The sequence below is a fragment of the Heterodontus francisci genome, chromosome 29 (genome assembly GCF_036365525.1).
Source record: "Heterodontus francisci isolate sHetFra1 chromosome 29, sHetFra1.hap1, whole genome shotgun sequence".
Taxonomy (NCBI): domain Eukaryota; kingdom Metazoa; phylum Chordata; class Chondrichthyes; order Heterodontiformes; family Heterodontidae; genus Heterodontus; species Heterodontus francisci.
This window is the reverse complement of record NC_090399.1, coordinates 4,358,155-4,646,512: the sequence shown is the minus strand read 5'-3', so window position 1 is coordinate 4,646,512 and position 288,358 is coordinate 4,358,155. Positions and strand designations below refer to the sequence as shown.

Below are 288,358 nucleotides of genomic sequence, written 5' to 3'. Positions count from 1 at the left end.
TAAAAACTTGGTCAGAGGTTATTTTTAAGAGTGGCTTAAAGGAGGAAAGAGAGGTAGAGCGATAGAGACTGGAGAGGATTAAGGAGGGAATTCCAGAGCTCAGGACCCAGACAGTTGAACGCATGACCACCGATGGTGGAGTGATTAAAATCAGGGATGCTCAAGAGGCTAGAATTAAAGGAACACAGATTCTCAGACAGTTGTGGGGCTAGAGGAGATTACAGAGACAGGGTGGGGAGAGGCAATGGATGAATTTGAAAACATGGATGGGAATTTTAAAAACAACAAAATCATACAGCAGGATGAGAGATTTAAAAACAGAATCAGAGCAAGAAACTAAATCAAATAAAAGCAAAATACTGCAGATACTGGAAATCTGAAATAAAAACAAGAAATGCTGGAAATCTCAGCAGGTCTGGCAGCATCTGTGGAGAGAGAAGCACAGTTAACGTTTCAGGTCAGTGACCCTTCATCAGAACTGGCAAAGGTTAGAAATGTAATAGGTTTTAAGCAAATAAAGTGGGGGCAGGGCAAGAGATAACAAAAGGCAAGGTGTTGACAGGACTAGGTCACACAGAATAACTGACCACAAGGTCATGGAGCAAAGGCAAACAGTATGTTAATGGTGTGTTGAAAGACAAAGCGTTAGTGTGGAGAGGGTGTTAATGAACAGAAAAATAAACAGCCCTGGCCCAGAGCACAAACATGAAAAAAACAGTGGGCAGGCACATGGTGAGAAAAATGAATAATGAAACAAACTAAAATAAAATAAAAAGGAAAAAAGAAAAAATAACTGAAAATAAAATATCATATCATGCTCTGAAACTATATCACTGTCTGTTATTTTCACTTTCCCCCAGCTCCAGCCTCGCTGACTCTGAATCCAGAAACAGCAAATCCCCAACTCATCCTGTCTGAGGACTGGACCAGTGTGAGACTCGCAGACAAACGGCAGCCGCTCCCTGACACCCCAGATAGGTTTGATGCTTGGGCCTTTGTTCTGGGATCACAGGGATTCACATCAGGGAGACATTACTGGGAGGTGGAGGTGGGGAACAAGACTGAGTGGGGTGTTGGAGTGGCCCGAGAGTCTGCACAGAGGAAAGGGGAAATTGATCCAAACCCTGAGACCGGATACTGGACTGTGGGGCTGGGAAATGGAAGTGACTATTTTGCCAGTACCTCCCCCTCATGGACCCCCTTCACCCCGAGTGTGAAACCGCAGAAGATCGGAGTTTACCTGGACTATGAGGGCGGACAGGTGTCATTTTACAATGCGGACAACATGTCCCATCTCCACACTTTCACCCACACTTTCACTGAGAGAATCTTCCCCATTTTCGATCCGGGATGGAATTTTGACAAGAAAAACCCAGGAGCTTTGAAAATTCTCCGAGTTAAAGCTCACTAACAGTAAAGGGTCTGTTTTCATTATTTTACCTCTGGTGGCGGGTATAAGCAACATTCCCAGTTATTGATTCTCTTTACTGCCTGGTGTCTGCTAAGGAATATTTGCAGTTTTCAATTCTCCTTTATTCACTGCTACCTCTATGAGCAGCAATCCATAAGAACATAAAAAATAGGAACTAGAATGGGCCATTTGGCCCTTCAAGTCATCTCCGCCATTCAACAAGATCACGGCTGAACTTCTACCTCAATTCCACCTTCCCACACTATCCCTTAGTACCCAAAAAATCTATCAACCTCTGTCTTGAATATACACAATGACTGAGCATCCTCAATTCCCTGGGTAGAGAATTCCAAATATTCACAACCCTTTGAGTGAAGAAATTTCTCTTCATCTCAGTCCTAAATGGCCGATCCTTTTTATTCTGAGACTGTGACCCCGTGCTCTAGATTCCCCAGCCAGGGGAATCATTTTCTAAGCATCTACCCTGGCAAGCCACTTCAGAATCTTTTTATCTTTCAACTAGATCATCTGTCATTCTTCCAGGGAATATAGGCCTGGTATACTCAATCCCTCTTCATTGGACAATCCCCACATGCAGGATCCAGTCTATTGAATCTTCACTGCCCTTTCTCTGGAGCAAGTACGTCCTTCTTTAGGTGAGGAGACCAAAATTGCACATTGTACTCCAGGTATGGCCTCACCAATGTCCTGTATAATTATAGTAAGACCTCTTATATACTTCAATCCCTTTATAACAAAAGCTAACATACCATTTATCTTCCTAATTGCCTGCTGTACCTGCATGTTAACTTTCTGTGATTCATGTCCAAGGACACCTTGGTCACTCTGAATGCAAACATCTCATCATTCAAAAACAATTCTGTTTTTATTTTTCCTAGCAAAGTGGATGAGGAATGTTTTTAGTTTACAGCTCATTCACCCACTTGTGTCTGTATGAGAGACATTCACAATTTCTGATTCTGTTCACTCCCATGTATTTCTGTGTAACAAACATTTCTATATGTACCTCATTTTCTCAGCAGTGTCTAATTGTAACTCTAACTCCCACAGAACAACAGGGCCCATTCACCACATTAACCAGTAACAGATCATTCCAAATTAAACTGCTCTGGAATAAACCTCTCTCCTTCAGGGACCATAGCCTAGGAATTCCTAGGATACTACTGGACCTGCCTTTAAATCATATCTATGACGTTCCTTTAGCTACTATTTTTGGGAGCCATTAACTGATTTAAAACAGATGAATTAGTGCCTTTGTTACATAGCAAATGGAGAATGTTACACCAAGGAGCCAATCATTCATCTGCTAATATCAACAACATTGATATCAATGTCTATATTTCACTGTGGGAGGAGGTTACTTGGAAGAGCTTTTGTGACAAAATAGATACAGTAGCAGAAAAATCTGTTAGTTTGGTACCAGGCATTTATTTTCTGACCGTGCTTTTATTATGAGATGGCCCCTAGTGATTTCTGATTTGACCAGTAAAAGGAACCTAATATGACTCTATCCAGTGTGTGTGATCCTTGTCAGTGAATCCCTTTGCCAAAATGGGAACCGTGGTTGTTCAACTGGGTGAGAAATAAGGTTTTACATTATGAAATTAAATGTACAAAAGATTAGGATTTCCAAACCCAAATGGGAAGTTGCAGCTGGGCATGAAATAGGGGAAAGATTTTGGATAAGAATCGCCAATTGGAAATGATCAGAAAGTGAATATTTTCAACTGGAGTGGAAGAGTCAGTTACTAGGAGACATAGGTTTAAGGTGCGAGGGGCAAAGTTTAGATGGGATGTGTGAGGCAAGTTCTTTACACAGAGGGTGGTGAGTGCCTGGAACATGCTGCCGGGGGAGGTGGTGGAAGCAGATACGATAGCGACGTTTAAGAGGAAGTGCAGAAGGTTTTAGTTTAGACAGACATCAAGATCGGTGCAGGCATGGAGGGCCGAATGGCATGTTCCTGTGCTGTACTGTTCTTTGTTCTTTGGACAGGGACACATAGGAACAGGAGGCTCCAGCCTGTCCAGCTATTCAATGAGATCATGGCTGATCTGTGGCCTAATTTCATATACCTGACTTTGCCCCATATCCCTTAATACCTTTGGATAACAGAAATCAAGAATTTGATATTTAAAAGTATCAATTGCCAGTTGTGGAAGAAAGTTCCAAACTTCTACCAGCCTTTGTGTGTAGAAATGTTTGCTAATTTCACTCCTGAAAGGTCTGGCTCTAATATTTATACAATGCCCCCCAAGTCTTAGACTCCGCAATCAGCAGAAATGGTTCTTCTTCATCTACCTTACTCATTCCCCTTAATATCTTGAAAACTTTGAACAAATCATCCATTAACCTTCTAAATTCCAGGGAATACAGCCTTAGTTCATGTAATCTCTCCTCATAATTTAACCCTTGGAGTTTAGGTATCATTCCTGTAAACGTCCGCTGCACTGCTTCCAAGATTAATACATCTTTCCTAAGGTGTGGTGCCCAGAACTGCTCACAGTACACCAGGGCTTTGTATAGCTGAAGCGTGACTTCTACCCTCTTGTATTCTAGTCTTCTAGAAATAAAAGCCAGGAATCCATTAGCTTTTTGACTACTTTCTGTACCTGTTCATGACATTTTAATGATCTATGTATCTGGGCCCCCAAATCTTTTTGGACCGCCACTGTTTCTAGCTTTTCACCATTTAGAAAGTGGATGACCTCACATTTGCTTGCATTGAAATCCATTTGCCACAGTTTTGCCATTCACTTAACATGTCAATATTGCTTCGTAATTTTATGCTTCCATCTACAATGCCACCTTTCTTTGTGCCACTAGCAAATTTGGATATGTGCCTTTCTATCCCACCATTTAAGTCATTAATAAATTGAATCAATAGTTGAGGCCTCAACTGAGAACTTTGCGGGACATTACTAGTCACATCCTGCCAATTAGAGGAACTGCTGATTATCCTTGCTCCCGTAGGTTAGTCACTCAGCCACTTTCCTAACCAGGTCAATAATCTGCCTTCAATTCCATGGGCTTTAACTTGAACTAACAATCTCTTATGAAAGACTTTATCAAATGCCTTCTGGAAGTTCATGTAAAAAAAACCTTCCAGAGACATTTCTCTCTCCAGCAGTTTAATACATCTTAAAATAAAAATGCCATCGGGTTCACCAGACATGACCTAACTTTTACAAATCCATGCTGGTTCTCTCTGATCAGAAAATTTTCAAGGTGTTGTCACCCTATCCTTAACTATAGACTCGAGCAGATACTTCTAGCAACCAGTCTGATGAAAGGGACTGTATATTGAGGGGTTGAAAATAAAAGTGTCAACCTGGTTATTCCTTGATGTCAATGCAAATAATGAGTTGAATTTACGTGGTAAATCCAACACTGATCTTGGACACAAGCTGAAGTTTAGATTTCAGAGTAAAATCTGGTTGCAGTTCAGGGATTGTGCTGTATGGGGGTTTCTATGCTGTTGGTAAGTGCTGGTTTACATCTACTGCACTAATTAATCTTTCTTATGATGGCATTAGACAGGGTATCATTGACATATGAATAAAGTAATTATTCCAGATTTCTGTGGCTGACTGCATATTTGTCAAAGAGTCAAGGAACTTAAAACAATCACTATCACTACAGAAAAAGTACTAGGAAAACTAATGGGACTAAAGGCTGACAAGTCTCCTGGACCTGATGGTCTGCATCCAAGGGTCTTTAAAAGAAGTGGTTGCAGAGATAGTTGATGCAGTGGTTGTGATCTTCCAAAATTCCCTACATTCTAGAAAGGTCCCAGCGGTTTGTAAAACCACAAATGTAACACCTCTGTTCAAGAAAAGAGGGAGACAGAAAGCAGGAAACTAAAGCCCAGCTAGCCTAACATCTGTCATTGAGAAAATGCTAGAATCCATTTTTTAAAAAGTAGTAGCAGGACATTTAGAAAATCATAATACAATCAGGCAGAGTAACATGGTTTTATGAAATGGAAATAGTGTTTGACAAATTTATTCGAGATCTTTGAGGATGTAATGAGCAGGGTGGATAAAGGGGAACCAGTAGATGTAGTATATTTGGATTTCTAAAAGGCATTCAAAAAGGTGCCACATAAAAGGTGGAGGTGGGATGGTGGTGGGAACCTCCACCTGATTTTATGCTCTCCTCGCCTCATGGTTTTGAGGGTAATTTATCAGCCTGGATACAAGATTGGCTAACAGGAAACAGAGAGTCGGGATAAATGGACAAACTGTAACTAGTGGAGTGCCACAGGGATCAGTGCTGGGACCTCAACTATTTACAATCTATATGAATGACTTGGATGTAGGGTATGAGTGTATTGCAGCCAAATTTGCAGACTATAAAAACGATAGGTAGGAAAGCAAGTTGTGAGGAGAACGCAAAGGCTGGGATTTTATGCTTGCGACAGGGGTCTCGACGTCGGAAAAAGCAACACCGAGAATGCCGCATCACCTTTTCTCAGGATGGCCCGCTGAATCTAGTGCGAATCAGGCACTTAAGTGGACAGCAGCGGACCATCCACAGGATCAAGGACCCCGTCACTGGAAGTCCCACCTTTGGAGAGCTGCCAGCCAATCAGAGGCCGGCAGCTCTTCTGTTGAGCGGTGCTGCTGCGGAGGCAGTGGCTGTTGCCAGAGGAACAGCTACCAGAAGCCCAGGAACAGCACTGGACCCAGGCCACAGGTAGGCCAGGGTGGGAGATGTCTTGCACGGTGGGAATAGCGGGGGAGGGGCGTGTAGGGGGCTCAATATCAGCAGACTACACCCTTCCCAATGCTGGGTCTCTCGTTCAGGCACTAAGTGCATTTTAACAAGGGACCACCCCCCCCCCCCCCACACAACCCACCCCCCCCCCCCCCCCCCCACACAACCCACACCCCAGAGCTGGGAAGCAACCTGCATGGTTTTTCATACCTTGCTTCCCCTGCAGCGACAGGGCCACCCACTGCACAGTTAATTGCAGCAGCGTCGGGATAAAGCCCTTAATTGGTGTTTAATTGCCCAGTTAAGGGCCTCAATTGGCGGCGGGACGGGAAGGCCGTTCACAGGCGTTCCCGCCCTGGACTAAGTTTTGGAAGAGGCGGGATGGTGGTGGGAACCTCCCCCGGCCACCATCCCACCCGATTTTATGCTTTCTCCACCTCCAAACCTGCTGTGGGGGAGAGCATAAAATTCCCTCCAAAGTGTCTGCAAAGAGATATAGATAAAGTGAGTGGGAAAAAAATTGGCAAATGGAATATAATTTGGGAAAATGTGAGGTTGTCCACTTTGGCAGGAAGAATAGAAATGAAGCAAATTATTTACATGGAAAGAAACTGCAGAATACAGAAGGATCTGGGTGTCCTTGTACATGAATAACAAAAAGTTAGCATGCAGGTACTACAACTAATTAGGAAAGCAAATGGAATGTTGGCCTCTATTACAAGGGGGATGAAGTTGTAAAAGTGGGATAGTTGTAAAACCCATCTGGATCACTAATGTCCTTTAGGGAAGGAAATCTGCTGTCCTTACCTGGTCTGGGCTACATGTGAACCAGGCCCACAGCAATGTGGTTGTCTCTTACATGCCCTCTGAAATGGCCCAGCAAGTCACTCAGTTATCAAGGACAATTAGGGATGGGCAACAAATGCTGGCTTTGCCAGCGATGCCCATATTCCATGAAAGAATTTTTAAAAATTAGGAATGTCTTGCTTGAATTGTACAGGACATTGGTGAGGCCGCACCAAGAGTACTGTGTACAGTTTTGGTCTCCTTACTTAAGGATGGATATACTTGCATTGGAAGCAGTTCAGAGAAATTTCCGTCGACTGATTCCTGGGTTGAAGGGGTTGTCTAATGAGGACAGGTTGAGCAGGTTGGTTTTATACTCATTGGGGTTTAGAAGAATGAGAGGTGATCTTATTGAAAGATATAAGATTCTGAGGAGGTTTGACAGGGTAGATGCTGAGAGGAAGTTTCCCCTTATGTAGGGGAATCTAGAACGAGCAGTCAGTTTCAAAACAAGGGGTCTCCTTTTTAAGACGGAGATGAGGAGTTATTTCTTCTCTCAGAGGGTTGTTAATCTTTGGAATTCTCTTCCCCAGACAGCAGTAGAGGCTGGGTCATTGCATATATTCAAGACTGAGTTGGACAGATTTTTGATCTACATGGGTTTTGGAAAGCAGGCAGGAAAGTGGAGTTAAGGCCACAATCAGATTATCCATGATCTTATTGAATGGCGCAGCAGGTTCGAGGGGCTGAATGGCCTACACCTGATCCTATTTCTTACGTTCATATGGTTAACTAGTTAATTCAAATCATGGATCGATGCCTCAAAGCAGTTAATTTTGGTTATGTAACTACCATACGCAATGATTGGTTCATGGGAGACGCGCCACGATTCCAAGCCTGTATTAACCTTTTCATATGGACGCTAAACTGACAACCTTTACTCTTTGGTCTGGGATGGAAAAAAGGCCAAGTATTAGACTGCACCTCTAACCTGGATCAGTCCCCAATAAGCTTGGCTTTTTGCGGATTTGTGGAGCACTCCTGGTTTTAACCATATCTGGGCCTATTCCTTAGATCCTGTAGGGTTGTGGGTTGTGTCAGTGCCATGTTAAGCTTAGTCTAATACAGAGATGTTCTTTGATATGTGTAGCACCTTTACCATTCTCTCACCCTTACATAGCTCATTTCAAACTCATCCATGCAATTCTGGCACTCATCTCCATATGTGCAATGGGCATTCCTTCGATATCGATTTTTAAAAAGTTCTCTCTCACCGATATGGGCTTATCTAGCAAGGCCAGCTTTTATCGCCCCTCCCTCGTTGGCCTTGAGAAGGTGGTGGCAGCCGCCTTCTTGAACCACTGCTGTGTGGTGGAGCTGCTCCTACAGTGCTGTTAAGAACGGAGTCCCAAGATTTTTGAGCTTAAAGGCTGCACAAATACTTTGCATTGTGAATCTTCCCATTCTGCTTCCAGCAAAGGCATGATCCATTTGTTACTCCATTGCATCCATTCATTCCTGCTTTGCTGACTATACTTGGTACACCAGGCCTTACATTTTCCACATAGCAACTGTACAGGTTAAATGTGGGCAGTGGGATTTTCACCTAACCCACATGGTTGCCACTGACCACAATCTCTGCTGATGGGCAGATACCAGCCAGCCAAATATCTGCAATTGGCCTAGTGCAGGCTAGGTGAAGGGACCAGAGAAACTCTCATGCAACTACAGGATTTAGGCTGGCCTTCTCTAATAGTGATGTATTATTGCCATCTGAGATGCCCCTCCTCCATCCCCATCTGTTTTGCCAGTTTTGTACTTATTTGACATGGGAGGCACACTCCCAGACTTCAATCTGTAAGTAGCACCCGACTAGTGCTGGGTGCTGGCTATGGAATGGAAGACTATGTTTAAAATTCCTGCGGATACTGACGGACATTTTACAATTACACAGGCCTATCACCATTGACCTCGGAAATCACCAGTCTTGGGCATAACCCTGGCTGAACTATTCTCTGGCAGGTCCAACCAATGGAGTGGATGCAACAGCATGTTTCCACCCACACTCTCTCCAGACCCATTGAAAAAAAAGTGTGAGAGGAATATCCAAGCCTGAAGGTTCGATGGCAGCAGAATTTTGATTCAACCATCTCTTGAAACTTGGGAAGGTAAAGCAAAGCACTCCAACAGCTTCCTGGATGATTCCTTGCACTCTCTCACTGCATGCGTCATATCTTCAATATCTCTCTTTTTTCCAAAACAGGTGCCATCTATGAAGGAAATTGAAGATGCCCAAACCCGGCCACATACCCCTACACCACCACCCCTCCCCCACCCCAGGGAGACTTCCCTGGCGGTCAGTGACCACCTATCATTCCCCAGGACTGTGGGTAAAGCTTCAGCTTCATCCTCCTCCCCATAACCTGCATATGCAGCAGTCCTCACAACCTTACTTTCATGTTGATCCCTTCAATGGCACCTGTGACATGACTTGATTATTGTTCTGCTCAGGTCCTGGCCCATTGATAATGAGGAGGCAGAAGGCATGGCTGAGGTACTAAATGAGTACTTTGCATCCGTCTTCACTAAAGAGGATGCTGCCAATATCACAAAAAAGGAGGTGGGAGTAAAGAACATAAGAAATAGGAGCATGAGTAGGCCATTCAGCCCCTCAAGCCTGCCCCGCCATTCAATAGGATCATGGCTGATCTGTCCCAGTCCTCAACTTCTCTTTCGGGCCTGCTCTACCTGACCCTCGACTTCCCGAGATTTCAAAAATCTATCTACCTCCTCTTTAAATACATTTAATGACCAAGCCTCCACAACTCTGAGGCAGAGAATTCCAGAGATTCACCACCCTCAGAGAAGAAATTCCTTCGCATCTCAGTTTTAAATGTGTGCCCCCTTATTCTGTAATTACGTCCCCTAGTTCGAGATTCCCCCACTAGTGGAAACATTTTCTCAACATCTACTCTGTCAAGCCCTCTTAAAATCTTATATGTTTCTATAAGATCACCTCCCAATCTTCTAAACTCCTATGAATAAAGGCCTAACCTGTTTAGCCGCTCTTGATAAGACAGCCCCTTCATCCCAGGAATCAGCCTAGTGAACCTTTTCTGAACTGCCTCCAATGCTAGTATATCCTTCTTTAAATTCGGGGACCAAAACTGTACGCAGTACTCCAGGTGTGGCCTCACCAACATCCTGTACAGTTGTAACAAGACTTCCCTATTTTTAAACTCTAACCCCCGAGCAATAAAGGCCAAAATTCCATTTGCCTTCCAAATTACTTGCTGCACCTGCAAACAACAAAGAACAGTAGAGCACAGGAACAGGCCATTCGGCCCTCCAAGCCTGCGCCGATCTTGATGCCTGCCTAAACTAAAACCTTCTGCACATCCGGGGACCGTATCCCTCTATTCCCATCCTATTCATGTATTTGTCAAGATGCCTCTTAAACGTCACTATCTTACCTGCCTCCACCACCTCCCCCGGCAGCAAGTTCCAGGCACTCACCACCCTCTGTGTAAAGAACTTGCCTCGCACATCCCCTCTAAACTTTGCCCCTCTCACCTTAAACCTATGTCACCTAGGAATTGACTCTTCCACCCTGGGAAAAAGCTCCCGACTATCCACTCTGTCCACGCCGCTCATAACTTTGTAAACCTCTATCATGTCGCCCCTCCACCTCCGTCATTCCAGTGAAAACAATCCGAGTTTATCCAACCTCTCCTCATAGCTAATGCCCTCCAGACCAGGCAACATCCTGGTAAACCTCTTCTGTACCCTCTCCAAAGCCTCCACGTCCTTCTGGTAGTGTGGCGACCAGAATTGCACGCAATATTCTAAATGTGGCCTAACTAAGGTTCTGTACAGCTGCAACATGACTTGCCAATTTTTATACTCGATGCCTCGACCGATGAAGGCAAGCATGCCGTATGCCTTCTTGACGACCTTATCCACCTGCATTGCCACTTTCAGTGGCCTGTGGACCTGTACGCCCAGATCTCTCTGCCTGTCAATACTCCTAAGGGTTCTGCCATTTACTGTATGCTTCCCTCCTGCATTAGACCTTCCAAAATGCATTACCTCACATTTGTCCGGATTAAACTCCATCTGCCATTTCTCCGCCCAAGTCTCCAACCGATCTATATCCTGCTGTATCCTCTGACAATCCTCATCACTATCCGCAACTCCACCAACCTTTGTGTCGTCCGCAAACTTACTAATCAGACCAGCTACATTTTCCTCCAAATCATTTATATATACTACAAATAGCAAAGGTCCCAGCACTGATCCCTGCGGAACACCACTAGTCACAGCCCTCCATTCAGAAAAGCACCCTTACATTGCTACCCTCTGTCTTCTCTGACAGAATCAGTTCTGTATCCATCTTGCCAGCTCACCTCTGATCCCATGTGACTTCACCTTTTGTACCAGTCTGCCATGACGGATCTTGTCAAAGGCTTTACTGAAGTCCATATAGATAACATCCACTGCCCTTCCTTCATCAATCATCTTTGTCACTTCCTCAAAAAACTCAATCAAATTAGTGAGACACGAATTCACAAAACCATGCTGCCTCTCGCTAATAAGTTTGTTTGTTTCCAAATGGGAGTAAATCCTGTCCCGAAGAATCCTCTCTAATAATTTCCCTACCACTGACGTAAGGCTCACCAGCCTATAATTTCCTGGATTATCCTTGCTACCCTTCCTAAACAAAGGAACAACATTGGCTATTCTCCAGTCCTCTGGGACCTCACCTGTAGCCAATGAGAATGCAAAGATTTCTGTCAAAGCCCCAGCAATTTCTTCCCTTGCCTCCCTCAGTATTCTGGGGTAGATCCCATCAGGCCCTGGGGACTTATCTACCTTAATGCTTTGCAAGACACCCAACACCTCCTCCTTTTTGATAATAAGATGACCGAGACTATCTACATTCCCTTCCCTAGGCTCATCATCCACCAAGTCCTTCTCTTTGGTGAATACTGATGCAAAGTACTCATTTAGTACCTCACCCATTTCCTCTGGCTCCATACATAGATTCCCTTCTCTGTCCTCGAGTGGGCCAACCCTTTCCCTAGTTACCCTCTTGCTCTTTATATACGTATAAAAAGCCTTGGGATTTTCCTGCATTCTGACCTTTTGTGTTTTATGCACAAGAACACCCAGATCCCTCTGTACTGCAGTATTTTGTAATCTTTCTCCATTTAAATAATAATCTGCCTTTTTATTCTTCCTACCAAAGTGGATGACCTCACACTTTCCCACACTGAACACCTTCTGTCCCGTTTTTGCCCACTCACTTAACCTATCTATATCCCTTTGCAGATTCTTTGTGTCCTCATCGCAACAGGCCTGCCCACCTATTTTTATATTGTCAGCAAATTTGGATACACTACACTGTGTCCCTTCCTCTAAGTCATTAATGTTAGAGGAAGTCCTCTAAGTCATTAATGTAGATAGTAAATAGCTGAGGCCCTAGGACCGATCCCTGTGGCACCCCCTAGTTACGGATTTCCAACCTGAAAAAGACCCATTGATCCCGACTCTCTGCCTTCTGTGTGTTAGCCAATCCTTAATCCATGCCAGCACATTACCCCCAATACCCTGACCTCCTATTTTGTGCAATAAAGAAATTGAATAGGAGGAAAATAGATAAAGAGATACTTGGATGGGATGCACCTGAGGTTCTTGAGGAAAACACGGGTGAAAATTGCAGAGGCTCTGGCCACAATCTTCCAACCTGCATTAGGGGAGTGATGCTGGAGGATTGCAAATGTTAACATCACTTTTACAAAAGAAGGGGAAAGAGAACACAGTAACTACAGGCGATTCAGTCCAACGTCGATGGTGGGGAAACTTTCAGAGACAATAATCAAGGAAAAAGAAATTGGAATTTGGAAAAATATGGGCTAATAAATGAAAGCCAGCAGAAATTGAGAAGGACAAAATCATGTTAAGCAACATAGTCATCGAACCATTATGGCAGAGAAGGAGGCTGTTCAGCCCATCGAGTTCATGCCAGCTCTCTATAGAGCTATCTACTCATTTCCATTTCCCGGTTCTTTCCCTGCAGCCCTGCAAGTTTATTTCCCTCAAGTGCCCATCCAATTTCCGTTGGGAATCATCAATCATCTCCGCTTCCACCACCCTCATAAGCAGCAAGTTCTAATTTAATTTGCGTAAAAAAGATCTTCCTCACATCTACCTCGCATCTCTTGCCCAAAAACCTTAAACCTGTTTCCTAGTCCTCGTGCCATCAGCTAATGGGAACAGCTTCTCTTTGTCCACCTTACCTAAACCTGTTATAATCTTGTCCACTGCTATTAAATCTTCCCTCAATCTCCTTTTGCTCCAACGTAACCTTGTAGCTAAAACCCCTCATCCCTGGAGCCATTCTAGTAAATCTGCACTGCAAGCCCTCAAAGACCCTTACATCCTTCCTAAAATGTGATGACCATAACTGGACACAATACTCTAATTGTGGCCTAACCAGAGGTTCAGCATAACCTCCCTGCTTTTGTACTCAATATCTCTATTTATGAAGCCCCAAGATCCCATAGCAGGCTAAAGAGGCCAAATAGCCTACTCCTGTTCCTACTTCTTATGTTCCTACATCTTTGTAGGAGTGTAAAATATTAGATATGATAAGCAAAATGAGAGGGGAAGTACTAGAGGGTCTGACATCCTTGAAAGTGGATAAATCACCAGGGCAGGATGGATTGTATCCCAGGTTGTTCAAAGAAGCCAGGGAGGAAATAGCAGATGCTCTGAGGATCTTCAAATCCTCACTGGATACCGGCAAGGTACCAGAGGATTGGAGGTCTGCGAACATTGCACCAGTGTTTAAAAAGGGTGCGAGGGATAGGCCAGTCAGTCTGACCTCAGTGGTGCGTAAATTATTAGAATCAATTCTGAGACACAGGATAAACTGCCACTTAGAAAGGCATGGATTAATCAGAGATAGTCAGCATGGATTTGTTAAGGGAAGCTCATGTCTTACTAACTTGATTGAATTTTTTGAGGAAGTAACAAGGAGGATTGATGAGGGTAGTGCAGTTGATGTGGTCTACATGGATTTTAGTAAGGCAATTGACATGGTCCCACATGGCAGACTGGTCAGCAAAAATGAAAGCCCATGGGATACAAGGGAATGTGGCAAGTTGGATCCAAAATTGGCTTAGTGACAGGAAACAAAGGGTAGCGATCGACGGATGTTTTTGTGATTTGAAAGCGGTGTCCAGTGGCATTCCACAGGGATCAGTATTGGGTCCCTTGCTGTTTGTGATATATATTAATAAGCTGGACTTAACTGTGGGAGGCACGATTGGGAAATTTGCAGATGACACAAAAATAGGCCATGTAGTTGATAGTGAAGAGGATAGATTGATAGAAGGTTTAGAGGGGGCATGAGTAAAAACCATTTCACCCAGAGGGTGGTGGGTGTCTGGAATTCACTGCCCGGATCAGTGGTGGATGCAGAAACCCTCAACTCTTTTAAAAGGTACCCAGACATGCACCTGAAGTGCTGTAAGCTGCAAGGCTACAGACCAGATGCTGGAAGGTGGGATTAGATTGGGCAGTGCAGACATGATAGGCTTAATGGCCTCCTTCTGTGCTGTAACTTTTCTATGGTAGCCATTCTCAATATGTTGTGCCACCTTCAAAGATCTATGCACATGAATCCCAAGGTACCTCTGTTCCTGAACGCTCTTCAGAACTGCGCCATTCCTTATATATTGCCTCTCCCTATCCCTTCTCTCAAAATGCATCACCTCACACCTCTGTATTAAATTCCATTTCCCACATATCTGCCCATTTGGCTAGCCTACCTATGTCCTGTTGCAGTTGATTGGGTCATCCTCACTGTTTGCCATACTTCCAAGTTTGGTTTCATTGGCAAATTTTAAAATTTCACTCTGTATTCCACTATCCAAGTCATATATGGTCCTAGCATTGAACCCTTGGGGAACACCACATGGATTAACATTCATCTTAATGTTACACGAGTGCTTCCATTTTTTTGATAAATTTTGAGGACTTGTGTTTTAAAACTGAAAAGGAGCACATGGATTTTTTTTTTTAAAGGGTTACTGATAGGTTGTTTGCAAACAACATTTACTGCAAACAACATTTGTGCTGTGAGCAGTAAACAACCCTTACTGGAAGTCACCTGGCTTCAGATAAGTACCTAGCAGAGGCTTTTTAACCAGGGAAAGATGTTTACAGAGCAGTGACAGGTCAAGATTTATAGGGGTCAGGAGACTTGACTCTTGAGATATTGTTTTGGTTTCACTTTGGACAGGCAGTTAGGGTATGGACAATGTTTGGGAGAGTTAAAAAAAAACCTGCCGAGGACAAAACCCAACTCAGCCTTTCCCATCTGTTTGAAAAGCCTGCCAGTTATTCCTTCTGAGAGGCTCTTAGAAGCGAGTGTAAGATATAAAGAAATTGATGCTGCATTCCTCCTGAAAGGCCGGCTTGAAACCTCCATGCCGCATTTCTCCTGAGACGCTGGAAAAACCCGCCAAATAAATCCTTAACACCGCCTGAACGAACTGCTTCAGAAAAGGATCCCTGTGACCTGTCACCATATACCTGGACGCCAGACAAAAAAAAGACATCTGACATCTTTCCACATCTCTTTTCTTCAGGAATTAGCAAATATTTGGCCAAAGTATTCTTTTTGTGTTTTTTTTTGGTAACAGAGCTCGAAAGAGAAAATCTGTATTTTTCGGTTAACCAGGCTGTGGGCATGTGTGTGTGTGTGTGTGCGCGCGCGTGCGTGAGGGGCTAAGGTGAAAAGGGAACTTTCATATTTCAATCTGTGTTAATGCTTTGCTTTGTTACTGGTTAAGTTTTGTTTTATAATAAAACTGATAACTCTGTTGTTTATTAAAGAAACCCGATTGGTGTATTTTATTCTGGGATAGAGCAGAGTATATGATTGACCGCATCAGTATCTGGGTAAACATTTAAATATATGTCGTGAGCTGTGGAGAAATGGAACTAGAAACAACACTGCACTCCTCCTGTCTCAGTCATAACATTCCACAAAAAGTGCTGGAAATACTCAGCAGGTCTGGCAGCATATGTGGAGAGAGAAGCAAAGTTAACATTTCAGGTCTGTAACCTTTCATCGATGAAAGGCAGTTCCAGTCAGCAGCTAAACCTCACTACTCCAGTCTGAAGAACTATTTACATGACTTGCTTCTATTCCCACAGATACTGCCAGACCTGCTGAGTATTTCCAGCACTTTTTGTTTTTGTTTCAGATTTCCACCAACTTGGTGGGAGTACTTCTGCAGGAAATCTGGCTGCTTATTCAAAAATTTACACGCTACATATCAGGAGTCATAGTCTGAAGTGTTAAAATATGTGTTTTTGTATAATCAGGAGCCAGAAATTTACAAGCACTCAGCAATATGCAGATTTCCCTCAAACAGCAATAACACTCTGGCTAGCCTCGGTGGCAACTGTACAGTACAGGAAGTACTTGCACGATGAATGGCAGTTCCACTTAGCAGCTAAACCTCACTACAGTGCTTCAGGCCTCCAGACTACACACTGTCGATCATACTCCAGTCTGAAGAACTATCTACCATGACTTGCTGTTTTCTGTCATGAAATCAATTTTGTATCTAATTGGACACTGACACTCCTATTCAACTTTATTAAGAACATAAGAACTAGGAGCAGGAAAAGGCAATTCAGCCCCGCAAGCCTGCTCCACCATTCAATACGATCATGGCTAATCTCATCTCGGCCTCAACTCCACTTTCCTGCCCGTTCTCCATAACCCTTCAACCCATTACTAATTAAAAATCTATCTATCTCCTCCTTAAATTTACTCAATGTCCCGGCATCCACGGCACTCTGGGGTAGTGGATTCCACAGATTCACGACCCTTTGAGAGAAGTAATTTCTCCTCATCTCTGTTTTAAATCTGCTACCCCTTATCTTAAAACTATGACCTCTCGTTCTAGATTGCCCCACAAGAGGAAATATCCTCTCTATGTCTACTCTGTCAATCCCCTTAATCATCTTATATACCTCAATTAGATCTCATCTCATGCTTCTAAACTCTGGAGAGTAAAGGCCTAAACTGCTCAATCTCTCTTCATAAGACAAACCCCTCATCTCTGGAATCAATCTAGTGAACCTCCTCTGAACTGCCTCTAATGCAACTACATCCCTCCTCAAGTGAGGTGACCAAAACTGTACTCAATACTCCAGGTGCGGTCTCACTAATGCCTTGTACAGTTGCAACACTTTCCTACTTATATACTCTATTCCTTTAGCAATAAATGCCAAAATTCCATTTGCCTTCCTTATTACCTGCTGTATCTGCATACCAGTTTTCTGTGATTCATCATCCATTAACTATCCATTTATAGGGTACTTTGTTAAACACTGTTAAAATCCATATAGGCAACATCCACCGCATTCCCTTCATGAACCTTCTCCCTTACTTCATCAAAACATTTAGTCAAGTATGATCTACCTTATACAAATCAATGCCAGCTCTCTTCAATTAACTCAAACCTCACCAAGTGCCTGTTAATTTTTTCAGATTATTGTTTCTAAAACCTTACCCGCTACTAATGGTAAACCTGCAGTTGCTAGGAATGTCCTTAAACCCTTGGAGCAAGGGTGTCACATTTGCCACACTCAAACTCTCTGGCACCTTGTCCATATTTATCGGGAAGATTGGAAGAGATTATGGCAAGCCTTTCCGCTATCTTCATCCCTATTTCCCTTAGCAACCTGGGATGACTTGAGTTCTTTGATGACATAGCATAAATGACATAGATTGATGAGGAGATAAAGCAATTGATATGTATATGGGCTTTCAACCATCATTTGATAAAGTACTTGCCAGAAAAATTGAAGGCCATGGCATTAAAGAGTCATTGGCTACATGGAGAGGTAACTGGTTAAGGGACAGAAAGCAGTGATGAGCAGTTGTTTTTCAAACTGGAAGAAAATGTACAGTGGTTTTTCCTTCGGACGGTATTGTGACTACTGCTCTTTTTGATATATATTAATGATCTGGACTTGGGTGCATCAGGCATAATTTCAAATTTTGCAGCTGACAAAACTTGGAAATGTAGTAAACAGCGAGGATGAAAGTAACAGACGCCAGGAAGATATAAACAGGCTAGCAAAATGGGCAGGCAGAGATGATGAAATTTAACACAAACAAGAGTGAAGTGAATTCTTTTGGTGGGATGAAGGAGGACAGGCATTATAAGGCAAATAGAAAGGCGAAATATTGTGATGCTGAAAATCTGAAATAAATACAGAAAATGATGGAAATACTGAGGTCAGACAGCATCTGTGCAGAGAGAAACAGAGTTACTGTTTTACGTCTGTGACCTTTCATCCGAACTGGATAGTAGAAATGGTACAATTTTAAAGTGGATGCAGAAACAAAGAGTCCTACGGGGTGCAGGTACACAAGTCTTTGAAGGTGGCAGGACAAGTTACAAAAGGTGTATGGGATCCTAAATTTTATAAATAGAAGCAAAATACACAAATACCAGGAAGTTATGCTAAACCTTTATAAAACACTGGTTAGACCTCAAGTGGAGCATTAGCTTAACTCGACCAGCCATATAAATACTATGGCTACAAGAGCAAGTCAGAGGCTGGGAATTGTGACACGAATAACTCATCGCCTGACTCCCCAGAGACTGTCCATCATCTACAATGCACAAGTCAGGCTTGTGATGGAATACTCTCCACTTGCCTGGATAGGTGCAGCTCCAAGAACACTCAAGAAGCTCGACACTATCCATGTCAAAGTGACCTGCTTGATCGACATCCCACCCACCACCTTAAACATTCACTTCCTCCACCATTGCAAAGTGGCAGCAGTGTTTACCATCTATAAGATGCACTGCAGCCACTCGCCAAGCCTCCACCGATAGCAGCTTCCAAACCCGCGACCTCTATCACCTAGAAGTACACAGCATCAGAAGCATGGGAAAACTACCAACTGCAAGTTCCCCTCCAAGTCCTGACTTGGAGCCACATCGATGTTCCTTCACTGGGTGAAAACCTGGAACAGCACTGTGGGTGTACCTACACCATATGGAATGCAGCGGTTCAAGGCGGTGGCTCACCGCCACATTTTCAAGGGTAATTAGGGATGGGCAACAAATGCTGGCCTTGCCAGCGATGCTCTCATCCCAGGAATGAATGAAAAAAATTGCGGCCAATTCTGGCCACTATACTCTAGGAAGGCTGTCAAGGCTTGAGAGATTTATTAAAATGGTACCTGATTAAAGGCTTGTTATACGGAGAAACTGGGATTGTTTCTCATCAAAATCAGGAAACTTCTTCCAGTGGCAGAAGGTCAATAACCAGAGGGCACAGATTTAAGGTAGTTGGTTAAAAAAAAACAGATGCGACATGAGAAAAAAATTATGCAGAGAGTTATGATGATTTGGACTGCACGACCTGGAATGGTGGTGTAAGCAGATTCCATAATAACATTTTAAAAAGAGAGTTAAATAAATACTTGAAGAAAATAACAAAGGACTGGGACAAAGAGCTGACAGAGGCATGATAGGCTGAATGGCCTCCTTCTGCGCTGCATCAATCCATGATCTTTTGGCTCCAAGAGTATATCAAGGTGTGAGAACTCTGGTCAGTCTCCTGGCATGTGCAGGAGAAATCCATCCCCAGCCGATGTGGCACCAAGGATAGCTTGTCCACGTTGCAGGTTAGTGTGAAACTCTGACCAACCCTGTAATAGATCCGAGTACACTGGCCACCGCAACCGCAGCAGGAACAGCTTCCACAACTGCTGCCACAAATGCTGCAACAGAAATCTTGACCACATTGTGTAGTTGTTTCGAGCAATTTGGTGACAAAACAGAAATGGCTACCACAGAAGACATCTGCGATCAGTGAAGTTCCAGTCACTCGGCATTCACAAACAGCAGTGGATTGAAGAGCCAATTCATACTGCTAAGTGGAGTGGCAGGAACAGCCTTAATGATCCTGCTCTCCAACAGGATAGTCGGCCAGGTGAACTTGTCACGATGAGTGCTTTCCAAGAAGCTTCATATTAAATGTGGGTCCAAGACACATTCCCACTATCAAACTTCTGATCTCCAACCTAAGTAGCGACTTGCCTTAAAACAAACAACCACTATTGAGTTAAAATTAACAGGCTGCAACCGTACAAATTTGACACCTATATTTAAGCAGCAAAATAGATTCTGGTCTACATGGATTGACATTCATCTTAAAAACATCCAACTTAGCGGGAGTAGTTCTGCAGGAAATCTGGCAGCTTATTCAAAAGTTTACAAACGACATATCAGGTGTCGCAGTTTGATTTGTCAAAATGTGTTTTTATATATTCAAGAGCCAAAAATTCACAAGCACTTGGCAATATGCAGATTTCGCTTAAACAGCAATTAAACTCTGGCTAACCTCAATGACTACCGTACAGTACAGGAAGTATTTGCATGATGAATGACATTTCCGGTTAGCAGCTAAACCTCATTACAGTGTTTCAGGCCTCCAGACTACCCACAATCAAAGTCACAGGAGATCACCCGCTTTTCATTATATTCAGCACCATCTAACAATGAATTTGACATTATAATCACGAGCAAAGCTAGGGAGTGAGCTGTACGGACATCTTGCAATACAATTTCCCAATGGTTATAACCCCAACATATAATACAATAATATTGAAGCATCTTTTAACACATACATCTTATTCATCCAAAACATGGCATTTTCTGTTTCATAAATAAAAGAGAATGTTATTGAAATTTGATTCCTTATCCAAATCACGCACACCCTCAGCTGAACAGCTTACTCATTGCTTTGCCCATTTTATCATTTTGTGTTTTGACCTGTTCATTAAGAATCCTCAGTTGCTGCACAGCAGCTGTGTTTCCCGGCTCCAATTCCAACACTCTCTTCAAATCGCCTTTGGCTTTGTCAAACTCATTGATGGAGGCATAGGCCTGACCCCTCCGGTACAGGCACTTCACGGAATCAGGGTCGATCTCCAATGCCTTTGAGCAGTTCTGGACAACACTTCCGTACTGGTTTTGCTTTATCTGGCAGGCAGCCAGGTTAGAGTATAATGCCCTTCTAGCTTTGTTGTACTCCTCTCCTTTCTCAAGAGGGACATCATATTTCACCGTCACCAGCAGCTTCAGTGATTTTGAGTAACGCCGTGCAGCTCCAAAGAGATTCCCACTTTTAAAATGCTCAGTGCCCTTGGCTTTGTGGTGCATGGCCGCCTGCCACTTTTCCTCAAATGGCATTTCCCAGGAATCCCTGTGGAGGATGAACTCCTCCAGTTTCACAGTAAATCTCAGTCTTTCCCCACAGTCTATGAAAGTTTCCATTAACTGTGGAGCCAGGAGTACCTCACATTGCTCTCCCAGCAACATTGTTTCAACACATTTCTCAATTATGTCTGCAAACCGTGTATCACTTTCCCCAAGAATAATCTCGACCGACTGATTGATCCCATTTTGGAAATGTGTCCCCGCGTCAAATTTGCTGGTGGATTCCATTTCCACACATACTCGACACTTCGATCCTTCTTTGGGCTTGTCTAGGCCACTACCCCTCTGTAAAATTTTCTTCACAAAGGAACCATCTGGGCATGCCCAAGTGAAAGGTTTAGGATTAGTCCATTCTCTAGCAAGAGCATTTGGTTTTCTAACCTCTTCTGGCCCATCACTGTGATCGGTGACCTCCAAGGTCTCATTCAATCGACTTGATGCCATTATCCTTCACTTTGAATAATCATTCCCATCACACTGTGGCATAATCGGTGCATGTGAATCTGAAGGTGTTGATGGCTCCCAAGTAACAATACAAAAATTGACTCATTCAGCATCTGCAAATTTATTTTTTGAAATAAAATATCAAAAGATTATAATGTGAGCATTCAAAAGAAAAATATACAACTTTTCTTGACGGTGCTGACTCTTGGTGATGTCTGCTTTTAAAAAAAAGTGCCAGAAGCCCTGTGGTACCACTCCCAAGTAGCAGACTCTTCATGCTAGTCCAAGCACTGCAGTTAACTGTGTACTTTTGCCACAGACATCACAACCTGATGTGTAAATGTTTGTCACATACACTTTTCAACAAGGTCTCTAGCTAGCAATCAAGAGAAGGAAACCTGGCAAGACCAATAGCCACTGCTGCAACAGCAAACATCTGAAGAATTGAAATCTGGAATGCCTCATTCTGCACAACTTAATACCTCACCATTTTAGCACAATCCCAATCTTTGTGAAATAGAATCTCAAATTCTCAGACTTTGGAACTTCAGATGGAATTTCCCATGCCTATTATTTTACAAAACAACACAGGTTTTCTTCCATTGAAATAAATAAATATGAAATAAAAAACTTTGCCTGAAACTCCTGTAATTTGCTTCACGATCCGTCCAGTAGTAATTTTGCTTCATTCTGTATTATGTTCTTGTAAGTAAAGTATAATGAGTATAAATCAGTCAATTAAAACCTGTACCATTCTTTTCATCTGAACTCAAGTTTTGTCGATCATACTGTGCAACTCAAATTCTTCCCAACTATGGACAAGATTTGCAAAAGCTGAAAATAGAACCAAAAAGGAGAAAGGAACATTCTTCCCACTCTTAAGTGAAATGTGTGTAGGTCTCAAACCACTTCTTTTGTCAGCAACATGACTGCTTCAAACTGCCCATAATTTCGTAGTTTCACTCAAGGCTACCCAGGATGAGTAAGAACAGCAAATAATAGTGCCATCCTCATGCTTTAGGGGATGTTCTGCTTGGGGTCCGCTCACAGCAGTGTTTAAGGTGGACTTCAAGACTCGAAAATCTAATTCTGCCTCTTATCTCATCATATAGCTTATTTTTCTTACCTCAAAATGCGCGCCTGGTCTGAGTTCCAAATGTCATGTGAAGCCCATCCTTCCTCGCCAGTGCTTCTCCCACCCCTGTCATGTGCCTACAGTCTGAAAACTCCTCAATTGTTTACATGCAAAGTCCCACTCTTCAGAAATTCCATAGGGGCCAATATTTTAACATGTCAGTAAAGTAAATCCAGTTTTGAGGTTATTTAAATATCAGTGAGCGATTCTGAGGCTGGAGCTGCTTTCATGGCAGAAAGCCCACTGTAGAGAACTGCATTCAACACACAATACTGGAGCTCACTTCAACAGACAGCCTCAACATTTAGGTGCAACCCTATCAAACAGCACCTCAGCTATGGCAGAGCAATTTTGTAATTGGCAGGGAGACGGCAGTAACACCTGTGGAGGGATCTGGGGCAGTACACTTGTACAGGTAAAACTGAGACCCCCTTTGCATATGCTGCTCCAAACATGAGTTCCAGTGAAGACAAATTGATTCAGAGTGGAAATATAGAAAATTTATGGCGCAGGAGGCGGCCATTTGGCCCGTCATGTTTGAAAAAGAGCTATCCAGCCTAATTCCACTTTCCAGCTCTTGGTCCAAGTGTAGATTCAAGTACTCATATTTTGTACAGTTCCAGCATAACCTCTCTGCTCATCTATTCTATACCTTGGCCAATAAAGTATCCCATATGCCTTCTTAATCACCTATCTACCTGTCCTACTACCTACAGGGATTTGTGGGCATGCACTCCAAAGTCCCTTCGTTCCTCTACGCATCTTGCTATCCTACCATTTATAGTACATTCCCCTATCCTGTTTGCCCTCCCCAAATGCATTACCTCACATTTCTAAAGCAAGGCGTTTCAACCCATGCTTCCCTGGCCTAAGCAGCACTCAATGTCCCACTAGGTGTCAAAACTTTCTACTGCATATTAGAGACATATTTCTACTGGACAATACAAATTTATTTGTTGAATCTGAAACAGAATTGAAATACTGAAAACAAACTAGTTCTACTTCAGAAGCCTGAGTTATCACACGCAGTACAGCTTAATATATTTCACATACGATTGCAGTACAAGCAGCATAAAATGATCAACACTTAAACAAGCAGCAATGAGGGGTTCTCACTCACTTGCTCTACAAATCCATAGCCAGGGCCATATATCCATCAGGAGCAAGCATACACCTGCCATTATAGCCAGCACTGTCCCAGATCAGCAGAATGCAGAGGCCAGCAAGACTGCCTGGGATAAGGGTGTGCTGCATTCATGTAAAAAAATAAATTGCATTAAGAGTGAAGCAATGCAGTCAGAAAGTTAAGCACAATGGTGTGAAAATGTCTTGCTTTTAAATCTAAAAAAATCTGCTTTAAAAGAATTGTAGCTTACAACATTGATCCAAAAAATTTAAAACAAAAAAATTCTGTTTTTCATGTTGGCCAATTCAACATGTTGAAAGGTATTTCTAAAACTGATATGTCAGCCATCCATAACATATCTGGGGCCCTGCCTCCCGACATTATGTGACCACCCCATCAATAATCGTCACTCGCCAATCAACACCACTCTCGGCCTTGCCAATCCTCCAGTCTCCCCCTTCAGTAATAATTCCCCTCATCCCTCAGTAATAAATCTACACTCTTCCCACCTCCTTCAGTAATAATTCTCCTCTCCTTCAGTACTAATCCCGCTCACACACACCCCCCAGGTAATAATCCTCCCTCTCCCGCTCAGTAATAATTTTACCTCAATCCCACCCTCAGTCATAAACTTTCTCCCTCTCTCTCCCCTCAGTAATAACACCCTCCTTCTCTTCAGCAACAAACCCCCCGCCCCTCGGCAACAAAACCCCCGTTCTCTCCCAATCCTCAGCATCAAAAACCCCACTCTCTCCCGCCCCACAGCAACAAACCCCCTCTGTCTCCCAGCAACAAAAACCCCTAGGCATCAAGCCCCCACTCAGCAAACCCCCCCCTCTCTTCCGCCCCTCAGCACCGAAACCCCCTCTCTCCCACACCCCTCTGCAACAAGACCCTCGCACGCGCCCCTCAGCAAAGCAAACCCCCCCTCTCCCCTCCATAAGCCCCACCGCTCTCGCCCCTCCGCAACAAGTCCCACCCGCTCTCGCCCCTCCGCAACAAGCCCCGCCCGCTCTTGCTCCTCGGTAATCAGCCCCACTCTCGCTTCTCTGTAATAAACCCCCCCCTTTCCTCAGTAATAAAACCACCCCTCTCTCTCCCCTCAGTTATAAAACCCCCAGCGATAAATCCCCAAACTCTCACTCCCCTCAGTAAAACAACCTGCTCTCTCTCTGTCCTCAGCAATAAACACACTCTCTATCTGTCCTGTGATAAACCGCCCTCAGCGATTAACTCCGCTCTCTTTGTCCTCAGCTATAAACCATTCTCATCTCTCTTCTCAGTAATAAACCCTCATTAATAAATGCCCACTCTTGCTCACCCCAGCAATAAACGCCCACTCTCGCTCTCCCCAGTGATAAACGCCCACTCTCGCTCTCTCCTCAGTTATAAAACCCCCAGTAATAAATCCCCAATCTCTCACTCCCCTCAGTAAAATAACCTGCTCTCTCTCTGTTCTCAGCAATAAACTCTCTATCTATCTCTCCTGTGATAAACTGCCCTCAGCGATAAACTCCCTTCTCTCTCCCCTCAGCTATAAACCATCCTCATCTCTCTTCTCAGTAATAAACCCTCATTAATAAATGCCCACTCTCGCTCTCCCCAGCGATAAACGCCCACTCTCGCTCTCTCCTCAGTTATAAAACCCCCAGTGATAAATCCCCAATCTCTCACTCCCCTCAGTAAAACAACCTGCTCTCTCTCTGTTCTCAGCAATAAACTCTCTATCTATCTCTCCTGTGATAAACTGCCCTCAGCGATAAACTCCCTTCTCTCTCCCATCAGCGATAAACCCTCCTCATCCCTCTCTCTCAGCGATAAACCCTCATCTCTCTCTCAGCGATAAGCCCTCCTCATCCCTCTCTCAGCGATAAGCCCTCCTCATCCCTCTCGCAGTAATAAACCCTCCTCATCTCTCTCTCAGTAATAAACCCTCCTCATCTCTCTCTCAGTAATAAACCCTCCTCATCTCTCTCTCAGTAATAAACCCTCCTCATCTCACTCTCAGTAATAAACCCTCATCTCTCTCAGTAATAAACCCTCATCTCTCAGTAATAAACCCTCCTCATCTCTCTCACAGTAATAAACCCTCCTCATCTCTCTCACAGTAATAAAACCTCCTCATCTCTCTCACAGTAATAAACCCTCCTCATCTCTCTCTCAGTAATAAACCCTCCTCATCTCTCTCTCAGTAATAAACCCTCCTCATCTCTCTCTCAGTAATAAACCCTCCTCATCTCTCTCTCAGTAATAAACCCTCCTCATCTCTCTCTCAGTAATAAACCCTCATCTCTCTCTAATAAACCCTCCTCATCTCTCTCTCAGTAATAAACCCTCCTCATCTCTCTCTCAGTAATAAACCCTCCTCATCTCTCTCTCAGTAATAAACCCTCATCTCTCTCTCTGTAATAAACCCTCCTCATCTCTCAGTAATAAACCCTCCTCATCTCTCAGTAATAAACCCTCCTCATCTCTCTCTCAGTAATAAACACCCCCTCTCTCTCCTCAGTAATAAACCCCCCCTCTCTCTCTCCCTCCTCAGTTATAAACCCCCCCCTCTCTCTCCCCCCTCAGTCATAAACCCCCCCTCTCTCTCCCTCCTCAGTCATAAACCCCCCTCTCTCTCCCTCCTCAGTCATAAACCCCCCCTCTCTCTCCCCCCTCAGTCATGAACCCCCCCCCCCTCCCCTCAGTCATAAAACCCCTCTCTCTCTTTCTCTCAGTAATAAACCTCCTCTCAGTAATAAACCCCTCTCTCTCCTCCCTCAGTAATAAAGCCCCCCCTCTCTCCTCAGTAATAAAACCCCTCTCTCTCTTTCCTCACTAATAAAGCCCCTCTCTCTCTCCTCAGTAATAACGCCCCTCTCTCTCTGTAATAAACCCCCACACCCCCTCTCTCTCTCCTCCCTCAGTAATAATTCCCCCCTCTCTCTCCCCCCTCAGTAATAAACCCTCTCTCTCTTCTCGGTAATAAATCCCCTCCTTCTCCCCCCTCAGTAATAAACCGCCCGCTCTCTCTCTCCCCCCTCAGTAATAAATCCCCTCTCTCTCAGTAATAAACCTCTCTCTCTCTCCTCAGTAATAAAGCCCGTCTCTCTCTCCTCAGTAATAAAGCCCCTCTCTCTCCCCTCAGTAATAAAGCCCCTCTCTCTCCCCTCAGTAATAAAGCCCCTCTCTCTCCCCTCAGTAATAAAGCCCCTCTCTCTCTCTCTCCTCAGTAATCAAGCCCCTCTCTCTCTCTCCTCAGTAATAACGCCCCTCTCTCTCTCTTCAGTAATAAAGCCCGTCTCTCTCCTCAGTAATAAAGCCCCTCTCTCTCGCTCCTCAGTAATCAAGCCCCTCTCTCTCTCTCCTCAGTAATAAAGCCCCACTCTCTCCTCAGTAATAAAGCCCTCTCTCTCCTCAGTAATAAAGCCCTCTCTCTCCTCAGTAATAAAGCCCTCTCTCTCCTCAGTAATAAAGCCCTCTCTCTCCTCAGTAATAAAGCCCTCTCTCTCTCTCTCCTCAGTAATAAAGCCCCTCTCTCTCCTCAGTAATAAAGCCCCCCTCTCTCGCTCCTCAGTAATCAAGCCCCTCTCTCTCTCTCTCCTCAGTAATCAAGCCCCTCTCTCTCTCTCTCCTCAGTAATAAAGCCCCTCTCTCTCTCTTCAGTAATAAAGCCCGTCTCTCTCCTCAGTAATAAAGCCCCTCTCTCTCGCTCCTCAGTAATCAAGCCCCTCTCTCTCGCTCCTCAGTAATCAAGCCCCTCTCTCTCTCTCCTCAGTAATAAAGCCCCTCTCTCTCCTCAGTAATAAAGCCCTCTCTCTCCTCAGTAATAAAGCCCTCTCTCTCCTCAGTAATAAAGCCCTCTCTCTCTCTCTCCTCAGTAATAAAGCCCCCCTCTCTCGCTCCTCAGTAATCAAGCCCCTCTCTCTCTCTCCTCAGTAATAAAGCCCCTCTCTCTCTCTCCTCAGTAATAAAGCCCCTCTCTCTCTCCTCAGTAATCAAGCCCCTCTCTCTCCTCAGTAATCAAGCCCCTCTCTCTCTCCTCAGTAATCAAGCCCCTCTCTCTCTCTCCTCAGTAATCAAGCCCCTCTCTCTCTCTCCTCAGTAATCAAGCCCCTCTCTCTCTCCTCAGTAATCAAGCCCCTCTCTCTCTCTCCTCAGTAATCAAGCCCCTCTCTCTCTCTCTCTCTGTAATCAAGCCCCTCTCTCTCTCTCAGTAATCAAGCCCCTCTCTCTCTCTCTCAGTAATCAAGCCCCTCTCTCTCCTCAGTATTAAAGCCCCTCTCTCTCTCTTCAGTAATAAAGCCCGTCTCTCTCCTCAGTAATAACGCCCCTCTCTCTCGCTCCTCAGTAATCAAGCCCCTCTCTCTCGCTCCTCAGTAATAAAGCCCCTCTCTCTCCTCAGTAATAAAGCCCCCCTCTCTCTCTCCTCAGTAATAAAGCCCCTCTCTCTCTCTCCTCAGTAATCAAGCCCCTCTCTCTCTCTCCTCAGTAATCAAGCCCCTCTCTCTCTCTCCTCAGTAATCAAGCCCCTCTCTCTCTCTCCTCAGTAATCAAGCCCCTCTCTCTCTCTCCTCAGTAATAAAGCCCCTCTCTCTCTCTCTCCTCAGTAATCAAGCCCCTCTCTCTCTCCTCAGTAATAAAGCCCCCCTCTCTCTCTCTCCTCAGTAATAAAGCCCCTCTCTCTCGCTCCTCAGTAATCAAGCCCCTCTCTCTCTCTCTCCTCAGTAATCAAGCCCCTCTCTCTCTCTCTCCTCAGTAATAAAGCCCCTCTCTCTCTTCAGTAATAAAGCCCGTCTCTGTCGCTCCTCAGTAATCAAGCCCCTCTCTCTCGCTCCTCAGTAATAAAGCCCCTCTCTCTCTCTCTCTCCCTCTCCACAGTAATAAAGCCCCTCTCTCTCCTCAGTAATAAAGCCCCTCTCTCTCTCTCCTCAGTAATCAAGCCCCTCTCTCGCTCCTCAGTAATCAAGCCCCTCTCTCTCTCCTCAGTAATCAAGCCCCTCTCTCTCTCTCTTCAGTAATAAAGCCCCTCTCTCTCTCTTGAGTAATAAATCCCCTGTCTCTCTCCTCAGTAATAAAGCCCCTCTCTCTCTCTCTCTCCTCAGTAATAAAGCCCCTCTCTCTCTCTCCAGTAATAAAGCGCCTCTCTCTCCTCAGTAATAAACCCCCTCTCTCTCTCCTCAGTAATAAACCCCCTCTCTCTCCCCTCAGTAATAAACCCCCTCTCTCTCTCCCCTCAGTAATAAACCCCCTCTCTCTCTCCTCTCAGTAATAAACTCCTCCTCCTCCCCCAGAGTTTGCCCTCCTCCCCCCATCCCCAGGGTTTGCCTTCCGCCTCCCCCTGGGTTTGCCCTTTTCCTCTCCCGGGGTTTGCCCTCCTCCGCCCTCCCCTGGCGTTTGCCATCCTCTGCCCTCCACCTCTCCTGGGGTTTGCCCCCCTCCTCCTCTCCCATGGGGTGTGCCCTCCTCCCCCGGGGTGTGCCCTCCCCCCTCATCCCCCGGGATCTGCCCTCCTCTCCACTCCCCCGGGGTCTTCCCCTCCTCTCCACTACCCCGGGGTCTTCCCCTCCTCTCCCCTGGGGGTCTGCCCCGCCTCCGGGGGTCTGCGCCCTCCTCCTCCCATGGGAGTCTGCCCCTCCTCCTCCTCATCCCCCGAGGGTCTTCCCCTCCTCCTCCTCCCCCCCTGGGGGTCTTCCCCTCGTTTCCCCTCCCCCAGGGTCCTCCCCGCCTCCTCTCCCCTCCCCCGGGGTCAGCCCTTCTCCCCCGGGGTCCGCCCTCCTCCCCGGGGTCTGCCCTCCCCTCCCCCGGGGATCCTCCCCTCCCCCGGGGGTCTTCCCCTCCTCCTCCTCCCCCAGGGGCCTGCCCTCCTCTCCCCCTCCCCTGGGGGTCTGCCCTCCTCTCCCCCGGGATCTTGCCCTACTCTCCCCTCCCCCGGGGGTCTTGCCCTCCTCTCCCCCTCCCCCGGGGGTCTTGCCCTCCTCTCCCCCTCCCCGGGGTCTGCCCTCCTCTCTCCCTCCCCGGGGTCTGCCCTCCTCTCTTCCTCCCTGGGGTCTGCCTTTCTCCCCGGGATGTGCCCTCCCTTCCTCCTCCTCCCAGGGGTCTTCCCCTCCTCCTCCCCCCGGGGGTCTTCCCCTCCTCCTCCTTCCCCGGGGATCTCCTCCTCCTCCTCCCCCCGGGGGTCTTCTCCTCCTCTCCCCCCCCGGGGGTCTGCCCTCCTCGCCCCTCCCCCGGGGTCTGCCCTCCTCGCCCCTCCCCCGGGGGTCTGACCCTCCTCCTCCCCCTCCCCCCGGGGGTCTGCCCCTCCTCCTCCTCCCCCCCCCGGGGGTCTGCCCTCCTCTCCCCTCCCCCGGGGTCTGCCCTCCTCGCCCCTCCCCCGGGGATCTTCTCCTCCTCCCCCCCCGGGGGTCTTCACCTCCTCCACCCGGGGGTCTTCCCCTCCTCCTCCTCCTCCTCCTCCCACCGAGGATCTTCTCCTCCTCCTCCCCCCCCGGGGTCTTCCCCTCCTCGCCCCTCCCCCGGGGATCTTCTCCTCCTCCCCCCCCGGGGGTCTTCACCTCCTCCACCCGGGGGTCTTCCCCTCCTCCTCCTCCTCCCACCGGGGATCTTCCCCTCCTCCTCCCGGGGGTCTTCTCCTCCTCCTCCCCCCCCGGGGTCTTCCCCTCCTCCTCCCACCGGGGATCTTCCCCTCCTCCTCCCGGGGGTCTTCTCCTCCTCCTCCTCCCGGGGGTCTTCTCCTCCTCCTCCCCCCCCGGGGTCTTCCCCTCCTCCTCCCCCCCCGGGGATCTTCCCCCCCTCCTCCTCCTCCACCCGGGGGTCTTCCCCTCCTCCTCCTCCTCCCACCGGGGATCTTCCCCTCCTCCTCCCGGGGGTCTTCTCCTCCTCCTCCCCCCCCGGGGTCTTCCCCTCCTCCTCCCACCGGGGATCTTCCCCTCCTCCTCCCGGGGGTCTTCTCCTCCTCCTCCTCCCGGGGGTCTTCTCCTCCTCCTCCCCCCCCGGGGTCTTCCCCTCCTCCTCCCCCCCCGGGGATCTTCCCCCCCTCCTCCTCCTCCTCCTCCCCCCCGGGGTCTTCCCCTCCTCCTCCTCCTCCTCCCCCGGGGTCTGCCCTCGGCCCGGCCTCAAGCAGACGACGGTTGAAGATTCAAAAACAGTAAAACCCACCGCGCGCTTCACCAACCGTCACCGGAGAACCCGCTCCGAAAACATCCGGGCGCACCCCGACGTCACTTCCTTAGCAACGGGCCTTCTGTCGTCTCGGCGATAGCGACCTGCTTTTCCAGTCAGCCCCACTTAGCAGGCCTGAGTCCCCAGTCAGGACTGCAACTCAGCAACAAAATGAACCCCAACCCCGCATTAAAGCGAAAGGAAGCCCAACAAATCAAATCTTCACACCCTGCCTCCTGTAAGGACTCCATTCCATTCTCCCAGTTTCTCCATCTCTGACACAACTGGCTGATGATGTCACCTTCCATGACAGTGCTTCTGATATGTCTTCCTTTTCCCTCAATCGAGGATTGCCCCCCCCGCCCTCCACCCACTGTGGTTGACAGGGCCCTCAACGTGTCCAGCCCATTTCCCGCACCTCTACCCTCACCCCTTGCCCTCCCTCCCAGAACCGCGACAGGGTTCCCCTTGTCCTCACTTTCCACCCCATCAGCCTCCATATCCAAAGGATCATCCTCTGCCATTTCTGCCACCTCCAGCGTGATACCACTTTCAAAGGCATCTTCCCCTCCTTTCCCCGTCAGCATTCTGAAGGGATCATTCCCTCCGTGACACCCTGCTCCACTCCCCCATTACCCCCACCACCTCGCCCCCTTCCCACGGCACCTTCCCCTGCAATTGCAGGAGGTGTAATACCTGCCCATTTACCTCCTCTCTCCTCATTATCCCAGGCCCCAAATACTCCTTTCAGGTGAAGCAGCAATTTACTTGTACTTCTTTCAATGTAGTATACTGTATTCGCTGCTCACAGTGTGGTCTCCTCTACATTGGGGAGACCAAACGCAGACTGGGTGACCGCTTTGCGGAACACCTCTGCTCAGTCCTAAAGCATGACCCTGAGCTTGCTGTTGCTTGCCATTTCAACACTACCTCACACCACCCTCCACCCCACTCTCATGCTCACATCTCTGTCCTGGGATTGTTGCAGTGTTCCAGTGAACATCAACGCAAGCCTGAAGAGCGGCACCACATTTACTGATTAGGCATGCTACAGCCTGCCAGACTGAACATTGAATTCAATAATTTCAGAGCATGACGGGCCCCCCATTTTTATGTTTAGTTATTTTTTATTTTTGTTTATTATATTTTAGTTTGTTTAGTTTGTTTCTACTGTGCCTACCCACTGTTCCTGGTTTTCAAAAAAAAATGTCATGCTTGTGCTTGGAGTGCTTTGTGCTTCACAGTCTATTCACATCCTCTCTGTACTAACGTTTTGTCTTTCAGCACACCATTGTCATACTTTTGCCTTTGCTCCATGATCTTCTGGTCAGTTATTCTCTGTGACCTTGTCCTATCAACACCTCTTTTGTTATCTCTTGCCCCACCCCCACTTTACTTGCTTAAAAATCTTTTACATTTCTAATATTTTTCAATTCTGATGAAGGGTCACTGACCTGAAACATTAACTGTGCTTCTCTCTCCACAGATGCTGCCAGACCTGCTGAGTGTTTCCAGTCTTTCTTGTTTTTAAATCAAATCAAAATGTTGCTCCTGGTGTCGACTGTGCCCACCTTGCGGATGGCCTCAGCTGGGCATCGCTTGTCCCCTCTCTCAGCAGACCCCAGGTCACGGGCATAGCCACAGGAAGCCATACCAAGCGACCCCCTCCACCGCGCCACGCCTGGACCTACTAATGGCCAGGCCCAGGAGCAGACCCACAAGGCGGTCCTACCAACTGCCCTGCTCCCTTCCTCTGCACCAAAGATCAAGAACGCGGGACTGAAGTGCCACCCCTTAAAATGCTGCACCACTGTAGTCTGAGGAAGCAACAATGAAGAGAAAGAGCAGAGAAAAGAACTCAAGATGTGATGAAGGCACAATGGCTCGACTTTCCTTCCAGTCAGCAGCCCCAGAAAATCTGAAGCCACCAGCCAAGTTGATAACAGTTCACTGACCTCAGTGTCAAATAGAGATGCTGTTGATGTCATTAAGGCACCCTGATAGTAAGACACCCTCTTACTTTCCTCCACTGGCACAGGGCAATATCACATTTCAAACTGTGGCTCAACTCTCTGTTCCTGCCTCTTGTCTGGCTTGCAAATGTGCTGATTCTTACAGAGAATAATGACGTGGCAGAGAACATTAAAAGCAAACAGAAAAGGAGAGCCCGAGGAAAAAAAAAACTGCTGTTATATTGCACCTTCAGGACAGGCTGCACAGCCAATCTGTTACAAAAGCAAATTAGTGCAGATGCTGGAATCTGAAATAAAAACAGAAAATGCTGGAGATACCCGGCAGCTGGGTCAGGCAGCTACTGTCGAGAGAGAAACAGAGTAAACATTTCAGGTTGATCACTTTTTAGGCCAGAAGATCCTTTCTGATCCTTCAGCTTGTCATTTGTACTTAGTCGCGTGAAACACGTCACAGGTCTCACGTCTGCTGGGGCAGTACATTCGTCAATTTCACAACCTCAGGACATCCCAAAGCACTTTGAATCCAATAAAGTTACTTTGAAGTGTAACCACTGCAGGGAAATGTGGCAACCTAGTCAGGTCCCACAAACAGAAATTAGATAATAACCAGAGAATCTGTTTTCTTGAACGATGTTGGTCAATACTAGCCAGGATGCCAGGGAAAACTCCCCTGCTCTTCTGAATAGTGCCGTGGGATCTTTTACGTCAGCCTGACAAGGCAGACGAGGCCTCAGTTTAACGTTTCATCCAAAGGACAACGGAGCCCTCCCTCAGCTGTAGAGGTGTCCCCTGTTTCGTGACACTTGTTATGCCAATGGACTTCAGTTTATCTGCAGCAACCCTGCTGCTGCCTTGTTTGACCCTTTCCATCCCAATCCATTTGCCCAAAGATTATTAGACAGCGATAAAAGAACTACTATTACTTCCATTCAAAGTGAGCAGGGCCATCACCATTTGATGCGAGCTTCAGCGTCAGTATGCAGATGCTGGAAGGCCACCAGGAATCTGGTGCTGCACCCAGGAAAAGGATACTTAGAGGGAGATAATGTGCAGGTAGTTAACTTTAGGTAAATTCCCTGATTGACAACTCGTTTCAGTGAGGGACAACTTTTGACACTGCTGTGGGTCAACGATGGAAGCACATACATTGCAGCCCCATCAAAATGACACACAAGGTCCAATCCCTCTAACTAATTTAGCTTGTTCCTATCCCATACTAACAGGGAAGACCTTTACAGTTTCTAAACCAAAAGCTTCTTCCCTGAACAGAGGCCCAACCAGTCCCCATCCACCACCACCCTCCTCCGCCTGGCTGAACTTGTTCTTACATTGAACAACTTCTCCTTCAACTCTACTCACTTCCTTCAAATAAAAGGTGTTGCTATGGGTACCCGCATGGGTCCTAGTTATGCCTGTCTTTTTGTGGGATATGCCAGACATTCCTTGTTCCAGTCCTACTCAGGCCCCCTCTCCCAACTCTTTTTCCGGTACATTGATGACTGTATCGGTGCCGTTTCCTGCTCCTGCCCAGAACTAGAAAACGTTATCAAATTTGCTTCTAATTTCCAGCCTTCTCTCACCTTTACATGGTCTATCTCTGACACTTCCCTTCCCTTACTCGACTTCTCTGTCTCCATCTCTGGAGATAGGCTGTCTACTAATATTCATTATAAGCCCACCGACTCCCACAGCTACCTCGACTACACTTCTTCACACCCTGCCTCCTGTAAGGACTCCATTCCATTCTCCCAGTTTCTCCGTCTCCGACGCATCTACTCTGATGATGCTACGTTTCACGACAGCACTTCTGATATGTCTTCCTTTTTCCTCAACCGAGGATTCCCCCCCACTGTGGTTGACAGGGCCCTCAACCGTGTCAGACCCATTTCCTGCACCTCTACCCTCACCCCTTCCCCTCCCTCCCAGACAGGGTTCCCCTTGTCCTCACTTTCCACCCCCCAGCCTCTACATCCAAAGGATCATCCTCCGCCATTTCTGCCACATCCAGCGTCATGCCACTACCAGACGCATCTTCCCCTCCCTTCCCCTTTCAGCATTCCAAAGGGATCGTTCCCTCCTTGACACCCTCGTCCACTCCTCCATTACCATCACCACCTTGTCCCCTTCCCACGGCACCTTCTCCTGCAATCACAGGAGGTATAATACCTACCCATCTACCTCCTCTCTTCTCACTATCCAAGGCCCCAAACACTCCTTTCAGGCGAAGCAGCCATTTACTTGTACTTCTTTCAATGTAGTATTCTGTAATCACTGCTCGCAATGTGGTCTCCTCTACATTGGGGAGACCTAACGCAGATTGGGTGACCGCTTTGCGGAACACCTCCGCTCAGTTCGAAAGCATGACCCCGAGCTTCCGGTTGCTTGCCATTTCAACACTCCACCTGCTCTCATGCTCACATCTCTGCCCTGGGATTGCTGCAGTATTCCAGCGAACATCAATGCAAGCTCAAGGAACAGCATCTCATTTACCGATTAGGCACACTACAGCCTGCCGGACTGAACATTGAGTTCAATAATTTCACAGCATGACGAGTCCCCCTTTTTAATTTATTTTTTTTTTTTGTTTATTTTATTTTAGTTTGTTCAGTTTGTTTCTACTGTACCTACCCACTTTTTTTTCATGTTTGTGCTTGGGGCCAGGGTTGTTGTCATGGTCCTGTAATTTTTTTTTCAGAAGACTTGCAAGGGATCAGTATTGCTTTAAGAGCCAGCAAGCCTTAGGAGTGATAGGAAGGTGCATTTTCGTTGCCGTAGAAAAAGCCATTTAGAGACTGCAATTCAAAGGGTGCATCCTCGATACCATAGATACAGCCACTGGGAGTGAGTATCAAGCGATACATTTGTTACAATTCAGTTTGAACTGGCAGTTGAAGACAGTTTGTCCTAACAGAACACACTGACAGAGACACAGAAGTCACAGCTGTGGTGTCAGCACTTGGAAAAAGAGCTCTCAACCATTTAAACTGAAGGAATAGGAATTTAGTCTGTTTAATTATTATCTCTCAAAATTCTTAAACATCAAGCCAAGACAGAGATCTTTGGTAATTTAAATTGAAGAAAGGGAAGTTAGACTGTGACCATCTTTTATCCCTTAAAAAATTCTAAAGTCAGCTTGATTCCATTGAAAGTGTTTGCAAGTCGTTAATTGTTGAAATTCGCTGGAGAAGGAAAGCATCACCTACTGAAGTTAGACTACGGACTGTTCTGCTGTGGAAGAACCTTTTTTTTCCCCATTGGACATCTGTGAGGACGTCAAGCAACATTAGACTGTAAAGTTGCAAGGACTCTCATTTTTTCGATTTTAAATGTTGTTTATATCTTCATAGTGTTTAAGAATTTAATTAAAGAGTTAATTTATTGATTTAAAGACACCTGGTTTGGTTAGTCTCATTCGGGGGTTAATAGATGGTACAATTTGGTTGGGTCTTTCTTTAATTTGGAAAGTTTTTTATGATATGTTAACCGATCTGTGGAACGACGGGGTTGAATTAACAGTGCGTTGGTCCCTCCACAATCAGAATCGTATATTTTGATTAGGGGGCTCTGACAGGAGCGGTCAGTCGTAACACTGTTCATTTTACTGTCAATTGACACCCTCTCTGTTCGAATGCTTTATCTTTCAACACACCATTAACGTACCGATTGCCTTTGTTCCATGACATTCAGTTATTCTCTGTGACCTTGTCCTATCAACACCTTTTTTGTTATCTCTTGCCTCACCCCCACTTTGCTTGTTTAAAACCTTTTACATTTCTAATATTTGTCAGTTCTGATGAAGGGTCACTGACCTGAAACGTAAACCCTGCTTCTCTCTCCTCAGATGCTCCCTGACCAGCTGAGTATTTCCAGCATTTCTTGTTTTTATGACAGATTTCCAGCATCTGTAGTATTTTGCTTTTATTATACTAATACCCCTGGTTTTATGGTAGGTTGTGGTTTTCCCACTATTTGACAGGTATGGCATGTCCTACAAAATTGTCCCACATCCTTTGTAAGAACCGGCCATTAATAAGGTTGGCTTATGTGTGATTGGTCTTCCGAATTCCCCTATGTCCTGCAAAAGGAATGTCGTGTGCTAACCTTAATAATCCTGGTCGATATTTAGGTGGTACCACTATCTGTTCAACAACTGTCCAGTCTTCGTTGGCAGGCCTATGAGGTGGGCTCCATTTCCTCCTCAAAACCCCATTTGCCATATAATAGCATTCCGGAACTCCTTTCACCTCAGCTTCTGACAGAGCCGTCTGTGCGATTTGGTATTTCTCTGGATCAGCTTGCTGTGCCAAAATGATAGATGCTCTGTTAAACAACAAATTTATTATCTTAATCCCCAAATAAGGTTTCAGATGCCTGGCTATCTATTTGTGGTGCTCCTTTTACCTCTGACAATGGATCCTGTTTAGCCATTACTTGTGTCACTACACGCGCAGAAAATATTCCCAGAACTTGTTCCTGTAATTGCTCTGTTTCGTTAATTTCACTTGGTTCCTCTGTAACTATAGGAGAAACTAATACTTTTGATCCTGCCAAATCATTTCCTAGGAGTAGATCAATTACCTTTAAACTGTGGACAACACCTACAGTTACTATCCCAGATATTAAGTCACTCTCTAGGCGTACTTTATACAAAGGTACGGGTATATTATCCCCACCAATTCCATTAACTAAAACTTTAGCGTTCAAGGCACTCTCTGGTGGGAACCTTATATCTTGCCCCAGCAAGAGTGTTTGGGTTGCTCCTGTGTCCTTAAGTATAATGATAAGTATAAAGTATAAAGCCTCACTTACAGGATACAGAGTTACTCTCCCCTTTGACAAAAACTCATTATAACTCTCAGGTATTTTATTCTTAACCTCTACCCTCCTTTTAGTTTTGGTATTTGGTTTCACATTCACAGCTGTTGTTAAAGCTATAGCCTGGTCTGCTATACTTTTAATCAGAGTCTTTTCCTCTGCACTAGCTTTGCATACCCCAACATGCCCTATGGGTTTACCTCACAATTTCCAGCACTCTGAACGACGATGACCCATTTTGTTGCAATGATAACACTTTGGCTTGCGAACCTCACTTCTACCCTCAGCACCTTCCTTTCTGACCTGAAGAGGTGATCCTGGGGCATTCCCAGCTGTTCCTTCTTGTGCCCGGCTACTTGCCTTCCTTTCACTCTCCCACTTTCTATCCTTCTCGGGTTTATGGGGGTGATGGACAAAATAGGTTGGCTTATTCACAAGCTCAAAATCATCAGCAATATCCGCTGCTTGCCTAGCTTTCAAAACTTTCAGGTTATCTATATGAGTTCTCACTACTGAAGGAATGGAGTTTTTAAACTCTTTAACAGAATCAATTCTCGAAGGTTCTCATATGTGATTTCTATCTTTAATCCCGTATCCAATGGTCAAAATTCATTTGCTTCACCGTCTCAAATTCTAAATACGTCTGCCCAGCCAATCTCCGTAAGTTCCTAAACTTCTGATGATAAGCTTCAGGGACTAACTCATTCACAGCGAGAGTAGCCTTTTTTGCCATCTCATAATCTGCAGAAGCCTCTTCAAAACGATTGCATAAACTTCATGAGCTCTGCCTACCAACCTCCCCTGAATAAGCAATGTCTAGCTTATTTCAGTCATTTCATCTGTTTGGCTATTTTTTTCAAAAGCTATGAAAAATGCCTCGAACTTAGGAAGAGCCTGTATAAATTTAAACAACTTCTCACTGGGTCCTGAGCTAAATTCAGATTCTTCCTGACCCGAATTTTCCCTGGATTTAAGACTACCCTTTTGTCTTAGTTCCATCTCTTTTACCTTAAATTCTCTTTCTTCTCTTTCACTTTCTCTTTGAAGTTCAAGTTCAAGTTTTCTTAATTCTATTGCTTTTTCTTCTTCCCTTTCCTCCAATTCAAGTTTTTTCATTTCTAACTGAATCCTAGCCAATGCCACTGCATCACTCTCGGACCGACAACCTTCTTGTCTCTCGTACTTCCTTTCTGGTTCCTCATATTGCCCTTCATCTGTATCATCATCATCATCTTCTTGTACTAATTCCAGATATTCGGCTATCATGCCAATCATCCCTGCTTTTTTGGCACCTGATTTCAATTCTAACCCCAATTTCGCTGCCAATTCTTTTAATTTGTTCTCAGTCCAAAGTTATCAAGTCACTTAGGGAAACATTCTGCTTTCCCAAAAACTCTGCTACAGCCACTAATGCCATTACAATAGTATCTTTCTTTCTTTGGCCTCCTTGTCTTGAGAGACAGTGGGTAATTGCCAGGAGGTGGTCAGTGGTTTGTGAAGCAGCACCTGGAGTGGCGAGAAAGGCCAATTCTCGAGTGACAGACTCTTCCACAGGCGCTGCAGATAAAATTGGTTGCCAGGCAGTTACACAGTTGGCTCTCGCCTTGTGCTTCTGTCTTTTTACCTGCCATCTGCTAGGTCTGTTCGACTCATCACACTTTAGCCCGCCTTTATAGCTGTCCACCAGCTCTGGCGATCACTGGCAACTGACTCCCACGACTTGTGATCAATGTCACAGGACGTCATGTCGCGTTTGCAGACGTCTTTAAAGCGGAGACATGGACGGCCGGTGGGTCTGATGCCAGTGGCGAGCTCGCTGTACAATGTATCCTTGGGGATCCTGCCATCTTCCATGCGGCCCACATGGCCAAGCCTTCTCAAGCGCCGCTGGCTCAGTAGGGTGTATATGATGCGAATGTTGGCCACCTCGTGGACTTCTGTGTTGGAGATACGGTCCTGCCACCTGATGCCAAGGATTCTCCGGAGGCAGCGTAAATAGATTGAGATGTCGCTCTTGGCTGACATACGTTGTCCAGGCCTCGCTGCCATAGAGCAAGGTACTGAGGACACAGGCTTGATACACTCGGACTTTTGTGTTCCATGTCAGTGTGCCATTTTCCCACACTCTCTTGGCCAGTCTGGACATAGCAGTGGAAGCCTTTCCCATGCGCTTGTTGATTTCTGCATCGAGAGACAGTTTACTGATGATAGTTGAGCCTAGGTAGGTGAACTCTTGAACCACTTCCAGAGCGTGGTCGCCGATATTGATGGATGGAGCATTTCTGACGTCCTGTCCAATGATGTTCGTTTTCTTGAGGCTGATGGTTAGGCCAAATTCGTTGCAGGCAGCTGCAATCCTGTTGATGAGTTTCTGCGGACACTCTTCAGTGTGAGATGTTAATGCAGCATCGTCAGCAAAGAGGAGTTCCCGTACTTTGGTCTTCGCTCTTAGACGGGCAAGGTTGAACAACCTGCCATCTGATCTTGTGTGGAGGAAAATTCCTTCTTCTGAAGTATTGAACGCATGTGAGAGCAACAGGGAGGAGAAGATCCCAAACAGTGTAGGTGCGAGAACACAGCCCTGTTTCACGCCACTCAGGATAGGAAAGGGGTCTGATGAGGCCCCGCTATGTTGAATTGCGCCTCTCATCTTGTCATGGAATGAAGTGATGATACTTAGTAGCTTTGGTGGACATCCGATCTTTTCCAGTAGTCTGAACAGACCACGTCTGCTGACGAGGTCAAAAGCTTTGGTGAGATCAATGAAAGCAACGTAGAGGGGCATCTGTTGTTCTCGGCATTTCTCCTGTAGCTGGTGAAGGGAGAACAGCATGTCAATGGTGGATCTCTCTGCTCAAAAGCCACAATGTGCCTCAGGGTAGACACACTTAGCCAGCTTCTGGAGCCTGTTTAAAGTGACTCGAGTGAAGACTTTCCCCACTATGCTGAGCAGGGAGCTTCCATGGTAGGTGTTGCAGTCACTGCGGTCACCCTTGTTCTTATAGAGGGTGATGATATTGGCATCGCGCATGTCCTGTGGTACTGCTCCCTCATCCCAGCACAGGCAAAGCAGTTCATGGAGTGCTGAGAGTATAGCAGGCTTAGCACTCTTGATTATTTCAGGGGTAATGCCGTCCTTCCCAGGGGCTTTTCCACTGGCTAGAGAATCAATGGCATCACTGAGTTCCGATTTTGTTGGCTGTTCGTCCAGCTCATCCATGACAGGCAGAGACTGGGCTGCATTGAGGGCGGTCTCAGTGACAACATTTTCCCTGGAGTACAGTTCTAGGTAGTGCTCCACCCAGCGGTCCATTTGCTTGTGTTGGTCAGTGATTGTGTCCCCTGATATAGACTTGAGGGGGGCGATCTTCCTGATGGTTGGCCTAAAAGCTCTCTTAATGCCATCATACATTACTCTGATGTTTCCGGTGTCGGAGGCCAGCTGAATACGACTGCACAGGTGTTGCCAGTAGTCATTTGCCCAGCGCCTGGCTGTTCTCTGTGCAGCGCTTCTGGCTGCTTTAAGTGCTACAGATGTTAACTCGCTGGGGGCTTTCTTGAAGTTCAGCAGTGCAATGCGCTTAGCGGCTATGATAGGTTCCAGCTCTTCAAAGTGAGATTGAAACCAGTCTGCATTCTGCTTCACACGTTTGCCATCGGTGGTCATTGCTGAGTCTTCGATGGCGTCTCTGATGTGGGCCCACTTGGTCTCTGCATCCCCTGTAGGAGTGTTTTGAAGGGCTTTTTCAAGTGAATTTAGAAACCTATGTAACAGCTGTGGATAAGAAATTCTGTTAGTGTTGATGCGCGGGCGGCCCTTCTGCTTGGAGTGATGCAGCTTCTTTAGTTTGAGTCTAACCTTGCTGCACACCGGGGAGAGGTCGGTGTTGCAGTCCGCGCTGTGGAAGCTGCGTGTGATTTGAACACTGTTTAAGGAGGCTTGCCTTGTGACAATGAGGTCCAGCTGGTGCCAATGACGTGATCTTGGGTGCCTCCATGAAACCTGGTGACAGGGTTTAGTATGAAAGAATGAGTTGGTGATGCAGAGGTTGTGATAGGTTCACAACTCAAGCAGTCTCTGTCCATTCTCATTCATCCTTCCAATGCCAAAGCGCCCAAGGCAGGAGGGCCATGAGTCATGGTCGGCCCCAACCCTGGTATTAAAGTCCCCCAGCAGGAACAGATGTTCGATATTAACAAAGAACAAAGAAAATTACAGCACAGGAACAGGCCCTTCGGCCCTCCAAGCCTACGCCGATCCAAATCCTCTATCTAAACCTGTCGCCTATTTTCTAATGGTCTGTATCTCTTTACTTCCTGCCCATTCGTGTATCTGTCTAGATACATCTTAAATGACGCTATCGTGCCCGCGTCTACCACCTCCACTGGCAATGCGTTCCAGGCACCCACCACCCTCTGCGTAAAGAACTTTCCACGCATATCCCCCCTAAACTTTTCCCCTTTCACTTTGAACTCGTGGCCCCTTGTAATTGAATCCCCCACTCTGGGAAAAAGCTTCTTGCTATCCACCCTGTCTATACCTCTCATGATTTTGTACACCTCAATCAGGTCCCCCCTCAACCTCCGTCTTTCTAATGAAAATAATCCTAATCTACTCAACCTCTCTTCATAGCTAGCGCCCTCCATACCAGGCAACATCCTGGTGAACCTCCTCTGCACCCTCTCCAAAGCATCCACATCCTTTTGGTAATGTGACGACCAGAACTGCACGCAGTATTCCAAATGTGGCCGAACCAAAGTCCTAGACAACTGTAACATGACCTGCCAACTCTTGTACTCAATACTCCGTCCGATGAAGGAAAGCATGCCGTAAGCCTTCTTGACCACTCTATTGACCTGCGTTGCCATCTTCAGGGAACAATGGACCTGAACACCCAAATCTCTCTGAACATCAATTTTCCCCAGGACTTTTCCATTTACTGTATAGTTCACTCTTGAATTGGATCTTCCAAAATGCATCACCTCGCATTTGCCCTGATTGAACTCCATCTGCCATTTCTCTGCCCAACTCTCCAGTCTATCTATATTCTGCTGCATTCTCTGACAGTCCCCTTCACTATCTGCTACTCCACCAATCTTAGTGTCATCTGCAAACTTGCTAATCAGCCCACCTATACTTTCCTCCAAATCATTTATGTATATCACAAACAACAGTGGTCCCAGCACGGATCCCTGTGGAACACCACTGGTCACACGTCTCCATTTTGAGAAACTCCCTTCCACTGCTACTCTCTGTCTCCTGTTGCCCAGCCAGTTCTTTATCCATCTAGCTAGTACACCTTGGACCCCATGCGCCTTCACTTTCTCCATCAGCCTACCATGGGGAACCTTATCAAACGCCTTACTGAAGTTCATGTATACGACATCTACAGCCCTTCCCTCATCAATCAACTTTGTCACTTCCTCAAAGAATTCTATTAAGTTGGTAAGACATGACCTTCTCTGCACAAAACCATGTTGCCTATCACTGATAAGCCCATTTTCTTCCAAATGGGAATAGATCCTATCCCTCAGTATCTTCTCCAGCAGCTTCCCTACCACTGACGTCAGGCTCACCGGTCTATAATTACCTGGATTATCCCTGCTACCCTTCTTAAACAAGGGGACAACATTAGCAATTCTCCAGTCCTCCGGGACCTCACCCATGTTTAAGGATGTTGCAAAGATATCTGTTAAGGCCCCAGCTATTTCCTCTCTCGCTTCCCTCAGTAACCTGGGATAGATCCCATCCGGACCTGGGGACTTGTCCACCTTAATGCCTTTTAGAATACCCAACACTTCCTCCCTCCTTATGCCGGCTTGACCTGGAGTAATCAAACATCTGTCCCTAACCTCAACATCCGTCATGTCCCTCTCCTCGGTGAATACCGATGCAAAGTACTCGTTTAGAATCTCACCCATTTTCTCTGACTCCACGCATAACTTTTCTCCTTTGTCCTTGAGTGGGCCAATCCTTTCTCTAGTTACCCTCTTGCTCTTTATATATGAATAAAAAGCTTTGGGATTTTCCTTAACCCTGTTTGCTAAAGATATTTCATGACCCCTTTTAGCCCTCTTAATTCCTCGTTTCAGATTGCGCCTACAATCCCGATATTCTTTCAAAGCTTCGTCTTTCTTCAGCCGCCTGGACCTTATGTATGCTTCCTTTTTCCTCTTAGCTAGTCTCACAAGTTCACCTGTCATCCATGGTTCCCTAATCTTGCCATTTCTACCCCTCATTTTCACAGGAACATGTCTGTCCTGCACTCTAATCAACCTCTCTTTAAAAGCCTCCCACATATCAAATGTGGATTTACCTTCAAACAGCTGCTCCCAATCTACATTCCCCAGCTCCTGCCGAATTTTGGTATAGTTGGCCTTCCCCCAATTTAGCACTCTTCCTTTAGGACCACTCTCGTCTTTGTCCATGAGTATTCTAAAACTTACGGAATTGTGATCACTATTCCCAAAGTAGTCCCCTACTGAAACGTCAACCACCTGGCCCGGCTCATTCCCCAACACCAGGTCCAGTATGGTCCCTTCCCGAGTTGGACTATTTACATACTGCTCTAGAAAACCCTCCTGGATGCTCCTTACAAATTCTGCTCCATCTATACCTCTAACACTAAGTGAATCTCAGTCAATGTAGGGAAAATTAAAATCTCCTATCACCACCACCCTGTTGGTCCTACATCTTTCCATAATCTGTTTACATATTTGTACCTCTATCTCACGCTCGCTGTTGGGAGGCCTGTAGTACAGCCCCAACATTGTTACCGCACCCTTCCTATTTCTGAGTTCTGCCCATATTGCCTCACAGCTCGAGTCCTCCATAGTGCCTTCCTTCAGCACAGCTGTGATATCCTCTTTGACCAGTAATGCAACTCCTCCACCCCTTTTACCTCCCTCTCTATCCCGCCTGAAGCATCGGTATCCTGGGATATTTAGTTGCCAATCATGCCCTTCCCTTAACCAAGCCTCAGTAATAGCAATAACATCATACTCCCAGGTACTAATCCAAGCCCTAAGTTCATCTGCCTTACCTACTACACTTCTTGCATTAAAACAAATACACCTCAGACCACCAGTCCCTTTGCTTTCATCATCTGCTCGGAGTGCTACTAATGATATTATGGAGTTCCTCATCGAACTGGTCTTTAACTTCAGGTGGGGAGCAGAGTGTTGGAGCATAGATGTAGGTGTACTGGACCAGAGGTGGTGAACAGTCGGATGGACAGTGTGCATTCCGAGACATTTGTAGGTGGCTCTATCATGCTGAGCAAGGAGTTTCTGATGGTGAAGCCCACTCCATGCTGTCTTGGTTCTTCAGGATCCCTACCCTGCCAGTAGAAGGTGTAGCCTTGCTCTCTTAGAGATCCGCTCACAGGGAGGCGTGTCTCCTGAAGTGCTGCAATGTCCACATTGAGTCTACTGAGCTCATTGTTAATGATGGCGGTCTTCCGAGAATCGTTGATTTGTGTAAGGTCTTCCCTCAGTCCAAGACACATAGTTCTGACCTTCCGGCTTGCAAAACAAAGGGCTGGTACCTTCTTTCCTTTTTTGTGTCGTGCTGTTTGGTGCGGTGTTACAGTTCACTTGTCGGGCAGTGACCCTGAGCTCCAAGCACCCATTGAAGCAGGTGGACTGTGGTGGGACAGAACCTTACTGACCGGGGGCTGCCCGGTTTGAGGCGGGCAGTAGCTGTCCAGTGAGATACGATGACCTCTCCCACCGACAAAGGCAACCTGTGGCGCCCAATCTCTGCGCCAATTGAGCTGGGCTTATAACCCGTAACTGTTACCTTCTGTGTTGTTTTGGTCGCTGTGAGGCGACTATGGAGTGACCATGCCTGGGCAGATGTATGGAGGTTGTGAGTTGCCCAAGCGTCAAAAGCCCCCTCTCAGCCTTCCTGGTGGGGTCCAAAGGAGTGCAGGGCTCGACGTTTGGCACCAGTGTGGCTGCAGGAACTGCCGGAAACATGCCAAAGGTGACACATGACCGCCTGCGGGGTTCCGCTCCGGATTTTCTGTTAGGGTTTACTCCCTTCGCCTTGGACTCTCCAGAGACACCCACAAGGCAGTGGGGTTGTTAGGGCCCCTGCTCAGGGATAGGTGGATGCCGGTGGGAGGAGATGGGGGGTGGAGGGAGTGCGAGGGGGGCTGCAGGGGGGTAGGGGAGGGGGTACAGGAGAAGGGGATGTGAGGGGGAAGGCGTGCAGGGGAGGGGGTGCAGGGGAGCAGGGAAGGGGTATCTAGGAGCTCGGGAGCTCCGATCTCGGTATGAGCGGCTGAGCCTCCACCCGATGGCTCAGGAGAAGATGGAGCTGGATCTTCCGGTGCCGTTGGCTCCAAGCGATGGCGGCGGTGGCCTGCGGAGATCTAGCAGCGCGCCCATGATCAACGGTTTGATACAATAGTATAGACTGTACCTTATTATACAAGAGACCTGGTTCTTTCGAATTCTTTGCACTTGGTGTCAGATTTAGATCCCAACAATCGAGTTTCCAATTGATATGATCCCAGACTCGAGGGTAATTAATATGATGCCAAACGCAGGAGCCCAATTTAAATATGTTATCTCAGAGACGAGTAATTACTATGATTCCAAATATGAGCCCTCCAAATTAGTCTGATTCTGATCCCAGACACGAGCCATCAAATTCAACTGCGAGCAAGCCTCCAATTCAGATACAATTCAAATCCAGAAACCCTATTAATATATGATTCAAATGTCGAGTGACTGGCTGCTCCAGTCAAAGCCCCCAATCAATATATACGATTCTGATAGTGGCGGGAGAAATGCACTGTTAATTCAATCCTGTTGCTCCACAGATCGGCTAACACATCATTTAAAACTTTCCAAATTGAAAAAAGACCCAGCCAAATTGTACCATTTATTAACTCCCGAATGAGGCTAACCAAACCAGGTGTCTTTAAATCAACAAATTAACTATTTAATTAGAAAAACTAAACACTCCTAAGATATAAACAACATTTAAAATGGAAAAATTAGAGTTCTTGCAAATTTACTGTCCAATGTTGCTTGAAGTCCTCATAGCCGTCCAATAGGGGGAAAAGGTTCATCAACAGTAGAACAGTCCATAGTCTAATTCCAGCAGTAAGTGATGCTTCCCTTCTCCAGCGATGACCACAGTAGATCAACAACTCACAACCACTTTCAATGGAATCAATCTGGTTTTAGAATTTTGAGGCTTAAAAATATAGTCACAGTTTAAATTCTTCCTTCAGTTTAAATGATCAGAGATCTCTCCTTTCAGGTGCTAACATGCAACTGTCTGTCTCTGTCTCTGTTAGAACAGGCTGTTTGCACTATAAGCCAGTTCAAAATTAAATTGTAACAAATGTATCTCTCAATACTCAGTCCAAGTGGCTGTATCCAAGGCAACGAGAATGCACCCTTTGAATCTCAGTCTCTGAATGGCTGTATCCAAGGCAATGAGAATGCACCTTCTCGGTAACTCCTGAGGCCTGTTTATTCTTAAAGCAATACTGATCCTTTGCTGTTTTAAAGACGCACCACATATTTCCCGGAGAGAAAACAAACAGGATCATGACACGAGCCACACACCATCCTGACTTGGAACTATATCACTGTTCCTTCACTGTCGTTGGGTCAAAATTCTGGAACTCCCTTCCTAAAAGCACTGTGGGTATACCTGCACCACATGGACTGCAGCGGTTCAAGAAGGCAGCTCACCACCACCTTTTCATGGGCAATTAGGGATGGGCAACAAATGCTGGCCCAGTCAACGATGCCCACATCCCATGAAGGAAATTAAAAACAAAAGAAAAGTCACTGGTCAAAACGCTGGCATTATGGTTCATCACTATAACAGGGACACATAGGGTTAAATAGTTTTTCGTTTTGCAAAACACTGCAACGTGAAGCAACCAAAAGCAGAAAACGAAACAGTACACATGACACAAAAGAGATATTTTTAATCTGTTACTACAATCCTGTTTTCTCAAAACAATTACAATCTGTAATATTTGCTTCCAATTTCTGTCCCATTCTAAATCTTTTCTGACTATCTGCATAACCTAACAAATGAATTTCTGTTTTAGAGCCTTTGCTTGCTACGAAACGGTGAATTCTCCCGTTTCACTCTCATTTTTGCGACAGTCCCTTTTTTTTTACAGAAATTTTAAATGCTTTTGAACAAGCCACTGTTGTTTGTTGGTCAATAATTTTACCTTTCAATTTCTGAATTTCTTTCTCCTGTGTTCCTGTTTCTAAATGTTCCTGCTTATCAATGCTCATCAGTAGTAGTTGCCCTTGTTCCAACCGGATCTTTACCCAGTTCCTGGCGATGTTATTTCCCATATTTGCCCATTCAGTGGCCACATCATTTGCAGTTCCCTCCACACAGAAATGAGCAGCATAGCATGGCAGCTTTCGCCCTTATTCTACAAAGAACTTTCTTTTTCTTCTCTACTGGATTGATATGGCTGCTCACTGTTCTAAACAGCTCTTCGCCCTCCATCAAAGGCATGAGCTCCTCAATTCCCTTAAACTAATTTTATTTTAAAAATTACATTGTGTGTGATTCATCAATCTCATTGGCTGGTCTCATAGCCTCACACATGGGTCCTCTAGCATTTTACAACTCCTATTCCTGTCAGCCAAATCTCTGCTGCCTGTGTCTTAACTCGAGCCAACACCAAGTGCCATTAACCCATCACCTCTGTGCTTGCTGACTTACGTTGGCTCCTGGTCAAGCAAACCCCGATTTAAAATTTTTAATCCTTGTTTGCAAACCCTCCATCGCTTCGCTCCTCTATCTCTGTAATCTCCTGCAGCTCCACAACTCTCTGAGATATCAATGCTCCTCCAATTCCAGCCTTTCGTGCATCCCCAATTTTAATCGCTCCACCATTATTGGCCATGTCTTCAGCTGCCTTGGCCCTAAGCTCTGGAATAACCTCCCTACACCTCTCCGCCTCATCTCCTTTAAGATGCTCCTTAAAACCTATCTCTTTGACCAAGCTTTTGGTCATCTGTCCTAACATCTCCTTATGTAGCTCGGTGTCAAATCCTGTTTGATAATGCTGCTGTGAAGCACCTTGGGACACTTTACAATGTTAAAGGTGCTGTATTGTTGTTACATGTCAACATAGGAACTAGGCATAGGCGAAGGAGTAGGCTATTCGGCCCCTCGAGCCTGCTCCGCCATTCTATAAGATATGGCTGATCTGTTTGTGGACTCAACTGCACTTCCCTGCCTACCCCCGATACCCTTTGACTCCCTTGTTTGTCAAGAATCTGTCTACCTCTGCCTGAAAAACATTCAATGACCCTGCCTCCACCACACCCCGGGAAGAGAGTTCCACAGACTCACGGCCCTCTGAGAGAAAACAATTTCTCCTCATCTCTGCCTTAAATGGGAGACCTCTTATTTTTAAACTGTGCCCCCTAGTTTTACTCTCTCCCACAAGGGGAAACATCCTTTCAACATCCACCCTGTCAAGTCCCTCAGGATCTTGTATGTTTCAATAAGATCACCTCTCATCCTTCTAAACTCCAATGAATACAGACCCAACCTGTCCAACCTTTCCTTCTTAAGTAAGGAGACAAAAACTGTATGCAATACTCTGGATGTCGTCTCACCAATGCCCTGTAGCAAAACATCTCTTCTTTTATATTCCTTTCCCCTTGCAATAAATGACAACACTGCATTTGCCTTCTTAATCACTTGCATACTTACTTTTTCTGTTTCTTGTACTGGGACACACAGATCCCTCTGCATCTCAGAGTTCTGCGATCTCTCTCCATTTAAATAATATGTTTGCTTTTCTAATTTTCCAGCTAAAGTGGACAAGTTCACACTTTCCCACATTATATCCCAATCTTTGCCCACTCACTTAACCTATCTATATCCCTTTGCAGACTCCTTATGTCCTCTTCACAACTTAGTCTCCTACCTATCTTTGTGTCATCAGCATATTTAGCAACCAGACATTCTGACCCTTCATACAGTCATTGACATAGATTGTAAATAGTCTTTGGACTAAAGATTAGTTTAAAGAAAACTGAAAGCTTGCATCAGTCTGCACCCCAAGAAGAATATAGACCACCGAGCTTTGTCACCAAGGGAACTGAGCTGAATGCCGTCAAGCAATTTACTTATTTGGGGAGCGTCATCTCGTTTGATGCCTCTATAGACAAGGAAGTGGACAATAGGCTCTCAAGAGCAAACAGTACATTCGGCAGACTCTACAAACGTGTGTGGAGCAACCACAGCCTCAGAGAACAGACCAAATTCAAAAGTGCACAAAGCCATAGTCCTCACCACCCTTCTGTATAGCGCCAAGTCGTGGGTCCTGTACCGCCGTCATGTACACCTTCTAGAGTGCTTCCATCAGCACTGCCCCTGCAGCATCCTCATGATCCACTGGCAGGACCTCATCTCAAACATTGAAGTCCTGGAAACAGCCAACATCACCAGTATCGAGGCCATCCTCCTGCAAAGCCAACTGCGATGGGTGGGTCATGTTACCCAGATGAACAACAGTCGCCTGCCCAAGATGGTGTTGTATGGAGAGCTGACCATGGGTAAAAGGAACAGAGGGGCCCCACACAAACGTTTCAAGGACTCCCTGAAGAAGTCCCTCTCTGTGTGCCACATTGACCATCACCAGTGGGAAGCGCAGGCCACAGATCGTGATGCCTGGAGATGCTACATCAGGAGGGCTACAGACACCTTTGAGACTGAGCGAAGAACCAGTATGAAAGAGAAAAGGAGAAGGATAGATCCAATTGCTCCAGCGGTGACTACACCTTCACTTGTACCTACTGTGGGAGAATCTGCCAGTCCACGGATAGGCTTGACTAGAACCAGCGGCCCTGCAACCGATGAATACAACCTTCCCAAAATCTTCATCCACGAAAAAATGCCAAGAGTTGAAGCCCCAGCACTGATCCCTGTGGCATTCCACTAGTTACAGCTTGCCAACCTGAAAATGGCCCATTTATGCTTACTCTATGTTTCCTGTTAACTAACTAATCCTCTATCCATGCTAATATGTTACCCCGTATACCATGGGTTCTTACTTTGCTTAGTAACCTTTGATGTGGCACCTTGTCAAATGCTTTCGGGAAATCCAAGCTCACCACATCCACAGGTTCCCCTTTATCCATGTTGCTTGTTACTTCCTCAGAGAACTCTAATAAATCAGTCAAGTACGATTTCCCTTTCACAAAACTATGTTGACTGGCTGATTGCATTGAGATTTTCCACATTGAGATTTTCTAAATGATCTGCTATAACCTCCTTAATAATAGATTCCAGCATTTTCCCGATGACAGATATTAAGCTAACTGGCCTGTAGTTTCCTGTTTTGGTCTTCCTCCTTTTTTGAATAGCAAAGTTACATTCGCAATTTGATGGGACCTTTCCAGAATCTAGGGAACTTCGGAAAATTAAAACCAATGCATCCACTATCTCAGCAGCCACTTCTTTTAAGACCCTAGGATGAAGTTCATCAGGACCTGGGGACTTGATAGCTTTTAGTTCTAAACATTTCCTCAGTACCCTTTCCTTGTTGATGGTAATTGCGTTAAGTTCCTCCCTTCCTTTCAACTTTTGATTCACAATTATTTCTGGGATGTTATTTGTATTCTCGACAGTGAAGACAGATGCAAAAAATCTGTTCATTTCCTCCCCCATTTCCTTATTTCCCATTAGTACCTCCCCAGACTCAATCTCTAAAGGACCAACACTCACTTTACTTACTCTTTTCCTTTTTAAATACCTATAGAAACTCTTACTATCCATTTTTATATTTCTAGCTAGCTTTCTCTTGTACTCTAAGTTCTCTCTCATCATTCTTTTAGTCATTCTTTGCTGTTTTTTATATTCTGTCCAATCTTCTGACCTGAATTCGCTGAATTGTATGCTTTTTCTTTCAATTTGATACTATCTTTAACTTCCTTAGTTAGCCACGGTTGGTGCATCTTTCCCGTAGAGTCTTTCTTTCTCACTGGAATGTATCTTTGCTGAGTGTTACGAAATATCTTCTTAAATGTCTGCCACTGCATCTCTACTGTCCTATCCCTTAACCTCATTTCCCAGTTTACTTTAGCCAGTTCTGTCTTCAAACCCTCATAATTACCCTTGTTTAAGTTTAAAACACGAGTCTTAGATCTACTCTTCTCACCCTCAAACTGAATGCAAAATGTAATCATGTTGTGATCACTGCTACCTAGGGGTGTCTTTGCTATGAGGTCATTAATTAATCCTGTCTCTTTACACATTATCAGATCCAGAGTTTACACATTACCAGATCCAGAGTTTCCTGCTCTCTGGTTGGATCTAGAATGTGCTGCTCTAAGAAACTTTCCCAAAAACACTCCCGGCACTCATCTTCCAGGCTACCTTTGCCAATCTGATTTGTCTAATCTATCTGTAGATTAAAATCACCCATGAGTATCGCCATACCTTTTCCACAAGCCCCCATTATTTCTTTCTGTATACCCCGTCCTGCAGTGTGGTTACTGTTAGGGGGCCTACTCCCACAAGTGACTTCCTACCTTTACTATTTATTATCACTACCCAAATTGATTCTACATTGTGATTTTTAGAACTAGCGTCACTCCTCACTATTTTACTAATGTCATCCTTAATTAACAGAGCTACCCCTCCACCTTTTCCTAGTTTCCTGTGCTTCCAAAATGTCATGTACCCTTGAATATTCAGGTCCCAGCCTCTGTCATCTTGCAGCCATGTCTCTGTAATGGCTATCAGATCATACATATTTATTTCTATTTGAGCTATCAATTCATTTATTTTGTTACGAATGCTATGCACATTCAAATACAGAGCCTTTAGTCTTTTTACTATTTATGCAACCTCTAGCTTTAGCTGCTTGCACACTCTTACTTTTGTACATTCTGTCCCTTCCTGTCATGCTCTGATTATTATTTCCCTTATTGCTACCTTGCTCTCTTGCCTTGTCCCTGCTCTTTAATTTATCATATCTTCTCTTGCTTGATCTCTCGCCCCCCACTATTTAGTTTAAAGCCCGATCGACTGGCTTAGTTATACGACTCGCCAGAACTTTGGTCCTAGCAGGGTTCTGGTGAAGACAGTCCCAACGGTGCAGCTCCCACTTTCCCCAGTACTGGTGCCAGTGCCCCATGAATCGAAACCCATTTCTCACACACCAATCTTTGAGCTAGGAATTTAACTCTCTAATCTTATTTACCCGACACCAACTTGCTCGTGGCTCAGCTAATAATGCAGAGATGATTACCTTTGTGGTTCTGCTTTTTAATTTAGCCTCTAGCTACTCATACTCCCAATGCAGAACCTCTTTCATAACCCTATCTATGTCGTTGGTACTTACGTGAACCATAACAACTGGATTCTCCCCTTCCCTCTGCAAGTTCTTCTCCAGCCCTGAATAGATGTCCCAAACCCTGGCACCGGGCAGGCAACACAGCCTTCAGGACACTTGCTTTTGGCTGCAGAGAACTGTGTCTATCCCCTGACTATACTGTCCCCTACTACCACTACATTTCTGTTTACTCCCCCTGCTTGAATGGCTTCCTCTACCATGGTATCATGGTCATTTTGCTAATCCACCCTGCAGCTCTTGCTCTGAAAGAATCTCCTGTCCTGTTTTTCTGAAATATTCAGTTCCTGTATTGTCTGCCAATAGTAGATACCAGTTCTGACTGAGCTTGCATGACGAATACATCATCCATTCATTATCAATGTGTTCCTTCACCCTGCTCTTTCTCTTTTTACACATCACTTTCTCAGTTTTCACTTAGCTGTGAACAAACATGAGCCACATATCCTAACAAATGCCTCTCTCTATTCAACATCATCTTTTTCTCATTCACAAATCCCTCTGTGTGTGTATTCACCATCTCAAATGGCTCGTCTGTTTTGGTCATTACAGGGACTAACACCTCAAAGCTACATCATAGGAACATGGCAAAAGGAGTAGACCATTTAACCCCTCGAGCCTGTTCTGCTATTCAACGAGATCATGGTTGACCTGCAGCCTAGCTCCATATACTAGGCCCACTGCTTTTTCTGCTATATATAAATGACTTGGATCTTGAAATACAGAGTAGAATTTCAAAATTTGCCAATGATACCAAACTTGGAGTAGTGGCAAACAGTGAGGATGATACGAACCACCTACAACAGGACATAGATAGGCCAGCAGACTGGGAAGACAAGTGGCAGATGGAATTTAATGCAGACAAGTGTGAGGTGATGCAGTTTGGTAAAGGGATAGGGTGAGGTAATATAGAGTTAAAGGGACAGTGTTACAATCATTTAGTTCATGGTTTATATTATTTGTTTTTAGAAGTCATTTTTAGTTTTGAGGAACCTAAATTATAAGGTAATTGAAATTCTGGAATTCAAATGGTTGCAGGCCCACCCAAGACATTTACACTTCAAAGGTCTTTCCATGTATACTTACAGACTTAGAGTTAGAGCGGTGAGAGCCATAAAACATCAGGTGGGCTAATTTAGTCTGAAGAGAATTGTCCTTTCTTTGTTAGCAATGTGAATTATTCAAAGGGGATGTTTTGGAGTTGGAGTTAATTATCTTAAATCTCTATCTGGGACATCCCACACATTCCACGTTTCTATAGAGTCAGATTATGCAGGGAGATAGAAACATAGAAAATAGGAGCAGGAGTAGGCCATTCGACCCTTCGAGCCTGCACCGCCATTCAATGCAATCATGGCTAATTGTCCAAACTCAGTACCTTGTTCCTGCTTTCTCCCCATATCCCTCGATTCCTTTAGCCCTAAGAACTACATATAGCTCTTTCTTGAATATATTTAATGATTTGGCTGCAACTGCTTTCTGCGGTGGAGACTTTCACGGGTTCACCACTCTCTGGCTGAAGAAATCCCTCCTCATCTCAGTCCTAAATGGCTTACCCCTTATCCTGAGACTGTGACCCCTGGTCCTGGGCTGCCCCGCCATCGGGAACATCCTTCCTGCATCTAGTCAGTCCAGTCCTGTTAGAATTTTGGAGGTTTCTATGAGATCCCCTCTCATTCTTCTAAACTCTAGTGAATACAAGCCTAATCGACCCAATCTCTCTTCATGCCTGTCCTTCAGCTTCATTTGTATTAATCCAGAAAGAGATAATACAATAGGGCACTTGAAGGAAATACACTTGCAGGGCTACAAGGATCAAACAGGGGCTTTGAAACTGACTGGATTGCTCTGCAGAGAGCTGGCATGGACTCAGTGGGCTGAATGGTCTTCTTCTATGTCATAAAGACTATGACTATATGACTCTATACCTGCCCCATATCCCTCAATACATTAGGCTAACAAAAACCTATCAATCTCAGTTTTGAAATTAACAATTGATCTAGCATGAATTGCCATTTGCAGAAGCGGTTTTCAAACTTCTAGCACCCTTTGTGTGTAGAAGTGTTTCCTAATTGCACTCCTGAAAGGTCTGATTCTAATTTTTAAACTGTCCCTAGTCTAGACTCCCCAACTAGTGGAACTAGTTTCTCCCAAATCTGTTTCCTTTAATGTCTTAGTAACTCTGATCAAATCACCCCTTAACCTAAATTCCAGGGAATACAACCTCAGTTTGTTTCATCTCTCCTGGTAGCTTAAAGCTTCAAGTCCAGGTATTATTCTAGTAAATCTACACTGCGCTACCTCCAAGGTTAATATATCCTTTCTAAGGTATGGTGTCCAGAACTGCTCATAGTACTCCGGGTGTGGTCTAATCACGGCTTTGTGTTGATGAAGCATGCCTCTACCCACTTGTAGTCTCGTCCTCCAGATATAAAGTTCGGCATTCCATTAGCCCTTTGATCATTTTCTATACTTGTTCATGACATTTTAATCATCTGTATACCTGGGCTCCCAATTTTCTTTGAATCTCCACTGTTTCTAGCTTTTTGCTATTAAGAAAGCACCGTGTTCCATCCTTTTTATGGATGAACTGTATGACCTCACATTTGCCTACATTGAAATCCATTTGCCACAGTTTTGTCTATTCACTTATTCTATCAATATCTCTTTGTAATTTTACACTTTTATCTATGCTGTTTAAAATGCCACCAACCTTTGTGTCATCGGCAAATTTGCACATGTGACTTTCTATTCCAGCATCTGAGTTGTTCATGAATACAGTGAATGGTTCAGGCCACAACACGCATTCTTGCAGGACACCACTAGTCACATAATGCCAATTAGAGAACCTGCCCATTATCCCTCTCTGTCTCCTTCCACTCAACCATCAATTACCTTCTTTTGAAGAGATTCCCTAACAGTTGCCATGGTTACTCAAACTACCGGTGGGGATAAACCCACATCAATCACTGAAATGTTTCCCTACCTAAATGAAATTCAGTTATGTACAAGTCCTAATCACCCAGGTAGGTGTCACACCAGCAGGAATATTGCTCGTCAGGTCCTGGATCATTCGTCAGTTGTAAGAGCATTGCAATCTGATACCAAATATGGTTTCAACATAACCCTTTCATTGTGTTGGAGCAAGTCATGCAATGTCTCTAAGCAGTAGACATACAGAGAAATAAGTGCAATTATCCACCCTTTTCTCACCTTTACATGGTCCATCTCTGAACTTCCCTTCCCTTCCTCGACTTCTCTGTCTCCATCTCTGGGGATAGGTTGTCTACTAATATCCATTATAAGCCCACCGACTCCCACAGCTACCTCGACTACACTTCTTCACACCCTACCTCCTGTAGGGACTCCATTCCATTCTCCCATTTTCTCTGACGTATCTGCTCTGATGATGCTACCTTCCATGACGATGCTTCTGATATGAGATCCTTTTTCCTCAACCGAGGATTCCCCCCCCCCCCACTGTTGTTGACAGGGCCCTCAACCGTGTCCGGCCCATTTCCCGCACCTCTACCCTCACCCCTTCCCCTCCCTCCCAGACCATGACAGGGTTCCCCTTGTCCTCACTTTCCACCCCATCAGCCTCCATATCCAAACGATCATCCTCCGCCATTTCCGCCACCACCAGCGTGATGCCAAAACCAGTCGCAACTTCCCCTCCCTTCCACTGTCAGCATTCCGAAGGGATCATTCCCTCCGCGTCACCCTGGTCTACTCCTCCATTACCCCCACCACCTCATCCCCATCCTATAGCACCTTCCCCTGCAATCGCAGGAGGTGTAATACCTGCCCATTTACCTCCTCTCTCCTCACTATCCCAGGCTCCAAACACTCCTTTCAGGTGAAGCAGCGATTTACTTGTACTTCTTTCAATGTAGTATACTGTATTCGCTGCTCACAGTGTGGTCTCCTCTACATTGGGGAGACCAAGCGCAGACTGGGTGACCGCTTTGCAGAACACCTCCGCTCAGTCCGCAAGCAGGACCCTGAGCTTCCGGTTGCTTGCCATTTCAACACTCCCCACTGCTCTCATGCTCACATCTCTGTCCTGGGATTGCTGCAGTGTTCCAGTGAACATCAACGCAAGCTCGAGGAACAGCATCTCATTTACCGATTAGGCACACTACAGCCTGCCGGACTGAACATTGAGTTCAATAATTTCAGAGCATGATGGGCCCCACATTTTACTTTCATTTTTAGTTATTTTTTCTTTTTTCTTTTTTACATTTTTTACAATATTTTTTTGCGTTTATTTCATTTCATCTTAGTTTGTTCAGTTTGCTTACCCACTGTTTTTTTCATGCTTGTATTTTCTGCTGTTCAATCTTCAGTCCGTTAACACCCTGTCTGTACTAATGCTTTGTCTTTCAACACACCATTAACACATTGTTTGCCTTTCTCCATGACCTTTTGGTCAGCTATGTGGCCTTGTCCAATCTACACCTTCTCCTTTGTTATCTCTTGCCCCACCCCCACCTCACTTGCTTATAACCTGTGACATTTCTAATATTTGTCAGTTCCGAAGAAGGGTCACTAACCCGAAACGTTAACTCTGCTTCTCTTTCCACAGATGCTGCCAGACCTGCTGAGTGGTTCCAGCATTTCTTGTTTTTATTGCAATTATCCTGTTTTTCGTTTGGGTAGAGATATAATCCTTTTGACCCTGACTCTACAAATTGTTAAGAAAAAGTCAAGATCTTTATAATTCCTGCAAAAAAAGGATGCCAACTTGTTTATCGTGTTGGCTTGTAAATTATCATCTTGGTCTTATTGTCCCACTTCCTATGACTATCTTAGGTTCATTGCATTGACCAAAAGAAGTTAATCAGCATGAATCACACATTCTACATTTTCAGCAGAAGCTAAACAGCTAAGCAGCAGGGGCTATGTGAGGGAGAACTTTTTTACACAGCGAATGATAATGACTTGGAACTCACTGCCTGCAAGTGTGGTGGAAGCAGAGTTGATCAGTGATTTCAAAAGGAAATTGGATGGGCACTTGAGGGAAATAAACTTGCCAGGCTAAGAGGATAAAGCGACGGAATGGGACTGATTGGACTGCTCTCCAGAAAGCTGGCATGGACTTGAGGAATGAATGGCTTGCTTCTGTGCTGAAATTACTCTATGACTCTAAATTGTACCCTGATGCCTTAAACCCTAAAGTACCTTGAGAATGAACAACTTTGGAGTCATAGAGTCATTTACAGCATGGAAGGAGGCCATTCAGCCCATTGAGTTCATGCCGGCTCTCCACGGAGCTATTCAGTCAGTCCCACTCCCCACTCGATCTCCGTAGATCTGCAAGCCTATTTCCTTCAAGTGGCTATCCAATTTCCTCTTGAAATCATCGATCACCTCCACTTCCACCACCCTTGTGGGCAGTGAGTTCCAGATCATTACCACCCGCTGTGTAAAAACGTTCTTCCTCATATTCCCCCTGCATCTCTTGCTCAAAGCCGTCAATCTGTGTCCCCTAGTCCTTGTACCATTAGTTAATGGGAACAGTTTTAACCAATTTTAAACCATTTTTAGCTACAGTACAAATCACCACTGAAAGTCAAAAATACCCTTAATTTTGTTCCAGGCAAGAATTAACCAATTAAGGCAACAGGATACATGATTAGTAAGTCCAGAAAGTTTACTGAAAGGAAAATTATACTTAACAAACTTCGGAAGAACTTTACAGTTCTCGTAGGTGTGCTTTCTGATCGAGTATTGGTCGCAGAACAATTCAAAGGTCCTCTCTCTCCCAGTCCTGATCCCTCGCCATGTGGAGAACGTCTGTTAGTCTGTGGTTTCACCTCTGAAGTCTTCTATTGTTTCTATGCACCAAACCCTTACAAGACTCCTGTTTATAACCCTGTTTGTCAACTGTCCCCACCTTCCCCCCACTCCCACCCCCACCCCGGCAGTCAGAAGTGAGTTGGCCTGATAGTTGGCTCTAGCTGTTACTAGCCTAATTATGTTGGCTTTTAGTTATGACTTCGAATTAAGATAAGATATGTGGGCAACATGGACAAAGTATTACTCATGCTGTTAAAAGTCGCAGACACTTTGACTGATATACTGTCTCTTCTGCACAGAACTTAATTCTTTCTCAAGAGATACCAACTGATTAATGTTGCCTGTAGAGGCTCCCCAGCCTTAAACGGACAGAGGGTTACTGGGAGTAAAGGCCGGCTCGGGTCTGCAAATGAAACCCAACCCAAGCCCGACAGAACCACATCCGACCCGAGCCCGACCTGGCCCGAGTCCTTTCACTTTTTCCCGCGCTCGACCCGACCTGACCCAGAATCACAGAATCACAGAATAATACAGTGCAGAAGAGGCCCTTCGGCCCGTCGGGTCTGCACCGATGCATTAAAGACACCTGACCTGTCTACCTAATCCCATTTGCCAGCACTTGGGTCCATAGCCTTGAATGTTATGACGTGCCAAGTGCTCATCCAGATACCTTAAACTTGTGACCCCTCGTAATTGACCCTTCAACTAAGGGGAACAGCTGCTCCCTATCCACCCTGTCCATACCCCTCATAATCTTGTAGACCTCGATCAGGTTACCCCTCAGTCTTCTCTGCTCCAGCGAAAACAACCCAAGCCTATCCAACCTCTCTTCATAGCTTAAATGTTCCATCCCAGGCAACATCCTGGGGAATCGCCTCTGCACCCCCTCCAATGCAATCACATCCTTCCTATAATGTGGTGACCAGAATTGCACACAGTACTCCAGCTGTGGCCTTACCAAAGTTCTATACAACTCCAACATGACCTCCCTGCTTTTGTAATCTATGCCTCGATCGAAAAAGGCAAGTGATCCATATGCCTTTTTCACCATTCCTATTAACCTGCCCTTCCACCTTCAGAGATCTATGGACAAACATGCCAAGGTCCCTTTGTTCTTCGACACTTCCCAGTGTCAGGCCATTCATTAAATACTTCCGTGTCACATTACTCCTTCCAAAGTGTATCACCTCACACTTTTCAGCGTTAAATTCCATCTGCCACTTTTCTGCCCATTTGACCATCCCGACTATATCTTCCTGTAACCTAAGACACTCCACCTCACTGTTAACCACTCGGCCAATCTTTGTGCCATCTGAGAACTTACTGATCCTACCCCCCACATAGTCATCTATGTTGTTTATATAAATGACAAACAATAGGGGGCCCAGCACAGATTCCTGTGGTACGCCACTGGACACTGGCTTCCAATCACTAAAACAGCCGTCTGTCATCACTCTCTGTCTCCCACAGCTAAGCCAATTTTGAATCCACCTTATCAAGTTACCTTGTATCCCACGTGCATTTGCTTTCTTGATAAGTCTCCCATGTGGGACATTGTCAAAGGCTTTTCTGAAATCCATGTAAACTACATCAACTGCACTACCCTCATCTACACACCTGGTCACATGCTCAAAAAATTCAATCAAATTTGTTAGGCATGACCTCCCTCTGACAAAGCCATGCTGACTATTCCTAATCAAATTTTGCCTCTCCAAGTGGAGATAGATTCTCTCCTTCAGAATTTTCTCCAATAGTTTCCCTACCACTGACGTGAGACTCTGGTCTGTAATTCCCTGGCTTACTCTACAACCTTTCTTAAATAGTGGGACCACATTAGCTGTTCTCCAGTCCTCTGGCACCTCCCCCGTGGCCAGAGAGGAATTAAAAATTAGGGTCAGAACCCCTGCAATTTCCACCCTCACGTCCCACAGCATCCTGGGACACAAATCGTCCGGACCGGAGATTTGTCCACTTTTAAGCCTTCCAAAACCTCCAATACCTTGTCACTCCCTATGACAATTTGCTCAAGAACCTCACAATCTCTCTCTCTAAGTTCCATATCTACATCCTCTTTCTCTTGGGTGAAGACAGATGTGAAGTATTCGTTCAACACCCTACCAATGTCCTCTGGCTCCACCCACAAATTTCCCCCTTGGTTCGTAATGGGTCCTACTCTTTCCCTGGTTATCCTCTTCCCATTGATATACTTATAGAATATCTTGGGATTATCCCTACTTTTACCAGCCAGAGCTTTCTCATATCCCCTCTTTGCTCTCCTAATTGTTTTCTTAAGCTCCATCCTACACTTTCTGTACTCCACTAATGCTCCATTGATTTGCTCTCCTTGTATTTGCTAAAAGCCTCTCTTTTCCTTCTCATCGTACCCTGAATGTTTCTGGTCATCCATGGTTCTCTGGGCTTGTTGCTCCTACCTATTATCCTAGAGGGAACATGTTGGGCCTGTACCCTTCCCATTTCCTTTTTGAATGCCCCCCACTGCTCTTCTGTAGATTTCCTGACAAGTAACTCTTTCCAGTCTACCTTGGCCAGATCCTGCCTTAATTTACTATAATTCGCTCTCCCCCAATCCAAAACCTTTTTTTGCAACTTGTCTATTTCTTTCTCCATAACAAGCTTAAATTGTACCATGTTGTGGTTGCTATCACCAAAATGCTCCCCCACCAACACATCAACCACCTGTCCGGCTTCATTCCCCAGAATTAGGTCCAGCACTGCACCTTCCCTTGTTGGATCCTCTACATATTGAGCTAAAAAGTTCTCCTGTATACATTTTAAGAACTCCACTCCATCTAAGCCCTTAACACGATGACTATCCCAATTAATGTTGGGAAAGTTGAAATCACCTAATATAATTACCCTATTATTTTTACACACCTCTGAAAATTGCGTACATATTTGCTCCTCAATTTCCTGCTGACCATCTGGGGGTCTATAATCACCTAGCAATGTGGCTGTCCCTTTTCTATTCCTAAACTCTATCCATAAAGCTTCATTTGATGTCCCCTCCAAAATATCATCTCTCTTTACTGCAGTAACTGACTGCTTAACTAATATTGCAATGCCCCCTCCTCTTTTACCCCCTCCTCTGTCTTGCCTGAAGATTCTATATCCCGGGTTATTGAGCTGCCAATCCTGCCCCTCCCTCAACCATGTCTCCGTGATGGCTACTATATCACAATTCCACATGTCAATCCTTGCCCTTAACTCATCTGTTTTACCTGCAATACTCCTGGCATTAAAGTAGAGGCCTTCCATCCTGGTCTTACTCCCTTGAAACTTACTTCCGCTGTATTCCCTCTGACTTGTTCGCTTTCCTGTGTTTAGCTGTGTCCCTATTCTGCTAGGAGTCTGCATCCCCTCCCCCTGCCAAATTAGTTTAAACTCTTCCCAACAGCACTAGCAAACCCACCAGCAAGGATGTTAGTCCCCCTCTGGTTCAGATGTAGACCGTCCCGTTTGTACAGGACCCACCTTCCCCAGAAATGGTCCCAGTGGTCCAGGAATCTAAAACCCTCCCTCCTGCACCAACTGTAAAGCCATGCTCAGCTGTGCTATTCTCCTATTTCTATACTCGCTGGCACGTGGCACTGGGAGTAATCCAAAGATTTACAACCCGAGAGGTCCTGCTTTTTAGTCTACTTGCCTACCTCCCTGAATTCTTGATGCAAGACCTCATCCCTCTTTCTACTTACGTCATTGGTACCAACATGTACCATGACCTCTGCCTCATCACCCTCCCCATTCTGGATGCCTTGCAGCTGTTCAGTGACATCCCGGACCCGACCCAACCCGACCATCAGTTAACCTAGCTTCTGTTTTTCACTTTGTTGCTGATCTGCACAAGCTCAAAATAATTGTAACAAAACCACCTTTCAAGTCCAAAAAGTACATTAACATTGGAGCCACTTATTGGAGGTGGTGATAGAGTGTGTCCGACCCGACCCGACCCGACCCGAGCCCGAATGCTGGACCCGGAAGAGCGACCCGAGCCCGACGATACGTGTAGCCATGCTCTAACTGAGAGCTTGTCATGCCTCATTTAACACAATAACAAGATAGTAAGGCTTTGTTGGCCACAAGGTTTTAGCATTAATTGTGACTGATTGACTGATGGAGAGGTGGTGGCACAGTGGTAATAGCTCTAAACTAGTAATCCAGAAGCCCAGGCTAATACAACGGGGACATGGGTTCGAATCCCACCATGGCAGATGGTGGAATTTAAATTCAATTAATAAATCTGGAATTAGTCTCAGTAATGCTGACCATGGAAACCATTGTCAATTGTCATAAAAAACCTATCTGGTTCACTAATGTCCTTTAGGGAAGGAAAACTCCAGACCACAGCAATGTGGTTGACTCTTAACTGCCCTCTTAAATGGCCTCTTGTCAAGGGCAGTTAGGGGTGGGCATCAAATGCTGGCTTTGTCAGCGACGCCTGTCTTCCATGAAAGAATAAATAAACAAAAAACTTCATGAAATACATTTGTATAAAATATGACAGACTCCTTTAACTAATGTGTTAGTATCACAGAATCACATAATCACAGAATTGTTAAAGCGCAGAATGAGGCCATTCGGCCCATCATGTCTACACTGGCTCTCCGAGTGAGCAATTCACTTCGCCTCATTCCCCCGCCTTCTCCCCATAACCCTGTATATCCTCCCTTTTCAGATAACTGTCTACTTCTCTTCTGAAAGCCTCGATAGAAGCTGCCTCCACCACACTCTCAGGCAGTGCATTCCAGATCTAGCCACTCGCCGCGTGAAAAAGGTTTTCCTCGTGTCGCCATTGCTTCTTCTGCGAATTACCTTTAACCTGTGCTCCCTTGTTCTCGACCCCTCCATGAGTGGGAACAGTTTCTCTCTCTCTACTCTCTACAAACCCCTCATGATTTTGAACACCTCTATCAAATCTCCTCTCAGCCTTCTCTTCAAGGAAAACAGTCCCAACCTCTCCAATCTATCTTCGTAAACGAAGTACCTCATCTCTGGAACAAGATCAAAGAATAAAGTAAATAATAAAGTAGGGTTAATTCTAACCACTCCAAAACAACCTACAAAATCCACAACCAAAAAAAACCCCAAAAACGATTAACACATGAGATTAAACCAAATCCTAATCCTATGTCTATAAGAATAGGATACTTTACAGTCTCCTCGAATAACTAAAGCTGTTAAACTATATTTGAACCCTAGAAGCAACGATGCATGATGTAAGCTAAAATCAGACACAGGGGAGTATTATTCTCTCCACAGTATTCTGAAAGTAAACAGTATTGGACTCAAGCCTTAATGCAGTTTGTAAATGCCTGGTACAATGGAAAGGCTAAGAGTCTTGCAAGGCAATTAACTATGTTGATGTGCATCAGAAAGTATTTGCATAGCATCAATTTCAATACATTGCTGATGAATCCAGCAGATTTAATTGTATTGCAAGACATTCCGATAAGTCATTTGTTAAATGCACTGCACACTATAGAATTAACATACAGAATTATATTTTTGTTTGTTCTTTTTAATTCTTTCATGGGATGCGGGCGTCGCTGGCAAGGTCAGCATTTGTTGCCGCAAACCCTAATTGGCCTTGACAGCGGAATGGCTTGTTCTGTCATTTCACAGGGCAGTTAAGAGTCAACCTCATTGCTGTGGGTCTGGAGTCACATGTAGGCCAGACAGGCAGATTTCCTCCCCATTAGTGAACTAGATGGGTTTTTTACGACAACCGATGATAGTTTCATGGCACCTTTACTGACACTAGCTTCCAATTCCATATTTTTATTAATTAATTGAATTTAAATTCCACCAGAAGCTGTGGTGGGATTTGAACCCATGTCCCCAGGGCATCAGCCTACGCCTCCGGATTACTAGCTCAGTGACATTGCCACCATCTCATTTATGCGATGTAGGCATCACTGGCAAAATCAGCATTTATTGCCCATCCCTAATTGCCCTTGAGAAGGTAGTAGTGAGCTGCCTTCTTGAACCACTGCTGTCCTTGGGGTGTAGGAACACCCACAGTAATGTTAGGGAAGCAGTTGCAGGATTTTGACCCAGTGACAGTGAAGGAACGGCGATATAATTCCAGATCAGGATAGCGTGTGATTAGGAGGGCAACATGTAGGTGATGGTGTTCCCATGTGCCTGTAGCTCTTGTCCAAATTGATAGAGATCGTGGGTTTGGAAGGTGCTGCCAAAGAAGCTTTAATGAGTTACCGCAGTGCATCTTGTAGATGGTACAGACTGCTGCCACTATGTAGCAGTGGCAGAGGGAATAAATGTGTAAGGTGCTGGATCGGGCGCCAATCAAGTGGGCTGCTTTGTCCTTGATGGTGTTGACCTTCTTGAGTGTTGCTGTAGCTGCACCCATCCAGGCAAGTGAACCATAGAACCACAGAAAAGCTACAGCACAGAAAGAGGCCATTCAGCCCATCGTGTCTGTGCCGGCTGAAAAAAACTAGCTGCCCGATCTAATGCCACCTTCCAGCACTTGGTCCGTAGCCTTGCAGGTTACAGCCCTTCAGGTGTAGGTCCAGATATCTTTTAAATGAGTTGAGGGTTTCTGCCTCCACCACTGATCCAGGAAGTGAGTTCCAGACACCCACCACCCTTCGGGTGAGAAGGTTTTTCCTCATGTCCCCTCTTATCCTTCTACCAATCACCCTAAATCTGTGGCTCCTGGTAATTGACCTCTCCGCTAAGGGAAACAGGTCTTTCCTGTCTACTCTATCTAGGCCCCTCATAATTTTGTACACCTCAATTAAGTCACACCTCAGCCTCCTCCGCTTTAAGGAAAACAACCCTAGTCTATCCAATCTTTCCTCATAGCTGCAATTTTCAAGCCCTGACAACATTCTTATAAAACTCCTCTGTACTCTCTCCAGAGCAACTATATCCTTCCAGTAATGTGGAGACCAGAACGTATGCAATACTCCAGCTGTGGCCTAACCAGCGTTTTATACAGTTCCAGCATTACATCCCTGCTTTTGTATTCTGTACCTCAGCCAATATAGGAAAGCAATCCACATGCCTTCTTCACCACTTTATCTACCTGCCCTACCACCTTCAGGGACCTGTGGACATGCACTCCAAGGTTTCTCACTTCCTCTGCCCCTTTCAATATCCTCCCGTTTATTGTGTATTCCCTCACTTTATTTGCCTCCCCAGATGCATTACCTCACACTTATCTGGATTGAATTCCATTTGCCACTTTTCCGCCCACTCAACCAAACCATTGACATTATTCTGGTGTCGACAGCTATCCTTTTCACTATCAACTACACAGCCAATTTTTGTTCATTTGCAAATTTCCCAAACATGCCTCTTACATTTAAATCCAAATCATTAATATATACCATAAACAGCAAGGAACCCAACACTGAGCCCTGTGGAATGCCACTGGAAACCGCTTTCCATTCACAAAAGCATCTGTCCACCATTACCCTTTGTTTCCTGGCCCTGAGCCAATTTTGGATCCAACTCGCCACATTCCCCTGTATCCCATGGGCTTTTACTTTTCTGACCAGTCTGCCATGTGGAATCTTGTCAAATGCCTTACTAAAATCCATGTACACAGCATCCACTACACTACCCTCATCAATCCTCCTTGTTACTTCCTCAGAAAATTCAATTAAGTTGGTAAGACACAATCTTCCCTTAACAAATCCATGCTGACTCTCCCTGATTAATCCATACCTTTCTAAGGGCGGCACAGTGGCACAGTGGTTAGCACCGCAGCCTCACAGCTCCAGGGACCCAGGTTCAATTCTGGGTACTGCCTGTGCGGAGTTTGCAAGTTCTCCCTGTGACCGCGTGGGTTTTCGCCGGGTGCTCCGGTTTCCTCCCACAGCCAAAGACTTGCAGGTGATAGGTAAATTGGCTGTTGTAAATTGCACCTGGTGTGGGTGGGTGGTAGGGAATATGGGATTACTGTAGGGTTAGTATAAATGGGTGGTTGTTGGTCAGCACAGACTTGGTGGGCCAAAGGGCCTGTTTCAGTGCTGTATCTCTAAATAAAAAAAATAAAATAAATAAGTGGCAGTTTATCCTGGCTCTCAAAATTGATTCTAATAATTTACCCACCACCAAGGTCAGACTGACTGGCCTATAATTACTTGGCCTATCCCTTGGACCCTTTTTAAACAATGGTATAATGTTCGCAGACTTCCAATCCTCTGGCACCTCACCTGTATCTAGTGAGCATTTGAAAATGATCCTCAGAGCATCTGCTATTTCCTCCCTGGCTTCCTTTAACAATCTGGGATACAATCCATCCAGCCATGGCGATTATCCACTTTCAAGGATGTCAGACACTCTAGTACTTCCTCTCTTATTATGCTTATTGTATCTAACATTTCACACTCCTCCTCTTTAACTACAAAGTCTGCATCATCCATCTCCTTTGTGAAGATAGGGATAAATCTCATTAAGAGCCCTGCCCACATCTTCTGCTACATGTGTGTTCCCTTGTACATCTCTGATAGGCCCTACTCTTTCCTTCGTTATCCTCTTGCTCTTAATGTACTGATGAAACATCTTTGGGTTTCCCTTGATTTTACCTGCCAATATTTTTTCATGTCCTCTCTTTGCTTTCCTAATTTCCGTTTTTATTCACCCTGAACTTTCTATACTGACTGCTCTAGGCTTTCTAAAGTATTAAGATTTTTGTGACTATCATAAGCTTTCTTTTTCTGCTTTATCTTACTCTGAATGCTTCTAGATAACCAAGGGCTCTAGATTTGCCAGTACCACCCTTTTTCTTTGTGGGGACATGTCTACACTATGCCCATAGAATCTCACTTTTGAATGCCTCCCACTGGTTTGCTACTGATTTGCCTTCAGTAGCTGTATCCAGCCCACTTTCGATAGATCATCTCTCAGGTTTGTAAAATTTGCCTTTCCCCAATTTAGAACTTTTACTCCTGTTTTATCCATAATAATGCTAAAACTAACTGTATTATGTTCACTAGTCACCCACCGCTACTTCCTTCACTAGCCCAGCTTCATTACCGAAGACTAAATCTAGAATTGCACCCCCTCTTGTTGGGCTTGCTATGTGCTGGCTAAAAATGTTCTTTTGAATGCAGTTGAAGAATTTTGTGCCCTCTGTGCCCTTCACACTGTTTGTATCCCAGTTGATAGTGGGATAGTTGAAATCCCCAATTATTATTGCCCTATTGTTTTTTCACTCAGAAATTTGCCTACATCTTTGTTCTCTCTGCCTCTGACTATTTGGTGTCTGTAGTACACTCCTAGTAGTGTGGCTGTCCCTTTTTTATTTCTGATCTCCACCCATATGTCCTCATTTGATGATTCATTTAGCATATCATCCCTCCTCACAGCTGTTATTGATTCTTTAACCAATAATGTTACACCTTCTCCTTTTTTATCCCCCTCTCTATCCCACCTGAAAACTCTATATTCTGAGATAAAAGTAAAATACTGCAGATGCTGGAAATCTGAAATAAAAACAAGAAATGCTGGAAATACTCAGCAGGTCTGGCAGCATCTGTGGAGAGAGAAGCAGAGTTAACATTTCAGGACAGTGACCCTTCTTCAGAACTGACAAATATTAGAAATGTAAAAGGTTTTAATCAAGTAAAGCAGGGTGGAGCAAGAGATAACAAAAGAGAAGGGGTTGCTAGGACAGGGTCACAGAGAATAACTGACCAGAAGGTCATGGAACAAAGGCAAATGATTTGTTAATGGTGTGCTATATCCAGGGATGTTGAGCTGCCATTTTTGCCCCTCTTTAAGCCAAGTTTCCATTATAGCAATGATATCATGTTGCCATGTGTCTATCTGTGCCCTCAGTTCATCGGCTTTATTTGCTATACTCCTTGCATTTAAATAAATACCTATTAACACTGCCAAGTTCCTGTGCTGTACACTTTTTAACCTTTGATTTTTTTTTATCTTTCAGGGTCACTTGCTTCCCGTTCCCTTACTTTTTGCTTCCCGTTCCCTGCTCTGAATTTGTCCTATCTGAAACTGCCCTCAGTGGCGAGCATTCCATTACACTCTTGACTTGAGACTTGTAAATTGTGGACAGGTTTTGTAGAGTCAGGAGGAGAGTTACTCACTGCAGTATTCCCAGCCTCTGACTTGCTCTTGTTGCCACAGTATTCATGTGGTTGCTCCAGTTAAGATCAATGGTAACCCCCAAGGATGTTGCTGGTGAGGGACTTAGTGATGGTAACGCTATTGAATGTCAAAGGGAGATGGTTGGATTCTCTCCTGTTGGAGATGGTCATTATCTGGCACTTGTGTGGTGTGAATGTTACTTGCCACTTACCAGTCTAAGCCTGAATATTGAGAGCATGGACAACTTCATTATTTGAGGAGGTGCAAGAATTACATTAAATGCACAGCACAAAGGAAGTTATTTTGGCACAACTAATTTGTGCTGATGTTTATGCTCCACATGAAACTCCTTCATCTCATGCTACCACTGTCCTTCTACCACATGCAGGTACAGCAAGCAATTACAAAGGTATGTTAGCCTTTATTGCAAGACAGTTGGAGTATAAAAGGAAGGAAGTCTTGCAATTATATAAGGCTTTCATGAAACCACATCCGGAGTACTGTGTACAGTTTTGGTCTCCTTAATAAGGAAGGATATAGCTACCATACAGGGAGTGCAATGAAGGTTCAGTAGATTGATTTCTGAAATGAGAAGGCAGTCCTCTGAGGACAAATCGAGTAGAATTGGCCTATGTTCTCTAGAGTTGAGAAGAATGAGAAGTGATCTCACTGAAATGTATAAAATTCTTAGAGGGCTTGACAGGGTGGATGCCGAGAGACTTTTTCCCTGGCTGGAGAGTCTAGAAATAGGAAATAGGGGTCACCATCTCAGAATACGAAGTTGGCCATTTAAGACTGAAATGAGGAGAAATTTCTTCACTCAGAGGGCTGTGAGTCTTTGGACTGAGCTGTGGATGCTCAATTCCCAATGGGAATTAAGGGATAGGGGGACAGTGTGGGGAGCTGGAGTAGAAGTGTAAGATCAATCATGAACGTATTGACTGGAGCAGGCTGAAAGGGACAGCTGTGTTACTCTTGTTCCTATTTATGATGTTTTTTTTATTTCTTTCTTATTTTATGCTCGACACCATCCAGAACAAAGCAGCCCGCTTGATTGGCACCCCATCCACAAACATTCACTCCCACCACCACCGACGCACAGTGGCAGCAGTGTGTACCATCTACAAGATGCACTGTAGCAACTCACCAAGCCTCCTTTGACAGAACCTTCCAAACCTCTACCACCTAGAAGGACAAGGGCAGCAAATGCATGGAAACAACACCACCTGCAAGTTCCCCTCCAAGTCACACACCATCCTGACTTGGAACTATATCGCCGTTCCTTCACTGTCGCTGGGTCAAAATCCTGGAACTCCCTTCCTCACAGCACTGTGGGTGTACCTACCCCACATGGACTGCAGCGGTTCAAGAAGGCAGCTCACCACCACCTTCTCAAGGGCAATTAGGGATGAGCAATAAATGCTGGCCTGGCCAGCGATGCCCACATCCCATGAATGAATTTTAAAAATGTGTTAATCTAGCTTCCCCTTAAATGCATCTATACTATTCACCTGAACTACTCCTTGTGGTTGCAAATTCCACACTCTAACCACATACAGATCTGTAAATCTGCAGAGCCAATCCCCGGTTCTACCATCATCAAACCCTTCTCAAAAGACCCTGATGGATGACCAATCAGACCTGCTGTATAATATGACTCAACATCGCTCCAAGTTAAAATTGCCCCCAATCAGTTTAGCCCCCTGAAACCTCGACTCCGTTTCTCTCTCCACAGCTGCTGCCTGACCTGTTGAGTATTTCCAGCATTTTCTGTTTTTTTAATCATTATCATTCAGATTTCCAGCATCCGCGGTATTTGCCTCTGTGATATGGTTCACCAAGTGTCCTCCAAAAAGAAGACATTGTTGATGAAAATATGAACATACATCTGCAAATGTGAATTCTCATTCACAGGGATTAGGCGTCAGCAATTAAAGCCTCACTCGGCATCTCCCCAGTGACTCATTAGTCACATTCACCACCTACTGTGCAGCTGAGGTTAACCAAGGCAAGACAGTCACAAGTTCCATCCCAGCCGGAGGGGAGGGGAGGGAGAGTGAGGGTTAACATTACCTTAGCTCTTCTGGCCTGACCATCCATTGATTAATTATGAAACAATAGAGATTGTCTCCGAACAACTGTAAAGTCAGGAAATGCAGGTACGTTCCCTCTGACGGTATGTCACCATGACCTTGCATTTGGGAGCTATCCAGACAAGCAATTGCTGTGGTCAAAGGCGCTTGAACTGGGGGGTGGGGTGGGGTGGGGGGGTTACCTTCAGCCACATTAAAACTGAGGAATTGCTTGGGCGATATTAGTGGAGGGGCAACATTCCGCCCTTTTACTTGATGCTGTGGGGAATTGCAGGGAAAGTGGTACCCAGTCTCAGCTGTCTGAAGGGAAATGAGAAGGCTTTTTCACCCTGCTCCTCTCCTCCGGGTCGCCGAAGTCCCGGAAAGACTTGTCAATTGATCGAGCAAAAGGAAGTGTTTGAAATTGGACTCTTAGTTTCCAGCGAGCCGAGGTTATATAAAGCCTCTGTGCGTTTAAGCGGTCCCCACCTGTTTACCTGTCATTCTGAGAGGAGGATTTTAACTCCAGAGAATAAACCGAGAGGTGGGCGGGGAGAGAGAAATAGAGACTGCAAACGTCTCGTATTTCACCCCTGTAAAGTAAGGGAGATCCAGAAATCGGAACTAAATGTGGAAACGAAAAACAGTTTGCCCTTTGAGACTTCTTCGCTGACCAGTGGATTGCAAGAAGATGCAGGTAAGTCGCTTGTTACAGGCTGGTGACTCCGAGATCCTGGTGCTGCAGAACCGGTAACGGTATCTTAATGTCAGCATTTATCTGTTGAAAGCTTTGGTCAGGAATAAATCTGTTGCACATTCAAATCGTGCGTCAGCAAGAGATCATTGCCCCCACCAAAAGCAATCATTTAAAGTTTAAAAAAAAAGTAGGTTGAAATCACAAACTTCACCAAATGGCAGGTTAAAAACCGCCCGTCTGCCAAACGTCAACCATGAGATCGGGGCCCAGCCTCTAAATTCACCCCGCAGGGATGCAAAAAGATTCCTAAATGGTGCTGCTGATTCCTGGTGAGATGCTACGGTAGATCCAGGGAGATAGCAGGGTGCTCCCGGGTTTCCTGGATCACTTTGAGGCTTTGTGGAGAATGACTATCGAGAAAAGACACTTTTCTGCAGAGTTATAGCCACAAAACTGCAATCAGAAGATTGTTCCTTCTTACAAAACATTGGTTCCTTCTAATAATTAGCAGTGAGTGCTGCCAAGCGACCTATCTGGTTTAAAACATTGCACAATGGCTCCCCAGGAAGTGAGGTATGGAAGATCTATTCATAGGGTTATGTGCAAAGTAACAGAAACCTGGGATTGAATTTCCAGTCACAATCTAATCAAGAGGATTAGACAATTGTACATGCAGAAAATGAATCAATTACATCATGGGGTCCAGTTGAAGTTTTTAATAGTTGAATGGATTTTGGGGAGTGAGTTACAGACTGGAATCTGAGAAATTCAGATTAGCATGTAGGTGTGTAGATTATTGAATCCTGGAAATAGGTTATATGATTCACAGAATCATTACAGTGCAGGTGGAAGGGATGGCAGTGGGAGAGCATTTTGATGGTAGAGATCATAATTCAGTCAGTTTTAACATAATTATGGAAAAGGACAGAGATAGAACAAGAGTTAGAGTTCTCAATTGGGGCAAGGCCAATTTTACTAAACTGAGGAGTGATTTAGTGAAAGTGGACTGGAAACAGCTACTTGAAGATAAAGCAGTGTCAGAGCAGTGGGAGGCATTCAAAGGGAGATTCAAGGGGTTCAGAGTAAATATGTTCCCACAAAGAAAAAGGATGAGGCGGCCAAATCTGGAGCCTCATGGATGTCAAGCAGCCTACAGGGTAAGATAAGGCAGAAAAGGAAAGCTTATGTCCGACACTGAGAACTCAATACTACAGAAAGCCAAGAGGAGTATAGAAAGTGGAAGGGTGAAATCAAAAAGGAAATTAGGAGAGCAAAGAGAGGGCATGAAAGAATATTGGCAAGCAAAATCAAGGTGAACACAAAAATGTTTTATCAATATATTAAGAGTAAGAGGATAACTAAGGAGAGAGTAGGGCCCATAAAAGACCAAAAAGGTAACCAATGTGTAGGAGAGGAAGATATTGGTATGGTTCTTCATGAATACTTTTTGTCTGTCTTCACAAAAGAGGGGGACGATGCAGATATTGTAGTTAAGGAGGAAGAATGTGAAGTATTGGATGTGATAAACATTGGGAGAGAGAAAGTATTAATGGGATTAGCATCCTTGAAAGTTGATAAATCACCAAGATCAGATGAAATGCACTCCAGGCTGTTAAAAGAAGCAAGAGAGGAAATAGTAGAAGGTCTAACCATCATTTTCCAGTCCTCACTGGATACAGATGTGGTGTCGGAGGATTGAGAACTGCTAACGTTGTACCTCTGTTTAAAAAGGGAGTGAAGGATAGACCGAATAATTACAGGCCAGTCAGTCTAACCTCAGTAGTGGGCAAATTATTGGAATCTATTCTGAGAGACAGGATGAACTGTCACTAAGAAAGGCACAGGTTAATCAAGGATAGTCAGCATGGATTTGTTAAGGGAAGATCTTGTTTGACCAACTTGATCGAATTTTTTGAAGTAACAAGGAAGATAGATGAGGGTAGTGCAGTTGATGTGGTCTACATGGATATTAGCAAGGTCCCATATGGCAGACTGGTTAAAAATTAAAATCCCATGGGATTCAGGGAAATGCAGAAAGGTGGATACAAAATTGGCTCAGTTGCAGGAAAAAAAGGGTGATTGTTGATGGCTGTTTAAATGACTGGAGGGCTGTTTCCAGTGGCATTCCGCAGGGCTCAGTACTGGGTCCCCTGCTTTTTGTGGTGTATATTAACGATTTGGGCGTAAATGTAGGGGGCATGATGAAGAAGTTTGCAGATGACACAGAGATTGACCGTGTGGTAGATAGTGAGGAGGATAGCTGTAGGCTGCAGGAAGATATTGATGGTCTGGTTAGATGGGCAGAAAAGTGGCAAATGGAATTCAACCCAGTAAAGTGTGATGTGATGCATTTGGGGAGGTCAAACAAGGCAAAGGAATACACCAGTAATGGGAAAATACGAGATGTAGAGGAATTAAGGGACCTTGGAGTGAAGATCCACAGGTGCCTGAAGGTAGCAGGACAGGTCGATAATGTGGTTCAGAAGGCATGTGGAATCCTTTCCTTTATCAGCTGAGGTATGTAATACAAGAGCAGGGAGGTTATGCTGGAACTGTATAAATCATTAGTTAGGCCACAACTTGAGTAGTGTGTGCAGTTCTGGTCACTTCATTACAGAAAGGATGGAATTGCACTAGAGAGGGTACAGAGGAGATTTACGAGGATGTTGCCAGGACTGGAAAAATGCTGCTATGAGGAAAGATTGGATCGGCTGAGGTTGTTCTCCTTGGAACAGAGAAGACTGAGGGGAGATCTGATTAAAATGTACAAACCTTTGAGGGGTCTGGATGGAGTGGAGGTGAAGGGTCTATTCACTTTAGCAGAGAGGTCAGTGACAATGGGGCATAGATTTAAAGTGATTGGTAGAAAAATTAGAGGGGAGATGAGGACATACTTTTTCACCCAGAGGGAGGCGGTGGTCTGGAACTCACTGCCTGAAAGGGTAGTTGAGGCAAAGACCTTCAACTCATTCAAAAGGAGTCTGGATATGCACCTCAAGTGCCGTAAGCTGTAGGGCTACGGACCAAATGATGGAAAGTGGGATTAGGATTGGTGCATCATTTTTTGACTGGCACAGACACGATGGGCCAAGTGGCCTCTTTCTGTGTCTTACAGGAGGCCATTCAGCCCATTGTGTCTGCACCAGCTCTTCGGAAGAGCAACTCCCTCAGTTCCATTCCCCTGCCTTCTCCCCATAACCCTGCACATTCTTCCTTTTCATACAACAGTCTAATTCCCTTTTCAATGCGTCAATTGAACCTGCCTCCACCACGTTCTCAGGCAAATCATTCCAGACCTTTACCACTCGCTGTGTGAAAATGTTTTTCCTCATGTCACTTTCACTTCTCTTACCAAATACTTTAAATCTGTGCCCTCTCATTCTTGATCCTTTCACGTGTGTGAACAGCTTCTCTCTATCTACTCTGTCCAGACCCCTCATGATTTTGAATACCTCTATGAAGCAAGTTTATGGCATTGGTTAGATGGTTTTGATAAACCAGTGAATCTATCATGACCTTGCAGATTATTATGGAAAGGTAAGCTGGAAAATGGTCTTTGTCATCTGAATCAGTCTTTGCGACATTATCTGACACATATCAGAGCCCAGTCAGTTCAAGTCTTTTGACTCCAGTCCCTAATCCAGGCTGACACTCACAGTGGAGTACTGAGGGAGTGCAGCACTGTCGAAGGTGCTGTCTTTTGGATGAGATATTAAACTGAGCACGTGTAAAAGATCCGGTCGCTAGTTTCTTGCAGAAGAGCAGAAACGATCTCCTCAGTATCTCAGCCAATATTTATCTCAGTCAATGTCACTAAGAAAACACAGATTATCCAGTCATTATCACATTGCTGTTTGTGGGAGCATTCTGTGTGCGAAAGGGACTGCTGTAGTTCCTACATCACACCAGTGATAACACTTCATAAGTATTTTGTTATCTGTAAAGTGCTTGGGACTGCTTCAGCTTGTGAAAGTCACTCCATATAAAAGCAAATCTTTATTGACACTACCTATTCCAAGTGCAAGAAAGAAAGACTTGCATTTCTATAGCGCCTTTCATGACTACCAGACATCTCCAGTCAATGAAGTACTTTTTGAAGTGTACTCACCGTTGTAATGCAAGAGACGCAGCAGCCAATTTGTGCACAGCATGATCCCACAAGCAGCAACGTGGTAACGATCACGTCATCTGTTTCTGTGATATTGAATGACGGATAATTATTGGCCAGGACACCAGGGAGAACTCCCCTGGTCTTCCTCAGAATGGTGACATGGAATCTTTTACATCCACCTGAGAGGGCAGATGGAAATGTCTCATCTGAAAGAGGGCATCTCCAACAGGGCAGCACTCCCTCAGTCCTGCGCTGAGGTGTCAGCCAGGATTTGTGTGCTTGGGCCCAAGACCTTGTGACTCAGAGAGAAGAGCATTACCCACTGAGCAACAGCTGACACAAACAGTAGCACCCATTCTCCACAGTGCAGATATTTCCAGGACGAGTGTGGCATCAGGTGTGATCACGTTTCTGCAATGGCTACCTTACATATTCATTTCAATTCAACTCATTCTCAGTCATAGAGTTACACAGCACAGAAACAGGCCCTTTGGCCCATCGTGTCTGTGCTGGCCATCAAACACCTATCTATTCTAATCCCATTTTCCAGTACTTGGCCCGTAGCCTTTATGCTCTGGCTTTTCAAGTGCTCATCTAAATACTTCTTAAATGTTGTGAGCCTTCCTGCCCCTACCACCCCTTCAGGTAGTGTGTTCCAGATTCCAACCACCGTCTGGGTCAAAAAACTTTGCCTCAAATCCCTTCGAAACCTCCTGCCCCTTACCTTAAATCTATGCCTCCTGTTTATTGACCCCTCTGCTAAGGAAAAATGTTTCTTCCCATCTACCATATCTATGCCCCTCATAATTTTGTATACCTCAATCAGGTCACCCCTCAGCCTTCTCTGCTCGAAGGAAAACAACCCGAGCCTATCCAGTCTCTACGTAGCTGAAATGCTCCAGGAAGGTGGAGCATCCACATCTCCAAACCAGCAGATTCTGGGTTCAAATCTCACTCGAGATACTTGAACCCATAATCCAGGCTGACACTGCCAGTGCAGTACTGAGAGAGTGCTCCACTGTCAGAGCTGAGATGTGACATTAAGCTGAGACCCTGGCATCTCAAACATTTGCACCCTGAATTTTATTGAGCCGTCTGATAAACAGACTATACGTCCCAGTTAAAGGCACAACAGTAAGGAACCTGAACTGCGTTGAATGTTGGTCAAACCACCTCAACTAAGAACTGAAGTTAAACTAAAAATATTCTTCCACAGGTCAGGTTGGATAGCCAGAAACAAGTGGTCTTTATGGTGTTGATGTGTGCAGCAGTGCTCTCTGTGGTGTACATCTCATATCATTCTCCCAGTCTCACGTAAGTGCCAGTTTAAACAGACTTTCTCTGCTTTTATTCATCGTTTTTATATACCTGACAGTGAAAGGTTCTCAGGGTCAGAACAACATGTGGACATTAACGGGACACCATTAAAACACGCTGAAAGCTCAGACGAGAAAGCCCCATTCCAGATTGTCCAAATAGAACTGAACCTTATAAAGTGAAATCCTGTACAGAGTAGGAAGATGAACCTGGAGAGCACTGTTACAGGACAGAGAGCAGAGAGCTTTCCGGGCGAACACTCACCTCAGTCCACAGTGAGACTGGGCGAGTTATTACTCACCTCTGTCCACAGTGAGACCAGGACAGGTAACACTCACCTCAGTCCACAATGAGACCGGGACAGGTAACACTCACCTCAGTCCACAGTGAGACCAGGACAGGTAACACTCACCTCAGTCCACAATGAGACAAGGACAGGTAACACTCACCTCAGTCCACAGTGAGACTGGGCGAGTTATTACTCACCTCAGTCCACAGTGAGACCAGGACAGGTAACACTCACCTCAGTCCACAATGAGACCGGGACAGGTAACACTCACCTCAGTCCACACTGAGACAAGGACAGGTAACACTCACCTCAGTCCACAATGAGACCGGGACAGGTAACACTCACCTCAGTCCACAGTGAGACGGGGACAGGTAACACTCACCTCAGTCCACAGTGAGACTGGGCGAGTTATTACTCACCTCAGTCCACAGTGAGACCAGGACAGGTAACACTCACCTCAGTCCACAATGAGACCGGGACAGGTAACACTCACCTCAGTCCACAGTGAGACGGGGACAGGTAACACTCACCTCAGTCCACAGTGAGACTGGGCGAGTTATTACTCACCTCAGTCCACAGTGAGACCAGGACAGGGAACACTCACCTCAGTCCACAATGAGACCGGTACAGGTAACACTCACCTCAGTCCACAGTGAGACTGGGCGAGTTATTACTCACCTCAGTCCACAGTGAGACGGGGACAGGTAACACTCACCTCAGTCCACAGTGAGACTGGGCGAGTTATTACTCACCTCAGTCCACAGTGAGACCAGGACAGGGAACACTCACCTCAGTCCACAATGAGACCGGGACAGGTAACACTCACCTCAGTCCACAGTGAGACCGGGACAGGTAACACTCACCTCAGTCCACAGTGAGACTGGGCGAGTTATTACTCACCTCAGTCCACAGTGAGACCAGGACAGGGAACACTCACCTCAGTCCACAATGAGACCGGAACAGGTAACACTCACCTCAGTCCACAGTGAGACCGGGACAGGTAACACTCACCTCAGTCCACAGTGAGACTGGGCGAGTTATTACTCACCTCAGTCCACAGTGAGACCAGGACAGGGAACACTCACCTCAGTCCACAATGAGACCGGTACAGGTAACACTCACCTCAGTCCACAGTGAGACCGGGACAGGTAACACTCACCTCAGTCCACAGTGAGACTGGGCGAGTTATTACTCACCTCAGTCCACAGTGAGACTGGGCGAGTTATTACTCACCTCAGTCCACAGTGAGACCAGGACAGGGAACACTCACCTCAGTCCACAATGAGACCGGTACAGGTAACACTCACCTCAGTCCACAGTGAGACCGGGACAGGTAACACTCACCTCAGTCCACAGTGAGACTGGGCGAGTTATTACTCACCTCAGTCCACAGTGAGACCGGGACAGGTAACACTCACCTCAGTCCACAGTGAGACTGGGCGAGTTATTACTCACCTCAGTCCACAGTGAGACCAGGACAGGTAACACTCACCTCAGTCCACAATGAGACCGGGACAGGTAACACTCACCTCAGTCCACAGTGAGACGGGGACAGGTAACACACACCTCAGTCCACAGTGAGACCAGGACAGGGAACACTCACCTCAGTCCACAGTGAGACAGGGACAGGGAACACTCACCTCAGTCCACAATGAGACTGGGCGAGTTATTACTCACCTCAGTCCACAGTGAGACCAGGACAGGGAACACTCACCTCAGTCCACAATGAGACCGGGACAGGTAACACTCACCTCAGTCCACAGTGAGACCGGTACAGGTAACACTCACCTCAGTCCACAGTGAGACCGGGACAGGTAACACTCACCTCAGTCCACAGTGAGACTGGGCGAGTTATTACTCACCTCAGTCCACAGTGAGACCGGGACAGGTAACACTCACCTCAGTCCACAGTGAGACTGGGCGAGTTATTACTCACCTCAGTCCACAGTGAGACCAGGACAGGTAACACTCACCTCAGTCCACAATGAGACCGGGACAGGTAACACTCACCTCAGTCCACAGTGAGACGGGGACAGGTAACACACACCTCAGTCCACAGTGAGACCAGGACAGGGAACACTCACCTCAGTCCACAGTGAGACAGGGACAGGGAACACTCACCTCAGTCCACAATGAGACCGGGACAGGTAACAATCACCTCAGTCCACAGTGAGACAAGGACAGGTAACACTCACCTCAGTCCACAGTGAGACAAGGACAGGTAACACTCACCTCAGTCCACAGTGAGACCGGGACAGGAAACACTCACCTCAGTCCACAGTGAGACTGGGACAGGTAACACTCACCTGAGTCCACAGTGAGACCAGGACAGGTAACACTTACCTCAGTCCACACTGAGACGGGGACAGGTAACATTCACCTCAGTCCACAGTGAGCCTGGGACAGGTATCATTCACCTCAGTCCACAGTGAGACTGGAACAGGTAACACTCACCTCAGTCCACAGTGAGCCCGGGACAGGTAACACTCACCTCAGTCCACACTGAGATGGGGACAGGTAACATTCACCTCAGTCCACAGTGAGCCCGGGACAGGTAACATTCACCTCAGTCCACAGTGAGCCCGGGACAGGTAACACTCACCTCAGTCCACACTGAGACGGGGACAGGTAACATTCACCTCAGTCCACAGTGAGACCGGGAGAGTTATTACTCACCTCAGTCAACAGTGAGACCGGGACAGGTAACACTCACCTCAGTCCACAGTGAGACCGGGACAGGTAACACTCACCTCAGTCCACACTGAGACCGGGACAGGTAACACTCACCTCAGTCCACAGTGAGACTGGAACAGGTAACATTCACCTCAGTCCACACTGAGACTGGGAGAGTTATTACTCACCTCAGTCCACAGTGAGACCGGGACAGGTAACATTCACCTCAGTCCACACTGAGACTGGGAGAGTTATTACTCACCTCAGTCCACAGTGAGACTGGGACAGGTAACACTGACTTCAGTCCACAGTGAGACTGGGACAGGAAACACTCACCTCAGTCCACAGTGAGACCGGGACAGGTAACATTCACCTCAGTCCACACTGAGACTGGGAGAGTTATTACTCACCTCAGTCCACAGTGAGACCGGGACAGGTAACACTCACCTCAGTCCACACTGAGACCAGGACAGGTAACACTCACCTCAGTCCACAGTGAGACCGGGACAGGTAACACTCACCTCAGTCCACACTGAGACCGGGACAGGTAACACTCACCTCAGTCCACACTGAGACCGGGACAGGTAACATTCACCTCAGTCCACACTGAGACTGGGAGAGTTATTACTCACCTCAGTCCACAGTGAGACCGGGACAGGTAACATTCACCTCAGTCCACACTGAGACTGGGAGAGTTATTACTCACCTCAGTCCACAGTGAGACTGGGACAGGTAACACTGACTTCAGTCCACAGTGAGACTGGGACAGGAAACACTCACCTCAGTCCACAGTGAGACCGGGACAGGTAACATTCACCTCAGTCCACACTGAGACTGGGAGAGTTATTACTCACCTCAGTCCACAGTGAGACCGGGACAGGTAACACTCACCTCAGTCCACACTGAGACTGGGAGAGTTATTACTCACCTCAGTCCACAGTGAGACCGGGACAGGTAACATTCACCTCAGTCCACACTGAGACTGGGAGAGTTATTACTCACCTCAGTCCACAGTGAGACTGGGACAGGTAACACTCACCTCAGTCCACAGTGAGACCAGGACAGGTAATAGTCAATTCGGTCCACAGTGAGATTGGAACAGGCAACACTTACCTCAGTCCACAGTGAGACTGGGACAGGTAACACTCACCTCAGTCCACATTGAGACTGGGACATTTAACACTCACCTCAGAACACAGTGAGACAGGGACAGGTAACACTCACCTCAGTCCACAGTGAGACCAGAACAGGTAACACTCATCTCAGTCCACAGTGAGACATGCACAGGTAACACTCACCTCAGTCCACAGTGAGACTGGGTCAGGTAACACTCACCTCAGTCCACAGTGAGACTGGGAAAGGTACCACTCACCTCAGTCCACAGTGAGACCGGGACAGGTAACACTCACCTCAGTCCACAGTGAGAAGGGGACAGGTAACACTCACCTCAGTCCGTGAGACTGGGACAGGTAACACTCACTTCAGTCCACAGTGAGACCGGGACAGGTAACACTCACCTCAGTCCACAGTGAGAAGGGGACAGGTAACACTCACATCAGTACACAGTGAGACCAGTACAGGTAACACTCACCTCAGTCCACAGTAAGACCAGAACAGGTAACACTCACCTCAGTCCACAGTGAGACCAGCAGAGTTAATACTCACCTCAGTCCACAGTGTGACAGGGACAGGGAACACTCACCTCAGTCCACAGTGAGAGCGGGACAGGTAACACTCACCTCAGTGCACAGTGAGACTGGGACAGGTAACACTCACCTCAGTCCACAGTGAGACGGGGACAGGTAACACTCACCTCAGTCCACAGTGAGACCGGGACAGGTAACACTCACCTCAGTCCACAGTGAGAAGGGGACAGGTAACACTCACCTCAGTCCACAGTGAGACTGGGACAAGTAACACTCAAATCAGTACACAGTGAGACCAGTACAGGTAACACTCACCTCAATCCACAGTGAGACCAGTACAGGTAACACTCACCTCAGTCCACAGTGAGACCAGTACAGTTAACACTCACCTAAGTCCACAGTGAGACCAGCAGAGTTAATACTCACCTCAGTCCACAGTGTGACAGGGACAGGGAACACTCACCTCAGTCCACAGTGAGACCAGGACAGGTAACACTCACCTCAGTCCACAGTGAGACCGGGACAGGTAACACTCACCTCAGTCCACAGTGAGACCGGGACAGGTAACTCTCACCTCAGTCCACAGTGAGACCGGGACAGGTAACACGCACCTCAGTCCATAGTGAGACTGGGACAGGTAACACTCACCTCAGTCCACAGTGAGACTGGGACAGGTAACACTCACCTCAGTCCACAGTGAGACTGGGACAGGTAACACTCACCTCAGTCCACAGTGAGACTGGGACAGGTAACACTCACTTCAGTCCACAGTGAGACCGGGACAGGTAACACTCACCTCAGTCCACAGTGAGAAGGGGACAGGTAACACTCACCTCAGTCCACAGTGAGACTGGGACAGGTAACACTCACCTCAGTCCACAGTGAGACTGGGACAGGTAACACTCACTTCAGTCCACAGTGAGACCGGGACAGGTAACACTCACCTCAGTCCACAGTGAGAAGGGGACAGGTAACACTCACCTCAGTCCACCGTGAGACTGGGACAGGTAACACTCACTTCAGTCCACAGTGAAACCGGGACAGGTAACACTCACCTCAGTCCACAGTGAGAAGGGGACAGGTAACACTCACCTCAGTCCACAGTGAGACTGGGACAAGTAACACTCACATCAGTACACAGTGAGACCAGTACAGGTAACACTCACCTCAGTCCACAGTGAGACCAGTACAGGTAACACTCACCTCAGTCCACAGTGAGACTGGGACAGGTAACACTCATTTCAGTGCACAGTGAGACCAGTACAGTTAACACTCACCTCAGTCCACAGTGAGATCAGCAGAGTTAATACTCACCTCAGTCCACAGTGAGACTGGGACAGGTAACACTCACCTCAGTCCACAGTGAGAGCGGGACAGGTAACACTCACCTCAGTCCACAGTGTGACAGGGACAGGGAACACTCACCTCAGTCCACAGTGAGAGCGGGACAGGTAACACTCACCTCAGTCCACAGTGAGACTGGGACAGGTAAGACTCACCTCAGTCCACAGTGAGACCAGGACAGGTAACACTCACCTCAGTCCACAGTGAGACTGGGACAGGTAACTCTCACCTCAGTCCACAGTGAGACTGGGACAGGTAACACTCACCTCAGTCCACAGTGAGACTGGGACAGGTAACACTCACCTCAGTCCACAGTGAGACCAGTACAGGTAACACTCACCTCAGTCGACAGTGAGACTGGGACAGGTAACACTCACCTCAGTCCACAGTGAGACTGGGAAAGGTACCACTCACCTCAGTCCACCGTGAGACTGGGACAGGTAACACTCACTTCATCCACAGTGAGACCGGGACAGGTAACACTCACCTCAGTCCACAGTGAGAAGGGGACAGGTAACACTCACCTCAGTCCACAGTGAGAAGGGGACAGGTAACACTCACCTCAGTCCACAGTGAGACTGGGACAAGTAACACTCACATCAGTACACAGTGAGACCAGTACAGGTAACACTCACCTCAGTCCACAGTGAGACCAGTACAGGTAACACTCACCTCAGTCCATAGTGAGACCAGTACAGGTAACACTCACCTCAGTCCACAGTGAGACCAGAACAGGTAACACTCATCTCAGTCCACAGTGAGACTGGGAAAGGTACCACTCACCTCAGTCCACAGTGAGACCAGGACAGGTAACACTCATCTCAGTCCACAGTGAGATTGGAACAGGCAACACTTACCTCAGTCCACAGTGAGACTGGGACAGGTAACACTCACCTCAGTCCACAGTGAGACTGGGACATTTAACACTCACCTCAGAACACAGTGAGACAGGGACAGGTAACACTCACCTCAGAACACAGTGAGACCAGGACAGGGAACACTCACCTCAGTCCACAGTGAGACCGGGACATTTAACACTCACCTCAGATAACAGTGAGACAGGGACAGGTAACACTCACCTCAGTCCACAGTGAGACCAGAACAGGTAACACTCATCTCAGTCCACAGTGAGACATGCACAGGTAACACTCACCTCAGTCCACAGTGAGACTGGGACAGGTAACACTCACCTCAGTCCACAGTGAGACTGGGAAAGGTACCACTCACCTCAGTCCACAGTGAGACCGGGACAGGTAACACTCACCTCAGTCCACAGTGAGAAGGGGACAGGTAACACTCACCTCAGTCCACCGTGAGACTGGGACAGGTAACACTCACTTCAGTCCACAGTGAGACCGGGACAGGTAACACTCACCTCAGTCCACAGTGAGAAGGGGACAGGTAACACTCACCTCAGTCCACAGTGAGACTGGGACAAGTAACACTCACATCAGTACACAGTGAGACCAGTACAGGTAACACTCACCTCAGTCCACAGTGAGACCAGAACAGGTAACACTCACCTCAGTCCACAGTGAGACCAGTACAGTTAACACTCACCTCAGTCCACAGTGAGACCAGCAGAGTTAATACTCACCTCAGTCCACAGTGTGACAGGGACAGGGAACACTCACCTCAGTCCACAGTGAGAGCGGGACAGGTAACACTCACCTCAGTCCACAGTGAGACTGGGACAGGTAACACTCACCTCAGTCCACAGTGAGACGGGGAAAGGTAACACTCACCTCAGTCCACAGTGAGAAGGGGACAGGTAACACTCACCTCAGTCCACCGTGAGACTGGGACAGGTAACACTCACTTCAGTCCACAGTGTGACCGGGACAGGTAACACTCACCTCAGTCCACAGTGAGACCAGCAGAGTTAATACTCACCTCAGTCCACAGTGTGACAGGGACAGGGAACACTCACCTCAGTCCACAGTGAGACCAGGACAGGTAACTCTCACCTCAGTCCACAGTGAGAAGGGGACAGGTAACTCTCACCTCAGTCCACAGTGAGAAGGGGACAGGTAACACTCACCTCAGTCCACAGTGAGACTGGGACAAGTAACACTCACATCAGTACACAGTGAGACCAGTACAGGTAACACTCACCTCAGTCCACAGTGAGACCAGTACAGGTAACACTCACCTCAGTCCACAGTGAAACCAGTACAGGTAACACTCACCTCAGTCCACAGTGAGACCAGTACAGGTAACACTCACCTCACTCCACAGTGAGACCAGAACAGGTAACACTCATCTCAGTCCACAGTGAGACTGGGAAAGGTACCACTCACCTCAGTCCACAGTGAGACTGGGAAAGGTAGCACTCACCTGAGTCCACAGTGAGACTGGGACAGGTAACACTCACCTGAGTCCACAGTGAGACTGGGACAGGTAACACTCACCTGAGTCCACAGTGAGACCAGTACAGTTAACACTCACCTCAGTCCACAGTGAGACCGGCAGAGTTAATACTCACCTCAGTCCACAGTGAGACTGGGACAGGTAACACTCACCTCAGTCCACAGTGAGAGCGGGACAGGTAACACTCACCTCAGTCCACAGTGAGACCAGCAGAGTTAATACTCATCTCAGTCCACAGTGAGACTGGGAAAGGTACCACTCACCTCAGTCCACAGTGAGACCAGAACAGGTAACACTCATCTCAGTCCACAGTGAGACTGGGAAAGGTACCACTCACCTCAGTCCACAGTGAGACCGGCAGAGTTAATACTCACCTCAGTCCACAGTGAGACTGGGACAGGTAACACTCACCTCAGTCCACAGTGAGACCGGGACAGGTAACACTCACCTCAGTCCACAGTGAGACTGGGACAGGTAACACTCACCTCAGTCCACAGTGAGACCAGAACAGGTAACACTCATCTCAGTCCACAGTGAGACCGGGACAGGTAACACTCACCTCAGTCCACAGTGAGACTGGGACAGGTAACACTCACCTCAGTCCACAGTGAGAGCGGGACAGGTAACACTCACCTCAGTCCACAGTGAGAGCGGGACAGGTAACACTCACCTCAGTCCACAGTGTGACAGGGACAGGGAACACTCACCTCAGTCCACAGTGAGACCGGGACAGGTAACACTCACCTCAGTCCACAGTGAGACTGGGACAGGTAACACTCACCTCAGTCCACAGGGAGTCCGGGACAGGTAACACTCACCTCAGTCCACAGTGAGACTGGGACAGGGAACACTCACCTCAGTCCACAGTGAGACCGGGACAGGTAACACTCACCTCAGTCCACAGGGAGTCCGGGACAGGTAACACCCACCTTAGTCCACAGTGAGAGCGGGACAGGTAACACTCACCTCAGTCCACAGTGAGACCGGGACAGGTAACACTCACCTCAGTCCACAGTGAGACTGGGACAGGTAACACTCACCTCAGTCCACAGGGAGTCCGGGACAGGTAACACCCACCTTAGTCCACAGTGAGAGCGGGACAGGTAACACTCACCTCAGTCCACAGTGAGACCGGGACAGGTAACACTCACCTCAGTCCACAGTGAGACCGGGACAGGTAACACTCACCTCAGTCCACAGTGAGACTGGGACAGGTAACACTCACCTCAGTCCACAGTGAGACCAGGACAGGTAACACTCACCTTAGTCCACAGTGCGACCGGGACAGGTAACACTCACCCCAGTCCACAGGGAGTCCGGGACAGGTAACACTCACCTCAGTCCACAGTGAGACTGGGACAGGTAACACCCACCTCAGTCCACAGGGAGTCCGGGACAGGTAACACTCACCTCAGTCCACAGTGAGACTGGGACAGGTAACACCCACCTTAGTCCACAGTAAGAGCGGGACAGGGAACACTCACCTCAGTCCACAGTGAGACCGGGACAGGTAACACTCACCTCAGTCCACAGTGAGACTGGGACAGGTAACACTCACCTCAGTCCACAGTGAGACCAGTACAGGTAACACTCACCTCAGTCCACAGTGAGACCAGTACAGGTAACACTCACCTCAGTCCACAGTGAGACCAGTACAGGTAACACTCACCTCAGTCCAAGGTGAGACCGGGACAGGTAACACTCACCTCAGTCCAAGGTGAGACCGGGACAGGTAACACTCACCGCAGTCTACAGTGAGACTGGAACAGGTAACACTCACTTCAGTCCACAGTGAGACGGGACATGTATCATTCACCTCAGTCCACCGTGAGACTGGGACAGATGAAACTCACCTCAGTCCAAAGTGAGACTGGGACAGGTACCACTCACCTCAGTCCACAGTGAGACAGGGACAGGTACCACTCACCTCAGTCCAAAGTGAGACTGGGACAGGTACCACTCACCTCAGTCCACAGTGAGTCCAGGACAGGTAACACTCACCTCAGTCCACAGTGAGACCGGGACAGGTAACATTCACCTCAGTCCACAGTGAGACAGGGACACGTAACATTCACCTCAGTCCACAGTGAGACAGGGACAGGAAACACTCACCTCAGTCCACAGTGAGACCGGGACAGGTAACACTCACCTCAGTCCACAGTGAGACAGGGACACGTAACATTCACCTCAGTCCACAGTGAGACAGGGACAGATGAAACTCACCTCAGTCCAAAGTGAGACTGGGACAGGTACCACTCACCTCAGTCCACAGTGAGTCCAGGACAGGTAACACTCACCTCAGTCCACAGTGAGACAGGGACACGTAACACTCACTTCAGTCCACAGTGAGACCAGGACAGGTAACACTCATCTCAGTCCACAGTGAGACAGGGACAGGAAACATTCACCTCAGTCCACAGTGAGACCAGGACAGGTAACACTCACCTCAGTCCACTGTGAGACAAGGACAGGTAACACTCGACTCTGTCCACAGTGAGACTGGGACAGGTAACACTCACCTCAGTCCACAGTGAGACCAGGACAGGTAACACTCACCTCAGTCCACTGTGAGACCGGGACAGTTAATATTCACCTCAGTCCACAGTGAGACCTGTACAGTTAACACTCACCTCAGTCCACAGTGAGACCAGTACAGGTAACACTCACCTCAGTCCAAGGTGAGACCGGGGCAGGTAACACTCACCGCAGTCCACAGTGAGAAGGGGACAGGTAACACTCACCTCAGTCCACCGTGAGACTGGGACAGGTAACACTCACTTCAGTCCACAGTGAGACCGGGACAGGTAACACTCACCTCAGTCCACAGTGAGAAGGGGACAGGTAACACTCACCTCAGTCCACAGTGAGACTGGGACAAGTAACACTCACATCAGTACACAGTGAGACCAGTACAGGTAACACTCACCTCAGTCCACAGTGAGACCAGTACAGGTAACACTCACCTCAGTCCACAGTGAGACTGGGACAGGTAACACTCATTTCAGTGCACAGTGAGACCAGTACAGTTAACACTCACCTCAGTCCACAGTGAGACCAGCAGAGTTAATACTCACCTCAGTCCACAGTGAGACTGGGACAGGTAACACTCACCTCAGTCCACAGTGAGAGCGGGACAGGTAACACTCACCTCAGTCCACAGTGTGACAGGGACAGGGAACACTCACCTCAGTCCACAGTGAGACTGGGACAGGTAACACTCATTTCAGTGCACAGTGAGACCAGTACAGTTAACACTCACCTCAGTCCACAGTGAGACCAGCAGAGTTAATACTCACCTCAGTCCACAGTGAGACTGGGACAGGTAACACTCACCTCAGTCCACAGTGAGACTGGGACAGGTAACACTCACCTCAGTCCACAGTGTGACTGGGACAGGTAACACTCACCTCAGTCCACAGTGAGACTGGGACAGGTAACACTCACCTCAGTCCACAGTGTGACAGGGACAGGGAACACTCACCTCAGTCCACAGTGAGACTGGGACAGGTAACACTCATTTCAGTGCACAGTGAGACCAGTACAGTTAACACTCACCTCAGTCCACAGTGAGACCAGCAGAGTTAATACTCACCTCAGTCCACAGTGAGACTGGGACAGGTAACACTCACCTCAGTCCACAGTGAGAGCGGGACAGGTAACACTCACCTCAGTCCACAGTGAGACTGGGACAGGTAACACTCATTTCAGTGCACAGTGAGACCAGTACAGTTAACACTCACCTCAGTCCACAGTGAGACCAGCAGAGTTAATACTCACCTCAGTCCACAGTGAGACTGGGACAGGTAACACTCACCTCAGTCCACAGTGAGAGCGGGACAGGTAACACTCACCTCAGTCCACAGTGAGACCCGGACAGGTAACACTCACCTCAGTCCACAGTGAGACAGGGACAGGTAACATTCACCTCAGTCCACAGTGAGACGGGGACAGGTAACACTCACCTCAGTCCACAGTGAGACCAGAACAGGTAACACTCATCTCAGTCCACAGTGAGACCCGGACAGGTAACACTCACCTCAGTCGACAGTGAGACTGGGACAGGTAACACTCACCTCAGTCCACAGTGAGACCCGGACAGGTAACACTCACCTCAGTCCACAGTGAGACTGGGAAAGGTACCACTCACCTCAGTCCACCGTGAGACTGGGACAGGTAACACTCACCTCAGTCCACAGTGAGACCCGGACAGGTAACACTCACCTCAGTCGACAGTGAGACTGGGACAGGTAACACTCACCTCAGTCCACAGTGAGACTGGGAAAGGTACCACTCACCTCAGTCCACCGTGAGACTGGGACAGGTAACACTCACTTCATCCACAGTGAGACCGGGACAGGTAACACTCACCTCAGTCCACAGTGAGAAGGGGACAGGTAACACTCACCTCAGTCCACAGTGAGAAGGGGACAGGTAACACTCACCTCAGTCCACAGTGAGACTGGGACAGGTAACACTCACCTCAGTCCACAGTGAGACCAGGACAGGTAACACTCACCTCAGTCCACTGTGAGACAGGGACAGGTAACATTCAACTCAGTCCACAGTGAGACCTGTACAGTTAACACTCACCTCAGTCCACAATGAGACTGGGACAGGTAACACTCACCTCAGTCCACAGTGAGACCGGGACAGGTAACACTCATCTCAGTCCACAGTGAGACCGGGACAGGTAACACTCATCTCAGTCCACAGTGAGACCGGGACAGGTAACACTCACCTCAGTCCACAGTGAGACCGGGACAGGTAACACTCACCTCAGTCCACAGTGAGACCGGGACAGGTAACACTCACCTCAGTCCACAATGAGACTGGGACAGGTAACACTCACCTCAGTCCACAGTGAAATCGGGAGAGGTGACACTCACCTCAGTCCACAGTGAGACAGGAAGAAGTAACACTCACCTCAGTCCACACTGAAATCGGGACAGGTAACACTCACCTCGGTCCACAGTGAGACCGGGACAGGTAACACTCACCTCGGTCCACAATGAGACTGGGACAGGTAACATTCAACTCAGTCCACAGTGAGACTGGGACAGGTAACACTCTCCTCAGTCCACAGTGAGACTGGAACAGGTAACACTCACCTCATTCCAGAGTGAGACAGGAGCAGGTAACACTCACCTCAGTCCCCAGTGAGACTGCGACAGGTAACACTCAGCACAGTTCTCAGTGAAATCGGGACAGGTAACACTCACCTCAGTGCACAGTGAGACTGGAACAGGTAACACTCACCTCATTCCAGAGTGAGACTGGAACAGCTAACACTGACCTCAGTCCACGGTGAGACAGGGACAGGGAACACTCACCTCAGTCCACAGTGAGACTGCGACAGGTAACAGTCACTTCAGTCCCCAGTGAGACAGGGACAGGTAACACTCACCTCAGTCCGTAGTGAAATCGGGACAGGTAACACTCACCTCATTCCAGAGTGAGACTGGAACAGGTAACACTGACCTCAGTCCACGGTGAGACAGGGACAGGTAACACTCACCTCAGTCCACAGTGAGACAGGAGCAGGTAACACTCACCTCAGTCCCCAGTGAGACTGCGACAGGTAACACTCAGCACAGTTCTCAGTGAAATCGGGACAGGTAACACTCACCTCAGTGCACAGTGAGACTGGAACAGGTAACACTCACCTCATTCCAGAGTGAGACTGGAACAGCTAACACTGACCTCAGTCCACGGTGAGACAGGGACAGGGAACACTCACCTCAGTCCACAGTGAGACAGGGACAGGTAACACTCACCTCAGTCCACAGTGAGACAGGGACAGGTAACACTCACCTCAGTCCACAGTGAGACTGCGACAGGTAACAGTCACTTCAGTCCCCAGTGAGACAGGGACAGGTAACACTCACCTCAGTCTGTAGTGAAATCGGGACAGGTAACACTCACCTCATTCCAGAGTGAGACTGGAACAGGTAACACTCACCTCAGTCCACAGTGAGACAGGGACAGGGAACACTCACCTCAGTCCACAGTGAGACTGCGACAGGTAACACTCAGCACAGTTCTCAGTGAAATCGGGACAGGTAACACTCACCTCAGTGCTCAGTGAGACTGGAACAGGTAACACTCACCTCATTCCAGAGTGAGACTGGAACTGGTAACACTCACCTCAGTCCACAGTGAAATCGGGACAGGTAACACTCACCTCAGTCCACAGTGAGCCCGGGACAGGTAACACTCACCTCAGTCCACAGTGAGCCCGGGACAGGTAACACTCACCTCAGTCCACAGTGCGAATGTGACATGTAACACTCACCTCAGTCCACAGTGAGACTGGGACAGGTAACACTCACCTCAGTCCAAAGTGAGACTGGGACAGGTAACACTCATTTCAGTCCACAGTGAGTCTGGGACAGTTAACACTCACCTCAGTCCACAGTGGTTTTGGGACAGGTAACACTCACCTTAGTCCACAGTGAGACAGGGACACGTAACACTCACCTTAGTCCACAGTGAGACAGGGACACGTAACACTCACCTTAGTCCACAGTGAGACAGGGACACGTAACACTCCCTTCAGTTCACAGTGAGACCAGTACAGTTAACACTCACCTCAGACCACAGTGAGACAGAGACAGGTAACACTCACCTCAGTCCACAGTGAGACCGGGACAGGTAACACTCACCTCAGTCCCCAGTGAGACAGAGACAGGTAACACTCACCTCAGTCCACAGTGAGACCGGGACAGCTAACACTCACCTTAGTCCACAGTGAGACGGGGACGGCTAATACTCACCTCAGTCCACGGTGAGACTGGAACAGGTAACACTCACATCAGTCCACACTGAGACTGGGAGAGTTATTACTCACCTCAGTCCACAGTGAGACCGGGACAGGTAACACTCACCTCAGTCCACAATGAGACCAGGACAGGTAACACTCACCTCAGTCCACAGTGAGACCGGGACAGGTAACATTCACCTCAGTCCACACTGAGACTGAGAGAGTTATTACTCACCTCAGTCCACAGTGAGACTGGGACAGGTAACACTGACTTCAGTCCACAGTGAGACCAGGACAGGTAACACTCACCTCAGTCCACAGTGAGACCGGGACAGGTAACATTCACCTCAGACCACAGTGAGACAGAGACAGGTAACACTCACCTCAGTCCACAGTGAGACCGGGACAGGTAACACTCACCTCAGTCCCCAGTGAGACAGAGACAGGTAACACTCACCTTAGTCCACAGTGAGACAGGGACACGTAACACTCACCTCAGACCACAGTGAGACAGAGACAGGTAACACTCACCTCAGTCCAGTGAGACCGGGACAGGTAACACTCACCTCAGTCCCCAGTGAGACAGAGACAGGTAACACTCACCTCAGTCCACAGTGAGACCGGGACAGCTAACACTCACCTTAGTCCACAGTGAGACGGGGACGGCTAATACTCACCTCAGTCCACGGTGAGACTGGAACAGGTAACACTCACATCAGTCCACACTGAGACTGGGAGAGTTATTACTCACCTCAGTCCACAGTGAGACCGGGACAGGTAACACTCACCTCAGTCCACAATGAGACCAGGACAGGTAACACTCACCTCAGTCCACAGTGAGACCGGGACAGGTAACATTCACCTCAGTCCACACTGAGACTGAGAGAGTTATTACTCACCTCAGTCCACAGTGAGACTGGGACAGGTAACACTGACTTCAGTCCACAGTGAGACCAGGACAGGTAACACTCACCTCAGTCCACAGTGAGACCGGGACAGGTAACATTCACCTCAGTCCACACTGAGACTGAGAGAGTTATTACTCACCTCAGTCCACAGTGAGACTGGGACAGGTAACACTCACCTCAGTCCACACTGAGACTGAGAGAGTTATTACTCACCTCAGTCCACAGTGAGACCGGGACAGGTAACACTCACCTCAGTCCACAATGAGACTGGGACAGGTAACACTCACCTCAGTCCACAGTGAGACCAGGACAGGTAACACTCACCTCAGTCCACAGTGAGACCAGGACAGGTAATAGTCAACTCGGTCCACAGTGAGATTGGAACAGGCAACACTTACCTCAGTCCACAGTGAGACTGGGACAGGTAACACTCACCTCAGTCCACATTGAGACTGGGACATTTAACACTCACCTCAGAACACAGTGAGACAGGGACAGGTAACACTCACCTCAGAACACAGTGAGACCAGGACAGGGAACACTCACCTCAGTCCACAGTGAGACCGGGACATTTAACACTCACCTCAGATAACAGTGAGACAGGGACAGGTAACACTCACCTCAGAACACAGTGAGACCAGGACAGGTAACACTCACCTCAGTCCACAGTGAGACCAGAACAGGTAACACTCATCTCAGTCCACAGTGAGACATGCACAGGTAACACTCACCTCAGTCCACAGTGAGACTGGGACAGGTAACACTCACCTCAGTCCACAGTGAGACTGGGAAAGGTACCACTCACCTCAGTCCACAGTGAGACCGGGACAGGTAACACTCACCTCAGTCCACAGTGAGACTGGGACAAGTAACACTCACATCAGTACACAGTGAGACCAGTACAGGTAACACTCACCTCAGTCCACAGTGAGACCAGAACAGGTAACACTCACCTCAGTCCACAGTGAGACCAGTACAGTTAACACTCACCTCAGTCCACAGTGAGACCAGCAGAGTTAATACTCACCTCAGTCCACAGTGTGACAGGGACAGGGAACACTCACCTCAGTCCACAGTGAGAGCGGGACAGGGAACACTCACCTCAGTCCACAGTGAGAGCGGGACAGGTAACACTCACCTCAGTCCACAGTGAGACTGGGACAGGTAACACTCACCTCAGTCCACAGTGAGACGGGGAAAGGTAACACTCACCTCAGTCCACAGTGAGACTGGGACAAGTAACACTCACCTCAGTCCACAGTGAGAAGGGGACAGGTAACACTCACCTCAGTCCACAGTGAGACTGGGACAGGTAACACTCACCTCAGTCCACAGTGAGACGGGGAAAGGTAACACTCACCTCAGTCCACAGTGAGACTGGGACAAGTAACACTCACCTCAGTCCACAGTGAGAAGGGGACAGGTAACACTCACCTCAGTCCACCGTGAGACTGGGACAAGTAACACTCACCTCAGTCCACAGTGAGAAGGGGACAGGTAACACTCACCTCAGTCCACAGTGAGACTGGGACAGGTAACACTCACCTCAGTCCACCGTGAGACTGGGACAGGTAACACTCACTTCAGTCCACAGTGTGACCGGGACAGGTAACACTCACCTCAGTCCACAGTGAGAAGGGGACAGGTGACACTCACCTCAGTCCACAGTGAGACCAGTACAGTTAACACTCACCTCAGTCCACAGTGAGACCAGCAGAGTTAATACTCACCTCAGTCCACAGTGAGACCAGGACAGGTAACACTCACCTCAGTCCACAGTGAGAGCGGGACAGGTAACTCTCACCTCAGTCCACAGTGAGAAGGGGACAGGTAACTCTCACCTCAGTCCACAGTGAGAAGGGGACAGGTAACACTCACCTCAGTCCACAGTGAGACTGGGACAAGTAACACTCACATCAGTACACAGTGAGACCAGTACAGGTAACACTCACCTCAGTCCACAGTGAAACCAGTACAGGTAACACTCACCTCAGTCCACAGTGAGACCAGTACAGGTAACACTCATCTCAGTCCACAGTGAGACTGGGAAAGGTACCACTCACCTCAGTCCACAGTGAGACTGGGACAGGTAACACTCACCTCAGTCCACAGTGAGACCAGTACAGTTAACACTCACCTCAGTCCACAGTGAGACTGTGACAGGTATCACTCACCTCAGTCCACAGTGAGAGCGGGACAGGTAACACTCACCTCAGTCCACAGTGAGACCAGCAGAGTTAATACTCATCTCAGTCCACAGTGAGACCAGGACAGGTAACACTCACCTCAGTCCACAGTGAGACCAGAACAGGTAACACTCATCTCAGTCCACAGTGAGACTGGGAAAGGTACCACTCACCTCAGTCCACAGTGAGACTGGGAAAGGTACCACTCACCTCAGTCCACAGTGAGACTGGGAAAGGTACCACTCACCTCAGTCCACAGTGAGACCAGTACAGTTAACACTCACCTCAGTCCACAGTGAGACTGGGACAGGTAACACCCACCTTAGTCCACAGTGAGAGCGGGACAGGTAACACCCACCTCAGTCCACAGTGTGACAGGGACAGGGAACACTCACCTCAGTCCACAGTGAGAGCGGGACAGGTAACACTCACCTCAGTCCACAGTGTGACAGGGACAGGGAACACTCACCTCAGTCCACAGTGAGACCGGGACAGGTAACACCCACCTTAGTCCACAGTGAGAGCGGGACAGGTAACACCCACCTCAGTCCACAGTGTGACAGGGACAGGGAACACTCACCTCAGTCCACAGTGAGACCGGGACAGGTAACACCCACCTTAGTCCACAGTGAGAGCGGGACAGGTAACACCCACCTCAGTCCACAGTGTGACAGGGACAGGGAACACTCACCTCAGTCCACAGTGAGACCGGGACAGGTAACACCCACCTTAGTCCACAGTGAGAGCGGGACAGGTAACACCCACCTCAGTCCACAGTGAGACCAGTACAGTTAACACTCACCTCAGTCCACAGTGAGACCAGGACAGGTAACACTCACCTCAGTCCACAGTGAGACTGGGACAGATAACACTCACCTCAGTCCACAGGGAGTCCGGGACAGCTAACACTCACCTCAGTCCACAGTGGGACTGGGACAGGTAACACCCACCTTAGTCCACAGTGAGAGCGGGACAGGGAACACTCACCCCAGTCCACAGGGAGTCCGGGACAGGTAACACTCACCTCAGACCACAGTGAGACTGGGACAGGTAACACCCACCTTAGTTCACAGTGCGACCGGGACAGGTAACACTCACCCCAGTCCACAGGGAGTCCGGGACAGGTACCACTCACCTCAGTCCACAGTGAGACTGGGACAGGTAACACCCACCTCAGTCCACAGGGAGTCCGGGACAGGTAACACTCACCTCAGTCCACAGTGAGACCAGGACAGGTAACACTCACCTCAGTCCACAGTGAGAGCGGGACAGGGAACACTCACCTCAGTCCACAGTGAGACCGGGACAGGTAACACTCACCTCAGTTCACAGTGAGACCAGGACAGGTAACACTCACCTCAGTCCACAGTGAGACTGGGACAGGTACCACTCACCTCAGTCCACAGTGAGTCCAGGACAGGTAACACTCACCTCAGTCCACAGTGAGACCGGGACAAGTAACACTCACCTCAGACCACAGTGAGACCAGTACAGGTAACACTCACCTCAGTCCACAGTGAGACCAGTACAGGTAACACTCACCTCAGTCCACAGTGAGATCAGTACAGGTAACACTCACCTCAGTCCAAGGTGAGACCGGGACAGGTAACACTCACCTCAGTCCAAGGTGAGACCGGGACAGGTAACACTCACCTCAGTCCACAGTGAGACCGGGACAGGTACCACTCACCTCAGTCCAAAGTGAGACTGGGACAGGTACCACTCACCTCAGTCCACAGTGAGTCCAGGACAGGTAACACTCACCTCAGTCCACAGTGAGACTGGGACAAGTAACACTCACCTCAGTCCACAGTGAGACCGGGACAGGTAACACTCACCTAAGTCCACAGTGAGACTGGGACAGGTAACACTCACCTCAGTCCACAGTGAGACAAGGACAGGTAACACTCGACTCTGTCCACAGTGAGACTGGGACAGGTAACACTCACCTCAGTCCACAGTGAGACCAGGACAGGTAACACTCACCTCAGTCCACAGTGAGACTGGGACAAGTAACACTCACCTCAGTCCACAGTGAGACCGGGACAGGTAACACTCACCTAAGTCCACAGTGAGACTGGGACAGGTAACACTCACCTCAGTCCACTGTGAGACAAGGACAGGTAACACTCGACTCTGTCCACAGTGAGACTGGGACAGGTAACACTCACCTCAGTCCACAGTGAGACCAGGACAGGTAACACTCACCTCAGTCCACAGTGAGAGCGGGACATGGAACACTCACCTCAGTCCACTGTGAGACCGGGACAGGTAATATTCACCTCAGTCCACAGTGAGACCTGTACAGTTAACACTCACCTCAGTCCACAGTGAGACCGGTACAGGTAACACTCACCTCAGTCCACAGTGAGACCAGTACAGGTAACACTCACCTCAGTCCAAGGTGAGACCGGGGCAGGTAACACTCACCGCAGTCCACAGTGAGAAGGGGACAGGTAACACTCACCTCAGTCCACCGTGAGACTGGGACAGGTAACACTCACTTCAGTCCACAGTGAGACTGGGACAGGTAACACTCACCTCAGTCCACAGTGAGACCGGGACAGGTAACACTCACCTCAGTCCACAGTGAGACTGGGACAAGTAACACTCACATCAGTACACAGTGAGACCAGTACAGGTAACACTCACCTCAGTCCACAGTGAGACCAGTACAGGTAACACTCACCTCAGTCCACAGTGAGACTGGGACAGGTAACACTCATTTCAGTGCACAGTGAGACCAGTACAGTTAACACTCACCTCAGTCCACAGTGAGACCAGCAGAGTTAATACTCACCTCAGTCCACAGTGAGACTGGGACAGGTAACACTCACCTCAGTCCACAGTGAGAGCGGGACAGGTAACACTCACCACAGTCCACAGTGTGACAGGGACAGGGAACACTCACCTCAGTCCACAGTGAGACCCGGACAAGTAACACTCACCTCAGTCCACAGTGAGACAGGGACAGGTAACATTCACCTCAGTCCACAGTGAGACGGGGACAGGTAACACTCACCTCAGTCCACAGTGAGACCAGAACAGGTAACACTCATCTCAGTCCACAGTGAGACATGCACAGGTAACACTCACCTCAGTCGACAGTGAGACTGGGACAGGTAACACTCACCTCAGTCCACAGTGAGACTGGGAAAGGTACCACTCACCTCAGTCGACCGTGAGACTGGGACAGGTAACACTCACTTCATCCACAGTGAGACCGGGACAGGTAACACTCACCTCAGTCCACAGTGAGAAGGGGACAGGTAACACTCACCTCAGTCCACAGTGAGAAGGGGACAGGTAACACTCACCTCAGTCCACAGTGAGACCAGGACAGGTAACACTCACCTCAGTCCACTGTGAGACCGGGACAGGTAACACTCACCTCAGTCCACAGTGAGACCGGTACAGGTAACACTCACCTCAGTCCACAGTGAGACCAGTACAGGTAACACTCACCTCAGTCCAAGGTGAGACCGGGGCAGGTAACACTCACCGCAGTCCACAGTGAGACTGGAACAGGTAACACTCACTTCAGTCCACAGTGAGACTGGAACAGGGAACACTCATTTAAGTGCACAGTGACACTGGGACAGGTAACACTCACCTCAGTCCACAGTGAGACCAGTACAGGTAACACTCACCTCAGTCCAAGGTGAGACCGGGGCAGGTAACACTCACCGCAGTCCACAGTGAGACCGGGGCAGGTAACACTCACCGCAGTCCACAGTGAGACCAGGACAGGTAACACTCACCTCAGTCCACAGTGAGACCAGGACAGGTAACACTCACCTCAGTCAAAAGTGAGACCGGTACAGGTAACACTCACCTCAGTCCACAGTGGGACCAGTACAGGTAACACTCACCTCAGTCCAAGGTGAGACCGGTACAGGTAACACTCACCTCAGTCCACAGTGGGACCAGTACAGGTAACACTCACCTCAGTCCACAGGGAGACCGGGACAGGTAACACTCACCTCAGTCCACAGTGAGAGCGGGACAGGTAACACTCAACTCAGTCGACAGTAGGACAGGGACAGGTAATACTCACCTCAGTCCACAGTGAGACAGGGACAGGTAACACTCACCTTATTCCACAGTGAGACTGGGATAGGTAACACTCGACTGTCCACAGTGAGACTGGGACAGGTAACTCTCACCTCAGTCCACAGTGAGACCAGGACAGGTAACACTCACCTCAGTCCACAGTGAGACAGGGACAGGTAACACTCACCTCAGTCCACAGTGAGACCGGGACAGGTAACACTCAGCTCAGTCCACAGTGAGACCGGGACAGGTAACACTCACCTCAGTCCACAGTGAGACCGGGACAGGTAACACTCAACTCGGTCCACTGTGAGACCCGGACAGGTAACACTCACCTCAGTCCACAGTGAGACCGGGACAGGTAACACTCACCTCAGTCCACAGTGACAAAAACAAGAAATGCTGGATTCACTCAGCAGGTCTGGCAGCATCTGTGGAAAGAGAAGCAGAGTTAACGTTTCGGGTCAGTGACCCGAAACGTTAACTCTGCTTCTCTTTCCACAGATGCTGCCAGACCTGCTGAGTGAATCCAGCATTTCTTGTTTTTGTTTCAGAATTCCAGCATCCGCAGTATTTTGCTTTTATTTCAGTCCACAGTGAGACTGGGACAGGTAACACTCACCTCAGTCCACAGTGAGACCAGGACAGGTAACACTCAACTCAGTCCACAGTGAGACCGGGACAGGTAACACTCACCTCAGTCCACATTGAGACTGGGACAGGTAACATTCACCTCAGTCCACAGTGACACTGGGACAGCTAACATTCACCGCAGTCCACAGTGAGACTGGGACAGGTAACACTCACTCAGTCCACAGTGAGACTGGGACAGGTAACACTCACCTCAGTCCACAGTTAGACTGGGACAGGTAACACTCACCTCAGTCCACAGTGACACTGGGACAGCTAACATTCACCGCAGTCCACAGTGACACTGGGACAGCTAACATTCACCTCAGTCCACAGTGAGACTGGGACAGGTAACACTCACTCAGTCCACAGTGAGACTGGGACAGGTAACATTCACCGCAGTCCACAGTTAGACTGGGACTGGTAGTATCTCAGATTATCCTATAATTTACACTAGTTTGGCCTATTCTGCCTGGTTTGCAGTGTCATTATCTGATTGTGGAAGCAAAAGCTCAACCTTTGCTTTTCTTGAGTATAGGAGACGTGCTTTTGGATCCTAATCTGCATCAGCGTTCCCAGCCCTTTCTCCCTCTTTTCCAACTTTACGTTCTGAACTTTACTGTGTTTATGTTAACCTCAACCCTGATCATACTAGCAAGAATTCACTGTGCTTATCGAATGCCATCCACCCTTGATCTCATCTGCTTTTGTCTCATCACAACCTTTTAGAACGCAGGTTGTCAAGAAGAAACCACGGTTTGAATGGAGGAAAAATGGTGTCCGCACTGAGTTTTCATCCTGGTTCAATTCCAGGTAGGTAATGGACTCTACTCACATTTAACCACCAGCTGTAGAACTTCATCGTACATAGCAAGTGTATATCGCAATCAGAAACTGTCTGACAGGTGCAATGTTCTGAAATATTGTGGAATGGAAGGCAAGTCATGTCAATGATTTGGGGAGGGGGGAGGGTCGGAGGGTGAAGGAGGTTAGAGGAGGAGGGGAGGGTCGGAGGGTCAAGGAGGTTAGAGGAGGAGGCGAGGGTCCGAGGGTGAAGCAGGTTAGAGGACCTATAGATTGCTGAAGAGTAAGGTGAAGGACATCATCCATCAGTCCCTTGGATGGCATGGTGTGGTAAGTTTAAAACTTGCTGTGCAGACATGAAACTCTCTTAGCCAATCAGCTGCTCATTATCGAGAGCACCCAATATCAATTTCATTTCTCACCTATATGTCAGAAGTTCATGGGTTTGAGCCCCACTCCAGAGCCTCAAGCACAGTAAACAATACATTCTCGAACCTTCCCAGGAACAGGCTATTTTAGACCTGGTAATGTAAGATGAGATAGGATTAATTAAAGACCTCACAGTGAAGGATCCTCTAGGCAAGAGTGATCATAACATGATCAAATTTCACATTCAGTTTGAGGGTGAGAAATGTGGGTCCATAACTAGTGTCCTAAAATAAAGGCAATTACAACAGTATGTAGACAGAGTTGGCTAAAGTGGACTGGGAAAATAGTTTAAAGGGTAACACAGCAGAGAAGCAATGGCAGGCATTTAAGGAGATATTTCATAACTCTCAACAAAGATATATTCCATTGAGGAAAAAAGACTCTCGCAGAAGGATGCACTATCTGTGGCTAACTAAGGAAATTGAAAGAAAATTGAAAGAAAAGATGTACGATGCTGCGAAGATTAGTGGTGGGTCAGAAAATTGGGAACATTTTAGAAATCAGAAAAGGAAGACTAAAAATGAGGGAGAAATTGGAGTATGAGAGAAAACGAGCAAGAAATATAAAAAACAGTTAAAGCTTCTACAAATATATAAAAAGGAAAGAAATAGCTAATGTCAGCATCAATCCCTTCGAGGGTTAGATTGGGAAATTAATAATGGGAAGCAAGGATGGCAGATACTTTGAACGAGTATTTTGTATCGGTCTTCACAGTAGAAGACACAAAATGCATACCAAGAATAGTAGAAAATCAGGAGGCAAAAGGTAGAGAGGAACTAAAACAATCACTATCACGAGAGAAAAATTAATGTGAATATTAATGGGACTAAAGGCTGATAAGTCCCCTAGACCTGATGACCTATATCCGAGGTTGTTAAAAGAAGTGGCTGCAGAGATAGTGGATGCATTTGTTGTAATCTTCCAAAATTCCCTAGATTCTGGAAAGGTCCCAGCATTTTGGAAAACTGCAAATGTAACCTCTCTATTCAAGAAAGGAGGGAGACGGAAAGCAGGAAAGTATAGGCCAGTTAGTCTAACATCTGTCATTGGGAAAATGCTGGAATCCATTATTAAAGAGGTAGTAACAGGACATTTAGAAAATCATCATACAATCAGGCAGGGAAATAGTGTTTGACAAATTTATTAGAGTTCTTTGAGGATGTAACGAGCAGGGTGGATAAAGGGGAACCAGTAGATGTAGTATATTTGGATTTCCAAAAGGCATTCAATAAGATGCCACATGCATTAGAGGCAGTTCAGAGACGGTTCACCAGGTTGACTCCTGGGATGAGTCTTATGAGGAAAAGTTGAGCAGGTTTCGCCTTTACTGATTGGAGTTTAGAACAATGAGGGGAGATCTTCTTGAAACATGTAAGATTCTGAGGGGGTTTGACAGGGTAGATGCTGAGAGGATTCCCTCATGGGGGAATCTAGAACTAGGGGCACAGTCTCAAAGTAAGAGGTCTACTATTTGAGCCAGAGATTAGGAGGAATTTTCTCCCTCAGAGGGTTGTTAATCTTTGGAATTCTCTTCCCCAGAGAGCAGTGGAGGCTGGGTCATTGAATATATTCAAGACTGAGTTAGACAGATTTTTGATCTACAAGGGAGTCAAGGGCAGGCAGGCAGAAAAGTGGAGGTAAGACCACAATCAGATCATCCATGATCTTATTGAATGGTGGAGTAGGCTAGAGGGGCCGAATGGCCTACTCCTGCTCATATTTCTTATGTTGTGATGTTCTTATCCAGTCTGACACTCCCAGGGCTAGTACTGAGGGAGTGCTGCACTGTCAGAGGAGCCGCCTTTAGGATAAGAGGTTAAACCAAGGGCCCACCTGCCCCCTCAGGTGGGTATAAAAGATCCTCCAGCACTTCTTAGAATGAGAGCAGGAGAGTTGCCCTCCGTATCCTGGCCAATATTTAACTGCTAACCAACATCACTAAAAACAGATTGTTTGGTGATTTATCAGCATGGCTGGGTATGGGATCTTGCTGTGCAAATATTGGCCACTTGGGCTGTCTGCATTATAACCATGATTATACTTTAAAAGTATTCCATTGGTTGTGAAATGTCTTGGGACGTCCTGAGGTTTTGAAAGGTGCTATACAAATACAAGTCTTTCTTTCCTTTTATTTGCATGCAAATTCCTTCTTAAATTCCATCACCGGCACTGAAGATTGCGCCTCTCCATAACTGGTCAGCAGTAACTGCTTTATACAAGGATGGCAAGTTGAAAATCCACTCCAAGTGGCCTGAGTGTGTTGCCTATTCATTAGAAAGATTATGTAAAATATAGGAAATCCATTAGCAATGAAATCCCTCTTTCCGTCTGGCTTTAATGAACCCCTAATAAAGTCTGATTGCCAGGAATCACACCTTTCTCAGTCATGTGTTTCCATGTCATGTGCAAAGGCTATGGGCCCTGACAATATTCTGGCAATAGTACTGAAGACCTGTGCTCCAGAACTTGCCGCGTCCCTAGCCAAGCTGTACCAGTACAGCTACAACACTGACATCTAACTGGCAATGTGGAAAATTGCCCAGGTATGTCCTGTACACAAAAAGCAGAACAAATCCAACCCGGCCAATTACCGCCCCATCAGTCTACTCCCAATCATCAGTAAAGTGATAGAAGGTGTCATCAACAGTGCTATCAAGCGGCACTTGCTCGGCAAAAACCTGCTCAGTGATGCTCAGTTTGGGTTCCGTCAGGGCCACTCAGCTCCTGACCTCATTCCAGCCTTGGTTCAAACATGGACAAAAGAGCTGAACTCTAGAGGTGAGGTGAGAGTGACTGTCCTTGACATCAAGGCAGCATTTGACCGAGTATGGCATCAAGGAGCCCGAGAAAAACTGGAGTTGGTGAGACGGCAGCTGGAATACTGTGTGCAGTTTTGGTCTCCACATTTAAGAAAGGATATACCTGCCTGGAGACGGTGCAGCGAAGATTTACTAAATTAGTCCCTGGGATGAGGGGGTTGTCCTATGACGAGAGGCTGAGTAAATTGGGCCTATATTCTCTGGAGTTTAGAAGAATGAGAGGCGATCTCATTGAGACATACACGATTCTGAAAGGGCTTGATCGGGTAGAAGCTGAGAGATTGTTCCCACTGGTCGGGGAATCTAAAACACAGGGACACAGTCTCAGGATAAGGGGACAATCATTCAGGACTGAGATGAGGAGAAATTACTTCACTCAAAGGGTTGTGAATCTTTGGAATTCTCTACCCCAGAGGGTTGTGGATGCTCCATCATTGAATATATTTAAGGCTGGGATAGATACATTTTTGGTCTCGCAGAGAATCAAGGGAGATGGGGAGCGGGCAGGAAAGTGGAATTGAAGCCCAAGATCAACCATGATCATATTGAATGGGGGAACAGGCTCAATGGGCCGAATAGTCTACTTCTGCTCCTATTTCTTGTGTTCTTGTGGAGTCAATGGGAATTGTGGGAAAATTCTCCACTGATGGAGTCATACCTAGTGCAAAGGAAGATGTTTGTGGTTGTAGGTCAATCATCTGAACTCCAGGACATCACTGCAGGAATAGTGTCCTAGGCCCAACCATTTTCAGCTGCTTCATCAATGACCTTCGCTCCATCATAAGGTCAGAAGTGGGGATGTTTGCTGATGATTGCACAATGTTCAGTACCATTCACAACTCCTCAGATACTGAAGCAGTCTGTAGAAATGCAGCAAGAAATGGACAATATCCAGGCTTGCGCTGATAAGTGGCAAGTAACATTCGCGCCATATAAGTGCCAGGCAATAACCATCTCAAACAAGTCAGAATCTAACCATGTCCCCTTAATATTCAATGGCATTATCATCACTGAATTCCCCCATTATCAACAGCCTGGGGGCTACCAATGACCAGAAACTGAACTAGACCAGCCACATTAATACTGTGGCTATAAGAACAGGTCAGAGGCTGGGAATCCTGTGTTGAGTAACTCACCTCCTGACTCCCCATAGCCTGTCCACCATCTACGTAGCACAGGTTAGGAGTGTAATGGAACACTCTCCACTTGCCTGGATGGGTGCAGCTCCAACAACACTCGAGAAGCTCGACACCATCCAGGACAAAGCAGCCCGCTTGATTAGCACCCCATCTACAAACATTCACTCTCTCCACCACTGATGCACAGTGGCAGCAGTGTGTACCATCTACAAGATGCACTGCAGCAACGCACCAAGGCTCCTTCGACAGCACCTTCCAAACCCGCGCCCTCTACCACCTAGAAGGACAAGGGCAGCAAATGCATGGGAACACCACCACCTGCAAGTTCCCCTCCAAGTCACACATCATCCTGACTTGGAATTATATCGCCGTTCCTTCACTGTCACTGGGTCAAAATCCTGGAACTCCCTTCCTAACAGTACTGTGGGTGTACCGACCCCACATGGACTGCAGCGGTTCAAGAAGGCAGCTCACCACCACCTTCTCAAGGGCAATTAGGGATGGGCAATAAATGCTGGCCTGGCCAGCGACGACCACATCCCATAAGCGAATAAAAAAATTTCCAGTACATAACCGCGAACATCAGCAAGTGCAATCTGGGCCATTGGTCAGAGCTCAGCATTAGGAACCCTGACTGATTTTATTTAAGCTTTACCCAGCCCGAGGGCCACTTCAAGGACAATTGCCCATTCACATTGCTGCACTCGGTAACTCCCAAGCTTGGTTCCACTGATACTCCTGTCTGAGCGAAGATTGCATACAACAACAGAGAACTGACAGCATAGGAACAGGCCATTCGGCCCATCTGGTGCGTGCCAGTGTTTAACCTCCACGCGAGCCTCCTTTCACTCTACGTCATCTAACCCTATCAGCACTTCCTTCTATCACTTTCTCCCTCATTTGTTTATTTGGCTTTCCCAGAAATGTATTCTGTTCACCTCAATTATTCCCTGTGGTATCAAGTTCCACATTCTAACCACTCTATAGCTAAATAAATTTCTCCTGAATTCCTTGTTGGATTTATTCATGACTATCTTATACTGATGACCCCAATTTATGGATTCCTGTGCAAGTGGAAACATTTTCTTCATGTCTACCCCTTTGAACCCCTTCACAATTTTAAAAACCTCTGTCAGATCACCTCTTAACCTCTTTTCTAGAGAAAAAAGCCCCAGCCTGTTCAATCTTCCCTGATAGGTGTAACCTCTCTAGTATCATCCATGAGAAGGTGGTGGTGAACTGTCTTCTTGAACCACTGCAGTCCATGTGGTGTAGGTACACCCACATTGCTATTTGGTAGCAGTTTGATACAATTGAGTGGCTTGCTAGGCCATTTCAGAGGGCAGTTCATTGCTGTGGGTCTGGAGTCATCTGTACACCAGACTGGATGAGGACAGCAGATTTCCTTCCCTAAAAATATGAGTGAATCAGATAGGTTTTTACACCAATCTGGTAGTTTCACAGTCACCATTAATGTGACTAGTTTTTAATTGCAGATTTATTAATTGAATTGAAGTTCGCACAGCTATCATGGTGCGATTTGAACTCACATCTCCGCAGCATTCATCCAAGCCCACAGAATGCTAGTCCAGTAACATTACCATGACATTACCATTCCCATGCTCACTTTGCCTTTACCGGTAGCCTTATTTTACTAGCTTTAGAGTAAAATGATAGAGTAGTTATAATGGGGGAATTTAATTGGGATAGTAGATAGCAGAGAACAACAACAGTTGCTGAAGTGTGATCAGGAGATTAGGAGAAGATATAGGGGTCAGTGGTCATTGTATCACAAGGCTTAGGTTGGCTATGGACAAGGAACAATCGAAAGTGAGAATAATTAACTGGAGGAAAGTCAGCTTCAATGGGGTAAGAATGGGTCTGGGCCAGAGAAATTGAAATGAAAGATTGGCAAGCAAAATGGTAACTGAACAAGGGGCTAACTTGAAAGAAGAGATAGCTCGGGTACGAGTCAAGCTATCTTCCCACAAAGGGGAAAGGTAGGGCAAACAAATCCAGCGCTCCCTGGATGATGGAAGAGATAGAGATTAAGATAAAGCAGAAAAAGTGTGTGGTTGACAGATGTCAGGTGGATAATACAACTGAATATAGAAGGTTCAGAGGGAAAATAACAAAGCAAATAAGAGAAGCAAAGAGAGAGGATGAGAAGAGACTGGCAACTAACATAAAAGGTAACCCAAAAGTCTTCCACAGGCACATATATAGTAAAAGGATGGTAAAAGGAGGAGTGGGGCTGATTAGAAACAAAAAAGGGTAATTCTGCACGGAGCCAGGGGCATGGCTGAGGTACTAAATGAATACTTTGCATTTGTCTTTAACTAAGAAGAAGATGGTGCAGATCATGGTGAAAGAGGAGGTAATTCAGTCACTTGAAGGGTTTAAAATTGATGAGGAGAAGATATTGGATAGGCTGCACCAGGACCAGATGAGATGCATCCAAGGATAATGAGGGAATTGAGTGTGGAAGTTCTGGAGGCACTGACCATAATTTTCCAATCTTCCTTTCCCTCGGGGTGGTGCCAGTATTGCAAATGTTACACCCCTGTTCAGAAGAATGGTGTAAAGATAAGCCCAGCAACGACAGGCAAGTCAGTTCAACCTTGATGGTGGGGAAGCTTCCAGAAGCGATAATTCTGGACAAAATTAATTGTCACTCGGGCAAATGCGAGTTAATTAAGGAAAGCCTGCATGGATTTGTTCAGGGTAAATCACGCTTAACTAACTTGATTTGAGTTTTTTGATGAGGTAACAGTGAGGGTTGATGATGGTAATGCAGATGATGTGGTGTATGTGGACTTCCAAAAGGCATTTAATAAAGAGCCACAAAGTTATAGATCATGGAATAAAAGGGACAGTAGCAACATGATTACAAAATTGGCTGAGGGACAGGAAACAGAGAGTAATGGCTAATGGATGTTTTTCAGACTGGAGGAAGTTTTGTGGTGCAGTTCCCCAAGGATTGGTGTTAGGATCCTTGTTTATTCGGTTCTCGACCTGGTTTTGTGCATCGAGATAGGATTAATTCACCTCATCGTGAGGTATCAGCGATCATAATATAATTTTACATTCAGCCTGAGGGAGAGAAGAATGGGTCCAAGACTAGTATTTTAGACTTAAATAAGTGTAATTATGAGGGCATGAAAGCAGCACCAGCTAAAGTGAACTGGCAAATTAGGTTAAGGGATAGGTCAGTTGAGATGCAGTGGCAGACATTTAAGGGGATATTTCAGAATAAACAGAATAGATACATTCCAAAAGGGAAAGAAAAATTCCAAGGGGAGGGCCCACTATCCGTGGTTAACTAAAAAAGTTAAAGATGGTATCAAACTTAAAGAAAAAGCCTATAATTGTGCAAAGATGGCAGGTCAGAAGATTGGACAGAATATAAAAAATATATAAATATATATAAAAAAACAGCAAAGAATGACTAAAAGATTGATAAGGAGGGAAAAATTAGAATACTTGAGAAAGTTGGCTAGAAATATAAAAAACGATAGTAAGTGTTTCTACAGATATTTAAAAAAAGAAAAGAGTTAACAAAGTGAGCGTTGGTCCAATAGAAAGTGTCTGGGGAATTAATAGGGGAAAATAAAAAGATGGCAAGTGAATTGAACAGGTATTTTGCATTGGTCTTCATTATAGAGGATACAAGTGACATCCCAGAAATAGGTGTAATTCAGGAAATGGAAGGGAGGGAGGAACTCAAGAAAATTAGGGAAGTGGTACTGAACAAATTGTTGGAACTGCAGGCTGACAAGTCCCCAGGTCCTGATGGACTTCATCCTAGGGTGTTAAAAGAAGTGCCGAGTGAGATGGTTGATGTGTTAGTTTAAATATTCCAAAATTCCCTAGATTTGGGGAAGGTTCCATTAGATTGGAAAATAGTAAATGTAACTCCTTTACTCAAAAAGGGATGGAGATAGAAAGCAGGAAACTACAGGCCAGTTAGCTTAACAAACTTCTTCGGGAAAATGTGAGAAACTATTATTAAAGACGTTATAGCAGGGTACTTAAAAAAATTCAAGGTAATCAGGCAGAGTCAACATGTTTTTGTGAAAGGGAAATCATGTTTAACCAATTTATTGGAGTTCTTTGAAGAAGTAACATGTGCTGTTGGATAAAAGAGAACCGATGGATTTACTGTACTTAGATTTCCAGAAGGCATTTGATAAGAAAATAAAAGCTCATGGTGTAGGGGGTAACATATTGGTAGAATACTGGCTAACTAACAGGAAACAGAGCAGACATAAATGGGTCATTTTCTGGTTGGCAAAATGTAATGAGTGGTGTGCCACAGGGATCTGTGCTGGGGCCTCAACGTTTTACAATTTATATAAATGACTTAGATGAAGGGACCAAAGGTATGGTTGCCAAATTTGCTGATGACGCAAAGATAGGTAGGAAAGTAAGTAGTGAGGAGGACATAAGGGGGTTCAAAGTGATATAGAAAGGTTAAGTGAGTGGGCAAAGATCTGGCAAATGGAGTATAATGTGGGAAAGTGTGAAATTGTCCACTTTGGCAGGAAGAATAATAAAGAAGCATATTATCTAAATGGTGAGAGATTGCAGAGCTCTGAGAAACAGAGGGATCTGGGTGTCCTAGTGCATGAATCACAAAAGGTTAGTATGCAGGTACAGCACGTAATTAGGAGAGCTAATAGAATGTTATCATTTATTGTGAGGGGAATTGAATACAAAAGTAGAGAAGTTATGCTTCAGTTATAGAGGGCATTGGTGAAACCACATCTGGAGTGCTGTGTACAATTCTGGTCTCTTTGTTTAAGGAAAGATGTAAATGCATTTGAAGCAGTTCAGAGAAGGTTTACTAGAGTAATACCTGGAATGGGCAGGTTGTCTTATGAGGAAAGGTTGGACAGGCTAGGCTTGTATCCACTGGAGTTTAGAAGAGTAAGAGGTGACTTAGAATAATAGAATCATAGAAAGTTTAAGACACAGAAAGAGGCCACTTGGCCCATCGTGTCTGTGCTGGCGGAAAAACGATCCACCTATTCTAATCCCACCTTCCATCATTTGGTCCGTAGCCCTGCAGATTACAGCACTTGAGGTGCATATCCAGACTCCTTTTGAATGAGTTGTGTGTCTCTGCCTCAGCTACCCTTTCAGGCAGTAAGTTCTCGATCCCCACCACCCTCTGGGTGAAAAAGTTTTTCCTCATCTCCCCTCTAATTTTCCTACCAATCACTTTAAATCTATGCCCCGTTGTCACTGACCTCTCTGCTAAGGCAAATAGACCCTTCACCTCCACTCTATCCAGACCCCTCAAAATTTTATACATTTCAATCAGATCTCCCCTCAGCCTTCTCTGTTCCAAGGAGAACAACCCCAGCCTACCCAATCTTTCCTCATAGCTGCATTTTTCCAGTCCTGGCAACATCCTCATAAATCTCCCTTGTACCCTCTCTCGTGCAATTACATCCTTTCTGTAATGAGGTGACCAGAACTGCACACAGTACTCAAGTTGTGGCCTAACTAATGATTTATACAGTTCCAGCATAACCTCCCTGCTCTTGTCTTACATACCTCAGCTAATAAAGGAAAGGATTCCATATGCCTTCTTAACCGCTTTATCAATCTGTCCTGCTACCTTCAGGGATCTGTGGACATTCACTCCAAGGTCCCTTGCTTCCTCTACACTTCTCAGTATTTTCCCATTAATTGTGTATTCCTTTGCCTTGTTTGACCTCCCCAAATGCATCACCTCACACTTGTCCTGGTTGAATTCCATTTGCTACTTTTCTGTCCATCTGACCACACCATCAATATCTTCCTGCAGCCTACAGCTATCCTCCTCGCTATCTACCACACGGCAAATTTCTTGATCATGCCCCCTACATTTATGTCCAAATCGTTAATATATACCACAAAAAGCAGGGGACCCAGTACTGAGCCCTGCAGAACGCGACTGGAAACAGCCCTCCAGTCGCTAAAACAGCCGTCAACAATTACCCTTTGTCTTCTGCCACTGAGCTAATTTTGTATCCACATTGCTGCATTTCCCTGGATCTTATGCGACTTTATTTTTTTAACCAGTCTGCCATGTAGAACCTTGTGAAAAGCCTTGCTAATATCTATGTAGACCACATAAACCGCACTACCCTCATCTATCTTCCTTGTTACTTCTTCAAAAAATTCGATCAAGTTGGTCAAACAAGATCGTCACTTAACAAATCCATGCTGACTATTCTTGATTAACCTGTGCCTTTCTAAGTGACAGTTTATCCTGTCTCTCATCCAATAATTTGCCCACTACTGAGGTTAGACTGACTGGCCTGTAATTATTCAGTCTATCCTTCACTCCCTTTTGAAACAGAGGTACAACGTTAGCAGTTCCCCAATCCTCCGTCACCACATCTGTATCCAGTGAGGACTGGAAAATGATGAAAATGATGGCCAGACCTTCTACTATTTCCTCTCTTGCTTCTTTTAACAGCCTAGGGTGCATTTCATCTGGCCCTGTTGAATTATCAACTTTCAAGGATGCTAATCCCATTAATACTTCCACTCTCCCTATGTTTATCACATCTAATACTTCACACTCCTCCTCCTTAACTACAATATCTGCATCGTCCCCCTCTTTTGTGAAGACAGATACAGAGTATTCATTAAGAACCATACCAACATCTTCCTCTCCTACACATAGGTTACCTTTTTGGTCTTTTTTCGGCCCTACTCTCTCCTTAGTCATCCTCTTACTCTTAATGTATTAATAAAACATCATTGGGTTCAACTTGATTTTACTTGCCAATATTCTTTCATGCTCTCTCTTTGTTTTCCTAATTTCCTTTTTGATTTCACCCCTCCTCTTTCTATACTCCTCTTGGCTTTCTGTAGTACTGAGTTCTCGGTGTCGGACAGAACCTTTCCTTTTATGCCTTATCTTACCTTGTAAGTTCCTTGACATCCATGGGGCTCTAGACTTTGCCGTCTCACCCTTTTTCTTTGTGGGAACATATTTACTCTGAACACTTTGAATGTCTCCCCATGCTGTGACACTGATTTACCTTCAGGTAGCTTTTTCCAGTCCACTTTCGCTAAATGACTCGTCAGTTTAGTAAAATTGGCCTTGCTCCAATTGAGAACTCTAACTCCTGTTCTATCTCTGTCCTTTTCCATAATTATGTTAAAACTGACTGAATTATAATCACTACCACCAAAATGCTCTCCCACTGCCATCCCTTCCACCTGCCCATCTTCATTTCCTAAAACTAAGTCTAAAACTGTCTTGTTGGCCTTGTTACATACTGGGGAAAAATGTTTTCCTAAATGCACCTCAAGAATTCTGCTCCCTCAATTCCTTTCACACCAAAACTATCCCAGTTAATATTGGGGTAGTTAAAATCCTCTATTATTACTGCCCTATTGTTCTTGCACTTCTGAGAGATTTGCCTACATATCTGCTCTTCTATCTCCCTCTGACTGTTTGGGGGTCTATAGTACACTCCCAGCAAGGCGATTGCCCTTTTTCTGTTTCTTAGTTCAATCCATATGGCCTCATTTGATGAACCTTCCAATCTATCATCCGTCCTCACAGCTGTAATAGTTTCCTTGACCAAAATTGCCACTCCCCCTCCTTTCTTATTCCCCTCCCTATCGTGTCTGAAAACCCTGAAACCAGGAATGTTGAGCTGCCGTTCCTGTCCCTCCTTAAGCCATGTTTCTGTAATAGCTATGACCTCATACTGCCACGTGTCTATCTGTGCCCTCAGCTCATCTGCTTTATTTGCTATACTCCTTGCATTGAAATAGATACCCTTGAGCACTGCCAAACTCTTTTTTATTTTCTAACCTTTGTTTCCTCTGTCTACCAGACTCATCCATTAATTTTCTGCCTTCCATTTTCATTTCTGATTTTGTCCCAGCTGAGTCTACCCTCAGGTCCCCATCCCCCTGCCAAACTAGTTTAAACTTTCCCCAATAGCACTAGCAAAACATCCCGCAAGGAACTTAGTCCCGGCTCTGTTCAGGTGTAACCCGTGCCTGTACAGGCCCCATCTCCCCCAGAGCCGGTCCCAATGTCCCACGAATCTAAAGCCCTCCCTCCTACACCATCTTTCCAGCCACGCATTCATCTGTCTTATCCTTCTATTTCGATACTCACTTGCATGTGGCACTGGGAGTAATCCGGACATTACTACTTTTGAGGTCCTGCTTGCCAATTTCTTACCGAGCTCCCTAAATTCTGACTGCAAGACCACATCCCTCTTTCTACCTACATCATTGGTTCCAATGTTCTGACTTGATTGAAATATATAAGGTTCTGAGGGTTCTTAACAGGGTGGATGTGGAAAGGATGTTTCCCCTTGCAGCAGAATCGAGAACTAGGGGTCGAATTTAAGACAGAGATGAGGAGAAATGTTTCTCTCAGAGGGTTGTGAGTCTTTGGAAATCTCTACCTCAAAAGGCGATGGAAGCAGAGTCTTTAAATATTTTTAAGGCAGAGGTAGATAGATTCTTCATAAGCAAGGGGGTAAAAGGTTATCAGGGGTAGGTGGGAATGTGAAGTAGAGGTCACAATCAGATCAGCCATTATCTTATTGAATGGCAGAGCAGGCTCGAGGGGCCGAGTGGCCTACTCCTGCTCCTAATTCGTGTGTTCATATATTAATGACCTAGATTTTGGTGTTCAGGGCACAATCTCAAAATCTGTGGATGATATGAACCTTGGAAGCATTGTGAACTTTGAGGAGTATAGTGGTAACTTCAAAAGGACATAGATAGGTTCGTGGAATGGGCGGACAAATGGCAGATGAAAATTAATACAGAGAAGTGTGAAGTGATTCATTTTTGTAGGAACAAAGCAGAGACACAATATAAAATAAAGGGTACAATTTTAAAGGGGGTGCAGGAGCAGAGGGACCTGGGTGTATATGTGCATAAATCATTGAAAACGGAAGGAAAGGTTGAGAGATCGGTTAATAAAGCATACTGTATCCTAGGCTTTATTAATAGGGCCAGAGAGTACAAAAACAAGGAGGTTATGCTGAACTTGTTCGGCCTCAACTGGAGTATTGCATCCAGTTCTGGGCACCACACTTTAGGGAAGATGTGAAGACATCAGAGAGTGTGCACGAAAGATTCACGAGAATAGTTCCAGTGATGAGGAAATTCGATTATGTAGATATATTGGAGAAGTTGGAACTGCTTTCTTTGGAGAAGAGAAAGTTGAAAGGAGATTTGATAGAAGTATTGAAATCATGAGAGGTCTGGACAGAGAAGATGGGAAAAATCTGTTCCCATTGGTAGAAGAATCGAGAATGAGAGGGCACAGATTTAAGGTAATTGGCAAAAGTAGTAAATGGTGTCACAAGGAAAAATGTTTTCACGCAGCGAGAGATTGGGATCTGGAATGCACTGCCTGAGAGTGTGGTGGAGGCAGATTCAATCGAGGCTTACAAGAGGGAATTGGAATGTTATCTGAAAAGAAGGAACATACAGGGCTATGAGGAGAAGGTCAGGGAGTAGCATGAGGTAAATTGCTGTATTGGGGAGCCAGCACAGACACAATGGGTCAAATGGCCTCCTTCTCTGCTGCAATAATTCTGTGATTATGTGATTTAGTGACCTTTGAGGAAAGCAAAAGAAATTAACAGCCAAAATCGTGTGAACATTAGTCATTTACAGTTTCCTTTGACTCATTGACATTCACAATAAGTTATCACTGTGAGACATCCACGCTGAAGAGGTTCGACCAATCTCAGAAGTTGCTGTGACCATTTCTTTGGGATAAATTGGAATCTGGGTTTAAGTCATAAGAATCTCACAGTGAGGACCCCTCCCTACAGCGCAACTGCTAACACCTTGGTTCTCTTTGAAGTGCTGTCACAGATAAGCAGACAAAGACCTCGTGGGATGCTCCTATAATGTGGGAGGGGACGTATGACCCGGTGGAACGTGATCAATTTTACATGAAAAACAAGGCGGTGATTGGCCTGACCGTTTTTGCGATTGGGCGGTAAGAAAGAGAAATTAACTGTTAGATTTGCATTTCGAACGTCCTCTAATATATTATATTGGTCAAAAGTGAAGGTTTACGGCATGGGTTCATATCCAGCACATAGCCCTGTACTAATCCCAAATTCATTTCACTGTCCTGCTCTCTCCCCATAGCCCTGTATCAATCCCAAATTAATCCCACTACCCCACTCTCTCCCCATAGCCCTGTATCAATCCCAAACTAATCCCACTGCCCCACTCTCTCCCCGTACCCCTGTATCAATCCCAAACTAATCTCACTGCCCCACTCTCTCCCCGTACCCCTGTATCAATCCCAAACTAATCCCACTGCCCCACTCTCTCCCCGTACCCCTGTATCAATCCCAAACTAATCCCACTGCCCCACTCTCTCCCCATAGCCCTGTATCAATCCCAAACTAATCCCACTGCCCCATTCTCTCCCCGTACCCCTGTATCAATCCCAAACTAATCCCACTGCCCCACTCTCTCCCCGTACCCCTGTATCAATCCCAAACTAATCCCACTACCCCACTCTCTCCCCATAGCCCTGTATCAAGCCCAAACTAATCCCACTGCCCCATTCTCTCCCCATAGCCCTGTATCAATCCCAAACTAATCCCACTGCCCCACTCTCTCCCCATAGCTCTGCATCAATCCCAAACTAATCCCACTGCCCCACTCTCTCCCCATAGCCCAATATCAATCCCAAACTTATCCCACTGCCCCACTCTCTCCCCATAGCCCTGTATCAATCCCAAACTAATCCCACTGCCTCACTCTCTCCCCATAGCCCAATATCAATCCCAAACTTATCCCACTGCCCCACTCTCTCCTCATTGCCCTGTATCAATCCCAAACTTATCCCACTGCCCCACTCTCTCCCCATAGCCCTGCATCAATCCCAAACTAATCGCATTGCCCCACTCTCTCCACATAGCCCTGTATGAATCCCAAACTAATTCCACTTTTCCAATCTCTCCCCATAGTCCTGTATCAATCCAAAACTAATCCCACTGTCCACTCTGCACTGTATCAATCCCAAACTAATCCCACTGCCCCACTCTCTCCCCGTACCCCTGTATCAATCCCAAACTAATCCCACTACCCCACTCTCTCCCCATAGCCCTGTATCAATCCCAAACTAATCCCACTACCCACTCTCTCCCCATAGTCCTGTATCAATCCCAAACTAATCCCACTGCCCACTCTCTCCCCATAGCCCTGTATCAATCCCAAAATAATCCCACTCTCCCACTCTCTCCCCATAGCCCTGTATCAATCCCAAACTAATCCCACTACCCACTCTCTCCCCATAGCCCTGTATCAATCCCAAACTAATCCCACTACCCACTCTCTCCCCATAGTCCTGTATCAATCCCAAAATAATCCCACTCTCCCACTCTCTCCCCATAGCCCTGTATCAATCCCAAACTAATCCCATTGCCCACTCTCTCCACATTACCCTGTATCAATTCCCAAACTAATCCCACTACCCACTCTCTCCCCATAGCCCTGTATCAATCCCAAACTAATCCCACTACCCACTCTCTCCCCATAGCCCTGTATCAATCCCAAACTAATCCCAATATTCTGCTTTCTCCTGATCGCCCTGTATCTTCATGTCCTGCAAATATTCATCCAGCTTTTCTTTAATGGATCAATGGCCTCTCCCCGTGGTGAAACATTGATGCCGCCACAATCCTCATATGAAGACATTTCCCTCGCCTCACTCTGAGAAATTTAAATTGATGCTGCTTTGTCAATGACATATCCAGCAGGATAAAAACACTAACCGGCTCTTTGTGTTTGGATTTAAAATACTCTGACATCCATTGTCCTTTCACCAGGTATCTTGACAGGTACCTGAAGGACTTCTTAGTGTCTGCAGAGCAGCACTACATGAGAGGACACCGAGTGATCTACTATGTGATGGTGGACAACCTCATCAAGGTCCCTGCCCTGCAGATGCCACCTGAGCGGACCATGAACGTGATCCAGGTTCCCAAACAATCCCGCTGGCAGGACATCAGCATGATGCGGATGCAGCAAATCAGAGACCTCATCCAGGATCGGATCCAGTTCGAGGTCAGCTACCTCTTCTGCTTTGACGTCGACCAGGTCTTTGTGGGGCGCTTCGGGGCAGAGGTTTTGGGAGACTCGGTCGCTCAGATCCACGCTGCCTTCTTCACAGCCCCTCGGAGCAAATTCACCTACGAGCGCAGTCCGAACTCGGCAGCTTACATCGCACCAGACGAGGGAGATTTCTATTATCACGCGGCTGTTTTCGGAGGGAGACCGGATTTGGTTTTAAAGCTGACTAGCAGCTGCCTGGACGGGATAATCAGAGACAAAAGCAAAGGCATTGAGGCAGTCTGGCACGACGAGAGCCATTTGAACCGTTACTTCCTGGATCATAAACCGGACAAGCTCTTATCTCCTGAGTACTGCTGGGACCGAAAGCCGGCCAAGTATATCAGAACTGTCAGAATTCAATGGATGCCCAAGGACTATAAGACATTACGTGAAAACTGAATGAGAGGAGCCTCCTAAACCTTTCCTACTGCTGGATTTTCATAATTACCTTGGGACTGTCTCTTATTAGCCACCAACATCAAATAATAACATCCTGTCAGATCTTTGAACAAAGCAATTCTACCCAATAAGTTAACAGCCTTTGATGCTGTTAGCCGGGGAAGTGGGCATGGGGTAACTGATTGGGGCTAGTTATTCAATTCAGGAGCGTGGGGAATGGAACTAACATCAGTTCTTGGATTCAGTTTCCCCGTTCTGACACAGCTTGAGAGCTCAGTCAGTTACTCCAATACTGTGCCCACCCTTTTCCTCTGGGCCTGATCCCCAAATGGCCCCCCTCCCCTGTTCAGTGTTCAAAAACAGTCCCCCGAGCACCACCCACCCCAAAAATAATTCCTGACAATTACCATTAAAGGTGTTCGCGAGAGGATATGATGGATTCTGATGACGTGGTTTAAAAGAAGGCACATATTAATGATTTGACAAAATGAATTAAAGGGGAGGAGCGAAAATTCTTTAGAGAGGATAATTAAAATGAAGACTCTCTTCCATAACCCATGCTTGAAACATAATCAACAAATGTCTTTAAAAAGGGAATCAGGTGGTTGCTGGAAAGAAAGATGATTATTAAATGGTTATGGGGAATGAGGAGAATCGTCGAATTCGACTGGATATGTGCTGAAAGGTGTTGGCTTTAGTAATGTTTCGTTTGAAATCAGGATGAACTTTTCTAACTCACTGTTTTTAAAAAAAAATAATTATCTTTAGGATATCTGAAACTGCTGTCATGATAATGGACTCCAGCCAGCTATGTTTCTCCACAGCCCATAACTAATTTCACCCTTCCTGCTATTTGCCAAATTGCAATGCTGAATGTGAGGGCATGTTGCATTAGGCTTTTATTTCTTTCAGGGTCAAGACTTACGCTGAGGAGATATTTACCAACTGCATTCCCCACAGTGACAGAAGGAAATTCGAGATTTAACAGATGCACACTGAACAATTAACCCATTCCAAGACTCTCCAGAAGAGCCACAATGGCCTTTCTGGTTTATTTTTAAATTACAGGTGATCATAGTTTCCAGATTTGTGCCAATCGTAGTGGCCACGGTGGAAAGACCATGCCAAGGCCCTAACTTGATCATTGTCTCCCCCTGTGCCCATTACAATCCTCCCTTCCAAAAGAATTGTCACACTGTCAACCCCTGATGGGACCTTGGGGAAGTTCGCAAATTAACTACACAGACAATCTGCCTCAGACTGTAAGAGCAAATAACCTGTTTAGATATTTTTGTGTCTTCCATCGCATGGGTCAAAGTCATTCCTGTCCGTTACTGCTTTGACGATGGCCAGTGTACTTGTCAGACGGGTTCTTTTGAGGTGAGGAATGCCACAAGTGATAAACAGTGGCAGTACATTTACAAAGGGAGCCCGTGGACGTAACCTGCAAGCTGAGGTTAAGTCAAATGAAACTGCACTGCAAGACTGGAAAGACAAAAGGGTCAGGAAAGAACTGATGTTGTCACATGAAGCTTTGTGTAACAAATGAGACTATTTCAACGCTGCTGGATTTCCTTCTGCATCTTTGCCTTCTGATTTCTGTAACCATATGTATGTAGGATTTTTTAAAAAAATCGTGCAGTGCTAAGAGAATAGGTACACGATTTTACAATGCACAATTTGGGAGTAGAGATTGAGGTGAACATTGCCCCCCTTTGAAGCCAAGTCAGGATAAAGCTGAAAATTTAAGGGACACGAGAAAATGAGGAGAATGGACAAGTATTGGAGCAGCTGGGGTTACTACTGTGTAGAATAGACCCAGAGACATGGCCACAATGGGCTGATGGGCTTCTTCTGTGCTCTATGCATCTTATGTGAGAAACATGATGAAACAATGCACAAGCCATTAAAAGAGGCTTAAAAGAAGAAATAGACAGAGGATCTTGTATCAGAACAAGGAGAACCTCCAGTTCCAATAAAATAACCAGCAGAAGACTGAAGACAGGTTAGGAATAAAGTTAATACAGTAACTATTCAGTATGATTATTATCCAAAGATATGATTGAAGGGACCAGAAAGTAGGTCTTGAGAAAAAAGTTATTTTTAAGCCTCGAGGTGGGGAGTATAAGCACAGATGTACCAGGTACAATAGTATAGTATGCTTTTGAAATATATATCCATTTTAGTACTCAATTCGAAAGGCCTGAAGTATGGGACACAATACTTCATTAATTGTCCATGAGGAAAGATATAGTAAATCAGTGATGAACACAGAGGGGAAGTGATAGTATGAATAGGCTTTTATTCTGCCTGTTTTTGGAAGAGATAAGACGGGACAGGAAACTCTAACTTGTGTCTGGACTGCAATAAACAACCCATTAATAGGCATGCGCAGCAAATGATAGCAGGGATTGAGGGACCTGGGAGTTCATGTGCATAAATCTTTGAAGGTGGCAGGACATATTGAGAGAGTAATTAACAAATGATCGCAGGCTTCATAAATAAAGGTGTTGAATACAAAAGCAGGGAAGTTATGCTAAACCTTTATAAAGCTCTGGTTAGGCCCCAACTAGAGGATTGGGTCCAGTTCTGGTCATGACATTTTAAGAAGGATGTGAGGGTCCCTGACAGGATGCAGAGGAGATTTACCAGAATGGTAATGAGGGATTTTACCACCAGGTTAGGTTGGAGAAGCTGGTGTTGTTCTCCTTGGAGTAAAGGAGATTGCGGGGAGATTTGATAGAGGTACACAAGATTATAACATGTGTGGATAAGGTAGACAAAGAAAAACTGTTCCCATTAGCTGATGGTACAAGGACAAGGGGAAACAGATTGAAGGTTTTGGGCAAAAGGTACAGGGGTGATGTGAGGAAAATCTTTTAGGACTGACTGGATTGCTCTTCAGAGAGCTGGCATGGACTCAATAGGCTGAATGGCCTCCCTCTGTGCCATAATGACTCCATGACATACCACTAAACAAGCTCACATATCAACAGCTTAGGCACAGAATGTGATGACATATTGCATTCAAATTTGTCCTACATAATTAAACCTATAAAGTACACAACACACTGGAGCTCCTTGCGAATTTTGATCTAGTCTGGCTGAGGCTAGCGTAAGCAGCCAAGGTGACACACTTGTGACTTCTTGATGTTGTTGGTTTGAGTATTGGTACCTATATCTCATGTGCACTACATGTAAGGGATTGTGGTTTATTATCCGATAATTTAATAAAGAGTATTAACCAGATGTTTCAATATATCTGAGTCCTCAAACTTGTACAGGAAGTGCATGATGTTTGCCAATCTCCTATAACACTGCTAGACGTGACTCAATGGATATAGTACTCTCACCTCTGAGTAAGAAGATCGTGAGTTCAAGTCTCACTCCAGCGACTTGAGGCCAAAATCTAAGCTTATTCTCCAGCACAGTATTAAGGGAGTGCTGGAGGTGCTGCCTTTTGGATGAGATGCTAAACTAGGGCCCTGTCTGTCCCCTTATGTGCACATAAAATACCCTAGGGCCAACTAATTCAAACAGAAGCACGGGAGTCCTAGCCAATATTTATCCCTCAATCAACATCACTAAAACAAATGATCTGATTCTTGTTGTTATGACTGAGGCGGGAGGAATGTACTGCCTTCTCTGGTTCTACTTCTCCACAGGGCATATTTCTCCCTGCAATATAGATAATCTTTAAGTGATAGGGCTGCAATAGTAAACTCCATTGAAATAGTCTGGCATTCTGGTTACCCAGTTGCCGATACAGCCAATTATATACTTTATTTTTATTTCAGAACAAAATCCACCAACCAGGTTTCTTTAATAAACAACAAAATTATTAATTTATTATAAAACAAGACTTATTCAATAAAGATGCAAAGCATTAACATGCAGGTTGAAATATAAATGTTTCCTTCCAAATTAACCCAACACTCTCTCTCACACACACACACGCATCGGTACACTGGTTAAAGGAAAACATAAAGACGTTTTCTCTGCAGAGATCGCTTTACAAAAAGACAAAAAAATACTTTGGCCAAATCCTTGTTAACTCTTGAAGGATAAAAGGACAAGATATGCGTTGATCTCTGCTGGCCCTTTCAGTCTGGCATCCAGATACTCATAAACGCCTGTCACTGGGATTTTGTTTTTTGAAGCAATTCTCTTCAGGTGACATCGAGTCTGGCAGGCTTTTCAGGAAGAATGCGACATCAATTTCTCCAGTTCACATACCCCCCTGGTCACTAGCATCAATTGCTACCTTGAAGGGCTTAGTGAAATTTGGGGCAGCCAACACTGGTTCATTAATCAAAATGGTTTTTGGCCTTTCAAAAGATGCTTGCCATTCTCCTGACCACACTATCTTGGCTTTCTTTTTTTGTAGCAAATCATTCAGTGCAACAGCTATAGTGCTAAAATTTGGTACGAACTTGTGGTAGAATCCACACATCAAAAATCTCATGATTTCTTATTTAGTCTTATGGGCAGGGAACTCCATCAATGCTTGTACTTTTGCCTTTCTTGGCAATACCTGTCCTTGCCCTACTATATGGCCTAGCTAGGTTACCCACGCTTTTACACTTTTGGCAAGGTTTTTTCACCAAATCAGCATCTGGAATTTTCTAAATAGAGCTTCTAGCTGTTCCAAGTGTCAATATATACCAGCACATCACCAAGGTACACAATAGGAACACTGGCTACTACTTGATTCATTTGTCTCTGGAAGGTTGAGGGGCATTTTCTAGCTCAAATGGCATGACTTGGCATTAGCAAAGGCGAATATTTCTCTAGCTCGGGGTGTTAAAAGGAAACTGCCTGTAGCCCTCTAACAAATCTATTTCGTTAAGAAACCTGGCACTGCCAACACTGTCAATGCAGTCTTCCAAGCGAGGAATTGGGAATGAGTCGGCTTTTGTTACTGCATTAACCTTTCTGTAGTCTATGCAAAGAATTCCAGCTGCTTTGACTAGGTTCAATTCGGTGGTTTTCCAACATGTATTGGATTTCTGCTTTCACCTGGGCCTGTTTGTCTGGACTTAAGCGATAAGGATGCTGTTTTATAGGAGAGGATTCTCCTACATCCACATCATGTATGGCTAAGGTTATACATTGTAGTTTATCCCTCCAGACTCCTTTAAATGCTGTGGGTAACCTTGTTAGGTCTTCTCGTTGTTCTGCATCTAAATATGAAAGCACAGTGTCTAATCTCCCTAACAATTCAGTATTAGCTAATCAGATAGTAAGATTCGATTTCACAGAATCATTACAGTGCAGGAGGCCATTCGGCCCATCGTGTCTGCACTGGCTCTCTGAAAGGGCAACTCCTTCAGTTCCATTCCCCTGCCTTCTCCCCATAACCCTGCACATTCTTCCTTTTCATATAACTGTCTAATTCCCCTTTGAATGCTTCAATTGAACCTGCCTCCACCACACTTCCATTCCAGACCTTAACCACTCGCTGCGTGAAAAAGATTTTCCTCATGTCACTTTTGCTTCTCTTACCAAATACTTTAAATCTGTGCCTTCTCATTCTCCATCCTTTCACAAGTGGGAACAGTTTCTCTCTATCTACTCTATCCAGACCCTTCATGATTTTGAATACCTCTATCAAATCACCTCTCAGACTTCTCTTCAAGGAAAACTGCCCTAACTTCTCCAATCTATCTTCATAACTGAAATTTCTCATCCCTGGAACCATTCTTGTGTATCTTTTCTGTACTCTCTCCAATGCCCTCACATCTTTCCTCAAGTGCAGTGCCCAGAACTGGACGCAATACTCCAGCTGAGGCCAAACTAGTGTCTTATACAAGTTCAACATAACTTCCTTGTTCTTGTACTCTATGCCCCTAGTAATAAAGCTCAGGATACTGTATGCTTTATTAACCACTCACAGAACGTGTCCTGCCACCTTCAATGACTTATGCACATATACACTGAGGCCCCTCTGCTCCTGCAACCCCTTTAGAATTTGAGAATTGTCTAGGCGTTCTTCTGCCTCATCCTCACTATCCCTTTCATCCTTCACAGTCCCTACTACCTGACATACCTGTACTGGCTTATCCTCCTCCCTGCAATAATATTGCTTTAACATATTGATATGACACAGCTGATTCTTTTTCCGGCAATCTGGGGTGTCAATTAAATAATTTACTTTACCAATCCTTTTGACTACTCTATATGGTCCACTGAACCGTGCATTCAATAGCTCACCCTGTAAAGGCAGTAATACTAACACCTCATCACCTGGTTGAAATGTTCAGGTCTTGACATGCTTGTCTGCCATTTCTTCATGGTTGTTTGGGAAGCTTTTAGGTGTTCCTGAGCTACTTTGCAGGCTCTCATGAGTCGTTCCCGGAACACGGATACATAATCAAACACGGAAGATTCCCCCCTCTGTTTTACAAACTTTTTAATTAGTTTTGGAGGCCCTCGAATTTCACGACCATAAACTAATTCACAAGGACTAAAAACCAGTAGACTCATTAGGCGAATCCCTAGTGGCAAACAAAAGAAATTCCAGCCCTTTGTCCCAATCAAATATGAAAAAAGGAAGCACTTTCATAACACTATTTGTGGGATCTTGCTGTGTACATTGTACAGTACTACACTTCAGAAGTATTTTATTAGCTGCACAGCACTTTGGAACGTCCTGAGGTCGCGGAAGGCACATTATAAGTGCAAGCTCGTGCTTTATTCTTTATATAATACCTTCACATACAGATACATGACAATATGCTATATAAACCCAACATGGCACATCATATTACACCCGAGTGTTGGATGTAAAAACGATACCTCACCATCAGAGTACGGGGCTTTAGTTGGGTACAGTTAGCCAGGCAGGTAATCCACTGACCCATGGCAGGCCAGTCCCACAGCACAGCACAGCACAGGGATGATGCCACTCGTGCAGCCTTTGACTGCACTAATGGGCAAGCTGGAATGGTTCTTTGAGGTGGTGCCAAAGTCCTTAGTCACTCCTTCTTGTGGATGGGCCTGTGGAGAATCGTTGTGGCAACTCCGATAAGGAAACAGAGAGTAGACTCATGAATATGATAACATATGGATTCAGGGGTCAAACTGCATGAATGGATTGCAAGCTGGCGACAAAACATTACACAGAGAGGAGGGGTTAAATGTAGTTACTCAGACTGACAAAAGTTGGGAAGTGGTGTTCCATAAGGATCAGTGCTGGGACCACTGTTGTTCACTATATACATAAACGATTTGGACTCAGGAATCAGAAGAACAATTGTAACATGCAAATTGTAATATTTCCAACTTTGGAGATGACACAAAACTAGGTTGAAGTGCGAGATGTGAGGAGGATGCAAAGACGCTACAAGGGGATTTGGAGAGGCTAGGTGAGTGGCAAAAATATGGCAGATGGAATAGAATGTGGAGAAATGTGAGGTTATCCACTTTGGGAGGAAAAACAGAAACACATACAGAAATATTAAATGGTGAGAGGCTGGGAAGTGTTGAATTTCAAAGGGACTTGGGTCCTTGTTCATGAGTCACTGAAAGCTAACATGAAGGTACAGCGAGCAATAAAGAAGGCAAATGGTATGTTGGCCTTCATTACAAGAGGACTTGAATATAGAAGAAAAGATGTCTTATTGCAATTATATAGAGCCTTGGTGAGACCGCACTTGGAGTACTGTGTGCAGTTTTGGTCTCCTTACCTAAGGAAAGATATGCTTTCCATCGAGGAAGTGCAACGAACGTTCACCAAACTAATTCCTGGCATGCAGGGATTGTCCAATGAGGATGATTAAGTAGACTGGGCTTTTATTCTCTGGAGTTTAGAAGATGCAGGAAGGATGGTTCCCCTGGCTGGGCGTCTAGAACAGGGGACACAGTCTCAGAATAAGGGGCAGGCAATTTAGGACTGAGCTGAGGAGGAATTTCTTCACTCAGAGGGTGGTGAATCTTTGGAATTCTCTGCCCCAGCGGGCTGTGGAGGCTCAGTCGTTGAGTATGTTCAAGATTGAGATCGATAGATTTCTACATACTAAAATTCTACATATTAAAAACATCAAGGGCAATGGTAATAGTGCAGGAAAATGGTGTTGAAGTAGAAGATCAGCCATGATCTCATTGAATGGCAGAGTGGGCTTGACGGGCTGAATGGCCTAACTCCTGCTCCTATCTCTTATGTTCAAAATTTGCAGATGACACCAAATTGGGGGGTTGTATTTAATGCAGCGGAATGCTGCAACAAAATACGGTGGACATAACTAAACCTGCAGAATGGGTGTATAATTGGCAAATTAACTTCAAGCTAGTTAAGTGCGAGCTTTTTTGATAGGTAGAATAAGGATGTCACATCCTCCCTGTAAAGTGCCTAAATGGAATAAATCACTCAAAGTAGGTCAATAAGGCATTAAAAAAAAAAACAAAATACTGGCTTTCATTCTTAGAAGGATAAAGATGAAAAGCAGAGAAGTTAGGTGAAACTTTTAGAGCCTTGGTTAGACCATACTTGGAATACTGTTCAGAGTTCTGGGTTCCGTATTATAAAAAGAATGTATAGGCACTGGAAAAGGTGCAAGAAGATTAACTAGGATGATACCAGAACTGAGAGGTTATACCTTCCAGGAAAGATTGAACAAGCTGTGGCTCCTTTCTCTTGAAAAGGGGAGGCTGAGGGGTAACGGGATAGAGGTTGTTAAGGATATGTAAAGATAGACGTAGAGAAGATGTTTCCGATTGTGGAACTGGAGATCATAAATCTAAAGATAGTCACGAAAAAATCCAATAAGAAATTCAGAAGAAACCTTTTTACCCAGAGAGTGATGAGAATGTGGGACTCGCTGCCACAAGGAATAGTTGAGGAGACAAACAGATACATTTAAGGGGAATCTGGATAAACACATGAGGAGAAAAGAACAGAAGAACAGGGGCGGCACAGTGGTTAGCACCGCAGCCTCACAGCTCCAGAGACCCGGGTTCAATTCTGGGTACTGTCTGTGTGGAGTTTGCAAGTTCTCCCTGTGTCTGCGTGGGTTTCCTCCCACCGCCAAAGACTTGCAGGTGATAGGTAAATTGGCTGTTATAAATTGCCCCTAGTGTAGGTAGGTGGTAGGGCATATGGGATTACTGTAGGGTTAGTATAAATGGGTGGTTGTTGGTCGGCACAGACTCGGTGGGCCGAAGGGCCTGTTTCAGTGCTGTATCTCTAAATAAAAATAAAAATAAATAAATGTTGATGGGGTTAGATGAAGAAGGTGGGAAGAGAGTCTTGTGGAGCTTAAATACCAGCACAGAGCAGATGGGCTGAATGGCCTGTTTCGGTACTGTAAATTCCATAGAATTCACCAACTAACAACATTGTGGGAGCACCATCACAATGGGGGCTAAAATGGCCCAATTTGAAGGCAGATCACACTTTTTCAGTGCTAGCTCCCAGTGCTGCGTTCTATACCATTCACAGTGCCAGCTCCCAGTGCAGAGTACTATACCATTTACAGTGCCAGCTCCCAGTGCAGAGTACTATACCATTCACAGTGCCAGCTACCAGTGCTGAGTTCTGTACCATTCACAGTGCCAGCTACCAGTGCAGAGTACTATACCATTCACAGTGCCAGCTCACAGTGCTGAGTTCTATACCATTCACAGTGCCAGCTCCCAGTGCTGAGTTCTATACCATTCACAGTGCCAGCTCCCAGTGCTGAGTTCTATACCATTCACAGTGCCAGTTCCCAGTGCTGAGTTCTATACCATTCACAGTGCCAGTTCCAAGTGATGAGTTCGATACCATTCACAGTGCCAGCCCCCTGTGATGAGTACGATACCATTCACAGTGCCAGTTCCCAGTGCTGAGTTCTATACCATTCACAGTGCCAGTTCCAAGTGATGAGTTCGATACCATTCACAGTGCCAGCCCCCTGTGATGAGTACGATACCATTCACAGTGCCAGCTCCCAGTGCTGAGTTCTATACCATTCACAGTGCCAGTTCCAAGTGATGAGTTCTATACCATTCACAGTGCCAGCTCCCAGTGCTGAGTTCTATACCATTCACAGTGCCAGTTCCCAGTGCTGAGTTCTATACCATTCACAGTGCCAGCTCCCAGTGCTGAGTTCTATACCATTCACAGTGCCAGTTCCAAGTGATGAGTTCTATACCATTCACAGTGCCAGCTCCCAGTGCTGAGTTCTATACCATTCACAGTGCCAGTTCCCAGTGCTGAGTTCTATACCATTCACAGTGCCAGTTCCCAGTGCTGAGTTCTATACCATTCACAGTGCCAGTTCCCAGTGCTGAGTTCTATACCATTCACAGTGCCAGCTACCAGTGATGAGTTCTATACCATTCACAGTGCCAGCTACCAGTGCTGAGTTCTGTACCATTCACAGTGCCAGCTACCAGTGCAGAGTACTATACCATTCACAGTGCCAGCTCCCAGTGCTGAGTTCTATACCATTCACAGTGCCAGCTCACAGTGCTGAGTTCTATACCATTCACAGTGCCAGTTCCCAGTGATGAGTTCTATACCATTCACAGTGCCAGTTCCAAGTGATGAGTTCTATACCATTCACAGTGACAGCTACCAGTGCTGAGTTCTATACCATTCACAGTGCCAGTTCCCAGTGATGAGTTCTATACCATGCACAGTGCCAGTTCCCAGTGATGAGTTCTATACCATTCACAGTGCCAGTTCCCAGTGATGAGTTTTATACCATTCACAGTGCCAGCTGCCAGTGATGAGTTCTATACCATTCACAGTGCTGAGTTCTATACCATTCACAGTGCCAGCTCACAGTGCTGAGTTCTATATCATTCACAGTGCCAGCTCCCAGTGCTGAGTTCTATACCATTCACAGTGCCAGTTCCCAGTGATGAGTTCTATACCATTCACAGTGCCAGTTCCCAGTGCTGAGTTCTATACCATTCACAGTGCCAGCCCCCTGTGATGAGTCCGATACCATTCACAGTGCCAGTTCCCAGTGATGAGTTCTATACCATTCACAGTGCCAGTTCCCAGTGATGAGTTCTATACCATTCACAGTGACAGCTACCAGTGCCGAGCTCTATAGCATTTACGGTGCCAGTACTGAAGATAGATGTTCAATTGCCATGTTCACCCACAGAGTGCTCACTTGTAAAACAAACCAGGCATGTAGAATAGAACATTACAGTGGTCAGTTTAATAAAAACAAATTTTGCATTATTTACAGTCAGACCTTTCAGTGGAAAAGCAAGCATTCCGAGCACAGAATCCAGATTTGCAAACTGCTAGTTCCCTTCATGATACTTGTATGGCTCTCTCTACATTTTTCTCCTCGAGACTGGAAGGTCAGAGGGCACCTACTGATGGGAAGCCTGCTTTCTCTCGGTTGCGGTGGGTAAGAGTTGTGGGGGATGGAGGTGGGGAAACACGAAGATTTAGGCTGGATCCCCACAGTTCCGTCATCCCTCCCCCACCCTCCGAAAGATAAAATCCCCCTTTTTAACCCTGGTAGGATTGCAGTGATACAGCCAATGCGGTGAAGGCAGGGCAGTGCCCATGTGTGCCGAGTGTGGGACACTAGTCTGATAGCTGGGCACCCTGGCGTTCAGGCACCATCTGCTGCCCGCTCTCGCCACTGAGAAAAAGCACTCCTTGCAAACACTGGCACACCAGTGCTCCAATTCAGCAGTGAAACCTGCTTCACGCACACAGCAGCGAGAATTCTCAAAACAATGGAAATCCACAGGAATTTCGGAATCAAGCATTAAAAACCTGCCTGTGTGCTTTTATAGAGTGACAACTCCAATGCAAAGGACCCTCTTGAACCACGTTTGCACCTGCCTACCCTCCCTGGATAAGGGCATTGCTGCATCTACTGAGAAGTTACATCATGAGGCACTCACATGAGTGCTGGCACTGCCAGCTCCCCACACTCCTGGCACAGGTACTGCCAATGCTGGAATGTTCGTAGGAGGGATATAGTGGTCTTGGAGAGGGTGTAATGCAGATTCCTCAGAATGCTACCTAAAAGGGTTAAATTACGAGGACAGGCTCCATAAGACTAGGCCTGAGTATAGAAGATAAACAATATAGAGGGATTGGAGATGCTGCAAAAAGAAAACAATTCACAAGGATGGCACCTGAGCAGAGAGGTTAAACCCATCAGCAATGGGCTAAATAGGCTGGGACTGTTCTCTCTTGAAAGGGCTGAGGGGTGGAGAGGATGACAAAGATCTTCAAGATTATGAAAGAGTTTGTTAGGGTAGTTGCAGAGACATAGACATAGAGGAGACCAAAACTAGGGGCCATAGATAAAAGACAGACACTGGTGAATCCAATCGGGGAGTTGTTTACCTCGGGAATAGTGAGAATGTGAAAGTCCCTCCCACAGGGCAAGTAGCTTGGATCCATTTAGGGGGAAAGGGAGATAAACAGCAGCGGGCAAAGGAATAGAAGGAAATGCTGATGGGGTGAGATGGTGGGAAGAGGCACAGACTAGTTGGGCCGAATGGCCTGCTTCTGAGTTGTAAACTCTTATGCAAAGTGGTGATCTAACTGAGGTGCTCAGATGATTCAAAGATTGAACAGGGTAGACACATAGAGGCCATTTCCTCCAGTGGGGGAGTCCAGAACAAGGGAGCATCACCGTACAAAATTAGAGCCAGGCCTTCCAGGGACAATGTCAGGAGGTGATTCTTCTGACATGCTGGCTTCCAGCCCTGAATGGCCAATCCAGCGATTGCTGAGTGGCAATTTGAGCAGGAACCCCTCGGCTGGCTCTCCTCGCCGGTACACAACAGTGCTGAGCCCAGCTATGGCAGTCCCGACCCTGCACCTCAGCTGGGACATGCCGTTTCACTGCATGGCAGGGCTCTGAGGGCTTGGGATCTTCCTATCCCGTAAGGCATAGTTGATCTGCCTAACGCGGGTGAGTGAGCAGAGAGCGGTGAGGGTTGGTGGGGGGGGGAACGGTGGGTGAAGGTGGAAGGATAAGGAGAGGTTTGAGAGGTTTAGGCAAACAGGCAGGACATTGATGCTTGGATAATGCTCAGTGCCGCTGTGGTTGGAATGTACTGGGCGATGCTGCAGCTACTGGTTTGACAGAGCACAGCTGATCAGTACTGACATTCCAGGAAGCAACTGCCTGCTCTCGTTCAAGTGAATATTGAAGATGGGAAATCCAGAACATGGTGGAAATGTGGAGGTTGGACTTGGAAAAGTCAACACTAAGCAAATGCTACTCTCTTAAAATTCCTTTTACACAACATTAGTGAAGATAAGGAGCTGGGGGAGGGGTGTGGCCGTACAAAAACAAGGGACACATTTGAGCCGTATACTCGCAGGAAGGACGGCTTTGCATTCTTTGGAGCCATTCCTGCTTCTTGTTTCTTCTCTCATGCTACGTCTCCCAGGTTATCCCAGGAAATCTTCATTGTACACCACCTGGCTCCGTTTGTCGCGATGTGACCCCTTGGCACTATTCTGGACCGCTGTGAAGAGGAGGGCAAGAAAAACACTTCTGTTAGAGCAGGGGCAGCACACTTCACTTCGCAATTTACCTTTCCTTTTCACCCCCCACAATCGGCTTCCTGCCTTTCCTGGAGGTCTCCATTCTAGTGAACTTCAGCTCGAGCCAGCGCTCCCATCTTTTGAGGCAGAAAAGCCTAGCACGCGCTCAATTCCCACTCCGGGACTTGAGCGCAGAATCCAGACGAACACTTTCAGTGCAGCTTAGAAGCAATGCTGCAGCACAGAGGTGCTGTTGCTTGTGCACCTGGTCAGCCAATAGGAATGGCCTACCAATCCCAGGTGCTCCCGTGGTGACACTGCATGCGCTAATTTTATGCAGGCTCGCACAATGCAATGGGGAGAGGAGCAGGAAGAGGAGAGAGGTCTCCCAGGATGTCCTGGGACCAACATCCATCCCTCCACCAACACAGCCAGAAACAGATTAAGCGGTCACTTGTCTCATTTGAAAGTTCATGGGATCTTGTTGTGCACATATACCCTTCACCGCTTGCCCGCAAGGCAGCAGTGATGAGGGCTCAAAAAGCTGTCAACTGCTTTGGGACGTTTACAGCGCAGGAAAGGGGCTACAAGCCCCAGGGTGTCAATAAGGTGATTCTTTCGAGCTGCACCTCATGCAGCAGTGAACCTCAGCCATGATGACAGGCCTCCAGAATCAATTCACCAAGTAGTATTATGGGCTGTATGAACGAGAGTTCTCACTTTAAGGCAGGATGTCTGGGCAAGTGTAAAATACCCTATCCTTACATACAAACATATGTGGGGCCAGGATTTGGGTTAATCTCCTATGATTGTGACTGAAAGACTTTAACCCCCTGCTGAGCTGTGACTGGCCTCTGGTTATACTGGTTTTTCAGCTTCACTCAGTTTCTAGCCTGATAATCACTCGTCTGCTGTTTCTGGATTTTATAGCGACCTCCAACTTCACCATCATCTTTCTGATCCTGCAACTGATTCCATACACCTCCTGCATCCTCATTCCCACGACAATACCTCCATCAGTGAGTCCTCCGATACTCTACCCTCAAACCACTTCTGGACTTCACTCACTACACCTGCCTCCGAATTCAGATAACACTTCATCAATGCTCCATGCTGACTCCACTCGACCAATGTCATTGTTATCGCACCATGAGGACCTCTGACTTTAACCCTGACTCCTTTATATTATCGCCTATCTATTCCCTATTTCCCATTTACTATCATATCAGCTTTTTTAAGTATCCTAATTTCTACATCACCAGACCTGTGTATGAGTCCATTTGAGTGTGGATTTTGGCTGAAACTCCAGACTCGAGTCTGTCAATCTATTTCCACTTTTGCTCTTTAACTTCTTTTCTCTTTACCCTTCCCAGACTCTCTTCTATTGTCAAGCTTCCTTTCAGTCCTCCATTCTCAGGTACTCTGCCCTCCAATTTCCTACCCCAGCCCTTCAGCGCTCCTTGATCTTCCTGCTTTCCTGCCGCTGTCCCAGGATTAACTCCCTGTTAGACAAGCCTACAGCTTCCCACTTTGTGGCTCCTGGCATCCTCCCAAGGGCTCACCGAGGCACTCAGCACTGGTTCATTATGAGCAGCGACCCCAACTGCCCCATGCCACTCTCTCGTCAACCTTCTTGCCCAGTGTGCCCGCTAGGGGCTAATCCTGCCCATCTCCTTCCTGTCCAACTCGCCCCTCCCACTGCTGAGCCTGTGGACTCTGCCAGAGGATCAGCTCTCACTGCCCCTCGACACATCTCCCTCCAGAATGTCCGTTCACTTGTGAACAAGGTCTTTGCCATCCATGAGCTTATTATGAATGATTACATCGGCATCATGGCCTTGGCTGAAGCCAGGCAGACGGGTGATGACACCTTTCCCCTCACTGAAGCTTCCTCACCTGGCTATACCTTTCACCAATTGCCTTGCCAGACCGTCACAGTGGTGGTGTGATATTTATCATCAGATCACACCTTGACCAGAATCTCTCAGCCTCTGGCACTTTCTCCTCCTTTAAGCAGCTCACCTTGATCCACCCCTCTCACCTCTCTTTCAAAATCATCATTCTCTAGTACGATAAAAATTTACTCACTATCTTAACTTTCTCACTGAGTTATCTTAATTTACTCACTAAGATATCTTAGTTTTCTCACTAAGATGCCTTCACTATTTTCCTCTCTCAGCCTCTGTACTGAACAACTTTTCATCGTCGATGATTTCAACCTTCATTTGAACTCATGATGTTCTCTCTCCTCGGAGTTCACAGCCCTTTTAGCCTCCCTAAATCTCTCCCTCCGTGTAACCTCCCAAACCCATATTCACTGCCACTGCCTCGACCTTGCCATCTCACGTGGTCTTGCTCGTCACATCGTATCAATTACAGTTAAGACCATCTCTGATCACTTCCTGGTATCTCTCATCCATCCACATGCTCCTTCCATGCCTCAACCCTAACCCCTTCTGTATCTGTCCCTGGAAAAAACTATCCCCCGCCCCCCTCTTCACTTATACCTGTACTTTCAAAATCTCAACTATCCAGCCTTTGGCCCTTTGCTCTCCTCAACAGCTACTGATTTGCTTAACTGCACCCTCACCTCCACATTTAGCACCCTAGTCCCCAATAAAAAGATTAGTCTCTCTCACACTGGCCGTTTCCCTGGTACGGCCCTCACCTCCTCTCCCTTCAGTGCAATGGATGCAGACTTGAAAGACGATGGTGGACAACTGATTTATTATGCACTGCCAGATCTGGCTGGACCACTTAAAACACTATCGGGTCCTGCTCTCACCAGTGAAAACTGCACACTATTCCAGGATCATCCTGGATTGTAAAGATAACCCCCAGCTTCTTACCTCTACTACAAACTCTTCTAAACCCCTCTCCCCTGTCTCCTCCACCCTCACCTCCAAGTGCAAGTGTGAGGAGCTAGTGGACTTCCTTGTCACTAAGAACGAGACGTTCCGATCAGCTGCCTCTGCTACTTCCTTCCCCTTGCCCACTGGGCTTAACTTCTTCTAATGCTCCCCCTGCCCTACTCCTGAGCTCGTATCTTTCTCCAGTTACTCTTCGATCTCCTCTCATGTTCTCTCCAAACTCATCTTGTCCATGACTGATCTCCTGCTCCTATCCTACTCTACCAACCTGCTGACCACCCAGCTTCCCCTCCCGGTCCCCATGTTAGCTGATATTGTTAATGGTTCTCTCTTCAGGTGTTGTCCCTCTCTCCTTTAAATCTGCCATTATCAGCCCCTCCTCAAAAAACCAACCCTTGAACCCTTGCAAACTACCGCCCCATCGCCAAACTCCCTCTCCTCTCCAAAGCCCTTGAATGTGTTGTCACCTTCCAAATCCGTTCCCATCTTTCCCTGAACTCCATGTTTGAATCCCTCCAACCAGGTTCCCTCCCCTGCCACAGTACTGAACTGGCTCTTAGCAAAGTCACAAATGACATCCTGTGGAGCTGTGACAAAGGTAAACTTTTCTTCCTCGTACTTCTCGACCTATCGGCAGCCTTTGACGTGGTTGACCACACCACCCTCCTCCAACACCTCTCCACGGTGGTCCAGCTGGGTGGGACTGCTCTCACCTGCTTCCATTCTTATCTATGTAATTGTAACTAGAGAATCACTTGCAGTGGTTGCTCTTCCCGTTCCCACACCGTTACCTCTGGTGTCCCCCAAGGATCTATCCTTGGCCCTTCCTATTTCTCATTTACATGCTACCCCCTCAGTGACATCATCTGAAAACATAGTGTTAGTTTCCACACGTATGCTAATGACACCCAGCTCCACCTCACCACCACCTCTCTCCACTCCTCCACTGTTGCTAAAATATCAGACTGCTTATCTGACATCCAGTACGGGATGAGCAGAAATTCCCTCCAATTAAATGTTGGGAACACTGAAGCCATTGTTACTGCCCTTTTATTACGTTCATGTTGATATTTTCTATAACAGGTTACTGAGTTGGATGATCAGACATGATCATAACGAATGACGGAGCAGGCTCAAAGGGCCCAATGACCTACTCCTGCTCCTATTTTCTATGTTTCTATATTTTGATATGTTAAAGGCGCCATATAAATATCAATTGTTGTTGTTAAGTTTTTTTAACATATAAAAGGCTTGTGGATTTGTAGTGTAGCTAGACATAATGAAGTGATTCAAGTTGTTCACTCTCTGGATGCTTTAGGGTTTAAGGTACAAGGGTAGAATTTAACGCATTGTGCTCTTTAGCTTCTGCTAAAAACTGTAGGACGCGTGATTTCTGCGTGTTGACTTCTTGTCGTCGATGCAATGGACCCAAGATGGTGACAGGAAGTGGACAATAGGGTCAGGATGATTAGTCACAGGCCTTGATGGTAATCGAGTCAGCACCTGGTGTTTGAAGCAACAATTTCATTTCTGGGGGTCTTGTTTGCAACAAACTCTTATCAGGACATAATAGATCATCTCGGACAGCGTGCATGACTAGAGACCTATAAAGACCCTGAGCTTTGCTTCACAATGTAACAAGTGGTGTGCAACAGGGTTCAGTGCTGGGGTCTCAACCTTTTACAATTTATATAAATGATTTGGATGAAGGGACCAAAGGTATGGTTGCTAAATTTTCTGATGACACTAAGATAGGAAAGTAAGATGTGAACAGGACATAAGGAGGTTGCAAAGGGATATAGAGAGGTTAAGTGAGTTGGGCCAAAATCTTGCAAATGGAGTATAATGCGTGAAAATGTGAAACTGTCCAAAGTGGCAGGAAGAATAAAAAAGAAGCACATTATCTAAATGGTGAGAGATTGCAGAGCTCTGAGATGCAGAGATCTGGGTGCCCTAGTGCATGAATTCCAGATGGTTATTATGCAGGTTCAGCAAATAATTAGGAAAGCTAATAGAATGTTATTGTTTATTGTGAGGGAATTGAATACAAAAGTAGGGAGGTTATGCTTCAGTTACACAGGGCACTGCGGAGATCCAACAGCGTGCCCATGATCAACGGCTTGAGTGACAACGCTCAGGTTTTTCAGCCAGATGCCCTGCGCAATCAGAGGAACAGCACCACTGTTATGAACCGCCAGTCAGGGGATCAGCATCAAGTGAGGCAGAGAAATCTAGCTGCCAATCCTGATCTCAAAGATCTTCAAAGGTCTGACAGCTGACAAGACCGAGGCTCTATATGTGGGGGTGCCATCGTAACTCCCTATATACCCCTCACACCCCCTTCACCTGCATCCCCTCCCCTCCCCCCCTGCAGCCCCCCTTGCACCCCCTTCCCTCCACGCACTTCCCTCTACCCGCTCCCCCTCGGACCCCCTCCCCCCACCTCCTCCCACCGGCATCCACCTATCCCTGAGCAGGGGCCCTAACAACCCCACTGCCTTGTGGGCGTCTCGGGAGAGTCCAAGGCGAAGGGAGTAAACCCTAAAAGAAAATCCAGAGCGGAACTCTGAAAGCGGTCATGTGTCACCTTTGGCATGTTTCCGGCAGTTCCTGCAGCCATACCGGTGCCAAACGTCGAGCTCTGCACTCCTTTGGACCCCACCAGGAAGGCTGAGAGGGGGGTTTTGACGCTTTGCAACTCACAACCTCCCCACATCCGCCCAGGCACGCGCCATGGAGAGGTCACTCCATAGTCGCCTCACAGCGACCAAAACAACACGGAAGGCAGCAGTTACGGGTTATAAGCCCAGCTCAATTGGCGTAGAGATTGGGTGCCACGGGTTGCCTTTGTCGGTGGGAGAGGTCATCGCATCTCACTGGACAGCTACCCCCCGCCTCAAACCGGGCAGCCCCCAGTCAATAAGGTTCTGTCCCGCCACAGTCTACCTGCTTCAATGGGTGCTCAGAGCTCAGGGTCATTGCCCGACAAGTGGACTGCAACACTGCACCAAACAACATGAAAAAAGGAAAGAAGGTACCAGCCCTTCGTTTTGCAAGCTGGAACGTCAGAACAATGTGTCCTGGCCTGTCGGAAGACCTTACACAGATCAAAGATTCTCGGAACACCGCCATCATTAACAACGAGCTCAGCAGACTCAATGTGGACATTGCAGCACTCCAGGAGACACGCCTCCCTGTGAGTGGATCTCTAAGAGAGCAAGACTACACCATCTTGTGGCAGGGCAGGGATCCTGAAGAACCAAGACAGCATGGAGTGGGCTTCGCCATCAGAAACTCCTTGCTCAGCATGATAGAGCCACCTACAAATGGCTCAGAATGTATACTGTCCATCCGACTGCTCACCACCTCTGGTCCAGTACACCTACTCAGCATCTATGCTCCAATACTCTGCTCCCCACCTGAAGCTAAAGACCAGTTCTACGAGGAACTCCATAATATCATTAGTAGCATCCCCAATACCGAACATCTGTTCCTGCTGGGGGACATTAATGCCAGGGTTGGGGCCGACCATGACTCATGGCCCTCCTGCCTTGGGCGCTATGGCGTTGGAAGGATGAATGAGAATGGACAGAGACTGCTCAAGTTGTGTACCTATCATGACCTCTGCATCACCAACTCGTTCTTTCACAATAAACCCTGTCACAAGGCGAGCCTCTTTAAACAGCGTTCAAATCACACGCAGCTTCCACAGTGTGGAATGTGACACCGACCATCCCTAGTGTGCAGCAAGGTTAGACTCAAAGCAAAGAAGCTGCATCACTCCAAGCAGAAGGGCCGCCAGCACATCAACACTAACAGAATTTCTTATCCACAGCTGTTACATAAGTTTCTAGATTCACTTGAAAAAGCCCTTCAAAACACTCCCACAGGAAATGCAGAGACTAAGTGGGTCCACATCAGAGACGCCATCTATGACTCAGCAATGACCACTTATGGCAAATGTGTGAAGCAGAATGCAGACTGGTTTCAATCTCACTTTGAAGAGCTGGAACCTGTCATAGCCACTAAGCGCATTGCACTGTTGAACTACAAGAAAGCCCCCAGCGAGTTAACATCCTTAGCACTTAAAGCAGCCAGAAGCGCTGCACAAAGAACAGCCAGGCGCTGCGCAAATGACTACTGGCAACACCTATGCAGTCGTATTCAGCTGGCCTCCGACACCGGAAACATCAGAGGAATGGATGATGGCATTAAGAGAGCTGTTGGGCCAACCATCAAGAAGATCGCCCCCCTCAAGTCTAAATCAGGGGCAACGATCACTGACCAACACAAGCAAATGGACCGCTGGGTGGAGCACTACCTGGAACTGTTCTCCAGGGAGAATGTTGTCACTGAGACCACCCTCAATGCAGCCCAGTCTCAGCCTGTTATGGATGAGCTGGACGAACAGCCAACAAAATCGGAACTCAGTGATGCCATTCCGCTAGCCAGCGGAAAAGCCCCTGGGAAGGACTGCATTACCCCTGAAATAATCAAGAGTGCCAAGCCTGCTATACTTTCAGCACTCTACGAATAGCTTTGCCTGTGCTGGGATGAGGGAGCAGTACCACAGGACATGCGCGATGCCAATATCATCACCCTCTATAAGAACAAGGGTGACCACAGTGCCTGCAACAACTACCGTGAAATCTCCCTGCTCAGCATAGTGGGGAGTCTTCACTCGAGTCGCTTTAAACAGGCTCCAGAAGCTGCCTGAGCATGTCTACCCTGAGGCACAGTGTGGCTTTCGAGCAGAGAGATCCACCATTGACATGCTGTCCTCCCTTCGCCAGCCACAGGAGAAATGCCGAGAACAACAGATGCCCCTCTACGTTACTTTCATGGATCTCACCAAAGCCTTTGACCTCGTCAGCAGACGTGGTCTCTTCAGACTACTAGAAAAGATCGGATGTCCACCAAAGCTACTAAGTATCATCACCACATTCCATGACAATATGAAAGGTACAATTCAACATAGCGGCGCCTCATCAGAGCCCTTTCCTATCCTGAGTGGCATGAAACAGGGCTGTGTTCTCGCACCTACACTGTTTGGGATCTTCTTCTCACTGCTGCTCTTACATGCGTTCAAGTCTTCAGAAGAAGGAATTTTCCTGCACACAAGATCAGGTGGCAGGTTGTTCAACCTTGCCCGTCTAACAGCAAAGACCAAAGTACGGAAAGTCCTCATCAGGGAACTCCTCTTTGCTGACGATACTGCATTAACATCCTACACTGAAGAGTGTCTGCAGAGACTCATCGACAGGATTGCAGCTGCCTGCAACGAATTTGACCTAACCATCAGCCTCAAGAAAACGAACATCATGGGACAGGACGTCAGAAATGCTCCATCCATAAATATTGGTGACCACGCTCTGGAAGTGGTTCAAGAGTTCACCTACCTAGGCTCAACTATCACCAGTAACCTGCAGAAATCAACAAGCGCATGGGAAAGGCATCCGCTGCTATGTCCAGACTGGCCAAGAGGGTGTGGGAAAATGGCGAACTGACACGGAACACAAAAGTCAGAGTGTATCAGGCCTGTGTCCTCAGTACCTTGCTCTACAGCAGCGAGGCCTGGACAACGTATGTCATCCAAGAGCGATGTCTCAATTCATTCCATCTTCGCAGCCTCCGGAGAATCCTTGGCATCAGGTGGCAGGACCGTATCTCCAACACAGAAGTCCTTGAGGCGGCCAACATCCCCAGCATATACACCCTACTGAGTCAGCGGCGCTTGAGATGGCTTGGCCATGTGAGCCGCATGGAAGATGGCAGGATCCCCAAGGACACACTGTACAGCGAGCTCACCACTGATATCAGACCCACCAGCCGTCCATGTCTCCGCTTTAAAGATGTCTGCAAACGCGACATGAAGTCCTGTGACATTGATCACAAGTCGTGGGAGTCAGTTGCCAGCGATCGCCAGAGCTGGCGGACACCCATAAAGGCGGGGCTGAAGTGTGGCGAGTCGAAGAGACTTAGCAGTTGGCAGGAAAAAAAGACAGAAGCGCAAGGGGAGAGCCAACTGTGTAACAGCCCCGACAACCAATTTTATCTGCAGCACCTGTGGAAGAGTCTGTCACTCTAGAATTGGCCTTTATAGCCACTCCAGGCGCTGCTTCACAAACCACTGACCACCTCCAGGTGCTTACCCATTGTCTCTCGAGACAAGGAGGCCAAAGAAGATGATGATACAGGGCACTGTTGAGACCACATACTGTGTACAGTATTGGTCTCCTTATTGAAGGAAGAATGCAAATGCGTTGGAAGCAGCTCAGAGAAGGTTCACTAGATGAATACCTGGAATGGGCGGGTTGTCTTCTGAAGAAAGGTTGGATAGACTAGGCTTGTATCCATTGGAGTTTAGAAGAGTAAGAGGCAACTTGATTGAAAGATATAAGATCCTGAGGGGTCTTGACAGGGTGGAGGTGGAAAGGATGTTTCCCCTTGTGGGACAATCTGGAACTAGGGGTCACTGTTTAAAAATAAAGGGTCACCCATTTAAGACAGAGATGAGGAGAAATTTTTTCTCTCAGTGGGTCATGAGTCTTTGGAATTCTCTTCCTCAAAAGGCAGTGGAAGCAGAGTCCAAATATTTTAAAGGCAGAGGTAGATAGATTCTTGAAAAGCATGAGGGTGAAAGGTTATCGGGGGTAGGCGGGAATGTGGATTTGAGGTTAAAATCAGATCAGCCATGATCTTACTGAATGGCGGAACAGGCGAGAGGGGCCGAGTGACCTGCTCCTGCTCCTAATTCGTATGTTCGTTTGTAATTGGTGGAGTCAGGATTGAAAGATTAAAAGAGGGGAGTTTACAAAAACTGCGGTTCAATTCCTTGGACTCTAAGGGGTGATTTAATTGAAGTATTCATGAAATTAAGGGGAACAGATAGGGTTGATAGAGAGAAAATATATCCACTTGTTGGGGAGTCTAGGACCAGTGGGCATAGAATAAAAATTAAAGCCTGATCTTTCAGTTGTGAAATTAGGAAACACTTCTTTGTGAAAATGGTGGTAAAAGTTTGCAACTCTTTTCTGCAAATGGCAATTGATGTTCGATCAATTGTTAACTTTAAATCAGAGATTGATAGATTTTTGTTAGCCAAAGGTATGAAGGGATATGGGGCAAAAGCGGGTATATGGAGATAGGTTACAGAACAGTCATAATCTCACTGAATGTCGGAACAGGCTGGAGGGGCTGAATGGCCTCCTCCTATTCCCAATATCAAATAAGGTAACATTTCTCCTTGCAGGGGAAACAAAAGGAATATTGCTTATTTCTCGGAGACAGGCAATGATTACAAGCAGTTGACATACAAGGACCTGATGGAGCACAATAAAAGGATTAAGTTGCAAGAGATATTCAATTGTCAGCCTCGAACATTCCGAAACAAAGCAACAGTATTGTCAAGGGGAGGAATGTCATTACTTTAGGCATTAAACTCTGCGGCAGCTGCTAAAGGGTGTGCCAAACACACGCTCATAGTTCCACATGTTAACATCGACCATGCCAAAAAACCCAGCATAAAACCAAGACTGTGCAGTGAATATGATTTGACAGATTTCTCTTACCGAGGCTTCCCCAGACTGACTTCCCAGTGGCTGTTTCCAACATGAGCTGTTTGCGAGCAATCATCACCTTCAAATAAACATCACCAACCATGCTGCCATTTAACTGTTAGAGAGAGAGAAAGGAAGTCTCAGAGGCAAGTACAGATTCACGTAGTAATCAGGATCAGAGGAAAACACGAGGCAGACACACACACACACACACACACACACACACACTAACTGGGATCAGAGCTAACCAACACACACAATTACACACACCGAGTAACTGGGATCAGAGCTAACCAACACACACAGAGTAACCGGGATCAGAGCTAACCAACACACACAGAGTAATCGGGATCAGAGCTAACCAACACACACAGACACACACACACAGAGTAACTGGGATCAGAGCTAACCAACACACACAGACACACACACACCGAGTAACTGGGATCAGAGCTAACCAACACACACAGACACACACACACAGAGTAACTGGGATCAGAGCTAACCAACACACACAGACACACACACTGAGTAACCGGGATCAGAGCTAACCAACACACACAGACACACACACAGAGTAACCGGGATCAGAGCTAACCAACACACACAGACACACACACCGAGTAACCGGGATCAGAGCTAACCAACACACACAGAGTAACCGGGATCAGAGCTAACCAACACACACAGACACACACACAGAGTAACCGGGATCAGAGCTAACCAACACACACAGACACACACACCGAGTAACCGGGATCAGAGCTAACCAACACACACAGACACACACACACAGAGTAACTGGGATCAGAGCTAACCAACACACACAGAGTAACCGGGATCAGAGCTAACCAACACACACAGACACACACACAGAGTAACCGGGATCAGAGCTAACCAACACACACAGAGTAACCGGGATCAGAGCTAACCAACACACACAGACACACACACAGAGTAACCGGGATCAGAGCTAACCAACACACACAGACACACACACCGAGTAACCGGGATCAGAGCTAACCAACACACACAGACACACACACCGAGTAACCGGGATCAGAGCTAACCAACACACACAGAGTAACCGGGATCAGAGCTAACCAACACACACAGACACACACACAGAGTAACCGGGATCAGAGCTAACCAACACACACAGAGTAACCGGGATCAGAGCTAACCAACACACACAGACACACACACAGAGTAACCGGGATCAGAGCTAACCAACACACACAGACACACACACCGAGTAACCGGGATCAGAGCTAACCAACACACACAGACACACACACACAGAGTAACTGGGATCAGAGCTAACCAACACACAGACACACACACAGAGTAACCGGGATCAGAGCTAACCAACACACACAGAGTAACCGGGATCAGAGCTAACCAACACACACACAGAGTAACCGGGATCAGAGCTAACCAACACACACAGACACACACACACAGAGTAACTGGGATCAGAGCTAACCAACACACAGACACACACACAGAGTAACCGGGATCAGAGCTAACCAACACACACAGAGTAACCGGGATCAGAGCTAACCAACACACACACAGAGTAACCGGGATCAGAGCTAACCAACACACACAGACACACACACCGAGTAACTGGGATCAGAGCTAACCAACACACACAGACACACACACAGAGTAACCGGGATCAGAGCTAACCAACACACACAGAGTAACCGGGATCAGAGCTAACCAACACACACAGACACACACACAGAGTAACTGGGATCAGAGCTAACCAACACACACAGACAAACACACAGAGTAACTGGGATCAGAGCTAACCAACACACACAGAGTAACCGGGATCAGAGCTAACCAACACACACACAGACACACACACAGAGTAACTGGGATCAGAGCTAACCAACACACACACACACAGAGTAACTGGGATCAGAGCTAACCAACACACACAGACACACACACCGAGTAACTGGGATCAGAGCTAACCAACACACACAGACACACACACCGAGTAACTGGGATCAGAGCTAACCAACACACACAGACACACACACCGAGTAACCGGGATCAGAGCTAACCAACACACACAGACACACACACAGAGTAACCGGGATCAGAGCTAACCAACACACACAGACACACACACCGAGTAACCGGGATCAGAGCTAACCAACACACACAGACACACACACAGAGTAACCGGGATCAGAGCTAACCAACACACACAGACACACACACAGAGTAACCGGGATCAGAGCTAACCAACACACAGACACACACACCGAGTAACTGGGATCAGAGCTAACCAACACACACAGACACACACACCGAGTAACCGGGATCAGAGCTAACCAACACACACAGACACACACACAGAGTAACTGGGATCAGAGCTAACCAACACACACACAGAGTAACCGGGATCAGAGCTAACCAACACACACAGACACACACACAGAGTAACCGGGATCAGAGCTAACCAACACACACAGACACACACACAGAGTAACCGGGATCAGAGCTAACCAACACACACAGACACACACACAGAGTAACCGGGATCAGAGCTAACCAACACACACAGACACACACACAGAGTAACCGGGATCAGAGCTAACCAACACACACAGACACACACACAGAGTAACTGGGATCAGAGCTAACCAACACACACAGACACACACACAGAGTAACTGGGATCAGAGCTAACCAACACACACAGACACACACACAGAGTAACTGGGATCAGAGCTAACCAACACACACAGACACACACACAGAGTAACTGGGATCAGAGCTAACCAACACACACAGACACACACACCGAGTAACCGGGATCAGAGCTAACCAACACACACAGACACACACACAGAGTAACCGGGATCAGAGCTAACCAACACACACAGAGTAACCGGGATCAGAGCTACCAACACACACAGACACACACACCGAGTAACTGGAATCAGAGCTAACCAACACACACACACACAGAGTAACTGGGATCAGAGCTAACCAACACACACACAGACACACACACCGAGTAACTGGAATCAGAGCTAACCAACACACACACAGACACACACACCGAGTAACTGGAATCAGAGCTAACCAACACACACACACACCGAGTAACTGGGATCAGAGATAACCAACACACACACAGACACACACACAGAGTAACTGGGATCAGAGCTAACCAACACACACACAGACACACACACCGAGTAACTGGAATCAGAGCTAACCAACACACACACAGACACACACACCGAGTAACTGGAATCAGAGCTAACCAACACACACACACACCGAGTAACTGGGATCAGAGATAACCAACACACACAGACACACACACAGACACAGAGTAACTGGGATCAGAGCTAACCAACACACACAGACACACACACCGAGTAACTGGGATCAGAGCTAACCAACACACACAGAGTAACTGGGATCAGAGCTAACCAACACACACAGACACACACACAGAGTAACTGGGATCAGAGCTAACCAACACACACAGACACACACACAGAGTAACCGGGATCAGAGCTAACCAACACACACAAACACACAGAGTAACCGGGATCAGAGCTAACCAACACACACAGACACACACACCGAGTAACTGGGATCAGAGCTAACCAACACACACAGACAAACACACAGAGTAACTGGAATCAGAGATAACCAACACACACAGACACACACACACAGAGTAACTGGGATCAGAGCTAACCAACACACACACACACCGAGTAACTGGGATCAGAGATAACCAACACACACAGACACACACACAGACACAGAGTAACTGGGATCAGAGCTAACCAACACACACAGACACACACACCGAGTAACTGGGATCAGAGCTAACCAACACACACAGAGTAACTGGGATCAGAGCTAACCAACACACACAGACACACACACAGAGTAACTGGGATCAGAGCTAACCAACACACACAGACACACACACAGAGTAACTGGGATCAGAGCTAACCAACACACACAGACACACACACAGAGTAACCGGGATCAGAGCTAACCAACACACACAAACACACAGAGTAACCGGGATCAGAGCTAACCAACACACACAGACACACACACCGAGTAACTGGGATCAGAGCTAACCAACACACACAGACAAACACACAGAGTAACTGGAATCAGAGATAACCAACACACACAGACACAGAGTAACTGGGATCAGAGCTAACCAACACACACAGACACACACACAGAGTAACTGGGATCAGAGCTAACCAACACACACAGACACACACACCGAGTAACCGGGATCAGAGCTAACCAACACACACACACACCGAGTAACTGGGATCAGAGATAACCAACACACACAGACAAACACACAGAGTAACTGGGATCAGAGCTAACCAACACACACACACACCGAGTAACTGGGATCAGAGATAACCAACACACACAGACACACACACAGACACAGAGTAACTGGGATCAGAGCTAACCAACACACACAGACAAACACACAGAGTAACTGGGATCAGAGCTAACCAACACACACACACACCGAGTAACTGGGATCAGAGATAACCAACACACACAGACAAACACACAGAGTAACTGGGATCAGAGCTAACCAACACACACACACACCGAGTAACTGGGATCAGAGATAACCAACACACACAGACACACACACAGACACAGAGTAACTGGGATCAGAGCTAACCAACACACACAGACACACACACCGAGTAACTGGGATCAGAGCTAACCAACACACACAGAGTAACTGGGATCAGAGCTAACCAACACACACAGACACACACACAGAGTAACTGGGATCAGAGCTAACCAACACACACAGACACACACACAGAGTAACCGGGATCAGAGCTAACCAACACACACAGACAAACACACAGAGTAACCGGGATCAGAGCTAACCAACACACACAGACACACACACCGAGTAACTGGGATCAGAGCTAACCAACACACACAGACAAACACACACAGTAACCGGGATCAGAGCTAACCAACACACACAGACACACACACAGAGTAACTGGGATCAGAGCTAACCAACACACACAGACAAACACACAGAGTAACTGGGATCAGAGCTAACCAACACACACAGACACACACACAGAGTAACCGGGATCAGAGCTAACCAACACACACAGACAAACACACAGAGTAACCGGGATCAGAGCTAACCAACACACACAGACACACACACCGAGTAACTGGGATCAGAGCTAACCAACACACACAGACACACACACCGAGTAACTGGGATCAGAGCTAACCAACACACACAGACACACACACAGAGTAACCGGGATCAGAGCTAACCAACACACACAGACACACACACCGAGTAACTGGGATCAGAGCTAACCAACACACACAGACAAACACACAGAGTAACTGGGATCAGAGCTAACCAACACACACAGACACACACACAGAGTAACTGGGATCAGAGCTAACCAACACACACAGACACACACACACAAAGTGGGATCAGAGCTAACCAACACACACAGACACACACACCGAGTAACTGGGATCAGAGCTAACCAACACACACAGACACACACACACACACAGAATCACCAGGATCAGAGCGAACCAACACACACACACACAGTAAACAGGAATCATGGGGAGGGGGTGGCATATGGTACTGTCACTGGACTAGTAACCCAAAGACCAGGCTAATGCTTTGGGGACATGGGTTCGAATTCCACTACAACAGAAGGTGGAATTAGTATTCAATTAATCAATCTGGAATTAAAAGCTAGTCTAATGATGGCCATGAAACCATTGTTGTAAAAACCCATTTGGTTCACTAATGTCCGTTAGGGAAGGAAATCTGCTGTCCTTACCTGGTCTCCAGACCCACGGTAATGTGGTTGACTCTTAACTGCCCTCTGAAATGGTCCAGCCAAGCCACTCAGTTGTATCTAACCACTACAAGGTCAATAAGGAATAAAACCAGATGGACCACCGGCATCGATCTAGGCACCAAAAACGACAATGGCAAACCCAGCCCTTGCAACCCTGCAAAGTCCTCCATCCTAACATCTGGGGGCTTGTGCCAAAGTTGGGGAGACGGTCCCATAGTCTAGTCACCGAAACATACCTTACAGACAATGTCCCAGACACTGCCATTAGCATCCCCAGGTATGTCCTGTCCCACCGGCAGGACAGACCCATCAGAGGTGGTGGCACAGTCGTATACAGTAGGGAGGGAGTTGCCCTGGGAGTCCTCAACATTGACTCCAGACCCCATGAAGTCTCATGACATCATGTCAGACATAGGCAGGGAAACCTCCTGCTGATTACCACCTACCGCCCCCCTCCCTCACCCTCAGCTGATGAATCAGTATTCCACCATGTTGAACAGCACTTGGAGGAAGCACCGAGGGTGGCAAGAGCATAGAATGTACTCTCGGTGGGGAACTTCACTGTCCATCACCAAGAGTGGCTCGAAAGCACCACTACTGACCGAACTGGCCGAGTCCTAAAGGACACAGCTGCTAGACTGGGTCTGCGGCAGGTGATGAGGGAACCAACAAGAGGGAAGAGCATACTTCACCTCATGCTCACCAATCTGCCTGCTGCAGATGCATCTGTCCATGACAGTACTGGTAGGAATGACCACTGCACAGTCCTTGTGGAGACAAAGTCCGACCTTCACATTGAGGATACTGTCCATTGTGTTGTGTGGCACTACCACCGTGCTAAATGGGATAGATTTCGAACAGATCTAGCAACTCAAAACTGGGCATCCATGAGGCGATGTGAGCCATCAGCAGCAGCAGAATTGTACTCAACCACAATCTGTAACCTCATGGCCCGGCATATCCCCCACTCTACCATCACTATCAAGCCAGGAGACCAACCCTGGTTCAATGAAGGGTGCAGGAGGGCATGCCAGGAGCAGCACCAGACATGCCTAAAAATGAGGTGCCAACTTGGTGAAGCTACAACCCAGTACTGCTTGCATGCCAAACAACGGAAACAGAATGTGGTAGACAGAGCTAAGCGATTCCATAACCAACGGATCAGATCTAAGCTCTGTAGTCCTGTCACATCCAGCCATGAATGATGATGGACAATTAAACAACTAACTGGAGGAGGTGGCTGCACAAATATCCCCATCCTCAATGCGAGCCCAGTACGTCAGTGCGAAAGATAAGGCTGAAGCATTTGCAACAATCTTCAGCCAGAAGTGCTGATTGGATGATCCATCTCACATCCTCCTGAAGTCCCCAGCATCACAGATGCCAGACTTCAGCCAATTTGATTCACTCCGCGTGATATCAAGAAACGACTGAAGCACTGGATACTGCAAAGGTTATGGGTCCTGACAATATTCCAGCAATAGTACTGAAGGCATGTGCTCTAGAAGTTGCCACGCTAAGCTGTTCCAGTTGAGTTACAGCACTGGCATCCACCCAGCAATGTAGAAAACTGCTCAAGTATGTCCTGCAGACAAAAAGCAGGACAAGTCCAACGCAGCCAATTACCGCCCCGTCAATCATCAGTAAAGTGATGGAAGATGTCGTCGACAGTGTTATCAAGCAGCACTTGCTTAGCAACAACCTGCTCAGTGATGCTCAGTTTAGGTTCCGCCAGGGCCACTCAGCTCCTGACCTCATTACAGCCTTGGTTCAAACATGGACAAAAGAGGTGAGGTGAGAGTGACTGCCCTTGACATCAAGGCAGCATTTGACCAAGTATGGCATCAAGGAGGCCTCGCAAAACTGGAGTCAATGGGAATCAAGGGAAAACCTCACTGCTGGTTGGATTCATACTTAGCACCAAGGAAGATGGTTGTTGGAGGTCAATCATCTGAGCTCCAGGGCATCACTGCAGGAGTTCCTCAGGGTAACCTAGGCCCAACCATCTTCAGCTGCTTCATCAATGACCTTCCTTCAATCATAAGGTCAGAAGTGGGGATGTGCACTGATGATTGCACAATGTTTAGCACCATTTTCGACTCCTCAGATACTGAAGCAGTCTGTGTAGAAATGCAGCAAGACCTGGACAATACCCAGGCTTGGGCTGATAAGTGGCAAGTAACATTTGTGCCACACAAGTGCCAGGCAATGACCATCTCCAACACGAGAGAATCTAACCATCTCCCCTTGACATTCAATGACATTACAATTGCTGAATCCCCCACTATCAACATCCTGGGGGTTACCATTGACCAGAAACTGAACTGGCGTAGCCATATAAATACCGTGGCTACAAGAGCCGGACAGAGGCTAGTAACTCACCTCCTGACCCCCCAAATCCACTTGTCTGGATGGGTATACCTCCAACAAGACTCAAGAAGCTCGGCAACATCCAGGACAGAGCAGCCCGCTTGATTGGCACTCCATTCAGTCCCTCCACCACCGACACACATTGGCAACAGTGTCTACCATCTACAAGATGCACTGCAGCAACGCACCAAGGCTCCTAAGACAGCACCTTTCACCTAGTAGGACAAGGGCAGCAAATGCATGAGAACACCACCACCTGAAAGTTCCCCTCCAACCCACACACCATCCTGACTTGGAACTATATCGCCATTCCTTCACTGTCGCTGGGTCCTGGAACTCCCTTCCGAACAGCAATCTGGGTGTATCTACCCCACATGGACTGCAGCGGTTCAAGAAGGCAGATCACCACCACCTTCTCAAGGACAATTAGGGATGGGCAATAAATGCTGGCTGAGCCAGTGATGCCCGCATCCCATGAAATAAAAATCAGAGAAAAACAGCACACACGCGCACACACAGTAACCAGGAAAGGGAGCTAAATGCCGAGAGAGGTCCAGTATAAGTTCTTATTTTGTGCTGGGCTCTGGGAGCACGTCAGGCGCACTGTACCTTACCTCAGCAATAGCCTGATCCGCAGATTCCATCGTCTCAAAGGTAACAAATGCACACCTGCATTAAACAGATAGATACAGATCAGTACAGTATCACTGACACTCACACACCTGCATTAAACAGATAGATACAGATCAGTATAGTATCACTGACACTCACACACCTGCATTAAACAGATAGATACAGATCAGTATAGTATCACTGACACTCACATGGCTGCATTAAACAGATAGATACAGATCAGTATAGTATCACTGACACTCACACACCTGCATTAAACAGATAGATACAGATCAGTATAGTATCACTGACACTCACATGGCTGCATTAAACAGATAGATACAGATCAGTATAGTATCACTGACACTCACACACCTGCATTAAACAGATAGATACAGATCAGTATAGTATCACTGACACTCACATGGCTGCATTAAACAGATAGATACAGATCAGTATAGTATCACTAACACTCACACGGCTGCATTAAACAGATAGATACAGATCAGTACAGTATCACTGACACTCACACGGCTGCATTAAACAGATAGATACAGATCAGTACAGTATCACTGACACTCACACACCTGCATTAAACAGATAGATACAGATCAGTATAGTATCACTGACACTCACACACCTGCATTAAACAGATAGATACAGATCAGTATAGTATCACTGACACTCACATGGCTGCATTAAACAGATAGATACAGATCAGTATAGTATCACTGACACTCACACACCTGCATTAAACAGATAGATACAGATCAGTATAGTATCACTGACACTCACATGGCTGCATTAAACAGATAGATACAGATCAGTATAGTATCACTAACACTCACACAGCTGCATTAAACAGATAGATACAGATCAGTATAGTATCACTAACACTCACACGGCTGCATTAAACAGATAGATACAGATCAGTACAGTATCACTAACACTCACACGGCTGCATTAAACAGATAGATACAGATCAGTACAGTATCACTGACACTCACACGGCTGCATTAAACAGATAGATACAGATCAGTATAGTATCACTGACACTCACATGGCTGCATTAAACAGATAGATACAGATCAGTACAGTATCACTGACACTCACACGGCTGCATTAAACAGATAGATACAGATCAGTACAGTATCACTAACACTCACACGGCTGCATTAAACAGATAGATACAGATCAGTACAGTATCACTGACACTCACACGGCTGCATTAAACAGATAGATACAGATCAGTATAGTATCACTGACACTCACACAGCTGCATTAAACAGATAGATACAGATCAGTACAGTATCACTGACACTCACACGGCTGCATTAAACAGATAGATACAGATCAGTATAGTATCACTGACACTCACACAGCTGCATTAAACAGATAGATACAGATCAGTATAGTATCACTAACACTCACACAGCTGCATTAAACAGATAGAAACAGATCAGTACAGTATCACTGACACACGGCTGCATTAAACAGATAGATACAGATCAGTACAGTATCACTGACACTCACACGGCTGCATTAAACAGATAGGTACAGATCAGTACAGTATCACTGACACTCACACGGCTGCATTAAACAGATAGATACAGATCAGTATAGTATCACTGACACTCACACAGCTGCATTAAACAGATAGATACAGATCAGTATAGTATCACTAACACTCACACACCTGCATTAAACAGATAGATACAGATCAGTATAGTATCACTGACACTCACATGGCTGCATTAAACAGATAGATACAGATCAGTATAGTATCACTAACACTCACACAGCTGCATTAAACAGATAGATACAGATCAGTACAGTATCACTAACACTCACACAGCTGCATTAAACAGATAGATACAGATCAGTATAGTATCACTGACACTCACATGGCTGCATTAAACAGATAGAAACAGATCAGTATAGTATCACTAACACTCACATGGCTGCATTAAACAGATAGATACAGATCAGTACAGTATCACTGACACTCACATGGCTGCATTAAACAGATAGATACAGATCAGTATAGTATCACTGACACTCACATGGCTGCATTAAACAGATAGATACAGATCAGTATAGTATCACTAACACTCACACAGCTGCATTAAACAGATAGATACAGATCAGTATAGTATCACTGACACTCACATGGCTGCATTAAACAGATAGATACAGATCAGTATAGTATCACTGACACTCACACAGCTGCATTAAACAGATAGATACAGATCAGTATAGTATCACTGACACTCACACAGCTGCATTAAACAGATAGAAACAGATCAGTATAGTATCACTAACACTCACACAGCTGCATTAAACAGATAGATACAGATCAGTACAGTATCACTAACACTCACACGGCTGCATTAAACAGATAGATACAGATCAGTATAGTATCACTAACACTCACACACCTGCATTAAACAGATAGATACAGATCAGTACAGTATCACTAACACTCACACGGCTGCATTAAACAGATAGATACAGATCAGTACAGTATCACTAACACTCACATGGCTGCATTCAACAGATAGATACAGATCTGTATAGTATCACTGACACTCACACGGCTGCATTAAACAGATAGATACAGATCAGTATAGTATCACTAACACTCACACGGCTGCATTAAACAGATAGATACAGATCAGTACAGTATCACTGACACTCACACGGCTGCATTAAACAGATAGATACAGATCAGTATAGTATCACTAACACTCACACGGCTGCATTAAACAGATAGATACAGATCAGTACAGTATCACTAACACTCACACGGCTGCATTAAACAGATAGATACAGATCAGTATAGTATCACTAACACTCACACAGCTGCATTAAACAGATAGAAACAGATCAGTATAGTATCACTAACACTCACACGGCTGCATTAAACAGATAGATACAGATCAGTACAGTATCACTAACACTCACACGGCTGCATTAAACAGATAGATACAGATCAGTACAGTATCACTAACACTCACACGGCTGCATTAAACAGATAGAAACAGATCAGTATAGTATCACTAACACTCACACGGCTGCATTAAACAGATAGATACAGATCAGTACAGTATCACTAACACTCACACGGCTGCATTAAACAGACAGATACAGATCAGTATAGTATCACTAACACTCACACGGCTGCATTAAACAGATAGATACAGATCAGTATAGTATCACTAACACTCACACGGCTGCATTAAACAGATAGATACAGATCAGTATAGTATCACTAACACTCACACGGCTGCATTAAACAGATAGATACAGATCAGTACAGTATCACTAACACTCACACGGCTGCATTAAACAGATAGATACAGATCAGTATAGTATCACTAACACTCACACGGCTGCATTAAACAGATAGATACAGATCAGTATAGTATCACTAACACTCACACGGCTGCATTAAACAGATAGATACAGATCAGTATAGTATCACTAACACTCACACGGCTGCATTAAACAGATAGATACAGATCAGTACAGTATCACTAACACTCACACGGCTGCATTAAACAGATAGATACAGATCAGTATAGTATCACTGACACTCACACGGCTGCATTAAACAGATAGATACAGATCAGTATAGTATCACTAACACTCACACGGCTGCATTAAACAGATAGATACAGATTAGTATAGTATCACTGACACTCACACGGCTGCATTAAACAGATAGATACAGATCAGTATAGTATCACTAACACTCACACAGCTGCATTAAACAGATAGATACAGATCAGTATAGTATCACTGACACTCACATGGCTGCATTAAACAGATAGATACAGATCAGTATAGTATCACTAACACTCACACGGCTGCATTAAACAGATAGATACAGATCAGTATAGTATCACTGACACTCACACGGCTGCATTAAACAGATAGATACAGATCAGTATAGTATCACTGACACTCACACGGCTGCATTAAACAGATAGATACAGATCAGTATAGTATCACTAACACTCACACGGCTGCATTAAACAGATAGATACAGATCAGTACAGTATCACTAACACTCACACGGCTGCATTAAACAGATAGATACAGATCAGTATAGTATCACTGACACTCACACGGCTGCATTAAACAGATAGATACAGATCAGTATAGTATCACTGACACTCACATGGCTGCATTAAACAGATAGATACAGATCAGTATAGTATCACTAACACTCACACAGCTGCATTAAACAGATAGATACAGATCAGTATAGTATCACTGACACTCACATGGCTGCATTAAACAGATAGATACAGATCAGTATAGTATCACTAACACTCACACACCTGCATTAAACAGATAGAAACAGATCAGTATAGTATCACTGACACTCACATGGCTGCATTAAACAGATAGATACAGATCAGTATAGTATCACTGACACTCACACGGCTGCATTAAACAGATAGATACAGATCAGTATAGTATCACTGACACTCACATGGCTGCATTAAACAGATAGATACAGATCAGTATAGTATCACTAACACTCACACAGCTGCATTAAACAGATAGAAACAGATCAGTATAGTATCACTGACACTCACACGGCTGCATTAAACAGATAGATACAGATCAGTATAGTATCACTGACACTCACACGGCTGCATTAAACAGATAGATACAGATCAGTATAGTATCACTGACACTCACACAGCTGCATTAAACAGATAGATACAGATCAGTATAGTATCACTGACACTCACATGGCTGCATTAAACAGATAGATACAGATCAGTATAGTATCACTGACACTCACACACCTGCATTAAACAGATAGATACAGATCAGTATAGTATCACTGACACTCACACGGCTGCATTAAACAGATAGATACAGATCAGTATAGTATCACTAACACTCACACAGCTGCATTAAACAGATAGATACAGATCAGTATAGTAACACTGACACTCACACAGCTGCATTAAACAGATAGATACAGATCAGTACAGTATCACTGACACTCACACGGATGCATTAAACAGATAGATACAGATCAGTACAGTATCACTGACACTCACACGGATGCATTAAACAGATAGATACAGATCAGTACAGTATCACTGACACTCACACGGCTGCATTAAACAGATAGATACAGATCAGTATAGTATCACTGACACTCACACGGCTGCATTAAACAGATAGATACAGATCAGTATAGTAACACTAACACTCACACAGCTGCATTAAACAGATAGATACAGATCAGTATAGTATCACTGACACTCACACGGCTGCATTAAACAGATAGATACAGATCAGTATAGTATCACTGACACTCACACGGCTGCATTAAACAGATAGATACAGATCAGTATAGTAACACTGACACTCACACGGCTGCATTAAACAGATAGATACAGATCAGTATAGTATCACTAACACTCACACGGCTGCATTAAACAGATAGATACAGATCAGTACAGTATCACTAACACTCACACGGCTGCATTAAACAGATAGATACAGATCAGTATAGTAACACTGACACTCACACGGCTGCATGAAACAGATAGATACAGATCAGTGTAGTATCGCTGGTACTCAGTGCATCTGTGTCTGTTGCAACACGATCATTGTGAAAACACAGCTGGCACTGTGGAACAGTGATCAGTGAGCCTCAGAGGCAGGATGTTGGGGGAATGACATTGAGGGTCCAAATGCTGCGGCTCTCAATCAGGCAGATCACTGTTGATTGGGGTCGCCCTGCAGCCAGCATCGGCAAAGGGCAGGTTTCGAACTCCCAGTGAGATCAGGCAATGGCACTGCACCCCATTCCCCTCGCTGGGCTGAACTATTAGGATAAGTTGTAGTGCTGGTTACCTTTCTCAGCCCACACTCTGAGTAATTGTGCCTCGACACTGTTCCTTTCCTCCTGCTGGAACTCAGCCTGTGGCAGGAGGGAGACCTGTGCTCGACAGCCGCCCAATGTTAAAGAAAAGTGCGTTGTTAAAGGCCAGTCTTTGATGCAGGCAAATAACCCACATGCTGTTTATCACTGCATCATAAAACAGTACAGCCCAGAAGGAGACCATTCAGCCCATCAAGTCTATGCTGACTCTTTCCAAGAGCAAACCAGTTAGCCCCACTCCCACTGCTCTTTGCCCTTAGCCCTGTAAATTCTTTTGCCACATTCGATTCATACAGACAGTTCTCTCGATGTACACTGAGGAATTCCTTAATCCGCATTGTGAACTGCGAGGAGGATACTGATAAACTTCAAGAGGACACAGACAGGCTGGTGGAATTGGCGGACAAGTGGCAGATGAAAATGCAGAGAAGTGTGAGATGATTCATTTTGGTAAGAAGAACAAGGAAAGGCAATACAAAACAGAGGGTACAATTGTAAAGGGGGTGCAGGAGCAGAGAGACCTGGGTGTGTGTGTGCGCAAATCAATGAATGTGGCTTGGCAGGTTGAGAAAGCGGTTAATGAAGTCTCCAGGATCCTGAGCTTTCTAAATAGCGGCATAGAGTACAAAAACAAATAAGTTATGATGAAATAAAAGGAAAATATTGCCGATGCCGGAAATCTGAAATAAAAACAGAAAGTGCTGGGAATACTCAGCAGGTCTGGCAGCATCTGTGGAGAGAAAAGCAAAGTTAACGTTTCAGTTAACGTAAAACTAACTTTCTGAAGTTATGCTGAACCTGTATAAAACACTTATTCGGCCTCAACTGGATTACTGTGTCCAGTTCTGGGTGTCACACTTCAGGAAGGATGTGAAGGCATTCGGGAGGGTGCAGAAAAGATTTACAAGAATGGTTCCAGGGCTGAGGAACTTCAGTTATGTGGATAGGTTGGAGAAGATGGGGCTAATCTACTTGAAGAGAATATTAAGAAGAGATTTGATAGAGGTTTTCAAAATCATGAGGGGTCTGGACACAGTAAAAGGGAGAAACTATTCCCATTTGCGAAAGGATTGAGAATCAGAGGACACTGATTTCAGGTGATCAGGTAAAAAAAAAAGCAACGGCGACATGAGGAAAAACATTTTTACACAGTAAGTGGTTAGGATGTGGAATGCACTGCCCAAGAGTGTGATGGAGGCAGATTCAAACGTGGCTGTCAAAAGAGAATTGGATCATTATTTGAAGATAAAAATTTGCAGGGCTATGGGGAAAGGACTGGGGTGTGGGACTAGGTGAGTTGTTCTTGCAGGGAGCCAGCACGGACACAACAGTTGAATTGCTTCCTGTTCTGTGATCAGTCGACAAAAACGTCCCAAGATGCTTCATAGAAGCATCATCAGGAAAAATCTGACACTGAAGCACACAAAGAGTATTCAGACAGTTGACCAAAAGCTTAGGCAAAGAGGTCAGTTTTAAAGAATGTTTGAAAGACAGAGACAGAGTGGTTTAAGGAGGGTATTTCCACAGCTTAGGGCCGAGACAGCTAAAGGCCCGGCCACCAATGGTGGAGAGGTTGAAATTAGGCAGGTGTAAGAGACCAGAAGTGGCAGAGGGCAGAGCTCTTGGAGGGTTGTAGGGCTGGAGCAGGTGACGAAGATTGGGAGAGGCGAGGCCATGGAGGGAATTGGACCTCTGGAGCCTGCCTCCCTTGTGGGAGAACTCAGCGCACTCCCGGCAGTGGCCATGATGTCATCCAGCTGGCTAACTGGACCTAACAACGGTGGCCCTAGGACAACAATTCCAGCGCCAAGCAGAGGTACGGAAAGTCTGGCAGGCACAGACCCACTCGGCGCACCACTCACTTCCTGGGGCTATCCATGGTCAGGTTGACGATGGTCCCGAAATGGGAGAAGGAGGTCCTCAGCATCTCCTCGGTCATCCCCACGCCGTGCACGTAGATGGTGTTTCCTTTCCGGGGGGCACGGAAAGAGTCAAACCCTGTGGGACAGGCAAGCAGAAGAAGTGAGGCACACAGCCAACAATTTTGGATATCTTCTTCCCTCCCCACTTTTGTTAAACCTCTTACACCCAATGTCTCCAGTTACAATAGGAATTGCTAGACCAAAGCAAAGACCAAGGTCCATCTAGTTCACCTACCACCATCCTGCGAGTCTCATGATACAATCATGGACCCATTGACTAATCATTCAATTTCTATCAATGAATGTACAACAGACCCAGAGCTGAGGTGAGGGAAAACGTGCCAGTGCTGGACAGCTTTGGGATTTTTACGCACAAGGTCATCAATTCCTCCTGAGCACGTGACACATCACCACCCGTCACATTGATATTATTAGCAGTACTGTGACTAAACATCTCGCCCCAGCACCTGGCATGGCCAGGCAGAGCCTGACCACTGCCCTGCTGCCTGTTAGCTGGGATTCCCAGCACCCTGATCGGGCGTGAGCCTGCAGATGCAAGAGAAGGCTTGGCTGGGCTTGGTTGCAAAGTGATCCCCCACAATGTACGAATAGCCCAAGGTGACAGAGGCAGTGTGCGAGCCATTGCTCAGTGGGTGGCACTTTCACCTCCAATTCTGAAGGGCTTGTGTTCAAGTCCCACTTCAGAGACTTGAGCAGGTAATCCAGGCTGACACTCCCGCTTCAGTGCTCAGGGAGGTGCCATCTTTCAGATTACACTTTAAACCGAGGTCCCGTCTGTCTCTCAGTGGACATAAAAGATCTTGCTGTTTTGAGGAAGATCAGAGGAGTTCTCTTCTTTTATTCTTTTCACGGTGGACATCGCTGGCCAGGCCAGCATTTTCTGCCCATCCCTAATTGCCCTCACGAAGGTGGTGATGAGCTGCCTTCTTGAACCACTGCAGTCCATGTGTGGTAGGTATACCCACAGTGCTGTTAGGAAGGGAATTCCAGGATTTTGACCCAGCGACAGTGAAGGAACGGCGATATAGTTCCAAGTCAGGATGTTGTGTGACCTGGAGGGGAACTTGCAGATGGTGATGTTCCCATGCATTTTCTGCCCTTGTCCTACTAGTTGGTAGAGATCGCAGGTTTGGAAAGTGCTGTCGATGGAGGCTTGGTGAGTTGCTGCAGTGCATCTTGCAGATGGTACACACTGCTGCCACTGTGCATCAGTGGTGGAGGAAGTGTATGTTGAGGGTGGTGAATGGGGTGATCAAGTGGGCTGCTTTGTCCTGGACGGTGTCAAGCCCCTGCGTGTTGTTGGAGCTGCAATCGTCCACGCAAGTGTTTCAGGAGAGTGTTTCATCACACTCCGGATTTGTGCCTTGTAGATGGTGGACAGACTTTGGAGAGTCAGGAGGTGAGTTACTCGCCACAGGATTCCTAGCCTCTGACCTGCTCTTGTCGCCACAGTATTTACGTGAGTGCTCCAGTTCAGTTTCTAGTTAATGGTAGCGCCCAGGATGTTGATATTGGGGGATTCAATGATGGTAATTCCAGTGAATGTCAAGGAGAGATGGTTAGACTCTCCATGGAGATCGTCATTGCCTGGTACTTGTGTGGCACGAATGTTGCTTGGCAGCTCTGCTTGCCGATATACAGTGCCCTCACTTTAGATCATTGGCCTCCAAAAACCACAACTTAGGTATGTCTCCAACTGGTGGAGAGTTTTTCCTCTGATTCTTATTGATTTCATTGGCTAGGGCACCTTGATGCCACAATTGGTCAAATACTGCGTTGATATCAAGGGCAATAACTCTCACCTCATCTGGAGTTCAGCTCTGTGTCCATGTTTGAAACAAGGCTGCAATGAAGTCAGGAGCTGATTGGCCCTGGCAGAACCCAAACTAAGTATCAGTTTGTTGTTGCTGTTTAAGTGGCGCTTGATGGAACTGTCGATGACACCTTCCATCACTTTGCTGATGATCGAGAGTAAATTGATGGGGCGGTAATTGGCCAGATTGGATTTGTCCTCCTTTTTGTGTTAGGACATAACTGGCAAATTTTCTACATTGCCGGGTAGATGCCAGTGTTGTAGCTGTACTGGAACAGCTTGGCGAGGGGCGCGGCACGTTCTGGAGCACAGGTCTTCAGTACTATTGCCAGAATGTTGTCAGGGCCCATAGCCTTTGCAGTATCCAGTGCCTTCAGTCGTTTCTTGATGTCATGTGGAATGAATCGAATTGGCTGAAGACTGGCATCTGTGATGCTGGGGACTTCAGAAAGAGGCTGACATGGATCATCCACTCGGCACTTCTGGCTGAAAATTGTTTCCTTTTGCACTGATCTGCTGGGCTCCCCCATCATTGAGGATGGGGATATTTGTAGAGCCTCCTCCTCCTGTTAGTTGTTTGTTCACCACCATTCATAACTGGATGTTGCAGGACTGTAGAGCTTTGATCTGGTCTGGTCGTAGTGGGATCGCTTAGTTCTGTCTATTGCATGCTGCTGCCACTGTCTAGCATGCATGTGGTCCTGTGTTGTAGCTCTACCAGGTTAGTACCTCATTTTATTTATGCCTGGAGATGTTTAACATGGAGATGTTCTACAAAATAGTGAAGGGGCAATACTGGGACTGTGAGATCAAGGTCCCAAAGAGACGTGCAATTTGTAACAAACATAAGAGCCGATTGGGCTGCAGGTGCAGAAAGAACGTGCTGTGTTTACACAGAGGCTGATGCAGAACAAAGGGACTATCGTGTAATGGAGGCCTGAGGCCTATATCCTCTGGAGTTTAGAAGAATGAGAGATGATCTCCTTGAAACAAATAAAATTCTTAAAGGGGCTGGCAGGGCAGATACTGAGAAAATGTTTCCTGTGGTTAGGGAGTACAGAACGGTGGTGGGGGGGGGGGGGGGGGGTGGTCACAGTCTCAGCATAAAGGGGTGGCCAGTTAGGACAGAGATCAGGAGACATTTTTTCACTCAGGGTTGTGACTCATTGGAATTCTCCACTCCAGGGAGTTGTGGATCTTCACTCATTGAGTATGTTCAAGACTGAGAACGATGGATTCTTGGGCACTGAATCATGGGATGTGAGGATCAGGTGGGAAAGTGGCATTGAGGTCAACCATGATCTTACTGAAGAGCAGAGCAGGTTCAAGAGGCCGTGAGGCCTACTCCTGCTCCTATTTCTTATAACAGTCGATTCGGAAGAGCCCAATAAACAGAACATGGACTGCAGCTGTGTTTCCCAGGCAGCATGTCATGTAATGACAAGACGTCAAACACCTCAGTAGGTCTGGAATGGAAAGATCGGTTCGCAAATAGAGTCGCACAGCATAGAAACAGGCCCTTCGGCCCACTGCATCCATGCCGACCATAATGCCTATCTATACTAATCCCACCTGCCTGCATTAATTCCATATCCCTCTATGCCTTGCTCATTCAAATACCTGTCCAGATGCCTCTTAAATGTTGCTACTGTTCCTGCCTCCACCACCTTCTCAGGCAGCTCATTCCAGATACCCACTATTCTTTGTGTGAAAAATTTACCCCTTTGATCCTCTTTAAACCTCCTCCCTCTCACCTTAAATCTAATGCCCTCTAGTTTTAGTCACCCCTACCATGGGAAACAGACTCTGGCTATCTACCCTATCTATGCTTCTCATAATTTTATATACCTCTATCATGTCCCCTCTCAGCCTCCTTCGCTCCAGGGAAAACAGACCCAGCCTATCCAATCTCTCTTTATAACTCAAGCCCTCCAAACCAAGCAACATCCTTGTGAATCTTTTCTGCACCCTCTGTAGCTTAATCACATCTTTCCTGTAGTGCGGCGACCAGAACTGCACACATTACTCCAAATGCAGCCTAACCAACGTTATGTACAAATGTAACATGCGTCCCAACTCTTGTACTCAATGCCTCGGCCGATGAAGGCAAGCTTGCCATGCGCCTTCTTCACCACCCTGTCTACCTGTGTTGCCACTTTCAGGGAACTATGTACTTGCACCCCAAGGTCTCTCTGCTCAACAACACTCCCCAGGGCCCTGCCATTCACTGTATATGTCCTGCCCTGGTTTGACTTCCCAAAATGCATCATTTCACACTTGTCTGCATTAAATTCCATTTGCCAATCCCTTGCCCACTTTTCCAGTTGATCTATATCCTGTTGTAACCTTATACAACTTTCTTCACCATCTACTATACCACTAATTTTGGTGTCATCTGCAAACTTACTAATCATGCCCCCTACATTCACATCCAAGTCATTAATATATATGACAAACAACAGAGGGCCCAGCACCGATCCTTGCGGCACACCACTGGTCATCGGCCTCCAATCTGAAAAACAACCCTCCACTACCACCCTCTGTCTCCTATCACCAAGCCTATTTTGTGTCCAAATGATTGGCTAAAATAAACCTCCCAGGTCCCCTGCTCGGTCAGTTACTAAATTCACAACCCTGCTGTGTGCTGAGTTGGATTGCAGCTGTAGCAGTAACAGAGAGGCATTATGATGAGAATTCAGTAGGGAGATGGGGAGAGAAGGAAAGACAATCTCCCTGGGTTCTCAGTCCAGGCTTGTTTATCAAGAGTAGTCACCCAGGAGAATCCAGGAAGGCAGCTAACAGAGGAATTGGGAGGAGGAAGTACACTTACTTCTGCAAGGACCATCACGATCCCGATCACGATCCCTGTCTCTGTCCCTGTCTCTGCCACGGTCTCGGTCCCTGTCCCGGTCGCGATCCCGGTCGCGATCGCGGTCACGATCGCGGTCACGGTCACGATCCCGATCTCGGTCACGATCCCGATCTCGGTCACGATCCCGATCCCTGTCTCGACCCTTGTCACGGTCTCTGCCACGCTCTGGGTCCCACTCGTTGTCTTTGTAGCTCTCACGCTCCAGCTCCTTTCCTGATTCACGATCCTCGTCGCGATCTTTCTCCCCGTCACGTGCACGGTCACTGGAGCTCACAAAGCTGAGGACAAAGCACAGAGGGCTTTGGTTAATCGCTCAACCACCCCCCTCCCCTTCCCCTTCCAACAGCTACACAGTGGCGACTTAAAAAAACACAATAGCTTCATCACAATTTATATATAGTCACAGATCTTCAGCAACACTTGTATTTATGTAGAGCCTTTAATGTAATAAAACACACAAGGCACTTGGAACACAGGAACATTATCAAATAAAATTAAATAAAATGAGTCACATAAGGAGATATTAGGATAGGTGACCAAAACCTTGGTCAAAGAAGTAGGTTTATGAATCATCTTAAAGGAGGAAAGTGAGGTGGAGAGGCGGAGAGGTTTAGGGAGGGAATTCCAGAGCTTGGAGAACAGGCAGCTGAAGGCTTGGCTACCAGTGGTGAAGTGATTAAAATCAGGGATGCTCAAGAGGCCTGAATTACATAGCACACGTATTTCAGAGGGTTAAAAGCAAAATACTGCGGATGCTGGAAATCTGAAATAAAAACAAGAAATGCTGGAACCACTCAGCAGGTCTGGCAGCATCTGTGAAAAGAGAAGCAGAGTTAACGTTTCGGGTCAGTGACCGAAGAAGGGTCACTGACCCGAAACGTTAACTCTGCTTCTCTTTTCACAGATGCTGCCAGACCTGCTGAGTGGTTCCAGCATTTCTTGTTTTTATTTCAGAGGATTGTTGGGCTGCAGGAGATTACAGAGATAGGGAGGGGGTGAGACCATGGAGGGATTTGAAAATAAGGATGAGAATTTTAAAATCGAGGTGTTACTTAACCGAGAAACAATATGTTCCATACTATTAGGCAGCCAGTGCCAGAGGGCATGCTGTTTTCTAACAGGCGTGGCCTTACTGGAATAAAACGTGTCAGAGAAAGTGTGACCCGAGGTAAATGCCACTTTATACGAAATATATGCAAGACTCTTAATGTATTTTGAGAACAGAAAGTGCTGGAAATACTCAGCAGGTCTGGCATCATTTGTGGAGAGAGAAACAGCGTTAACGTTTCAGGTCAGTGACTCTTCATCAGAACTGGTAAAATTAGAAATGTAACAGTCTTTGAACAAGTGAAAGGTGAGGATGGGGAAGAAGAACAGAAGGAAGGTCTGTGATAGGATGGAGAGGGGAAGAGATTAAATGACAGAGATGCCATGGAACAGAATGCAAATAGAGTGCTAAATAGCAGTAGTGAGAGACAAAGCATGTCATTCGCAATCTCTCTGGACTTGTGCTAAATATCGGGAAGACTGAAACCACTGTCTTCGTTCTCTGCCACAAACTCCGTTTCCTAGCTACCGACTCCATCCCTCTCCCTGGCACCGTCTGAGGCTAAAACAGACTGCTCGCAACCTTGGTGTCGTATTCGACCCCAGGATGAGCCTCCAACCACATATCTGCTCCATCACGAAGACTGCCTATTTCCACCTCTGTAACATCGCCCGACTCTGCGCGTCTCAGCTGATGAAACCCTTATCCCTGCCTTTGTGCCCTGCAGACTTGAAGATTCCTACGCACTCCTGGCCAGCCTCCCATTTCCACCCTCTAACCTTGAGAACATCCAAAACTCTGCTGCTCGTATCCTACCTTGCACCAAGTCCCATTCCCCTATCACCTCCGTGTTCACTGATCTACATTGACTCTGGTTAAGCAACGCCTTGGTTTTAAAATTCTCATCCTTGGTTTTAAATCTCTCCATGACCTCGCCCCTCCCTATCTCTGTAAGTTCCTCCAGCTTTACAACCCTTCGAAATATCTGCACTCCTCCAATTCTGGTCTGTTATGCAACCACGATTTTAATTGCTCCACCATTGGCAGCCTTTCGCTGACTGGGCCCTAAGCTCTGGAATTCCCTCTCTACACCTCTTCGTCTCTCTATTGTTTTCCTCCTTTAGGACACTCCTTAAAACCTACCTCTTTGACCAAGCTTGTGGTCATCTGACCTAATATCTCCTTATAGAGTCAGAGTCATTTAAGGCACAGAATGAGGCCATTCGGCCCACGTCCATGCCAACTCTCCACGGGGCTATGCAGTCATCCCCACTCTCCCACTTGATCCTCGTAGCTCTGCACGTTTATTTCCTTCAAGTGCCCATCCAATTTCCTCTTGAAATCATTGACTGTCTCTGCTTCCACCATCCTCGTGGGTAGCGAGTTTCAGGTCATTACCACCTGCTGCGTAAAATGGTTCTCCCTCACATTCCCCCTGCATCTCTTGCCCAAAACCTTCAATCCATGTCCTTTAATCCTTGTATCATCAGTTAATGGGAACAGTTTTTCCATCTCTAACTTACCCGAGCCTTGCATAATCTAGTACACCTCTATCAAATAGGTGTGCAGGAAAGATGGGAAAAGGAAAAAAGTGGGAGGGGTGGCAGTATTGATTAGGGAGAGCACTGCAATGCTAGAGAAAAAGGATGTCCCAGAGGGGTCGAGGACAGAATCAATTTGGCTAGGGCTAAGGAACAAAAAAGGAACAGTTACATTGTTCAGTGTTGTCTATTGGGTAGTTGTAATGGGGGACTTTAATTATCCAAACATAGACTGGGATAATAGTAGTGCAAAGGGCTGTGAGGGGCAAGAGTTCCGAGAGTGTGTTCAGGAAAATTTTCTGCAACGATATGTTTCCGGTCCAATGAGAAAGGAGGCACTGCGGGACCTGGTTCTTGGGAATGAGGTGGGCCAAGTGGATCAAGTATCAATAGGAGAGCATTTAGGGGACAGTGATCATTGTATCATAAGGTTTAGGCTGACTATGGAACAGAACAAAGAGCAATCCAGGGTAAGAATAATTAACTGGGGGAAGGCCAACTTCAATGGGGTAAGAATGGAGCTAGGGTGAATAAATTGGAGTCAAAAGCTGGCAGGAAAACCAGTAGATGAACAATGGGCTACCTTCAAAGAAGAGATAGTTCGGGCACAGTCAAGGTATGTTCCCTCGAACAGGAAAAGTAAGGCAAAAAAATCCAGAGCTCCCTGGATGACAAAAGAGGTAGAGATTAAGATAAAGAAGAAGAAGTGTGCTTATGACAGATGCCAGGTAGAAAATACTATTGAGAACCAGGCTGATTATAGAAGGTCCAGAGGGAAATGAAAAAGCAAATAAGAGAAGCAAAGAGAGAGCATGAAAAGAGACTGGCAGCTAACATTAAAGGAAAACCCAAAGTTTTCTACAGGTATATAAATAGTAAAAGGGTGTAAAAGGAGGAGTGAGTCCGATTGGGGACCAGAAAGGGGATTGACACATGGAGGCAGAGGGCATAGTTGAGGTATTAAATGAATACTTTGCATCTGTCTTTACCAAGGAAGAAGATGCAACCCAGGCAACGTTGAAAGAGGAGGTAAGTCAGACACTAGAGGGGTTTAAAGTTGATAAACAAGAAGTAGATAGGCTGTCTGTACTTAAAGTGGATAAAGCACCAGGACCAGATGAGATCCATCCAAGGATACTGAGGGAAGTGAGGGTGGAAATTGCAGAGGCACCAGCCATAATTTTTCAGTCTTCCTTAGACTCAGGAGTGATGCAAGAGGATTGGAGAATTGTAAACATTACACCCTTGTTCAAAATAGGGTGTAAAGATAAGCCCAGCAACTACAGGCCAATCAGTTTAACTTGGGTGGTGGAAAAACTTCTAGAAAAAATAATTTGGGACAAAATTAATAGTCACATGGACAAATGTGAGTTAAATAAGGAAAGCCAGCATGGATTTTTTTGAGGAGGTAACAGAGAGGGTTGATGAGGGCAATGCTGGCGATGTGGTGTACATGGACTTTCATAAGGCATTTGATACAGTGCCACACAACAGAGTTGTGAGCAAAGTTATAGCTCATGGAATAAAAGTGACAGTAGCAACACGGATACGAAATTGGCTGAGTGACAGGAACCAGAGAGTAGTGGTTAATGGATGTTTTTCGAGCTGGAGGAAGGCTTGTAGTGGAGTTCCCCAGGGATCAGTATTGGGACCCTTGCTTTTCCTGATATATATTAATGACCTTGGTGTACAGGGCACAATTTCAAATTTGCAGATGATACGAAACTTGGAAGCATTGTGAACTGTGAGGAGGATAGTGTAGAACTTTAAAAGGACATAGACAAGTTGGTGGAATGGACAGACAGGTGGCAGATGAAGTCCAATGCAGAGAAATGTGAAGTGATTCATTTTGGTAGGAAGAACATGGAGAGACAATGTAAAATAAAGAGTACAATTCTAAAGGGGGTGCAGGAGCAGAGGGACCTACGTGTATATGTGCATATGTCATTGAAGGTGGCAAGACAGGTTGAGAGAGCGGTTAATAAAGCATACAGTATCCTGGGCTTTACTAATAGGGGCACAGAGTACAAGAGAAAGGAAGTTATGTTGCATTTGTGCAAGACACTAGTTCAGCCTCAGCTGGAGTACTACCTCCAATTCTGGGCGCCACAGTTGAGGAAAGACTTGAGGGCATTGGAGTACAGTAAAGATTCATGAGAATGGTTCCAGGGATGAGGAATATCAGTTATGAAGATAGATTGGAGAAGTTAGGGCAGTTTTCCCTGGAGAAGAGAAGCTGAGAGGTGATTTTATAGAGGTATTCAAAATCACGAGGGGTCTGGACAGAGCAGATAGAGAGAAACTGTTCCCACTTGTGAAAGGATGGAGAACGAGAGGGTACAGATTTAAAGTATTTGGTAAGAGAAGTGAAAGTGACATGAGGAAAATCTTTTTCACGCAGCCAGTGGTTAAGGTCTGGAATGATCTGCCCGAGAACGTGGTGGAGGCAGGTTCAACTGAAGCATTGAAAAGGGAATTAGACAGCTATATTAAAAGGAAGAAAGTGCAGGGTTATGGGGAGAAGGCAGGGGAATGGAACTGAAGGAGTTGCTCTTGCAGAGAGTATGTGCAGACACGATGGGCTGAATGGCCTCCTTCTGCACTGTAACGATTCTGTGAAATCTGCCCTCAATCTCCTTTGCTCCAGGGAGAACCCCAGCTTTTCTAATTTAACCGTGTAACTAAAATTCTTCATCCCTGGAATCCATCTGGTAAATCTCTCAAGGACCCTCACATCCTTCCTAAAGTGGAACTTCGTTTGACAGTGCTCCTGTGAAACACCTTCGGGATGTTTTACTACGTTAAAGGGGGTATATAAATGCAAGCTTTTGTTGTTTGTGAATGCAAGGTTGCCAACAGCAGGTCCCGCCTCAGCCACTTGCCCTGCTGGCAGAAATCACTGCCAGACAGAAAGAGTCAAGCAGCATAAGAAACATCAGTTTGTTAGTCATCAATCAGCAAAGAGAGAAAATTTAAACTACCAGGTATTCAGACAATAAAATAATTTGAGGATGGAAGAAAGTACAAGTACCTTTCATAAAGAGACTTCCTTTGTGGCCGCTTGCAAACCTAGAAGATCAAGGTGCACTGATCAACAGTAAGACAGGGCAAGGGAATGTAACATGTAGCTGTGAGAGAAGCAGACCCTCAAACTCTTGACATGACTTTAGACAGACAGGGTAATGAGCTTTAAAATGGACTTTGGGTCAGCAGTGACCAGAGACAGGAAGATCTTTGCTGTCAAAGTCAAGACATAAAACTGCCGACAGACATCACAGTTTTGGTGAGAAGGAGCTGCTTTTGTTGCCATCAATATACAGCATCTAATTTGGGAATATCTCTTCGGCTGGGCCCTGGGGAGTTTGCAGGTGGGGGGGAATGAGAAACATTCGCAGGCCTCAGGGTGCAGCTCCAGGGGAGGCAGGATTTCCACTTGCTCCCAAGCTGACCGTATATTTTTCTCCACAGGGTTGGTGGTGGGGGGGGGGATCATTAATGTGGTTCCCTCACACTCGACTGCAAGTGGTGTGGTACTGAGGAAGGTCTCGGTGGGCCTACTGTAGCAGGATGAGGAACTGAGCTGCCTCATCCCTCACCACACCTCAACCTTCGAGCCCAGGGCCACCACACAGGTGGCCCAAGCACCAACCACTGGGGCAAACAGTAGGAAATACGGCACAGGCCACACTGCCTTCCCTTCAAATTCATTGGAAAGCCCCAGGCCCCACCTACACCATCGGGTTTCACTTCCAGGTCTTTCCACAGGGAAACTGGAGGTGGGAAGAGTCACATGACGGCTGTCCCTGAGCAATTTCCCACTCACTCCAGGCTCACCGCGGTATGGGTGGAAGATCCAAGATCTCGAGATGGTCTTTCCTGGAGGTCAGGTGTCAAAAGCAAACCAATTCCCCCTCACCAGCCACCACCCCAACTGAAAGGTTATCACCCTGACTGCCTGTCCTTTGATCTTTAGATGTGCCTACCTAGATTGCAAAGAAACAGCGGGGAACATAATTGGGCAACAGGACAGTGCTGATGCATCTGCTGTCTTGTAAATCTGATTTCCACAAAGGGAGGGCTTCCTGGAGTTCTCAACATGTGTAAGTTCATCAGGTCCTGAGCTGAACGATTATCGAAATGCACTTCCAAAGATTTAGGACTCATCATCATTGAAAGCGTTCACACGTACACATTGTCATTCTCTAGAATGGTACCAGGAGTTAAGAGCATGCCTACCCGACCCGAACCCCACCAGACCTGATGACGTGTCAGGTTCGGGTCGTGTCTCTCTTCCGGGTCCGGCATTTGGGCTCGGGTCGGGTTGGACACAGTGCTGCCTTTTGGTCAGGGAGGGAAAAGCTTCAAAATTTGAACAGCCAGGACGTCAAAGTGGGAAACGTGCATCTGGACTCTGCAATAGTCTGCAGTGAGTGATTCCATCCAAAGCAGAGCACAACCTCTTTGATACAATCAACTACATTCCGGTCGTCGGGTTCGGAGAAAAAAAATGAAAGGACTCGGGCTGAGTCTGGTTCGGGTTGGATGTGATTCTGTTGGGCTCGGGTCAGGTTTCATTCGCATACCCGAGCAGGCCTTTACCAGGAGTTTCTTGCCATGCTCTGTGTAATCATCTTAGCTGCTAATTAATCTGATGGCTTAGCCTGAATGTGATTGGTTGGACAAGTGCTATACTTACTGCCTTTCAGGAGAACAAGGCAGTCGGGAAAGGCGAGTTCCCAATACTGAGGAAAGGCATAATTGTTTACACTGTCCCATTCACAATAAGGATTTTATAAAACATAGATTTATTTATTCGCAGGATGTGGGCATCCACGCCCATCCCTGACTACTCTCGAGAAGATGTCGTGAGCTGCCTTTTGAACTGCTACCCCCGGTGCTGTTAGGGAGGGAGTTCCAGGATTTTGACCCAGCGACAGTGAAGGAATAGCGATATATTTCTAAGTTAGGATGGTGTGGGACTTGGAGGGGAACTTGCTGGTGGTGGCGTTCCATGCGTCTGCTGCCCTTGTCCTTCTACGCGGTAGTGGATGTGGGTCTGTAAGCTGTTGTCTAAGGAGCCTTGGTGTGTTGCTGCAGTGCATCTTGTCGATGGTACACACTGCTGCCACTGTGCGGCGGTGGTGGAGGGAGTGAATGTTTGTGGATGGGGTGCCAATCAAGTGGGCTGCTTTGTCCTGGATGGTGTCGAGCTTCTTGAATGTTGCTGGAGCTGCACCCATCCAGACAAGTGGAAAGTATTACAAGACATCTGATAGGAGACGGGGATGTGGGGGAGTGGAGCTTATTGAAACTGTCTTTTTAGTATGAATACGAGCGTTGGAAGAGAGCTCGGAGCTCAGATCGGTTGGTATCACCACAGTCTCTGGGTCAGAGACATTTTGGCTTGGAACTTCACACCCGAGGTGTGAGGATTTATATGATCATCCTCTGCTATCAAGGTTCAGACACTTGAGGCCGATTGTAGTCTCTGCTGCTGGGGTGGTAATCTGGCGGAGCACCTTCCTTAGACGAGGATCTTTACACAGTCCATATCATTTTTATTCCACTGTTTTCACTGAATGAAAACCAGCAGGGTTCTATAATGAGCAGCAAATCCACTCCACTTGATTACTATGCAGGCAGGTGAAGGTGACCAGCTATTATCATTTATTGCCATTAATCCCTGGCCTCAGAGGTGGAGAATGGACCCACTCCTAACCACAATTGCCCCCATCCAAATTTCTGCAGCGACAAAACCCTTTACTATTGACTGACCTCTAAGTTGTCATCATCGGCAGAGACACTCCGTTGAAATGGCTGGAATGATGGGGTGGGTCCCTTCTCAGGGTCCTGCAGACATAAGCAATGCAAATCAGTCAGGATGTGCAGAGAGCTTTCATGTTTCATTCACAAAGGCAATGCAGTCCTGGGTTATCCAGTACCAAAGACTCCTACAGCACCTCACAATCGCTCCACTCAATCACAACAAGCGTCAGACAACAAACAAAGTAGGTTTGGCTGAGTGACAGATGGAAGTTACGAGGAAAGGTTAAGGAAATTGTGCTTGCTTGAATTCAGAAGGTGGCAGATATTGGAAAATTGTACACTGGTGTTCAGCTACCGGGGATAAGATAGGGGCTCCGGTGGCACATGTTCACCCAGAGAGTTCGGGAGTAAGTAGCCAGGACAGCTCTCTGATGGGAACCAGAAGAGTGGGTTTGAGAGACAAGCAAAGGAGTCTCTGGAGAGATGGGCTGGAGCTGCATAATGAGAAGTTGGGAGGCTGGGGATGGATATGTTGGGCCGAGTGGCCCTTCTGCCTGCCCCCAAAATTATGGGCATGAAACTGGTCTTGGGTGAGAGTGAATCGACAGCCTGTTTTATCCCGATGAAAGTGGGTGACAGATTCGCTACTGCCCGTTCTGTGCAACTGCTCATGACCAATTTCAACACCTGTATTCTTAAGAGTACATGGTTACAAATTGGATCACCCAATAGGTGAAGACCCAGCATCGAAATGACATGATTATTGAAACTCCCAGGTAGATAACATTGTTTAGTCCTCAAGGACACAAGTAGCAGAACATGCCGTATCCAATAATCCTGAATACAATGGCAAAGTTTTGCTACTCAGACCCCTGGCGAGCCACAATGTTAAGCAAGTCAAGGCACACTCTCCTTCAATAGGGAGTGAAGGCTCCATTCAGGGATTTGGGCTCCATTACTGGGGCGAGGGCAAAAGGAGCAAGGGCTCCTTTCGGGGAACTGGGCTGCATCAGAGGAGCAATGTACCGCCGGGGGAACGAGGGGCCGAATGGCCTACTCCTGCTCCTAATTCTTGTAGTTCAGAGAAGGTTCACGCGACTGATTCCTGGGATGAAGATGTTATCTTATGAGGAAAGGTTGAGCAGGTTGGGCCTATATCCATTGGAGATTCGAAGAATGAGAGATGATCTTATTGAAACATACAAGATTTTGAGAGGACTTGACAGGGTGGATGCTGACAGAATGTTACCCCTTGTAGGGGAGTCTAGAACTAGGGAACACCGTTAAAAATTAGGGAGACGGAGATGAGGAGAAATGTCTTCTCTCAGAGGGTCATTAGTCTGTGGAATTCTCTTCCCCAGACAGCAGTGGAGGCTGGGTCATTGAATATATTCAAGGCTGAGTTAGACAGATGTTTGAGTCAAGGGTTATGGCGGGGGGGGTTAAAGTGGAGTTAAGGCCACAATCAGATCAGCCATGATCTTATCAAATGGCAGAGCAGGCTCGAGGGGCCGAATGGCCTACTCCTGCTCATACTTCTTGCGTTCTTGCGGGTCCTGCCAGGGGAACGAGGACCCTACGAGGGGAACTGGGCTGCATTGAGGGAGCGAGGGCCTTGTCGGCGGAGCGAGGGCCCTGTTAGGGGAGCGTTCTTCGATGCAGAAGCCGAGCGAAGTATTTAGCGCAAGAGCACAAAAACTGAGTTTTATTAGCATAGCAAGTGACTGCCCCTCAAAAACAGCTCATTGGTCACATCAAGAACAATGGGAGAAGGCACTATCTAAATGCAAGGCCTATCCTCCTTACCTTTAGTTTCCCTTCCAATGTTCGGGAACGTTTGAAGCCTGAGTTTTTGTTTTCCGCTTTAATGGCGCTGATAGCTCCGGATTTCACCAGCATCTTTGCCTGTTCCGTTGCCGTGGCAGTGTCGATGATGGGTTGATCAGAAAGAGCTGCACAAGAGAGATAAAAGGCTATGGAATGTTTCCATTATTAATAAACACTGTGAACAGTAACTTTCTGTCTCAAATTGAAAAAACTGACAACCTAAGGCCAAACTATGGCAGCGAAAAGGAAAGAAGTCAGAAATGAGAAATGGAGGAACGTGCCAGGATAGATCAGGTTTGTGTATGAGTACCTCAGATGTTCCTTTAATATCAGGAAGTGGATTAATTCAGCAACCAGTGTGATGTGGGTTGCACAGGTCTGTCACAAGGAGGTTGGAGGCAGATGCTGTGCTGTTGTACATAAAGTTGTTTTAAGCCATGGCAAATATCCTTTTTTTCACATTTGACATCAATATAACTCAAGTTCCAAACGCAGGAGAGAGCAAAACAAAAACCCCTTTCAAAATATTTCTAGCTGTAGAACTTTAGCATGGAAAAGGTGAGCTTTTTCAAACTAAAATCTGTCTGTCTAAATTTTCCAAATTCACGTGTGCGGGGGTGAGGGGGGGAGGGGAAGAGAGAGGGGGGGGGGAAGAGAGAGAGGGGGGGGGAAGAGAGAGAGAGAGAGAGGTGCAGTGGGGGGGATGAAGAGGAAGAGAAAGAGACAGGTAGGGAATGATTAAAAATGAGAGAGAGAGAGCTGGAGATAGACAGAGTGAGCCAGAGAGAGAGAATAAAGTACAACAACAACTTATATTTATATAGCGCCTTTTACATGCCAAGGCACTTCACAGGAGCATTATCAAATACAATTTGACGCCGAGCTGCATGAGGGAATGTTAGCAGAGATGAGGAAGTAGGTTTTAAAGGAGCATCTGAAAGGAGGAAAGAGAGGTGGAGGGATTTAGGGAAGGAGTTCCAGAGCTTAAGGACTCGGCAGCTGAAGGCACGGCCACCGATGGTGGCACAATTAAAATTGGGGATGCACAAGAGGTCGGAATTAGGGGAGCGCAGATATCTCGGAGGGTTGTTGGGCAGAGGAGATTGCAGAGATGGGGGGGGGGGGGGGGGGGGGTAGGTCAGGGGGGGGGATTTAAGTACAAAGATAAGAATTTGAAAATCGAGGTGCTGTTTTACTGGGAGCCAGAGTAGACCCAGAAAGAAAAAGGATGTTTCACTAAGAGAAATGAAAACAAAGTGAGAATCACCTATTTTCCAATTCCATTTGCTCATCAGGTTGCGAAAAGAACTTCCAGGCATCAGTCCCAAATTTGTCTTTTTAGTCTGTAGCTGTGCCTCTTGTCTAAATGGCAGGGTTTAGTTTCCAGTAGTGTTCCAGAATTACCTTGTCAATACCCATAACTATCTTATTTACCTCTGCAAAGTCTGCTGTTCATCAGCTCCTATCTAGGCTGAAAAGCCCACATTTCTCCAGTCTCTCCTCTGTTGCTCCAGCTCCAAGGCTCTAATATCAATAATTTCAGAGCATGGTGCCCCCCCCCCCTCCCCATTTTTATGCTTAGTTATTTTTTCTTTTTTACATTTTCCTTTTTTATTTGGCTTTTTTTTTAGTTTGTTTAATTTGTTTTTACTGTGCCTACCCACTGTTTTGTTTTTTTTAATGTTTGTGTTTGGAGTGCTTTGTGCTTTACAGTCAATTCACACCCTCTCTGTACTAACGCTGTTATCTTTCAGCACACCATTAACATACCGTTTGCCTTTGTTCCATAACCTTCTGGTCAGTTATTCTCTGTGACCCTGTCCTATCAAAGCCGTCTCCTTTGTTATCCTTTGCCCCACCCCCACTTTACTAGTTTAAAACCTTTTACATTTCTAATTTTTGTCAGTTCTGAAGAAGGGTCACTGACCTGAAATGTTAACTCTGCTTCTCTCTCCACAGATGCTGCCAGACCTGCTGAGTATTTCCAGCATTTCTTGTTTCTATTTAATATCCCCCTTGTGTTTTAGTGACCAAAATTAGACTCCATATCCCTCCCACTAAATTCATGCCCTTACCTGATGTGATAAGAGATATTCGGCAGCTGTTTTTGGAGATGCACTCAACAGTCCCAAAAGCCGTAATTTTCTCAAAGGCTGGCTGTTTTAAAAATATTTTAAGAACATAAGAGATAGGAGCTGGAGGAGGCCATTCAGCCCCTCAAGTCTGCTCCATCATTCAATACGATCAGGGCTGATCTTCGACCTCAACTCATCTTTCCGCACTGTCCCTGCATCCCTTACTGCCCAAAAATCTATTGATCTCAGTCTCAAATATACTCAATGGCTGAGCTTCCACAACCCTCTGGGGTACAGAATTCCAAAGACTCCCAACCCTCGGAGTGAAGAAATTTCTCCTCATTTCAGTCTGAAATGATCAACACCTTATCCTGAGACTGTGTGCTAGATTCCCCAGCCAAGGGAAACAACCTCTCAGTGTCAAGCCCCTTCAGAATCTTGAATATTTCAATGAGATCACCTCTCATTCTTCGAAACTCCAGAGAGTATATAGACCCAATTTACTCAGCATCTCATCAGAGGGCTCCCTCATCCCAGGAACCAATCGAGTGAACCTTTGCTATACTGCTTCCAATGCATGTATATCTTTCCTTAAATATGGAGACCAAAATTGAGCACAGTACTGCAGGTGTAGTCTCACCAAAGCTCTGTACAAATGTCACAAGACTTCTTTATTCTTCTGCTCCAATCCCTTTGTAATAAAGGGTAACATATCATTTGCTTTCCTAATTGCTTGCTGTAGCTGCATGTTAATTTTCTGTGACTTGTGTTCAAGGACACCCAGATCCCTCCGAAGACCAACATTTCCCAGTCTCCCACCATCCCGTCTCTTTAATTTCACTCACACCATCTCTCAGTTCCCTGAACTGCAGCCCCAGCAGCAGCACAGAGCGACTGTGCTTTGAATTGAGATCCAGAGCATGTGCAACAGGAAGTCAAGTGAGGGTGGGCAAGGGTTGTAAATAGCACTCAAGGACCCTCCTATTGAAGTAGCAAGGGTGCAGTTTTTCAGGGATTGTCATGCACACCAATCATGAGTGCAGGGAGAAAACTTTGTCTGCCTAATAACAAGCTACCACTTAAAAATCCAATGTCTCTCATCTCTTTCAATTATAATTTCCTACTTCCACATTTACAATGAGAGCTTCTTCTATTGATCAGTCTACTCTCAATCATCAGTAAAGTGATGGAAGGTGTCGTCAACAGTGCTATCAAGTGGCTCTTGCTCAGCAATAACCTGCTCAGTGACGCTCAGTTTGGGTTCCGCCAGGGCCACTCAGCTCCTGACCTCATTACAGCCTTGGTTCAAACATGGACAAAAGAGCTGAACTGAAGAGGTGAGGTGAGAGTGACTGCCCTTGACATCAAGGCAGCATTTGACCGAGTATGACATCAAGGAGCCCCAGCAAAACTGAAATCAATGGGAATCAGGGGGAAAACTCTATGAAGAGAGACTGGTTAGGCTAGGTTTGTTTCCCTTAGAGCAGAGAAGGCTGAGGGGGACCTGATCGAAGTATACAAAATTATGAGGGACATAAATGGGATAGATAGGAACAAGTTTTTTTCCTTAGCGGAGGGGCCAATAACCAGGGGGCACAGATTTAAGGTAAGGGGCAGGTGGTTTAGAGGGGATTTGAGAAATTTTTTTTTCACCCAGAGGATGATTGGCATCTGGAGCACACTGCCTGTAGGGGTGGTAGAGGCAGGAACCCTCACAACATTTGAGAAGTATTTTGATGAGCACTTGAAACGCCTTAGCATACAAGGTTATGGGCCAAGTGCTGGAAAATGGGATTAGAATAGATAGGACGGGTGGCTGCTGCGGACATAGTGGGCCGAAGGGCCTGGTTCAGTGCTGAATAACTCTATGACTCTATGGTTGGAGTCATACCTAGCACAAAGGAAGATGGTTGTGGTTGTTGGAGGTCAATCATCTGAGCTCCAGGACATCACTGCAGGAGTTCCTCAGGGTAGTGTCCTGGGCCCAACCATCTTCAGCTGCTTCATCAATGACCTTCCTTCAATCATAAGATCAGAAGTGGGGATGTTCGCTGATGATTGCACAATGTTCAGCACCATTCACAACTCCTCAAATACTGAAGCAGTCCGTGTAGAAACGCAGCAAGACATGGACAATATCCAGACCTGGGCTGATAAGTGGCAAGTAACATTCGCGACACACAAGTGCCAGGCAATGACCATCTCCAACAAGAGAGAATCTAATCATCACCCCTTGACATTCAATAGCATTACGATCACTAAATCCTGCACTATCAACATTCTGGGGGCTACCATTGACCAGAAACTGAATTATAGTAGCCATCTAAATACCGTGGCTACAAGAGCAGGTCTGAGGCTAGGAATCCTGCGGCGAGTAACTCGCCGCCTGACTCCCCAAAGCCTGTCCACCATCGACAAGGCACAAGTCAGGAGTGTGATGCAATACTCTCCACTTGCCTGGATGGGTGCAGCTCCAACAACACTCAAGAAGCTCGACACCATCCAGGACAAAGCAGCCCGCTTGTTTGGCACTCCATCCACAAACATTCACTCCCTCCATCACCAACGCACAGTGGCAGCACTGTGTACCATCTACAAAATGCACTGCAGCACTGCACCAAGGCTCCTTAGACAGCACCTTTCAAACCTGTGACCTCTACCAACTAGAAGGACAAGGGCAGCAGATGCATGGGAACACCACCACCTGCAAGTTCCCCTCCAAGTCACACACCATCCTGACTCGGAATTATATCGCCGTTCCTTCACTGTTGCTGGGTCAAAATCCTGGAACTCCCTTCCTGACAGCACTGTGGGTGTACCTACCCCACATGGACTGCAGCGGTTCAAGAAGTCAGCTCACCACCACCTTCTCAAGGGCAATTAGGGATGGCAATTAATGCTGACCCAGCCAGTGATGCCCATATCCCATGAACAAATAAAAAAAAAGTCACAGTTTAAGTTTGCTGCTGCACCAGTGAAGGGGCTACAGTATCTTAACAGGCAGGAGAGTGTAATCACAGCTTGACAAGTATAATATATCCAATATACATGTGGGAATATTTTTAAAAAACAGAGGAAACCGAATTCTGATCGTTCTGGTTCAGTTATGCTCCACCCCATTTCACCTGAAGATTACACTTAGTTATAATGACTCTGTGCAATACAATGACAGATTGACCAGGGTGTAAAATGAATGGATTTCCTCTGTAATTGGAACATTGAAGAGGCTGGATGTTGAATAAGAAAGCGACTCTCAGCACTGGATCAAAAATATAGACTTGAGGCAAAAATGTGGAAGACACGTCATACACGACTGTGCCTCCTGACAGCTTTGCACTTATTGTTAATCCCCCTCCTCTCGTGGAAGGATTTATCCCTGGCTGAGTGAGGTACAGTAATGTAAGTAAAGCTATCCTCCGGTACATTGCAAAAGGGGCCATTAAATACAAGCCCATACACCGAGTGGTGGCAGATAATTTAAGCCAGCCATTGTCCTCGTGGGCACTACCACACAGGAGGCACAGGGTACCAATCAGGCCAGTGTTTCCCTCTCCAACCTGGAGCTGACTGCAACACACGCTCCTGCCCTTCTACACCCCCTCCACCACAGCGCGGACTAGGGAATTCAGTGCTGCATCCCGGAGTACTCACAGCGTTTAATTCCACCCTGGTTGGTCTGTGCTGCTGAGCTCTGCTTCTTCAAGGCCATCAGTGCTTTTTTCTGCAAAGAAAAATAGCAAAGTCAGAAAGAACTCAGCACAGCGAGGGCCAGATATCAGAAGTGACCATGTTTCAAATAACTGGCATTAAGTGAAAAAAACAACTCTTTCCCCTCCATACAGGCAATCCACAATTTTTAAGACAAAAAAGTTGCATTTAAATAGCACCTTTCACAACCGCCAGATGTCCCAAAACACTTTCCAGCCAATGAAGTACTTCTGAGGCACAGTCAATATTGATCTGATAGCCATTAGAGAGACATGGCTGCAGGATGACATAGATTGGGACCTAAATATTGAAGGGTACTTGGCATTTAGGAAGGAAAGGAAGCTAGGAACAGGTGGAGAGGTAGCTTTCTTAATTAATGGCAGTATTAGTGCAATAGAGAGGGATGACCGAAGTTCAGGAGACAGGGATGTTGAAGCAGTTTGAGTAGAGATGAGAAATCATAAAGGTAAGAAGTCACTTATAGGTGTATAGGCCACCTAACATTAACCACACTGTAGAACGGGGTATGAAGGAAGAAATGATGGCAGCCTGTCAGAAAGGTACAGCGATATTATAGGGGATTTTAACCGACATAAAGACTGGAAAAATCAGATGGGCAGAGGTAACCTAGATGAGGAGTACATAGAATGTTTTCGGGATAATTTCTTGGAACAATACGTCCTGGAGCCAACCAGAGAGCAGGCTATACTAGACCTGGTATTGTGCAACACGATAGGATTAATTAATGATCTCATAGTTAAGGCAGCGATCATAATACGTTGAATTTTACATTCAGTTTGAGGGAGAGAAGAGTGGGTCCAAGACTAGTATTTTAAACTTAAATAAGGGAAATTATGAGGGCATGAAAGCAGAGCCAGCTGAAGTGAACTGGCAAATCAGGTTAAGGGTTAGATCAATAGAGACGCAGTGGCAGACATTAAGGGGATATTTCAAAATACACAGAATAAATACATTTCAACGAGAAAGAAAAATTCCAAGGGTGGGACCCGCCGTCTGTGGTTAACTAAAACAGTTAAAGATAGTATCAAACTTAAAGAAAAAGCCTATAATTGCACAAAGATGGGAGGCAGGTCAGAAGATTGGACAGAATATAAAGAACGCAAAGAATGACTAAAAGATTGATAAGGAAGGTAAAATTAGAGTACATGAGAAAGCGAGCTAGAAATATAAAGACAGATAGTTAGAGTTTCTATAGATATTTTAAAAAGGAAAGATTAAACAAAATGAGCGTTGGTCCTACAAAAAGTGAGCCTGGGGAATTAATAATGGATAATAAGGAGATGGCAGATGAATTGAACAGATATTTTGCATCGGTCTTCACTACTGAGGATACAAGTAACATCCCAGTATTAGTTGTAAGTCAGGAAATGGAAGGAAGGGAGGAACTCAAGAAAATTACAATCACCAGGGAAGTGGTACTGAACAAATTGTTGGAGCTATGGGTTGACAAGTCCTCAGGTCCTGATGGACTTCATCCAAGGGTGTTAAAAGAAGTGGCTAGTGAGATAGTTGAAGCGTTAGTTTTAATTTTCCAAAATTCCCTAGATTCGGGGAAGATTCCATTAGATTGGAAAATAGTGAATGTGACTCCTTTATTCAAACAGGGAGGGAGACAGAAAGCAGGAGACTACGGGCCAGTTAATTTAACATCTGTCTTAGGGAAAATGTTAGAAGCTATTATTAAAGATGCTATAGCAGGGCAGTTAGAAAAATTCAAGGTAATCAGGCAGAGTCATCATGGTTTTGTGAAAGGGAAATCATGTTTAACCAATTTATTGGAGTTCTTTGAGGGAGTTACATGTGCTGTGGAGAAAGGGGAACAGGTGGATATATTGCACTTAGATTTCCAGAAGGCATTTGATAAGGCGCTACATCAAAGGTTATTGCAGAAAATAAAAGCTCATGGTGTAGAGGGTAACATATTGGCATGGATAGAAGATTATCTAGCTAACAGGAAACAGAGAGTAGGCATAAATGAGTCATTTTCTGATTGGCAAGATGTACCAAGTGGTGTGCCACAGGGATCTGTGCTGGGGCCTCAACTTTTTACAATTCATATAAATGACTTAGATGAAGGGACGAAGGTATGGTTGCTAAATTTGCTGATGACGCAAAGATAGGTAGGAAAGTAACTTGTGAAGAGGACATAAGGGGGCTACAAAGGGATTATAGATAGGTTAAGTGAGTGGGCAAAGACCTGACAAATGGAGTACAATGTGGGAAAGTGGGAAATTGTCCACTTTGGCAGGAAGAATAAAAAAGAAACATATTATCTAAATGGTGAGAGATTGCAGAGCTCTGAGATACAGAGGGATCTGGGTGTCCTAGTGCATGAATCACAAAAGGTTAGTTTGGAAGCACAGCACGTAATTAGGAAAGCTAATAGAATGTTATCATTTATCACAAGGGGAATTGAATACAAAAGTAGGGAGGTTATGCTTCAGTTATACAGGGCATTGGTGAGACCACATCTGGAGTACTGGGTACAGTACTGGTATCTTTATATAAGGAAGGATGTAAATGCGTTGGAGGCAGTATAGAGAAGGTTTACTAGACTAATACCCGGAATGGGCAGGCTGTCTTATGAGGAAAGATTGGACAGGCTCGGCTTTTATCTGCTGGAATTTAGAAGAGTAAGAGGCAACTTGATTGAAACATAAAATCCTGAGGGGTCTTGACAGGGTGGATGTTGAAAGGATGTTTCCCCTTGTGGGAGAATCTAAGGGGTCGCCCATTTAAGACAGAAATCATGAGAAATTTTTTCTCTCAGAGAGGCGTGAGTCTTTGAAATTCTCTTCCTCAAATGGGGTGGAAGTAGCGTCTTTGAAAATTTTTAAGGCAGAGTTAGATAGATTGATAAACAAGGGAGTGGAAGGTTATCGGGGGTAGGTGAAACGTGGAGTAATCAGTTCAGCCATGAGCATATTGAATGGTGGAGCAGGCTCGAAGGGCCGAGTGGCCTTCTCCTGTTCCTAATTCGCATGTTCGTAAATGCAGGGCAATGTGGCAAACTCCCACAAACAGCAACGTGACAACAACCAGATAATCTACTTTCGCGATCTTGGTCAAGGAATGAAGATCCACCCAGAACGCTGGGGCGAACTCCCCTGCCCTTCTTCCAACAGTGCCATGGGACCTTTTCCATCCACCTGGAAGGGTGGAGGGGGCCTCTGTTTAACGTCTCATCTGAAAGACGGCACCTCCAGCAGTGCAGAACTCCCTCAGTACTGCAACAGGAGAGTCAGCTTGGACTCTGTGCTCAGGCAGTGGGACTTGAACACACAACCTTCTGACTGAGAGTTGACAGTGGTCACAAGTATAACACAAGTATAACACTCACAGCTTTCTGTAGAGGAGCTGCACCCAGTTATAAGATTCTCAATGTGCTATAGATATAAAATCACAGAATAATATGAAGGAACAGAATGTGTGAATTCAAAAGGAGGACTGAGTTACATCTGGATAACCTGGTCCATTTCATCATCTGACCTCTAACCCAATCCTGATTCACCATTTGCAACAGTGCAGCACGTAGGGGTTGCCAACTCCGCTTGAAGCTATTCCTGGAGGTTTCATCATAGGATCCCCCACCTCCAACCAACCTCAGCAGTCTATCAGCCTTCCCCCCACCATGACATCGCCAACCCTTTTATCACTTAGAAATGAAAAGCATACAAAGAAAATGAATAAAGAAAACAAAAATAAATCTTTACTGCTAGTCTATGTCTCGACAACGCGTTTGCTTGCAGCAGCATCCAAGGGATTAATCTTTTATTCCTGGAGTTTTCAGAACAATCCTGGCGAGTTGACAACCCTGGACCAATAATATAAGACAAAGATTGCCACCACCCCCCTCCCCCTCCATTGTGATCACTGTACAAGACCAGTAAATGAGACAATAATTGCCCCTCTGGCCAATACTGTCATGATGCTGATTACTCGGTTACAGGACCAGTAAGTGAGACAATAATTGCCTCCTCTAGCCAGGGATTAAGCCATGTTGATCACTGGGCCTACAGGCCCAGTTAATGAGATAATAAGTGCCCCTCTAGCCTGTAATTACCATGGTGATCACTGAGCCTACAGGACCAGCAAAGGAGACATTAATTGCCCCTTTGGCCTGTACTGTTACCATGCTGATCACTGAGCCTACAGGCCCAGTTAATGAGATAATAATTTCCCCTCTAGCCTGTACTGTTACCATGGTGATTACTAAGCCTACAGGCCCAGTTAATGAGACAATAAATAGCCTCTAGCCTGTACTGTTACCATGGTGATCACTAAACCTACAGGCCCAGTTAATGAGACAATAAATGCCCCTCGAGCCTGTACTGTTACCATGGTGATCACTAAACCTACAGGCCCAGTTAATGAGACAATAAATGCCCCTCTCGCCTGTACTGTTACCGTGGTGATCACTAAACCTACAGGCCCAGTTAATGAGACAATAAATGCCCCTCTAGCCTGTACTATTACCATGGTGATCACTAAACCTACAGGCCCAGTTAATGACACAATAAATGCCCTGCTAGCCTGTACTGTTACCATGGTGATCACTAAACCTACAGGCCCAGTTAATGAGACAATAAATGCCCCTCCAGCCTGTACTGTTACCATGGTGATCACTAAACCTACAGGCCCAGTTAATGAGACAATAAATGCCCCTCTAGCCTGTACTGTTACCATGGTGATCACTAAACCTACAGGCCCAGTTAATGACACAATAAATGCCCCTCTAGCCTGTACTGTTACCATGGTGATCACTAAACCTACAGGCCCAGTTAATGACACAATAAATGCCCCGCTAGCCTGTACTGTTACCATGGTGATCACTGAGCCTACAGGCCTAGTTAATGAGACAATAATTGCCCCTCTAGCCTGTACTGTTACCATGGTGATCACTAAACCTACAGGCCCAGTTAATGAGACAATAAATGCCCCTCGAGCCTGTACTGTTACCATGGTGATCACTAAACCTACAGGCCCAGTTAATGACACAATAAATGCCCCGCTAGCCTGTACTGTTACCGTGGTGATCACTGAGCCTACAGGCCCAGTTAATGAGACAATAATTGCCCCTCTGGCCTAGACTGTGATCACTGGACCGACATTCACCTTCTTTTTGAGTTTCGCATATTTCTTTTGCAGAGCCTCTTCCTCCTCACTGAGGGCGGATGGAAACAGAGTCATGACTCCCTCTCCTCCCAGCAATTCGCTGATTTAATCCAATAATCTCAAGAAACTTGTTCTTTCTCCCACGTTTCACCAAAAGAATGAAAACATCGGCGCGCACGAGTGACGTTGGACGCCTTGATGACGTCGGAGCAACCGTTATTCAATTGAACACAAGTTGCTGCCAATCAAGAATTTAACTTCCTCTCTCTTGCGCTACTCAGGATACGCTTAGTATTTATTTTCTCTTTTCATTTTATTTCGGGGCGAAAGGCGTTAATAAACTGTCAAGTTCGGCCTCTTCGAGGAAGCCAGGATGGTGCCGTTTGAATCGCGCCGCCATCTTTGTTAGTGGCAAATACCCCAAGCAACCACGGGTAGAACAGCGGCGGCCCTCTTTGTTACTGGCAAAACTGCCAACCAAGAGTTAATAGAACTGCATCTGCCATCTTTGTTACTGGCAAATGGCCGAACAACAGCTGATGAAACTGCGGTGGCCATCTTTGTTAGTGGCAAACACCCCGACTAATCGCTGATCGAGCCTCCGTCGGCCATTTTTGTCAGGGGCGTAGTCTTCGAATGAACCACCAAGGATAGTCAGCACGTCAAGTTTCGACAACAAATCTACGCCGATTAGAAAGCAGAGCAGTTTATGCTGAGCCCCGGAACGGGGGGAGCCGAGGAGGAAAGGGTTATTTACTGCCGGGTGAGAGGTCAGGTCGTTGCCCCGCAGAGATGGAGCAGGAGAGATTTGGTAAGAGTTGGCACGGTGGACACAGCCAGACTGTGTCCTTAGTAGGTTAGATGTTAAATGGCTGAAGAGTAAAGACAAACAGGTGAAATAGTTTTCAGTGGGGACCCTGTGTGTACCTTGACAGGGCATCTGTGAATCTCAGAATGTACTGAGGGCAGATAGAGATAGATAGCACCCTCCAGCCAACAAGCAGAGCCTGTATCTTGGTGCCCTCCTATCAAGTGATATGACATGGGAGCACCACATAAACGGTGCAGTAAATGACAGACAAATTCCAAAAGATCTGTGAGGAGAAATTGCACCAAAGGTGACAAAAACAGTCGAAATCACTGCGTGTGAGGGACTGGCACGTCCCCCACTGGGACCCCAATCAAACCTACCCCGTAAACAAACTGGAAATGGTTCAATGACTTGCAGCACAGTTCATCTTCAATGACTATTCAAAAGTCATGAGGGGCCTGGACATGAGGAAAAACTTTTTCATAGAGCGAGTGGTTAGGATCTGGAATGTATTGTCTGAGAGTGTGGTAGAGGCAGATTCTCTCGAGGCATTCAAAAGGGAATTGGATATGCACTTCTGAAGAGAAGACTTGCAGGGGTGCCGGGGAGTGGGACGAGGTGAGTTGCTCTTGCAGAGAGCTGCCATGCAGTCGATGGGCCAAATGGCATCCTGCGCTGTAACCATTCTATGCTAAAACATCTATGCTGAACTCCTGGAGTGGCTTACACTGCAACAATAAAGACAGCTGAGTAGGCTGACACTGTTCAACATCAACACCTTGGTGAACTGTTTTGTGGATGTTGCAGCACATGTTACAAAAGCACTCTGAGGCAGGAAGGAAAGCACCAAATGTTTGTGCCTCTCCAGTATTGCACACAAGCATAATCTGCACAACTTCATACCAAATGCCATGAGAGACTGGAATAACCTTTTAATATGAGGAATGTTTTTTACACAGCGGGTGGTAATGACCCGGAACTCGCTGCCCACAAGAGTGGTGGAAGTGGAGGCAATAAATGACTTCAAAGGGAAGTTGGATGGCCACTTGAAGGAAATAGATTTGTCGGGCTATGGGGACTGAGCAGGGGTGTGGGACTGACTGGAGAGCCAGCATGGACTGTATGAGCGGAATGGCCTCCTTCCGTCTTGTAAATGACTCTATAACCTCCCCCCAGAAATAACTAACCAAACCAATTCACAGGCATTTAAAGTATACATGGGGGAACAAGAACAGATAGTGGAGGGTAAGCATGCAGCGTGGAGGTCATATCACCTCTGGACAGCAATATCTGGATACTAAATTAAAAGCAAAATACTGCAGATGCTGGAAATCTGAAATAAGAACAAGAAATGCTGGAAATACTCAGCAGGTCTGGCAGCATCTATGGAAAGAGAAGCAGAGTTAATGTTTCAGTTTAGTAACCCTTCTTCAGAACTAGCAAATATTAGAATTGTAAAAGGTTATAAGCAAGCAAAGCGAGGGTGGGGCAAGAGATAACAAAGGAGAAGGTGTAAATAGGACAAGATCACAAAATAGCTGACCAGAAGGTCATGGAGTATTCAATATCTGGATACTATTCTGAGGATGAAGCAGTCATTTTAGGGGGAGGGGGCAGCAGGGTAGGGGATCGCAGTGGTGGTCAATGTTTGTCAGTGAGTGCGCAATGCCAACTAATTGTGTCCCGTTGCAAGGGGAAGAAGGGACTGGCTGGGCCAAACAGCCTACTTCTGCCCTATATACTATGTCAGGCGAGAGGCGGCTGGGTTGTGGCCAGTGGGTTTGCGAGACGCAGGGTGTTTCTGAAATCAGCCTGGGTTAAAAAGGCCTCAGTACCAGCTAATGCCTGGTCTGACTCTGAGTTTCCTCGGGCACAGGTCCTTACCCAGCAGTTCCTATCTATTCCCGCAGTGAGCAGCTGTCTCGCCTCCGAGGCACAAGGTCGTGGGGTCAGGCTTGTGCCCGTAATCCGGGTTGGCACACCAATGCAGTACTGAGGGAGTGCTGCACTGTCAGTGGTGCTGCCTTTCGGTTGAGACGTTAAAGCCCTCGTCTGCCCTCTCGGGTGGATGTAAAAGATCCCACGGTCACTATCTGAAGAAGAGCAGGGGAGTTATGCCTAGTGTCCTGACTATTATCTCCCCCTCAATCAATATCACTGAAACACCGATCATGTTGCAGTTTGTGGGAGCTTGCTGTGTGCAAATTGACTGCTGTGTTTCCTACATTGCAACAGTGAATATAATTCAAAAGTACTTCATTGGCTGTAAAGCGCTTTGGGACGTCCTGAGGTTGTGAAAGGCGCTATAGAAATGCAACACTTTCATTTGCTCACATTTCCTGACTTGGATTTGGCAGGCAGTGGTGGAATTCTGCAGTTTGTAGGCCTGAGATGCTCTCAATCTCGTGCGTCCTCGTCAGGCCTCAGAGGGGGGCCTGAGTGGTTGGTGAGAGAGAGAGAGCATGTGCACGGGCGAGCTGCTGAGCGCCTGGCTCCCCTCGCTGGGAGAAGCAATGAACTTGGATTGTGACTGACCCTCCCCCAGGTGTCCACAGTCCCAGCTCTCTCTCTTCACCGGATTAACCTCCTTGAATGTGCAGGGAACCCGCTCCCTTCTCGGTACATCCCTGGTGTGGACTCTCAAGCACAAAAAGAGGCCATTCAGCCCATCGTGCCTGTGCTGGCTCTCTGAAAGTGCTATCCCATTAGTCCCACTCCCCTTTGCTCTTTCCCCGTAGCACTGCGAATTTTTCCTTTTCAGGATTATATTCAATTCCTTTTGAAAGATGCCGATACCATGCTTTGCGATAGCAAGTTCCACATCACAAATTTATCTCCCCTGTGGGTCTTTTGCCAAATAGCTGAACTCTGTGTCCCCTGGTTGCCCCCCCGTCCTGCCACTGGAAACAATCCCTCCTTATTTATTTTGTCAAAGCCGCTCAGAACTGTGAACACCTGTCTGATATTTCTATCTTTGCTGCTTGCTGTAAAGAAATGCTTCCGAGAGATCCCGATGACCTTCCGTTGTCCATCTTGGAAGTGGGCTGTTCAGGAAAGTTCGAGTTGATAACACAGCCTGTGAAGAGGAACGGATACATCTTCCCCTTGGCCACAGTGAGTATCCATATTCTCTTACCTTGGGAACGCAGTCTGCGGGACACCGCGAGCACCCATTTAACCAAACGTTTTGACTGCAGCAGATGTGAGCGGTCATTCAGCTTCCATTTGTTAAGTCCTATATTTATATACGGACTTGAGCTGTGACCAGAATTACAGGCCACACATAATCCCTTCTGCTGAGATGTAACAAGGGAGCTGTACAGTACCTGACATTAGTAGCTGCTATTGTAGTGTGGGCATGGTGTAGTATATCAATGTAGTGGTTCCCACCGCAGGGAGGGACCTCCTCAACCTACTCCCCCGTTCCGTCCGCGGAGAGGGACTCCTTCCCTTCCCTCTGCAGGGTGTGCTGTGTGCCCGCACCACCTGCACTCACCTCCCCACTGTGGGTAGGAATGCTCCCCCCTGCTTCTTTAATAATGCTCCTCAGGGAGTTCAGGGTGCCAGAATCGGGCAAGTTCCACTTGTGTATTACAGGATTTTTCCAGTGTTCTGGGATTGCATTGTGTGTATCCAGGATCCGGAGCATGGTGTAGCTGTTATTTATTTAGAGATACAGCACTGAAACAGGCCCTTCGGCCCACCGAGTCTGTGCCGACCAACAACCACCCATTTATACTAATCCTACATTAATCCCATATTCCAGCCACATCCCCACCTTCCCTCAATTCCCCTACCACCTACCTATGCTAGGGGCAATTTACAAAGGCCAATTTACCTATCAACCTGCAAGTCTTTGGCTGTGGGAGGAAACCGGAGCACCACGCGGTCACAGGGAGAACTTGCAAACTCCACACAGGCAGTACCCAGAACTGAACCCAGGTCTCTGGAGCTGTGCGGCTGCGGTGCTAACCACTGTGCCACTTACTGACCATTCTCTCTTCTGCTTCCTAACTAGCTTCCACATGGCCTGCCACCCTACGCCTTGGACCTCATCACTGAGGCAGAGCAGCACTTCCTGTCCGACCCCGAAAAACTTCCCCTCCATCACTTTGAAAACTCTCAAAAGTAAGTTCCTCCCTCTACTGCCTATGGTATGGTATCAGAAGAATATAAATTAAAAAAAAATAGGCAGATAGAATTACATAGCAGTTGCAGAACAGAAACAGGCCATTCAGCCCAGCTATTGCATGCTCGACATGAGCCTCCTCCCACCCAATTTCATGTTCCCATAGTAGTAATGTCACAGCTATTAATCTGGAGGACAAGGCTAAGACCCTGGGGATTCGAATCCCACCACGACAACTGGTGGAATTTAAATTCAATTAATAAATTTAAATAATTAATAATCTGGAATTGAAAGCTAGTCTCAGTAATGATGCCTTGAATCATCGATTACCCTAAAAACCCATCTGGTTCACTAATGTCCTTTAGGAAAGGAAATCTGCCGTCCTTACCTGGTCTGGCCTACATGTGACTCCAGACCCACAGCAATGTGATTGACCTAGCAAGGCATTCAGTTGTCAACGGCAATTAGGGATGGGCAACACATTCTGGCCTTGCCAGCGATGCCCAAATCCCATGAAAGAATATTTTAAAAAGTCCTTCTGTCCCTTTCTCTCTCATGTGTTGATCCAGCTTCCCCTTAAACGTTCCCCCCTTCTATTCATCTCAACCACTCCCTGTGGTTGTGAGTTCCACATTCCCACTGCTCCCTGGGTAAAGAAGGTTCTCCTGAATTCCCAGTTGGATTTATTAGTGACTGTCTAATATTGAGGGCCCTGAGTTCTGGTCTCGCCCACAAGTGGAAACAGTATCTCTTTGTCAGCCCAATTAAACCTTTACAAAATCTTCAAGTCTTCAATCAGGTCAGCCCTCAGCCTTCTCTTTTCCAGAGAAAAACATTCCACTTTGTTCACTCTGCTGATAGATATAATAGTGCAGCTCTGCTATCATCCTTTGTAAATCTGGTTGGCACCTTCTCCAGTACCTCCATATCCTTTTTGTAATATGGAGACTAGAACTGTGCACAGTATTGCAGGCGTGGTCTAACCAGGTGTAGCGTAACTTCTCCGTCTCGGGATTACACACTCGCGCCGGCACTTCATCCCGACTCTGCCTTTTTCCGCTCTCTTTAATCCCAAGGGCGTTCCTTTTTGCTTGTTTTGAAGGGTCTGGCCCAGGGAAGTGTGTCTGGATTCTTTGTATCACGTGGATGTCACCCCAGTTCACTCAACGCTGAAAGTGGAGCGGAACCAGACGACGGGGGAGTTACTGGGCTATAAAGAGGTATGGGGTGGGGGCAACGCAGCAGGGCCTGGTGGGCGGGGGAGGGGTTTCCCAAACGCAGGGCAGTTTATGACTGAACCCGTTCGTTGAGGAAGCTGATCGGGTGCAAAAAGGGGACAGAGGCGGTGTCTGTTGTCTTAGCAGCTGCCAGTCATTAACTATAAGTTGTATTTAATTTGAGGGACAGATGACTTATTAAACAATAATAAGAGAAAACTAAGAGAAGCTTTGATAGAGGTGTTTAAAACTATGACTGGGTCAGTTGACTTAGTAAAGACTAACTGTTCCCAGCGGCTGAAGGGTCGGTAACTAGAGGACACAGATTTGCAGAGGTAACGTGAGGAAAAACTGTTTTACATAAGAGTGGGGGACTGGAACTAACTGGATTGCTGTTGGAAAAAGCCAGCACAGACTCGATGGGCCAAATGGCCTATTCGGTGCTGTATCTTTCTCTGATTCTATACCTGCTGGCACTGCAACTCTACGATGAGAGTACTTTCCTTGGCAGTAACCTTTCCCGTGAAACGCCCTGGGTCGACTTTCTATGTTAAAGCTGCTGCATTAATGAAAGCTCTTGCTGTGTTTCATTTCCTGGCAGGTACTCCTGGATGATACGGGATTATCGATAAAGAATTCACTCTCCCTGCAGCGGCCGCCCGGTCCCCCAGAGCAGTCTGTACGAGGCAGTTCCACCAATTACCCATTCTGGCCAGGTACATAGAAACAGAGAAAATAGGAGCAGGAGTAGGCCATTCGGCCCTTCGAGCCTGCTCCACCATTCATTATGATCATGGCTGATCATCCAACTCCGTAGCCTGTTTCTGCTTCCCACCGCCCCCCCCCCCCCCCCCCATATCCTTTGATCCCTTTCGCCCCAGGAGCTATATCTAACTTCTTGAAAACATACAATGTTTTGGCCTCAACTGCTTTCTGTGGTAGCGAATTCCACAGGCTCACCACTCTCTGGGTGAAGAAATTTCTCCTCATCTCAGTCCTGAAAGGTTTATCCCATATCCTTAAACTATAACCCCTGGTTCTGGACTCCCCCACCATCGGGAACTTCCTTCCTACATCTACCCTGTCAAGTCCTATTAGAATTTTATAGGTTTCTATGAGATCCCCCCTCACTCTTCTGAACTCCGGCGAAGAGAATCCTAACCAACTCAATCTTTCCTCATACATTAGTCCAGCCATCCCAGGAATCAGTCTGGTAAACCTTCACTGCACTCCCTCGATAGCAAGAACATCCTTCTTCAGATAAGGAGACCAAAACTGCACGCAATATTCCAGGTGTGGCCTCACCAAGGCCCTGTATAATTGCAGCAAGACATCCCTGCTCCTGTACTCGAATCCTCTCGCTATGAAGGCCAACATACCATTTGCCTTTTTTACCGCCTGTTGGACCTGCATGCTTACCTTCAGCGACTGGTGTATGAGAACACCCAGGTCTCGTTGCATATTCCCCTCTCTCAGTTTATAGCTGTTTAGATAATCTGCCTTCCTGTTTTTGCTACCAAAGTGCATAACCTCACATTTCCCACATTATACTGCATCTGCCATACATCTCCCCACTCACTGAACTTGTCCAAATCACCCTGATGCCTCTCTGCATCCTCCTCATAACTTGCCGTCCCACCCAGTTTTGTCATCTGCAAATTTGGAGATATTACATTTAGTTCCCTCATCTAAATCATTAATATATATTGTGAATAGCTGGGGGACTAGCACCGATCCCTGCGGTACCCCACTAGTCACTGCCTGCTATTCGGAAAAAGACCTGTTTATTCCTACTCTTTGTTTGCTGTCTGCCAACCAATTTTCTATCCATTGCAATACACTATCCCCAATCCCAGGCACTCTAATTTTACATGCTAAACTCTTATGTGGGATTTGTCGAAAGCCTTCTTAAAGTCCAAATAAACCGCATCCACTGGCTCCCCCTCATCAACTCTACTAGTTACATCCTGGAAGAATTCTAGTATATTTGTCAAGCATGATTTCCCTTTCGTAAATCCATGCTGACTCTGTCCGATTCTACCACTGTTCTCCAAGTGCTCTGCTATAAAATCTTTGATAATGGACTCTAGAATTTTCCCCACTACCGATGTCAGGCTGACTGGTCTAGAATTCCCTGTTTTCTCTCTACCTCCCTTTTTAAACAGTGGGGTTACATTAGCTACCTTCCAATCTGTAGGAACTGTTCCAGAGTCTATGGAATCTTGGAAGATGACCACCAATGCATCTGCGATTTCTAAGGCCACTTCCTTGAGTACTCTGGGATGTAGATTATCAGGCCCTGGGGATTTATCGGCCTTCAATCCCATCAATTTCCCTAACACCATTTCTCTACTCATACTGATTTCCTTCCGTTCCTCCCTCTCACTAAACCCTGTGTTCCCCAACATTTCTGGTATGTTATTTGTGTCCTTCTTTGTGAAGACAGAACCAAAGTATGCATTTAGTTGGTCAGCCATTTCTTTATTCCCCATAATAAATTCCCCAGTTTCTGACTGTAAGGGACCTACATTTGCCTTCACCATTTTGTTTTCTCTTCAGATACCTATAGAACATTTACAGTCAGTTTTTATGTTCCCCGCAAGCTTACTCTCATACTCTGTTTTCCCATTCTTAATCAATCCCTTGGTCCTCCTTTGCTGAATTCTAAACTGCTCCCAATCCTCAGGTCTGTTGTTTTTTTTCTGGTGAATTTATATGCCTCTTCCTTGGATCTAATACTACCTCTAATATCCCTTGTAAGCCATGGTTTGGCTACCTTTCCCATTTTACTTTTGCCCCAGACAGAAATAAACAATTGTTACAGTTCATTCATGCGCTCTTTGAACATTTGCCATTGACTATCCACCGTCATCCCTTTAAGTAATATTTCCCAATCCATCATAGCCAACTCGCGCCTCATACCTTCGTAGTTTCCTTTATTAAGATTCAGGACCCTTGTCTCAGAATCAACTACATCACTCTCCACATCACCAACCTTCATCATATTGATCTCCACAACAACACAGCCCCAATTAACTGACCCTAACCTTCAACATACTCGTCCCCGCTACAAACCTCTCCCTGTTAAACACGCACTCCCACCAACCTTACTCATAGAGGGGTGAGAATGTGGGTTAAGTTTGATGAAGAGAGGGCATTAAACTGAATAGTGGAGGCAAGGGATCAAATTTGGGAAGATGTGGTAAGTCAAAGAGCAGAGACAAGGCAAGAGAGAAAGGTATTGATATGGGAAATGATAAACAGACTGACAGAAAGGGACAGTGAGTACAAATCTAAGAGTAAGTCAGCATACAAGGCTGGAGGTTACAAAAATAATAAAAGGAATAAACTAAAGGCTCTGTATCTGAATGCATGCAGCATTCGAAACAAAACAGATGAACTGATAGTGCAAATAGAAATAAATAAGTGCGATCTGATGGCCATTACAGAGACATGGCTGCAAGATGACATAGGTTGGGACCTGAATATTGATGGGTACATGACATTTAGGAGGGGCAGGAAGCTAGGAAATGGTGGAGGGGTGGCCTCTGTTTATTGTGCTAATACCATTATTAATTGAGATGGATGACCTAAGTTCAGGAAACCAGGATGTAGAAATGGTTTGGATGGAGATAAGAAATGATAAAGACAAGAAGTTACTTATGGGAGTGGTGTACAGGCCTTCCAACAGTAACCACACGGTAGGACGGGGTATAAAGGAAGAAATAATGGCTGCTCGTCAGAATGGTACGGCGATAATGAAGGGGGATTTTAATCTGCATATAGACTGGAAAAATCAGGTGGACAAAGGTAGCCTAGATGAGGAGTTCATAGAATGTTTTCGGGATAGTTTCTTAGAACAGTACGTTCTGGAGTCAACCAGAGAGCAGGCTATACTAGACCTGGTATTGTGCAACAGTATAGGATTAATTAATGACCTCATAGTGAAGGTGTCCGTAGGCAGCAGTGATCATAATACGCTGAATTTTACATTCAGTTTGAGGGAGGGAAGAGTGGGTCCAAGACTAGTATTTTAAACTTAAATAAGGGCAATTATGAGGGCATGAAAGCAGAGCTAGCTGAAGTGAACTGGCAAATTAGGTTAAGCGATGGGTCAGTCGAGATGCAGTGGCAGACATTTAAGGGGATATTTCAGAATACACAGAATAGATTCATTCCAACAAGAAAGAAAAATTCCCAGAGGAGGACCCACCATCCGTGGTTAACTTAAAAAAGTTAAACATGGTATCAGACTTAAAGAAAAAGTATATAATTGCGCAAAGGTGGGTGGCAGGTCAGAAGATTGGACAGAATATTTTAAAAAAAGGCAAAGAATGACTAAAAGATTTATAAGGAGGGAATAATTAGAGTACGAGAAAAAGCGAGCGAGAAACATTAAAACAGATAGAGTTTCTATAGCTATTTAAAAAAGAAAAGAGTTAACAAAGTGAGCGTTAGTCTAAGAGAAAGTAAGTCTGGGGAATTAATAATGGAAAATAAGGGGATGGCAGATGAATTGAACAGATATTTTGCATCGGTTTTCACCATAGAGGATACAAGTAAGATCCCAGAAATAGCTGTATATCAGGAAATGGAAGGGACTGAGCAACTCGAGAAAATTACGATCACCAGGGAAGTAATACTGAACAAATTGTTGGAGCTGTGGGCTGACGGGTCCCTGGGTCCTGATGGACTTTCTCCTAGGGTGTTAAAAGAAGTGGCTAGTGAGATAGTTGATGCGCTGGTTTTGATTTTCCAAAATTCCCTAGATTTGGGGAAGGTTCTGTTAGATTAAAAAATAGCGAATGCAACTCTTTTATTCAAAAAGGGAGGGAGACGGAAAGCAGGAAACTACAGGCCAGTTAGCTTAACATCTGTCTTAGGGAAAATGTTAGAAGCTATTATTAAAGACGTTGTAGCATTTAGAAAAATTCAAGATAATCAGACAGTGTCAACATGATTTTGTGCAAGGGAAATCATGTTTAACCAATTTATTGGAGTTCTTTGAAGAAGTAACATGTGCTGTGGATAAAGGGAAACCGGTGGATGTACTGTACTTAGATTTCCAGAAGGTATTTGATAAGGTGCCACATCAAAGATTATTGCGGAAAATAAAAGCTCATGTCATATTGGCATGGATAGAAAATTGGCTGGCTAACAGGAAACCGAGAGTAGGCATAAATGGGTCATTTTCTGGTTGGCAAGATGTAACAAGTGGTGTGCCACAGGGATCTGTGCTGGGGCTTCAAGTTTTTACAATTTACATAAATGACTTAGATGAAGGGACTGAAGGTATGGTTGCTGAATTTTCTGATGACACAAAGATAGGTAGGAAAGTAAGTTGTGAAGAGGACGTGAGGCTACAAAAGGATATAGACAGATTAAGTAAGTGGGCAAAGATCTGGCAAAAGGAGCATAATGTGGGAAAATGTGAAATAGTCCATTTTGGCAGGAAGAATAACAAAGAAGCAAATTAACTAAATGGTGAGAGATTGCAGAGCTCTGAGATGCAGAGGGATCTGGATGTCCTTGTTCATGAATCACCAAAGTTTAGTATGTAGGTATAGAAAGTAATTAGGAAAGCTAATAGAATATTATCGTTTATTGCGAGGGGAATTGAATACAAAAGTAGGGTGGGTATACTTCAGTTATACAGGGAATTGTTGAGACCACATCTGGAGTACTGTGTACAGTATTGGTCTCTTTATATAAGGAAGGATGTTCATGTGTTGAAAGCTTGTATCTGCTGGAGTTTAGAAGAGTAAGAGGCGACTTGATTGAAACATATAAGATGTAAGATTCTGAGGGCTCTTGACAGGGTGGATTTGGAAAGGATGTTTCCCCTTGTGGGAGAATCTAAAACTAGGGGTCACTGTTTAAAAATAAGGGGTTGTCCATTTAAGACAGAGATGAGAAATTTTTCTCTGAGGGTCGTGAGTCTTTGGAACTCTATTTCTCAAAAGGCGATGGAAGCAGAGTCTTTGAATATGTTTAAGGCAGAGGTAGATAGATTGTTGATAAGCAAGGGGGTGAAAGGTTATTGGGAGGAAGCGGGAATGTGGAGTTGACAATCAGATCTGGTTGAATGGCGGAGCAGGCTCAAAGGTCGGAGTGGCCTACTCCTGCTCCTAATGCGTATATAATATGTAAGATGAATAGCATAGATGAGTTTAAGTGGAAGCTGGATAAACATGTGAGGGGGGGAAAAGCACAGAAGGGTTACTGTTTTGCAAAGTCTCTTATAATGTATGTAAGTAATTAATTTATTCTTGTTCTCTCTCTGTCCCTCCCCTAATCCACTGCTCCCTCTCCACACTCCCCTCCCTTCCTCTCTGTAGGGGGTATGGATGAGCCAAGTTTGGATATGATTAAGTCAGTGGGAGAATTTGAGGAAAGTATTGACTTTGAGAAGGGTAAGTGTTTTGGAGCAGAGGTTTGGTCGTCCCTTTCCCCCTCGTGGTTCCCAGTGTTCAGAACCGTAAGTGTTTCGGAGATTTGGTCGATCCTTTCCCCCTCGTGGTTCCCACTTACACCTGGCTACTCTGTGACTAAAGATTCACGGGCAGGTACAAAACACTCTGCTTGTGTGTTTTTACAGATTTACTGACTGTGCCTCCAGGATGGAAAAAAGGACTGGATTTCAAACAAGCAGGTAACCACTTTGAACTAAGTGCGTTTCGTCTGCAATCCTTTCAAAGGGAGAAAGAGAATGGCTGTATCTTTAAACTGTGCCTTTCACATCTTCAGGAGTCCCAAAACGCTTCGTAGCCCTGGAATTTTGAAATTAGTGCTATTTTTAGGCAAACACGACAGTCAGTTTGTGTTGTTTTTGGTATGGTTTGAGGGAGCTGGGACATCAGGAGAACTCTCCCTGCTTTAAGTCACAAGAATAGTCATGGTATCTGAGACAGGCAGAACCTTTTTAACATAACCACAGTACTGTACGGGCAGTTCACCCTACATAATGTGGATTTGATGGAGTATAATGTGGGAAGCTGGGAGGTTATTCACTTCAGGAGTAAGAATAGAAAAGCAGAATATTTTTAAAAGGCATGAAACTTCTAAATATTGATGTTCGGAGAGATTTGAATGGACTCTTAGAAGGAGCACAGAAAGTTAGCATGCAGGTACAGCAAGCAGTTAGGAAGGCAAAATGGTCCATTGGACTTTATTGCAAGTGGATTGGAGTACAAGAATAAGGAAGTCTTGTTACAATTGTACAGGACTTTGGTGTACAGCTGGAGCACTGTGCAGTTTTGGTTTCCATATCTAAGGAAGGATATACTTCCTTTGGAGGCGGAACAGCAAAAGTTCACTAGATTAGTTCCTGGGTTGAGAGGATTGTCCATTGATGAGAGGCTGAGTAAATTGGGCCCAAACTCTCTGGGGTTTAGAAGAATGAGAGGTGATCTCATTGAAACATACAAGATTCTGAAGAGGCTTTGCAGGATAGGCCCTGAGAGGCAGTTGCCTGTGGCTAGGGGACCTAGAACACGGGGACACAGTCTTCGGATAAGGGGCCGATCATGTAGGACTGAGTTGAGAAATTTCTTCTCTCCGAAGTTTGTGAATCATTGGAGTTATCAATCCCAGAGGGTTGTGAATCATTGGAGTTATCAATCCCAGAGGGTTGTGAATCATTGGAGTTATCTATCCCAGAGGGTTGTGAATCATTGGAGTTATCTATCCCAGAGAGTTGTGAATCATTGGAGTTATCTATCCCAGAGGGTTGTGAATCATTGGAGTTATCAATCCCAGAGGGTTGTGAATCTTTGGAGTTATCTATCCCAGAGGGTTGTGAATCATTGGAGTTATCAATCCCAGAGGGTTGTGAATCTTTGGAGTTATCAATCCCAGAGAGTTGTGAATCATTGGAGTTATCAATCCCAGAGGGTTGTGAATCATTGGAGTTATCTATCCCAGAGGGTTGTGAATCTTTGGAGTTATCTATCCCAGAGGGTTGTGAATCATTGGAGTTATCTATCCCAGAGGGTTGTGAATCATTGGAGTTATCTATCCCAGAGAGTTGTGAATCTTTGGAGTTGTCTATCCCAGAGGGTTGTGAATCATTGGAGTTATCAATCCCAGAGGGTTGTGAATCATTGGAGTTGTCTATCCCAGAGGGTTGTGAATCATTGGAGTTATCTATCCCAGAGGGTTGTGAATCATTGGAGTTATCTGTCCCAGAGGGTTGTGAATCATTGGAGTTATCTATCCCAGAGGGTTGTGAATCATTGGAGTTATCTATCCCAGAGGGTTGTGAATCATTGGAGTTATCTATCCCAGAGGGTTGTGAATCATTGGAGTTGTCTATCCCAGAGGGTTGTGAATCTTTGGAGTTATCAATCCCAGAGGGTTGTGAATCTTTGGAGTTATCAATCCCAGAGGGTTGTGAATCATTGGAGTTATCTGTCCCAGAGAGTTGTGAATCTTTGGAGTTATCTATCCCAGAGGGTTGTGAATCATTGGAGTTATCAATCCCAGAGGGTTGTGAATCTTTGGAGTTATCAATCCCAGAGGGTTGTGAATCTTTGGAGTTATCTATCCCAGAGAGTTGTGAATCATTGGAGTTATCAATCCCAGAGGGTTGTGAATCTTTGGAGTTATCTATCCCAGAGAGTTGTGAATCTTTGGAGTTATCTATCCCAGAGAGTTGTGAATCATTGGAGTTATCAATCCCAGAGGGTTGTGAATCTTTGGAGTTATCAATCCCAGAGGGTTGTGAATCTTTGGAGTTATCTATCCCAGAGAGTTGTGAATCATTGGAGTTATCAATCCCAGAGGGTTGTGAATCTTTGGAGTTATCAATCCCAGAGGGTTGTGAATCTTTGGAGTTATCTATCCCAGAGTGTTGTGAATCATTGGAGTTATCTATCCCAGAGTGTTGTGAATCATTGGAGTTATCAATCCCAGAGGGTTGTGAATCATTGGAGTTGTCTATCCCAGAGAGTTGTGAATCATTGGAGTTATCAATCCCAGAGGGTTGTGAATCATTGGAGTTGTCTATCCCAGAGGGTTGTGAATCTTTGGAGTTATCTATCCCAGAGGGTTGTGAATCATTGGAGTTATCAATCCCAGAGGGTTGTGAATCATTGGAGTTATCAATCCCAGAGGGTTGTGAATCATTGGAGTTATCAATCCCAGAGGGTTGTGAATCATTGGAGTTATCTATCCCAGAGGGTTGTGAATCATTGGAGTTATCTGTCCCAGAGGGTTGTGAATCATTGGAGTTGTCTATCCCAGAGGGTTGTGAATCTTTGGAGTTCTCTATCCCAGAGGGTTGTGAATCATTGGAGTTATCAATCCCAGAGGGTTGTGAATCATTGGAGTTATCAATCCCAGAGGGTTGTGAATCATTGGAGTTATCTGTCCCAGAGGGTTGTGAATCATTGGAGTTATCTGTCCCAGAGGGTTGTGAATCATTGGAGTTGTCTATCCCAGAGGGTTGTGAATCATTGGAGTTATCAATCCCAGAGGGTTGTGAATCATTGGAGTTATCTATCCCAGAGGGTTGTGAATCATTGGAGTTGTCTATCCCAGAGAGTTGTGAATCATTGGAGTTATCAATCCCAGAGGGTTGTGAATCATTGGAGTTGTCTATCCCAGAGGGTTGTGAATCTTTGGAGTTATCTATCCCAGAGGGTTGTGAATCATTGGAGTTATCTATCCCAGAGGGTTGTGAATCATTGGAGTTATCAATCCCAGAGGGTTGTGAATCATTGGAGTTATCAATCCCAGAGGGTTGTGAATCATTGGAGTTATCTATCCCAGAGAGTTGTGAATCATTGGAGTTGTCTATCCCAGAGGGTTGTGAATCATTGGAGTTATCTATCCCAGAGGGTTGTGAATCATTGGAGTTATCTATCCCAGAGGGTTGTGAATCATTGGAGTTATCTGTCCCAGAGGGTTGTGAATCATTGGAGTTATCTATCCCAGAGGGTTGTGAATCATTGGAGTTATCTATCCCAGAGGGTTGTGAATCATTGGAGTTATCTATCCCAGAGGGTTGTGAATCATTGGAGTTATCTATCCCAGAGAGTTGTGAATCATTGGAGTTATCTATCCCAGAGGGTTGTGAATCATTGGAGTTATCTATCCCAGAGGGTTGTGAATCATTGGAGTTATCTGTCCCAGAGGGTTGTGAATCATTGGAGTTATCTGTCCCAGAGGGTTGTGAATCATTGGAGTTGTCTATCCCAGAGGGTTGTGAATCATTGGAGTTGTCTATCCCAGAGGGTTGTGAATCATTGGAGTTATCTATCCCAGAGGGTTGTGAATCATTGGAGTTATCTGTCCCAGCGGGTTGTGAATCATTGGAGTTATCTGTCCCAGAGGGTTGTGAATCATTGGAGTTATCTATCCCAGAGGGTTGTGAATCATTGGAGTTATCTGTCCCAGAGGGTTGTGAATCATTGGAGTTATCTATCCCAGAGGGTTGTGAATCATTGGAGTTATCTATCCCAGAGGGTTGTGAATCTTTGGAGTTATCAATCCCAGAGAGTTGTGAATCATTGGAGTTATCTATCCCAGAGGGTTGTGAATCATTGGAGTTATCTGTCCCAGAGGGTTGTGAATCATTGGAGTTATCTATCCCAGAGAGTTGTGAATCATTGGAGTTATCAATCCCAGAGGGTTGTGAATCATTGGAGTTATCTATCCCAGAGGGTTGTGAATCATTGGGGTTATCTATCCCAGAGGGTTGTGAATCATTGGAGTTATCTATCCCAGAGGGTTGTGAATCATTGGAGTTGTCTATCCCAGAGGGTTGTGAATCATTGGAGTTATCTATCCCAGAGGGTTGTGAATCATTGGAGTTATCAATCCCAGAGGGTTGTGAATCATTGGAGTTATCTGTCCCAGAGGGTTGTGAATCATTGGAGTTGTCTATCCCAGAGGGTTGTGAATCATTGGAGTTATCAATCCCAGAGGGTTGTGAATCATTGGAGTTGTCTATCCCAGAGGGTTGTGAATCTTTGGAGTTGTCTATCCCAGAGGGTTGTGAATCATTGGAGTTATCAATCCCAGAGGGTTGTGAATCATTGGAGTTGTCTATCCCAGAGGGTTGTGAATCTTTGGAGTTATCTATCCCAGAGGGTTGTGAATCATTGGAGTTATCTATCCCAGAGGGTTGTGAATCATTGGAGTTATCAATCCCAGAGGGTTGTGAATCATTGGAGTTATCTGTCCCAGAGGGTTGTGAATCATTGGAGTTGTCTATCCCAGAGGGTTGTGAATCATTGGAGTTATCAATCCCAGAGGGTTGTGAATCATTGGAGTTATCTATCCCAGAGGGTTGTGAATCATTGGAGTTATCTATCCCAGAGGGTTGTGAATCATTGGAGTTATCTATCCCAGAGGGTTGTGAATCATTGGAGTTATCTATCCCAGAGGGTTGTGAATCATTGGAGTTATCTATCCCAGAGAGTTGTGAATCATTGGAGTTATCTATCCCAGAGGGTTGTGAATCATTGGAGTTATCTATCCCAGAGGGTTGTGAATCATTGGAGTTATCTGTCCCAGAGGGTTGTGAATCATTGGAGTTATCAATCCCAGAGGGTTGTGAATCATTGGAGTTATCAATCCCAGAGAGTTGTGAATCATTGGAGTTGTCTATCCCAGAGAGTTGTGAATCATTGGAGTTATCTGTCCCAGAGGGTTGTGAATCATTGGAGTTATCAATCCCAGAGGGTTGTGAATCATTGGAGTTATCAATCCCAGAGGGTTGTGAATCATTGGAGTTATCAATCCCAGAGGGTTGTGAATCATTGGAGTTATCAATCCCAGAGAGTTGTGAATCATTGGAGTTATCAATCCCAGAGAGTTGTGAATCATTGGAGTTATCAATCCCAGAGGGTTGTGAATCATTGGAGTTGTCTATCCCAGAGGGTTGTGAATCATTGGAGTTATCTATCCCAGAGGGTTGTGAATCATTGGAGTTGTCTATCCCAGAGGGTTGTGAATCATTGGAGTTATCTGTCCCAGCGGGTTGTGAATCATTGGAGTTATCTGTCCCAGCGGGTTGTGAATCATTGGAGTTATCTGTCCCAGAGGGTTGTGAATCATTGGAGTTATCTATCCCAGAGGGTTGTGAATCATTGGAGTTATCTGTCCCAGAGGGTTGTGAATCATTGGAGTTATCTATCCCAGAGGGTTGTGAATCATTGGAGTTATCTATCCCAGAGGGTTGTGAATCTTTGGAGTTATCTATCCCAGAGAGTTGTGAATCTTTGGAGTTATCTATCCCAGAGGGTTGTGAATCATTGGAGTTATCTATCCCAGAGGGTTGTGAATCATTGGAGTTATCTATCCCAGAGGGTTGTGAATCTTTGGAGTTGTCTATCCCAGAGGGTTGTGAATCTTTGGAGTTGTCTATCCCAGAGGGCTGTGAATCATTGGAGTTGTCTATCCCAGAGGGTTGTGAATCATTGGAGTTATCTATCCCAGAGGGTTGTGAATCTTTGGAGTTGTCTATCCCAGAGGGCTGTGAATCATTGGAGTTGTCTATCCCAGAGGGTTGTGAATCTTTGGAGTTGTCTATCCCAGAGGGTTGTGAATCATTGGAGTTATCTATCCCAGAGGGTTGTGGATGCTCCATCACTGAATGCATTTAAGGTTGAGATTTTTGATCTCTGAGAATCAAGGGTATGGCGAGTGGGCGGGAAAGTGGAGTTTTACAAAGGATCAGCTATGATCATATTGAATGGCGGAGCAGGCTCTCGGGGCTGAATGGTCCACTCCTCCTATTCCTATGTTCCTCTGTGTGGGGATTCTAATCCTGGAGTGGGGGCTTGAAACCAGAAGTTTCTGACGGGTGAAAATGTAATCCACTGAGCCTCCTTTGACCCTTCAGTTAGCAGCTGGTCCCTTGATCACCAGGTATAGACGTTGTCAGTCTTTAAATCTCTCTCTCTAGTGGTTCCAGATGGACTCACTTTGAAGGCTACAGATAGGCACTCTCCAAATGCTCCAGATCGCCTCTTTTTTGATTTGGAAAAGACTGGCTGATCAGTACCTTTTGAAATGGTGGTGTGGGATGAGCTGAACGTTCATGACTTTTATTAATTTGTGGGATGTGGGTGTCACTGGCTAGGCCAGCATTTAATTCCCATCCCTAATTGCCCTCGAGAAGGTGGTGGTGAGCCACTGCCTTGAACCGCTCTAGTCCATCTGGTATGGATACACCCTACACAGTACCATTAGGAAGGGAGTTCCAGGATTTTGACCCAGCGACAGTGAAGGAACAGTGAAATAATTCCAAGTCAGGATGGTATGTGACTTGGAGGGGAACTTGCAGCTGGTGGTGTTCCCATGCGTCTGCTGCCCTTGTCCTTTTAGGTGGTAGAGGTCATGGGTTTGGAAGGTGCTGTCTAAGGAGCCTTGGTGTGTTGCTGCAGTGCATCTTGTAGATGGTACACACTGCTGCCACTGTGCGTCGGTGGTGGAGGGAGTGAATGTTTGTGGATGGGGTGCCAATCAAGTGGGCTGCTTTGTCCTGGATGGTGTCGAGCTTCTCGGATGATGTTGGAGCTGCACCCATCCAGGCAAGTGGAGAGTATTCCATCACACTCCTGTCTTGTGCCTTGTAGATGGTGGACAGGCTTTGGGGAGTCAGGAAGTGAGTTACTCGCTGCAGGATTCCCAGTGTCTGAGCTGCTCTTATTGGACAGTATTTATATGGTTACTCCAGTAGGTTTCTGTGTGTTGAATAAAGTCTTCTGTTGTCTTTCTTTTCTTTTTTTTTTCCCCACCCACAGAGCAAAAGGTGGCCCCTGGCTTACTGAACCTCACAAATCTGATTGGAGCGCTGGACGACTTCAATCTGGGAGGATCCAGTGATGAAGAGGATGAAAAGAAAGTGAAGACTGATGAAGCCAAACCGCCTCTCCTTCGAACCAACAGCTTGGAAGACCTAGTATTAAAGGTTAATCAGAAATAGCACCAGGTCTGTTTGAATAAGGCAGAGCTAAAACCCCAGCTCTAGATCCCTCAACAAGCAGCCTGGGCCTGGTGTGTGACAACTGCCTTAGCATCTCCCAATGAGTCCACGCAGAAAGAGGCCATTCAGCCCCTGTTGCGTGTGTTAGCTCTTTAGCGCGTGATCCATTTAGTCCCACTCACCCGCTCTTTCCCCATTGCCTTGTCAATCGTTTTCCTTCAAATACTAGCCAATTCCCCCTCGAAACATTACGATTGAATCTCCTTCCATCACCCTTTCAGGCAGCACATTGCAGATCACAACAAAAAAAATCCTCATCTCCCCTGTGGTTCTTTTGCCAATCACCTTCAATCTGTGTCGTCTGGTTACTGGCCCTTCTGCCACTGGAAACACTTTCTCCAGCTTTACTCTAAACCATTCATGAATTTGAACGCCTCTATTAAATCTCCTCTTCACCTTCTCTGCTGTAGGGAGAATAGCTCCAGCTTCTCCAGTCTCTCCACGTCACTGAAGTCCCTCATCCCCGGTACCGTTCGAGGAAATCTCTTCTGCACCTGCTCCGAGGCAGCCCCTTTGAAAATTACACCATAGCCTGTCCTTGGTTCTTCCTACCAAACCCTATCGCTTAAATTTCCCTGCTGTGAGTCTGTTTCACCAGTCAGTCTGTGTCCTCTTCAAGCCTGTTACTCTGCTCGCTACATTTCTGCATTTCATCATTTGCGAACTTTGAAGTTATGCCCAAGTCCAGGTCATTAATATATATCAAAAAGGGCAGTGGTTCTAATATTGGCTCCTGGGGAACCCCACTGTATACTTCAGGATGTCTGAAAAACAACCATTCCTGACTGCTGTCTGCCCCTTAGTCAATTTTGTATCCACTCTCGAACTGTCCCTTTAACCCCATATGCTTTAATTTTGTGAATGAGCTTTGTGGTTTCATTCCCCCCCGCCTTGGTAATGAAAGTGAATATTTGATCTACCCTTGTCAGGCCATCAGGGTGACTGCGAAACGCTCGCCACTGCTGAATGGAGCCTCGGCCCAGTGTCCGCGCAGGAGATTGTTGAGCCCGTGGTGAGGTGGGGCTGAAGGAGTCGGGTATGAGTTGGTGTCAGGTGCCCCCACCACCCCCTCCACCATCCCCAACACGCACGAGATGAATCTGCTGAGGTTCCTACTCCTGCTCACCAACCATGTCTCCTGCTGGGATGTCCCAAACTACAGACCCCAGCTGGGGAGAAGCTTGCTGCAATGGCAAGGCAGGGCAGCCTGCAACATTCTATCCCCCCAGCACTTGAGCAGAGATAGTTGAGCTCTGCCATCGTAGAACTGCAGAAGGAGGCCATTCAGCCTGTCATGCCCTTGCCAGCCCTTTGGTAAAGCTGTGCAATTGATCCAACTGCCCCATACTCTTTCCTCCCCCCGCTCCCCCCCCCGCCCCGCCAGATTACAAACTTCTCACCAGTAGGAACAGTTTCTCCTTATTTACTCTATCTAAACACATCAGTGATATTGTCCCCAAGTGTCCACTGCTCCTTCAGGGAGGGGGAGTAGGAATGGAAACTGGGGGAGGGCGAGTTTAAAGCTGCGAGAAGGCCAGCGATAGGCTTGCCAGCGAGGAACAGCAGCTTCCGGGAGTACGGACTGAAGCTGAGCTCGATGCCTTTCTCTGTAGGAGCTGAAGGTCACTCCACAGACCGAGCTGAGTGTGCAGAAGGAGGAAGTGTCGGTGCCCGAGAAGGAGCAGTGGGCTGTCCCGGTCGACATCAGCACCCCTGTGGACGATTTCTACAAACGCATCCCAGACCCAGCTTTTAAGGTGAGACCTGAACCTGCACCAGTCGTCTCTTGGTGTCCCGGGATTGTGGGGGAGGGGGAGGGGGAGGCCTCTGCCACCTGGTGGCACCTGCTTTGGTAAAGGCTATTCCATCGACACTGTCTGAGTTTCTGAAAGGACTTGATGGGGTAGAAGCTGAGAGATTGTTCCCACTGGTCAGGGAATCCAGAACATGGGGACACAGTCTCAGGATAAGGGGCTGATTATTCAGGACTGAGATGAGGAGAAATTACTTCACTCAAAGGGTTGTGAATCTTTGGAATTCTCTACCCCATAGGGTTGTAGATGCTCCATCATTGAATACATTTAAGGCTGGGATAGATAGATTTTTGGTCTCGCAGAGAATCAAGAGATATGGGGGGGCGGGAGGGAAAGTGGAATTGAAGCCCAAGATCAGCCATGATCGTATTGAATGGCGGAGCAGGTTCGACGGACTATATGGTCTACTTCTGCTCCTATTTCTTGTGTTTACAGTCACTGCATGGCAGCTCCTGGATGGTAATCCCGAGACTGATTACTGACAGTCCAATTTCTAAACCCTCTCCAAACCTGTGTGACTCTGTGTCAATGTGTCTTTTTGTGTGTGTGTGTGTCTGTGTGTAACTCCGTCTGGGTCTGTGTGTGACTCTGCCTGGGTTGGTGTCTGTGTTGACGATCCTCTGCCACTGTTCTTATTCTCGATGCTGTCAGCGCTCCGAGTGTCTGTGTTCCAGTTCTGATGAAAGCTCATCGACCTGAAATGTTCACTCTGTGTTTCTCCCAGACCGGCTGAGTATTCCCAGCACTTCCTGTTTATGTTTCAGATTTCCAGCATCCACAGGGTTTTGATTTTTTTTTTTCTGTTCTTGTTCATTTTAAACCCATCTATTCATAAACTTCATCTATTCCTTCCATCCTTTCTCCCCTGTCCCTTCCTCGATTTCCCCCTCTCCCTCCACTTCCTGCCCCTTGCCAGTCCAATCCTCTCTTCATCTGATGTCCACTCCTGCATGTTAAGGAGGATATGAGTGTGGAGTTCCTGTTGCCCTCCGTCCTCCCCAGCTGAGTTCTGCAGGGTTCCACTACTACCCTCCACAAAAGAGCTGAGGCTAGCCGTTGAGCACGGAACTGGGGGGCCTCAAACCTGGGAAGCTCCAGTTTGCTGGGCCTCGACTACTCCTATTACTGGTCTCCTTTCTCATGTCACCATCACTTCCCATCCCTCCCATATCAGGGTGCTGCTTTAGTTTATGTCCGAGTCGGCAATCGAAACCGGTGCCACACTAACCAGATTGAGGATCCTCCTGCTATTCTGCCGTCATGGCTTGCCTGTATTCAACGTCTCCTCACTATCAGGCACTCCACACAGGGAGGATAGCAGGCCTGAGCCGAGCCTGCTGACAGCAGTGGCACAGTGCTTGGCTCTCCATTAGAAGATTGTTTTCTCAAGTTCCACACCAGAGAGTCAAGCACATAATCTGGGCCAATGCTCCTGGTTCCACTACTGAGGGAGTGCTGCACTGTCGGAGGGTCAGTACTGAGGGAGTGCTGCACTGTCGGAGGGTCAGTACTGAGGGAGTGCTGCACTGTCAGCAGGTCAGTACTGAGGGAGTGCTGCACTGTCGGAGGGTCAGTACTGAGGGAGTGCTGCACTGTCGGAGGGCCAGTACTGAGGGAGTGCTGCACTGTCGGAGGGTCAGTACTGAGGGAGTGCTGCACTGTCAGCAGGTCAGTACTGAGGGAGTGCTGCACTGTCGGGGTTGGTACTGAGGGAGTGCTGCACTGTCAGGGGGTCAGTACTGAGGGAGTGCTGCACTGTCAGGGGGTCAGTACTGAGGGAGTGCTGCACTGTCAGGGGGTCAGTACTGAGGGAGTGCTGCACTGTCAGGGGGTCAGTACTGAGGGAGTGCTGCACTGTCAGGGGGTCAGTACTGAGGGAGTGCTGCACTGTCAGGGGGTCAGTACTGAGGGAGTGCTGCACTGTCAGGGGGTCAGTACTGAGGGAGTGCTGCACTGTCAGGGGGTCAGTACTGAGGGAGTGCCGCACTGTCGGGGGGTCGGTACTGAGGAGGCGCCGCACTGTCGGGGGGTCGGTACTGAGGAGGCGCCGCACTGTTGGGGGGTCGGTACTGAGGAGGCGCCGCACTGTCGGAGGGTCTGTTCCGGGGGAATTCTGCTGTTAAATGTCTGTAAGTGTGTCAGGTTGTGAAGGATGCAATAGAACTGTGAGTCTTCCTTTCACTTTCCCAGTATATCCTAATGATGGAATGAGGAACTGAAAGTCTCTTTAATGCAGGTGATTTTATTCTGTCATGCACTGTTTTTCTCATGCCCTCACCCTGCTCCTTTCAGTGGCCCTTTGAGCCGGACGTCTTTCAGAAGCAGGCAATCCTCCGCCTTGAGACCCACGATTCCGTGTTCGTGGCGGCCCACACCTCAGCTGGCAAGACAGTCGTAGCCGAGTATGCAATCGCGCTTTCGCAGAAGCACATGACCAGGTGCGACTCTGAAACGTAAAAGCCAGCGAGCCTGGCCTTCGTTTCCCACAGCTCTGTTAGAATTGAGAGAATCGGCAGCCTGCGACGGCCAGATTCATGATCCAGGCCTCAACTCAAGTAGGTAGCGCTCTTGTGCATGGGGTCATGGGTTCAAATCTGCATTTGAGATACTCGACAAAATTCAATCTGAAACTCCCAGTACCAGTACTGAGGGAGTGCCGCACTGTCAGAGGGTCAGTACTGAGGGAGTGCCGCACTGTCAGAGGGTCAGTACTGAGGGAGTGCCGCACTGTCAGAGGGTCAGTACTGAGGGAGTGCCGCACTGTCAGAGGGTCAGTACTGAGGGAGTGCCGCACTGTCAGAGGGTCAGTACTGAGGGAGTGCCGCACTGTCAGAGGGTCAGTACTGAGGGAGTGCCGCACTGTCAGAGGGTCAGTACTGAGGGAGTGCCGCACTGTCAGAGGTGCTGTCTTTTGCGCGAGATTTAAATTGGGGTCTCATCTACCTCACAGTTGAACGTAAAACATTCCGTGTTGAAGAAGAGCAGGGAAGTTGTGCTCCGTGTCCTGGGCCAATATCCATCCCTCAATAAACATTACAAAAACCGAATATCTGGTTATTTATCTGATTGCTCTTTGTGTTGCTATATGCAAGATGGCTGCTGCCTTTCCCTCCATCATTTCCCAAGTGAAGTCCCTGTGGTATTTTATTGGCTGTAAAGTGCAGTGGTACATTGTGAGAGGATGGAAGCCGGTGCTGAAGAGGCCAGAGTAGCACAAAAACCTGCCGTTTTGGAAGGTTAATGATGGTGACTTCATCAGTTTGAGATTGTGGTCGACCATTTCATCTGGGGTATTGTTAACTCTCATCCTCCCAGATTTTACACACGCTTCATGGCTGCTTAATCCTTCCAGAAGCAGTCGTCTCCCACCAGGAAATCAATGGCGTTATTAGTATGGCGCAGTGACCAGCCTTGAGAAGTTTGCACTCTTGCTGTGCGTGTGCCTCAGTACCGCAATTCTGTGCAGAAGGCAGAGTTCTAAATGATCACGAGCAAAGAAAAACTCCACTCCCCTCCCTGTTTGACACTTTGTCCCAGGGTCAAAGCTGGTTCATCACTAGCACAGAAAGCCCAGCCCCTCTATCCTGCTTCTCCTTGTCACTACCGATTGTTTCACTGATTGTTGCTCTGGTAACACAGGCGAATCTTTCCCACAGGACGATATACACGTCGCCCATTAAGGCCTTGTCCAACCAGAAGTTCAGGGATTTCAAGAACACTTTTAAAGATGTCGGGCTTCTGACGGGAGACGTGCAGTTGCATCCGGAAGCGTCCTGTCTCATCATGACGACAGAAATTCTCAGGTCTGTATCCTTCTCTCCCTCCTTGTTCTCACTGTCTCGCAGGTGTGCTCATTTCCTGTCCTTCTTCACTTCCATCCATTTTCTCGTTCACTCTTATTCATTTTCATTCTCAATTCCCTCTCTGCCAGATTGCGGTTTAAAAAGCCTCCTGAACTACTTGTCTAATGTTCTTGGGTGTCAGGAGCCTCTGCGTCCCCAATCCCCAACTCCCGTCTCACTCTGCATTGGATGCCTTCCTGCCTCCAAATTGTTGTTTTTATTTGTTCATGGGATGTGGGCAGCGCTGGCCAGGTCAGCATTTATTGCCCATCCCTAATTGCCCTTGAGAAGGTGGTGGTGAGCTGCCTTCTTGAACTGCTGCAGTCCATGTGGGGTAGGTACACCCACAGTGCTGTTAGGAAGGGAGTTCCAGGATTTTGACCCAGTGACAGTGAAGGAACGGCGATATAGTTCCAAGTCAGGGTGGTGTGTGACTTTGAGGGGTACTTGCAGCTGGTGGTGTTCCCATGCATCTGCTGCCCTTGTCCTTCTAGGTGGTAGAAGTCACGGGTTTGGAAGGTGCTGTCTAAGGAGCCTTGGTGCGTTGCTGTAGTGCATCTTGTAGATGGTACACACTGCTGCCATTGTGCATCGGTGGTGGTGCTGGGAGTGAATGTTGAAGGTGGTGGATGGGGTGCCGAACAAGAGGGCTGCTTTGACCTGGATGGTGTCGAGCTTCCTGAGGGTTGTTGGAGCTGCACCCATCCAAGTGGAGAGTCTTCCATCACACTCCTGACTTGTGCCTTGTAGATGGTGGACAGGGCTTCAGGGAGTCAGGAGGCGAGTTACTCGCTGCAGAATTCCCAGTTGGAGGCAGGGAAGGGACTTGAGAGTCTCCCAGCTCATGACTGGAGCGACAGCAAAGTCTCCCGACTACAGTAGGATTATTTTTCCAGCGAAATGCAGTGAGTGGAGGATAGTAACGTAATGCAAAACTTGTGCTTGAGAGCAATCCCAGTCACCTAAAGTCAGGCAGTCTCCAGGTGTGATTGATAGGGGAATTAGCCAATTGTTTTCATTCTGGGCAGGACTTGTGGTGTCACTTTATCCAGCAATATCTTCCTTCGTTTGTCACAGTGCTGTCCCCTGCATTTATAGCTTTGGTGTCAATGCAGTTCACCCACTGCATGTGCTGTCTGCTGTAAACGAGAACTGTTCCGAAGAGAGCACTCACTCACCTCCATGTGAGAGTGTCCACTTCAGGGTCCTGGAGTACCTGACAGCCAAGATCCTGGATCTGTGCAGGACAGCAAGAAGTATTCTTTCATCTGCACAACCTACCCTAGCAAGTACGATCCCTTTCCCTCAGTGTCTGACTGGCTGGGTTCGGTTAAAATCGCACCCCTTCCTGCACTGTGTTTTTAATATTTATTCGTTCATGGGATGTGGATGTCGCTGGCTAGGTCAGCATTTATTGCCCATCCCGAATTGCCCTGGAGAAGGTGGTGGTGGTGGTGGTGGTGAGCTGCCTTATTCAAGCACTGCAATCCGCGTGATGTAGGGACACCCACAGTGCTGGTAGGTACCTTTCGGTCAATGCTGGGTGGCCAGTTGGCTTTCTTTCTTAAAAGCAAAATACCGCGGATGCTGGAAATATGAAATAAAAACAAGAAATGCTGGAAACACTCAGCAGGTCTGGCAGCATCTGTGGAAAGAGAAGCAGAGTTATGTTTCAGGTCAGTGACCCTTCTTCAGAACAGGGTTTTTTTCTTAGTTTTTTTCTGCAGCAGTTTGATACAACTGAATGTCTTGCTTGGCCATTTCAGAGGGTAGTTAACAGTCATCCACATTGTTGTGGGTCTGGAGTCACATGAAGGCCAGACCAGGTAACGATGGCAGATTTCCTTCCCTAAAGGACATTAGTGAACCAGATGGGTTTTACGACAATCTGTTAAGTTCATAGTCACCATTACTGAGACTGGATTTTGACTGCACATTTGGTTAATTAACTGAATTTAAATTCCCCCAGCTGCCATGGTGGGATTTGAACTCGCGTCTCTGGGGCATCAGTCTGGACCTGTGGATTACTAGTCCAGTAACATTACCACTATGCTTCCATTCCTGTAAATTGACCAATGACAGCCTGCCGCTTGTAAAACCACTGAATGTTGGCAAGTTTAAAAAGAAGAGCATTTAAGTTTTCAGAAACCTGTGACAATGACCAGGATTGTAATGACGCTCGGCACTGCCCGGTATACCCGGCCCATGTATGCAGCTTGATTGGTGCCTGTGACAATGGAGGACGGTCAGTGTTGTTTTTCAGTATAGGCCGAGATCAGCAGGTGGAAGGACGGGTCAATGTAAGTGGTGCAGACTGTAACTGTAACTTTCTCTCCCACAGGTCCATGTTGTACAATGGCTCGGACGTTATTCGTGATCTTGAATGGGTCATATTTGATGAGGTTCACTATGTCAATGATGCAGAGGTGAGGCTTACCCATAATATGCAAGAGCTTGCCAATTCGTCCTACTCCACTTTACTTCTCTCTTCCCAGAACGTTGCAATTTTCCCTATTTACGCACATATCCAGTTCCTTTTTGCATGTTGTCATAGATCTGCTTCCAGGCAGCGCATTCCACGGAAAGGCAGTGGAGGTGAGTCTGGGTAAGTTGCTTTTGCAGAGAGCCAGCACGAACATGATGGGCTGAACGGCCTCCTGTCCTGTAACCATTCTATGAGGTTTTTTTTGCCCGTTACCGTAAATCTGTGCCCTCTGGTTACCGATGCTCCTGAAACTCTACCTACTTACTCTCTCAAAACCCCTCAGAATCTTCGGAACGGAAAGCCAGTGGCTGAAGAGAGACCATTCTGCTCACCTGTTGGGAGGCCCATTTCGTATTGCGGTTCCCCAGTCCAGTATATAATAGTGGCTGCACTCTCCCCTCTGAGTCAGCAGGTTCAAGTCCCACTCCAGAGATGGGGATGAAAAATCTAGGCTGACACTCCACAGCAGTACTGAGGGAGTGCAGCACTGTCAGATGAGGTGTCAAACCCGAGAGCTCTGTCTTCCCTCTCAGGTGGATATAAAAAATCCAATGTGGGTGATTTCTTTCCCCCTATGTTAGTTTGCTATGTCGTTCGATTAATTTGTCAAGAGCGTTATATATACATATGTTCAATCCTTATCTACATTGGTGCTGTTTTGAAGAGTAGGGGAGTTCTCCCTGGTGTACTGACCAATACTTATCCCTCAATCAACAGTGCTAAAAACAAGAAATACTGGAAATACTCAGCAGGTCTGGCAGCATCTGTGAAGAGAGAAACAGAGTTAACGTTTCAGGCCAGTGACCCTTCTTCAGAACTGGTAAAGGTTAGAAATGTAATGGGCTTTGAGCAAGTGAAAGGTGTGACGGAGGGGTGGGGAGGGACAGAGAAGAGCGACAGATGTGTGATAAGGCAGAGGGCAGGAGAGATTGAATGACAGAGATGTCATGGGACAAAGGCAAAGGGATTAGTAATAGCCATTGCTGAAAGCCTGTCCCATTTTTAACCTTGGCCAGTTCCGATGAAGGGTCACAGATCTGAAACGTTAACTCTGTTTCTCTCTCCACAGATGCTGCCAGACCTGCTGAGTATTTCCAGCGCTTTCTTCTTTTTATTTCAGATTTCCAGCATCTGCAGTATTTTGCTTTTATTTATCGCTTAAAAACAGGTTATCCAATCATCGTGATCATTGCTGTTTGTGGGAGCTTGCTGTGTGCAAATTCGCTGCCGCTTTTCCCACGCTGCAACCGTGACTGCTCTTCAAGAAGTGCGTCATTGGCTATAAAGCGCTCTGGGGCGGCCTGAGGTGGCGAAAGGTGCTATATAAATGCAAGTCTTTTGTTTCTGCTTGCAGCGAGGCGTTGTGTGGGAGGAAGTGCTGATTATGCTTCCAGACCATGTGAACCTCATCCTTCTGAGTGCGACAGTCCCCAACACGCTGGAGTTTGCTGACTGGATCGGGTGAGAGCGGTTTACTTCCAGAGCTGCGCGTGCCCCCCCCCTACCCCTCTGCCCCACTCTGCCACACCCAACACCCCGAGGGAGGAAGGGCAGGGGAGTGAGGCACCGGCTCGGATAATGAGATTTGCATTGTCGACTTGGATGTGAAGCCCTGTTTTCACAGATTGCCGTTTAGTGAATTGTTTTGAAAGGGCCCGGTCTGTTCAAATGCAGAGTCCAAATTAATTTCAGTAATATTAGGGGTGTAGGATTTTCTGGACAGAGTAGGAGCAAGGTCCATTTAATTCAGCTTCTACGATGCTGGGAGTCACATGTTACAATGGTAATGGAGTTGTTGGCATTCAATCTCTTTATCAATGAGTGTGCAACAGACCTAGACCGTGAGGTGAGGACAACCCCCATTGGTGGAGAGCTTTGGGAACCATCAGTCCAAAGCCAGCTGTTCATCCTGAGCATCATACTGTACAGAATCTAACCAATAGGAGCAGGAATAGAGCATCCAGCACCCCCACCCCCCCAGCTTGCTGCCCGCCATTCAGTAAGATCATGGCTGATCATCTCCCTCAACTTCACCTTCCCGCCCACTCCCCATATCCCTTGATTCACTCACGAGTCCAAAAATCTACCGACCTCCGCCTTGAATCTACTCAACGACTGAGCATCCACAGCTCCCTGGGGTAGAGAATTCCAAAGATTCACAACCCTTTCTGCAAAGAGATTTGTCCTCATCTCGGTCACTATTGGCCGGCCCCTTATTCTGAGACTGTGATTCCCTCAATCTAAACTCCGTAGCAAGTGGATACCTCCTCCCAGCATCTACCCTGTCAATCCATCTAGGAATTTTGTATGTTTCAATGCGGTCACCTCTCATTCTTCCAAACTGTGGCTAATATAAGCTTAGTCTACTCAATCTTTCCTCATAGGACAATCCCCTCATCCCAGGAACCAGTCCAGTGCACCTTTGTTGCACTCTCACTCGGATAAGTATGCTCTTCCTTGGGTAAGGAGATCAGAACTGTTCACAGAATTCCAGGTGTGGTCTCACCGAGGCCCTGTACAATTTCAGCTGGACTCTGGGTATGAGATCTAGCAGAGGCGCGATGGGCCAAATGGCGGCCTCCTTTGGTGTAACACTTTATAACGTTGATCAAGTTTAGGCTGGGGGCGGGGCGGGGGTTGGATGGATAGGTTGGGGCAGTTGTTAGGGGGTGTGGAGAATGATGTAAATGCGGACAGCGGGGGAGGGGTTAAATCGGCCGAAACCAAGCTATGCTGCCAATACGGAGTGCCGATATACGACAGCTCGTTGTCCGACTCGGAAAATCCTCTCCATTCCGCTGTCGGCTTGAGGGGTTGTCCGGTGCAGAGTCTGGCTGAATTCATTTTCATTTCGACCGCGAATCTGTACCGGATTTCAGTGTTTGGGCTCTCCTGCTCTCTTTGCTCGCTGGCGCCCAAGGGGGAAGCTCCTGACCCAGCTTCTCGTCCCTTTTGCAGGAGGATAAAGCAGAAGAAGATCTACGTGATCAGCACGATGAAGCGGCCGGTCCCCCTGGAGCACCACCTGTACACGGGCAACAGCCAGAAGACACAGAACGAGCTCTTCTTACTGCTTGATGCTCAGGGGAACTTCCTCACCAAGGGGTGAGTGTGGTGGGGCGTCCTGTAGATGTGTACATGCGTGTGGTATGTACATGTGCGTGCAAGCGCTGTGTGCGTGAGAATATACGCGCCCACTGAGTGAATGTACGTATCCTCGCAGCATGATCTCTGGGAGAGTTGCCGGCATTGCTCCCTCTAAACCTCACATCCATACAGCAATCCGGAAGTTCCCATGCTGACCACACACGTTCGGCCTCTTAAAGTTACCGTGCGTTTGCGGCCGCACAGAAAGAATTTTGAGGGGTGGCACACTCCAAAAGAAAATGAGAGAGTGCATTGCCTGTGGGTTATCAGAGATACGGAGGGGCAAGGCCGTAGAGGGATTTGAACACAAGGATGTAGTAAAACCAGCTGCTCAGCACAGGCCAGCTGACCGATGTCTATCAGACCGTGGCTGATGTCATGTTGATCAGTGGCTCCAGCAGGCGATTTTCTCCCCAGTTGGGGTCCATTCTCCTTTTCAAGCTGAAGCATTTCTGCTCTTAGCCACATTACTGTACAAACCCCCGGCCGTCCCATCACCAGTGAGCGTGGCACTGAATTAATTTACTCCACCATTTGTCCGTCCCGTTGTCCCGACCCCATGCTCGCTGGCCTATGATGGCTGTCGGTCCAGCAAGACCTCACTTTTTTTTTTTTTAAATTCTCATCCCAGTGTTCAGATCCCTCCATGACCTTGCCTCCCCCACCCAGCGCTATACCTCCTACAGACCTAGAACCCCCACCCTGGGAACTCTCAGCTCCTCCAGTTCTGGCCCATTACGCATCCCTCATTTGCTTCGCCCCACTGTCGGTCACTGAGTCATTTTCGGCACAGAAAAAGGCCATTTGGGCCATCGAGCCTATGCCAGCTCTCTGTAGAACAATCGAGTCAGTCCCAGGCCCCCTGCTCGATTCCCCACAGCTCTGCCAGGTTATTTGTAACAAATTTTCAAATCGATTGTCTCCACTTGCACCTCCCTCGTGGGCAGCGAGTTACAGGTCATTACTATCTGCTAGGTAAAAATGTTTTCCCTCACATCCCCTCTGTATCTCTTGCCCAAAACCGTCAATCTGGGTCCCCTAGTCCTGTACCATCAGCTAATGGGAACCGCTTATACAATCATAGAAAGTTTACGGCACAGAAAGAGGCCACTTGGCCCATTGGAGGGTCAGTACTAGGGGAGTGCTGCACTGTTGGAGGGCCAGTACTGAGGGTGCGCCGTGCTGCATTGTCATCCTTTGGTTAAGACATTAAACCAAGGCTCCGTCCGTCTGCCCTTTCAGATGAATGTACAAGACCTCATGGCCACTATTGGAATTAACCCAGGGGAGTTCTCCCCGGTGTCCTGACCAATATACATCACTCAAACTGATTCTCTGGTCATCATCACATGGCTGTTTGTGGGATCTTGCTGTGCACAAATTGACTGCTGCATTTCCTGCACTTCCACCGTGACTACAATTCAGCCAAATAAAGTACTTAATTGGCTGTAAAGCCCTTTGCAACAATCTGAGGTTGTGACAGGCGCTATATGATTGCCAGTTCTTTCCTGTTCATCTTAATTCTTTATATCCTGGACCCGCCCAGTATTCCTCCTGACTGTCTTGTCTCTGTTCTTCGTATTTATTGCCCGGTATTTATTTTCTCAAGTTTCGACATTGCAATCTGTGAAATAGTTTGAGCTTAACCAAGGCGTACTACGTGGGCCGAAGGGCCTGTACTGTGCTGTTCTATGTTCTTAACCATTGCTGAAGTATCTGCCACCTCCCAGATGCTGCTTTGTGAACGATCTGGGCCTCTCGCTGTACAATGGGGTAAAGTGTGCCTGCCTCTGCACTCACGGTTTGCCATTGCTCCTGTGCAGGTATTACGCAGCAGTTGATGCCAAGAAGGAGCGTGCTAGCAAACACTCGCAGTCCTTTGGGGCCAAACAACCGGTACATTACGGAGGCTCCAGCCAGGTGAGGCCATCTCCTCTCGGACAACACGTGGGACATTTGTCCTTCATAGACACTTCATCAGGTCACTGTGCCCTGTCTCTTACAGGTGAAAGGAGAAACAGGAGGGACTGGGCCAGGGAGATGGACTGGAGAGGAAGGGGGTGCAGGGAGAGGCGGCGAGAGAATGGGGGGAGGGGGAGCAGGGAGAGGAGGGGAGCAGGGAGAGGAGGGGAGCAGGGAGGGGAGGGGAGCAGGGAGGAGAGGGGCTGGAGGGGAGGGGAGCAGGGGGAGGGGCTGGAGAGGAGGGGAGCAGGGGGAGGGGCTGGAGAGGAGGGGAGCAGGGGGAGGGGCTGGAGAGGAGGGGAGCAGGGGGAGGGGCTGGAGAGGAGGGGAGCAGGGGGAGGGGCTGGAGAAGAGGGGAGCTGGGTGGAGGGGGGAGCTGGTGGTGTGTGGGTAGGTGGGGTGGTAGTGGGGGCGGAGGGGGACAGTGCTGGAGTTGGGCAGCTGGAGGTGCCAAGCACGAGGAAGAGGCATTGCTACGTGTAGAGGAAAGTAACAGAACAGCTGTGTGTCGAACAGCATACGATTAATGCAGCAAATCCTTCAACTCACAGCCAGCCTCAAAGATTTCCCAGAGAAGGGAAAGATGCCAATCAAGGGACTGGAATAATGAAGGGAGAACCAATCAGGGGAGCAGCTTTTCCTCATAAACTGTGTCTCTTTACCAGATTACTTTCAAAAAGGTGTTGAATAGCAGTGGATATCGCTCAATCTGCCTCTTCCTACCAGTCTGTTGTCATCTTCCTCTCCCTACCAGTCTGTTGTCATCTGCCTCTCCCTACCAGTCTGTTGTCATCTTCCTCTCCCTACCAGTCTGTTGTCATCTTCCTCTCCCTACCAGTCTGTTGTCATCTTCCTCTTCCTACCAGTCTGTTGTCATCTTCCTCTTCCTACCAGTCTGTTGTCATCTGCCTCTCCCTACCAGTCTGTTGTCATCTTCCTCTTCCTACCAGTCTGTTGTCATCTTCCTCTTCCTACCAGTCTGTTGTCATCTTCCTCTTCCTACCAGTCTGTTGTCATCTTCCTCTTCCTACCAGTCTGTTGTCATCTTCCTCTTCCTACCAGTCTGTTGTCATCTTCCTCTCCCTACCAGTCTGTTGTCATCTTCCTCTTCCTACCAGTCTGTTGTCATCTGCCTCTCCCTACCAGTCTGTTGTCATCTTCCTCTTCCTACCAGTCTGTTGTCATCTTCCTCTCTCTCGCAGTCTGTTGTCATCTTCCTCTCTCTCGCAGTCTGTTGTCATCTCCCTCTCTCTCGCAGTCTGTTGTCATCTCCCTCTCTCTCGCAGTCTGTTGTCATCTCCCTCTCTCTCGCAGTCTGTTGTCATCTCCCTCTCTCTCGCAGTCTGTTGTCATCTCCCTCTCTCTCGCAGTCTGTTGTCATCTCCCTCTCTCTCGCAGTCTGTTGTCATCTCCCTCTCTCTCGCAGTCTGTTGTCATCTCCCTCTCTCTCGCAGTCTGTTGTCATCTTCCTCTCCCTACCAGTCTTTTGTCATCTTCTGCTTCCGACCAGTCTGTTGTCATCTTCCTCTCTCTCGCAGTCTGTTGTCATCTGCCTCTTCCTACCAGTCTGTTGTCATCTGCCTCTTCCTACCAGTCTGTTGTCATCTTCCTCTTCCAACCAGTCTGTTGTCATCTTCCTCTCTCTCGCAGTCTGTTGTCATCTGCCTCTTCCAACCAGTCTGTTGTCATCTTCCTCTTCCAACCAGTCTGTTGTCATCTTCCTCTTCCAACCAGTCTGTTGTCATCTTCCTCTTCCAACCAGTCTGTTGTCATCTTCCTCTTCCTACCAGTCTGTTGTCATCTTCCTCTTCCGACCAGTCTGTTGTCATCTTCCTCTCTCTCGCAGTCTGTTGTCATCTGCCTCTTCCTACCAGTCTGTTGTCATCTTCCTCTTCCAACCAGTCTGTTGTCATCTTCCTCTTCCTACCAGTCTGTTGTCATCTTCCTCTTCCTACCAGTCTGTTGTCATCTTCCTCTTCCTACCAGTCTGTTGTCATCCTCCTCTTCCTATCAGTCTGTTGTCATCTTCCTCTCCCTACCAGTCTGTTGTCATCTTCCTCTCCCTACCAGTCTGTTGTCATCTTCCTCTCCCTACCAGTCTGTTGTCATCTTCCTCTCCCTACCAGTCTGTTGTCATCTTCCTCTCCCTACCAGTCTGTTGTCATCTTCCTCTCCCTACCAGTCTGTTGTCATCTTCCTCTCCCTACCAGTCTGTTGTCATCTTCCTCTCCCTACCAGTCTGTTGTCATCTTCCTCTCCCTACCAGTCTGTTGTCATCTTCCTCTCCCTACCAGTCTGTTGTCATCTTCCTCTCCCTACCAGTCTGTTGTCATCTTCCTCTCCCTACCAGTCTGTTGTCATCTTCCTCTCCCTACCAGTCTGTTGTCATCTTCCTCTCCCTACCAGTCTGTTGTCATCTTCCTCTCCCTACCAGTCTGTTGTCATCTTCCTCTCCCTACCAGTCTGTTGTCATCTTCCTCTCCCTACCAGTCTGTTGTCATCTTCCTCTCCCTACCAGTCTGTTGTCATCTTCCTCTCCCTACCAGTCTGTTGTCATCTTCCTCTCCCTACCAGTCTGTTGTCATCTTCCTCTCCCTACCAGTCTGTTGTCATCTTCCTCTCCCTACCAGTCTGTTGTCATCTTCCTCTCCCTACCAGTCTGTTGTCATCTTCCTCTCCCTACCAGTCTGTTGTCATCTTCCTCTCCCTACCAGTCTGTTGTCATCTTCCTCTCCCTACCAGTCTGTTGTCATCTTCCTCTCCCTACCAGTCTGTTGTCATCTTCCTCTCCCTACCAGTCTGTTGTCATCTTCCTCCTCCTACCAGTCTGTTGTCATCTTCCTCTCCCTACCAGTCTGTTGTCATCTTCCTCTCCCTACCAGTCTGTTGTCATCTTCCTCTCCCTACCAGTCTGTTGTCATCTTCCTCTCCCTACCAGTCTGTTGTCATCTTCCTCTCCCTACCAGTCTGTTGTCATCTTCCTCTCCCTACCAGTCTGTTGTCATCTTCCTCTCCCTACCAGTCTGTTGTCATCTTCCTCTCCCTACCAGTCTGTTGTCATCTTCCTCTCCCTACCAGTCTGTTGTCATCTTCCTCTCCCTACCAGTCTGTTGTCATCTTCCTCTCCCTACCAGTCTGTTGTCATCTTCCTCTCCCTACCAGTCTGTTGTCATCTTCCTCTCCCTACCAGTCTGTTGTCATCTTCCTCTCCCTATCAGTCTGTTGTCATCTTCCTCTCCCTACCAGTCTGTTGTCATCTTCCTCTCCCTACCAGTCTGTTGTCATCTTCCTCTCCCTACCAGTCTGTTGTCATCTTCCTCTCCCTACCAGTCTGTTGTCATCTTCCTCTCCCTACCAGTCTGTTGTCATCTTCCTCTCCCTACCAGTCTGTTGTCATCTTCCTCTCCCTACCAGTCTGTTGTCATCTTCCTCTCCCTACCAGTCTGTTGTCATCTTCCTCTCCCTACCAGTCTGTTGTCATCTTCCTCTCCCTACCAGTCTGTTGTCATCTTCCTCTCCCTACCAGTCTGTTGTCATCTTCCTCTCCCTACCAGTCTGTTGTCATCTTCCTCTCCCTACCAGTCTGTTGTCATCTTCCTCTCCCTACCAGTCTGTTGTCATCTTCCTCTCCCTACCAGTCTGTTGTCATCTTCCTCTCCCTACCAGTCTGTTGTCATCTTCCTCTCCCTACCAGTCTGTTGTCATCTTCCTCTCCCTACCAGTCTGTTGTCATCTTCCTCTCCCTACCAGTCTGTTGTCATCTTCCTCTCCCTACCAGTCTGTTGTCATCTTCCTCTCCCTACCAGTCTGTTGTCATCTTCCTCTCCCTACCAGTCTGTTGTCATCTTCCTCTCCCTACCAGTCTGTTGTCATCTTCCTCTCCCTACCAGTCTGTTGTCATCTTCCTCTCCCTACCAGTCTGTTGTCATCTTCCTCTCCCTACCAGTCTGTTGTCATCTTCCTACCAGTCTGTTGTCATCTTCCTACCAGTCTGTTGTCATCTTCCTACCAGTCTGTTGTCATCTTCCTACCAGTCTGTTGTCATCTTCCTACCAGTCTGTTGTCATCTTCCTACCAGTCTGTTGTCATCTTCCTACCAGTCTGTTGTCATCTTCCTACCAGTCTGTTGTCATCTTCCTACCAGTCTGTTGTCATCTTCCTCCCAGTCTGTTGTCATCTTCCTCCCAGTCTGTTGTCATCTTCCTCTCCCTACCAGTCTGTTGTCATCTTCTTCTTCCTACCAGTCTTTTGTCATCTTCTTCTTCCTACCAGTCTGTTGTCATCTTCTTCTTCCTACCAGTCTGTTGTCATCCTCATCTTCCTCCCAGTCTGTTGTCATCTTCCTACCAGTCTGTTGTCATCTTCCTACCAGTCTGTTGTCATCTTCCTACCAGTCTGTTGTCATCTTCCTACCAGTCTGTTGTCATCTTCCTACCAGTCTGTTGTCATCTTCCTACCAGTCTGTTGTCATCTTCCTACCAGTCTGTTGTCATCTTCCTCTCCCTACCAGTCTGTTGTCATCTTCCTCTCCCTACCAGTCTGTTGTCATCTTCCTCTCCCTACCAGTCTGTTGTCATCTTCCTCTCCCTACCAGTCTGTTGTCATCTTCCTCTCCCTACCAGTCTGTTGTCATCTTCTTCTTCCTACCAGTCTGTTGTCATCGTCTTCTTCCTACCAGTCTGTTGTCATCTTCCTCTTCCTACCAGTCTGTTGTCATCTTCCTACCAGTCTGTTGTCACCTTCCTTTCCTACCAGTCTGTTGTCATCTTCCTCTTCCTACCAGTCTGTTGTCATCTTCCTCTTCCTACCAGTCTGTTGTCATCTTCCTACCAGTCTGTTGTCATCTTCCTCTTCCTACCTGTCTGTTGTCATCTTCCTCTTCCTACCAGTCTGTTGTCATCTTCCTCTTCCTACCAGTCTGTTGTCATCTGCCTCTCCCTACCAGTCTGTTGTCATCTTCCTACCAGTCTGTTGTCATCTTCCTCTTCCGACCAGTCTGTTGTCATCTTCCTCTTCCTACCAGTCTGTTGTCATCTTCCTCTTCCTTCTAGACTGTTGTCATCTGCCTCTCTCTCGCAGTCTGTTGTCATCTTCCTCTTCCTACCAGTCTGTTGTCATCTTCCTACCAGTCTGTTGTCATCTTCCTACCAGTCTGTTGTCATCTTCCTACCAGTCTGTTGTCATCTTCCTACCAGTCTGTTGTCATCTTCCTACCAGTCTGTTGTCATCTTCCTACCAGTCTGTTGTCATCTTCCTACCAGTCTGTTGTCATCTTCCTACCAGTCTGTTGTCATCTTCCTACCAGTCTGTTGTCATCTTCCTACCAGTCTGTTGTCATCTTCCTACCAGTCTGTTGTCATCTTCCTACCAGTCTGTTGTCATCTTCCTCCCAGTCTGTTGTCATCTTCCTCTCCCTACCAGTCTGTTGTCATCTTCCTCTCCCTACCAGTCTGTTGTCATCTTCTTCTCCCTACCAGTCTTTTGTCATCTTCTTCTTCCTACCAGTCTGTTGTCATCTTCTTCTTCCTACCAGTCTGTTGTCATCCTCCTCTTCCTACCAGTCTGTTGTCATCCTCCTCTTCCTACCAGTCTGTTGTCATCCTCCTCTTCCTACCAGTCTGTTGTCATCCTCCTCTTCCTACCAGTCTGTTGTCATCCTCCTCTTCCTACCAGTCTGTTGTCATCCTCCTCTTCCTACCAGTCTGTTGTCATCCTCCTCTTCCTACCAGTCTGTTGTCATCCTCCTCTTCCTACCAGTCTGTTGTCATCCTCCTCTTCCTACCAGTCTGTTGTCATCCTCCTCTTCCTACCAGTCTGTTGTCATCTTCCTCTCCCTACTCGACTGTTGTCATCTGCCTCTCCCTACCAGTCTGTTGTCATCTTCCTACCAGTCTGTTGTCATCTTCCTCTTCCTACCAGTCTGTTGTCATCTTCCTCTTCCTCTTCCTACCAGTCTGTTGTCATCTTCCTCTTCCTACCAGTCTGTTGTCATCTTCCTCTTCCTACCAGTCTGTTGTCATCTTCCTCTTCCTACCAGTCTGTTGTCATCTTCCTCTTCCTACCAGTCTGTTGTCATCTTCCTCTCCCTACCAGTCTGTTGTCATCTGCCTCTCCCTACCAGTCTGTTGTCATCTTCCTACCAGTCTGTTGTCATCTTCCTCTTCCTACCAGTCTGTTGTCATCTTCCTCTTCCTACCAGTCTGTTGTCATCTTCCTCTTCCTACTAGACTGTTGTCATCTGCCTCTCTCTCGCAGTCTGTTGTCATCTGCCTCTTCCTACCAGTCTGTTGTCATCTTCCTACCAGTCTGTTGTCATCTTCCTACCAGTCTGTTGTCATCTTCCTACCAGTCTGTTGTCATCTTCCTACCAGTCTGTTGTCATCTTCCTACCAGTCTGTTGTCATCTTCCTCCCAGTCTGTTGTCATCTTCCTCTCCCTACCAGTCTGTTGTCATCTTCTTCTTCCTACCAGTCTTTTGTCATCTTCTTCTTCCTACCAGTCTGTTGTCATCTTCTTCTTCCTACCAGTCTGTTGTCATCCTCATCTTCCTCCCAGTCTGTTGTCATCTTCCTCCCAGTCTGTTGTCATCTTCCTCCCAGTCTGTTGTCATCTTCCTCCCAGTCTGTTGTCATCTTCCTACCAGTCTGTTGTCATCTTCCTACCAGTCTGTTGTCATCTTCCTACCAGTCTGTTGTCATCTTCCTACCAGTCTGTTGTCATCTTCCTACCAGTCTGTTGTCATCTTCCTACCAGTCTGTTGTCATCTTCCTACCAGTCTGTTGTCATCTTCCTACCAGTCTGTTGTCATCTTCCTCTCCCTACCAGTCTGTTGTCATCTTCCTCTCCCTACCAGTCTGTTGTCATCTTCCTCTCCCTACCAGTCTGTTGTCATCTTCCTCTCCCTACCAGTCTTTTGTCATCTTCTTCTTCCTGCCAGTCTTTTGTCATCTTCTTCTTCCTGCCAGTCTTTTGTCATCTTCTTCATCCTGCCAGTCTTTTGTCATCATCTTCTTCCTGCCAGTCTGTTGTCATCTTCTTCTTCCTACCAGTCTGTTGTCATCGTCTTCTTCCTACCAGTCTGTTGTCATCTTCCTCTTCCTACCAGTCTGTTGTCATCTGCCTCTCCCTACCAGTCTGTTGTCATCTTCCTACCAGTCTGTTGTCATCTTCCTTTCCTACCAGTCTGTTGTCATCTTCCTTTCCTACCAGTCTGTTGTCATCTTCCTCTTCCTACCAGTCTGTTGTCATCTTCCTCTTCCTACCAGTCTGTTGTCATCTTCCTCTTCCTACCAGTCTGTTGTCATCTTCCTCTTCCTACCAGTCTGTTGTCATCTTCCTACCAGTCTGTTGTCATCTTCCTCTTCCTACCTGTCTGTTGTCATCTTCCTCTTCCTACCAGTCTGTTGTCATCTTCCTCTTCCTACCAGTCTGTTGTCATCTTCCTCTTCCTACCAGTCTGTTGTCATCTGCCTCTTCCTACCAGTCTGTTGTCATCTTCCTACCAGTCTGTTGTCATCTTCCTCTTCCGACCAGTCTGTTGTCATCTTCTTCTTCCTACCAGTCTGTTGTCATCTTCTTCTTCCTACCAGTCTGTTGTCATCCTCATCTTCCTCCCAGTCTGTTGTCATCTTCCTCCCAGTCTGTTGTCATCTTCCTACCAGTCTGTTGTCATCTTCCTACCAGTCTGTTGTCATCTTCCTACCAGTCTGTTGTCATCTTCCTACCAGTCTGTTGTCATCTTCCTACCAGTCTGTTGTCATCTTCCTACCAGTCTGTTGTCATCTTCCTCTCCCTACCAGTCTGTTGTCATCTTCCTCTCCCTACCAGTCTGTTGTCATCTTCCTCTCCCTACCAGTCTGTTGTCATCTTCCTCTCCCTACCAGTCTGTTGTCATCTTCCTCTCCCTACCAGTCTGTTGTCATCTTCCTCTCCCTACCAGTCTGTTGTCATCTTCCTCTCCCTGCCAGTCTTTTGTCATCTTCTTCTTCCTGCCAGTCTTTTGTCATCTTCTTCTTCCTGCCAGTCTTTTGTCATCTTCTTCTTCCTGCCAGTCTTTTGTCATCATCTTCTTCCTGCCAGTCTGTTGTCATCTTCTTCTTCCTACCAGTCTGTTGTCATCGTCTTCTTCCTACCAGTCTGTTGTCATCTTCCTCTTCCTACCAGTCTGTTGTCATCTGCCTCTCCCTACCAGTCTGTTGTCATCTTCCTACCAGTCTGTTGTCATCTTCCTTTCCTACCAGTCTGTTGTCATCTTCCTCTTCCTACCAGTCTGTTGTCATCTTCCTCTTCCTACCAGTCTGTTGTCATCTTCCTCTTCCTACCAGTCTGTTGTCATCTTCCTACCAGTCTGTTGTCATCTTCCTCTTCCTACCTGTCTGTTGTCATCTTCCTCTTCCTACCATTCTGTTGTCATCTTCCTCTTCCTACCAGTCTGTTGTCATCTGCCTCTTCCTACCAGTCTGTTGTCATCTTCCTACCAGTCTGTTGTCATCATCCTCTTCCGACCAGTCTGTTGTCATCTTCCTCTTCCTACTAGACTGTTGTCATCTGCCTCTCTCTCGCAGTCTGTTGTCATCTGCCTCTTCCTACCAGTCTGTTGTCATCTTCCTACCAGTCTGTTGTCATCTTCCTACCAGTCTGTTGTCATCTTCCTACCAGTCTGTTGTCATCTTCCTACCAGTCTTTTGTCATCTTCCTACCAGTCTGTTGTCATCTTCCTACCAGTCTGTTGTCATCTTCCTACCAGTCTGTTGTCATCTTCCTACCAGTCTGTTGTCATCTTCCTACCAGTCTGTTGTCATCTTCCTACCAGTCTGTTGTCATCTTCCTACCAGTCTGTTGTCATCTTCCTACCAGTCTGTTGTCATCTTCCTACCAGTCTGTTGTCATCTTCCTACCAGTCTGTTGTCATCTTCCTACCAGTCTGTTGTCATCTTCCTCTCCCTACCAGTCTGTTGTCATCTTCCTCTCCCTACCAGTCTGTTGTCATCTTCTTCTTCCTACCAGTCTGTTGTCATCTTCCTCTCCCTACCAGTCTGTTGTCATCTTCCTCTCCCTACCAGTCTGTTGTCATCTTCCTCTCCGTGCCAGTCTGTTGTCATCTTCCTCTCTCTGCCAGTCTGTTGTCATCTTCCTCTCCCTGCCAGTCTTTTGTCATCTTCTTCTTCCTGCCAGTCTTTTGTCATCTTCTTCTTCCTGCCAGTCTTTTGTCATCTTCTTCTTCCTACCAGTCTTTTGTCATCATCTTCTTCCTACCAGTCTGTTGTCATCTTCTTCTTCCTACCAGTCTGTTGTCATCTTCCTCTTCCTACCAGTCTGTTGTCATCTGCCTCTTCCTACCAGTCTGTTGTCATCTGCCTCTTCCTACCAGTCTGTTGTCATCTTCTTCTTCCTACCAGTCTGTTGTCATCTTCCTCTTCCTACCAGTCTGTTGTCATCTTCCTCTTCCTACCAGTCTGTTGTCATCTTCCTCTTCCTACCAGTCTGTTGTCATCTTCCTCTTCCTACCAGTCTGTTGTCATCTTCCTCTTCCTACCAGTCTGTTGTCATCTTCCTCTTCCTACTAGACTGTTGTCATCTGCCTCTCTCTCGCAGTCTGTTGTCATCTGCCTCTTCCTACCAGTCTGTTGTCATCTTCTTCTCCCTACCAGTCTGTTGTCATCTTCCTACCAGTCTGTTGTCATCTTCCTACCAGTCTGTTGTCATCTTCCTACCAGTCTGTTGTCATCTTCCTCTCCCTACCAGTCTGTTGTCATCTTCCTCTCCCTACCAGTCTGTTGTCATCTTCCTCTCCCTACCAGTCTGTTGTCATCTTCTTCTCCCTACCAGTCTTTTGTCATCTTCTTCTTCCTACCAGTCTGTTGTCATCTTCTTCTTCCTACCAGTCTGTTGTCATCCTCCTCTTCCTACCAGTCTGTTGTCATCCTCCTCTTCCTACCAGTCTGTTGTCATCCTCCTCTTCCTACCAGTCTGTTGTCATCCTCCTCTTCCTACCAGTCTGTTGTCATCCTCCTCTTCCTACCAGTCTGTTGTCATCCTCCTCTTCCTACCAGTCTGTTGTCATCCTCCTCTTCCTACCAGTCTGTTGTCATCCTCCTCTTCCTACCAGTCTGTTGTCATCCTCCTCTTCCTACCAGTCTGTTGTCATCCTCCTCTTCCTACCAGTCTGTTGTCATCCTCCTCTTCCTACCAGTCTGTTGTCATCCTCCTCTTCCTACCAGTCTGTTGTCATCCTCCTCTTCCTACCAGTCTGTTGTCATCCTCCTCTTCCTACCAGTCTGTTGTCATCCTCCTCTTCCTACCAGTCTGTTGTCATCTTCCTCTTCCTACTCGACTGTTGTCATCTGCCTCTCCCTACCAGTCTGTTGTCATCTTCCTACCAGTCTGTTGTCATCTTCCTCTTCCTACCAGTCTGTTGTCATCTTCCTCTTCCTCTTCCTACCAGTCTGTTGTCATCTTCCTCTTCCTACCAGTCTGTTGTCATCTTCCTCTTCCTACCAGTCTGTTGTCATCTTCCTCTTCCTACCAGTCTGTTGTCATCTTCCTCTTCCTACCAGTCTGTTGTCATCTTCCTCTTCCTACCAGTCTGTTGTCATCTTCCTCTTCCTACCAGTCTGTTGTCATCTGCCTCTCCCTACCAGTCTGTTGTCATCTTCCTACCAGTCTGTTGTCATCTTCCTCTTCCTACCAGTCTGTTGTCATCTTCCTCTTCCTACCAGTCTGTTGTCATCTTCCTCTTCCTACTAGACTGTTGTCATCTGCCTCTCTCTCGCAGTCTGTTGTCATCTGCATCTTCCTACCAGTCTGTTGTCATCTTCCTACCAGTCTGTTGTCATCTTCCTACCAGTCTGTTGTCATCTTCCTACCAGTCTGTTGTCATCTTCCTACCAGTCTGTTGTCATCTTCCTACCAGTCTGTTGTCATCTTCCTCCCAGTCTGTTGTCATCTTCCTCCCAGTCTGTTGTCATCTTCCTCTCCCTACCAGTCTGTTGTCATCTTCTTCTTCCTACCAGTCTTTTGTCATCTTCTTCTTCCTACCAGTCTGTTGTCATCTTCTTCTTCCTACCAGTCTGTTGTCATCCTCATCTTCCTCCCAGTCTGTTGTCATCTTCCTCCCAGTCTGTTGTCATCTTCCTACCAGTCTGTTGTCATCTTCCTACCAGTCTGTTGTCATCTTCCTACCAGTCTGTTGTCATCTTCCTACCAGTCTGTTGTCATCTTCCTACCAGTCTGTTGTCATCTTCCTACCAGTCTGTTGTCATCTTCCTACCAGTCTGTTGTCATCTTCCTACCAGTCTGTTGTCATCTTCCTACCAGTCTGTTGTCATCTTCCTACCAGTCTGTTGTCATCTTCCTACCAGTCTGTTGTCATCTTCCTCTCCCTACCAGTCTGTTGTCATCTTCCTCTCCCTACCAGTCTGTTGTCATCTTCCTCTCCCTACCAGTCTGTTGTCATCTTCCTCTCCCTACCAGTCTGTTGTCATCTTCCTCTCCCTACCAGTCTGTTGTCATCTTCCTCTCCCTACCAGTCTTTTGTCATCTTCTTCTTCCTGCCAGTCTTTTGTCATCTTCATCCTGCCAGTCTTTTGTCATCATCTTCTTCCTGCCAGTCTGTTGTCATCATCTTCTTCCTGCCAGTCTGTTGTCATCTTCTTCTTCCTACCAGTCTGTTGTCATCGTCTTCTTCCTACCAGTCTGTTGTCATCGTCTTCTTCCTACCAGTCTGTTGTCATCTTCCTCTTCCTACCAGTCTGTTGTCATCTGCCTCTCCCTACCAGTCTGTTGTCATCTTCCTACCAGTCTGTTGTCATCTTCCTTTCCTACCAGTCTGTTGTCATCTTCCTTTCCTACCAGTCTGTTGTCATCTTCCTCTTCCTACCAGTCTGTTGTCATCTTCCTCTTCCTACCAGTCTGTTGTCATCTTCCTCTTCCTACCAGTCTGTTGTCATCTTCCTACCAGTCTGTTGTCATCTTCCTCTTCCTACCTGTCTGTTGTCATCTTCCTCTTCCTACCAGTCTGTTGTCATCTTCCTCTTCCTACCAGTCTGTTGTCATCTTCCTCTTCCTACCAGTCTGTTGTCATCTGCCTCTTCCTACCAGTCTGTTGTCATCTTCCTACCAGTCTGTTGTCATCTTCCTCTTCCGACCAGTCTGTTGTCATCTTCTTCTTCCTACCAGTCTGTTGTCATCTTCTTCTTCCTACCAGTCTGTTGTCATCCTCATCTTCCTCCCAGTCTGTTGTCATCTTCCTCCCAGTCTGTTGTCATCTTCCTCCCAGTCTGTTGTCATCTTCCTCCCAGTCTGTTGTCATCTTCCTACCAGTCTGTTGTCATCTTCCTACCAGTCTGTTGTCATCTTCCTACCAGTCTGTTGTCATCTTCCTACCAGTCTGTTGTCATCTTCCTACCAGTCTGTTGTCATCTTCCTCTCCCTACCAGTCTGTTGTCATCTTCCTCTCCCTACCAGTCTGTTGTCATCTTCCTCTCCCTACCAGTCTGTTGTCATCTTCCTCTCCCTACCAGTCTGTTGTCATCTTCCTCTCCCTACCAGTCTGTTGTCATCTTCCTCTCCCTACCAGTCTGTTGTCATCTTCCTCTCCCTACCAGTCTGTTGTCATCTTCCTCTCCCTACCAGTCTTTTGTCATCTTCTTCTTCCTGCCAGTCTTTTGTCATCTTCTTCTTCCTGCCAGTCTTTTGTCATCTTCTTCTTCCTGCCAGTCTTTTGTCATCATCTTCTTCCTGCCAGTCTGTTGTCATCTTCTTCTTCCTACCAGTCTGTTGTCATCGTCTTCTTCCTACCAGTCTGTTGTCATCTTCCTCTTCCTACCAGTCTGTTGTCATCTGCCTCTCCCTACCAGTCTGTTGTCATCTTCCTACCAGTCTGTTGTCATCTTCCTTTCCTACCAGTCTGTTGTCATCTTCCTCTTCCTACCAGTCTGTTGTCATCTTCCTCTTCCTACCAGTCTGTTGTCATCTTCCTCTTCCTACCAGTCTGTTGTCATCTTCCTACCAGTCTGTTGTCATCTTCCTCTTCCTACCTGTCTGTTGTCATCTTCCTCTTCCTACCAGTCTGTTGTCATCTTCCTCTTCCTACCAGTCTGTTGTCATCTTCCTCTTCCTACCAGTCTGTTGTCATCTGCCTCTTCCTACCAGTCTGTTGTCATCTTCCTACCAGTCTGTTGTCATCTTCCTCTTCCGACCAGTCTGTTGTCATCTTCCTCTTCCTACTAGACTGTTGTCATCTGCCTCTCTCTCGCAGTCTGTTGTCATCTGCCTCTTCCTACCAGTCTGTTGTCATCTTCCTACCAGTCTGTTGTCATCTTCCTACCAGTCTGTTGTCATCTTCCTACCAGTCTGTTGTCATCTTCCTACCAGTCTTTTGTCATCTTCCTACCAGTCTGTTGTCATCTTCCTACCAGTCTGTTGTCATCTTCCTACCAGTCTGTTGTCATCTTCCTACCAGTCTGTTGTCATCTTCCTACCAGTCTGTTGTCATCTTCCTACCAGTCTGTTGTCATCTTCCTACCAGTCTGTTGTCATCTTCCTACCAGTCTGTTGTCATCTTCCTACCAGTCTGTTGTCATCTTCCTACCAGTCTGTTGTCATCTTCCTACCAGTCTGTTGTCATCTTCCTACCAGTCTGTTGTCATCTTCCTACCAGTCTGTTGTCATCTTCCTACCAGTCTGTTGTCATCTTCCTCTCCCTACCAGTCTGTTGTCATCTTCCTCTCCCTACCAGTCTGTTGTCATCTTCTTCTTCCTACCAGTCTGTTGTCATCTTCCTCTCCCTACCAGTCTGTTGTCATCTTCCTCTCCCTACCAGTCTGTTGTCATCTTCCTCTCCGTGCCAGTCTGTTGTCATCTTCCTCTCTCTGCCAGTCTGTTGTCATCTTCCTCTCCCTGCCAGTCTTTTGTCATCTTCTTCTTCCTGCCAGTCTTTTGTCATCTTCTTCTTCCTGCCAGTCTTTTGTCATCTTCTTCTTCCTACCAGTCTTTTGTCATCATCTTCTTCCTACCAGTCTGTTGTCATCTTCTTCTTCCTACCAGTCTGTTGTCATCTTCCTCTTCCTACCAGTCTGTTGTCATCTGCCTCTTCCTACCAGTCTGTTGTCATCTGCCTCTTCCTACCAGTCTGTTGTCATCTTCCTACCAGTCTGTTGTCATCTTCCTACCGGTCTGTTGTCATCTTCCTACCGGTCTGTTGTCATCTTCCTACCGGTCTGTTGTCATCTTCCTACCGGTCTGTTGTCATCTTCCTACCGGTCTGTTGTCATCTTCCTACCGGTCTGTTGTCATCTTCCTCCCGGTCTGTTGTCATCTTCCTCCCGGTCTGTTGTCATCTTCCTCCCAGTCTGTTGTCATCTTCCTCCCAGTCTGTTGTCATCTTCCTCCCAGTCTGTTGTCATCTTCCTCTCCCTCCCAGTCTGTTGTCATCTTCCTCTCCCTACCAGTCTGTTGTCATCTTCCTCTCCCTACCAGTCTGTTGTCATCTTCCTCTCCCTACCAGTCTGTTGTCATCTTCCTCTCCCTACCAGTCTGTTGTCATCTTCCTCTCCCTACCAGTCTGTTGTCATCTTCCTCTCCCTACCAGTCTGTTGTCATCTTCCTCTCCCTACCAGTCTGTTGTCATCTTCCTCTCCCTACCAGTCTGTTGTCATCTTCCTCTCCCTACCAGTCTGTTGTCATCTTCCTCTCCCTACCAGTCTGTTGTCATCTTCCTCTCCCTACCAGTCTGTTGTCATCTTCCTCTCCCTACCAGTCTGTTGTCATCTTCCTCTCCCTACCAGTCTGTTGTCATCTTCCTCTCCCTACCAGTCTGTTGTCATCTTCCTCTCCCTACCAGTCTGTTGTCATCTTCCTCTCCCTACCAGTCTGTTGTCATCTTCCTCTCTCTAGCAATGTATTATTTAATATCTGCTGGTCCCTAATATCTTTCTCCATGTCATTGGGTACAGGATAAAAATGTTTGGTTCTCCTTGATTGACATGCTGCGGAAGAAAGACAGCCTTCCGATCGTGGCATTCACGTTCTCCCGGAACCGGTGCGATGAGAATGCCAGCATGCTCACTACCGTCGACCTCACCAGCACTGGAGAAAAGAGCGACATCCACATTTTCTTCCAGAAGTGCATCTCCCGGTTAAAGGGCACAGACCGAGAGTTACCACAGGTAATTGTCAATGAGAAGTGGGTGGGGTGTTGTGACTTTAAGTCACAGGACAGTGAGATTAAACAGTAACGCCTGCCTGCCGAGTGGATGGAGGCAGCTATTGAGACTCAAAGCAGTTCGATCATCATGGCCTCCTTAGCAGCATTTGTATGGGCATGGTGATGCACAATTTGGCAAATGAGGGCGATGTCTTGAAATTTTGTTTAGCGTAACTGACAATCCGCAAGGGTCTTGGGGGTTATGGTGAGACGGGGTTATGTGTCTTGGGGATTACGGTGAGATGGGGTTATGTGTTTTGGGGATTACAGTGAGATGGGGTTATGTGTTTTGGGGATTACAGTGAGATGGGGTTATGTGTTTTGGGGATTACAGTGAGATGGGGTTATGTGTTTTGGGGATTACAGTGAGATGGGGTTATGTGTTTTGGGGATTACAGTGAGATGGGGTTATGTGTTTTGGGGATTACAGTGAGATGGGGTTTGGTGTTTTGGGGATTACAGTGACATGGGGTTTGGTGTTTTGGGGATTACAGTGACATGGGGTTTGGTGTTTTGGGGATTACAGTGACATGGGGTTTGGTGTTTTGGGGATTACAGTGACATGGGGTTTGGTGTTTTGGGGATTACAGTGACATGGGGTTTGGTGTTTTGGGGATTACAGTGAGATGGGGTTTGGTGTTTTGGGGATTACAGTGAGATGGGGTTTGGTGTTTTGGGGATTACAGTGAGATGGGGTTTGGTGTTTTGGGGATTACAGTGACATGGGGTTTGGTGTTTTGGGGATTACAGTAAAATGGGGTTTGGTGTTTTGGGGATTACAGTGAGATGGGGTTTGGTGTTTTGGGGATTACAGTGAGATGGGGTTTGGTGTTTTGGGGATTACAGTGACATGGGGTTTGGTGTTGTGGGGATTACAGTGACATGGGGTTTGGTGTTTTGGGGATTACAGTGAGATGGGGTTTAGAGCTAAGAAGAGCAAGGAGAGGAGACGAGAAGTCATTGGCGGATAGGATCAGGGAAAACCCTAAGGCTTTCTATAGGTATATCAGGAATAAAAGAATGACTAGAGTTAGATTAGGGCCAATCAAGGATAGTAGTGGGAAGTTGTGTGTGGAATCAGAGGAGATAGGGGAAGCGTTAAATGAATATTTTGCGTCAGTATTTACAGTAGAGAAAGAAAATGTTGTCAAGGAGAATACTGAGACTCGGGCTACTAGGCTAGCTGGGATTGAGGTACACAAGGAGGAGGTGTGATCAATTTTGGAAAGTGTGAAAATAGATAAGTCCCCTGGGCCAGATGGGATTTATCCTAGGATTTTCTGGGAAGCTAGGGAGGAGATTGCAGAGCCTTTGTCCTTGATCTTTATGTCGTCATTGTCGACAGGAATAGTGCCGGAAGACTGGAGGATAGCAAATGTTGTCCCCTTGTTCAAGAAGGGGAGTAGAGACAGCCCTGGTAATTATAGACCTGTGAGCCTTACTTCGGTTGTGGGTAAAATGTTGGACAAGGTTATAAGAGACAGGATTTATAATCATCTTGAAAAGAATAAGTTCATTAGAGATAGTCAGCACGGTTTTGTGATGGGTAGGTCGTGCCTCACAAACCTTTATTGAGTTTTTCGAGAAGGTGACCAAACAGGTGGATGAGGGTAAAGCAGTGGATGTGGTGTATATGGATTTCAGTAAGGCGTTTGATAAGGTTCCCCACGGTAGGCAATTGCAGAAAATACGGAAGTATGGGGTTGAAGGTGATTTAGAGCTTTGGATCAGAAATTGGCTAGCTGAAAGAAGACAGAGGGTGGTGATTGATGGCAAATGTTCATCCTGGAGTTTAGTTACTAGTGGTGTACCGCAAGGATCTGTTTTGGGGCCACTGCTGTTTGTCATTTTTATAAATGACCTGGAAGAGGGTGTAGAATGGTGGGTTAGTAAATTTGCAGATAACACGAAGGTCGGTGGAGTTGTGGATAGTGCCGAAGGATGTTGTAGGGTACAGAGGGACATAGATAGGCTGCAGAGCTGGGCTGAGAGATGGCAAATGGAGTTTAATGTGGAAAAGTGCGAGGTGATTCACTTTGGAAGGAGTAACAGGAATGCAGAGTACTGGGCTAATGGGAAGATTCTTGGTAGTGTAGATGAACAGAGAGATCTTGGTGTCCAGGTGCATAAATCCCTGAAGGTTGCTACCCAGGTTAATAGGGCTATTAAGAAGGCATATGGTGTGTTAGCTTTTATTAGTAGGGGGATCGAGTTTCGGAGCCACGAGGTCATGCTGCAGCTGTCCAAAACTCTGGTGAGACCGCACCTGGAGTATTGCGTGCAGTTCTGGTCACCGCATTATAGGAAGGATGTGGAAGCTTTGGAAAAGGTGCAGAGGAGATTTACTAGGATGTTGCCTGGTATGGAGGGAAGGTCTTACGAGGAAAGGCTGAGGGACTTGAGGTTGTTCGTTGGAGAGAGGGAGGAGGAGAGGTGACTTAATAGAGACATATAAGATAATCAGAGGGTTAGATCGGGTGGATAGTGAGAGTCTTTTTCCTCGGATGGTGATGGCAAACACGAGGGGACATAGCTTTAAGTTGAGAGGTGATAGATATAGGACAGATGTTAGAGGTACTTTCTTTACTCAGAGAGTAGTAGGGGCGTGGAACGCCCTGCCTGCAACAGTAGTAGACTCGCCAACTTTAAGGGCATTTAAGTGGTCATTGGATAGACATATGGATGAAAATGGAATAGTGTAGGTCAGATGGTTTCACAGGTCGGCGCAACATCGAGGGCCGAAGGGCCTGTACTGCACTGTAATGTTCTAATTCTAATCGTACCCTGTTCCCGCTTTCTCCCCATATCCCTTGATCCCTTTGGCATTAAGAAATATACCTATCTCCTTCTTGAATATATTTAATGACTTGGCCTCCACTGCCTTCAGGGGTATAGAGTTCCACAGGTTCACCACCCTCTGAGTCAGGAAATTTCTCCTCATCTCTGTTTTGGTGGCCTTATCTGAGGAAGGATGTTCTTGCTATAGAGGGAGTGCAGCGAAGGTTTACCAGACTGATTCCTGGTATGACAGGGCTGATGTATGAGTAGAGATTTCGAGATTGAGTCGGTTAGGATTATATTCGCTGGAGTTCAGAAGAGTGAGCGGGGATCTCATAGAAATCTATAAAATTCTAACAGGACTTGACAGGGTAGATGCAGGAAGGATGTTCCCGATGGTGGGGGAGTCCAGAACCAGGGGTCTTAGTCTAAGGATACGGGGTAAACCTTTCAGGACTCAGATGAGGAGAAATCTCTTCACCCAGAGAGTGGTGAGCCTGTGGAATTCGCTACCACAGAAAACAGTTAAGGCCAAAATATTGTATGTTTTCAAGAAGGAGTCAGATTTCGCTCTTGGGTCTAAGGTGATCAAAGGGTATGGGGTGAAAACAGGAACAGGCTACTGAGTTGGATGATCAGCCATGGTCATAATGAATGGCTGTAAGGGACCTACATTTGGCTTCACTAATCTTTTTCCCTTCACATATTTATAGAAGCTGGTTAGTTTTTAGGTTCCCCGCATGTTTACTCTCATACTCTATTTTCTCCTGTTTAACCTCTTTGTCCTCCTTTGCTGAATTCTGAACTGCTCCCAATCCTCAGACTTGTTGCTTTTTATGGCAATTTTATATGTCTCCTCTTTGGATCTAATACTATCCCTAATTTCATTTGTAAGCCACGGTTGAGCCACCTTTCCGGTTTTATTTTTGCACCAGACAGGAATGAATAATTGTTGTAATTCATGCACACGTTCTTTAAATATTAGCCATTGCCTATTCACAGATAACCCTTTTAGTAACGTTCCCCAGTAAACTCGTGCCTCGGTACCTTCGTAGTTTCCTATATTTAGATTCAGGACCCAGTTTCGGATTCAACGACTTCACTCTCCATCTTCATGAAGAATTCATCATGTTATGATCGCTCCTCCCCAAGGGACCCCACACAACAAGATTGTTAATTAATCCTTTCTCATTGCGCAATAGCCTGTTCTCTAGTTGGTTCCTCAACGTATTAGTCTAAAAATACCATCACGTACACACTCCAGGAAATCCTCCTCCACAGTATTATTGATAATTTGGTTTGACCAATCTATATGTAGATTAAAGTCACCCATGATTACAGTTGTACCCTTCTTGTATGCATCTCTAATTTCCAGTTTAATGCCATCCCTGACATCTCCACTACTGTTTGGGGGCCAAAAGACAACTCCCACCAACATTTTCTGCCCCTTGGTATTACTTAGCTCCACCCATACAGATCCCACATCATGAGTTTCTGAGCCAATATCCTTCCTCACTATTACATTGATTTCCTCCTTTACTAACAACCTTTACCCCTCCTCCTTTCCCTTTTTGACTGTCCTTGCTAAATATTAAATACCCCTGGATGTTCAGTTCCCATCCTTGGTCACCTTGCAGCCATGTCTCTGTAATTGCTACTATATCATAACCATTAATATCTATTTGCGCTTTTAATTCATCTACCTTATTGCGAATGCTCCATGCATTAAGACGCAATGCCTTTACATAGAAACATAGAAAATAGGAGCAGGAGTAGGCCATTCGGCCCTTCGAGCCTGCTCCGCCATTCATTATGATAATGGCTGATCATCCAACTCAGTAACCTGTTCCAGCTTTCACCCCATACCCTTTGATCCCCTTAGACCCAAGAGCTATATCTGACTCCTTCTTGAAAACATACAATATTTTGGCCTTAACTGCTTTCTGTGGTAGCGAATTCCACAGGCTCATCACTCTCTGGGTGAAGAAATTTCTCCTCATCTCAGCCCTGTCAAGTCCTGTTAGAATTTTATAGGTTTCTGAGATTCCCCCCTCACTCTTCTGAACTCCAGCGAATATCATCCCAACCGACTCAGTCTCTCCTCATACGTCAGTCCCGCCATCCCAGGAATCAGTCTGGTAAACCTTCACTGCACTCCCTCTATAGCAAGAACATCCTTCCTCAGATAAGGAGACCAAAACTGCACACAATATTCCAGGTGTGGCCTCACCAAGGCCCTGTATAATTGCAGCAAGACATCCCTGCTCCTGTACTCGAATCCTCTCGCTATGAAGGCCAACATACCATTTGCCTTTTTTACCGCCTGTTGCACGTGCATTCTTATCTTCAGCGACTGGTGTACGAGAACACCCAGGTCTCGCTGCATATTCCCCTCTCTCATTTTATAACCGTTCAGATAATTTGCCTTCCTGTTTTTGCTACGAAAGTGGATAACCTCACATTTATCCACATTATACTGCATCTGCCATGCATTAGCCTACTCACTCAACTTGTCCAAATCACCCTGAAGCCTCTCTGCATCCTCCTCACAACTCACCCTCCCACCCAGTTTTGTGTCATCTGCAAATTTGGAAATATTACATTTAGTTCCCTCATCTAAATCATGAATGTATATTGTGAATAGCTGGGGTCCTAGCACCGATCCCTGCGGTACCCTACGAGTCACTGCCTGCCAGTCGGAAAAAGACCCATTTATTCCTACTCTTTGTTTCCTGTCTGCCAACCAATTTTCTATCCATCGCAATACACTATCCCCAATCCCATGCGCTTTAATTTTACATGCTAATCTCTTATGTGGGACTTTGTCGAAAGACTTCTGAAAGTCCAAATAAACCACATCCACTGGCTCCCCCTCATCAACTCTACTAGTTACATCCTCGAAGAATTCTTGTAGATTTGTCAGGTATGATTTCCCTTTTGTAAATCCATGCTGACTCTGTCCGATTCGATCACTGTTCTCTAAGTGCTCTGCTATAAAATCTTTGATAATGGATTCTAGAATTTTCTCCATTACCGATGTCAGGCTGACTGGTCTATAATTACCTGCTTTCTCTTTGCCTCCCTTTTTAAATAGTGGGGTTACATTAGCTACTCTCCAATCTGTCGGAACTGTTCCAGAGTCTATAGAATCTTGGAAGATGACCACCAATGCATCCATTATTTCTAGGGCCACTTCCTTAAGTACTCTGGGATGCATACCATCAGGCCCTGGGGATTTATCGGCCTTCAATCCCATCAATTTCCCCAACACCATTTCTCTTCTAATACTGATTTCCTTCAGTTCCTCCCTCTCACTAAACCCTGTGTTCCCCAACATTTCTGGTATAATATTTGTGTCCTCCTTTGTGAAGACAGAACCAAAGTATGCAGTTAGTTGGTCAGCCATTTCTTTATTCCCCATAATAAATTCCCCAGTTTCTGACTGTAAGGGATCTACATTTGCCTTCACCAATCTTTTTCTCTTCACATACCTATAGAAACTTTTACAGTCAGTTTTTATGTTCCCCACAAGCTTGTTCTCGTATTCTATTTTCCCCTTCTTAATCAATCCCTTGGTCCTCCTTTGCTGAATTCTAAACTGCTCCCAATCCTCAGGTCTGTTGTTTTTCCTGGCAAATGTATATGCCTCTTCCTTGGATCTAATGCTATCTCTAATTTCCCTTGTAAGCCGTGGTTTGGCTACCTTTCCCGTTTTACTTTTGCTCCAGACAGGGATAAACAATTGTTGCAGTTCATCCATGCGCTCTTTAAATGTTTGCCATTGCCTATCCACTGTTATCCCTTTAAGTAACGTTTCCCAATCCGTCATGGCCAACTCGCGCCTCATACCTTCGTAGTTTCCTTTACTAAGATTCAGGACCCTTGTCTCAGAATCAACTACGTCACTCTCCATCTTGATGAAGAATTCTATCATATGGTCGCTCATCCCCAAGGGGTCTCACACCACTAGATTGTCAATTATTCCTCTCTCATTACACAATACCCAGTCTAGGATGGCCTGTTCTGTAGTTGGTTCCTCAACTATTGGTCCAGAAAACCATCCCGTATACACTCCAAGAATTCCTGCTCTGCGGTATTGTGACTGATTTGATTTGCCCAATCTATATGCAGATTAATGTCACCCATAATTACAGATGTTCCTTTATTGCATGCATCTCTAATTTCCTGTTTTCCATTGCCAACATCACCACTACAGTTTGGGGGTCTATATACAACCCCCACTAACGTTTCTTGCCCCTTAATGTTTCTCAGCTCTACCCATACAGATTTCACATCGTCAAAGCTAATATCTTTCCTCACTATTGTGTTAATTTCCTCTTTAACCAGCAATGCAACTCCACCGCCTTTTGCTTTTTGTCTGTCCTCCTAAATACTGAATATCCCTGGATGTTCATTTCCCATCCCTGGTCACCTTGCAGCCAAGTCTCCGTTATCCCGACTATATCATACCCGTTTACATCTATTTGCACGATTAATTCATCCACTTTATTTCGAATGCTCCACGCGTGAAGGCACAAAGCCTTAAGGCTTGTCTTTTTAACATCACTTGTCCTCGTCCCACTATTTTTCACTGTGTCCCTGTTTGACTCTGACCCTTGATTTCTCTGCCTATCACTTTTCTTATTCCTCTTACTGTCTTTTGTTCTTGTCTTTGATCCCACCCTCCTCTGACTCCTTGCAAAGGTTCCCATCCCCCTGCCATTTTAGTTTAAACCCTCCCCAACCACTCTAGCAAATACTCCCCCTAGGACATCCGTCCCGGTCCTGCCCAGGTGTAACCCATCCAGTTTGTACTGGTACCACCTCCCCCAGAACTGGTCCCAATGCCCCAGGAATCTAAAACCCTCCCCCTCACACCATCTCTTCAGCCATGCATTCATCCGATATATCCTGCTATTTCTACTCTGACTGGCATGTGGCACTGGTAGTAATCCTGAGATCACTAACTTTGAGGTCCTACTTTTCAACTTACTTCCTAGCTCCCTAGATTCTGCTTTTAGGACCTCATCCTTTTTTTGCCTACGTCGTTTGTACCAATGTGTACCACGACCACTGGCTGTTCACCCTCCCCCTTCAGAATGTCCTGGAACTGCTCTGAGACATCCTTGACCCTAGCACCAGGGAGGCAACATACCATCCTGGAGTCTCTTTTGTGGCCACAGAAACTCCATCTATTCCCCTTCCAATTGAATCCCCTATAACTATTGCATTTCCACACTTTTTACTCCTCCCTGTGCAGCAGAGCCAGCCGTGGTGCAACGAATTGGGCTGTTACTGCTTTCTCCTGAGAGGCCATTCCCCCCAACAGCATCCAAAGCAGTATATCTGTTTTGCAGGGGAATAGCCACAGGAGATTCCAGAACTCCCTGTAGTCCTCTTGCTCTGCCTGGTGGTCACCCATTCCCCTCCTGCCTGTGGAGTCTGAGCCTGCGGTGTGACCACTTCTCTATACATGCTATCCATGATACTCTCCGCCTAGTGGATGCTCCACAGTGACCCCCAGCTGCTGCTCCAGCTCCGAAACCCGGGCTTCCAGGAGCTGCAGCTGGACACACTTACTGCACACATGCTGGTCCCGGGCACTGGAAATGTTCCCGGCTTCTGACATGGAGCACACCATGGCTTTGAGCTCTCCTGTCATGACTTAACCCTTTAAATTAAATTAAACCTTCTGGAAGATCTTATTGTCCAATAATATCAGTTACTCTAGGGCCCTTCTTCCCTGGTCCTCGTTACTACAGAACTCCTAAAAAAAAAAACTAAATATATTTGAAATAAACTTTAAACTTTTCTTACCTGAGATACTTACCCAGCTATTTAGAGCTATTCCCTAACAGCAGTGATTCACCAACCAATCACCTTGCAGCTCTCCTGTGACATCACTGTTAGCCTTTTTTTCCCCCAAAACTCCAGCGCACTGGAAGAGGTCCTCTCCACTCCGCTCCACTCCCGGAAGGTAAGACTTGTCTTTAGACTTGCCTTTTTAACATTCTTAGTCATCTTAGCTTTATTTTGCACTACGGTCCCATTTGTTTCTCGCCCTTGTTTTCTCTGCCTTCCACTTTTGCTTCTTACCTTTCTGTCTTTTTCATTTCTATCCTTGTTTCTCCCTCCTCTGTCTCCCTGCTCAGATTCCCATCTCGCTTCCATTCTAGTTTAAACGCTCCCCGACAGCACTAACAAACCCCCCCCCCCTGAGGAAATTAGTCCCGGTCCTGACCAGATGCAACCCGTCCAGCTTGTACTGGTCCCACCTTCCCCAGAACCGGTCCCAATGTCCCAGAAATCTGAATCCCTCCCCCTTACACCATTTATCCAGCCACGTATTCATCTCATATATCCTACTTCTGCTCTCGCTAGCACATTAGCAGGAGGGCCTACTTTTTAATTTTTGTCCTAACTCCCTATATTCAGCTTGTAGGACCTCATCCCTTTTTTTTGTAACCATATGTCGTTGGTACCGATATGTACCACGACAACTGACTGCTCGCCCTCCCTTCTCAAAATGCTCTGCAGCCACTCAGGGACATCCTTGACCCTAGCGCCAGGGAAGCAACATACCATCCTGGAGTCTCTTTTGCAGCCACAGAAATGCATGTCCGTTCCCCTTACGATTTAATTTCCTATCACTATAGCCCTGCCACTCTTCTTCCTCCCCTCCTGTGCAACAGAGCCACCCATGGTGCCATGAACTTTGCTCTGCTGCTTTCCCCTGAGCCATCTCACCAAACAATATCCAAAGCGGTATATCTGTTAGAGGGGACTCCTGCATAGGTTTAAGGTAAGGGGCAGGAGGTTTAGAGGGGATTTGAGGAAAAAATTTTCACCCAAAGGGTGGTTGGAATCTAGAACACACTGCCTGAAGAGATGGTAGAGGCAGGAACCCTCACAATGTTTAAGAAGTATTTAGATGAGCACTTGAAACGCCGTAGCATACAAGGCTACGGTTCAAGTGCTGGAAAATGGGATTAGAATAGTTAGGTGCTTGATGTCTGACACAGACACGATGAGCCAAAGGGTCTGTTTCTGTGCTGTATAACTCTATGACTACCTGCCTGCCTCTACTCTGCCTGGTGGTCACCCATTTCCTTCCTGCCTTTGCTGTATTTGCCTGCGGTGTGACCACCTCGCTAAACATGCTATCCACGACGATCTCAGCATCGCGGATGCTCCACAGTGAATCCATCCCCAGCTCCAGCTCCGTAGTCCAGGTAGTCAGTAGCTGTAGATGGATACACTTCCTGCACACATGGTCATCAGGGATTTCCCACATAGCGCAGCAAGAGCATATCACGGGTGTGAGCTTTCCTGCCATGACTTACCTTTAGATTACTTAGTTACTTCCTTTAATTAAAAAATACTAATTATACTAGGGCCCTTGTTCTACTCCAAACACTACCCACTACAATCTAAAGTCCTTAATAAATTACACTAATTATTAAAAAAACCACACTTTGGTAGTACTGACCTTATCACTTATACGGTAGGTTTTGAGGTTTTTTTAAAAAAAAATAACTTTTACCTTTTTTAAAGCTATTTACAGGCACTAACAGCTGTTAATTACTCAACCAATCAGCTTACAGATTCCCCGTGATGTCACTAAGTCTTTATTTCCTCTTTTGAACCTCTGCGCGCGCAGGCACAGAGAGAGAGAGAGAGAGCCTGCCTCTCCGGTCTTCAGGTAAGTAAGGGCCTCGAGTTAGGTGAGATGGGGTTTGGTGTTTTTTGTGGTTCCGGTGAGACGGGGTTTGGTGTTTTGGGTGTTAGGATGAGACCGGGTTTGGTGTTTTTGAGGTTATTGTGAGACGGGGAATTGGTGTCCTTTGCGGTTACAGTGAGATGGGGTTTGGTGTTTTTGGCGGTGATGGTGAGACAGGGTTTGGGGTTTTGGGGGTTCCGGTGAGACGGGGTTTGGTGTTTTCTGTGGTTCCGGTGAGACGGGGTTTGGTGTTTTTTTGCGGTTCCGGTGAGACGGGGTTTGATGTTTTGGGTGTTAGGATGAGACCGGGTTTGGTGTTTGAGGTTATGGTGAGACGGGGGTTTGGTGTCCTTTGCAGTTACAGTGAGATGGGGTTTGGTGTCTTTTGTAGGTTATGGTGAGATGGGGTTTGGTGTTTTGGCGATTACGATGAGGTGGTGTTTGGTGTTTTGGCGATTACGGTGAGACGGTGTTTGGTGTTTTGGCGATTACGGTGAGACGGTGTTTGGTGTTTTTTGTGGTTCCGGTGAGATGGGGTTTGGTGTTTTTTGTGGTTCTGGTGAGACGGGGTTTGGTGTTTTTTTGCGGTTCCGGTGAGACGGGGTTTGGTGTTTTGGGTGTTAGGATGAGACCGGGTTTGGTGTTTTTGAGGTTATGGTGAGACGGGGGTTTGGTGTCCTTTGCGGTTACAGTGAGATGGGGTTTGGTGTCTTTTGTAGGTTATGGTGAGATGGGGTTTGGTGTTTTGTGGATTACGGTGAGGCGGTGTTTTGGCGATTACGGTGAGACGGTGTTTGGTGTTTTGGAGATTACGGTGAGACGGTGTTTGGTATGTTGGATTGAATTTACTATAATTTATAGATATTTACTGTGAACCTTCAAACTTTCAGTACAGAAGACATTGATGCAGAAACACATTTGATTAAAGCGACTTTTTTTTCAAGCCGTCATCCCTTTCTTTGATCCAGTTGGCAGTAAAAGCTCATTCATGGTTTCTGCTGGACAGGTTCTTCAGATGGTGGAGCTACTAAAGCGGGGCATTGGTGTTCATCATAGTGGGATCCTTCCAATTCTGAAGGAGGTTGTTGAGATGCTGTTTACCCGGGGCCTAGTGAAGGTAAGACTCCATCCAACGTGAATAATAGGTCCCCTCTTCAGGGACTTACTGACCCTTGATTGTAACTGGAAGGTCAGAATATGACTGCAGTCGTGGGGCTGAGAGATCTGTGACTAAAGACACATTAATCCCTAACAGTAGCTGCACAGGTTGATCAGGCCACGAAGAAAGTAAACTAAGTACTGGCATTCGCTCCAGAGGAATAGAATTCAATAGCAGAGAGAGAAATTTAAATCTATATATAACCTAGTTTAGCCTGCTCTTGGAGCAGTGTACATAGTTCTGGTCTGCACATTACAAAAATACACTTGGGGAAATTGTTGAAGGGATGCGTCCAGAAACGAGAACGTGTGACTATAGGAAAAGACTGGGCCTCTTTTCCCCACAAATTAGAAGACTTACAAGGAGAGCTGATGGAGGTTTTTAAAACATAGCAGGGGGGTTTGATAAGTGGAGACAAGCTGCACCCATCTTGTGGGCAAGATAAGAACCAGGGGATATTAAAATAAGACAGTCACCAATGAGGAGAAACTTTTTTTTTTATTCTTTCATGGGATGTTGGTGTCGCTGGCAAGGCTAGCATTTATTGCCCATCCCTAATTGTCCTTGAGAAGGTGTTGGTGAGCTGCCTTCTTGAACTCCTGCAGTCCATCTTTGCCCAGAGAGCACTGAGAATGTGGTACTCACTGCCTCATGAAGCATTGACTCATTTAAGAGCATGTGGCAGTTGTCCAAATCATACACGAGGGAGAAGGGGATAGAGCAGTCGAGGGGCCAGGGTAAGATTCAGTAGGCTGGGAGATGCTGAAAAATCAGCATAGACCAGTTGGCCTGTTTCTGGGCTGCATATGCTATGCTGTTCTGTGCAAGATTGCAGAGCACTCCTCTCCTCCTTATCAGCCACTGACTAGAGGCTGAACCTGTACAGGGCACTAGTTCGGCCCCTGTTGGTGTGTTGTGTCCAATTCTGGGCACTCGACTTTCGGAAGGGCATGAAGGCTTTGGAGTGGGCGTCGAACGAGATTTACTAGAAGGGTTCCAGGGATTAGTTAAGTGCTCCTTAGAGCAGAGAAAGCCAAGAGGAGATTTAAATAAAGGTGTTCAAAATTATGAGGGGTCTTGACAGAGTAGATAGAGAGAAACTGTTTCCAATGGCAGAAGGGTCAGTAGCCAAAAGGCACAGATTTAAGGTGATTGACAAAATAACTGGAGGTGACATGAGGAGAATCTTCTTTACACAACAGGTGTGTAGGATTTGGAATGTGTTTTCTGATGGGGTCATTAAAAACAGACTCCATAGAAGGCGTGGGTTGAACTGGATTGCTTTTTGAAAGAGCTGGCACTGAGTCGATGGGCTGAACGATCTCCTATGCTGTATGATTATATGTCCGTGTAGTGAGGCTTGAGCCCGTGAGCTTCTGGGCCATGCAGTGGTTGACTAGTTGAACCAAGCTGATGTGCGGTTGTTTCGGTAAATCAACACAGTGATGGGTGCCGGCTCCGCATTGACGGCATTTGTGTGTTTCTTTTTTCCTCACGGTGCAGATTCTCTTTGCGACGGAGACGTTTGCGATGGGAGTGAACATGCCAGCCAGGACTGTGGTGTTTGACACAATCCGCAAACACGACGGGACAAACTTTCGAGACCTGACGCCAGGTAACAGGCACTGTAACCAAACCCTCCCCTCCCCTCCCTGCGTGTAACAGCCATGTCACTGAGAGAGGGCCGCCAAATAGATTCAGGTAGGGATAGAGAGGTCAAGTAAAGGCTTGCGGGGGTGGGGGGTGGTGGTGGTAGGGTGAGGGTAGGTGGGAGATGTCAAGAAGTGACATGGGGGGAGGGCAGTACTTGTATGTGTTTGGGTTTCCAGTGGGGGAGGAGCCTGGCAGCAAGGTGTTTCTGAAACGACCAACTGAGAAATCCCTTGACACATTCAACAGCATTATCATCGCTGAATACCCACCCCCATTATCAATACCCTGGGGAGGGGGGGTCACCATTGACCAGAAACTGAACTGGAGCATCCATATAAATACCGTGGCTACAAGAGCAGGTCAGAGGCTCGGAATCCTGCGGCGGGTAACTCACCTCCTGACTCCCCAAAGCCTGTCCACCATCCACATGGCACAAGTCAGGAGTGTGATGGAATACTCTCCACTTGCCTGGATGGGTGCAGCTCCAACAACACTCAAGAGGCTCAACACCATCCAGGACAAAACAGTCTGCTTGTTTGGCACCCCATCCTCAAACATTCACTCCCTCCACCACCGATGCACAGTGTGTACCCTCTACAAGATGCACTGCAGCAATGTACCAAGGCTCCTTCAACAGCACCTTCCAAACCTACAAGTTCCCCTCCAAGCCACACACATTCCTGACTGTATTGCCGTTCCTTCACTATCGCTGGGTCAAAATCCTGGAACTCCCTCCCTAACAGCACAATGGGTGTATCTGCAGCGGTTCAAGAAGGCAACTTCTCAAGGGATGGGCAATAAATGCTGGCCTAGCCAGCGACGCCCACATGCAGTGAATGAATTAAAAAAAAAACAATTCCATGGGTTTTCACCTCCACCACTGTCAGGAAATCCATTCCAAGTGATGTCCATTTGCTGCATAGAATCAGAGAAATTAACAGCACAAAAGAAGGCCATTCAGCCCATCGTGACAGTTTTTAGTTCCTCATTTGCACTTTGTTTTTATCTGTCATGCTGTGAGTACCTCGTTCTAAATATTAAAGATTTCAAGGGATATATGGATAGTGCGGGACAATGGCATTGAGGTAGTAGATTAGCCATGATCTAGTTGAATTGGAGCAGGCTCGTGGGGCCGAATGGCCTACTCCTGCTCCTATTTCCATATTCCTATGTTCCATTACCTGCATGGGAAGGACTTCCTGATATCAGTCTAACAGTTACTTTTCACTAATTCGAGCCTCTTTATCTCAGTCTCTCAAAATGGGAAGTAATTCTCCGCATTTGCATTTCCTATTCTCTTAACCATCTCAGACACCCCTGTAAGATTACCCCTCTAGTCACTTCCTTTCCAGACTGAATAGCCTGCGTCCCCTTGATCTTTCTTTATCATTCAGACCACTGACACGAGTGGGGGATGCGGGAGGAGTCACGTTAACCTAACTCTCCAGGCAGGAATTTACAGAATGTTAAAGAATGTTGCTTGAAAATTGCAGCTATGAGGAAAGATTGTGTCGGCTTCGGGTTCTCCTTAGAACCGAGGAGGCTGAGGGGTGACTTAGTTGAAGCATACAAAATTATGAGGGGCCTAGGTAGAGTGGACAGGAAGGACCTGTTTCCCCTAGCAGAGAGGTCAATTACCAGGGGGCACAGATTTAATGTAGAAGGATAGAAGGGACCTGAAGAAAAACCTTTTCACCCAGAGGGTGGTGGGTGTCTGGAATTCGCTGCCCAGATCAGTGGTGGAGGTAGAAACCCTCAACTCATTTAAAAGGTACCCAGACCTGCACCTGAAGTGCTGTAACCTGCAAGGCTATGGAGCAGGTGCTGGAAGGAGGGATTAGAATGGGTGGCTAGTTTTTTTAGCCGGTGCAGACACGATGGGCTGAATGGCACCTTTCCGTGCAGTAAATTTTCTATGGTTCTAGGAATTGTACAGGATCAAGTGGAACATCCGGTGTTTATTGTATTCTTTCATGGAATGTGGGAATCACTGGTAAAGTCGGTATTTATTACCCATCCCTTATTGCCCTTGAACTGAGCAGCCTGCTCGGCCATGTCAGAGGGCAGTTAAGAGTCAGCCACGTTGCAGTGGGTTTGGAGTCACGTATAGGCCAGACCAGGTAAGGACAGTAGATTTCCTTCCCTGAAGAACATTGGTGAAGCAGATGGGTTTTTATGACAATCGCTGATAGTTTCATGGCACCATTACTGAGACTAGCTTTCAATTCCAGATTTAATTAAATTAATTAATTGAATTGAAGTTCTACCAGCTGCCGTGGTGGGATTTGAATCCGTGTCCCAGGACATTAACCTGATCCTCTGAATTGCTAATCCATTGACAGTACCCCTATGCTACCATCTTTTCCCCTCCCCCCAAAAACACCCCCCCCCCAAACGATATCCCTTTCCACTCGAGTCAAGACTCCCAGGGAGTAGATCTAAACTTTGTGCGAAAGGTGATGGGGAGTCAGAAGTCCCTTTTACGTCTTACACGTGGTGTGTCTGTCCTATTGATGCCCCCATTGAGAGAGTCTGTGACCTGCACCATCAAGTTGCTGTAGGAACAGGAGGAGTTGGCCATTCAGCCCCTCGAGCCTGTTCCACCATTCAGTTGGATCATGGCCTATCTGTACCTTTAACCCCATCTTGGTTTTGTATCCCACTGCCAACAAAAACTCTATCAGTCTCTGTTTTCAGATTTCACTTGACCCCCAGCCTCAACTGCTTTTTAGGGGCTGGTGGGAGAGAGTTCCAGATTTCGACTACCTTTTATGTGACCAATTGCTTCTTGATCTCAGACTGACCAGGCTGGACCTCGTCTCTCTAGGAAAAGAGAGGCTGAGGTGTGACTTGATAAAGGCTTTTAAGATTATGAAAGGTTTACATAAGGATGTAAGAAATAGGAGCTGGAGTAGGCCATTCGGCCCCTTGATGGGGTAGACGGAGATAAGATATTTCCACTTGCAGGCAAGACCAGATCTCAGGGTCACCCGTATAAGATAGTCCCTAATGAATCCAATTGGGAATTCAGGAGAAACTTCTTTACCCAGAGAGGGGTGAGAATGTGGGACTGACTGCCACAGGGAGTGGTTGAGGTGAGTAGAATAGATCTATTTAGGGGAAAGCTGGATAAACACATGAGGGAGAAAGGAATAGAAGGATACATTGATGGGGTGAGAGGAGGCTCTTGTGGAGCATAAACACCAGCACAGACCTCCTCCTATCTCTGTGCTGTAGGCTTGATTTAACACCTAAATGACGCCCTAATTTTAAGGTTCTACCCCCTTGTTCTGGACTCCCTCTACCAGAGAAAATAGTTTCTCTCTGTCTACCCTATCAACTCAATTAGGGGGGGGTTCGGTAGCGTAGTGGTTATGTTCCTGCACTAGTAACCCAGAGGCCTAGACTAATAATCTGGAGACACGGGTTCAAATCCCATGGCAGCTGAGGGAATTTAAATTCAATTAATTAATTAAAATCTGGAATAAAAAACTAGTCTCAGTAATGGTGACCACGAAACTACTGAATTGTCTTCAAAACCCATCTGGTTTACTCATGTCCCTCGAGGGAAGGAAATCTGCCGTCCTTACCCGGTCTGGCCTACATGTGATACCAAACCCACAGCAATGTGCTCGACTCTTAATTGCCCTCTGAAATGGCCCAGCAAGCCACTCTGATGTATTGAAGAAGGCAGCTGACCGTCACCATCTCGAGGGCAATTAGGCATGGGCAATAAATGCTAGCCTTGCCAGCGGTGCCCACATCCCGTGAGTAAGTAAAAGGTAACATTTTTAAAGAAACTCCTTTTTAATCATCCTTTAAACTTCTATATTGAAGTGAGTAGAGATCGAGGCTTCACAATGCATCCCGATAATTTAACCCCCTGTTAGCCCTCTACCTGTGACTCCTTTGTCTTGGATGCAGGTGAATACATTCAGATGGCTGGGAGAGCAGGAAGGAGAGGTCTGGACACGACTGGGATGGTCATTATCCTGTGTAAGGCTGGGGTCCATGAGATGGCTGACCTCCACAAGATGATGTTGGTAAGAAAGGCAAGCTCGGAGGGCAGTGGCAATTAGATTAGAACTTGCTGATCTTGGAGACCAGCTTGTTGGCGAGGAGCCTTCATTACCCACGTGGCCTGGTGCGTTGCGTGCAAAATGGACCAATTTGTTGGTCATTCATCACATCGCTGCCGTTGTGGGATCTTGCTGTGTCGCTTGGCCGCCCAGTTAGCCTACATGATGGCATTGACTGCATTTTGGATAAATGCAACCTCAAGGCCATCTCAACTGCCCCATCTCCACATTCCCGATACCACTTATCTAACTAAAATCCTGTCACTCTCTCCCTCCTCACTGTTATCGTTCTGGTAGATCTCCTCTGCACATCGTGCTGAAATATGATGTGGACAGTGAATCCACCAAATTATATATCTTCTTATCGTAAAATTCATGGTTTTTCTCACTAAGAATTCTCAGTGGAGGTTCTTTAACACACAGAAGCTCACGAGGTGATGAGAGTTCACGTTATCTTCCAGTAACTAACTTCCTCTATTGGATCCAGAACACTTCTAGTGAAGCAAGCTTTCGATCCTGGCCAAGCCATTTTCCTGAAGTGCCTTTTCCGCCTTCCCTCGATTTCTAACTTCACTTTCAATCGTCACCAAGAGCAAGCAGCTCCTGATTTCTTCCCCCCCACACCCCCCACCCCTTTCATACTCTGCATTCAGTGGATCGCATTGTGTTATCTGGGAGCTGTGGTACGTGGTCAAATTCAGCCCTCTTTGTGTTGCTTTCTTACAGGGTAAACCCACATTGCTACAGTCCCAGTTCCGCCTGACCTACACAATGATCCTCAACCTGCTGCGGGTGGAGGCGCTGCGGGTGGAGGACATGATGAAGCGCAGTTTCTCCGAGTTCCACACCAGGAAGGACGCTAAGGTGCTGGCCAGCTTTGTCCCTCTCTGCTTCATCAATAGCGCTAAGTGTGTCTGAGTGTGTGAATTTGTATGTGTACATACCCATCTGATTGTATGTCTGTATGCATGTCAGTCTGTGTGTGAGCATGTTTGTGTGCCTGTATGCATGTCAGTCTGTTGTTACAGCCAGGTGAGGAGGGAGTCTCGGGCTCCCCTTTCGCCCTTTCTCTTGTTTGACCGCAACAGGGATTATTCCTTTTTAAAACAGTGTTGTAATTACCACCTCAGTGATTGTGTTACCCTTTTTCCTCTAATGTGATTGCAAAAGAACCAATCAGACAGGTTTTCTTGAGTTTAAACAAGAAAGAGGTGAGTTGTTCTACTTAACACTCTAACCCAGTTTGAAAATACTAAAAGTACGATGCACATTCACGCACGCGTTCACACGAGAATCACACACACACAAATAGATTACAGAGGGAAACCGATTTGGTGGTTGGATTAAAGTCCAGAATAAATGGGATTTAAATACAGTCTGTAAATCCAGTAGTCCTCGGCTGAATCTGTATTCTTGAAGTCCTCGCTGGCCAAAGTGCACTTTTGTTGGCCTGCTTGGCTCAGAGTTTTTCTGAAGGCAGAATTGGTAGTTGATTTCTTCCCCCTCCCAGTGACAGCATTCCGGCACTGGCCCCCCCCATCCCAGTGACAGCATTCCGGCACTGGCCCCCCCCCTCCCAGTGACAGCATTCCGGCACTGGCCCCCCCCCTCCCAGTGACAGCATTCCGGCACTGGCCCCCCCCCCTCCCAGTGACAGCATTCCGGCACTGGCCCCCCCTCCCAGTGACAGCATTCCGGCACTGGCCCCCCCCCCCCTCCCAGTGACAGCATTCCGGCACTGGCCCCCCCCCCCTCCCAGTGACAGCATTCCGGCACTGGCCCCCCCCCCCTCCCAGTGACAGCATTCCGGCACTGGCCCCCCCCCCCTCCCAGTGACAGCATTCCGGCACTGGCCCCCCCCCCTCCCAGTGACAGCATTCCGGCACTGGCCCCCCCCCCCTCCCAGTGACAGCATTCCGGCACTGGCCCCCCCCCTCCCAGTGACAGCATTCCGGCACTGGCCCCCCCCCCTCCCAGTGACAGCATTCCGGCACTGGCCCTCCCCCCCCACTCCCAGTGACAGCATTCCGGCACTGGCCCCGCCTCCCAGTGACAGCAGCATGGCTCCGAAAATAAAACCATTGATGCTTTTCTAATCCTGGTACAATGTCAAGAATCTCTTGCAGATGTTGGCACTGTTAATGTAATAGAACGCAATGGGGTTGAATTGGCAGCGACATCAATCATTTGTCTTACGACTGTGAACTATTCTCCTCAGTCTCATTACCTAAGGAAGGACATACTTGCTGTAGAGCGGCAGTGCTTTGAATGCTCACTAGACTGGTTCCTGGGATGAGGGGATTGCCCCATGAGGAAAGGCCAATTATATGGAGTTTAGAAGAACGAGAGATGATCTTATTGAAACCATAAAATTCTTATGGGTAGGTGCTGAGCAGTCGTTTCCCCTGGCTGGGGAATCTCAAACATGGGGGTCACAGTCTCAGAATAAGAGGTTGGCCATTTCGGACTCCGATGAGGAAAAGTTTCTTCACTCAAAGTGTTGTGAATCTTTGGAATTCTCTACCTCGGAGAGTTGTGGATGCTGAGTCATTGAGTATATTCAAGAAGGATGGCAGGATGTTACCAGTGAGGTACCACAAGGATCAGTGCTTGGGCCACAGCTTTTTACAATCTTGAAAAATGACTAGGATATGGGGGTCAATTGTAATATTTCCAAATTTTCAGATGAGACAAAACTAGGAGGGAATGTAAGTTGTGAGGAGGATGCAAGGAGGCTTCAATGGGATTTAGACAGGCTAAGTGAATGGGCAAGAACATGGTCGAAAAAACAAAAAGGCAGAGTATTTCTTAAATGGTGAGAGGTTGGGAAGTGTTGATGTCTAAAGAGACCTGGGTGTCCTTGGTCATGAGTCTCTAGAAGTGAGGGTGCAGGTGCAGCAAGCACTTAGGCAGGCAAATGGTATGTTGGCCTTCATTGCAAGGAGATTTGAGTACAGGAGTAAAGATGTACTGCTGCAATTGTATAAAGCGTTGGTGAGACTGCAGCTGGAGTATCGTGTACCGTTTTGGTTTCCTTATCTAAGGAAGGATATACTTGCTATGGAGGGGAGTGTAACGGAGGTTCACCAGACTAATCCCTGGGATGATGGGATTGTCTTATGAGGAGAGATTGCAGAAACTGGGCCTGTATTCTCTAGAGTTTCAAAGAATGAGAGGTGTTCTCATTGAAACTTGCAAAATTCTTACAGGGTGTGACAGGGTAGATGTGGATAGGATGTTTCCTCTGGTTGGTGAGTCTAGAACAAGGCGACACAGTCTCAGAATGCGGGTCAGTGCATTTAAGACTGAGTTGAGGAGGAATTTCTTTGCTCAGATTGAATTTGGAATTCTCTATCCCAGAGGGCTGTGGTAGCTCAATCATTGAGCATGTTCAAGACAGAAATCGATAGACTGCTGAATACTAATGACATCAAGGGGTTATGGGCATAGTGATGAAAAATGGCGTAGAGGTTGATAGATGATCAGCGATGATCTGTTTGAATGGTGGAGCAAGCTCGATGGACCGAATGGCCTACTCCTCCTATTTCCAATGATCCTGTAAGGAGATTGATAGATTTTTGGGATTAAGGGATATGGGGATAGAGCAGGAAGGTGGAGTTGAGTTAGAAGATCAGGCATGATCTTGTTTTATTTTATTTGTTTCGTGGGATGTGAGTATCGCTGACAGGGCCAACATTTGTTGCACATCCCTAATTGCCCTTGAGAAGGATGTAGTGAGTCATCTTCTTGAACCACTGCAGTCCATCTGGTGCGGGTACTCCCACAGTGCTGTTAGGAAGGGAGTTCCAGGATTTTGATCCAGCGAATGTTAATGGCGGAGCAGATTTGAAGGGCTGATTTGTCTCCTCCAGTTCCTATTTCTTTTGTTCTTGTGTTTTGCAGGTGTATGAACAGCAGATTCAGGAGCTGACAAAGAAGCTGGCAAATATGGATGAGGTGGACTGCATCGGACAACTCAGTGACTTGGAGCAGTATTATAATGCAGTGCGAGAGCTCCTGTATACACGAGACTCTCTACAGGTAATGTGTAATCAGACTTAGCACAGACTGTGTACAGGTAATGTGTAATGAGATGCAGCACAGACCGTGTACAGGTAATGTGTAATGAGATGCAGCACAGACCGTGTACAGGTAATGTGTAATGAGATGCAGCACAGACCGTGTACAGGTAATGTGTAATGAAATGCAGCAGAGACCGTGTACAGGTAATGTGTAATGAAATGCAGCAGAGACCGTGTACAGGTAATGTGTAATGAAATGCAGCAGAGACCGTGTACAGGTAATTTGTAATGAAATGCAGCAGAGACCGTGTACAGGTAATTTGTAATGAAATGCAGCAGAGACCGTGTACAGGTAATTTGTAATGAAATGCAGCAGAGACCGTGTACAGGTAATTTGTAATGAAATGCAGCAGAGACCGTGTACAGGTAATTTGTAATGAAATGCAGCAGAGACCGTGTACAGGTAATGTCTAATGAAATGCAGCAGAGACCGTGTACAGGTAATTTGTAATGAAATGCAGCAGAGACCGTGTACAGGTAATTTGTAATGAAATGCAGCAGAGACCGTGTACAGGTAATTTGTAATGAAATGCAGCAGAGACCGTGTACAGGTAATGTGTAATGAAATGCAGCAGAGACCGTGTACAGGTAATTTGTAATGAAATGCAGCAGAGACCGTGTACAGGTAATTTGTAATGAAATGCAGCAGAGACCGTGTACAGGTAATGTGTAATGAAATGCAGCAGAGACCGTGTACAGGTAATGTGTAATGAAATGCAGCAGAGACCGTGTACAGGTAGATTAGATTAGATTAGAGATACAGCACTGAAACAGGCCCTTCGGCCCACCGAGTCTGTGCCGAACATCAACCACCCATTTATACTAATCCTACACTAATCCCATATTCCTACCAAACATCCCCACCTGTCCCTATATTTCCCTACCACCTACCTATACTAGTGACAATTTATAATGGCCAATTTACCTATCAACCTGCAAGTCTTTTGGCTTGTGGGAGGAAACCGGAGCACCCGGAGAAAACCCACGCAGACACAGGGAGAACTTGCAAACTCCACACAGGCAGTGCCCAGAATCGAACCCGGGTCCCTGGAGCTGTGAGGCTGCGGTGCTAACCACTGCGCCACTGTAATTTGTAATGAAATGCAGCAGAGACCGTGGACAGTCCACTCAGCTCCTGACCTCATTACAGCTTTGGTTCAGACATGGACAATAGAGCTGAACTCAGAAGGTGATGTGAGAGTGACTGCCCTTGATATCAAGGCAACATTTGACTGAGTATGGCATCAAGGAGCCCTAGTAAAACTAGATTCAATGGGAATCAGGGGAAAACTCTCTGCTGGATGGAGTTATACCTAGTTCAAAGGAAGATATGGTTGTGGTGGTTAGAGGTCAATCATGTCAGTCCCAGGACATGACTGCAGGAGTTTCTCAGGGTAGTGCGGCTCAACCATCTGCAGCTGCTTCATCTATGACCTTCCTTTAATCATAAGTGAGGATGTTCACTGATTGCACAATGTTCAGCACCATTCGCGACTCCTCAGATACTGAAGCAGTCCGGGTAGGAATGCAGCAAGACCTGAACAATATCCAGGCTTGGGCTGTTAAGTGGCAAGTAATATTTGTGCCACACAAGTGCCAGGCAATGACTATTGTTGACAATGCAAGGCAGAGCAATATAATGTGGATAAATGTGAGGTTATCCACTTTCGTAGCAAAAACAGGAAGGCAGATTATTATCTGAACGGCTATAAACTGAGAGAGGGAAATATGCAGCGAGACCTGGGTGTTCTCGTACACCAGTCGCGGAAGGTAAGCATGCACGTGCAATAGGCGGTAAAAAAGGCAAATGGTATGTTGGCCTTCATAGCGAAAAGATTTGAGTATAGGAGCAGGGATGTCTTGCTGCAATTATACAGGGCCTTGGTGAGGCCACACCTGGAATATTGTGTACAGTTTTGGTCTCCTTATCTGAGGAAGGATGTTCTTGCTATAGAGGGAGTGCAGTGAAGGTTTACCAGACTGATTCCTGGGATGGTGGGACTGGCGTATGAGGAGAGATTGAGTCGGTTAGGATTATATTCGCTGGAGTTCAGAAGAGTGAGGCGGGATCTCATAGAAATCTATAAAATTCTAATAGTACTTGACGGGGTAGATATAGGAAGGGTGTTCCCGATGGTGGGGGAGTCCAGAACCAAGGGTCATAGTCTAAGGATACGGGGTAAACCTTTCGGGACTGAGATGAGGAGAAATTTCTTCACCCAGAGAGTGGTGAACCTGTGGAATTCACTAACACAGAAAGCAGTTGAGGCCAATACATTGTATGTTTTCAAGAAGGAGTTAGATATAGCTCTTGGGTCTAAAGGGATCAAAGGGGATGGGGCGAAAGCGGGGACAGGCTATTGAGTTGGATGATCAGTCATGATCATAATGAATGGTGGAGCAGGCTCAAAGGGCCGAATGTCCTACTCCTGCTCCTATTTTCTATGTTTCTATGACCACTCAGGACAAAGCCCTGATTCTGATTGCAACATCCTTGCACCTGCATGCTTCCCTTCAGAATAAATGAATCTGATTGCCGTGGGAGCAACGCACTGTCAATTCAGTCCCGTTGCTCCACAGGTTGCATTATATATCTTTAAGCTTTCCAAATCGAAGAAAGCAGCAGCCGAATTGAAACAAGCTAGTAACCCCTGAATTGAGGTGAACCAAATGAGGTATCTTTAGATATCAACAAATTAACTGTTATTATAAAATAACTAAAATTTTAAACACTACTAAGATAAACCAATATCTAAAGACCTTATAACTTAGTATTTAAAAAAAAAACTAACTCCCGCATTCGCATACATATACTCAAACTAACAGTAGTTTGGTTTTTAATCAGCTGCCTGAAAAAATAGTCTTTTCAGATTATGCTTCCGACAAACAGTCTTCAAATTTAACATAGTCTAAGTTCACTTGCAGTCTTCCAAGGTCTGATGAGAAAAGTATCTTTCCAGATAGAGGGGTTCAGCATTTCACTTCAGCAGTTGAAGTATTAAGCTCTTCTTTCTTCCAGCGATGAACACAGTAGATCAATAATTTGTTATTTATTTAAGAAATTAATTTGGCTTGAAGCATTTCTAGAATTTTGAGAGAGAAACTACACAAATTGGTTTCGAGAGCTCTCCTTTCTTCCTTAACATGTTGGCACAGCTGTCAACTGTCTCTGCAAAAAAATAGTTTTAGCCAGCGAGTTTCAAAGTCAAAATTGATACATTAAATGTCTGTTCTCTGCCTCTGTGTGGCTGTAACTTAGCAACCAGAATGCACCTTCACTCACTGGCTTCAGAGCTTGCTGCCTTAAAGAAATACTGATCTTTTACAGCCTTAAAGGGGCACTGCAATATTTCCCAAGGAGAAAAAAAAGAACAGGATTGTGACACCTCTGCCCCGGTGAAATGAAATGCCATTCCCGAAATGTGTTTCATTTACAATGCAAAAAATAGAAATTGGAAAAACGCTATTTCTTTTCTCGATATCTTTGTACAATTTCTCTAAAATGGTAAGACTACAGCAACAAGTTCCATCAGAACATTTTTGGCTTTAAATTTTGCAAAGGTTGTCCCAATTAGCCCATTTCAACCTTCCAAACATAGTCTCCCAGTTGTTTTGTGTTTTCCTTCCAAGTGTCCCTGTTGTCCATCACCTCAGCCAGGCGAACTGTACAGCTCGGAGCACTGGCCACTACTGGGTCCACTATTCTCTGAGAAGTTTCCCGAGTACCCTTTAACCTGTGTGGCATCACTTGATACTGGAAGATCCTGTCTGATGTAACAGAAGCTGGGGTGTCAAAGGAATTTGACAGGATCCCTCCAACACATTTGGCTCTTTTAAGACACATGGTGTTGCCCACTCTGTCCATTCAGTCTTCTAAATAATAATTTGGGTCGGTGTCTGCCTTCTTTACCACTGTGACTTTTCTACAGTCTCTGCAAGTTTGAGCCGTCCCACCAGGTTTAGACATCAAGACCATCTGCGTAGACCAGCTGTCCTGACTAGGTTCATCTAAGCTGCCCTTCAGCATGAATTGTACCTCTGCTTCCACTTGGGCCTGTCTGTCTGGACCTAAGTGACAAGGATGTTGTTTTAAAGGAATGGCTCCCCCTATACCCACATCATGTGTGGCTAAGGTTGTACATCCCGGCTTATCCCTACAACCTCTTTTAAACATTGTGAAAAGCCTGGTTAGGTCTAAATGTTGTTTTGCCTCTAAGTGCAAAAGCATATTGTGTAATTTTCCTCGCCATTCTGTATTTGCTAATCTGATAGTTGGAGGTTTATTCTGAGAATTTCTTAGGCCTGATTCTGCTTCATCCTCACTATCCTTTTCCTTCTGACCAGTCCCGATTACCTGTACTGCTTTATCCTTCAGCATACTGATGTGACACAAGCGGTTGTTCTTCCGGCGACCAGGAGTGTCAATCAAGTAATGCATCTTACCCATTCTTTTGATCACTATATATGGGCCACTGAACTGTGCTTTTATTAGTTCTCCTTGTAATGGTAACAACACTAATACTTCGTCCCCTGGTTGAAAATCATAGGCTTTTGCATTCTTCTCTGCCCATTTTTTCATATTGGCTTGGAATGCTATAAGGTGTTCCTGAGCCACACCGCAAGTTTTCGTGAGCCTTTCCCAGAACACAGATACATAGTCTAGTAGTGAGGATTCATTCTTTTGTTCCAAGAATCTGTCTTTTATAAGTTTTAGAGGACCTCTTACTTCATGTCACTAAACCAATTCGAAAGGACTGAAGCCTGTAGAATCATTCGGTAAGTCTCTGGTGGAAAATAAAAGTAAAACAAAAAGTCTAGTCCTTTATCCCAGTCATGTGAATATTTGTGACATGATATGTTCTAATCAGTATAATAAAAGCAAAATACTGCGAATGCTGGAAGTCTGAAATAAAAACAAGAAATGCTGGAACCACTCAGTAGGTTCCGATGAAGGGTCACTGACCCGAAACGTTAACTCTGCTTCTCTTTCCACAGATGCTGCCAGACCTGCTGAGTGGTTCCAGCATTTCTTGTTTTTATTATGTTCTAATCATTGTTTTGAGAGCCTGGTGAAATCTCTCTAAAGCTCCCTGTGACTGTGGGTGATCTGCCGAAGATTTCCACTGTCCAATCCCCAAATTGCCCATGACCTCTTGAAATATCTGAAACATGAAGTTAGATCCTTGATCTGATTTGAACTTCAAGTGGTAACCCATATCTCGTAAAGAATTGGGTCATCTTTTCTACTATTCTAGCAGTAATTGTCCTCAAAGGAATCGCTTCTGGAAATTGAGTAGCCATATTCATGATAGTAAGTATGTATTGATGTCCCACTTTTGTTCTTGGCAAGGGTCCTACACAGTCTACTAATACCCTGCTAAATGGTTCCTCAGTCACTGGTACGGGAATTAGTGGTGCCGGTTTTATGGTAGGTTGTGGTTTTCCCACCATTTGACAGGTGTAGCATGTCCTACAAAATTGGCTGTCATCCTTTGTAAGACCTGGCCAGTAATAATGTTGGCTTATGCGTGATTTGGTCTTCCGAACTCCCCAATGTCCTGCAAAAGGAATGTTGTGTGCTAACCTTGATAATCCTTGACAATATTTAAGTGGTACAACTATCTGTTCAATAACTGTTTAGTCTTCATCAGCAGGCCCAAGGGACGGTCTCCAGTTCCTCCTTAAAACCCCGTTTGCATTATAATAGCCTTCAGGAACTCCTTTCACCTCAGCTTCTCTCAGAGCCGTCTGTGCTATTCGGTATATCCCTGGATCAGCTTGCTGTGCTGCAATGATAGACGATCTGTTAAAGATCTCATTTGGATTATCTAGATCCCCAAATAAGGATTCAGCTACTTGGCTGTCTATTTGTGGTGCCCCGTTTACCTCTGACAATGGATCCTGTTTAGCCATTGCTCGGGTGACTACACGCACGGGAAATGTTCCTGGACCTTGTTCCTGTAATTGCTCTGTTTCCTTAATTTCACTTGGTTCCTCTGTAATTATAGGAGAAACTGATACTTTTGATCCAGCCAAATCATTTCCTAGGAGTAGATCAATTCCCTTTACTGGTACACTGTGGACAACACCTACCGTTACTATCCCAGATATTAAGTCACTCTCTAGGTGTACTCTATACAAAGGTACGGGTATACACACCCCGTCAATTCCGATAACTAAAACTTTAGCGTTCAAATTGCTGTCTGGTGGAAACCTTATATCTTTCGCCAGCAAGAGTGTTTGGGTTGCTCCTGTATCCTTGAGTATAATAGGTTTTCCTGCCTCACTTACAGGATACGGAGTTACTCTCCCCTTTGAAAAAATTCATTATAACTTTCAGGTATTTTATTCTTAACCTCTACACTCCTTTTAGTTTTAGTATCTGGTTTTACAACTGTCGTTAAAGCTATAGCCTGGTCTGCTAAACTCTCAGAGTCTTTTTCTCTGCTCTAGCTTTGCATACCCCAACTTGTCCTATGGGTTTACCTCACAATTTCCAGCACTCTGAATGAACATGACCCGTTTTGTTGTAATGATAACACTTTGGCTTGCAAACCTCACTTCTACCCTCAGCACCTTCCTTTCTGACCTGAGGAGGTGATCCTGGGGCATTCCCAGCTGTTCCTTCTTGTGCCCGGCTACTTGCCTTCCTTTCACTCTCCCACTTTCTATCCTTCTCAGGTTTATGGGGGTGACGGACAAAATAGGTTGGCTTATTCACAAGCTCAAAATCATCAGCAATATCCGCTGCTTGCCTAGCTTTCAAAACTTTCAGGTTATCTACGTGAGTTCTCACTACTGAAGCTTTTAAATTCTTCTAAGAGAATCAATTCTCGAAGGTTTTTAAATGTGGTTTCCATCTTTAATGCCCGTATCCAACTGTCAAAATTAATTTGCTTCATTCTCAAATTCTATAAAAGTCTACCCAGCCAATCACCGTAAGTTCTGAAGCTTCTGACGGTAAGCTTCAGGGACTAACTCATACACAGCGAGAATAGCCGTTTCTGCCATCTCATAATCTGCAGAAGCCTCTTCAGGAAGCATAGCATAAGCATCATGAGCTCTGCCTACCAACCTGCTTTGCATTAGCAGTGTCCAACTTTCCTTCAGCCATTTCATCTGTTTGGCTATTTTTTCAGAAGATATGAAAAATGCCTCTACGTCCCTTTCCTCAAACTCAGTAAGAGCCTGTATAAATTTAAGCAACTTTCCGCTGGATTCTGAGCTAAATTCTGATTTTTCCTGACCCAAATTTTCCCTGGATTCAAGACTACCCCTTTGTCTTAATTCCATCTCTTTTAGCCTAAATTCCCTCTCCTCAATTTTTCAATTTCTTTCTGAAGTTCAAGTTTTCTTATTGCTATTGCTTTTTCTTTTTCCCTTTCCTCTTTTTCCAGTTCAAGTTTTTAAATTTCTAACTGAATCCTAGCCAATACCACTGCATCACTCTCTGACCACCTACTTTCTTGTTCCTCGTCATCATCTTCTAATTCTAGATGTTTGGCTATTATGCCAATTATCTCTGCTCTTTTGGCACCTAATTTCAATTCTAACCCCAATTTTGCCATCAATTCTTTGAATTTGTTCTTCGTTAAAGTTTCAAGTGGCTGAGGGAAACACTCTGCTTTCTCGAAAACTCTGCTGTAAATGCCAATGCCATTACTATAGTATAGACTCTACCTTATTATACAAGAGACCTGGTTCCTTTCATTTCTTCGTAATTGTGTTAGATTTAGATCCCAACAATCAAGTTTCCAATTGAAATGATCCCAGATGCGAGAGAAATTAATGATGCCAAACGCGAGCCCCAATTTTATGTTATCCCAGAGACGAGCAATTAATATGATTCCAAACGTGAGCCCTCCAAATTAGTCTGATTCTGATCCCAGACGCAAGCCCCCTAATTAAAATATGATTCGACTGCAGACGAGCCCTAAAATAATATGTATGTATTACGACTGCTCAGGACAAAGCCCCCAATCAAAATCTATGATTCTGATTGCGGTGGGAGTAACGCACTGTCAATTCAGTCCCGTCGCTCCACAGGTCGCATTATATATCTTTAAGCTTTCCAAATCGAAGAAAGCAGCAGCCGAATTGAATCAATCTAGTAACCCCCGAATGAGGCAAACCAGATATCGACAAATTAACTTTATTTAAAAAAAACTAAAATCTTAAACACTACCAAGATAAACCAATATCTAAAGACCTTGTAACTTCTTATTTAAAAAAAACTAACTCCCGCATTCGCATACATATACTCAAACTAACAGTAGTTTGGTTTTTAATTAGCTGCCCGAAAAAATAGAAAAAACAATAAAGTATTTGCAGATTACGCTTCCGACGAACAGTCTTCAAATTCAGCACAGTCTAAGTTCACTTGCAGTCTTCCGAGGTCCAATGAGAAAAGTATCCTTCCAGACGTAGGGGTTCAGCATTTCAGTTCAGCAGTTAAAGTATCAAACTGCTCTCCCGGCGATGAACACAGTAGATCAATAATTTGTTATTTCTTTAAGAAATTAATTTGGCCTTGAAACTTTTTCGAATTTTGAGAAACTACACAAATTGATTTCGAGAGCTCGCCTTTCTTTCTTCACATGCTGGCACATCTGTCAACTGTCTCTCTGTCTGTCTCTGCAAAAACCAGTTTTTGCCAGCCAGTTTCAAACTCAAAATTGATGCATTGAATGTCTGTTCACTGCCTCTGTGTGGCTGTAATTTATCAACCAGAATGCACCTTGACTCACTGACTTTGGAGCTGGCTGCCTTAAAGAAATACTGATCTTTTACAGCCTTAAAGGGGCACCGCAATATTTCCCAAGGAGAAAAAAAAACAGGATTGTGACACTATATCAAACAAGAGAGAATCTAACTACCTCCCCTTGACAGTCAATGGCATTATGATCACTGAATCTGCACATCCTAGGGGTTACCATTGACCAGAAACTGAACTGGAGTAGCCATATAAATACCATGGCGACAAGAGCAGGTCGGAGGCTAGGAATCCTGCAGCGGATAACTCATCTCCTAACTCCCCAAAGCCTATCCAGTTCCTTCACTGTCGCTGGATTAAAATCCTGGAACTCCCTTCCTAACAGAACGCCACATGGACTGCAGCAGTTCAAGAAGGCGGCTCACCACCACCTTCTCAAGGGTAATTAGGGATGGGCAATAAATGCTGGCCTAGTCAGCGACACCCACATCCCATGAACGAATAACAAAAAAGGTAAAGTGTAATGAGACGCAGCACAGACTGTGTACCGGTAATGTGCAATGAGATGCAGCACCGACTGTGTATAGGTAATGTGTAATGAGATGCAGCACAGAATTGTGTATAGGTAATGTGCAATGAGACGCAGCATAGACTGTGTACCGATAATGTGTAATGAGATGCAGCACAGACTGTGTACCGGTAATGTGCAATGAGATGCAGCACAGAATTGTGTATAGGTAATGTGCAATGAGATGCAGCACAGAATTGTGTATAGGTAATGTGTAATGAGACGCAGCACAGACTGTGTGCCGGTAATGTGTAATGAGACGCAGCACAGACTGTGTACCGGTAATAGTGCAATGAGATGCAGCACAGAATTGTGTATAGGTAATGTGTAATGAGATGCAGCACAGACTGTGTGCCGGTAATGTGCAATGAGATGCAGCACAGACTGTGTGCCGGTAATGTGCAATGAGACGCAGCACAGACTGTGTGCCGGTAATGTGCAATGAGATGCAGCACAGACTGTGTGCCGGTAATGTGCAATGAGATGCAGCACAGACTGTGTGCCGGTAATGTGTAATGAGATGCAGCACAGACTGTGTGCCGGTAATGTGTAATGAGATGCAGCACAGACTGTGTGCCGGTAATGTGTAATGAGATGCAGCACAGACTGTGTGCCGGTAATGTGTAATGAGATGCAGCACAGACTGTGTACCGGTAATGTGTAATCACTGTTGGAAGATGCCTGTTCTTTTGCTTTAACACCTCTCTCTTGTCTTACAGAGGAGAATCATGGAGTCCACAAGTGGATTCAAGGCACTGTCTGTCGGTCGAGTACTGGTGGTTAAAACCCAACGTCACAGGAACGCACTGGGAGTGATCCTGCAGGTAGTAGGGGATGGGGGTGATGAGAGCGGCTTTGATGTTCCTGTGTTAGTGGATGTATGTTACATTGAGATGGAGAACTGTGTCCTGCCACTGACCCTTTAGTTAGCAACTGATCCCTTGTTCACTAGGTGCAGACGTTGTCAATCTTAAATAACACTCAATGGTGGTTGCAGACAGACTTGCTTTGAAGGTGACAGATAGGCACTCTCGAAATGCTCCAGATCACCTCCTGTGATTTGAAAAAGACCGGCTGATCAATAGGATTTGAAATGTTGATTGAGCAAAAGCCGAAGTTTAGTGACTTTTAAAAAAAAAAATATATATATTCATGAGATATGAGCATCGCTGGAAAGACCAGCATTTATTGCCCATTCCCAGTTGCCTTGGTATGTTGCTGCAGTGCATCTTGTAGATGGTAAACACTGCTGCAACAACAGTGGAGGGAGAGCAAGAAAATAAGTTTAATGATGCAGTGTAGACTGGATGGACATTTCAGGAAAGGCTCAGGATTTTAGGCAAAGCAAACCTCCCTTTTTCAGTTGTCAAGACCCATCTACTCAGCACCTCGGTCTATTGCTTCGCAGAATTGTGTCTACAATTACCTCCTGGTCCCAGTTTCACCAGTGGCAACGCCTTTCGTTCAAATAGTGAGGGGGGGAGAAGGGTGAACACAGATTCAGACATTGAGTGGGAACCAGGAGAGAAACTATTCCCTCGAGTGAGGGGTCTCAGAATGGGGGGTGGGGGAGGGGGGGGTGCGGGGCGGAGCCTTACAGAGAAAAACAAAATACTGTGGTTGCTGGAAACCTGAGATAAGAACAGAAAATACCAAGCAGCATCTGTGGAGAGAGAAACCGAGCTAATGTTTTAGCTCGCTGTCAGAAGTTCTGATGAAAGGTCATGGACCTGAAACATTAACTCTGTTTCTCTCTCCACAGATGCTGCCAGACCTGATTAGTATTTCCAGCCTTTCCTGCCTTACAATTAGGCCATTCAGGCATGATGTCAGGAAGTACTTCTTCACACAAAGGATAGTGGCAATCTGAAATACTATTCACACTTAAATGTAGGGGGCATGATTAAGACGTTTGCAGATGATATGAAAATTGGTTTTGTGGTTAATAGTGAGGCAGAAAGCTGCAGCAAGATATCCATGGACTGGTCAGGTGGGCAGAAAAGTGGCAAATGGAATTCAATCTGGACTAGTGTGTGGTCATGCATTTGAGCTTAGCAAATAAGGCAAGAGAATACAGAATAAATAGTAGGAAGCTGAGAAGTATAGAGGAACAGAGGGACCTTGGTGTGCAAGTCCACAGATCCCTGAAGATGGCTGGACAGGTAGATAGGTGAATAGGTAAGGTGGTTAACATGGCAGACGTGAGACTTTTTCCTTTATGGGCCAAAGCATAGAATCTAAGGGCGGAGAGGTTATGGCTAAAACGCTAGTTAAATCGTAGCTAGAGTATTGTGTACAGTTCTGGTCACTGCATTACAAGAAGGATGTGATCACAGCAGAGAGGGTACAGAGGAGATTTATGAGGATTTTGCCAGGAATGGAGAATCTTAGCTATGAGGAAAGATTGGATAGGCTGGGGTTGTTTTCTTGGAACAGAGAAGGCTGAGGGGAGATTTAATTGAGGTGTGTAAAAATGATGAGTGGATAGGAAGGACATGTTTCCCTTAGCAGAGGAGTCAATAACCAGGGGGCACCGATTTAAAGCAATTGGTAGAAGGATTAGAGGGGAGTTGAGGAGTAATTCTTTTCACGCAGAGGTTGGTGAGGGTCTGGGACTCACTGCCTGAAAGGGTGGTAGAGGCAGAAACCTTCATCACGTTGAAAAAATACTTGGATAGGCACCTGAGGTGCTGTAACCTACAGGGCTACAGGTCAAGTGCTGAAAAGTGGGATTAGGCTGGATAACGCTTTACCAGCCGGCATGGATCCAATGGGCCGAATGGCTTCCTTCCATGCTGTAAGTTTGTCTGTTTTCTATACTTCTCCCCAAAGAAATCTGTTGAGGCTGGCTGCGGGTGGGGGTACAATGAAAAATTTCAAAACCAAGATTGATTTAGAATTTTCCTTAAGGCGGGTAAATGTGGTTAAGGTACAGATCAGCCACGATCTAATTGAATGGCAGAAGAGGCTCGAGGGGCCGAATGGCGGCCTCCTGTCCCTCTGTGAATGCAGCCTCAACACACGCTCTCTGATAAATTGCAGGTTTCCACGGATTCGAACAACCGAATGTTCACCACTCTGGTCCTCTGCGAGTCCAGGCAAGACGAAATGGAGAAGGGGATTCAGGAATCACCTGTGGCCCCGACCCCTGAGCATCTCCTCACTAATAAACTCTTCCTACCTGAAGGTGAGATTTGCACTTACCCGGGGCGTGTTCCTCACGCTCCTCTTTATAACCTTGGACACGCTGCTGTGTATTGCCCCTTACTCATTACCTTTACCTTCAGCAACTCATACACCAGGTCTCAATTAATTTGCTGCAGGTAACTGGGAGGGTTGATGAGGGTGATGTGGTTGATGTGGTGTACATGGACTTCCAAAAGTGCCACATAATAGGCTTGTCAGCAAAGTTAGAGCCCATGGAATAAAATGGCCAGTGGCACCATGGATACTAAATTGTCTGAGTGACAGGAAACAGGGGGTAGTTGTGAAGGGTTGTTTTTCGGACTGGAGGAAGATATGCAGTGGGGGTTCTCTAAGGGTTGGTGTTGGGATCCCTGCTTTTCTTGATCATACATTAATGACCTAGTCTCGGATGTACAGGGCACAATTTCAAAATTTGCAGATGAGACAAAGCCATTGGAAGTATTGTGAACTGTGAGGAGGAAAGCGATAAACTTCAAGAGGACATAGACAGGTTGGTGGAATGGGCGGACAAGTGGCGGATGAAATTTAGTGCAGAGAAATTTGGGCGGCGCAGTGGTTAGCACTGCAGCCTCACAGCTCCAGCGACCTGGGTTCGATTCCGGGTACTGCCTGTGTGGAGTTTGCAAGTTCTCCCTGTGTCTGCGTGGGTTTTCTCCGGGTGCCCCGGTTTCCTCCCACAAGCCAAAAGATTTGCAGGTTGATAGGTAAATTGGCCATTATAAATTGCCCCTAGTATAGGTAGGTGGTAGGGAAATATAGGGACAGGTGGGGATGTGGTAGGAATATTGGGATTAGTGTAGGATTAGTATCAATGGGTGGTTGATGGTCGGCACAGACTCGGTGGGCCGAAGGGCCTGTTTCAGTGCTGTATCTCTTAAAAAAAAAAAAGAGGTATGAAGTGACGCATTTTGGAAGTAGAAGGAGTGGCAATATAAAATAAAGAATGCAACTCTGAAGTGGGTGCAGGAGCAGAGGGACCTGGGGGGGTGTATGTGCCCAAATCGTTTTAAGGTGACAGGGCAGGTTGAGAAAGCAGTGAATGAAATATATGGGATTCTGGGTTTCATAAACCGGGGAATAGAGTGCAAAAGCAATGAAATTGTGGTGAACCTTTACAAACCACTGGTTTAGTCTCAACTAAGAGTATTGTGTCCAGTTCTAGGCACAGCACGTTAGGAAAGATGTAAAGGCATTGGAGAGAGTGTAGAACAAATTCACGAGAATGGTTCCAGGGATGAGGAACTTCAGTGACGTGGATAGATTGGAGAAGCTGGGGCTGTTTTCCTTGGAGGAGAGAGGGCTGAGAGGAGATTTGTTCGAGGTGTTCAAAATCATGAGGGGTCCGGACGGGGTAGATGGGGAGAAACTGTTCCCATTGGCGGAAGGGTCGAGAACCAGAGGATGCCAATTTAAGGTGATTGGCAGAAGAATCAGAGTTGAGCTGAGGAAAAACCTGTTTACGTAGAGAGTGGTTAGAATCTGGAATGCACTGTCTGGCAGTGTGGTGGAAGCAGAGTCAATCGAGTCAAACAGAATTGGATAACTATCTGAAGAGAAAACATTTGCAGGGCTACGGGGAAAAGGCAGCGAAGTGGGACTAGGTGAGTTGTTCTTGCAGAGAGCCAGCACAGACACGATGGGCCGAATGGCCTCCTTCTGTGCTGTAACCGTTGTATGATTCGACAAGTAGCTGGGAGTAAAATTGAAACTCCCTCCAGCCCATCTTCTCTCTTCAAAATTTACAAGTCTAATTGAAAGGCAAACGAGAACATCCGTTTGTATGGTGCCTCTGACGAATCTATGAATCTCTGACTCGAAATGGGGGAGGTGTGCAAGAGGGCAGAATTAGAGGTGTGCAGAGATCTGGGAGGGTTGTCAGGCTGGAGGAGGCTACAGAGATAGGGAAGGGCCCGTTAACACGGAATCCTCCGTCAGGTGACAGGGCAGTGGAGAAAATGGGCCAACAATGGTTTTATTTTTATTTAGAGATACAGCACTGAAACTGTTGGCTAACTCCTGTTAGAGGAGGGAGAGCACACAGAAGGAATGGGTCACGTCTGCAGTTTAAGCCCCGTTAATTTCTCATCCATTTTCCGCCGTTAAGGTCTGTCATTTCAACAGTCAGTCAGTCAGCAGCAGGTCATCCACACAAACAGTGTAAGAAAGTTTGCATTGGAGTTAAAGGAGAATCGCAAATGGAGGCTCCCTAACCCCAGGCTGAAACTGTAAACCGTCTGCTCGACTGCACTTGGGTTGACAGAGGGTGTTCCAGGCTTCTGATTACTCCATTGAAGTTATCTCCCAGACCTGTGCTGTGTAGTGGGAGGCTGGTGCACTGAGGGGCAAGGGGGCTGTCTGGGGGTGGGCTGCAGGAGGAGTGGAAACAGTCTGCATTCCCACCCACTGTCTGGTGTCTGAGAGCAGCTAACCTGGCCCTTGTTTGCTCTCTGCCGCCCTCTGCTGTGCTCTCAACATTAGCACACTCACTGCTCTCTGCTGTACTCTCACAATTAGCACACTCACTGCTCTCTACCTCTCTCTCTGCTGTACTCTCACCATTAGCACACTCACTGCTCTCTACCTCTCTCTCTGCTGTACTCTCACCATTAGCACACTCACTGCTCTCTGTCTCTCTCTCTGCTGTACTCTCACCATTAGCACACTCACTGCTCTCTGTCTCTCTCTCTGCTGTACTCTCACAATTAGCACACTCACTGCTCTCTACCTCTCTCTCTGCTGTACTCTCACCATTAGCACACTCACTGCTCTCTACCTCTCTCTCTGCTGTACTCTCACCATTAGCACACTCACTGCTCTCTGTCTCTCTCTCTCTGCTGTACTCTCACCATTAGCACACTCACTGCTCTCCACCTCTCTCTCTGCTGTACTCTCACCATTAGCACACTCACTGCTCTCTGTCTCTCTCTCTGCTGTACTCACCATTAGCACACTCACTGCTCTCTGTCTCTCTCTCTGCTGCACTCTCACCATTAGCACACTCACTGCTCTCTGTCTCTCTCTCTGCTGTACTCTCACCATTAGCACACTCACTGCTCTCTGTCTCTCGCTCTGCTGTACTCTCCATTAGCACACTCACTGCTCTCTCTCTCTCTCTCTGCTGTACTCTCACCATTAGCACACTCACTGCTCTCTGTCTCTCTCTCTCTGCTGTACTCTCTCCATTAGCACACTCACTGCTCTCTGTCTCTCTCTCTGCTGCACTCTCACCATTAGCACACTCACTGCTCTCTCTCTCTCTCTCTGCTGTACTCTCACCATTAGCACACTCACTGCTCTCTGTCTCTCGCTCTGCTGTACTCTCACCATTAGCACACTCACTGCTCTCTGTCTCTCTCTCTGCTGTACTCTCACCATAAGCACACTCACTGCTCTCTACCTCTCTCTCTGCTGTACTCTCACCATTAGCACACTCACTGCTCTCTGTCTCTCTCTCTGCTGTACTCTCACCATTAGCACACTCACTGCTCTCTGTCTCTCTCTCTGCTGTACTCTCACCATAAGCACACTCACTGCTCTCTACCTCTCTCTCTGCTGTACTCTCACCATTAGCACACTCACTGCTCTCTGTCTCTCTCTCTGCTGTACTCTCACCATTAGCACACTCACTGCTCTCTGTCTCTCTCTCTGCTGCACTCTCACCATTAGCACACTCACTACTCTCTGTCTGTCTCTCTCTCTGCTGTACTCTCACCATTAGCACACTCACTGCTCTCTCTCTCTCTCTCTGCTGTACTCTCACCATTGGCACACTCACTGCTCTCTGTCTCTCTCTCTGCTGTACTCTCACCATTAGCACACTCACTGCTCTCTGTCTCTCTCTCTGCTGCACTCTCACCATTAGCACACTCACTACTCTCTGTCTGTCTCTCTCTCTGCTGTACTCTCACCATTAGCACACTCACTGCTCTCTCTCTCTCTCTCTGCTGTACTCTCACCATTAGCACACTCACTGCTCTCTGTCTCTCTCTCTGCTGTACTCTCACCATTAGCACACTCACTGCTCTCTGCCTCTCTCTCTGCTGCACTCTCACCATTAGCACACTCACTGCTCTCTGTCTCTCTCTCTCTGCTGTACTCTCACCATTAGCACACTCACTGCTCTCTGTCTCTCGCTCTGCTGTACTTTCACCATTAGCACACTCACTGCTCTCTACCTCTCTCTCTGCTGTACTCTCACCATTAGCACACTCACTGCTCTCTGTCTCTCTCTCTGCTGTACTCTCACCATTAGCACACTCACTGCTCTCTGTCTCTCGCTCTGCTGTACTTTCACCATTAGCACACTCACTGCTCTCTACCTCTCTCTCTGCTGTACTCTCACCATTAGCACACTCACTGCTCTCTGTCTCTCTCTCTGCTGTACTTTCACCATTAGCACACTCACTGCTCTCTACCTCTCTCTCTGCTGTACTCTCACCATTAGCACACTCACTGCTCTCTGTCTCTCTCTCTGCTGTACTCTCACCATTAGCACACTCACTGCTCTCTGTCTCTCTCTCTGCTGTACTCTCACCATTAGCACACTCACTGCTCTCTGTCTCTCTCTCTCTGCTGTACTCTCACCATTAGCACACTCACTGCTCTCTACCTCTCTCTCTGCTGTACTTTCACCATTAGCACACTCACTGCTCTCTGTCTCTCGCTCTGCTGTACTCTCACCATGAGCGCACTCACTGCTCTCTGCCTCTCTCTCTGCTGTACTCGATCTCTGGTTGATGCGGAGGGATGCACTTGCTTGACCAGCTTCTGACTGGACCCCTTGTCACCTCTGATCCTTTCCCCTGCCCAGGACCCTGCGGTCATTCGGTGGAGAAGCTGACCGCCAAAGACATCGGCAGCGTGACCGTCAAGACTCTGCGCATCAACGCGGACAAAATAATGGACGACTTCAAGAAGAGGCAGATTCCTCGCTTCAGGTGAGTGACCACCACTTCGGTCAGGTGGACGCTGTTTTCACCCCACCACCCTCTCCCGCTCCCTCCCCCCTCTCGCTCACTCACTCTCTCGCCCCCCCCTCGCTGCCTATCTAACCGAATGTCTGCCTGTTTTTAGAAACGACCCACCTGGTCCATCAGTCACCACAGCCACGCAGGAGCTGTTGCGATTGGCCGAATCGCACCCAGATGGCATTCCCAGGCTGGACCCTATCAATGACCTGCAGCTGAAGGACCTGGACCTGGTGGACAGCTACACCAGGGCAAGACGTCTCGAAGACTCTCTCACCACTTTCACCTGTGTCTACAGCCCCAAATTCTCCACTGAGGTACAGGCTCCCCTTCTCCTCTTGGCCCTTTACTCCCTGACCTGTCTCTCCTGGGGATATATACTCATAGCTGCCTAAGCGTTACCCTCCTGTACATTATGCAGAATGCTGCTGTTTGAATGCAGGCTTGACGGTGAGTATCAGTGAGTTATTCAACCATCGGGGGCGGCGTGCAGCAGAGTGTGATCCTGTGTCGAAAGGTACATCCATGCACTTCCCAATCGGAGTCACTGGACAGCCATTGATGCTGGTATTATCCTAGCTCATTTCTTCCCTCACCCCCTTCACTTCACCACACTGCCCCCCTCACTTCACCACACTGCCCCCTCACTTCACCACACTGCCCCCCTCACTTCACCACACTGCCCCCCTCACTTCACCACACTGCCCCCTTCACTTCACCACACTGCCCCCTTCACTTCACCACACTGCCCCCTCACTTCACCACACTGCCCCCTCACTTCACCACACTGCCCCCCTTCACTTCACCACACTGCCCCCTTCACTTCACCACACTGCCCCCTTCACTTCACCACACTGCCCCCTTCACTTCACCACACTGCCCCCCTCACTTCACCACACTGCCCCCTTCACTTCACCACACTGCCCCCTTCACTTCACCACACTGCCCCCTTCACTTCACCACACTGCCCCCTTCACTTCACCACACTGCCCCCTTCACTTCACCACACTGCCCCCCTCACTTCACCACACTGCCCCCTTCACTTCACCACACTGCCCCCCTCACTTCACCACACTGCCCCCCTCACTTCACCACACTGCCCCCCTCACTTCACCGCACTGCCCCCCTCACTTCACCGCACTGCCCCCTTCACTTCACCGCACTGCCCCCTTCACTTCACCGCACTGCCCCCTTCACTTCACCACACTGCCCCCTCACTTCACCACACTGCCCCCTCACTTCACCGCACTGCCCCCTCACCCAACTTCATTTCCTTGTCCATTGACCAACTGTGGCGTCTCTGAATCTCCCTGCTCTGGGGCTGCACGTGATTCCAGTCCTGCATTCTGCAGTTCCCTCCCGATGTCCCACTGCCACCGGGACAGCCCAATTGCTGCGCTGAGGGGGAATCCAGGAAGGGGCAGTGCCTGTTACCACATTCCCAGAGGGAAGGCAGCTAATCCCTGACATGTTCAGCTCACTCAGTGAGTCGCTGTACGACGCTCTCTGTGTGCGTAGGCAGTTTCTGGGAGTGATTCATCCTGAAAGGTCCACCTCCCTGCAGCAAGAGTAGATAGGGGTCAACTGACATGAGCTAGCCAGTGCTGATAGTTCATGTTTCCACAGTCCACACGACTCCGGATCAGTCTGGCGGAGGGAGAGGGTTGGAGAGACACTGATGTACTGACGTTTGGTGTTTCCCTCTGCAGTACACACGACTCAGGATCGGTCTGGGGGAGGGAGAGGGTTAGAGAGACACTGATGTACTGACGTTTGGTGTTTCCCTCTGCAGTACACAAGGATGCACGAGCGGATGATGATTAAAGATGAGCTGGAACGACTCCGCTTCCTGGTATCAGACCGGAGCCTGATGCTGCTGCCAGAATATGAGCAGAGAGTCAGTGTAAGTGTGAGAGAGCACGTCCGTCACAGTGAGAGTCAGTGTGAGAGAGCACGTCCGTCACAGTGAGAGTCAGTGTGAGAGAGCACGTCCCTCACAGTGAGAGTCAGTGTGAGGGAGCACGTCCGTCACAGTGAGAGTCAGTGTGAGGGAGCACGTCCGTCACAGTGAGAGTCAGTGTGAGAGAACACGTCCCTCACAGTGAGAGTCAGTGTGAGGGAGCACGTCCGTCACAGTGAGAGTCAGTGTGAGGGAGCACGTCCGTCACAGTGAGAGTCAGTGTGAGAGAGCACGTCCGTCAGTGTGAGGGAGCACGTCCGTCACAGTGAGAGTCAGTGTGAGGGAGCACATCCGTCACAGTGAGAGTCAGTGTGAGGGAGCACGTCCGTCACAGTGAGAGTCAGTGTGAGGGAGCACGTCCGTCACAGTGAGAGTCAGTGTGAGGGAGCACGTCCGTCACAGTGAGAGTCAGTGTGAGAGAGCACGTCCGTCACAGTGAGAGTCAGTGTGAGAGAGCACGTCCGTCACAGTGAGAGTCAGTGTGAGAGAGCACGTCCGTCACAGTGAGAGTCAGTGTGAGAGAACACGTCCGTCACAGTGAGAGTCAGTGTGAGGGAGCACGGCCGTCACAGTGAGAGTCAGTGTGAGGGAGCACGTCCGTCACAGTGAGAGTCAGTGTGAGGGAGCACGTCCGTCACAGTGAGAGTCAGTGTGAGAGAGCACGTCCGTCAGTGTGAGGGAGCACGTCCGTCACAGTGAGAGTCAGTGTGAGGGAGCACGTCCGTCACAGTGAGAGTCAGTGTGAGAGAACAGGTCCGTCACAGTGAGAGTCAGTGTGAGAGAACAGGTCCGTCACAGTGAGAGTCAGTGTGAGAGAGCACGTCCGTCACAGTGAGAGTCAGTGTGAGGGAGCACGTCCGTCACAGTGAGAGTCAGTGTGAGGGAGCACGTCCGTCACAGTGAGAGTCAGTGTGAGAGAACACGTCCCTCACAGTGAGAGTCAGTGTGAGAGAGCACGTCCGTCACAGTGAGAGTCAGTGTGAGGGAGCACGTCCGTCACAGTGAGAGTCAGTGTGAGAGAACACGTCCGTCACAGTGAGAGTCAGTGTGAGGGAGCACGTCCGTCACAGTGAGAGTCAGTGTGAGGGAGCACGTCCGTCACAGTGAGAGTCAGTGTGAGAGAACACGTCCGTCACAGTGAGAGTCAGTGTGAGAGAACACGTCCGTCACAGTGAGAGTCAGTGTGAGGGAGCACGTCCGTCACAGTGAGAGTCAGTGTGAGGGAGCACGTCCGTCACAGTGAGAGTCAGTGTGAGGGAGCACGTCCGTCACAGTGAGAGTCAGTGTGAGGGAGCACGTCCGTCACAGTGAGAGTCAGTGTGAGGGAGCACGTCCGTCACAGTGAGAGTCAGTGTGAGGGAGCACGTCCATCACAGTGAGAGTCAGTGTGAGAGAGCACGTCCGTCACAGTGAGACTCAGTGTAAGAAGGCAGTTCGGTCACAGTGAGAGTCACAGTGAGAGAGCACGTCCGTCACAGTGAGAGAGCATGTCCGTCACAGTGAGAGTCAGTGTGAGAGAGCACGTCCCTCACAGTGAGAGTCAGTGTGAGAGAGCACGTCCCTCACAGTGAGAGTCAGTGTAAGTGTGAGAGAGCACGTCCGTCACAGTGAGAGAGCACGTCCGTCACAGTGAGAGAGCACGTCCGTCGCAGTGAGAGAGCACGTCCGTCGCAGTGAGAGTCAGTGTGAGAGAGCAGGTCCGTCGCAGTGAGAGTCAGTGTGAGAGAGCAGGTCCGTCGCAGTGAGAGTCAGTGTGAGAGAGCAGGTCCGTCGCAGTGAGAGTCAGTGTGAGAGAGCAGGTCAGTCGCAGTGAGAGTCAGTGTGAGAGAGCACGTCAGTCGCAGTGAGAGTCAGTGTGAGAAGGCAGGTCAGTCGCAGTGAGAGTCAGTGTGAGAAGGCAGGTCAGTCGCAGTGAGAGTCAGTGTGAGAAGGCAGGTCAGTCGCAGTGAGAGTCAGTGTGAGAAGGCAGGTCAGTCGCAGTGAGACTCAGTGTCAGAAGGCAGGTCAGTCGCAGTGAGACTCAGTGTCAGAAGGCAGGTCAGTCACAGTGAGAGTCAGTGTGAGAAGGCAGGTCAGTCACAGTGAGACTCAGTGTCAGAAGGCAGGTCTGTCACTGAGTCAATATAAGTCAGGGTGGAATAGGATGGCCACTTTCTTCACTGTGAACAGTGGAAGGTGCATCTGATCAAACAGCGGGGTCGAGCAGGGGCATTGCTGGCGGTGGAGAGAGTGGGAGTGTGGCCGGCGGGAGGGATCGGTGGGAGAGAGGGCAGGGGGGAGGAGAGTGCAGGGGGGAGGAGAGTGCGGGGGCGGGGCAGGGGGGAGGAGAGTGCGGGGGCGGGGCAGGGGGGAGGAGAGTGCAGGGGGCGGGGCAGGGGGGAGGAGAGTGCAGGGGGCGGGGCAGGGGGGAGGAGAGTGCAGGGGGGAGGAGAGTGCAGGGGGGGAGGAGAGTGCAAGGGCGGGGCAGGAGGGAGGAGAGTGCAGGGGCAGGGCAGGGTGGAGGAGAGGGCAGGGGGCGGGGCAGGGTGGAGGAGAGGGCAGGGGGAGGAGCGGGCAGGGGGCAGGGCGGGGCAGGGGGGGAGGAGCGTGTGGGGGCGGGGCAGGGGGAGGAGAGGGCAGGGGGTGGGGCAGGGGGGAGGAGAAGGCAGGGGCGGGGCAGGGGGAGGAGAAGGCAGGGGCGGGGCAGGGGGGAGGAGAAGGCAGGGGCGGGGCAGGGGGGAGGAGCATGTGGGGGCGGGGCAGGGGGAGGAGAGGGCAGGGGGAGGAGAGGGCAGGGGGCGGGGTAGGGGGAGGAGAGGGCAGGGGGCGGGGCAGGGGGAGGAGAGGGCAGGGGGGAGGAGCGTGTGGGGGCGGGGCAGATGGAGGAGAGGGCAGGGGGGAGGAGAGGGCAGGGGGCGGGGGGAGGAGCGTGTGGGGGCGGGGCACGGGGAGGAGAGGGCAGGGGGTGGAGAGTGCAGGGGGCGGGGCAGGGGGGGGAGCGTGTGGGGGCGGGGCAGGGGGAGGAGCGTGTGGGGGGTGGGGGGTGGGTGGAGAGTGCGGGGAGCAGGTGCAGGGGCACACAGTGGAGACAGTACAACTGTCTCATATTCCACAGTCTAACGACCTGACATTTTGTCTCCTCTTCCTCATACACAGGTGTTAAAAGTCCTGAAATACATCGATGGGAGCTGTGCTGTGCAGCTGAAGGGCCGAGTGGCCTGTGAGATCAGCAACCACGAGCTGATTGTGACAGAGATGGTGTTTGAGAACGTGTTGACTGACCTGCACCCAGAGGAGATTGTTGCTCTTCTGTCCTGTCTGGTCTTCCAGCAGAAGACGCAGGTGGAGCCAGAACTGAATCAAGTGCTGCGTAAGGTGAGGCCGCATCGTAATACGGACCCTGCTGTCTGGGAGGGCGGGTGCTGAGGGGGTGAGGGTAATAGGCAACTGCCAGTTCCACTCCATAACTGTTCCCCCAGTTTTATACCGTACGTGTGGCCTTCCAGCCCTTCGAATTTGTCCTCTTTAAAAGAAAAGATTGTGAATATCTTTCACAAACCTTGGGACTTTACAAAGAACCTCAAAGCCAATGAAGTATGTTATGTGCAGCTGAAAAGGGGCGTAGGAGCTTCCCACTGTCCACTCTCCACTGTCCACTGTCCACTCTCCACTGTCCACTCTCCACTGTCCACCTCCCGACTGTCCGTAATCATGTTTTGTTAAAATGTTGCGTCAACCCGAATCTGTCAGGTTAAATAAACTGACGGATGACATTTGTTTCTCGTACGTTTAAAAAAAATTAACTATTTGTTTTTACCCCATTTCTGAAATGTTCACAACCTCGCCCGCCGCGCCCGTTCCCCCTCTCTCGCCCGCCGCGCCCGTTCCCCCTCTCTCGCCCGCCGCGCCCGTTCCCCCTCTCTCGCCCGCCGCGCCCGTTCCCCCTCTCTCGCCCGCCGCGCCCGTTCCCCCTCTCTCGCCCGCCGCGCCCGGTCCCCCCCCTCTCGCCCGCCGCGCCCGGTCCCCCCCCTCTCGCCCGCCGCGCCCGGTCCCCCCCCTCTCGCCGGCCGCGCCCGGTCCCCCCCCTCTCGCCGGCCGCGCCCGGTCCCCCCCCTCTCGCCGGCCGCGCCCGGTCCCCCCCCTCTCGCCGGCCGCGCCCGGTCCCCCCCCTCTCGCCGGCCGCGCCCGGTCCCCCCCCTCTCGCCGGCCGCGCCCGGTTCCCCCCCCTCTCGCCGGCCGCGCCCGGTCCCCCCCTCTCGCCCGCCACACTCAAGAATAGATAGATAGAGAGAAGAGGGTAAGTTGTTTCCAATTCAAGATGAGGTAATTGTTCATGATTTACAGTAACCATGTCGAATCTTCTCAGGAGGACAGTCTCTTTTTCAAGGTGCAGGCCTGGGTGTTTGTAGTCTCGAACTTGTTGAGATGTAGTAGAGTTTTAACTGTTATAACTCAGTACAAAGCTGGTGGTGTGGATTTTATTGCCTTCGCAGGCTGAGAGTTAGTTCATTCATGTTGATAAAAGTCATTAATTTGCAATGGTGCTCCATTTTGTCTGTGGTACAAGTGTCCATGTGCTTGTGGTTTTGTTTACCTGTTGACTTTTTAAATTCATAATTCTTCCATTTAATTATTTCATCACGGCTTCTTCCATGCACGGCAAATACTTTTAAAGTGTGGCCACTGCTGTAATGCAGAGAAGTGCAGTAGCTGATTGGTGCACAGCAAGATCCCACAAAGTAATGAGGTAATTGACGAGATGATATGTTTTGTTGCTGGGTGAAGGATTCAGGAGACCGGAGAGACCTCACCTCCTCGTGGATCTCTAACGTCCACCTGAGGTGTAGGGTGGGGGGGGGTGGGTTTAACATCCCATCCAAAAGATAGTGCAGCACTCACTCAGTACTGCACTGGGAGTGTCGATTGTGATTGTGTGCTCAGGTCTCTGGAGCGTGATTTCAACCGCCGACCCTCTGACACTTTGGTGGGAGGTCTACCCCCTGAGCTATAGCTGACTAGCCCCGCCTCTGCCCCCGCCCCCCGCCAGTTAAGCAATCTGCAGCACTGCAAACGCCCTGGGACCTAGCCAGCAGGCCACTGGTTAAAGATCCTTCCTACACTGCATTGTGAATTATGGACAGGATCACTGAACAATGCAACTCGCAGCCTCTCTGACCCCCAACCCCCGAACCCCAACCCCACAAATCCTTCCGTGTGCAATCACAAGGCACCCACCTGGTTTGAACGTGTCCCTTTTTCCGCAGGGAATCGAGCGAATTCGTGGTGTAGCGGAGAGGATTGCTACTCTGCAGCGAGAATGTAACCTGCAGGAGTCGATCGAGGATTTCGTGGACCAGTTAAAGTTTGGTTTGGTGGAAGTGGTGTATGAGTGGGCCAGGGGTCTGGTGAGTGTCCGTTGTCTGGGTCTTTATCATCCGCGTGTTGTTTTATCTCTGCTCTGCTGCTGTCTCAGTCCCAGCCCAACAGTCAGCTGACAGGCCCCGCTTAGGAGCTTGTGGGAGTTTCCCCAGCAACTTTTTATGGGGGGCGGGATTTTTTAACCCGCGACCTCTGCCGAAGGTCACTGGCACCTCCATGTACACACACACGCACACGTTTTTCCCAAAACTCCAGTGATCTTCAGGAGGTAACACAACCGAGTGGACCAAAGCCCCAGTACTGGTGCTCTCCTCTTAACAGTAATGTCAAAAAGTTGATGTAGAAAGCGAGAGTGGGAAAGGTTGAAGCAAGGCTTGGGAGCCCTACGGGAGGGGGTCCAGAGGCCCAGGCAGCTGGTGGAATTTAAATTCAATTAACTGATTGATTAAAAAAAATCTGGAATTGAAAGCTGGCCTCAGTAATGGTGAATGAATCTATCATCGATTGTCGTAAAAATCCATCTGCTTCACTAATGTCCTTGAGGGAAGGAAATCTGCCGTCCTTACCTGGTCTGGCCTACATGTGACTCCAGACCCACAGCAATGTGATTGACTCTTAACTGCCCTCTGAAACGGCCTAGCAAACCACTCAGTTGTCAAGAGCAGTTAGGGACGGGCAACAAATGCTGGCCTTGCCAGTGATGCCCACAACCCCCCTCCTCCTTAAAGAATAAAAACAAATTGGCCGCAGGGCCTCCTCTTGTAAGATTCTCAGGAAACGTTGAGTTTCTGTCGCCCAAGGCATGGCAAGCTTCAAGCAGAGGTCACTGGATTGTGATCAGAAGGCAAGGGGGTGGAGGGAGGGAGCCCAGGCTCCACCATTGGCGGCCATGCCTTCAGCTGCCTGGGCCCTAAGCTCTGGAATTCCCTCCCAGAACCTCTCCGTCCTCTCCCTGAACCTCTCCGTCCTCTCCCTGAACCTCTCCGTCCTCTCCCTGAACCTCTCCGTCCTCTCCCTGAACCTCTCCGTCCTCTCCCTGAACCTCTCCGTCCTCTCCCTGAACCTCTCCGTCCTCTCCCTGAACCTCTCCGTCCTCCCCCCCTCAACCTCTCCGTCCTCCCCCCCTCAACCTCTCCGTCCTCCCCCCCTCAACCTCTCCGTCCTCCCCCCCTCAACCTCTCCGTCCTCCCCCCCTCAACCTCTCCGTCCTCCCCCCCTCAACCTCTCCGTCCTCCCCCCCTCAACCTCTCCGTCCTCCCCCCCTCAACCTCTCCGTCCTCCCCCCCTCAACCTCTCCGTCCTCCCCCCCTCAACCTCTCCGTCCTCCCCCCCTCAACCTCTCCGTCCTCCCCCCCTCAACCTCTCCGTCCTCCCCCCCTCAACCTCTCCGTCCTCCCCCCCTCAACCTCTCCGTCCTCCCCCCCTCAACCTCTCCGTCCTCCCCCCCTCAACCTCTCCGTCCTCCCCCCCTCAACCTCTCCGTCCTCCCCCCCTCAACCTCTCCGTCCTCCCCCCCTCAACCTCTCCGTCCTCCCCCCCTCAACCTCTCCGTCCTCCCCCCCTCAACCTCTCCGTCCTCCCCCCCTCAACCTCTCCGTCCTCCCCCCCTCAACCTCTCCGTCCTCCCCCCCTCAACCTCTCCGTCCTCCCCCCCTCAACCTCTCCGTCCTCCCCCCCTCAACCTCTCCGTCCTCCCCCCCTCAACCTCTCCGTCCTCCCCCCCTCAACCTCTCCGTCCTCCCCCCCTCAACCTCTCCGTCCTCCCCCCCTCAACCTCTCCGTCCTCCCCCCCTCAACCTCTCCGTCCTCCCCCCCTCAACCTCTCCGTCCTCCCCCCCTCAACCTCTCCGTCCTCCCCCCCTCAACCTCTCCGTCCTCCCCCCCTCAACCTCTCCGTCCTCCCCCCCTCAACCTCTCCGTCCTCCCCCCCTCAACCTCTCCGTCCTCCCCCCCTCAACCTCTCCGTCCTCCCCCCCTCAACCTCTCCGTCCTCCCCCCCTCAACCTCTCCGTCCTCCCCCCCTCAACCTCTCCGTCCTCCCCCCCTCAACCTCTCCGTCCTCCCCCCCTCAACCTCTCCGTCCTCCCCCCCTCAACCTCTCCGTCCTCCCCCCCTCAACCTCTCCGTCCTCCCCCCCTCAACCTCTCCGTCCTCCCCCCCTCAACCTCTCCGTCCTCCCCCCCTCAACCTCTCCGTCCTCCCCCCCTCAACCTCTCCGTCCTCCCCCCCTCAACCTCTCCGTCCTCCCCCCCTCAACCTCTCCGTCCTCCCCCCCTCAACCTCTCCGCCCTCCCCCCCTCAACCTCTCCGCCCTCCCCCCCTCAACCTCTCCGCCCTCACTCTCCTATAAGATGCTCCTCAAAACCTGCCTCTGAGCAAGCTTTTAGGGTCACCTGCCCTGCTACCTCCTTATGTGGCTTGGTGTCAGATTTTGTTAATTGCTCCTGTGAAGCACCTCGGGGATGTTTTAGCACTTTAAAGGCAATTTGTTATTGTTGTTGTTGCTGGACCCAGTAACGCAGTCTGTTTCCTCTTTCCTCTCAGCCCTTTGCTGAAATCACCAGGCTCACGGACGTTCAGGAGGGGATCATCGTGCGGTGCATTCAGCGGCTGAACGAGACGTGTCGCGATGTACGCAATGCCGCCCGTATCATCGGCGACCCCACCTTGAACGCCAAAATGGAGCAGGCCTCCAACCTGATCAAAAGGGACATTGTGTTTGCTGCCAGCTTGTACACCCAGTGACAGCCTTCACCGGCTGGGCCTTTGTACGCCAACAACTGCCGCCTCCTGTAATATAAATAAACAGCTGAGTAAGAACCTCTGCCTTTCTAGTCAGCTGCGTTTTATGGGTTTGCATGGCCCTTTCCTCAGCACTGGATTCTGCTGCTACCAGATATTCTCTGCCTCCCCCAGTGGGAAAGGAGTCTGGATCATTGTCGAGCCTGAAATCTAGCACAGCACCACCCAACTCTCACTGCCATACTTCCTGGCAGCCACTCGAACTCCGAATGCTACCCTCTGATCCGCTGAGGGTTCAATTGTGGCAGAGCAGCGTTTCCCGCCAATGTCACAGTTATTTTACCACAGCGGAGGCCATGCAACCCATCGGGTCCATGCCAGCTCTCCGTAGAGCAATCTAGCCAAGAAATTCCCCCCGCCTCGGGAAAAGGGAAACGGGTGCATGTCTCACCCGTTTAATGTTCTAGCCCTTTCAGTCGGTGCTGCTGTTGTGCACTGTGTTGTGAGGTTGTAAAAGGCACTAGATAAATGCAAGTATCTGTCTGTCTTTAGTCACGATACTGACTTGAAGAAAATCCTGCAGCACAGGAGGAGGCCATTCGTTCCATTGTGGCCGTGCTGCCTCTGTGAAACAGTGGTCCCACTCCCCCGCAGCCCTGTTCTGTGTCCCCTGCGCCCCCCTCCCCCCCGCTATGTCTCTTTTCCCCCCTTCCCGCCCCCTCGCGGCCCTCATCTCTCTTTCTTTCCCTCTCCCCACAGCCCTGTTCTCAGTCTTGCCTCACCCTGTGGCCCCTCTCTGTCTCTTTCCCCCCCCCCCCCCCCCCCCCACACCTCCGGCCCTCCTCTCAGTCTCCACCACCCCCCCCCCCCCCCCCCCCCCCCCACCAACCACCGGCCCTCCTCTCAGTCTCCACCCCGCCCCCCGCGGCCCTCCTCTCAGTCTCTCCTGCCCCAGCCCTCCTCTCAGTCTCTCCTGCCCCAGCCCTCCTCTCAGTCTCTCCTGCCCCAGCCCTCCTCTCAGTCTCTCCTGCCCCAGCCCTCCTCTCAGTCTCTCCTGCCCCAGCCCTCCTCTCAGTCTCTCCTGCCCCGGCCCTCCTCTCAGTCTCTCCTGCCCCGGCCCTCCTCTCAGTCTCTCCTGCCCCGGCCCTCCGCTCTCTCTCTCCTGCCCCGGCCCTCCGCTCTCTCTCTCCTGCCCCGGCCCTCCGCTCTCTCTCTCCTGCCCCGGCCCTCCGCTCTCTCTCTCCTGCCCCGGCCCTCCGCTCTCTCTCTCCTGCCCCGGCCCTCCGCTCTCTCTCTCCTGCCCCGGCCCTCCGCTCTCTCTCTCCTGCCCCGGCCCTCCGCTCTCTCTCTCCTGCCCCGGCTCTCCGCTCTCTCTCTCCTGCCCCGGCCCTCCGCTCTCTCTCTCCTGCCCCGGCCCTCCGCTCTCTCTCTCCTGCCCCGGCCCTCCGCTCTCTCTCTCCTGCCCCGGCCCTCCGCTCTCTCTCTCCTGCCCCGGCCCTCCGCTCTCTCTCTCCTGCCCCGGCCCTCCGCTCTCTCTCTCCTTCCCCGGCCCTCCGCTCTCTCTCTCCTTCCCCGGCCCTCCGCTCTCTCTCTCCTTCCCCGGCCCTCCGCTCTCTCTCTCTTGCCCTGCTCTCCGCTCTCTCTCTCTTGCCCTGCTCTCCTCTCTCTCTCTCTTCCCCTGCTCTCCTCTCTCTCTCTCTCTCTTCCCCTGCCCTCCTCCCTCTCTCTCTCTCTTCCCCTGCCCTTCTCTCTCTCTCTCTTTACCCCCCCAGGCCCTGCAAATTCTCCCCTTCAGGAATTTATGGAAATGTCTGTTGAAAGTTGAATCTGATTCCAGCAGCCTTTCACTATCTACTGGTGTTGGATAGATGATCGAACACAGAAGGGACGAGATTGTATATTTTATTTGTCTTTTTCTTACAGGCAGAGTAAAGATACAGTGAAGATAATCAAAAGCAATCTTAATATCCAACTCTGTGAGTTGCGTCCTTGCCCTCTTCCCTCCCCCTCCCCCTCCCCCTCTCCCTCTGGAGCTAAATCCCTGATCCCGTGAGCTAAATTCCCACCCCATTGATCTGACCATGCAGCTACGTTCTTCTCCCAACTCTTTCTGTCATCGTCTTTCATGGAGGGTGGTAACTTTGGGGATGATCGAACTGCAGTCTGTAATAAACAGCCTCTCTCTTTTTCCCCACTTCATTGTTCTTCTTGTCTTCTTTGTAGATACACAACTGTAGCAGCAGAGCTCAGTCCCTGCCCCCTCTGACTATGAGGTTTCTAACTCTGGTTGGTCGTATCTCTGACCACTTCGGGACATATTCTCCTGTTTCCAACTGCCCCACCTGGTCAAATAGTCTCTCCTCAGCACTCGTTAACGAACAAGAGGAAGATGTGCAAAGCAAAATAAAACAAAGAAAAGCACAATTGTATATAATCCGCCCCCCCCCCCCCCCCCCCCCCCCACCGTGACATTCCCTCCTGAGCTGAGATTAACCCTAAATTCCTCGAGCCTCCAGGCTAATCCTGGAGGGTTGAGAATTCTACCCTGGCTTTCGTGTAACATCACTAAAACACCATTTATTGCAGCAGAACCCAAATTACACGGGAATGGCTCTGATCGCTCGGGCACACCCGATCTGGATACACTTGCAAGTCGGAGAAAGTGGCAGACTCGTCCTAAACGCACAGCGATGTTGTCCCTCAGGTGGCCGGAAGAAATGGTATTGGAATGCACACGGTGACCAGTCCGGGGGTTTGCCCCTGTTACTGGGGCAGCTCCAGGAACCTGGTGCTATTGCCCAAGTGCTGCTTCAACCAGCCCATCACCTCGAACAAGTTGATGTGGAAATCTCTGGCGTGGCTCGGCAGTGAGTCCGTTGAGCACAAGTCCTCCACTCCCCAGCTTACAACTCCCACCTGGAATGGCAGAAACATAGCAGTTAGGATGCAGAAGAGCTGCAACTGAGATGGGAAGAGTCGCGATCCGGCAGGCTGGAACTGAAACCCAAAGGACAGCAGGGTGAGGAGAATACTGGCTTCCGTGTTGACGCCACTGTGGTTGAATAGCTGACCAGCCTTGGGTTTGGAATGCTCGTTCATCCCCCAGCTCTAAAAGCACACTGAACCTATTATCTGAGTTGCGGAATGTGTGGACTAGTGAAAGATGAAGTTCAATGCAGAGAAATGTGAAGTGATTCATTTTGGTAGGAAGAATAGGGAGAGACAATATAAAATGAAGAGTACAATTCTAAAGTTAGTGCAGGAGCAGAGGGACCTGGGGGTATATGTGCATAAAACATTGAAGGTTGCAGGACAGGTTGAGAGCGTGGTTAATAAAGCATACAGTATTCTCGGCTTTATTGATAGGGACATAGAGTACAAAAGCAAGGACGTTATGTTGAACTTGTATAAAACACTGGTTCGACCTCAACTGGAGTATTGCGTCCAGTTCTGGGTGCCACACTTTAAGGAAAGGTGTGAGGGCAATGGAGAGAGTACAGAAAAGATTCACAAGAATGGTTCCAGGGATGAGGAACTTCAGTTACGTGGATAGATTGGAGAAGTTGGGACTGTTTTCTTCAGAGCAGAGAAGGTTGAGAGGAGATTTGATAGAGGTATTCAAAATCAGGAGGGGTCTGGACAGAGTAGATAGGCAAAAACTGTTCCAGTTGGTGGAGGGATTGAAAACAAGAGGGCACAGATTTAAGGTAATGGGTAAAAGAAGCAATAGCAACATGAGGGAAAACTTTTTCTCACTCAGTGGTTCGGATTTGGAATGCACTGCCTGGGAGTCTGGTGGAGGCAGCTTCAAGTGAGGCTCTCGAGAGGTAATTGGATTATTATCTGCAGAGCTACTGGGAGAGGCAGGGGACTGGGACTAGGTAAATTGCTCCTTCGGAGAGCTAGTGCAAACATGAACATACAAATTAGAAGCAGGAGTAGGCTTTTATCCACAGCACATGTTACTACTTCAAAGAACTCCAATAAATTGATTTCCCTTTCAACAAAACCATGTTGACTCTGCCTGATTACCTTGAATTTTTCTAAATGCCCTTCTATAACGTCTTCAGTAATAGCTTCTAACATTTTCCCTATGACAGATGTTAAGCTAACTGGCCTGTAGTTTCCTGCTTTCCGTCTCCCTTTTTGTAGAAAGGAGTTACATTCACTATTTTCCAATCTAACGGAACCTTCCCCGAATCTAGGCAATTTTGGAAAAATCAACAATCTCAACTACCAAAGAGCCTCCCGCTGAGGAAGTGCTGCATTTCAGTCGACCTCCTTTGGGTAGCAGTCCCGTGGCCCAATTCGAAGAAGCAGCAACGGGAGTTCTCCTGATCAACTTTCCTCCCTGAACTGACACCCTCAAAACAGATTAAGTGGTCGTGCACTTTAGTCCTGTTGGTGGGGCTCTGTGCAAATTAAAAGCTAACTTCGCCTGCGTAGACGCAGTGACTACACTTCAAAGTAATCCATTGTACGTGAGACGTCCTGGGCAATGAGATGCTATTTAAATGAGCGTCCATTTGTTCTCCGTCTTGGTGCTATCATAAAAATGATAGTGAAATGAGGGAGCACAGAAGGAGGCTGTTTGGCCCATCTAAAAGTGTGATCCAATTAATCCCACTCCTCGTTCCCCAAACGTTTTTTTTTGTTTTTCATCTGTATATGCAACGCCTTTTGAAAGTTATGACTGAATCTGCTTCCATTAGTCTTTCAGCCAGTGGTTTACAGCTCATAACAACCCATTTCTGCTCCTCTCCCCTCTAGTACTTTTCCAATTACCTCAAACCACATTACATTAGTTTGCAGGTACAGCAAGTGATCAGGGAGGCAAATGGAATGTTATTTATTGCAAGGGAAATTGAGTATAAAAGTAGGGAGGTTTTACTGCAGCTGTGCAGGGCCTTGGTGAGACCACATCTGGAGTGCAGTGTACAGTTTTGGTCTCCTTATTTGAAAAAGGCTATAAACAGTTCAGAGAAGGTTCATAGAGTTATACAGCACAGAAACAGGCCCTTCGGCCCATCATGTACATGTTGGCCATCAAGCACCTATCCGTTCTAATCCCATTTTCCAGCACTTGGCCCATAGCCTTGTAGGCTGTGGTGTTTCAAGTGCTCCTCTAAATGCTAAAAAATGTTGTGAGGGTTCCTGCCTCTACCAGCCCTTCAGGCAGTGCGTTCCAGATTCCAACCACCCTCTGGGTGAAAAGATTTTCCTCAAATCCCCTCTAAACCTCCTGCCCCTAACCTTAAATCTATGCCCCCTGGTTATTGTCATCTCCGTTAAGGGAAAAAGTTTCTTCCTATCTACCCCCCTCATAATTTTGCATACCTCAATCATGTCCCCCCCCCCCCCCCCCCCGTCAGCCTTCTATGCTCTAAGGAAAACAGCCCCAGCCAATCCAGTCTCTTTTCATAGCTGAAATGCTGCAGCCCAGGCAACATCCTGGTGAATCTCCTTTGCACCCTCTCCAGTGCAATCACATCCTTCCTATAGTGTGGTGCCCAGAACTGTACACAGTACTCCAGCTGTGGCCTAACTAGTGTTTTATACAGCTCCATCATAACCTCCCTGCTCTTATATTCTATGCCTTGGCTAATAAAGGCAAGTATCCCACATGCCTTCCTAACCATCTTATCTACTTATGCTGCTGCCTTCAGTGATCTATGGACAAGTACACCAAGGTCCCTCTGTACTTCCTAGGGTCCTACCATCCATTGTATATTCCCTTGCCTTGTTATTCCTCCCAAAATGCTTCACACTTCTCAGGATTAAATTCCATCTGCCACTGCTCGGACCGTCTCACCAGCCCATCTATATCATCCTGTAATCTAAGGCTTTCCTCCTCACTATTTACGACACCACCAATTTTCATGTTATCTGCAAACTTACTGATCATACCTCCTATATTCACGTCTAAATCATTAATGTACACTACAAGGGTACATTGCAAAGGTCCCAGCACTGATCCCTGCAGTACACCACTGGTCACAGGCTACCAATCGCAAAACAACCCTTGACCATCACCCTCTGCCTCCTGCCACTAAGCCAATTTTGGATCCAATTTGCCAAATTGCCCTGGATCCCATGGGCTCTTACCTTCTAGACCAATCTCCCATGCAGGACCTTATCAAAAGCCTTACTGAAATCTATGTAGACTACATCAACTGCTTTACCCTCATCTACGCACCTAGTCACCTCCTCTAAAAATTCAGTCAAAGTTGTTAGACATGATCTCCCCCTGACAAAGCCATGCTGACTATCCTTCATTTATCCCTGCCTCTCCAAGTGGAGATTAATCCTGTCCCTCAGAATTTTTTCCAATAGTTTCCCTACCACTGATGTTAGACTCACTGGTCTGGAATTACCTG

At 46.9% G+C, this 288,358-nt stretch overlaps 6 protein-coding genes across 9 annotated transcripts in view; 3 read left to right on the top strand and 3 right to left on the bottom strand.

Annotated features, from left to right (window-relative positions):
- Nucleotides 1-5,007, top strand: part of LOC137346079 (zinc-binding protein A33-like) — a 16,232-nt gene extending 11,225 nt beyond the window's left edge. The window contains exon 6 of the mRNA XM_068009374.1: nt 861-5,007. Coding sequence (XP_067865475.1) covers nt 861-1,411 — 551 coding nt within the window. The 3' untranslated portion in view covers nt 1,412-5,007. The remainder of the gene's footprint in view (nt 1-860) is intronic.
- Nucleotides 5,008-20,156: 15,149 nt separating this feature from the next.
- LOC137346078 (FK506-binding protein-like) lies at nt 20,157-31,164 on the bottom strand. 3 transcript variants are annotated; one of them, XM_068009372.1, is made up of 3 exons: nt 31,114-31,164; nt 23,965-24,092; nt 20,157-21,822 (listed from the first exon to the last, which is right to left on the bottom strand). In XM_068009372.1, exon 3 carries the CDS (start codon nt 21,707-21,709, stop codon nt 20,765-20,767), a length of 945 nt encoding a protein of 314 aa, XP_067865473.1. In that variant the 5' UTR covers nt 21,710-21,822; nt 23,965-24,092; nt 31,114-31,164; the 3' UTR covers nt 20,157-20,764. The 3 variants fall into 3 exon arrangements, with proteins under 3 accessions (XP_067865473.1, XP_067865474.1, XP_067865472.1); XM_068009373.1 differs by lacking the exon at nt 31,114-31,164 and adding an exon at nt 24,221-24,426; XM_068009371.1 differs by lacking the exon at nt 23,965-24,092.
- A 43,101-nt stretch (nt 31,165-74,265) lies between these two features.
- Nucleotides 74,266-117,956, top strand: LOC137345647 (N-acetyllactosaminide alpha-1,3-galactosyltransferase-like). The gene is made up of 5 exons (XM_068008890.1): nt 74,266-74,436; nt 77,278-77,375; nt 100,967-101,050; nt 115,285-115,422; nt 117,272-117,956. Exons 1-5 carry the CDS (start codon nt 74,266-74,268, stop codon nt 117,954-117,956), a joined length of 1,176 nt encoding a protein of 391 aa, XP_067864991.1.
- An 11,136-nt stretch (nt 117,957-129,092) lies between these two features.
- On the bottom strand, nt 129,093-184,781 carry nelfe (negative elongation factor complex member E). 2 transcript variants are annotated; one of them, XM_068009369.1, is made up of 10 exons: nt 184,388-184,781; nt 179,195-179,264; nt 173,448-173,614; nt 171,651-171,725; nt 168,907-168,944; nt 163,245-163,564; nt 158,521-158,656; nt 150,744-150,798; nt 141,866-141,968; nt 129,093-131,405 (listed from the first exon to the last, which is right to left on the bottom strand). In XM_068009369.1, the coding sequence occupies exons 1-10, from the start codon at nt 184,460-184,462 to the stop codon at nt 131,329-131,331; spliced, it is 1,116 nt and encodes a 371-aa protein (XP_067865470.1). In that variant the 5' UTR covers nt 184,463-184,781; the 3' UTR covers nt 129,093-131,328. The 2 variants fall into 2 exon arrangements, with proteins under 2 accessions (XP_067865470.1, XP_067865471.1); XM_068009370.1 differs by having other exon boundaries at nt 173,448-173,593; nt 184,388-184,780.
- Nucleotides 184,782-184,988: 207 nt separating this feature from the next.
- On the top strand, nt 184,989-282,059 carry skic2 (SKI2 subunit of superkiller complex). Its single transcript, XM_068009368.1, has 29 exons — nt 184,989-185,198; nt 188,191-188,312; nt 189,217-189,326; nt 190,430-190,547; nt 191,146-191,260; nt 196,883-196,957; nt 197,143-197,196; nt 204,299-204,465; nt 206,154-206,297; nt 208,647-208,792; nt 210,011-210,157; nt 212,538-212,622; nt 214,036-214,142; nt 215,640-215,786; nt 217,652-217,748; nt 232,745-232,957; nt 244,500-244,610; nt 246,156-246,267; nt 250,230-250,348; nt 251,111-251,248; nt 254,288-254,425; nt 264,467-264,571; nt 266,790-266,934; nt 271,765-271,891; nt 272,028-272,238; nt 273,714-273,824; nt 277,017-277,235; nt 279,125-279,265; nt 281,784-282,059. The coding sequence occupies exons 1-29, from the start codon at nt 185,180-185,182 to the stop codon at nt 281,982-281,984; spliced, it is 3,744 nt and encodes a 1,247-aa protein (XP_067865469.1). The 5' UTR covers nt 184,989-185,179; the 3' UTR covers nt 281,985-282,059.
- Nucleotides 282,060-284,429: 2,370 nt separating this feature from the next.
- LOC137345645 (complement factor B-like) overlaps nt 284,430-288,358 on the bottom strand; it is a 71,878-nt gene continuing 67,949 nt past the window's right edge. Inside the window, exon 18 of the mRNA XM_068008884.1 lies at nt 284,430-284,897. Coding sequence (XP_067864985.1) covers nt 284,745-284,897 — 153 coding nt within the window. The 3' untranslated portion in view covers nt 284,430-284,744. The remainder of the gene's footprint in view (nt 284,898-288,358) is intronic.

Excerpts from the sequence above, each read along its gene's own strand:
- nelfe (XM_068009369.1), bottom strand. The coding sequence starts at position 184,462 with ATGACTCTGTTTCCATCCGCCCTCAGTGAGGAGGAAGAGGCTCTGCAA. Across the intron at positions 173,615-179,194 it reads CCAGGGTGGAATTAAACGCT|CCTTTTATCTCTCTTGTGCA; the intron begins GTGAGTACTCCG and ends AACATTCCATAG. Across the intron at positions 131,406-141,865 it reads GTCAGTCTGGGGAAGCCTCG|CGGTCCAGAATAGTGCCAAG; the intron begins GTAAGAGAAATC and ends TCCTCTTCACAG.
- LOC137345647 (XM_068008890.1), top strand. The coding sequence starts at position 74,266 with ATGGAATTCAACCCAGTAAAGTGTGATGTGATGCATTTGGGGAGGTCA. Across the intron at positions 77,376-100,966 it reads TATCATTCTCCCAGTCTCAC|AACGCAGGTTGTCAAGAAGA; the intron begins GTAAGTGCCAGT and ends ACAACCTTTTAG. Across the intron at positions 115,423-117,271 it reads ACCGTTTTTGCGATTGGGCG|GTATCTTGACAGGTACCTGA; the intron begins GTAAGAAAGAGA and ends TCCTTTCACCAG.
- skic2 (XM_068009368.1), top strand. Across the intron at positions 210,158-212,537 it reads ATGACGACAGAAATTCTCAG|GTCCATGTTGTACAATGGCT; the intron begins GTCTGTATCCTT and ends TCTCTCCCACAG. Across the intron at positions 271,892-272,027 it reads AGGCAGATTCCTCGCTTCAG|AAACGACCCACCTGGTCCAT; the intron begins GTGAGTGACCAC and ends GCCTGTTTTTAG.
- LOC137346078 (XM_068009372.1), bottom strand. The coding sequence starts at position 21,709 with ATGGCATCAAGTCGATTGAATGAGACCTTGGAGGTCACCGATCACAGT.